The sequence below is a fragment of the Vipera ursinii genome, assembly GCF_947247035.1.
Source record: "Vipera ursinii genome assembly, chromosome: 7".
Taxonomy (NCBI): domain Eukaryota; kingdom Metazoa; phylum Chordata; class Lepidosauria; order Squamata; family Viperidae; genus Vipera; species Vipera ursinii.
In genome coordinates this window covers 71009399-71263493 of record NC_139521.1, presented here as the reverse complement: position 1 = coordinate 71263493, position 254095 = coordinate 71009399, and the positions used below count along the sequence as shown (strand labels likewise).

The following is a 254095-nucleotide window of genomic DNA, read 5'->3' as shown; positions in this document are numbered from 1 at the left end:
AACATCATCAGTGCTAGAAGGGAGTGTGGCAGAAGAGGAGAAGGAGGAGGAGGAGGAGGAGGAGGAGGAGGGGGAGGAGGGGGAGGAGGAGGAGGGGGAGGGGGAGGGGAGGAGGGGGGAGGAGGAGGACTGTGGGGTCCTTGGTGCTCTCTGAGCTTGGTTCTTTTCTTGCAGAGGTTTCATTACCCAACTAGCAACATCATCAGTGCTAGAAGGGAGTGTGGCAGAAGAGGAGAAGGAGGAGGAGGAGGAGGAGGAGGAGGAGGAGGAGGGGGAGGAGGGGGAGGAGGAGGAGGGGGAGGGGGAGGGGAGGAGGGGGGAGGAGGAGGACTGTGGGGTCCTTGGTGCTCTCTGAGCTTGGTTCTTTTCTTGCAGAGGTTTCATTACCCAACTAGCAACATCATCAGTGCTAGAAGGGAGTGTGGCAGAAGAGGAGGAGGAGGAGGAGGAGGAGGGGGAGGGGGAGGAGGGGGAGGAGGAGGAGGGGGAGGGGGAGGGGAGGAGGGGGGAGGAGGAGGACTGTGGGGTCCTTGGTGCTCTCTGAGCTTGGTTCTTTTCTTGCAGACATTTCATTACCCAACTAGCAACATCATCAGTGCTAGAAGTGAGTGTGGAGAAGAGGAGGAGGAGGAGGAGGAGGAGGGGGAGGAGGGGGAGGAGGAGGAGGGGGAGGGGGAGGGGAGGAGGGGGGAGGAGGAGGACTGTGGGGTCCTTGGTGCTCTCTGAGCTTGGTTGTTTTCTTGCAGAGGTTTCATTACCCAACTAGCAACATCATCAGTGCTAGAAGGGAGTGTGGCAGAAGAGGAGGAGGAGGAGGAGGAGGAGGAGGAGGGGGAGGAGGAGGAGGAGGAGGAGGAGGGGAGGAGGAGGAGGACTGCAGGGTCCTTGGTGCTCTCTGAGCTTGGTTGTTTTCTTGCAGATGTTTCATTACCAAACTAGGTAACATCATCAGTGGTAGAAGGGAGTGGGGGTTTGCTCTCTGTTTATATGCAGTGGCTTGCCTTGTGAGTGTTGGTACCAACAGTGTTATATACGTATATATAAACAGAGAATAAACCCCACTCTCTTCTAGCACTGATGATGTTACCTAGCTGGGCAATGAAACGTCTGCAAGAAAACCACTAAGGTCAGAGAGCACCAAGGACCCTGTAGTTCAACCCTGAGCTACAAATATTCTCTTCTATTGAAGAGTTGGCAGTTCTTTTGTAACATCCAGTATTTGACCTGGGGAGTGAGCAACTCTTAATCTGGACCTACATAATTCCATAATCACAATACGGCTCATACTCCACCACTTTTTGGAGACAATTGACCTGGGACTATGGAGAATATCTCCCATCACGCCTGAAAGGAGCTAATTAAACTTTATGGAAAAACCCTGAGTTTCAACTTCTAATATTGCTACCATTTAGGAGAACTTGGTGGAAGTTTCGGGAAAATCCCCATGCTAAATCTTCCTAAAGATTATATCATATTGAAGTTAACGATTAACCGCAAAGGCCACTGTGTTCGTGGTGTAGAGATATTTTGAGAAGGACATGTCTGTGGACCCACAAAATGCTCCCCACATGGCATTTCGTAAGGCTTGCCAAGCGAATGACTCAAAGAGTTCCGCTCAGTTGTATAACTGTTACACAATCTACTTACAAATAAATTAGCATAAGTGTTTTCTCTAAAATAAAGTTGCATTCCTTTACTGGGGATTTGTCCAAAGCAGATGTGGGGGGTTGAAAGCTGGACCAGATGTAGTGTTTGTTTGTTTTTCCCCAAGGGCCAGAAAAAAATGAACTTTAGTCAAAGGAGAAAAATTTCCTTCCGAAGCCATAAATTATTTTGTCCGTATGTGTCCTCTTTTCTCCAGTTAGCAAAACATGATTTGTAAGCAGAGAAACAAGTAAACAACTGGCATTTTTCATAAAAACCATCCGTTCCTACAGTTATTGCCCATTTCTATTCTCCCAGCCAAAAAAATACTTTTTGTTTCATTTCCAGGACCCAAGTCCCATGTTGACTGATTCTCCAAAACTTTCTTTGCAGAATTACCCACATGGGAAAAATCAGAAACAATGTTTTAGATGAGTTCCTTCCTCTTTCAAAATAGCATTGCTAGGATTTGCTCTGCTGGCTTTGAGGGAACACACACACACACAAACACACACAAACACACACAAAAGAGAGAGAGAGAGAGAGAGAGAGAGAGAGAGAGAGAGAGAGAGAGAGAGAGAGAGAGAGAGAGAGAGAGAGAGAGAGAGAGAGAGAGAGAGAGAGAGAAACACACACAAATGCATATTTATTATTTATTTATTTATTAAATTTTTATACCGCCCTTCTCCCGAAGGACTCAGGGCGGTGTACAGGGCAATAAATATCAGAATATAAATACAAAAGTTAAAAATGGTTTTCCACATGCTAAAGATATTTTTGCATTTTGTATTTTTGCAGGGTTTCCACATCCTAACCCTAACCCCTTTTAAACTTTAATTTTAATCATGGTGAGATAGTTAGAGGTGTTGAGGATCCAGAGTCAAGAAAACAAATAGATAAAAAAAAATAGGAAATAAACGAATCATCAAGTTGCTTTTTGTAATGCAAAAATACATTTAAAAAACAGACAATCAAAAAAGACAAACCCAATCTGTTCGTCAATTAACCATCAATTAAAGTTTCTCCTTATGTGCCAGGTGGAACAAGGAGATTTTAACAGTTGTTCCCAAAAGCCAAATGAGATGGGGCTGAATGAGTCTCTGTGGAAGAGGGTCCCAAAATGTGGAGGTTATCTATGAAAAAGCTCCTTCTGAAGCCTATCAGATAGCAGTCCCAAAAGAAACAGAACAGGCAGAGGACTATAGGAACATTTGGTTCTTCAGATAACAAGATTGTCAAGCCTTCTTTAAGAATAACAGAATAACAGAGTGGGAAAGGGACATTGGAGGTCTTCTAGTCCAACCCCCTGCTCAGGCAGGAAACCCTATACCATTTCAGATAAATGGTTGTCCAATCTCTTCTTAAAAGCCTCCAGTGATGGAGCACCCACAACTTCTGGAGGCAAGTCATTCCACTGATGAATTGTTCACACTGTCAGGAAGTTTCTCCTTAGTTCTAGGTGGCTTCTCTCCTTGACTAGTTTCCATCCATTGCTTCTTGTCCCGCCTTCAGGAGCTTTGGAGAATAGGTTGACTCCCTCTTCTTTAGGGCAGCCCCTGAGATGTTGGAACATTTTAGCTCTTCTTTGTTTGAAGGAGTGTTTCTCCTCAACTCCTAGCATAATTTTTGTCATAGGTACTATTTGGGGCTGTTCAGCAAGACCCAGTTTGGTCTTGCAGTTATTTCTAGGCACCGGGGCTAAAAACAGGGAGGCAGGGAGTTCTAGTCTTGCCTTAGATATGGAAGCCAACTGGGCGACTTTGGCCAATCACCAGGAGACTGTGAGTTCTAGTCCTGTCTTAGGCATGAAAGCCAGTCAGGTGAATTTGTCCAGTCACACTCTCCCAGCCGAACTCATTGCATTGGTTGTTGTGGTGGGGAAAATAGGAGAAAGAAAGTGTGTTGGATATGTTCACTGCCTTGAGTTGTTTGTAATTATCATAAAGGTGGGCTACAAATAAGTAAATAAATGTCGTGGATGATGTCATCAGGGCTGAGATTCAGCTGTGCAGGTCATCTGCTTTCCTCAATCTTCAGGATCCTGGATCATGAGTCCAACAGCCTATAGGCATCTGGATATTAGCACAAACATGCAAGCATAATCACAAAAGTCGTGGATCTTGAAGTGAGGCCCAGGGGTTTCACTCTGTACCCTCCAAATATTAAATTGTGACAAATAAGTATATGTAGAGGAGAAAACCAAGATCATGGCATCCGGCCCTCTCAATTCCTGGCAAATAGATGGGGAAGAAATGGAGGTAGTGACAGATTTTATTTTCCTGGGCTCCAAGATCACTGCAGATGGGGACTGTAGCCAAGAAATTAAAAGACGCTTGCTCCTGGGGAGGAAAGCCATGGCAAATCTAGACAGCACACTAAAAAGCAGAGACATCACCCTGTCAACAAAAGTGCGTATAGTCAAGGCTATGGTTTTCCCAGTTGCAATGTATGGCTGTGAAAGTTGGACCATAAGAAAGGCTGAGCACCAAAGAATGGAGGCCTTTGAACTATGGTGCTGCAGAAGACTCCTGTGAGTCCCTTGGACTGCAAGGCGATCAAACCGGTCAGTCCTAGAGGAGATCAATCCCGACTGCTGTTTAGAAGGCCAGATCCTGAAGCTAAAACTCAAATACTTTGGCCACCTAATGAGGAGGAAGGACTCACTGGAGAAGAGCCTAATGCTGGGAAAGGTTGAGGGCAAGAGAAGAAGGGGACGACAGAGAATGAGGTGGCTGGATGGAGTCCCTGAAGCAGGAGGCGTGAGCTTAAAGGGACTCCAGAAGGTGGTAGAGGACAGGAAGGCCTGGAGGAACATTGTCCATGGGGTCACGATGGGTCGGACACGACTTCGCAGCTAACAACAAGAGGAGGAGGAGGAGGAGGAGGAGGAGGAGGAGGAGGAGGAGGAGGAGGAGGAGGACAATGACGACAGGGAGTTACACTTCCTGTGATGTTCTTCATTCTTTTCCTTCCTTCCAAATTTGACAATGACAATTTTGTCATTGTGGGATTTTTGTGTGGGCGCACTTCCCTATGACTGTTGCTTCCCTGTAATTATTTTCGATCAGTTTCTGGTTTGCTATAACATCTGCTTTCGCAATGTCTCAGTCTTGGAGGCCATCCAAGGAAGCAAAGACGACGTCCAACTAATCAGATACTCATCTGTTTGGGAAGCTGTTTTTAAGGAATGTTTCAGATAAGCTGGAAAAGTAGTGGAGAGGATCAAGAGATCAACGAAGAGAGAGTGAAGTAGCTGGTCATGGGTCCCCTTGAAAAGAGAAGGCTTCAGACATTGAGAGTGTCACACAGCAGAAGATCCAGAACTGGTCTATAATGAATCAGAATAGAGCTGGAAGGGACCTTGGAGGTCATCTAGTCCAACCCCCTGCTCAGCCAGGAAACCCCATACCATTTCAGACAAGTGGCTGTCCAGTCTCTTCTTAAAAACCTCCAGGGATGGAGCACCCACAACTTCTGGAGGCAACTTCTGTTCCACTGGCTAATTGTCCTCACTGTTAGGAAGTTTCTCTTTAATTCCAGGTTGCTTCTCTCCTTGATTAGTTTCCATCCATTCTTTCTTTTCCTGCCTTCTGGTGCTTTGGAGAATAAAGTGACCCCCTCGTCCTTGTGGCAGTCTCTCAAATACTGGAATACTGCTATCATGTTTTGGTTTTTAGATTGTGGAAAATATTTTGGACTGTGGAGAATGGAAATAAAGGAGAGGGGAGGCAAGGCACCTATCATGTTGTGAAATTGATTTCTCTCCCAAAGGAGGCAAGTAGAAAGGTGAAAAGGTGAAACTTGGAGGTCTTCTAATGATCCAACCCCCTACTCAAGCAGGAGACCCAATACCAAGGATCTCCAACCTTGACTACTTTAAAACCTGTGGACTTCAATTCCCAGAATTCTTTAGCCAGCGTGGCTTTGCTTCATGGCTGGCGGAGGAATTCTGGGAGTTGAAGTCCACGAGTCTTAATGTAGCCATTTTGGGATATTCCTGGTGTAGGATCTCTTGCTTGAGCAGGAGGCTTGGGTTAGAAGACCTGCAAGGTCCCTTCCAATTCTGTTATCCCGTTATGTAGTCTCTTATCCTTGTAGTATAACTGCATGTGGCTAATGGTTTCGCCTTTTCTCCCTCCCACTTGGGAGAGAAATCAATTTCACGAGAGATTAAAAAAAAATCAAATGACACCTACCCCGCAAAAGTTGATCAAAAGATGTGCGAGGGCAAGTAACAAAAACACATCCAAAGTTCTCAGCAGGCCACAAGGTCCCGATCCACTTTGGATCGGGAGCCGTCAAGTCATCTGGGGCAACAGATTGCTTTCAAGTTGTTTGCTTCCAAAGAGTAAGGAGAAAAGTCAATATTGAACTGAGTCTACACAGAACGCCCGACTTGCACAAATAAATAAGGAACGCTTAAGCCACATACAAAGCAATTAAAACTAAACACAACATCTAACTGGAGCAGTTAAGCACAGAGAGAGAGGCAGAAATACTACGATGCCCAATGCAAAGTCCTCTGCTACAGATAACCCTTGACTTATGACCACAATTGAGCCCAAACTTTCTGTTGCTAAGGAAGACAGTTGTTAAGTGTGTTTTGCCCCATTTTATGACCTTTCTTGACGGAGTTGTTTAAGTGAATCACTGCAGGTGTTAAGTTAGTAACACGGTTGTTAAGTGAATCTGAAGTTCCCATTGACTTTGCTGCTCAGAAGGTCACAAAAGGGGATCACACGACCCCGGGATGCTGCAACCGACATAATCATAATCATAATAGTAAAGTTGGAAGGGACCTTGGAGGTCATCTAGTCCAACCCCCTGCTCAGGCAGAAAACCCTGTACCATTTCAGACAAGTGGCTGGCCAGTCTCTTCTTAAAAACTTCCAGTGTTGGAGCATTCATCACTTCTGGAGGCTGGTGGTTCCACTGGTTAATGGTTCTAACTGTCAGGAAGTTTCTCCTTAGTTCTGGGTTGCTTCTCTCCTTGACTAGTTTCCATCCGTTGCTTCTTGTCCTGCCTTCGGGCACTTTGGAGAACAGCTTGACTCCCTCTTCTTTGGGGCAGCCCCTGAGATATTGGAACACTGCTATCATGTCACCCCTCACTCTTCTCTTCGTTAAACTACACATACCCAATTCCAGCAACCGTTCCTTATATGTTTTAGCCTCCAGCCCCCTAATCATCTTTGTTGCTCTTCTCTGCACTCTTTCCAGAGTCTCAACATCTTTTTTACATCGTGGTGACCAAAACTGGATGCAGTATTCCAAGATGCAGTATTACCAAGGCACTGTAAAGTGGTATTAGTACTTCACGTGGTCTTGATTCTATTCCTCTGTTAATGCAGCCTACCACCGTGTTGGCTATCTATCTTATCAAGGAGTAGTTTGTGATCTACTTTATCAAATGCCTTACTGAAGTCCAAGTAAATTATATCCACAGCATTCCTCTGATCCACTAATTTTGTCACTTGGTCAAAGAATGCAATAAGATCTGTTTTTGACAAACCCATATTGGCTTTTAGTAATGACTTTTTTTGAGTCAGTTGCCGAGTGTCTGAATTTTGATCGCGTGACTATGGGAATGCTGCAACGGTCTGTGTGAAAACGGTCATTTTTTCAGTGCCCTTGTAACTTTGAACGGTCACTAAATGAATTATTGTAAGTCAAGGACTGCCTGTATTTTGTAAGCTGGACACACAGAGACACACCTCAATTTATTGGAAATACCAGCTGTTGGGAAGGTGGAATTTCCACTTATTTTGCCAGTTCAGGCACAAAAAGATCTTGTTCTATTTCCCCCAAAACTGCTTTTTTCTCGCTTTTTTAAAAAGCTTTTTACATTTCTGCCTAGGAAAATCTTCTGACTGTACATGCTATAATGCCCACGCCTGAGACATAAACAGGATTTAAATTGTACCTGGCATTTAGACTGGCAGGGAAGAACAGAATAGCAAAGGTTAGCTGCTTAGTCATAACAGCTTTCCTGGCAAGTGGCCATTTACACTGTTCCCATGAGACAAAAAATAGTCAGTTTATTTTTTCCCCTTCCGTTCTATCATATCTGATTCTTGGAAACTGCCTGGACAGGTTTTCTTGGCATTTCTTTAAAAAGTGGTTGGCCGTTCTCTCCTTCCTAGGGCTGAGAGAAAGTGACTTGCCCAAGGTCACCCTGGCTTAACCAGTACACTATACTGCCTCTCTTATTCCATTTCCGCATGGAGGATATTTCTTCTAATGTAGGGGTCTTCAAACTTGGCCCTTTTATGACTTGTGGACTTCAACTCCCAGAATCCCTCAGCCAGCAAAGCAAAGCTGGCTGAGGAATTCTGGGAGTTGAAGTCCACATGTCATAAAAGGGCCAAGTTTGAAGACCCCTGGTTTAGATAGTTGACTTAACAACTGCCTGATTTGCTTAAACAACTGTGAGGAGGTGGGGTGGGAAAGGTTGTAAAATTGCGACTCACTTTACAACGGCCTGGCTTAACAATACGTAGAAATTCTGGTCCCACTGGTTCCATTATCTGCATTAGAGCCTATAACAAAGCAGTAGGATTCTAATATTTTATTTATTTTAGTTTAAATGTTGTCTACCTCGCAAGCTCCAGCCAACCAAGAAATAGGCAGCATTTCCTGTGGTATCTGTTTCCTGAGTTGGCCAACTACAAAGAGCTGTAACAGGAGCTTTCTCCTTAAAGGGGCAAAAAACAGTCACTTTCCCTAAAGGGATTGGCTTTCACTGTTTCCCTCCAAACTATAAAGTAGTATTGGTAGTCCTTGCCCAGGGGTAGGCAACCTTGGCTCTTTTATGACTCGTCAACTTCAACTCCCAGAATTCCTCAGCCAGCCATGCTGGATCAGGAATTCTGGGAGTTGAAGTCCATGAGTCCTGAAGGGGCCATAGTTCCCTCATGCTGGCTCAAGAATTCTGGGAGTTGAAGTCTGCAAGTTATTGAGGGGCCATCGTTCCCCCATGCTGGCTCAGGAATTCTGGGAGTTGAAGTCCACGAGTCATAAAAGAGCCAAGGTTGCCTACCCCTGTACCTTGTCAATATCTGTGTACTTCTAAAAGGGACTTTCTCATTCAAACTTTCCCTATTTACACAACTGCGTGACTGCACAGCTGCTCCTTGGATTCAGCGATTAGCACCAGATTTAATAAAATCTGCATTTCCTGCCTTCCTTTCTGTTTGTCTACAGCTGGACTGCAGGAATAAATCCAAGGCAGAATATGTCCATTTTCCCCAAACAGGCAGACAAACAGACCAGGAGCCCCAATAAATTCGATTTACTGCAGAACCCTTGCCCGGCAGAATCTGAATTATATTTTCTCAGTCCCACCTGGGTTTTGAATAAAGGATGTAACATCATGCACATCAGTCCCAGATGCCGTGCCCACCCCATTGCCGGCAATGGCCAAACCGTCCCGATACGTTGCGCGACGTCACGTGAGTTTGACATGTCTGTTCTAGAGTTAAAATTGAGTACAGTAGTCCTTGACTTAACAACAGTTTGTTTATTGGACATTTGAAGTTGCAACGGCACTGAAAAAAGTGACTTATGACTGTTTTTCACACTTAGACCCTTGTGTCATCCCCACGGTCATGTCATCAAAATTCAGACGCTGGGCAACTGACTCATATTTATGACGGCTGCAGTGTCCAGGGGCCATGTGATCTGTTCTGCGACCTTCTGAACAGCAAAGTCAATGGGGACGCCAGATTTATTTATTATTTATTTTTATTTATTCAATTTCTATACTGCCCTTCTCCCAAAGGACTCAGGGCGGTGTACAGGGCAATAAAACACAACATACAAAAATTTAAAATAAATTGAATTAATTAGCCCCAACAATACATGGTTAAAAATAAACCCAAACCCTTAGTCCAGGCCGGCCTGTTCAAACAACCAAGTCTTATTTATTTATTTTATTTATTTAATTAAATTTCTATACCGCCCTATTCCCAAAGGACTCAGGCCGGTTTACAGGGCAGCATAAAATACAATATAAAAATAATATAGAATTAAAATACATTAAATTAATTAAGCCCAATTAAAACAACATTTAAAAAGCTAAAACCCCTTCAGTCCAGGCCTGATAGATCGAAAAACCAGGTTTTCAGGTCCCGGCGAAACGGATGCAGATCGGGGGTGGTCCTAAGTTCCACGGGTAAATCATTCCAGAGGGCAGGCGCGCCCACAGAGAACGCTCTTCCCCTAGGAATAGCCCGCCGGCATTCCTTAACCGACAGCACCCTGAGGAGGCCCTCTCTGTGGGAGCGCACAGGACGAAGGGAAGTTGAAGCCGGCAGCAGGTTCTCCCTCAGATATCCCGGACCCAAGCCATTTAGGGCTTTATAGGTCATCACCAGCACCTTGAATCTCACCCAGAGGGCAACTGGAAGCCAATGCAGCTCGCGGAGGAGAGATGTTACATGGGAGTATCGGGAAACCCCCATCACAACTCGCGTGGCTGCATTCTGCACCAGTTGAAGCCTCTGCGTGGTCCTCAAGGGCAGCCCCATGTAGAGAGCATTGCAGTAGTCTATCCGAGAGGTCACGAGCGCATGAGTGACTGTACGCAGGGCATCCCGGTCCAGATAGGGCCGCAACTGGCGCACCAGGCAAACCTGGGCAAAAGGCCCCCTGGCCACAGCCCCTACGTGGTCTTCCAAACTGAGCTCTGAGTTAAGGAGGATACCCAAGTTGCGAGCCCTATCACGTAACAACCGTGTTACTAACTTGACAAGTGCAGCAAGAAAGGTCATCAAATGGGGCAAAGCTCATTTAAGAAATGTCTCCCTTAGCGACAGAACCTTTGGGCTCAGCTGTGGTCGTAAGTCAAGAGCCCTCTATAGAGGTAATTCGGGTTTCTTGCTAAATAAACAAAGGGCAGTCTAATGTGGTATCGGTTTCTGGACTGCTAGAAAAGTAAACATTTCAACATAAGAGAAAGAGACAGAGATTTGGCAAAGGACAAAGGGAAGGTTTTCCCCAAGATTTACACCTAGAGACACACACGGATTTCAAGGTAGTAATTTCATTTACAGGAAGTCTTGTGGATTAAGAACAAGTTCCCATCTCTGCCTATAACTCAAACTTGTATGTAAGTCAGAAGTTGTACTCACAAATGGACTAAAAGGTAAAGGTAAAGGTTCCCCCGCACATGTGTGCTAGTCGTTTCCAACTCTAGGGGCCGGTGCTCATCTCCGTTTCAAAGCCGAAGAGCCAGCGCTTGTCCGAGGACGTCTCCGTGGTCATGTGGCCGGCATGACTAGACACCAAAGGCGCACGGAACGCTATTACCTTCCCACCGTAGTGGTCCCTATTTCTCTACTTGCATTTTTACGTGCTTTCGAACTGCTAGGTTGGCAGAAGCTGGGACGAGTAACAGGCGCTCACTCTGTTACGCGGCACTCGGGATTCAAACTGCCGACCATCTGATCGACAAGCTCAGCATCCTAACCCACTGAGCCACTGCGTCCCTTACAAATGGTCTGCCTATTACTAAAAAAAATTGTAGCCCCACCACCACCTGTACTTCCTCAAGTCGACAAAATGCTGAAGTTGTACAATGCTTCCAGGAAGTGAGGAAGAATGACGGCACACAGGTAGTCCTCAACTTACCACCAGCCCAAAAGTTTTGTTGCAAAGTGAAACATTTGTTAAGTGAGTTTTGTTCCATTTTACGACCTTTCTTGCCACAGTGGTTTAGTGAATTGCGGCAGTTGTTAAATTAGTAACACGGTTGTTAAATGAATCTGGCTTTTCCCCCTTGCCTTTGCTTGTCAGAAGGTCACAAAAGGGGATCACATGACCCCGGGATGCTACAACGGTCAGAAGTGTGAGTCAATTCCCAAGTGTGTGAATTTTGATCATGTGACCACGGGGATGCTGTCGTAAGTGTGGAAAAAGGGTTGTAAGTCACTTTTCTCAGCAACGTGGTAATTTCGAATGGTCACTAAAGACGAGGACTGCCTGTATTAAAAATGTGTGGCTTCAGCGTTTCTTGAAAACATTCTGAGGCTTCCACACTTTGTTGGCGTCAAGGTACACGGACTAGAAATTGAAATCATATAAGTCTATGCTACTTTTATTGTTAGCTTATAGCTAACTTTATAGCTAACTGGCCACTTTAAGACTTGTGGACTTGTGGACTTCAACTCCCAGAATTCCTCAGCCAGCCCTCAGGAATTCTGGGAGTTGAAGTCCACAAGTCATAAAAGGGCCAAGTTTGAAGACCCTTGGCTTATATTAATAGAAATGTTTCCATTTTATATTTTGTTTTCATAAACTCAAGAAATGCTAAAAATCCTATACTTGAGATACTTGAAAGCATTCCATTTCCACACAGTATTTTTTTTTATAAGCTGAAAAATAGTTAAAATGGCTCTCATGCTTGAGGTACTCAAAGGCGCACTGCTTCCATATTTAGAAAATGATTAACTATGGGATCAGTATGCCTTCAAGTATCCCAGGCGCAAGAGGCATTTTAGCTACAGGGAATCCTCGACTTACGACCACAAGCCCAAAATTTCTGTTGCTAAGCGAGAAAGTCGTTATGTGAGTTTTGGTCCCATTTTACAACCTTTCTTGCCACAGTTGTTAAGTGAATCACTGCAGTTGTTAAATTGGTAATATGGTTGTTAAGTGAATCTGGCTGTCCCCGTTGACTTTGCTTATCGGAAGGTTGCGAAAGGGGGATCAAATGACACACACACACACGGGGCACTGCAAACCATCATAAATACGAGTCTGTTGCTAAGCATCTGAATTTTGATCATGTGACTGTGGATGCCACTACAGTCCTGAGTTGAAAAGCAGTCATAAGCCATTTTCTTCAGTGCTGTTGTAACTCTGAACAGTCACCATATGAACAGTTGTAATTTGAGGACTACCTGTATTTTTCAGTTTATGAACACAATACCTAAAATTATAAGAACTATTTTATTTTGTTATTTAACATCAACATTTATTTATTTCATCTTAGCTTGCAGCCTATGAGAGCCACTAGAGCAACTTTGTGGGCTTCACTTGAAAAACAGTGAACTAGGATAAAGAAACGAGAGAAACTAGAGAACTTTTAAAGGTAAATTTAGATATGTCACCGAGGATTGCATTACTGTTACTGGTGGAAAACCAAGATATATACGAAGCAAAAAAGGAATTGATTGTAAATTTGACAAGGGCAGCTAGATTACTGATGGTTAAATATTGAGAATTGGGTTATTCAAAGAAATGAGTGGTATAATGAAATATGGCAATAAATGATAAATTAACAACAGAAATTAAATTTAAAAAAGGGATCATTAAAGTAAATAATTATAACGAAATATGGGATGATTTTATAAAAAAAAGTCTTGGTGGAAGGCAAAGGGAATGAACCTGCTCAAGAATATATGCTGTTTTGGAGGGGATAAGGGCACAATTGAAATATATTGTACATTGTTAGTTGTTTTATGAGAAGAAATATAGGTAATAAAAACGGTCTTCAGGGGTGCGGGTGCACTGGAGTATTTGTATTTTTATATATTGCTTTTATTTAGATTTATATGTGTTACGTTTGTATTATTGTATTTGAATAAAATAAAATAAAAAATAAAATAAAATAAAATAAAATAAAATAAAATAAAATAAAATAAAATAAAATAGAATAGAATAAAGAAACGAATTAAACTGAGCAATGAGTCTTGATTCCTAGTTTGTACCAAACCATGGTTTGTTTAACTACAATGTTTTGAATAAAACATAAAGCACTGGGTTCACACAGTGTACTCCAAGCCACATCCTAGCTTAGAATAGCAAAATTCCAAATATTGGGTCAGCAGCAATTTGAATTCACACGAAAGACGATGGTTCCATCCAAGCCGATTGTGGAGGCATTCCATAGAAAGGCCTGCACAGTTTTGTCGGCAACAAAATCAGGAAATGGAAAAAGGGAAGATGTGGAGGGTCAGCGTAGGATTGAAAGGAAAGCAGCTTGTCTCTTTTTAAAAAAAAGAAGAATTGCAACACAGAGCCCGTGGGTGTGCTTTAGTAGTTACGACCTACATAATTGTTTATTTGCTAAGGTAAATGAGTGGGAAGTGAAAGTGAGTAGGATGGGGATTCCCTGAAGAATAACAGTGGGTGAAGTTTGGCAATAAATTAGCAGTTCACCGAGTCAAGATCAGTTCTTCTCCGTCTGGATCACAAGCAGGAAAGGGACTCAAGCGCAGAGATGCTCAGACAAACTTTCCTCGCCGTCCTTGTTCTTCTGGCTTGTTTTGTGGCTCTCGTGAAAGGTAAGAAAAAAAATGATCTTGTTCTCTTTCGGGTTCTGGAAGGGAGGCATTACCAAGCTCGCCCCCCAGATTTTCCTGTTTCTTCTACTTCTCGCCCCACTGTCCTTGGTGCAAGTTCTTGGTGTCACTGCGTGTACCCTTTCTGTAACCTAGAAATAAGGAGAAATTTCCTGACCGAACAATTAGGAACGGCTTGCCTTCAAAAGCTGTGAGCGCTCCGTCACTGGAGGTTTTTTGAGAAGAGATTGGACAACCGTTCGTCTGGAATGGTGTAAAGGTGTCCTGCCTGAGCAAGGGGTTGGACTAGAAGACCTCCAAGGTCCCTTCCACCTCTGTTGTTTATTATTTGGTCTCGCTTTCTGTATTCCTAGTCCTTTGGGATATCTGTTTCTGGCTTTGAAGGGGGGGGGGAAGAGCTGAAAGGATCTGGCTTAGGAAAATAAGACTTACCTTATGGGAGCAGGGTCATGAGAAGGCAGCCGCTGAGCCCACTAAAGGGATGTATTCATGGGTGAAACCATACATGCAATCCATGCTATTTATTTGTCATCTCTGTTTGAGAGATTCTCAATCCTAAGGTTCCCCCTTCGGGACAGATCAGATAGCACCTCACCTCTTTTGTAGAAGAAGCTGTCCCTTCTCATGAAAATCAGTTGGCTGGGGAAAAACAGCAGGGTGAATTTATTTATTTTTAATTTTTATTTTATTTTAATTCCATTTATATCCCGCCCTTCTCCGAAGACTCAGGGCGGCTTACAAGCTTAGCAGTAGCCTTCATTCTATGTATATGCCTGCTTATTAGGGCTTTCACACACACACACACACCCAAGCGGCATTATTACAAAGTCAGCTTAATTGTCCCCAACAATCTGGGTCCTCATTTAGCCAATAAATTTAGCCAATAAACTAACCGTTAGCCCAGATATTGCATCACCACAAGCAGGAATAAAGATTCAGCACAGAGATAACCATACAAAAGTTTCTTTCCCTTCCTTGTCCTTCTGGCTTGCTTGTCGTAATTCTCATGCAAGGCAAAACTGGTTTTTTTCCTTTTTCCTTCTTTAGTTTTAGCAGCATTTCCAAGCTCACCCCAGATTTTCGATAGCGGGGGGTCCCCCAATAGACCCTTTTCCTGATTCTTCTAGTTTTTGGGTTTTTTTGCTCCTTCCTCCTTTGTGCAAGTTGTTTGTGACCCTTTCTCCAGCCCTGGTCCTGGGGGAAGGTCTGTTTCTGGCTTTGACAATTATCAGTAGAGAAATTATGGATTTCTGGGATTTAGCTGGAATGGGAGAAATATATATTTTTTCCCATGCAGGCTGCTGGTGTAAGTCATAGTATAGTTTGATTTTACTTCACTGTAATGCACAAACACTCTGGAGAGAGAAAGAAAAATTAAAAAGAAGGGGAAATGAGCTATTTCCATGACCTTGTATAAACCATGACACAGTAAGTGATGAAACATTCAGCGCAGAAGCTGGATTTGCAGAGCAATATAGTTTTGAATTCTTTGTAATATGAAGTTTCTGCTCCTCATTGAGATTGGCTGATGCGCGCACACACACACACACACACACACACACACACACACACAAAATTTCTCCTTAGTTCCTGATTGCTTCTCTCCTTAATTAGTTTCCATCCATTGCTTCTTGTCCTGCCTTCAGGTTGATAGAATAGGTTGACACCCCCCCTTTTCTTTGTTGCAGCCGCTTAAATATTGGAAGACTGCTATCATGTCACCCCTAGTCCTTCTTTTCATTAAACTATAAAAGGTAAAGGTAAAGATTCCCCTGCACATGCGTGCTAGTCGTTTCCGACTCTAGGGGCCGGTGCTCATCTCCGTTTCAAAGCCGAAGAGCCAGCGCTTGTCCGAGGACGTCTCCGTGGTCATGTGGCCGGCATGACTAGACGCCAAAGGCGCACGGAACGCTGTGACCTTCCCACCATCGTGGTCCCTATTTTTCTACTTGCATTTTTACGTGCTTTCGAACTGCTAGGTTGGCAGAAGCTGGGACGAGTAACAGGCGCTCACTCTGTTACGCGGCACTTGGGATTCGACCCGTCAAACTGCCGACCTTCTGATCGACAAGCTCAGCGTCTTAACCCACTGAGCAACCGCGTCCCTTCTTCATTAAACTAGACATACCCAATTCATGCAATGGTTCTTTCATATGTTTTAGTTTAATGAAAGCTTAAGGATATAAAACGATGGATATATATAAAAAAGGGAATCCTTCAAAGAAGGAAAGTTGCCTTTAAATCCTAGAGGAAATAACAGCAAAAGTGATAACTTCTATAGGAAAAGAACCCCATTCCTAAAAAAAGGCCTCAAGGGAAGTTTTGAAGACCAAGTTAGTCAGGAATTAACTCAACTATATAGTAACAAGCCACTCATAGTTAAAACTGATTAAATTATCTACTGTGCTGTCCTGCCTTTAGGTGCTTTGGGGAATACGTTGACACCCCCTCTCATAACAACAACAACAACAATAAGTTGAAAGGGACCCTGGAGGTCATCTAGTCCAACCCCCTGCTCAGGCAGGAAACAAATGGGTGTCCAGTCTCTTCTTAAAAACTTCCAGTATTGGAGCATTCACAGCTCTTGGAGGCAGGTTGTTCTACTGGTAACTGTCAGGAAGTTTCTCCTTAGTTCTAGGTTGCTTCTCTCCTTGACTAGTTTCCATCCATTGCTTCTTGTTCTGCCCTCAGGTGCTTTGGAGAATAGCTTGACTTCCTCTTCTTTGAGGCAGCCCCTAAGATATTGGAAGACTGCTATCATGTCCCCCCCCTCATCTTCTCTTCATTAAACTAGACATACCCATTTCCACCAACCGTTCTTTGCATGTTTTAGCCTCCAGTCCCCTAATCATCTTAAAGTTACTGGGTTGACAAACACTGCTTTAGACGATGGTGACTGATGGGTAAAGAATTCACCTTCTCTAAATAAATCTCTTGCAGGACTCCCCACCTCCAGCCGTCAGCGCTGTTTGTGCAGAAGAGCAGGAGCGGTGTCTGTGAACATGGACCGGGTGGCCTCAGTGGAGTACTACCAGCCAAGCAGCAGCTGTGGCCGAGAGGAATTGCTGTAAGTCCTGCTGACTTCTCCTGTTGAAGCTATTGAATTGCTCTATAGCAGGGGTCTTCAAACTTGGCCACTTTAGGACTTGTGGTCACACAGTGAAATGGTAATGTAGCTGAAAACCAAGTAGGAGCAGCGTCTACTTCAAGACCCTAGGTGTGGTTTAAAACAGAAGAAGATAAATTCGTTTATTTTGTTCAGTCCGTAGAAATGCACAGTGCACCTTATGAGCAGACCGTAAAAATAATTGATTCACACAATAAACTGGCACAGACAGAAATAAACCTCAGAAATAAGAAAGTGTTTCTTTCAAACAACCGAATTCCAAAGTTGCTCCCCAGAGGGATATGAAAATCTTGCATATGGTGTCTCCACTTATGCCCGAGGTCTTCTTTGTTTGAGGCCAACTGGTGTGGGTATGTTGAATTTACAGCTGACAGTCTAGAGAGGTAGGAAGGCAGGTGGGTGGCTTCACCACCCTTGCACTGACAGTCAGTTAATGATGAATGTTAATAACATCAAGCAATCCTTTGTCTAATTTGGTCTCTAATTTGCACATATGCAGAGTGATCCTTAAAAACAGACGGAGACGCTGTATGAACCTGAATGAGGAGCAAGGCAGGACAATTAAAGAGGTAAGCACAGATCGTGTGGGTGGAACTTTAGATGTGTGTCTGTTTTTTCTGAGGACCAATAAATCAAAATCTTTTGCCAGCTGTCTATTTACATGCAAATAAGAGAGCCTCAGGCTTGGGAATCAAGCATCCTGAGTAAAAGTTGGCTCAGATATTTATACAAAAAAACGTTCTTTGTTATTTGCCGCATGTCATTCTCTCAAGGTTAGCATTCACACTTGGCTGATCACATTTCTCCTATTTAGTACACAATTACTCATAGCGGCTCCTTTGAAACCTTACGAATTCTATCTCATTGACAGATGTCTATGGAGGTTCTCAATCATGCAGGTCAGAGTTTTCTCAAAGGCGCTTTTTCAAAAGGCAACTGGACGTTGATTTTTCCTTGAGGAAAAAAGACGTTTCGCTTCTCATCCAAGAAGCTCCATCAGATGATGAAGACCAGATGACTGCAAAGAAATATATTCCTTCCATCCCTCCACCAGAATCCTGTCAGAAGCTACCTTTCCATATTCCTACTGTCCAGCCAGAACTGATGAAGCTTTCTGGATGAGAAGCGAAACGTCTTCTTTTTCCTCAAGGAAAAAACAGTCCAGTTGTCTTTTGAGAAAGCATCATTGAGACTCACGGTCAGACATTTTCTGCTTTGTATCTGTATATTCTTACGCTATCAGCATATGAAGAACGGTTGCTGGAATTGGGCATATCTAGTTTAATAGAAATAGAAATAGGGATGCGGTGGCTCAGTGGGTTAGGATGCTGAGCTTGTTGATCAGAAGGTCGGCAGTTTGACGGGTCGACTCCCGAGTGCCGCGTAACAGAGTGAGCGCCTGTTACTCGTCCCAGCTTTTGCCAACCTAGCAGTTCGAAAGCACGTAAAAATGCAAGTAGAAAAGTAGGGACCACTGCGGTGGGAAGGTAACAGCGTTCCGTGCGCCTTTGGCGTCTAGTCATGCTGACCACATGACCACGGAGACGTCCTTGGACAAGTGCTGGCTCTTCAGCTTTGAAACGGAGATGAACACCGGCCCCTAGAATTGGAAATGACTAGCACGCATGTGGGGGGGAACCTCTACCTTTACCTTTACCTAGTTTAATGAAAAGCAGGACGAGGGGTGACATGATAGCAGTCTTCCAATATCTCAGGGGCTGCCCCAAAGTACAGGGAGTCAAGCTCTTCTCCAAAGGGCCCGAAGGCAGGACAAGAAGCAATGGATGGAAAGTAATCAAGGAGAGAACCAACCCTAACACCAAGGAGAAATTTTCTGACACCGAGAACAATTGTGGGTGCTCCAACACTGGAGGTTTTTAAGAAGAGACTGGTCGGCCACTTGTCCAAAATGGTACAGCGTCTCCTGCTTGAGCAAGGGGTTGGACTAGAAGACCTCCAAGGTCCCTTCCAACTCTACTATTCTGTTATTCTGTTAGTTAGAACGTGGAGTGAAAGGATCAGAAGAAGACCATTAACTTTCAAGGAAATCCTTTGAAGACTGGGAAAACTAATCAAGGGTCCCACTTTCTATGCTTTCTTTATAGGCAATTATGAAGAACAGCAATGTCAAATAAGGAAGTTCAAGCTGTTTTAAAGAAGGTGTTTCACAAATGCTTCACTTCCTGCAGACATGTAATCAGCTTCTGAAGGACCCAAGTTGGGAGCCACTGATGCAACAGCCGTATTTTTATCAAGCTGCTGGGGTTTAGAAGTAACCTCAAGAATGTCCTGTAGGAATTTCATTAAAACAAGCACAAGAACCATGTAATGGGGCAAAATGTCTGTGATTTTGTCCTGATTTTGACATATCCTCACCATGGAAGATCTTCATTCTTCCAAATCAAACAAGCCAGGACAATGTGACATTGGCATCCTTTTATTCCTGAATATTTTATGCTCGTTATACCAATACAGATAGTCCATGACTTATAAATATAACAAAATCTTGCCCAATGTTTCCGTTGCAAAGCAAGACGGTTAAAAGTAAATTTTTCTCCATTTTGTGACTTTTCTTGCCGCTGGTCTTAAGTGAATCACTGCAATTGTTTGGTTAGTAACATGGTCATTAAGTGTATCTGGCTTCCCCATTGACTTTTCCTGTCAGAAGGTCACAAGAGGGGATCACATGACCCCGGGACACTGCAACTGTCATAAGTATGAGTCAGTTGCCAAGAGTCCAAGTTTTGATCATGTGACCATGGGGATGGTACAACGGTTCTAAGTGTGAAAAATAATCATGTCACTTTTTTTCCAGTGCCGTTGTAACTTCAAACATTCACCAAATGAATGGTTGTAAGTCAAGGAGTACCTGTGTTTTATTCTTGTTATACCATTACGGGTTTCTATTCCTAATCATGAACTTTGTGTGCTGTAATGTTGCAATCCAAGCTTCATCATTTTTAGTAGCATTGCAATTTTGTGTGCAAGTACATAAATCACAGAATGGAATTTATGACACCATGACACACCATACTGCCCACTGAGTCTTCTGTGGGCACCTATATTTACAATCCACAGTAATTAAACAGAATATTTCTTCAATAAAATTCATTCTCCTATTCTGTCGGACCTTTAATCACGCAGTGTGTCCCCAAAGTACATTTAACTTAATAAACCCAAATCCTGGGTTCCCGCATACTCTAATAATAAGTTCACCAAACAGGCTGACTTACACAACACACACACCTCACGCAAGCAAAGCTTTGCCACTGTAGAAATGTAGCATCCAGATTTGTATCTGGTTTTGTTCAATTTACAACGCTTGTATTTTTTAACCAATATAAAGTCTCATGCTCAAATTTGACATGATTTTAAATGTGGATTTGTAGTTTACTTCCCCTATGTTTTTGTTGTGAAATGATGGCGTTTGACGGCTGAGGCGCCTGCAAGAGGGTTATAAAAAATCAAGATGGCGGCCACGAATTGATCAAAGCTGCCATCTTGACAATTTTGACCTTCGTGCCCTCAGCTAAAGGGGTGATCAAAGACTGGGAAATGGAGCTGCCTGTCTTTCTCTGAAGCCAGACCAGGGGTAGGCAACCTCGGTTCTTTTATGACTCATGGACTTCAACTCCCAGAATTCCTGAGTCAGCTATGCTGTCTCAGGAATTCTGGGAGTTGAAGTCCATGAGTCATAAAAGAGCCGAGGTTGCCTACCCCTAAGCCAGACTGAGAATGTTTCTCTTTTGATGCTGGATTTGGCCCTGAATGGCTTTAAGAATCGCAGGCTAGGAAAAATAAAAAAATATAAATAATAGAAAACACAAATGTAATTTGCACTGAGCCAGAGAATACAAGATAGAGGATTGTTAACATTTTGGCTCATGCTAAAAGAAAACAAAGCTTTTGGGAGCTGCGCATGATTAAATTAGCTCTCAATCTCTGGGGTCCTGTTTTGTATCTTCAATCTGGAACGAATTAAAGAAAAAAATAATAAATATCATTGCAGTGTATGCCTCCCAGCATACACAAAGGACAGCACAGCAGGAGGCTGATGGTGCAGATCAGCAGAGGGGCTGGACAGCTCCGGGCGATAACTGCTCACTCAGGATAAGCCTAATGACTTAAGCTGTTGACAGCCCCAGGCGTGGTCAGCCTGGTGGGAAGCCAGGATCTACACCCATTGTCACCTGCACTGGCAGGAAGCCCAGGTTTGAACTGATTGGATGCCATCCACCTGGGCAGGTACAAATAGACGCCAGGCTTCCCTGTTTCCCCAGTTCGTTCTGTTCAGAATAAAGTCATCTCTACCCCAGCTCTGTGTCCGTCTCTATGTGAAGCACGCGACTTTACAATCATTATGCTCGTTTGTCATCTCTGCCTTCTGAGGAAAGTTTCTCCTCACTGGAAATCCATCGAAACTTTGGGGATTAAAAATTCAGAAATTCCTACCCAGGACAAGAAAAATTCAGTTCTAAATAGGATTACTAGACATCCTCCATCCAGCAGGCATAGCCTTAAAATTAAACATTGTACAGGTAGTCCTCAAGTTACAGTTGAGCCCAAAATTTATGTTGCTAAATAAGACGTTGATAAAGTAAGGGTTGCCCCATTTTATGACATTTCTTGCCACATTTCTTAAACGAACCATTGCAATTGTTTAAGTTAGTAACACAGTTGTTAAGTGGATTTGGCTTCCCCGTTGACTTTGCTTGTTTGAAGGTGATGCTATTACATGCCCCAACTACATGTATGTGTAAAAAAAGCCACAGTTTGCACAGCTGTGCCATGACATGAAAATGGACTTTCCATAGCAAAATTTGAAGACACTTTTGTATCTGAAATAATAATAATAATAATAAAGTTGGAAGGGACCTTGGAGGTCATCTAGTCCAACCAACTGCTCAGGCAGGAAACTCTATACCATTTCACACAAATGACTGTCCAGTCTCTTCTTAAAAACTTCCAGTATTGGAGCATTCACAGCTTCTGGAAGCAGGTTGTTCCACTGGCTAATTGTTCTCACTGTCAGGAAGTTTCTCGTTAGCTCTAGGTTGCTTCTCTCCTTGACTAGTTTCCATCCGTTGCTTCTTGTCCTGCCTTCAGGTGCTTTGGAGAATATCTTGACTCCCTCTTCTTTGGGGCAGCCCCTGAGATATTGGGGCACTGCTATCATGTCCCCCCTCGCCCTTCTCTTCATTTAGCTACACATACCCAATTCCAGCAACCGTTCTTTATATGTTTTAGCCTCCAGACCTCTAATCATCTTTGTTGCTCTTCTTTGTACTTTTTCTAGAATCTCAACATCTTTTTTACATCGTGGTGACCAAAACTGGATGCAGTATTCCAGGTGTGGCCTTACCAAGGCATTGTAAAGTGGTATTAGTACTTCCCGTGATCTTGATTCTATCCCTCTGTTAATGCAGCCTAGCACTGTGTTGGCTCTTTTGGCAGCTGCAGTACACGGCTGGCTCATATCTAAGTGATTGTCCACTAGGACTCTGAGATCCCTCTCACAGTTGCTGCTATTGAGCAAGGAACCACCTATAGTATACTTGTGCATGTGGTTTTTCCTGTCTAAATGTAGAACCTTACTTTTTTTCACCATTGAATTTCATTTTCTTTCACATTTCTTCACAAAGGCAATTTTTGGAATGTAGTATACATAGTCCTTGACTTACAGCCATTTTTTGAGTGACTGCTCTAAATTACAATGGCACTGGAACAAGCTACTTATAGTGGATCCTCACAGTTATGAAAGTCACAGCATCTCCATGATCGCAGGATCAAAACTCAGGTGCCTAGCAACTGGCATGTATTTAGGATGGCTGCAGCGTCCCAGGGTCATGTGATCCCCTTTTGTCACCTTCCCAGCCAGCTTTCAATAAATAAAGTCAATGAGGGAAGCCGGATTCCTTTAACAACCAAATGATTCACTTAACAACCCTAGCAGAAAAGTTTACAAAATGAAATGCAATTCACTTAACCAACACCTTTGCTTAGCAATGGAAATTCTGGTCCTAACTGTGATTATAAGTTGAGGATTAGCTGTAATGGTGGCTTCCCAAACTGATCAAGATTTAGAAACTGTTTATAAACTCCTCTAACTCCTTTGTTATCAATGGAAAAAATTCACAATTCCTGGACATTAAGGAAAGCTGCACCCTAACGTATTCTGAGAAATAATTTTGTGGGTGAAATTCAAATATTATTATTATTATTATTATTATTAATTATTATTATTATTATTATTATTATTATTATTATTATTATTATTATTATTATTATTATTATTATTATTAATAATAATAATAATAATAGAAGGGACCTTGGAGGTCATCTAGTCCAACCCACTGCTCAGGCAGGAAACCCTATACCATTTCAGACAAGTGGCTGTCCAGTCTCTTCTTAAAAACTTCCAGTGTTGGAGCATTCACAACTCCTGGAGGCAGGTTGTTCCACTGGTTAATTGTTCTAACTGTCAGGAAATTTCTCCTTAGTTCTAGGTTGCTTCTCTCTTTGGTTAATTTCCATCTGTTGCTTCTTGTCCTTACCTCAGGTGCTTTGGAGAATAGCTTGACTCCCTCTTCTTTAGGGCAGCCCCTGAGATATTGGATCACTGCTATCATGTCCCCACTCCTCTTTATTAAACTAGACATACCCAATTCCAGCAACCGTTCCTTATATGTTTTAGCCTCCAATTCCCCTAATCATCTTTGTTGCTCTTCTCTGCACTCTTTCCAGAGTCTCAACATCTTTTTTACATTGTGGTGACCAAAACTGGATGCAGTATTCCAAGTGTGGCCTTACCAAGGCATTGTAAAGTGGTATTAACACTTCACATGAACTTGATTCTATTCCTCTGTTAATGCAGCCTAGAACTGTTTTGGCTTTTTTGGAAGCGGCAGCACACATCTGGCTCATATTTAAGTGATTGTCCACTAGGACTAGTCCAGGGGTAGGCAACCTTGGCTCTTTATGACTCATGGACTTCAACTCCCAGAATTCTGGGAGTTGAAGTCCATGAGTCATAAAAGAGCCAAGGTTGCCTACCCCTGGACTAATCCAACCCCCTGCTCAGGCAGGAAACCCTATACCATTTCAGACAAATGGCTGTCCAGCCCTTTCTTAAAAACTTCCAGTGTTGGAGCATTCACCACTTCTGGAGGCAGGTGGTTCCACTGAACTAAGGAAATTTCTCCTTAGTTCTAGGTTGCTTCTCCCCTTGACTACTTTCCATCCATTGCTTGTCGTCCTGCCTTCAGGTGCTTTGGAGAATACAAGCTATTCTCCAAAGCACCTGACTCCCTCTTCTTTGGGGCAACCCTGCTTGATCCTATTGATCCTGCTTGCCTGAATGTTCATTACATGATTCAAGGTTGGAACCAGCAACTTAAAGAAGTAATCCACTCAGTGACCCTGCCAATAGTAAAGATTGATGGAAAAGGAATATATCACGAGAGTCTTACAACAAAGTGCTATACCAGGGGTAGGCAACCTTGGCTCTTTTATGACTCGTGGACTTCAATTCCCAGAATTCCTGAGCCAGCACGGCTCGGCTTGGAAACTCTCCCTTTCCCCTCAGCACAGCTGGCTCAGGAATTCTGGGAATTGAAGTCCACGAGTCATACCCCTTTGCTATACAGAATAGTCCTCAACTTACAACCATAATTGAGCCCAAAATTTCTGTTGCTAAGCGAGACAGTTGTTAAGTGAGTTTTGCCCCATTTTATGAGGGTTTTTTCTGCCACAGTTGTTAACTGAATCACTGCAGTTGTTACTAACAAGGTTGCTAAGTGAATCTGGCTTCCCCATTGACTTTGCTTGTCACAGTAGATGATTACATGACCCCAGGACATTGCAACCGTCATAAATAGGGGCCAGTTTGACCACCTGTGGGAATGCTGCACCGGTCCTAAGTGTGAAACACAGTTGGAAATCACTTTTTTAGTGCCACTGTAACTTCAAACGGTCACTACATGAAGGGTTGAAAGTCAAGGACTTCCTGTAACCCACTACCAAGAAAATTGAATTCCCTTCAAAATATTGCTGGGTTCTTAGAAGAAATAACAACCAGAATTCACCTATTGTCTTTCAGAGAACATCTTGGGCTTCCCCTTGATTTATCTGGCAGGCACATTCCTTCCCTTTCCTTGAAAGCAAGAGATTTCGCCTAAAAACCAGATTTGGATTCAGTTTCAAGATTGTGGTGAGTCATAAGCAAAGAGAGTGGAAAGAAAACGAAGGCTACACTGATTGTCTGATAATTTTTTTTTTAAAAAAACCACCATTTTAGTTAATTAGTTTTTTTCCTAAATGCAGATTAAGGAGGAACTATTAGAACTATTAGATAGAAAAAAGATATTGAGTACAGAGAAGATTATTAAAATGATTGGCGGTTGGAGGCTAAAAGACCGGAATTGGATATGTCTAGTCTGCTCAAGCAGGAGACCCTATGGTTGTCCAATTTCTTCTTAAAAACTTCCAATGTTGGCGCATTCACAACTTCTGGAGGCAGGTTGTTCTACTGATTAGTTGTTCTCACTGTCAGGAAGTTTCTCCTTAGTTCTAGGTTGCTTCTCTCTTTGATTAGTTTCCATCCGTTGCTTCTTCTCCTGCCTTCAGGCTCTTTGGAGACTAGCTTGACTCCCTCTCCTTTGGGGCCGCCCCTCAGATATTGGAACACTGCTATTGTGTCACCCCTCGTCTTTCTCTTCATTAAACTGGACATACCCAATTCCGGCAACCGTTCCTTATATGTTTTAGCCTCCATACCTCTAATCATCTTTGTTGCTCTTCTCTGCACTCTTTCCAGAGTCTCAACATCTCTTTACATCGTGGTGATCAAAACTGGATGCTGTATTCCAAGTGTGGCCTTACCAAGGCATTGTAAAGTGGCACTGACACTTCATGAGATTTTGATACTATCCCTCTGATGGCCTTCTCGGATACTTCCCCGTACACCTTGCCGGATGTCAGATCGGAGGTGGATGAGCCAGTCCCAGGCATGTGGGGCAGAAGGGGGACGGGACAGCACGTCCGGAGGTAGCACCAAGCCAGGACCAAGTGCAGTGGACCAGTTGCAGAGGGAATGACCAGATGAGCAACTTGCTGAACGTGGGACAGTTAAGGCACAGTTGCAAGAGGACACCCCTGAGACTGCGGGTGGAGAGATCCGCAGTTGCTGCCAAGCAGAATGGATGAGGAAGAACTGCTTCTTCCATGCAATCTAAGAGCACGCAGAGCAGAGAAGAGGCAGGAGCAACAGCGGTGAGCCCAGCTACCCGCGAGGCAGAATAAACGAATGCTTGTAAATTGAGGATTACCTGTATTTTTTTAGCTTATGAAAAAATACAGAAAATTATAAAAAACTAATTCTTTTATTTTATGATTTAATATCAGTAATATTTGTATGCTTTATCACAGCATAAAACCAGGACAACATTTGTATGCTTTATCACAGCATAAAACCAGGACAACCATAGCAATATTTTTCAAACTTGGCAACTTAAACTTATATACCTCTTCACAGTGCTACACTGTCCTCTCTAAGTTGTTAACAGAGTCAACATATTGCCCCCAACAATCTGGGTCCTCATTTTACTGACCTCAGAAGGTAGGCTGAGTCAATCTTGAGCTGGTCAGGATCAAACTACTGGCAGTTGGCAGAGTTAGCCTGTAATACTGCATCCTAACCTCTGCGCCACCACGGCTCTACACTCATAAAAAGGTGAATTAAATGGAGCAAGGAGTCTTGAGTCGTACTTTGTGCCAAACCATGGCTTATTTATTTGAATAAAGCACAAAACATTTTTTTTATACATGGCGACAGCAGCAATATAGCTTTATGTACAAAAATGGAAGGATGTAAAAAATATATGAAAGAATTTTTTATAACAAATATGCATAAAGGTACTTCTATTGAAATGGTTTGGGACGCAAGTAAAGCTTATATGAGAGGTATGCTAATATATTTGAATAATAAATATAGACATAAATTGGAATATAAGCGCAAAGAGCTAGAGGAGGAAATAAGGATGAAAGAGAAGGCTTTTATTTTGAACCCATCTAATAAGAGGGTGAAAGAAGCAATTAATCTGTTGAGGGCAGTTTAATATGTTGATGGCAGACCAAGTGGCAACTACAGTAATTTACGGTATGCTAAGCATAATACTTTTTCTAATGCTAATAAGCCAGGTAGGTGGTTAGCTTATCTGTTAAGGAAAAAACAAAAGTTATGTAATATAGATAAGATAGAATATAAGGGTAAAGAGGTATTTCAGCAAAATTTTATTAAAAAGGCTTTTGTTGAATTTTATTCTCAATTATATGCTAGGGATGTAACTCAAGATAGATATTTACAAGGTGTGAATATCCCGGTACTTACACAAGAGCAAAGGGAAGGAATGAATCAATTGATAACTGTTGAAGAAATTACTTTAGCAATTAAACAATTAAAAGTGGGTAAGGCACCTGGAACAGATGGTTTGACAGCCATTTATTATAAAAACTTACAATTAGAAATGGTGGAACCTTTAAAAGAATTATTTAGAACAATTCAGTCTGGAGGAGAAGTTCCTCCTTCGTGGAAAACAGCTTTTATAATGTTAATTCCAAAGGAAGATCAAGATCTTACTCAAACTAAAAATTACAGACCAATATCGCTTTTAAATACTGATTATAAGATATTTGCTAAAATCTTAGCAAATAGATTAATGAAGGTTATGCAGCAAAAGATTCATAGTGATCAAACAGGATTTATAAGTGGTAGACAAATGAAAAATAATGTGAGACATATTGTAAATTTATTAGAATTTTTGGAAAAAAATAATCAAGTCCCCGCAGCGCTGATCTTTTTGGATGCTGAAAAGGCCTTTGATCAATTGAATTGGCAATTTTTATTTAAAGTTTTGGAGAAGATGGAGTTTGGGGATAGGTTTTTACAACCTATTAGGGCAGTATATCAGAAACAAACAGCTCAAATAATAATTAATGGTAGTTTAACAGAGGCCTGTAAAATTGAAAAGGGTACAAGGCAGGGTTGTCCGTTGTCACCTTTGTTGTATGTTTTAACATTGGAAATATTATTGATTAAGATACGTGATTCAAATAAGATAAAGGGAATTAAAATAAAAGATCAAGATTATAGATTAAGGGCATTTGCGGATGACTTGGTTATTACATTAACTCAACTGACTTTCTCGGTTGTAGATTTGATGGAGATAATTTTGCAATATGGAAAAGTTTCTGGATTTAAGATAAATAGTCAAAAAACTAAAATACTGTCTAAAAATATGACCATAGAACAAAAGGAAGTCCTAGGAAAATTAACAGGATTTGAAATTGTTAAAAAGATTAAATATTTAAGGGTATATATTTCAGTTTCAAATGTGAAATTATATAAAAATAATTATGAATTGTTAGGTTGAAAGTACAAAAAGAGTTAGATAGTTGGAGAAAATTACAATTGTCTTAATTGGGAAGAATTGCAGCAGTGAAAATGAATATCTTACCAAAATTTTTATTTTTGTTTCAAATGATACCTATACTTTAAAAAGATTCAAATTTGGAAGAATGGCAGAAAGGTATTAATAAATTTGTTTGGGCAGGGAAAAAGCCACGAGTTAAATTTAAGATAATGCAAGATACGCGTGAAAGAGGTGGTCTTAAAATGCCCAATTTTAAATTATATTATGAGCCTGCGGTTTTATCATCAATTAGTGATTGGTTTAATTTAACACAAGGAAGATTACTGAATATTGAGGGATGTGATTTATTATATGGTTGGCATACATATTTGTTGTATGACAAGAAGGTGGATAATATTTTTAAAACTCATATATTAAGGTATGCCCTGTTGCGAGTTTGGAAAAAATACCGATATAAGCTAAATTATAAGATACCAATTTGGGCAATACCTAAACATGCAATAGAAAATATAAGTGTGGGATTTAAACATGATGTGATTACAAATAAAGAAATTCTTAGAATGGAAAGGAATGTATGGCAATTAAAGTCGTTTAATATTTTAAAAGAAGAAAAAATAGTTCAGACCTGGTTTCAGTATGGGCAGTTACAAGCTAGATGGAAAGAAGACCAGAAAATTGGCATTTCCATAACTGATGAAAATTTGGTAAAACAAATTAGAGATCAAGGTCAAGCGCATATAAGAAGGATATATAATGCATTAATAGAAATAGATTCAGGAACGGAACTTGTTAAAGATTGTATGATAAAATGGGCCCAGAATTTTCAGGAGCCAATAACGATGGATATTTGGGGAAAAATTTGGGTCAGAAATGTAAAATTTACACAGGCACAAAATTTAAGAGAGAATTTTTATAAAATGTTTTATAGATGGCATTTAGATCCGAAAAAATTAGCATGTATGTATCCAAATTATCAGCCTAAATGTTGGAGGTGTGGTTGTGAAGATGCAACATATTATCATATATGGTGGACTTGCAAAAAAGTTAAAGCTTTTTGGATTAAAATTTGGTGGAATATGCAAAAAATATTTAAGAAAAAGATAAGGTTTTCTCCACAGTTATTTCTGTTGGGTATTATTACAGATTGTACTGTTACACAAACCAAATTGATGTTGAATTTAATAACGACAGCAAGACCTTTGGTATCTCAATATTGGAAGAAGGAGGATCTGCCTCCGATAGAAGAGTGGACTTTAAAAGTTTCCAACTTGGCGGAAATGGCAAAAATTTCAGCATATTTGAAAGAACAATCGCAACAGAGATATATTGTGGAATGGAGAAGATGGATCGATTGTATTCAGAATGTATTCAGATTGTATTCAGATTGTATTCATGAAACTAAAAAGTTTCATTTAGCATATGAATAAGTATTATAAGATGTATTATTATTTAGTTATTATTATTATTTAGTTATCTAGTTATGTTTAAGGGGAGTTAAAGTGCGATAGAATTTTAAGTGGTTTTTTTTTTTTTAGTTAGGTAGCTTATTTTAGCTTAAGCTTGTAAAAGTTAATACCCTGTATTCAGCTCTGGGAAGTCGGGGGGTGGGAGGGGGAGGGAGGGAGTTTATGTTTTTAAAATGTATTTTAAAACTTTTCAATAAAAAAAAAATATGGAAGGATGTTTTGATTCCCACCATGGAAGAATGGCTACGAAAGCTGATGGAAATAGCAGATGAGAGCTAAACTGACTTGTTTCGATAAAAGAAGAGAATTCAAGTATTTTTGTTTCTACTTGGAAATCGCTTCTGATAAAGCAAGAAAATACAGGAGTAGGGTTCATATGTTAATAGAGAAAATTCTTCAACTAAATATAGAAAGAAAACCAGAGACTTGGGGTTAATGGATAAAGACCTGGGGGGAAAAATAAGGAACTTTGAGGTCAACATGGGGGGAAAAAATGAAATTTTGATTGTGGACTTTACCAATTAGATAGATTTGATGTTATTGAAATGGCTAGTTTATGTTATTTTGTAAAAGTAAAAAGTTAGGGTTTGAAGTTGATGCACCAAAGGAAGACGGAAGTCAATGCCTTTTTCCCCCCCCCTATTTTTCTCTCTTACCTCACTTCTCTACTCTCTTTTCTCTTCCCCATCTTGTTGTTGTTGTTAGTTGCGAAGTCGTGTCCGACCCATCACGACCCTATGGACAACGTTCCTCCAGGCCTTCCTGTCCTCTACCATCTTCTGGAGTCCATTTAGGCTCACGTCAGCTGCTTCAGTGACTCCATCCAGCCACCTCATTCTCTGTCGTCCCCTTCTTCTCTTGCCCTCAACCTTTCCAAGCATTAGGCTCTTCTCCAGTGAGTCCTTCCTTCTCATTAGGTGGCCAAAGGATTTGAGTTTTAGCTTCAGGATCTGGCCTTCTAAAGAGCAGTCAGGGTTGATCTCCTCTAGGACTGACCGGTTGGATCGCCTTGCAGTCCAAGGGACTCGCAGGAGTCTTCTCCAGCACCAGAGTTCAAAGGCTTCAATTCTTTGGCGCTCGGCCTTTCTTATGGTCCAACTTATGGTCCCCATCTTATCCGCTATTTACTTTGTATTTTGATCGTATCGTATATTATAAACTAATAAAACTTTGAATACAAGGAAACCGCTTCCGGACTTAGTGCTTGAGGTGGAAAAAAAATGATATTATGATTTTGGGTTTTAGTGATTAGATTGATTTGTTGGTATAGAAATGGCTAGTTCATACTACTACAGAAATGTAAAAATTTGTGATTCGATGTTTACTGTAACAGAGGAAGTGGTAAGTCATGCCTTTTCCCCCCCCCTTCCTCTCCACACCTCTCTTTTTCCCCTTCCCCTACCGTTGCTCCTTACTGTTTGCTTTTCTACTTTATATTTGACGTTATAAGTGAATAAAGATTATTTACAAAGGAAGAAATGAAAAGGGGAAAAAAGCACAAACCATTAGATTCAAAAATAGACTAATCCAAACCACATCCCAGCTTGAATGTAAAAATGTACAAATCCCAATCAGCAACTTAAAATCAACATGAAAGTTGATGATCTGTCAAATAATTGCCTGAGGATTCCACAGACATGTCTACACATGTGGAGGGAAAGCACAGAATAAAAATGAAAGAACAAATTTTTGGAAAAAGATAATTGCAGTACGCTACTGGGCAAATGGCAGTACACTACCGGGAAAATTACCGTGGGTGTACTGTAGTTGGGACCTACCATAAGGAATGATTTCTTTCTTTATTTAAATGAATGGGAAGTGAAAGTGAGTAGGATGGGGGATTCCCTCAGGCTTAATACTGGGTGAACCTAGGCAATAAATTAGCTGTTCACCAAGACAAGAACACCTCTGTCTGGATCGCAAGCGGGAAAGGAGACTCAAGCGCAGAGATGCTCAGACTATCTTTCCTCACCGTCCTTGTTCTTCTGGCTTGTTGTGTGGCTCTCATGCAAGGTAAAAAATAATAATGATGATCTGGTTCTTTTGGGGTTCTAGAAGGGAGACATTTCCAAGCTCACCCCCAGATTTTCAAGACCCCTTTCCTGTTTCTTCTACTTCTCGCTCCTTCGTTCTTCATTCAATTTCCTTGTGTAACTTTGTGTAACCTTCTGAAGAAATTTCCTGGCAGGGAGAACAACTAATCAGTGAAGTGGCTTGCCTTCAGAAGCTGAGGGTGCTCTATCACTGGAGATTTTCAAAAAGAGACTTGACAACCATTTGTCCGGAATGGTATAAACGCAGGGGTAGACAACCTTGGCTCTTTTATGACTTGTGGACTTCAATACCCAGAATTGCTGAACCAGCCATGCTGACTCAGGAATTCTGGGAGTTGAAGTCCACGAGTCATCAAAGAGCCAAGGTTGCCTACCCTTGGATAGGGTCTCCTGATTGAGCAGGACATTGGACTAGAAGACCTCCAAGGTCCCTTCCAATTCTGTTGTTCTGTTATTCAGACTCTCCTTCTCTGTTTCTAGTCCTCTAAAACGTATTTTTCTGGCTTTGAAGTGGGGGAAAACAGAGCTGAAAGAGCCTGGATTAGAAAAGTAACATTTGCCTTCTTGGAAGAGGTGAGAGTCAAGGGAAAACGGCTGACAAGTCCATTAGGGAAATGCATTTGTGAGCGAAACCATACATGCAATCTGTGCAATTTGTCAATTGCCTCTATTTTGACAGATCCTTAATCTCAAGGATCCTGGAGTCCTAGTGGACAATCACTTCAATATGAGCCAGCCGTGTGCTGCAGCTGCCAAAAAAGCCAACACAGTGCTAGGCTGCATTAACAGAGGGATAGAATCAAGATCATGTGAAGTGTTAATACCACTTTACAACGCCTTGGTAAGGCCACACTTGGAATGCTGCATCCAGTTTTGGTCACCACAATGTAAAAAAAGGTGTTGAGACTCTAGAAAGAGTACAGAGAAGAGCAACAAAGATGATTGGGGGACTGGAGGCTAAAACATATAGGGAAAGGTTACTGGAATTGGGTATGTGTAGTTTAAGGAAGAGAAGGACGAGGGGGGACATGATAGCAGTGTTCCGATATCTCAGGGGCTGCCCCAAAGAAGAGGGAGTCAAGCTCTTCTCCAAAGCACCTGAAAGCAGGACAAGAAGCAACGGATGGAAACTAGTCAAGGAAAGAAGCAACCTGGAACTAAGGAGAAACTTCCTGACAGTTAGAACAATTAACCAGTGGAACAACCTGCCTCCAGAGGTGGTGAATGCTTTAACATTGGAGGTTTTTAAGAAGAGACAGGACAGCCATTTTTCTGAAATGGTATAGGGTTTCCTGCCTTAGCAGGGGGTTGGACTAGATGACCTCCAAGGTCCCTTCCAACTACTACTAGTAGTAGTAGTAGTTCTTCTTCTTCTTCTTCTTCTTCTTCTTCTTCTTCTTCTTCTTCTTCTTCTTCTTATTATTATTATTATTATTATTATTATTATTATTATTATTATTATTATTATTATTATTATTATTATTATTATGTTCCCCTTTTAGGATAGATTCCTGTGTTTCTTATGTAGCATTTCAGGTATTTTGTAAAAAAAGAAAAGAAAAAAAGGGTCCTGAAAATTAGTTGGTGGGGAAGAATTTAGCCAGTAAAGTAGCCGTTGGCCAAGATATCACAACTAGGAAAAGAGACTCAACACAAAGATGATAAAAGACAGCTTTCTTCCCATCCTTATTCTTCTGGCTTGCTGGGTAACTCTCATGCAAGATTTAATGATTTGATTCCTTTTTTTTTTCTTTTGGTTTTAGAAGAGGCACATTTCCAAGTTCACCCCAGATTTTCAAGAGTGGGTTGTCCCCCAATAGACCCCTTTCCTTTTTTTCTTCTACTCCTTGCTCCTTTGTTCAAACTGCTTGTGTCTCCTCTAGATCCTGTGAAATGTCTGTTTCTGGCTTTGACAATCATCAGTAATCTAAGTATATGATTCTGAGATTTAACTGGGACAGGAAAAAGATTTTTTCTCATGTAGGTTGTTGAATAAGTTATAATATAGCTTGATTTTAATGCACAAACATGGAAGGGAGGGAGGGAGGGAGGGAGGGAGATGCAAATTGGACTTGTTTGATTAGGGAAAAATCAATAATTACATTTTTTAGTGGCTGGAAGCCCTCTATGGGCTTTTTGCTGCAGACTCATGATTTATAGGTTTGATAATTAGAAAGGGTAGACTATGGAAAGAAGGGAGCCACAATATAATCTTAGACAGAGAGGATAAAATATAAATTATAATTATAACTGTAAAGAAGATGAAAAGTCGCTGCTGTCTATCTTTTTCTTCTTTTCTGCCCCTCTTCTTTCTTATTTACTTCATTTTTTCCCCCTTTACATTTGTACTGATTTCATTCTGTATAAAACTTTTCAACTTTTTTAAAATAATAATAATTTTATTTATTTATTTATTTATTTATTTATTTGGATTTATATACCGCCCTTTCCCGAAGGACTCAGGGCAGTTGACAGGGTGTTTAAAAAGAAAAATCAATACAAAAGTTAAAACAATTAAAAAGATTCAATCAGTCCCTGAGAGAAAAATAATAAAAAACCCAATTAAAATTAAAATTCTCAGCCTGGGCCGGAGAGCTCAAAGAGCCAAGTCTTCAGGTCCCGGCGGAATGAACGGAGGTCGGGGACAGTCCTAAGCTCCGCGGGCAGCTGGTTCCAGAGGGCAGGCGCGCCCACTGAGAAGGCCCTCCCCATGGGTGTTACCCGCCAGCAATCTTTAACCGGTGGCACCCTGAGAAGACCCTCCCTGTGGGAGCGCACTGGATGAAGGGAGCTTGATGCTGGCAGCAGGTGTTCCCTCAGATATCCCAGACCCTCGCCATAATAATAATAATAATAATAATAATAATAATAATAATAATAATAATAATAATAATAATAATAAATGGACGGACGGAGAGGCAGGTAGATAGATAATACCAATTACACTATATCATGATGATAAACTGTAATCAGTATGCTGGAAGGCTTGCAAGCGAACTTTCTCATACTTTAGATCAGTGTTTCTCAACCTCAGCAACATTGAGATAAATGGACTTCAACTTCCAGAACTGAACTGAACTCATCTTAAAGTGGCCGGTTCGAGAAACGTAGGTTATTGCAAATGATGGGTGAAGAACTCACCTTCTCTATATGATCTCTTGCAGGAATACCCACCTTCAGCCGGGAGCACTGCCTGTGCAAAGAATTGAAAGAATCTGTGAGGAAGAATCATATGGTTGAAGCTCAGTACCATGCGCCAGAGAGCACCTGTAGTAAAGAGGAACTGATGTAAGTAGTTTTGGCAGCATCCTGATGCCTTCTCCCTTTATTGTTGTTAGCTGCGAAATCATGTCCAACCCATCGCGAGCCCATGGACAACATTCCTCCAGGCCTTCCTGTCCTCTACCATCTTCTGGAGTCCATTTAAGCTCACGCCTCCTCCTTCAGTGACTCCATCCAGCCACCTCATTCTCTGTCGTCCCCTTCTTCTCTTGCCCTCCACCTTTCCCAGCATGAGGCTCTTCTCCAGTGAGTCCTTCCTTCTCATTAGGTGGCCAAAGTATTTTGAGTTTCAACTTCAGGATCTGGCCTTCTAAAGAGCAGCCAGGGTTGATCTCCTCTAGGACTGACCGGTTTGATCACCTGGCAGTCCAACGGACTCGCAGGAGTCTTCTCCAGCACCGTAGTTCAAAGGCCTCGATTCTTTGCCGCTCAGCCTTTCTTATGGTCCAACCTTCACTGCCATACATTGGAACTGGGAAGACCATAGCCTTGACTATACGCACTTTTGTTGACAGGGTGATGTCTCTGCTTTTTAGTGTGCTGTCTAGATTTGCCATTGCTTTCCTCCCTAGGAGCAAGCGTCTTTTAATTTCTTGGCTACAGTCCCTGTCTTCTCCTGTTGGAGCTATTGAATTGCCAAAAAACATTCATTGCTAAGTGAGACAGTTCTTAAGTAAGTTTTGCCCCCCTCTGCAATCTTTCTTGCCAGCGTTGCTAAGTGAACCACTGACCTTGTTCAGTTAGTGACACAGCCATAAAGTGAATGTGGCTTCCCCATTGACTTTGCTTGGCAGAAGGTTGCAAAAGGTGACCACATGACCCTGGGACACGGCAACCGTCATGTATGCATGCCAGTTGCCAAGTCTCTGGATTTTGATCATGTGATCATGGAAAGGCTGCAATGATTTTAAGTGTGAAAAATGGTCCAAAAGTCACTTTTCCCAGTGCCAGTGCAACTTTGGCAACTAAATGAATGGTTGTACATCACTGATTACTTGTAATTGGTCACATGATCTTGTTTCCATTGAATCTTTAGGCTGTCTTCCCACCATCATCGCCACTCTTCATGCATATCCCCCATCTGGTTCATAAAAATGGGGGAAAGTAGGTCTACTAGTAAGCTGGCATGGGGCCTCTTTCCCTTTCTTTTTCCTTTTTCCCTTCCTTATTTGCACTTTTTTCATTTACTTGTTTCTTTTCTTTACTTCCCTTGCTTTAAATTCCACATGTGTGTGGGTGGGTGTCTATGTATCTTGAAAAAGCAGCAAAGCTGTGGGATTTTAACCTAGTCGATTTTCCATATTCAATATGTTAAACCACGTTAAAGCAAAGTTTGATGACATTGTATGTATGTCTGTATAAATGTATATGTTATGTATTGGGCTTGTGGTGTTATACCACGTGCGTTGCTGGAGGAGCTAACGGCTCTCCGGCAACCCAGACAAGCCGTCTCCGGTCCTGCAATTGGTTAACCCCAGGTGGCAAGAGTGGGTTCAAACCTATTGGCTGCCGCCTAGGGGCTAGACTATATATTGTGGCTGGTTGCGGCCCAAGTTCCAGTACAGTTCCAGCAAGACTAAAAGTATGAGTTATCCTGTACTCAGCCTCGTGTCATCATTCCTGCTCCCAAGAGCCCACAATTTAACAGTACATGATTCTATGCCTGTCTGTCTGTGTGTCTTTCTTCCTGACAATCCTCTCCAGGCTGCGGTCATCCCTGCTGCTTGTGCACCTTTTTCTTCCACACTTTTCCCTTCCACATAACTTTCTATTAATGTGCTTTGATACAGCACTTTGGGAACATCCAACTTCTTTTGCAATTACCTTTTGAGGCTTTCCCTCCTTATGGAGGGTGTCGATGATGGTTTTCTGCTCAACTGTCAGGTCAGCAGTCTTCCCCATGATTGTGATTCCTACTGAACCAGACTGAGAGACCATTTAAAGGCTCAGGAACCCTTTGCAGGTGTTTTGGGTTAATTAGCTGATTAGAGTGGGACACTTTGAGCCTAGAATATTGCACCTTTTCACAATATTCTAATTTACTGAGATTGTGGATTTGGGGTTTTCATGAGCTGTAAGCCATAATCATCACAATTATGACAAATCACGGCTTGAACTATCTTGCTTTGCATGTAATGAGTCTATCTCATATATTAGTTTCCCCTTTTAAGTTGCATTACTGAAATAAATGAACTTTTGCACAATATTCTAATTTTTTGAGTTTCACCTGTATTGATAGAGAGGGAGTAAACTCTAAGACAGAGAAAGGTCTGAGTAGACTATAAAATAATTAATTAATTCAACAAAATAAGTAATTAATTCAAACCATACATTCACTGAGCTTGCACAGACAAAAATAAACCTCGGAAATAATAAATAATAATTATTTCAAGCAAGTCAATCATATATCTAATTGCAAATTCATGGTATGAAACAGACATCTCTGTCTTAATTAGAGAAAGTCCTTCTAAGGACTCCAGCTTGGATCTCCAAGAGCAGGGGTCCCCAATCTCTGGGTCCATGGACCGGTACCGGGCCGTGGCATGTCAGCAACCAGTCCGCACAAATGAGCAAAGCCCCATCCGTGAGATGCAGGCAGCACACAAAACCACGCCCCCTCCAGTCCACACAAAAACCTCTCTCCACATAATCAGTCCCTGGTGCCCAAAAGGTTAGGGACCTCTGTCCTAGAGTTTTTCTGATTCTTGCTGAAACCAGAATCAGAATAAGATGATCTTAGTTCATTTACCTGTCCTAGTAGCCAGATATATAGTATGGATTTTTTAAAATCCCAGAGTTTCTCTCCAGAGGGAATATGAAAATCTTGCATATGGTTTGAGGTCTACTGGAGTGGGTATGTTGAGTTTGCAGCTGACAACCTGGAGTGGTGGGTCGGCTTCACCACAGTTGCATTGATAATTAATGAAGAATGTTAATAACATCAGACAATCCTTTGTCTAATTTGGTCTCTAATTTGCATATATGCAGAGTGACCCTCAGAAACAAACAAAAATACTGTCTGAACCTGAACGGGAAGCAAGGCAGGAGAATTAAAGAGGTAAGAAGTGAACATGTTTGGTGGAACTTGAGCTGTGCTTGCGTTTTGTCAAGGACCAATAAATCAAGCTGGACTCTTTATTTCAACTGTCGATTTCTGTGCAAATAGAGAGCCTCAAACATGGGAATCGAGCATCCTGATTAAAAGTTGGCTCAGATATTTATACCAAACTTTGTCATTCTCTCTGTGACTTCTTTCACAAGGTTAGCGTTCACACTTGGCTGAATACATTTCTCATATTTAGTACAAAATTACTCATAGCGGCTCCTCGAAACCCTACCAATTCTATCTCATTGACAGATGTCTGTGGAGGTTCTCAATCATCCAGGTCAGAGTTGTCTCAAAGGTGCTTTTTTCAAAAGGCAACTGGACCTTTTTTTTTCCTTGAGGAAAAAGAAGTTTCGCTTCTCATCCAAGAAGCTCCATCAGATGATGAAGACCAGATGACTGCAAAGAAATATATTCCTTCCACCCCTCCACCATCTTACGGTAGTCAGAACCGATGAAGCTTCTTAGATGAGAAGCAAAATGTCTTCTTCTTCCTCAAGGAAAAAAACAGTCCAGTTGTCTTTTGAAAATGCACCTTTGAAAATCATTGCCAGATGTTTCCTGCTGTGTACCTGTGGCTTGTTTGTCAGTTTTGCAAGGAAGCCAAGCAAGGAGAGGGGAAGTTTAAACAGTCTAGTGTAGGGGTCTTCAAACCTGGCCCTTTTATGACTTGTGGACTTCAACTCCCAGAATTCCCCAGCCAGGCACACTGGCTGAGGAATTCTGGGAGTTGAAGTCCACAAGTCATAAAAATGACCGAGTTTGAAGACCTCTGGTCCAGTGGATAATTTAATCAGTTCTAACTACAGGTGGCTCATTTCTACATAGTTAGGTTAATTCCTGACTGACTTGGTCTTCAAAACATCATTTGAGACCTTCTCTTAGGAATGAGATTCTTTTCCTTTAAAAGCTATCACTTTTGTTGTTGCTTTCTCTAGGTTTTAAAGGGGACTTTCCCTGTTTGAAGGATTCCCTTATTTTATACTCTTCATCATTTTATATTCTTAGGCTATCAATATATGAAGAACCATTACAGGAATTGGGTATGTCTAGTTTAATGAAGAGAAGGACGAGGGGTGACATGATAGCAGTTATTCCAGTATCTCAGGGGCTACCCCCCCCAAAAAAAAAAAAGGGAGTCAAGCTATTCTCCAAAGCATCAGAAGGCAGGACAAGAAGCAACAGATGAAAACTAATAAAAGTTAGAAGCAACCTAGAACTAAGCAACATTTTCCTAACTGTTAGAACAATTAATCAGCAGAACGACTTGCCTCCAGAAGTTGTGAGTGATCCAATATTGGAGGTTATTAAAAAGAGATTGGGGCTATCATTTGTCTAAAATGATATAGGGTTTCCTGTTTGACAGACATTTGGACTAGAACACCTCCAAGACCCCTTTCCAACTCTGTTATTCATTTTGTTGTTGTTGTTGTTGGTTGTGAAGTCGTGTCCGACCCATCGCGACCCTATGGACAACGTTCCTCCAGGCCTTCCTGTCCTCTACCACCTTCTGGAGTCCATTTAGGCTCAAGCCTCCTGCTTCAGTGACTCCATCCAGCCACCTCATTCTCTGTCGTCCCCTTCTTCTATTGCCCTCAATCTTTCCCAGCATTAGGCTCTTCTCCAGTGAGTCCTTCCTTCTCATTAGGTGGCCAAAGGATTTGAGTTTTAGCTTCAGGATCTGGCCTTCTAAAGAGCAGTCGGGGTTGATCTCCTCTAGGACTGACCGGTTTGATTGCCTTGCAGTCCAAGGGACTCGCAGGAGTCTTCTCCAGCACCATAGTTCAAAGGCCTCAATGCTTTGGCGCTCAGCCTTTCTTATGGTCCAACTTTCACTGCCATACATTGCAACTGGGAAGACCATAGCCCTGACTATACGCACTTTTGTTGGCAGGGTGATGTCTCTGCTTTTTAGTGTGCTGTCTAGATTTGCCATGGCTTTCCTCCCCAGGAGCGTCTTTTAATTTCTTGGCTACAGTCCCCATCTGCAGTGATCTTGGAGCCCAGGAAAATAAAATCTGTCACTACCTCCATTTCTTCCCCATCTATTTGCCAGGAATTGAGAGGGCCAGATGCCATGATCTTGGTTTTCTTAATGTTTAGTTTCAACCCAAGTTTTGCACTCTCCTTCTTCACTCGCAACGAGAGGCTCTTTAGTTCCTCTTCATTTTATTATTCATTTTATATTCTTATAAAACGAACCTATCAGTCAGAACATGGAGCAGAAGCATCAGAAGATGTTCAAGGCAACGTTTTGTAGACTGAGCAAACTAATCGCCTGTCTTACTTTCTATGCTTCTTTTACAGGAAATTTTGAAGAACAAGAGTGCCAAATAATGAAGTTCAAGCTGAGTTTTGGAGAAGCTGCTTCACAAATGCTTCTCTTCCTGCAGACATGTAATCAGCTGCAGAAGAGCTCATAATTTAGTTGGCAACCACCGATCCAACAGTATTATTAACTCCAAGTATTACCTATAGGAATTTACTAACACAAGTACAAAAGCCATATGAAGAAGCAAAATGTCTGTGATTTTTCTCTTGATTTTAACGCCTTTGACCATGGAAGAACTTCATTCTTCCACTCAAACAAGCCATGACAATGTAACATTGGCATCCTTCATTCCTGAATATTTTATGCTTGTTATAACATTAGAGATGGTCCTCGGTTTATGATCACAACTGAGCACAAAGTTTCTGTGGCAAAGCAAGACCCTTGGAAGTGAGTTTTTAATCCCATTTTACAACCTCTCTTGCCACAGTTCCTAAGTGAATCACTGCAGCTGTTAAGGTAGTAACATGGTCGTTAAGCGAATCTGGCTTCCCCATTGACTTTGCTTGCCAGAAGGTCACAAAAAGGGATCATATCCCCCTGGGACATATGCAATTGTCATATATGCATGTCAGTTGCCAAGCTGACAAATTTTGATCACATGACCATGGGGATGGTACAACAGTTGTAAGTGTGAAAAGCAGTGATGGGTCACTGGTTGCAGTGCCATTGTAACTTCAAACAGTCACTAAATGAATGGCTGTAAGTCGAGGACTACATGTATTTTATCCTTGTTATATCATTATAAGCTTCCGTTCCCTAAGCATGAATTTGTGTGTTGTAATGTTGCAGTCCAAGCTTCACCATTTTCAGTAACATTGCAATTTTTTGTGCAAGTAGATGGACAATGGACAATGGAGTTCATGACCCCATAACACACCATACTGTCCATTGATTACTCTGTGGCCACCTATGTATATCATCTACTATCATTAAAGAGAATATTGCTTCAATATTTCAATGTCTCATTCAGTTATTTTCTATCCAACGTTTATTCACACAGTATGTCCTCAAAATGCATTTAACCTGATTACTGAATAACCCCAAATCCTGGTTTCCCCATATACCTCAAATCATAAATTAGACAAGTAGGCTGAATTACAAAACACAAACATCCCTCACAAAATAAAGCTTTGCCATTGTGGAAATGTAGCAGCTAGATTTGTAACTGATCTTATTCAATTGATGATGCTTGAGGGTATTTTTTTCAACCAATATAAAGCCTCAGGCTCACATCTGACATGATTTTAAATATGTATTTGTATTTTAGTTGCAGTGTATTTTTGTTGGAATATGACATTATCTGACAGCTGGGGCATCTGGAGGCAGATTTAAAAAACTCAAGATGGCAGCCACAGCTGAGTGATCAAAGCCACCATTTTGATTTTTTTTAACCTTCATACCCTCAGCCAAAGGAGTGATCAAAAATTAGGAAATGGAGCATGGACCTTCTTTTCTTTCTGTGAAGTTAGCTTAAGAATGTTTCTTTTTTTGAAGCTGGATTTGACACAGTGTAGGTTTAACAACTGCAGGCTAGGAAAAATAAAAAAATATAAAAAATAAAGGACAAAATGTAATTTGCACTGAGCCAGAGAATCCAAGATAGAGTGTTGCTAATATTTTTGTTCATGCTAAACAATTTTTTTTTAAAAAAAAGGTTTTGGGAGCTGTGCTTGATTAAATTACTCAGTAGGCCCATTTTGTATCTTCGAAATAAATAAAAAATAAATATTAATTATGCTCATTTGTGATCTCTGCCTTCTGAGGGAAGTTTCTCCTCACTGGATATCCAACAGACTTTAGGGATTAGAAGTTCCCAAATTTCTAGTTAGCACAAGAAAAATTCAGCTCTAGGATTATTAGATCCATTCAGCAGATATAGCCTTAAAATTAAAATAAATTAAAATTAAATATTGTACAGCTTTTTGAGTGTCTTGAGTTTTTAATTCTTTAGTCTGCTTTTACAGAATTACAGGTAGTTCTAGACTTACAACTACAATTGGGGTTCAGAACCGTTGCTAAGCAACTTTTTTTTGCCATGGTTGTTAAGGGAATCACTGCAGTTGTTAAATGAACCATGCGGTTATTGATTGAATGTGGCTTCGCTCATTGGCTTTGTTTATCAGAAACCGGCTAGGAAGTCACAAATAACAATCTTGTGAATCTGGGACATTGGAATCATAAATACATGCCAATTGTCAAGTGTCCAGATTTTGATCATGTGACCAATTGGGGATGCTGCTACAGTCGTAAGAGTGAGGACGGGTCATAAGTCGCTTTTTTCAGTGCTGCTGTCATTACGAATAGTTGCTAAAATGAATGGTTGTAAGTTGAGGACTATATGTAGTCCTTCACATTTCTGTTTATTTCTACCTTGAAAATTATCTGCTTCTTTTGTAACTTGTCTATCAACTAACTCAACAGCTATTTATTTCCTGATTTCAGTCATCACCTTCAGTGCAGCCCCTTCTAGTGTACAGGTGAAACTCGAAAAATTAGAATATCATGCAAAAGTTCATTTATTTCAGTAATGCAACTGGAAATGCTTGTCCAGTCTACTTTTGAAAACCTCCAGTGATGGAGCACCCACAACTCCAGGAGGCCAGCCGTTCACTGTTTAATTGTTCTCACTGTCACAAAATTTCTCCTTATTTCTAGGTTGGATTTCTCTTTAACAAGCTTCCACCCATAACTTCTTGTCCTGCTCTTTGGTGCTTTGGAAAATCAGACGATCCCCTCTTCTCTGTAACAATCCCAGGGGACTGCTATCACGTCCCCCTTATAATAGATTGGATGCTCAGATACAATATTCTAATGTCATTTGCACTTTTATTAAGGCTCAGGAACAATGTCTGTTTAAGATTAGTTGGCTGTTTTACACTTTATTGTTCACGCAACTTGACTCTTCCACCCATTACTTCTTGTCCTGCCCACTCTGGTGCTTTAAATCAACCCCTTATTTTATGTGACAACCCCTCAGATTCCAGAAGACAACTATAGTATTTTTAAGTCAGACATCTAGCTTCCTCAACCGCTCAGAAAACTTAAAAGATGACAGCAAAGAAGGAAGTTCCTTATATGGAATGATGTGAAGAGGGAAATGAGCAACCGGAGAAGGGTTACATACAGGTGAAACTCGAAAAATTAGAATATTGTGCAAAAGTTCATTTATTTCAGTAATGCAACTCAAAAGGGGAAACTAATATATGAGATAGGCTCATTACATGCAAAGCAAGATAGTTCAAGGGGTGATTTGTCATAATTGTGATGATTATGGCGTACAGCTCATGAAAACCCCAAATCCACAATCTCAGAAAATTAGAATATTACATGCAATCAATAAAACAAGGAGTGTACATAGAACAATATCGGACCTCTGGAAAGTATAAGCATGCATATCTACTCAGTACTTGGTTTGGGCCCCTTTTGCAACAATTACTGCCTCAATGCGGCGTGGCATGGAAGCTATCAGCCTTTGGCACTGCTGAGGTGTTATGGAAGACCAGGATGCTTCAATAGCAGCCTTCAGCTCTTCTGCATTGTTTGGTCTCATGTCTCTCATCTTTCTCTTGGCAATTCCCCATAGATGCTCTATCGGGTTCAGGTCAGGTGAGTTTGCTGGCCAATCAAGCACAGTAATCCCATGGTCATTGAACCAGGTTTTGGTGCTTTTGGCAGTGTGGGCAGGTGCCAAGTTTGCTGGAAAATGAAGTCAGCATCCCCATAAAGCTCGTCTGCAGAAGGAAGCATGAAATGCTCCAAAATCTCCTGGTAGACAGCTGCATTGACCCTGGACTTAATGAAGCACAGTGGACCAACACCAGCAGATGACATGGCTCCCCAAATCAACACAGACTGTGGAAACTTCACACTGGACTTCAAGCATCTTGCAGTGTGTGCCTCTCCATTCTTCCTCCAGACTCTGGGTCCTTGGTTTCCAAATGAGATGCAAAAGTTGCTCTCATCAGAAAAGAGGACTTTGGACCACTGAGCAACAGACCAGGTCTGTTTTTCTTTAGCCCAGGTAAGACGCTTCTGACGTTGTTTGTTGTTCAGGAGCGGCTTGACAAGAGGAATACAACATTTGAAGCCCATGTCCAGGATCCGTCTGTGTGTGGTGGCTCTTGATGCACTGACTCCAGCCTCAGTCCACTCCTTGTGAAAGTCCCCGAAACTTTTGAATGGCCTTTTCCTGACAATCCTCTCCAGGCTGCGGTCATCCCTGCTGCTTGTGCACCTTTTTCTTCCACACTTTTCCCTTCCACATAACTTTCTATTAATGTGCTTTGATATAGCAGTTTGGGAATATCCAACTTCTTTTGCAATTACCTTTTGAGGCTTTCCCTCCTTATGGAGGGTGTCAATGATGGTTTTCTGCACAACTGTCAGGTCAGCAGTCTTCCCCATGATTGTAATTCCTACTGAACCAGACTGAGAGACCATTTGAAGGCTCAGGAACCCTTTGCAGGTGTTGTTGCTTAATTAGCTGATTAGAGTGGGACACTTTGAGCCTAGAATATTGCACCTTTTCACAATATTCTAATTTACTGAGTTTGTGGATTTGGGCTTTTCATGAGCTGTAAGCCATAATCATCACAATTATGATAAATCACGGCTTGAACTATCTTGCTTTGCATGTAATGAGTCTACCTCATATATTAGTTTCCCCTTTTAAGTTGCATTACTGAAATAAATGAACTTTTGCACGATATTCTATTTTTTTGACTTTCACCTGTATATGCTCACTATATGCATACAATCTGTTTCTGAAAATAAAGATTTGTTTATTACGATTGAAAACCCTGTATTTTGGATGCTGGAAAAATAAAGTTAAGCAGTTAATATGTCTTTCTCCTTTTTTCATATTGTCCAGGTCCTCCTTTGCCTGTTCAAATAGCTGGTAACCCTAACTCTGGAACACATTTAAATATTTATTTTTTAGATTTTCACCATATCTTTATTACTGAAACTGAAGTCAACAAACATTCAGAACACTCCTTCTTTATCTTTTCCCCCAAAACTACAATGCTGGGAGTTGAGTTGGCCCAAAGTCACCCAGCCCCCTTTCATGCCTACGACAGAACTAGAATTCACAGACTACTAGTGATTGGACCAAAATCACCCAGCCAGCTTTCATGCATAAGGCAGTACTAGAACTCACTGCCTCCTGGTGATTGGACCAAAGTCCAGTCATGCCGAAGTTGGAACTAGAACTCACTATCACCTGGTTTCTATCCTGGTGCCTTAACCACAAGAGCAAACTGGCTAGGATACGATACTGATACGCTCTTCCTTGAAAAAAAACCATGGACAAGATATAAATCTAAATCAGGAAACTCTCTTCTGTTCCAGCTGCAGCTATTTGGGGCTGAATTGTGATCGCAAGGCGAGGACTACCTGTACTCCGTCATACATATGAACCAGTTGCAAAGCATCCAAATTTTAATCACATGACCAAGGGGATGCCGCAATGGTCCTAAGTATGAAAAATAGCAATAGCACTTAGACTTATATAACACTGCATAGTGGCTCTCTCTAAGCAGTTTACAGAGTAGTCGTCTGTCCATTTTTTCAGTGGCCTTGTAACTTTGTCACTAAATGAAGCCTGGTAAGTTGAGGATCACCTGCTGTTTCAATACACAACTGCAAAGGTAAAAATTTCCAGGTTCACTAGCAGTCCTCAACTTAGGACCACAACTGAGATGTTTTTTTGTTGTTGTTGTTAAGCAAGTTGCTTGTTAAGTGGGCCGTGAACAATTCTGCAACCTTTTTTTGCCATACTTGTTAAGCGAATCACTGCAGCTGATAAGCAAATATTTATTTATTTATTTCATTTTAATTCCATTTATATCCCGCCCTTCTCCGAAGACTCAGGGCGGCTTACAAGCTTAGCAGTAGCCTTCATTCTATGTATATGCCTGCTTATTAGGGCTTTCACACACACACCAAGCGGCATTATTACAAAGTCAGCTTAATTGCCCCCAACAATCTGGGTCCTCATTTTACCTCCCTCGGAAGGATGGAAGGCTGAGTCAACCTTGAGCCTGGTGGGACGCGAACCTGCACTAATTGCAGGCAGCTGGTGTTACTTAAGGAGGCATTAGCCCACTGCTCCACCAAGGCTGTTGTTAAATGAATCTGGCTTCACACATTCACTTTGGCAACCTGGAAAGGTCACAAATGGCAACCACATAGCCCCAGGACAGTGCAACTGTCATAAATATATGCTGGTTGCCAAGCACTCAAATTTTGATCACATCGCTGTGGGGATGCTGCAACCGTTGTAAATGTGAGGACTGATCATGTCACTTTTTCCAGTGCCGTTGTAACTTTGAATGCTCACTAAATGAATAGTTTCCAAGTCGAGGATTCTCAGTAACACATGGACTCTCACTTTCCTCTTGGCCTCCAGAATTGACCGCAGATGGTACTCAATTTACAACCGTTCATTTAGTGACAGTTTAAAGTTACAACTGCAATAAAACAGTGACATTTTTCAAACTTATGACCGTTGCAGCATCCCCATGGCCACGTGATAAAAATCTGTAGGCTTGGCAACTGGTTCGTATTTATGACGGTCGCAGCATCTGGGGGGGGTGTCACGTGATCCCCCCCCCTTTTGTGACCTTCTGACAAGCAAAGTCAATGGGGAAGCCAGATTCACTTAACAACCGTGCTCCTAACTTAGCAACTGCAGCGATTCGCTTAACAAATGTGGCAAGAAAAATCATACGATGGGCAAAATTCACTTAACAAATTTCTCACTTAGCAACCTAAATTCTGGGCTCAGTTGTGATTGTAAGTTGAGGAGTACATGCATTGAAGTTGAAGATTTTATCAAAATCTTCAACCAGAAGGCAAAACAAGAAACAATGGGTGGAAACTAATTAAGGAGAGAAGCAACCTGGAATTAAGGAAAAACTTCCCAACAGTGAGAACAATTAGCCAGTGGAACGGCTTGCCTCCAGAAGTTGTGGGTGCTTCATCACTAGACGCTTTTAAGAAGAGACTGGACACTTGTCTGAAATGGTATAGGATCTATGCTTGAGTAGGGGGGTTGGACTAGAAGATCTCCAAAGTCCCTTCTAGCTATATTCTGATTGTTTGGGTCATGTGATCATCTTTTGTGACCTTCCCAGCCAGCTTTCAACAAATAAAGTCAATGGGGGACGGGGAATCCAGATTCCTTTAAGGACCAAATGATTCACTTCACAACTGCAGGGATTTACTTAACAACCGTAGGAAAAAGGTTCATAAAATCAGACACAACTCACTTAAGAACTGCTTTGCTTAGCAACAGAAATTTTGGTCCCAAATGCGGCTGTAAGTCAAAGACTACCTATACTGGCAGGTTCTCAAACGGATCGAGATTTAGAAGATGTGGACACCTCCAACTCCATTGTTATCAATGGGGGGAAAAAATCACAATTCCAGGACATTGAGGAAAGCAGCACCCTAACATATCCCGAGAAATAATTTGGAGGGTGGACTTCACCTGTTGATCCTGCTTGCCTGAATAGTCATCACACGATTTGAGGCTGGAACCAGCAACTCCAACAAGTAATGCACTCAGTGACCCTATCCATGCAAGGACGGATGGAAAAGGAATAGGGGAGAGTCTCATCATCAGAGTCTCACAAGGAAGTGCAATACAGGTAGCAAGCCCAAAATTTCTGTTGCTAAGTGAGACAGGTGCTGTGACTTTTGCCCCATTTTGTTGCAGTTGTATAATAATAATAATAATAATAATAATAATAATAATAAGAAGAAGAAGAAGAAGAAGAAGAAGAAGAAGAAGAAGAAGAAGAAGAAGAAGAAGAAGAAGAAGAAGAAGAAGTAGTAGTAGTTGTTGTTGTTGTTGTTGGAAGGTGTCTTGGAGGTCATCTAGTCCAACCCCGTGCTCAGGCAGGAAACCCTATACCATTTCAGGCAAATAGCTGTCCAGTCTCTTCTTAAAAACTTCCAGTGTTGGAGCATTCACCACTTCTGGAGGCAGGTTGTTCCACTGGTTAATTGTTCTAACTGTCAGGAAGTTTCTCCTTAGTTCCAGGTTGCTTCTCTCCTTGACTAGTTTCCATACGTTGCTTCTTGTCCTGCCTTCAGGTGCTTTGGAGAACAGCTTGACTCCCTCTTCTTTGTGGCAGCCCCTGAGATACTGAAACACTGCTATCATGTCCCCGCTCGTCCTTCTCTTCCTTAAACTAGACATACCCAATTCCAGCAACTGTTCCCTATATGTTTTAGCCTCCAGTCCCAGTGAATCACTGCAGTCAGAAGGGCGGCAGTTTAGCGGGTCGAATCCCGAGTGCCGCATAGCAGAGTGAGCGCCTGTTACTCGTCCCAGATTCTGCCAACCTAGCAGTTCGAAAGCACGTAAAAATGCAAGTAGAAAAATAGGGACCACTGCGGTGGGAAGGTAACAGCGTTCTGTGCGCCTTTGGCGTCTAGTCATGCCGGCCACATGACCACGGAGACGTCCTCGGACAAGCGCTGGCTCTTCGGCTTTGAAACGGAGATGAGCACCGGCCCCTAGAGTTGGAAACGACTAGCACGCATGTGCGGGGGAACCTTTACCTTTACCTTTAAGTGAATCTGACATCCCCATTGACTTAGCTCAGGGGTCTTCAAACTTGGCCCTTTTATGACATGTGGACTTCCACTCCCAGAATTCCTCAGCCAGCGTGCCTGGCTGAGGAATTCTAGGAGTTGAAGTCCACAAGTCATAAAAGGGCCAAGTTTGCAGACCCCTGACTTAGCTGGTCAGAAGACGGCATGACATCGGGATATTGCAACCGTCATAAATATGAACCAGTTGCCGAGCGCCCAAATTTTGCCAATGTGACTATGGGGAAGTTACGATGGTCTTGAGTGGGAAACGTAGTCATAAGTCCCTTTTTTCAGGGCCGTTGTAACTTGGAGCGGTCACTAAATGAATGCTTGAAAGTCAAGGACCTCCTGTAACTCACTACCAAGTAAAATGAATTCCCTTCAAGATATTGCTGGGTTCTTACAAGAAATAACAACCAGAATCCACTGATGGTCTTTCAAGGAATATTTTGGGCTTCCCCTTGATTTATCTGGCAGTCAAATTCCTTCCTTTTCCTTGAAAACAGATGTTTCTCCTAAAAGCCAAATGCACTTTCAGTTTCAAGATCATGGTGAGGCATAAGCAAAGGGGAAAGAAAAAGGAAGGCTACATTGTCTGACTTTTTTAAAAACAAAACCAAATGGCCAGAATTATTTAATTAGACTCCCCCCCCATAAGTGCAAATTGGGGGGGGGACTATTAGAACTATTAGATATAAAAAAGACTCTGGGAAGAGTACAGAGAGGAGCAATTAAGATGATTAGGATGCTGGAGGCTAAAATATATGAAGAACGGTTGCAGGAATTGAGTATATCTAGTCTCATGAAAAGGACGAGGGGTGACATGATAGCAGTCTTCCAATATTTGAGGGGCAGCCCCAAAGAAGAGGGAGTCAAGCTATTCTCCAAAGCACCCAAAGGCAGAACAAGAAGCAACGGGTGGAAATTGAATCAAGGAGAGATTCAGCCTAGAACTAAGGAGAAATCTCCTGTTTGTTAGAACAATTAATCAGTGGAACAACTTGCCTCCAGAAGTTGTGGGTACTTCACAACTTTTAAAAAGAGATTGGACAACCATTTGTCTGAAATAGTATAGGGCTTCCTGTCTGAGCATGGGGTTGGACTAGAAGATCTCCAAGGGCCCTTCCAAGTCTGATGATGATGATGGGCTCATTTAGGTAGTATTGATAGTTCTGATTTTGGCTGGTCTGGACTACCTTCAGAGGCTGACAAGTGCCCCCCCCATAAAAGTTGGATTCAGTAAAGCATTTTTTTTAAATTTAGGTTTCCTTCCCTTTTAAGTGTGATTATGTTTAAGTTATCAACTTGCACAGAGTTTCTATTCGGCACCCTTAGTATTTTGTCTGTCCTTCTTTGTAGTGAGCTGCCCTTAAAACCTTCACTTGGGCCCTTCGCATTCCTTTTCTGGCAAAGTTTAACATGTTTCCCCTCATTCCATTTTTCCCCCAAAACTGTGTTTTCTCTCCTAAATAAATACTTCCCTTGAGAACTTCATCAAGTAAGTATCCAGGACAGGATTTTTCAAACTTGGCAATTTTTTGACGTATGGATTTCAACTTTCAAAATTCCCCAGCCAGCAAGTTGAAGTCCACCCTTCAAAAAGTTGCCAAGTTTGAAAAACATCGATCTAGGACAGGGGTCCTCAAACCTAGCTACTTTAAGACTTGTGGACTTCAATTCCCAGAAATCCCCAGCCAGCCATGCTGGCTGGGGAATTCTGGGAGTTGAAGTCCACAAGTCTTAAAGTGGCCAAGTTTGAGGACCCCAATCTAGTAAATCGTCTGGATGGAGACATGGTCCTAGTGGTTGGAGAAGACAAATGACTCCATTGTGGCAAGCCTGCTGGGAAGGTCACAAATGATGCTCATGTCATGGTTCCGAAAGATGAGACCCCCCCAAAAAAAGAACTCCAAGGCAAAAATAATTTCCTTAAAGAACATTTTGATTTGGCTACATAATAACGGCACATTCAAAAAATGAACCAAAACTGAACCCCCCCCAAAGGTTACAAAATTACAAAGTTCAACTTCCCACCCCAGTAGTGTGTCATAAACCACATTCCCCAATTAACTACTTGTGTGGGCTTTCTAACAGAAACTATAGCCTGCCAAAATGCAGTTAGCAATGACCTTGGTTCCCACAGAACAATTTATTGTTATGTCTAAGATAAAACACTCATCCCCCCTCCCAATTCAGTGGCAACCGAAAAAACGAAGGGAAGATGGCTTCAGCTAGTCTCGTTTTAGAGTTGACAGATCCCAGGGCAGCACAACTGACACGAATGCTGTACATGCCAGTTGCCAACTGTCCAAATTTTGATCATGTGACCCCATTGAGACGTTATGGTGGTCACAAGTCATTTTTTTTTCAGTGCCATTGTAATTTTGAACGGTCATTAAATAAATGGTTGTAAGTCAAGTTTTTAAGAAGAGATTGGACAACCATTAGTCTGAAATGGTATAGGGCAGGGCTTTTCAACCAATAGTACAAGTACCACCTGTGGTACATTGGCACCTGGCAGGTGGTACGCGACCATCCTAGAAAAATGGTAGTGGGGGAGGGGAATGAGCTGAAGCAGTGGCAGCACCGCACAAGCCTGAGCGAGAGACGGCTGGAGCTGCAGGGCTGTCAGGGCTCAGCAGAAGCGCCAGGATCAGCGCCAGGGAGCTCGGCGCTGATCCTGGTGCTTCTGAGCCCAGAAGAAGCGCCAATCAGCTGGAATGTTGCAGTATCTCCAGGGTCTTGTGATTTACATTCAGATGCTTGGCAACTGATTCATATTTATGATGGTCACAGTGTCCCAGGGTCATGTGAAGTGACCAAAACCTGCTGCAACCACCCAGCAAACGGGGGGGGGGAATAAAAACCAAACACCCACCACCACCCCACCACCACTGCCAATCCTCAACAGAAATGCTCACAACAATGAAAACCTCAGACAGGAGAAAGAGCACCGCCGGACAGGCAGGCAGGTGTCTTGCTCGTCTGTGGCTTGGGGGGCACTTTTTTCAGTGCCATTGTAACTTCCAACAGTCACTAAGCGAATTGTTGTAAGTCGAGGACTATCTGTACTTCATCACTTTTTTCCTTTTTTTTTTTGGTCATCAAGTTTTTGACACCTTGCTAGGCGACTGGTGGTACAATGGATATGTTGCCATATCCTAAAAGTGGTACAATGGTTGAAAAGGTTGAAAAGTCCTGGTATAGGGTTTCCTGTCTGAACAGAGGGTTGGACTAGAAGACCTCCAAGGTCCCTTCCAACTCTGTTATTCTATTCTATTCTATTCTATTCTATTCTATTCTATTCTATTCTATTCTATTCTATTCTATTCTATTCTATTCTATTCTATTCTATTCTATTCTATTCTATTCTATTCTATTCTCTACTCTACTCTACTCTACTCTACTCTACTCTACTCTACTCTACTCTACTCTACTCTACTCTGTTCCGTTCCACTACACTACACTACACTACACTACACTACACTACACTCTACATTCTGTTCTGTTCTGTTCTGTCCTAGACTAGACTAGACTATAGACTATAGACTAGACTACCTGTACTGTATAATTAATGAATGTGCTTGTCCAAATTGTTGACCAAGCCAATAATTTCAGCATGTCCCAGTGCTGGTGGTATATCCATGGTTTAGAACAGGGGTGTCAAACTCAATTTCATTGAGGGCCGCATCAGCATTGCGATTGCCCTCAGTGGGGTGGGTGGGTGTGGCCTGGGTGGGCGTGGCCTACTGGGTGGGCGTGGCTAAAGTGTGTATGGCCTACTGGGTGGGTGTGGCCAGCTCTACATCGTTCGCATCAAGGGTGCCTATGGGGGCCTGGGCAGGAATGGGACAGATCTGAGGGTCTCTGGCAGAAGGAGGGTCTCTGGGCCGAGGCAGTGGGGACCGTTCCCTCACTGTTTCCAGGATGGCTTCGTGGGCCGCATGAAACCACTTTGCGGGCCGGATCCGGCCCCCGGGCCTTGTGTTTGACATGTCTGGTTTAGTAAATACACACCATGCCAACAATTGCAAGGTGTCACTGCCCTGAGTTGAGGGATAGCCTACACTTCCCTTAATGGGAACTCTTGGTTGAGCTACTTCCAATGTTATCTTTTGGGGGTCATGCAATGCCAAGACACTGTAACCGTCATAAATACGAATCAGTTGCCAAGTATCCGAATTTTGATCACGTGACCATGGCGATGCTGAAATGGACCTCCGTGTGAAAAACGGTCATAAGTTGCTCTTTTCAGTGCCGCGGTAACTTCGCACGGTCACTAAATGAGCTGTGGTTAAGTCCAGGATTACTTGTACAGGGCAGCAAAGAGGAAGAGAGCGCTTGTGTCAAGATTCCAAACAGAAGTGAAACTGAAATCTTCCCATTTCCTAAAACAGAAACTTTTTCCTGATATTTGCAGTCAAGTGGGACTTTCCCTTAAGCAATCAGAATGACCAATCGGCTTTCAGGAGGGAGAATTGTCTGGCTATAAATCACAGCATTTGCTCAGCCTTAGAGAGAATTACAAATCACAGCATTTGCTTCGCCTCAGAGAGAATTAATACTCAAGGAACCATGAAGAAACTGTGTGTTGGTTCCATTTCTTTGCTCCTCCTGCTTGCAGTGGGACTAGAAGGTAAGGAAGAATTGCAGCATTTGGGGGTGGGGGTGGGGCTGAGTATGTTTATCCTACAATGTGCACTGATTAATTCCTTAATTTCTGGAAATTAATTTCCATCGATTTATATTGCCTATTGCAGTGTGTCTCAACTTTGGTAACTTTAAGATGGGTGGACTTCATTTCCCAGAATTCCCCAGCCAGCAAAGCTGGGGAATTGAACTGTCTATTGAACTGTTTTGTTAAAGCTCAGAGCAAGTCTAAAATTCAAGTTTTCACTGTTAGTCCTGATAAAGTCTAGTGTAGGGGGTAGGTAACCTTGGCTCTTTTATGACTCATGGACTTCAACTCCCAGAATTCCTGAGTCAGCTTGTCAAGTTAAAGATTTGTGGACTTTCAGATTTCTTCAGGCTGCCATGCTGACCGAGGAATTCTGGGAGTTGAAGTCCACAAATTTTAAAGTTGACAAGGTTGAAGACCCCTGTCACATTTAAAAAAATTTTCTTGTAATTTCTTCAGTCATCTCTTTCATTGATAAGAAGAGCTGCTGAACAATTCCTCAAGTTTTAAGACCTTTTATTTCCCTTACTGGCAATATTTATTTTTTTAAAAAATTAAATCCCTCCATTACAATGCAATAATTACAATTGCAACTGTTTTGTGACTAAATAAAGCAGCTTTAAACCATCAGGACGTCTGCCTCAAGTGCTCAGCTGCACAATGAGGCACATACAGGTAGTCCTCGACGTACGACCACAATTAAGCCAAAAATTTCTGTTGCTAAGTGTGAGAAATGAGTTTTTGGTCCATTTTACGACCTTTACTGTCATGGTTCTTAAGTGAATCGCTACAGTTGGTAACGTGGTTAAGCGAATCTGGCTTCCCCATTGACTTTGCTTGTCAGAAGGTCGCAAAAAGTGATCACGTGACCCCCTGGGACACTGCAACCGTCATAAATATGAGGCAGTTGCTAAGCATCTGAATTTTGATCATGTGACCCTGGGGATGCTGCAAGCAGTCATAAATGTGAAAAATGGTCATAAGTCCCTTTTTTTCAATGCTGTTGTAACTTCAAATGAATTACATGAACACTTGTAACCTGAAGGCTATCTGTAGCTTTGTCTAAATGTTCCCTTTTCAGTCACATTTGCAACTCTTGATGCTGAGGCAACCAGCAAGGATGAAGCTGGCTTAAACATATGTAGATAGTTGCATTTCAAAATGTCGCCCTGGATTTGTAATCGCATTCTCGTCTTTTTTTTGCATGGGGTCTAGGAATAGTGACAAGTCCCAGGAATACTTGTAAGTGCAGAATTGTGTCTCCCAGCCGTATACGAATAGAATCCGTGAGCAAGCTTGAAATCTTCCCCATTAGTTCTTCCTGCAACAAAGATGAATATATGTAAGTACTGGATCCTCTCCAGAGCAAATTGGGGAGGGAGGAAAGGAAAAACGACAAATTCTGATTTATGAATATTGCTGCTATAAACTTAAGTTGGAGTCTTGACTGCCTTTCTCCTTAATGTGTGCCTCAAAGAACGCACAACAATCTTTGATTTGGGAGGGGATATACACATAGTCCTCAACTTATCACAACAACAACAACAACAATAATAAAGTTGGAAGGGACCTTGGAGGTCATCTAGCCCACCCCTTGCTCAGGCAGGAAACCTTATACCATTTCAGACAAATGACTGTCCAGTCTCTTCTTCAAAACTTCCAGTGTTGGAGCATTCACAGCTTCTGGAGGCAGGTTGTTCCACTGGGTAATTGTTCTCACTGTCAGGAAGTTTCTCCTTAGTTCCAGGTTGCTTCTCTCCTTGACTAGTTTCCATCCGTTGCTTCTTGTCCTGCCTTTGGGCGCTTTGGAGAATAGCTTGACTCTCTCTTCTTTGGGGCAGCCCCTCTTTGTCATCCCTCTCTGTGGAACATCCCTGCAGAGATAGGATTGGCCCCCACTTTAACACACTTTCGCAAGACACTGAAGACCTGATTCTGCCAGTGGGCTGAATGATATGCAACTCATCAAGTAGTTTGTTTGATTACTGTGGGGTGGGGTTGTTGTTGCTTTTTGTATTCTTGCCGATGTTTCACTAGGCTAGCACTGATGATGTTACCTAGTAGGGTAATGAAATGTCTGCAACAAAACAGCCAAGCTCAGTGAGCATCAAGGACTTCTCGTTTCAAGCCTGAGTTACAAATATTCTCCTTTATTGGCCTTTTGTATTATTTTTGGCCCTGTCATGCGTGCAAAAGAAGGGACGCGGTGGCTCAGTGAGTTAGGACGCTGAGCTTGTCGATCAGAAGGTCGGCAGTTTGGCGGGTCGAATCCCGAGTGCCACGTAACAGAGTGAGCACCTGTTATTCGTCCCAGCTTCTGCCAACCTAGCAGTTCGAAAGCATGTAAAAATGCAAGTAGAAAAATAGGGACCACTACGGTGGGAAGGTAACAGCGTTCTGTGCGCCTTTGGCGTCCAGTCATGCCGGCCACATGACCACGGAGACGTCCTCAGACAAGCGCTGGCTCTTCGGCTTTGAAACGGAGATAAACACCGGCCTCTAGAGTTGGAAACAACTAGCACGCATGTGCGGGGGAACCTTTACCTTTACCGATGCATGCAGATTCATTGGATAAGGCAATGATGCTAGGAATGGTTAGTGGAATAAGAAGAAGGGGCAATAAAAGAACATCAAATCTGATACAAAGATGAGCATCCAGCAACTGAAAGAAGCTGGACTTGACATGGGTAGCATGGAGAGCACTTCCTTATACACTCTCCAAGAGTTGGACACAACTGAATGGTTAAAACAACAAGAAATTGTTTTTGTATGGAGATTTTATCCTTGTAAACTGCCCGGAGTCAGTAAAAGTAAGTTGGGTGGCCATATGAATTTTCTTAAATAGGGAGCAGAATTCCTGTTGCTAAGCAAGTTGATCAGAATTGCACCTGTTTACAATCATTTTTTTGCCACTGCTGCCGCATTGAACAGACAGTTGTTAAGTCAGCCTGGCTGTTCCCATTGATATTGAGGGGAAATCAGCTGGGAAGTTTGCAAATGGCAATGACATGATTGTGCAGTGATGCAGCCATCATGTATAAACACCAAGTGCTCGGATTTTGACCATGCAGTTGTTGGGATGCTGTGATGGACACAAGAGGGAGTCACTTTCTTCAGTGCTGTGGTAACTTTGGCCACTAAATGAATGGTTGTAAGTTGAGAACCACCTGTAAATGTAATAAATAAGGACTTTGTTCATTGTTTCCTTCTTTTAAGAGTGACACGGAAAATCTCAGGACAACGGCAGTGCCTAGACCCAACTTCAGAAGATGTGCAGACAATGTTGAAAAAATGTAAGTTCAATCAATTTTATTTACAGTTGAAAAGACCAAAAGAAAGTTAAAAACTTAAACTTGGCGTGGATGAAACAGTTTAACAAGTAAAAAGATTTAACAAGCAAAAGATTTAATAAATGTAACAAAATAGACTTAAAACTGCAGCTCATGGATTTATTACTAAAAGCTTTAACTTCATAGCCATAGTTAGCAATTGGATTGTTGCCACTGTAATCTTAGGATTTTCATCTGCAGGTAAATTTTATACATATAGTATTTATAAAAAAGTATGCCTTCCTGGTTAGATTTTAAAAACAGCCAGATGATTTCCTCCTGAAGACTCATAAAATTCACAAATGCTTCTTGGTCTTTTGGCTAAGATCAAGTGTAGCAAAATATAAGTTGACCTGAAGGCTAAACACAAATGCTATTTAGGTTTGGCACACTTGAGTGGCATCAAACTAGCTAGGAAGATGCTTCTGCGGCAGCTGTATTTTGGCTGAAATTAACGGTCCTTCCAGGAAAGTTGTTTTCACCTCTTCCATTTTGTTTAAACCAGTAATACATGGGAAGAACCAACCAGGAAGAAGACCACTAAGATCTCAGTAATTTCATCCAGGCAACGGGTGATGGTCTCCATTGGATATCCCACACATGCCTCAGGAACAAAATTGCTTCAGCCAAAGAGGATGCAAGCTGGTGGAAGTCTGCAAGCTTGTTCTGTGTTGTTTCCCGCCCCCCAAAGCCATATGTTTGGTAGATCTTGTACTAATGTACCAGCTAAGGCATCATGCAATTTACTAGACTTCATAGCATGACAACTTAGCTGTTTAAATATAGCCAACTCTGTTGAATGAACCAAATGATGGTTAGACAAGGGTTTAAAGCCAGTCTGGGAGGCTCTTGCACTTAGCTCTTGCACTATCACACCAACTTTGATCTGGGCCAAGTGTGTTTTTTTATTTATCAGATGTATACGTAGCACAATCCCAACCTTTTCTGTGTTGTAAGCCCTCATTCATGATTAGTGAACCCAGCCAATTATGATCCTAACACGTATTATGTATGGTTTCTGGTTCTGTTTGAGAGCTAGCACAATCTAGTAGGACGGCCAGAATGATTGAAATAATTATCCAAAAAAAAAAAAAAAACAAAACCACGCTTTAATCACTATTGATGGGTTCCAAAAAACTATGTGGTTAATTTTAGATAAACAAGGACCTTTGCACCTACACTTAGAAAATAGAGAGTATATATAGCTCAGGATCGCACTGTTAAGCTGCAGAGGTCTTGTGAGTCTGGTTTTCTATGGCAGTTGCAAATGTTCATGGCTGCAAATTAGCAACGAGCAATGTTGTAATGTGTAAACACTCTACCGTTAGAGGTTAGATTGGCTTGGACCTTGCTAGTTCTCTGCAAAGCCCTTAAAACCTGGATGAGCGCCAGAGCATGGGATTTTATAGGTTAAGTGGTTTAAGCATAATTGTTGGCTTGCTGATAATCTTTGTCAACATCCCTTATTGGTTCTTTGTTTCATTGACATTGTTTTATTGTTTTGAATGTGTGATAAGCTGCCCAGAGCCACAGCTGCAGAGTGGACAGCTGCATAAATGAATTTAGTTAACCACAGAAATAACCAAAGATTAAGCTGGAATGAGATCACGGTACCGCTCCTCTTTCTTACCCAACAATTAACCAGATAACAGGCCAGTCTTGCAGTCAACAACTGCATTTAACAGGGCAGCTCACCAATGACATGTAACTGATTGTACAGACATTAATATATTTTACAATGGAAAAATCCCAGCTGGCAGCATTGCAGATCTGATTTGGGAAGTAATGAAATATTTGCAAATGGGAAACTAAGCTTGGAGAATATAGCTTTATTGAATAAAGTTCCTCGGTTTTGTTAAACTGCTTTAAAATATATTCTGTTTTCAACAAACATGTGCAAGGAATTCACTACTATATATTCTTAAGACTTTAGATATGCTTACATAACTAGTTCTTTCAATCTGCTAAAATTAACAATGTAATTTATATTATTCATCCCACCTTGTGTGAGAATTTAAAACTAGTCTCATCACTGCAAGAAATCTGTAGAAAAATTCAGTCTTCCTTTCCATTTTATGTAGCACAGACAAAAGTACTTTCTTATAAGTCGGTTCCAAAGATTTGCTTCTGTTAAATGTATTTTTAAATATATGAAACAGGTACATTTATATCTGAGATGATGTAATGCATATTTGTTCAATTGTTACCGGTATCACTTACAGCTTTAGTTGAAAATGTAATTTGTTACATGTACTCAGGAAAAATAAACTATCAGGATGCCTGTAAATATACGCCTGTTAATGTTTTAAAGAATGTATTTAAATTAAGACATCTAGAGGAAATAACTTTTTACCTAAGAAAATATAAATTATTCAATAAAATTTAACAAAACACAGACTTGTTTTATGGTGTTTTTCAATTATTAAAAGCAATGTTTCAATTCCCCTTTTACATAAGGGCAGCAAAAGATTTTCTTTTCAAAACGCTGGAAGCCAAACTTCCACCTGAAACATTCAAGTGTTGGAATATTTTCTTCCTTACCAAACTCATTTCTGAGCCGATATCCAGAAAACAGGCAGATCCATGGATTAAGTTCTTTATTCTTCACTGAAGAGCAATGACAAAAAGCTGTTACTAGGGGGCTGCAAAGGCCCAATCAGCACAATTTATATACAATCAGTTCCTCCTGTAGAATATGTAACCCTTCTCCGGTTGCTCATTTCCCTCTTCACATCATTCCATATAAGGAACTTCCTTCTTCGCTGTCATCTTTTAAGTTTTCTGAGTGGTTGAGGCAGCTAGATGTCTGACTTAACAACACTATAGTCTTCTGGAATCTGAGGGGTTGTCACATAAAATAAGGGGTTGATTTAAAGCACCAGAGGGGGCAGGACAAGAGGTAATGGGTGGAAGAGTCAAGTTGCGTGAACAATAAAGTGTAAAACAGTCAACTAATCTTAAACAGACATGGTTCCTGAGCCTTAATAAAAGTGCAAATGACATTAGAATATTGTATCTGAGCGTCCAATCTATTATAAGGGGGACATGATAGCAGTCCCTTGTGGGGTTGTTACAGAGAAGAGGGGATCGATTGATTTTCCAAAGCACCAAAGAGCAGGACAAGAAGTTATGGGTGGAAGCTTGTTAAAGAGAAATCCAACCTAGAAATAAGGAGCAATTTTGTGACAGTGAGAACAATTAATCAGTGAACGGCTTGCCTCCTGGAGTTGTGGGTGCTCCATCACTGGAGGTTTTCAAAAGTAGACTGGACAAGCATTTCACTGGGATGGTATAAGATCACCTGCCTTGACCAGGGGGTTGGACTAGAAGACCTCTAGGGTCCCTTCCAGCCCTATGATTCTATATTCTATGAGAATAACTAAGGATAATCCTTGGGAGGATCACCTTATCTCACTTCCCTGGAAAAACTATTTTCAAGTACTGTGAACAGTGAAGGGTAAGACAGCCAACTAACTAATCTTAAAGTCAACAAAGGTAGACACTGTCTCTGAGCCTTAATAATAATGCAAACGCTCAAATACAAGATTCTAATACCATGTCATAAAAAATATTTTAACACACTGATGGGAGATTCTCTACCACCAGCCATCTTGGCACCGTATCCTACACTACGGCTCTGCAAACTTGGCAACTTTTAAGATTTGTGGACTTCAATTCCCAGAATTCCCCAGCCAGTGGATTGTACGAACAATATTGTATGGACAGTCACTTGTCTGAAATGGTATAGGGCAGGGGTAGGCAAACTCGGCTCTTTTATGACTCGTGGACTTCAACTCCCAGAATTCCTGAGTCAGCTATGCTGCCTCAGGAATTCTGGGAGTTGAAGTCCACGAGTCATAAAAGAGCCAAGGTTGCCTTGAGCAGGGGACTGGACTAGAAGACCTCCAAGATCCCTTCCAGCGCTTTTCTGATCCTGATCATAAGGTGAGGGCTAGCGTCCCTTAGTTGCTGAGGTTGAGAAACGCTGCTCCGACTTAAAAGCCAGCTGGAGAAGTTGGAACTCCAACTCCCAGAGTTCAGTGCGCCCGCTGGGCAATTTTGGGAGTCTCAATGCAAGCAGATGATGAGTTGGCAAGATACAGTACCGCGTCTGAGGCGCTTTCGCGTTAGAAGGACGAAGGACCCTACGCGGCTGCCTTACCCACGTGACTTAACATGGCGCCACCCATCGAAAATCCCACGTTGCCGGCCCGGAAGAAGCTGCGCTGTTCGCCGTCATGGCTGCTCGCCATAACAACAAGCTGCCGTTCAACCTGCCGCAGTTGCAGAACTTGATCAAGCGGGACCCGCCGTCTTATATCGAGGAGGTAAGGAATTGGCGGGGGGGGGGAAGGGCTGCCTTCACTGGAGGATAGCCTGAAAAGGGGTCTTGCGTGATGTTTCTGTCCAAGAGGGTTGGACTAGAAGACCTCTGAGGTCCCTTCCAGCTCTTGTCCTTTCTGCGGGGGTGTTAGCGCTTGCCGGTTTTGCAACTGAAATAGCAAGGGCAGGGGTAGGCAACCTCGACTCTTTTATGACTCATGGACTACAACTCCCAGAATTCCTGAGCCAGCTTGGCTGGCTCAGGAATTCTGGGAGTTGAAGTCCATGAGTCATAAAAGAGCCGAGGTTGCCTACCCCTGAGCAAGGGAGAAGGTGCCTCTGAGCATCTACAGCAGGGGTCTTCAGACTTGGCCCTTTTATGACTTGTGGACTTCAACTCCCAGAATTCCTCAGCCAGTGTGCCTGGCTGAGGAATTCTGGGAGTTGAAGTCCACAAGTCAAAGGGCCAAGTTTGAAGACCCCTGATCTACAGAGTGACTTAGGTTGTGCAGAGAGAGCTATGGGAGCTGGATTGAAGATTAGCGCTTGGTGGCCTTGCAGCTGATAGACAGCAACAGAAAGAGAATATGCTTAAAAGACGGCTAACACTAATTTAGATGGCAGAAAAAATGAGGAGATGAGGGAGACCCAGGCGACACAGTATTGCATAACCGGAGGTAGTATAAAAATTTATAGAGGTATATACTGAGAAGGCCAGATTTATAGAAATAGAAAATTAATGTTATCATACCTAATATATTGAAATTCTAAGGAGAGTTGCTGCTCGGACATTACCCCTGAATTGTATCGGAAGAGGAATGGGAGGGAAGAAAGGAGAGGAGAGAGAGAGAGAGAGTAGAGGAGGGGGTAGGAAGTAGGAAGGTTGGAGGGAAAGAGGAGGAGAAGTGGGGAGAAACGGGAGGGTAGTGGTGAGGGAAAGAGGAGAGAAGAGGAAGAAGAGGGAAGTAGGAAAGAAAGGAGAAAGGGAGAAAGAAAGTAGAGAAGAGGAAAGAGAGAAGGAGGGTGGATACAGTGAAAGGGGAAATGGACGAGCAGCACCCAAACTTACGGGTATGTATCTGTGTATTGTGGTATATTTGTTGATTTGTTTGTGGAAGAAATGGAAAAATAAAAATGAATATAAATAGGGGAAAAAAGTTTTACACACAAACAAAAAAGGGTGCCTCTGAGCACATACAAAGTGACTTAGGTTGTGCATCTTGATAGAGATGGGATCAAAGTTGGTCCTAGCCGACTTCGTAAACCTAAGCGAGGGTGATCTGGTGATTTTGGTACCTGGTTAAACCACAACAACAACCCTGTGAAGTGGGTTGGCTGAGAGAGAGAAGGACTAGGCTAGCCCAAAGTAACCCAACTGGCTTTCATGCCCAAAGAAGAACTAGAACTCCCCATTTCTAGCCCAGCACCTTAGGCACTACACCAAACGGGCTCTCCTCATTTAGCAAGGACATCCATTCCCTCTAGAGTAGTCCTTGACTTAACAACCGCTCACTTAGTGACTGTTCAAAGTTACAATAGCAGTGAAAAAAGTGACATGACTTTTTTCACACCGATCTTCGCAGCGTCCCTAAAGTAACATGATCAAAATTGAGACACTTGGCAACCGACTCATATTTATGACTGTTGGCAGTGTCCTGGAGGTGTCATGTGATCCCCTTTTGCAACCATCTGACAAGCTAAATCAATGGGGAAGCCAGATTCACTTAACAACCCTGTTATTAAGAGCTGCAGTGATTCACCGAACAAGCAAGGTCATAAAATGGGGCAAAACTTAATTGTTTTACTTAGCAAAATAAATTTTGGGTTCCATTGTGGTCGTAAGTTAAGGACTATCTGTAATTTGCCATAAAATATTTCATTGGATTTTAAAACCACTCCCAGTAGTTCCTCTAGCTTTTGTAATTTAGTACTGGTGTAATGAAAGGAATTATAGAAGATGTGATCCAGATATGACTGTTTTAATTGGTTGTGTGTTACCTCGTTCCATTGGATAATATAAAATAATGGAAAGTTTTGTTTGCAGGCTTGGAAAATTTGCCATTCCTAATAAATCCTAGAAATCCACTTCTCCTTTTGAATGGAATGTTCTTATTTGTTTTATTGAGCATCCTTCTCAATCCTCACTCCCAGCTGAAGTTTGGGCGTGGATATTTAGCATGGAAGTAATTTTTCTTCTTTGGATTTCTTCTAGTTTCTTCAACAGTATCGCCATTATAAGTCCAATGTGGAAATATTCAAGCTTCAGCCAGCAAAGCCCAGTAAAGAACTGGGTGAATTGGTGATGTTTTTGGCCCAGGTAAAATTCAAGGTGTGGGTGGGGGGGGAGAGAGAGAGAGAGAGAATTTTGCTTGAATTAGTTTAAGCCTCCCTCACCGAAGGAAAAAAAATATCGAAATTATTAAGAAAATAAAAACATTAAGGCTTCAGATGATTCATATAATTCTAATGGAAGGTTCTAAATGTAAGCGAGTGAGAATAATCACTTCTGACAATTCCAGTGTATGGAGCTCAAATTGATTTAGTAGTTTCTTCTGTTTGAATCCCCATTTTGAATGTGGCTTTTAATAATATTTGCAAAGAAAATTCTCACCATTCTTGAGTTGCAAGGATACTGTGGTGGGAAAAACACAGTGTATGGAATAGAAGTTATATAGCGAGGAGTCCAGTGCTTCAGATTCAGTTCCAAAAAGTTGGTTTGGGGTGGTTGGGAGCATAAACATATCACCCACGGTTAACTTTTTAAAGCAGCTGCATCTTTGCCAGATAATGTCACGGAAGATACACTATCCTAGGAAACGACGCGGGTGCTTTGCAGAGTAATCTTCAAAACTAGCATTCTGTCCTCTGAAATAGTTTATTCCAAAGTATTACTAAACCCTGTGATACGTTTTGAAACATGCATTCATGCATATTAAATGGAAATTGCCATGTAGAGAGAAAGTGGTCACTGGTACCCAGTTGATAGCAAGCCTCATTAGGGGAAAATATCCAGTTTAGCAGTGAAACCATGGTGGAACTGACATCCAATAATTTCCAGGGAATGCCAGATTAGGGAAAACTGCATTGTGGATTGAATGTTTATCTGTGGGACGTGGGAATGGGAGAATAAGGTATTAAGAGGCATTTCTCCTTGGGACAGTGATTCGCAGTGTCCTCAGAAACGGGGTTGTCCCAGTTGCTAAGATAGAAACTCATGCAATCCCCAAAACTTCCAAGGTCCCAATGACTTCAAAGCTGAGGTTTCATGTAAGAAACCTCCCTTTCCCCTCAGCATGGCTGGCTCAGGAATACTGGGAGTTGAAGTCCACAAGTCGTCAAAGAGCCAAGGTTGCCTGCCCCTGACCTATTATAATGTGTGGATAGCCTTGGGGGATGAAGGAAAAAGATGTTGCTTAGGGAATTATCAGACAAAAGGCAGGAGTTCTCAGTGGCTTAGCGGTCAGAGGAAGAAACTTAGGTAGGACCTGCCCTAATTGATCAAATAGTGGCAGCAGGAAGCTTGTTGTACCTTCAGACTTGCAAGATGCTGTTAATGTAGCCTTACAGTAAAAATAGATTTAGCTCATCTACCCTGTTTCCCTGGAGGTTTATTTATTTATTTATTTATTTGTTTTTGGGACTTATATGCCGCCCTATCTCCCGAAGGACTCAGGGCGGCTAACAACAATAAAACACAATAATGCAAATGCTAAAAAAGATCAAATAAGACCCAACTGGAAAATAAGCCCTGGCATGATTTTTCAGGATGCTCATAATATTAAGCCCTACCCCCAAAATAAGCCCCAATTAAGATTGTCAGCCAGATGGACGCATTTAGTACTGTATTGCTGGAATTGGGTATGTCTAGTTTAAGGAAGAGAAGGACGAGGGGTGACAATGATAGCAGTGTTCCAGTATCTCAGGGGCTGCCCCAAAGAAGAGGGAGCCAAGCTATTCTCCAAAGCACCTGAAAGCAGGACAAGAAGCAATGGATGGAAACTAGTCAAGGAGAGAAGAAACCTAGAACTAAGGAGAAACTTCCTGTCAGTTAGAACAATTAACCAGTGGAACAACCTGCCTCTAGAAGCGGTGAATGCTCCAACACTGGAAATTTTTAAGAAGAGACTGGACAGCCATTTGCCTGAAATGGTATAGGGCTTCCTGCCTGAGCAGGGGGTTGGACTAGATGACCTCCAAGGTCCCTTCCAATAACAACTACTACTACTCCTTCTTCTTCTCCTTCTCCTTCTCCTCCTTCTCCTTGTAATTCTTATTATTATTGTTATTATTATTTCCCCAAAAATAAGACTTAACTGGAAAATAAGCCGAATGCGTCTTTTGGATTAAAAATAAATATAAGACCTGGTTTTATGTTTGGGAAAATATAGTGGTTTCCTTTCTGATTTACCTGAGAGGGTTGACACCTGTGCTCTGGCAACTAGTGAGACAGATTGTCGTAAAGATTCATTCAGAAATCCATTTCAGCCACCAAACACGCCCCCTTAATGTTATTTGAGTACAACCAAACAAACTTTCTAATTGATGTGGAATTTTTTTTTTAACTCCGATTTCCTTTTCTTTTTGAGACAGGTTGCCCATTGCTACCCTAAATACCTAGAAGACTTTCCGCAACAGCTGAAGGAATTGTTGTCCTATAGTCACACCGTCTTGGATCCAGATCTTCGGATGGTGAGCATCGGCAATCCAGATGTTTTGATTCCTGGAAGGAGAGGAGTCTCTGAGGGGACAATTTTGCTCAACGTTGCTTTAGTTTCTGAGATTGGAGCCAATGGTCTGGAATAGCATAAGACTGTTACCTCATGCTGCCCTGCTGATAATTTATATAATATCTTTTTGTTAAGGGAAGGTGAAAAAGAGCTGTGAAAAACATGGTTTTTCACTGCTTCACGCTTGCTGGAGTTTCTTACCCAGCTTGTAGTACGTCATGATGGCGGTGACTTTGGACAAAATATTCAGAAACTGTTACAAAACTAAAAGGGAGGGAAGCATGCCTTGAGCCCAGGAAAAGGAGAAAATATTAGGAAGAAATTCAGTTTGGGTTCTCCCTGACCTTCTAGGACAGGGGTTGGCAACCTTGGCTCTTTTATGACTCGTGGACTTCAACTCCCAGAATTCCTGAGCCAGCCATGCTGAGGTGAAAGGGAGAGTTTCCAAGCTGAGCCATGCTGACTCAGGAATTCTGGGAGTTGAAGTCCACGAGTCATGAAGGGGCCATAGTTTCCCCATGCTGGCTCAGGAATTCTGGAAGTTGAAGTCCATGAGTCATAAAAGAGCCAAGGTTGCCTACCCCTGGCCTAGGCCTAGGCCCCTTCATGGCTCGTGGACTTCAACTCCCAGAATTCCTGAGCCAGCCATGCTGAGGGGAAAGAGAGAGTTTCCAAGCTGAGCCATGCTGGCTCAGGAATTCTGGAAGTTGAAGTCCATGAGTCATAAAAGAGCCAAGGTTGCCTACCCCTGGCCTAGGCCTAGGCCCCTTCATGGCTCGTGGACTTCAACTCCCAGAATTCCTGAGCCAGCCATGCTGAGGGGAAAGAGAGAGTTTCCAAGCTGAGCCATGCTGGCTCAGGAATTCTGGAAGTTGAAGTCCATGAGTCATAAAAGAGCCAAGGTTGCCTACCCCTGGCCTAGGCCTAGGCCCCTTCATGGCTCGTGGACTTCAACTCCCAGAATTCCTGAGCCAGCCATGCTGAGGGGAAAGAGGTTTCCAAGCTGAGCCATGCTGGCTCAGGAATTCTGGGAGTTGAAGTCCACGAGTCATAAAAGAGCCAAGGTTGCCTAACCCTGCCCTATACCATTTGCCCATGCTTTGAATCTTCTGTCTACCAGCATTAAAGAGCAGTGGTTTTCTGTTCTGTGAGCTGTGGTGGTACATTGGTTAGAATGCGGTATTGCAGGCTGACTCTGCCCACTGCCAGGAGTTCGATCTTGACCGGCTCAAGGTTGACTCCACATTCCATCCTTCCGAAGTTGGTTAAATGAGGACCCAGATTGTTGGGGGCCATAGGCTGACTCTGTAAATCGCTTATGGTTTAAAGCACTATGAAGCGGTATATAATGCTAAGTGCTGTTGCTAAGTGCTGCTTAAAAAAAGAGCAAGCTGGAAAAAAAAATGAGAGGAAGGAATAGGATACGGTGGTTATTTTAGTATTAATGTTGCTGTCTGGCTGATTCACACTTTATTATTGCCATTTGTAGTAATCCCTTCCTCCCTTTTGCAGACGTTTTGCAAAGCGCTGATCTTGCTACGAAACAAGAACCTAATTAATCCCACAAGCTTGTTGGAACTGTTCTTTGAGCTCCTCCGTTGCCATGATAAATTTTTACGGAAAGTGAGTAGCTGAACTGAGTTTAGAATAAAAACCCTTGCCAATTTTACTCTAAAACAAAGGTTAATGAAAAAAGAAAGTACCGTATATACTTGAGTATAAGCCGAATTTTTCAGCCCACTTTTTGGGCTGAAAAATTCCACTTCGGCTTATACTCCAGTCAACAAAAAAAACTTACCGAGGACTTGTGCGCGGCCGAGGCTTTGGTGCTTCCGGGATCGCCCGCACCTCTCCCAAGCCACCGCCGTCCGAGACCTGCCGAAGTTTGGGGAGGTTTGGGGAGGTGCGCGCGCACCTCCCCAAACTCCGCGCCTTGCCTGCCTGCTTCTTTCCGCAGCGGAAAGAAGCAGGCAGGCAGGGCGCGGAGGAACGGAGACTTGCCGACGTTTGGGGAGGTTTGGGCGTCTCCCCAAACCTCGGCAGGTCTCCGTTCCTCCGCGCAGACCTGCCGACGTTTGGGGAGGTTTGGGCGCCTCCCCAAACCTCCCCAAACCTCGGCAGGTCTCCGTTCCTCCTGCCGACCTTTGGGGAGGTTTGGGCGCCTCCCCAAACCTCGGCAGGTCTCCGTTCCTCCTGCCGACCTTTGGGGAGGTTTGGGCGCCTCCCCAAACCTCCCCAAACCTCGGCAGGTCTCCGTTCCTCCTGCCGACCTTTGGGGAGGTTTGGGCGCCTCCCCAAACCTCCCCAAACCTCGGCAGGTCTCCGTTCCTCCTGCCGACCTTTGGGGAGGTTTGGGCGCCTCCCCAAACCTCGGCAGGTCTCCGTTCCTGTTTGGGGAGGTTTGGGCGCCTCCCCAAACCTCCCCAAACCTCGGCAGGTCTCCGTTCCTCCGCGCAGACCTGCCGACGTTTGGGAAGGTTTGGGCGCCTCCCCAAACCTCCCCAGGTCTCCGTTCCTGTTTGGGGAGGTTTGGGCGCCTCCCCAAACCTCCCCAAACCTCGGCAGGTCTCCGTTCCTGTTTGGGGAGGTTTGGGCGCCTCCCCAAACCTCCCCAAACCTCGGCAGGTCTCCGTTCCTCCGCGCAGACCTGCCGACCTTTGGGGAGGTTTGGGCGCCTCCCCAAACGTCCCCAAACCTCGGCAGGTCTCCGTTCCTGTTTGGGGAGGTTTGGGCGCCTCCCCAAACCTCCCCAAACCTCGGCAGGTCTCCGTTCCTCCGTGCAGACCTGCCGACCTTTGGGGAGGTTTGGGCGCCTCCCCAAACGTCCCCAAACCTCGGCAGGTCTCCGTTCCTGTTTGGGGAGGTTTGGGCGCCTCCCCAAACGTCCCCAAACCTCGGCAGGTCTCCGTTCCTCCACGCAGACCTGCCGACCTTTGGGGAGGTTTGGGCGCCTCCCCAAACGTCCCCAAACCTCGGCAGGTCTCCGTTCCTGTTTGGGGAGGTTTGGGCGCCTCCCCAAACGTCCCCAAACCTCGGCAGGTCTCCGTTCCTCCGCGCAGACCTGCTGACCTTTGGGGAGGTTTGGGCGCCTCCCCAAACGTCCCCAAACCTCGGCAGGTCTCCGTTCCTGTTTGGGGAGGTTTGGGCGCCTCCCCAAACGTCCCCAAACCTCGGCAGGTCTCCGTTCCTCCGCGCAGACCTGCCGACCTTTGGGGAGGTTTGGGCGCCTCCCCAAACGTCCCCAAACCTCGGCAGGTCTCCGTTCCTGTTTGGGGAGGTTTGGGCGCCTCCCCAAACGTCCCCAAACCTCGGCAGGTCTCCGTTCCTCCGCGCAGACCTGCCGACCTTTGGGGAGGTTTGGGCGCCTCCCCAAACGTCCCCAAACCTCGGCAGGTCTCCGTTCCTGTTTGGGGAGGTTTGGGCGCCTCCCCAAACCTCCCCAAACCTCGGCAGGTCTCCGTTCCTCCGCGCAGACCTGCCGACCTTTGGGGAGGTTTGGGCGCCTCCCCAAACCTCCCCAAACCTCGGCAGGTCTCCGTTCTTCCTGCCGACCTTTGGGGAGGTTTGGGCGCCTCCCCAAACCTCGGCAGGTCTGCGCGGAGGAACGGAGACCTGCCGAGGTTTGGGGAGGTTTGGGGAGGTTTGGGGAGGCGCCCAAACCTCCCCAAACAGGAACGGAGACCTGCCGAGGTTTGGGGACGTTTGGGGAGGCGCCCAAACCTCCCCAAAGGTCGGCAGGTCTGCGCGGAGGAACGGAGACCTGCCGAGGTTTGGGGACGTTTGGGGAGGCGCCCAAACCTCCCCAAACAGGAACGGAGACCTGCCGAGGTTTGGGGACGTTTGGGGAGGCGCCCAAACCTCCCCAAAGGTCGGCAGGTCTGCGCGGAGGAACGGAGACCTGCCGAGGTTTGGGGACGTTTGGGGAGGCGCCCAAACCTCCCCAAACAGGAACGGAGACCTGCCGAGGTTTGGGGACGTTTGGGGAGGCGCCCAAACCTCCCCAAACAGGAACGGAGACCTGCCGAGGTTTGGGGACGTTTGGGGAGGCGCCCAAACCTCCCCAAAGGTCGGCAGGTCTGCACGGAGGAACGGAGACCTGCCGAGGTTTGGGGAGGTTTGGGGAGGCGCCCAAATCTCCCCAAACAGGAACGGAGACCTGCCGAGGTTTGGGGAGGTTTGGGGAGGCGCCCAAACCTCCCCAAACAGGAACGGAGACCTGCCGAGGTTTGGGGACGTTTGGGGAGGCGCCCAAACCTCCCCAAAGGTCGGCAGGTCTGCGCGGAGGAACGGAGACCTGCCGAGTTTTGGGGACGTTTGGGGAGGCGCCCAAACCTCCCCAAACAGGAACGGAGACCTGCCGAGGTTTGGGGACGTTTGGGGAGGCGCCCAAACCTCCCCAAAGGTCGGCAGGTCTGCGCGGAGGAACGGAGACCTGCCGAGGTTTGGGGACGTTTGGGGAGGCGCCCAAACCTCCCCAAACAGGAACGGAGACCTGCCGAGGTTTGGGGACGTTTGGGGAGGCGCCCAAACCTCCCCAAAGGTCGGCAGGTCTGCGCGGAGGAACGGAGACCTGCCGAGGCTTGGGGAGGTTTGGGGAGGCGCCCAAACCTCCCCAAACAGGAACGGAGACCTGCCGAGGTTTGGGGAGGTTTGGGGAGGCGCCCAAACCTCCCCAAACAGGAACGGAGACCTGCCGAGGTTTGGGGACGTTTGGGGAGGCGCCCAAACCTCCCCAAAGGTCGGCAGGTCTGCGCGGAGGAACGGAGACCTGCCGAGGTTTGGGGACGTTTGGGGAGGCGCCCAAACCTCCCCAAACAGGAACGGAGACCTGCCGAGGTTTGGGGACGTTTGGGGAGGCGCCCAAACCTCCCCAAAGGTCGGCAGGTCTGCGCGGAGGAACGGAGACCTGCCGAGGTTTGGGGACGTTTGGGGAGGCGCCCAAACCTCCCCAAACAGGAACGGAGACCTGCCGAGGTTTGGGGACGTTTGGGGAGGCGCCCAAACCTCCCCAAAGGTCGGCAGGTCTGCGCGGAGGAACGGAGACCTGCCGAGGCTTGGGGAGGTTTGGGGAGGCGCCCAAACCTCCCCAAACAGGAACGGAGACCTGCCGAGGTTTGGGGAGGCGCCCAAACCTCCCCAAACAGGAACGGAGACCTGCCGAGGTTTGGGGACGTTTGGGGAGGCGCCCAAACCTCCCCAAAGGTCGGCAGGTCTGCGCGGAGGAACGGAGACCTGCCGAGGCTTGGGGAGGTTTGGGGAGGCGCCCAAACCTCCCCAAACAGGAACGGAGACCTGCCGAGGTTTGGGGACGTTTGGGGAGGCGCCCAAACCTCCCCAAACAGGAACGGAGACCTGCCGAGGTTTGGGGACGTTTGGGGAGGCGCCCAAACCTCCCCAAAGGTCGGCAGGTCTGCGCGGAGGAACGGAGACCTGCCGAGGTTTGGGGACGTTTGGGGAGGCGCCCAAACCTCCCCAAACAGGAACGGAGACCTGCCGAGGTTTGGGGACGTTTGGGGAGGCGCCCAAACCTCCCCAAAGGTCGGCAGGTCTGCGTGGAGGAACGGAGACCTGCCGAGGCTTGGGGAGGTTTGGGGAGGCGCCCAAACCTCCCCAAACAGGAACGGAGACCTGCCGAGGTTTGGGGACGTTTGGGGAGGCGCCCAAACCTCCCCAAAGGTCGGCAGGTCTGCGCGGAGGAACGGAGACCTGCCGAGGCTTGGGGAGGTTTGGGGAGGCGCCCAAACCTCCCCAAACAGGAACGGAGACCTGCCGAGGTTTGGGGACGTTTGGGGAGGCGCCCAAACCTCCCCAAACAGGAACGGAGACCTGCCGAGGTTTGGGGACGTTTGGGGAGGCGCCCAAACCTCCCCAAAGGTCGGCAGGTCTGCGCGGAGGAACGGAGACCTGCCGAGGTTTGGGGACGTTTGGGGAGGCGCCCAAACCTCCCCAAACAGGAACGGAGACCTGCCGAGGTTTGGGGACGTTTGGGGAGGCGCCCAAACCTCCCCAAACAGGAACGGAGACCTGCCGAGGTTTGGGGACGTTTGGGGAGGCGCCCAAACCTCCCCAAAGGTCGGCAGGTCTGCGCGGAGGAACGGAGACCTGCCGAGGTTTGGGGACGTTTGGGGAGGCGCCCAAACCTCCCCAAACAGGAACGGAGACCTGCCGAGGTTTGGGGACGTTTGGGGAGGCGCCCAAACCTCCCCAAAGGTCGGCAGGTCTGCGCGGAGGAACGGAGACCTGCCGAGGTTTGGGGAGGTTTGGGGAGGCGCCCAAACCTCCCCAAAGGTCGGCAGGAGGAACGGAGACCTGCCGAGGTTTGGGGAGGTTTGGGGAGGCGCCCAAACCTCCCCAAAGGTCGGCAGGAGGAACGGAGACCTGCCGACGAGCCGCGGCTACACAGGGTATTCCTGTGTATTCAGGCTTGCAAAATGGCGGATCGAGCCTCTGCTGGCGGCAGAGGCTTGCAGAACGGCGGATCGGCTTATACTCGAGTCAATAACTTTTTCCAGTTTTTGGGGGTGAAATTGGGGGTCTCGGCTTATACTCGAGTCGGCTTATACTCAAGTATATACGGTAAAAGCCACAACACATTTTGCATTTCCTTTAAAGACTGAGAAAATGATGAACAATCTAATTTCAGTACTATACGTTTTCCGGTAACCTCGTTTGCCTTTTTTGTGTCTGAGCAATGTTGATGGAAATAATCTGTTACATAATCTGTCCCAGAATTCCATTTTTTTAAAAAAAAATGCTTGCATTTGGTCTCTTGATCATAGGCTGCAAAATTCCGGGGTTTTTTCTTTTTTTAAAAAAAAAAAATCCCCCCAAGATAAAACACAAAGCAAAAGTAAAAAACAAAACGAGAACTATAAACAAGAAAGAAGAATGAGAAAAAAACCTGTACATAACAAATACAAAATTAACTGGAAAAACACTACAGCTCCACCCTAGCTGAATAGTGATACCTATATCTCAAACACATCTAGTACGTTCCCCCCTCACTTGCTCTACAGGTATAGAGATAGTTATACATTTTCCATCTATACTTGCTAAATTACTATTTTACATTGCATTCTCTTATGCAAGATTACAGTAGGCTAGATTCTGTAATAGCTTTGTATCGTTTAGGATCAACCTTGTCAGTTTTTTTTGTGCTATATATTCAAAATAGACTGATTTATATACACACACACTATGTGTGTATGTATGGACCCACTTACCTTGCACCCAAGTCTGTCCTTGCCGGCCCACTTCTTCTTCTGAGGCCTCTTCTGCAGCCAGGCCTGCGTGTCTCAGTCACAGGCCTTTCCGGAAGGCCTCTGCAGCCAAGAAGCAAGCTATGGATTCAATCCGTAGCTCGGTTCTGCAAGCCCTCAGCAGCCGAGCACAAAGCTAAGGATTTGATCCATAGCTCTGTACTTGGCTGCTTAGGCCTTCTGGAAAGGCCTGACTGCAAAATGCAGGCCCGAATGCAGCTGCAGAACTTCGACCCTAGAAGAAGTGGACCGGCTGGGTGGGGCTGTTGGTGCCAGAGGTGAAGTAAGGCCTACTCCCAAAATAAGACCTGGTGCCTTTTTTGGAGGCAAAAAATAATAACACCCAGTCTTATTTTCGGGGAAACACGGTATATATACACATACATACAGTATAGGTGTATGGGTGTGATTCTTTCGGATCGGAATTTCATTTTAATCTGTGCCATTGCACACACAGACAAATGATGAAAAACCTTATCTATCTCAGACTGATCCATCATGGAGTGTCTGCTTCTGTACATCTTTTTCTCAAAGAAAGATCGACAGTTATTCCTGCTGAAATTTAGCTTTCTTATTTCGACAGACATTATACACTCACATCGTCACCGACATCAAGAACGTCAATGCCAAACACAAGAACAACAGAATGAACACTGTAAGTTTTCGGCTCCTTCTACCAGCTTTTAAGTGGGATAGCTCCAGGCGACTCTTCCTCAAAAAACAAGTGTCTGCTTTTTATCTTTATTTTATTATTTATTTATTTTTGCAGATCCTTCAGAGTTTCATGTACACAATGCTGCAAGACAGCAACCCAACTGCAGCCAAGATTTCGCTGGATGTGATGGTTGAACTGTACCGAAGGAATATCTGGTAGGTTGCAGGTTAAGAGTCTACAGTGGGCAGGAACAATGGTGAAACCTCAGAGAAAATAAAACATATATTTAATTTCTCATTCTCCGTTGCGTAAACAGTCTTTTTTTTTTAAAACAGGAACGATGCCAGAACTGTGAATGTCATAACGCTGGCTTGTTTTTCCAAAGTCACCAAGGTAAAGTAAACATTTTGGTCCAAGTACAGGTAGTCCTCAATGTACAGTAGTTCATGTTAGGGTTTTAAATGTTTTTTATATTTTGATTGTTTTAATTTGGGCAATAATTTAATCCTTTTTAACTTTTGTACTTCTATTTATATGCCCTGTTCACTGCCCTGAGTCCTTCGGGAGAAGGGCGGTATAGAAATTCAATTAAATAAATAAATAAATAAATAAATAAATAAATAAATTTAGTGACTGTCACTGAAAAAATTAACTTAGGCCTGTTTTCACACTTACGACCATCGCAGCAGCATCCCCCGTGGTCACGTGATCAGAATTTAGGCTGTTGACAATTGGTTCATATTTATAACTGTCCCACAGTCGTGTGATCCCCTTTTGAGACTTTTGACAAGCAAAGTTAACGGGGAAGCCGGATTCACTTAATGACTGTGTTATTAACAATAGTGGCAAGAAAGGTCGTAAAGTGGAACAGAATTCCCTTCACTGTCTTACTTAGCACCAGAAACTTTGGGCTCAATTGTAGTCATAAGTCAAGGACTACTTGTAATTGTGGAACTTCTGGTTTATTCCAGGGGTCTTCAAACTTGGCCACTTTAAGACTTGTGGACTTCAACTCCCAGAATTCCTCAGCCAGCCAAGCTGAGGGGAAAGGGAGAGGTTTCCAAGGTGAGCCATGCTGGCTGAGGAATTCTGGGAGTTGAAGTCCACAAGTCTTAAAGTGGCCAAGTTTGAAGACCCCTGGTTTTTTCAGTACATTTAGTCCTCAACTTGTGACAGTAATTATGTCCTCAATTACATCTTAAGTTATGGCAGTTGTCAATAAGGTCAACCTGACTGCATCCGATTTTACGACCTATTTTGCAGGGCTCCATTAAGCGAACGCCATAATCCCGAAGCGAACACTGTGATTGTTAAGCAAATCCATTGTTCGCTCCATGCACTTTGGGCCAGAAACCAGAAATAAATGCCAATTTCTGACAATAAGTAATTGCGATCACATGACTCCAGTATGCAAAGGGTTACCAGGTGTCTACAATGCGGAGCTGTTATTGGGAATAATAAGTACAGGCAATCTTCAACTCACAACAGTTCATTTAGCGACCGTTCAAAGTTACAACAGCACTGAAAAAAGTGACTTACAAGTGACCCTTTTTCAGACTTACGACGGTTGCAGCATCCCCTTGGTCAAGGGATCAAAATTTGGATGCTATGCCAACTGGTCCCTATTTATGATGGTTGCATCCCCTTTTGCGACCTTCTGACAAGCAAAGTCAAGGGGGAAGTCAAATTCACTTAACAGCCGTCTCACTGCGTTAGCAACCGCAAGGATTCACTTAACAACGGTGGCAAGGAAGCTTATAAAATGTGCACACAACTCACTTAGCAAATGTCTTGCTTAGCGACAGAAAGTTTGCTCCATTGTTGTAAGTCATGGACTGCCTGTACTTTTTTCCTAATTTGAGGCGGGAAGGGATAATATTTCTGATTTTGTTAGTTTAGCGGTGTATGAAACCTGCTTGCTCAAGGAGTTCGGGTTTTTTTTTTTTAAAAAAAATTCCTTTGGCTCTTCCTTGTCACCTCTCCTGGCTCTGTAGATCCAAGTTGCTGGCTTGACATTTTTCCTTGGGAAGGATAAAGATGAAAAGAAAGACAGTGATTCAGAATCGGAGGTCAGTGTTCCTGGAATCTAGAATAATAACTTGGACCTAATTCTCAAAAGATGAGAAGTGTGCCACAGCTTATTTTTTTTAAATTTTAATTCCATTTATATCCCGCCCTTCTCTCCTGACCTTCGCTCCTTCCGTCGCGATCTAAAGACATTCTTATTTGAACAAGCCGGCCTAGCCTGATGGGGGATGGGTGGGGTTTTTTACTGTTATTTTAATATTTGTATTTACTGTTTTTAGTTGGGCATATATTTAATCCTTTTTAACTTTTGTAATTCTGTATTTTTTATGCTTGCCCTGTTCACCGCCCTGAGTCCTTCGGGAGAAGGGCAGTATATAAATAAAATTATTATTATTATTATTATTATTATTATTATTATTATTATTATTATTATTATTATTATTATTATTATTATTATTATTATTATTATTATTCTCCGAAGGCTCAGGGCGGCTTACAAGCTTAGCAGTAGCCTTCATTCTATGTATTATGTGCTTATGTCTTGATTGAATGCCCCACCATGAAAAGCCGAGTAACGTCCACGGACAATGTCACAGTATTTGGTTAAATTAGAAATAGAACAATAAGAGTTGAAAGAGACCTTGGAGGTCTTCTAGTCCAACCCCCTGCTCAGGCAGGGAAACCCTATACCAGGGCTTTTCAACCTTTTCACTCATTGTACCACTTTTAGGATATGGCAACATCCGAGTACCACCAGTCGCCTAGCAAGGTGTCAAAAACTTGAGGACCAAAATGATGAAGTACAGGTAGTCCTCGACTTAACAACAATTCGCTTAGTGACTGTTCGAAGTTACAATGGCACTGGAAAAAAGGGCTCCCCAAGCCACAGACGAGCAAGACACCTGGCGGCGCTCTTCCTCCTGTCCTAGGTTTTCATTGTTGTGAGCATTTCTGTTGAGGATTGGCAGTTCCAGGTTGCTTCTCTCTTTGACGAGTTTCCATCCATTGCTTCTTGTCCTGCCTTCAGGCGCTTTGGAGAATAGCTTGACTCCCTCTTCTTTGGGGCAGCCCCTGAGATATTGGAAGACTGCTATCATGTCACCCCTCGTCCTTCTCTTCATTAAACTAGACATACCCAATTCCAGCAACCGTTCCTTGTATGTTTTAGCCTCCAGTCCTCTAATCATCTTTGTTGCTCATCTCTGCACGCTTTCTAGAGTCTCAACATCTTTTTTACATTGTGGTGACCAAAACTGGATGCAGTATTCCAAGTGTGGCCTTACCAAGGCATTGTAAAGTGGTATTAACACTGATCGTGATCTTGATTCTACCCTTCTGTTAATGCAGCCAAGAGTGTGTTGGCTTTTTTAACAGCTGCACCACATTGCTGGCTCATATTTAAGTGATTGTCCACTAGGACTCCAAAATCCCTCTCACAGTTACTACTGTTGAGCAATGTACCACCTATACTATACCTGTGCATTTGTTTTTGTTTTTCCCTAAATGTAGAACCTTACTTTTTTCGCCATTGAATTGATGCAGAGGATTCTATGGTCCCTTTGTCTCTAAATTTATTTAACTCATTGTTGCCAAAGTGTCATTATTTTCAATTCCATAACCACTTCACTGTGCACTGCCAAGAACATATAGCACAAGATAGAGGAAGGTGTACAAAATTACTACATGTCTGTACACCCAGGGAATAGAGTTTGATGTAGATTGGTAGTTTCATGGTTCCTCATGCAAAGTTTTACTGAATCTTAAATTTCTCTTTCACACACTTATTTATTTTTCAAGGATGACGGTCCCTCAGCAAGAGACTTGATGGTACGGTATGCCACGGGAAAGAAAACGACAAAAAACAAGAAGAAACTCGAAAAAGCTATGAGAGTTTTAAAAGTGAGTAGCCTGGTTCGGCAGTGTTCTGTACCAGCCTGCTACCGGCCCTGCAACAAAAGCAGGGACGACCCCTTTACAAACGGCAAGAGGCTGGAATAACGTCTGCCACATTTATTACTACAAAAACAAACAAGACACGTACCAAGATACAGGAGCTTTGAAACACTATCTGAGCGGTTGCTTTCAGCAAACCAGCCCTCCCCACACATTCCCTTTATAAAGAGTTCAGGGCGTGGCTTCTCTCTCCCTCCTTCCGAGAAGCCCCAATGCCTTCCTCTGTTTACTCCTACTTGACTGCCTCCTGCGTCGGGCGTCCCTGAACAGGGCCAGCTGTGGGTCATCTTCATCCACACTGTCAGGCTCACACAGCTGGGTCTCCATGGTGACCAAGTGGGAGGGGCCTGCCTGAGGGCAATCATCAGCAAGATCTTCAACCCCCTTAGCAAGGAACACCCCCCCCCTCCTCCTCTGAGTCGTCCGACCCAACTGCCGAACCCACAGGCTGACCCTGAATCACAACAGGCAGACCTGCCTGTTCTCTAAGCCTCTCCTAATATAGATAATCCTGGAGTTATGACTGTAGTGGAGCTTGTTCGCGATGGTCATAAAGAAGGTCGGTCACGTAACCAGCCCGATTTTGGTAATTTGTTGATTGCAAGTGGTCATTAAGAGAACCCATGGTTTGCTGTGGGTGTGGTTTTGCCAAAAACCAAAAGTAAATGCCTTCTTTTTTTTCTTTTGTTTTGCAAAACCACAGTAAAAACACGGTTATGTGACTGTGGGACTCAGCAAATAGCCATTAAAATAAAGAAAGAAAGAAGGAAAAAGAAAAGGTGAGGATGGCAGAACACATTATTGGCGGTTCCCTCCCTTCTATCCAGGATGGCACATAAGGGTCTTCAGGATTGTCTAGGACGCTACACAACCTCTTCACAACCTGTTACCTTCTGGGAGGAGGGGGCTCTGTGGCATCCGAAGCAGAACATCCAGATTCAGTCACAGCTTTCTTGCGTAGGGTATTACCGTATTTTTGTATAAGACGCTCTGGCATGTGAGTTCCAAGCTTTCGGCAAACAAAGACACACACACACCCGTTTCTCTGTGCCGATCAGCTGTTCGGCAGAGCCATTTTAATATTTAATATTTCCTTCTCGTGGGGGGGGCTGACTTCCCACACAAGACAGCTTAAATCTGGAACTAGGATACCAGAATAGCTTTACGTATCTCTTGCCTAAAAAAATAAATATATCTGATGTGCAGTGTGGAGATGGGTATAAGATGGACAGAGGTTTTTGGGCTACTTTTATTTTAAGAATTAATCCATATTACATGGATTAACACCCCCCTCTCCTGTAAAGCAAATAAGTGGGGCCCTTTAATTAGAAGAGAGCAAGCTATAATCCATTGAAAGGGCTACAATTACTTACGGTGGATGTGGAATCGCTTGGTCAGCAAGGATGGGGGGGGAAATCTCATCAGAAGCATGAGAAGATGCTGGTTAATATTAATAAGCGCTAAATGTCAAGCCTTTTACATTACTAGGTGCCTAGCACAGGGGTAGGCAGCCTTGGCTCTTTTATGACTTGTGGACTTCAACTCCCAGAATTCCTGAGCCAGCTATGCTGAGGGGAAAGGGAGAGGTTTCCAAGCTGAGCCATGCTGGCTCAGGAATTCTGGGAGTTGAAGTCCACGAGTCATAAAAGAGCCAAGGTTGCCTACCCCTGGCCTAGGCTCCTTCATGACTTGTGGACTTCAACTCCCAGAATTCCTGAGCCAGCCATGCTGAGGGGAAAGGGAGAGGTTTCCAAGCTGAGCCATGTGGACTCAGGAATTCTGGGAGTTGAAGTCCACGAGTCATAAAAGAGCCATGATTGCCTACCCCTGGCCTAGCCTTTAAGCACGTTAATGAATGGAATGCCAAAGAGCTGAGCCGGCAAATCCGGAAGTTCGGCTGGCCAACTATTTTGCCCCCTCCCCACTTCCATTAGTGATATACCTACAGGGGCTTGACACCTGCACCAGGCAACATGGCAGCGGCATGTAAAGAACCCACACAGGCATGCCCTGTGCTGCAGAGGTTACCATTATTTTTTCCGTGTATAAGACGTTGCACTTGTTATAAGATGCACCTGATTTTTGAACAAGGTGTTTGCAGGAAAAAAATAGCGTCTTGTACACGGAAAAATACGGTAACCTTGTGAACTCTCGAGCTTCCTCTTTCCATTATGTATTCAAGATGGTCAGTGATTAATATTTACATGTATTTATATGTAAGGGTGTAGGTATATACATACGTTGTATGTGGCATATTTATATGTGTGTTATGTATGTGTACGCTTTTGAGAGCAGGCAACAGAATTTCATCTTTAATACATGCTTTTAATGTACCATCTTATAAATGCCACCCAGTTGCTGAGCACTCATAATGACCAGGGCCGCTGTGATAGTCGTAATTTCAAATGGGGGTCCTAAATATCCTCCAGGTATTTATGTCTTCAGACAGTCATTGAGCGATCAATCGTAAGTTGGGGACCACTTTATTGATTTCTGTGTATTTCTGGGAGGTCTCTTGTGAAGTGACAGTTAACAATCTGGAAAATGGCCATGATACACAGGATATTCCTATTGGACTTGACGTTCATGGCCCCCAGATAGATTTTAAGCTAAGATGTGGATGTTCAACAGGTCTAGAGCAAGCATTTCCCAGTAGCTAAATGTCTCAGGCTGATTCTCTGCATCCGTATCACCTCTCCCAGGAAGAAATTAATTCAGACAACCGAATGAAACATAATTATAGAACTCAAGTCTTCACTGAACATGTCTGTTTCTTTCTTCTCCAGAAACACAAGAAAAAGAAGAAGCCGGAAGTGTTCAATTTTTCAGCAATTCATTTAATCCATGATCCCCAAGGCAAGTTCGTTTGATCCGAGATAAATCGTTGCAAGGAGAAGCTTCTGACTTACCTCTTTAATTGTCTCTCAGAAGCTGAGCGGGGTCAGTCCTGGTTAGAGTTTGGATGGGAAGACATGGTCCTGAGTTGCAGATTCTGCCTCTACTGTGATACACAAGTATCTCCAGGTCAAACCATGGAAAAGCAGCTTCAGGAATATCCAACAATCTCCCCTTCCATTACTTAACGCCAAGGGTCTTCAAACTTGGCCCTTTTATGACTTGTGGACTTCTACTTCCAGAATTCCTCAGGCAGGCGTGCCTGGCTGAGGAATTCTGGGAGTTGAAGTCCACAAGTCATAAAAGGGCCAGGTTTGAAGACCCCTGCTTAACACTGTCGCCTTTGCGGTATTTTTCTAGGGCAAACACACCTCTACACAGGTGTATTAATCAGGCATGAAACTTCTCAGCATCGGTGGGACACTCAGCCTAGTTTTGCCACACAGAAAAAAAATAAATCTTTAACTTTGAGGCCCTCAGGACAGCCCCGCCCTGGCCCAGGCTTTTCTCTGATGTTCATCGGTTTCCTGCTGATTTCAGACTTTGCTGAGAAACTGTTAAAGCAGCTGGAATCCTCAAAGGAGAGGTTTGAAGTGAAGATGATGCTGATGGATCTCATTTCAAGGCTGGTTGGGATTCACGAGGTACAGTTTGCGTTCTGAGTTATTTTTCTGTCTTTTCCGTTGTCGTTTTGCTTTACTTTTGTGTAAGCTGGGCAGAAAAGCCAACACAGTGCTAGGCTGCATTAACAGAGGGATAGAATCAAGATCACGTGAATATTAATACCACTTTTCAATGCCTTGGTAAGGCCACACTTGGAATACTGCGTCCAGTTTTGGTCACCACGATGTAAAAAAGATGTTGAGACTCTAGAAAGAGTGCAGAGAAAAGCAACACAGATGATCAGGGGACTGGAGGCTAAAACATATAAGGAACAGTTGCTGGAATTGGGTATGTCTAGTTTAATGAGAAGGACGATGGGGGACAGGATAGCAGTGTTCCAATATCTCAGGGGCTGCCCCAAAGAAGAGGGAGTCAAGCTATTCTCCAAAGCACCTGAAAGCAGGACAAGAAGCAATGGATGGAAACCGGTCAAGGAGAGAAGCAACCTAGAACTAAGGAGAAACTTCCTGATAGTTAGAACAATTAACCAGTGGAACAACCTGCCTCCAGAAGCAGTGAATGCTCCAATACTGGAAGTTTTTAAGAAGAGACTGGACAGCCATTTGTCTGAAATGGTATAGGGTTTCCTGCCTGAGCAGGGGGTTGGACTAGATGACCTCCAAGGTCCCTTCCAACATCATCATCTATTATTATTATTATTATTATTATTATTATTATTATTATTATTATTATTATTATTATTATTATTACTACTACTACTATTACTATTATTACTATTAAAAATGCTAGCAAATTTTGTGGCCATTGATCAAGAGCACGCACGGGTATCTTATGACCGCAATTGAGCCCATAATTTCTGTTGCTAAGTGAGACAGCTGTGAAGTGAATTTTGCCAATAATAATAATAATAATAATAATAATAATAATAATAATAATAATAATAATAATAATAATATAGTAGTAGTAGTAGTATGATGATGATGATATTGGAAGGGAACTTGGAGGTCATCTAGTCCAACCCCCTGCTCAGGCAGGAAACCCTATACCATTTCAGACAAATGGCTGTCTGGTCTCTTCTTCAAAACTTCCAGTGTTGGAGCATTCACCACTTCTGGAGGCTGGTGGTTCCACTGGTTAATGGTTCTAACTGTCAGGACGTTTCTCCAGTTGCCTTTTGAAAAAACACCTTTGGGGTCTGTTCCATATGCTTTTCTCTCTGGCTTTGCTGGAAAGTCACTCTGGTGGTGGTTGGGATTATTTAACTCAGTCGTCCATTTCATTCATAGCTGACCTCTTGACAACCCTCTTGTGTTTCCACAGCTTTTCCTCTTCAACTTTTACCCTTTTATACAACGATTTCTGCAGCCCCACCAAAGAGGTAAGTGGCTTCAATACATTCTTTCCAACCTCCTTGTTTCTCTTTGCTTCGAGGCTATACCAGTTGCAAAAAAAGAAGAGAATTTTGTTTACTCTGCTTTGTGTCCCTTTGCTGCTGTCTCATTTTAATTTTAACCCATCTGAACCTTTCTGGCCTTTTGCAGCCATTTCAGGACTCGGAGCAAGAAAACAAATTACTCGGATCCAAAGAAAAGCACAGATTATGGGGATTTTTCTGTGCTTATGAAAATGAATCCTAGGCTAGCAGAAAATACTGCTCGTTTTCATGAGCAGCAGTGAAAAGTTCCTCTCTTTATTTCAGGAGCTTCCTGGAAAAGCAAAAAGCGCGGCTTTTTCTACCTGCTTCTTTGTTTGACCCATTTTATTTTATTTTGGTAACAGCCTTGATTTTGAAAGAAGAAAACGATAAAAGCAGATGCTCCTCTGCCAATAAAAATCTGGGTTGCAAAGTGTTGTGTTGTCGTTCAGTCGCTAAGTTGTGTCTGACTTTGTGGACCACAGCACTCCACATTCCCACAATCCTCCACTGTCTGCCAGTTTGACCAAATTCACATTCATTGCGTCAATGAAATTTATCTAACCATAGCATCCTCTGCCATCCCTTTCTTTTTTCTTTTTTGCCTTCCATCTTTCCCAACATCTGGATGTTCTCCAATGAGTCCTCTTTTCTCCTTTGCCGACCAGAGTATTTGAGCTTCAGCTACAGTGTCTTGTCTTTCCAAAGGACAATCCGGGTCAATTTCCTTTAGGATTGACGGATGGGATCTCCTTGCAGTCCAAGGATCTCTCGAGGGGGCTCTCCATCACCAGTTTAACTTTTTAGGAAGTTGGAAAGTACTGGAAAAATGGCCTCACTCAGTGGCAAATCACTTTTATCAGGCCCAAAGATTCGCTTTATTATTTAATTTATTTATTTAGATGTCAAGCACAGTATTGCCGGTGTGGCAAATATTGCTTCTCAGCTTGCCAACGAACCTGGGGGCGGCGGGGAGGAGAAGTTTGGAATGCAGACTTCAAAGATTAAGAAGCCGGACCTTGAGACCCAAGGACGTTACACCAGGTGTCTGGCCAGACCTAGAGATGCTTTCTCATAACAATATTTTTCTACTTGATTGGGCAACAGTGACCTGACCCAGAGGGAGGAGGCGAGAATTCAATGTTTTTACTATAAGGGTTTGGGAGGGGGGGTCTAGCCAGAGCTGGTTTTGTTTTCATTAGTGCCGAAGTGATATACTCAATAAAGTTTTACATTAAGACAGGGGTCTTCAAGCTTGGCCCTTTTATGCCTTGTGGACTTCCAGAATTCCTCAGCCAGCGTGCCTGGCTGAGGAATTCTGGGAGTTGAAGTCCACAAGTCATAAAAGGGCCAAATTTGAAGACCCCTGCATTAAGAGATTGGAATGTCTCAAAGATGTTTGCTTGGTTGGGTTCGTCATTTGGAACCTTGACATTAGATATATACTTTCTTTTGAGAGCAGGCAAAAACAGAATTTCATTTTTAATATGGGCCAGTGCTCAAAGTAAAATTGACAACAAAGGTTATCTTATTTGTCAAATTTAGATACTGCCCATCTGACTGTCCAAGGGGCTCTGGGTGGTTTACAGAACCTTGAAATCATTTTTTAAGCTTCCACATCTTCACCCTTCAATGAAGATAAGATAACCTTTGTTGTCAATTTTACTGTGAGCATACTAGCCCACATTAAACATGAAAAATGATTAAATGATCAAATATGGAGAACCACTGCCAGTTGTTGCCAACAGCCCTAAACAAGATTCATCAATGATAAACTTAACAGAATTTTTTTTCCTTTCTGTTTGAGGAACTGATGTATCTTTTGGTCCATCATTACAACTGTCTTTTTTTTGTTGCTCTTGTTGCAGAAGTTACCAAGATTCTTCTTTTTGCTGCACAAGCTTCTCACCAACTTGTCCCACCAGAGGTGAGGCCTTTGTTGACCAAGATGACTAGGAAGAAGTAATTGTTTTCTTTCAGACGTCTCGCCCAAAGGATAAAAATGGGATTTCTCCTTTATAGTTAGTTGGTGTGGCTTAATAAAATAAGTCAATGGTAGCAAACTTATGGCATGCGTGCCAGAGGCGGCACTCAGCCCTCTCTGTGGGCACGCGCGCCATTTCCCCAGCCCTGCCTCCCCCTTGGCCCCCTCCTCACCTGCAGCCCCCCTGGAGGAGAGTCACCTCCGAGTGCAGCCTGTGTGGAACAGCATTGCCAACAACATGTCAGCGGGGACAAGACTCCACCCTAATGCCCCATCATGCGCAGTTGATGCTGTGGGGCACGGGCAGAGGGCGTGGCCACTATGGTGCTGCTGGGCTGCCTGGGCGATCTGCAGCATGCCGTGGAGGTGGTGAATGGCCCTATGGGTGGACGGGGTGGGGACGGAGCAGGGACCAGGTGGAGGCAGGGCGGGGTGGATTAGGGGCAGGCTGGGGAGCAGTGGTGGTTTTTGGGCACTCGGTCTCCAAAAGGTTCACCATCACTGAAATAAGTGTTAGCCTGTGCTGATACAGGAATTTCTTGACTTACAATAGTTCATTTAGTGACTGTTCAAAGTTGCAACGGCACTTGAAAGAAGTGACATGACCGCTTTCCACGCAACTATCGCAGCATCCCCATGATCACTATCAGAATTCAGACACTTGACCACGGACTCATATTTATGATAGTTGCAGTGTCCTGGGTTTAGGTCAGGGGTAGGCAACCTTGGCTCTTTTGTGACTCATGGACTTCAACTCCCAGAATTCCTGAGTCAGTTTAGCTGGCTCAAGAATTCTGGGAGTTGAAGTCCATGAGTCAAAGAGCCGAGGTTGCCTACCCTGGTTTAGGTGATCAGGTTTTGTGGCCTTCTGACAAGCAAAGTCAATGGGGAAGCCAGATTCACTTAACAGCTTGTCACTAACTTAGCAACTGCAGCGATTCACTTGCCAACTCTGGCAAGAAAAGTTCAGAAAATGAGGCAAAACTCACTTAACAAATGTCTCACTTAGCTGCAGAAATTTTGGGCTCAATTGTGTTCGTATGTTGTACATATTGATCAAACTGGCTAAACTTTTTGTGTTGTGTTGGATAGGGTGGGAAGGAGAACCCAGGCATATTGGTTCAGCAGTGTAGTTAGAGAGCCAGTTTGGTGTAGTGATTAAGGTGATGGCTTAGAAACCAGGAGACGGTGAGTTCTAGTCCCACCTTAGGCATGAAAGCCGACTGGGTGACTTTGGACCAATCACCACGAGATGGTGAGTTCTAGTCCCGTGTTAGGCATCAAAGTCGGCTGGATGACTTTGGGCCAATCTCTAGGAGACCGTATATTCTAGTCCTGCCTTAGGCATGAATGCCAGCTGGGTGACTTTGGTCCAATCCTTTGCCTAGTTGTTCCTCTTAATTTAAAGCCCCAGACTCAAGAGTTTGCTATGCCAGAACACCTTGATGTAATTAAATTCCATTCTTCATTTACTAAAGAATGAACAATTCTTCAACCTATTTTTTTTCCTTCTTTTCAACAGACTATGCAGCCAGTCCTCATGACAATAGCCAACAACTTTGTCACGGACAAAAACTCTGGGGAAGTCATGACTGTTGGGTAAGCATTTAAGAGCTTGGGAGCAGCATGTAAACTTTGATGCAGCATCAAAGGAGGAGATAATGTGGCTTTGCAAAATTGACTACAGGCTGTCCTCAACTTACCCAATGGAGCTCAGAATTTTGGTCACGCGTTATTGTGGTTGTAAGTTTGAGTCACCATGTGACTGGACTAAATTTTACAACCTTTTTTTATGATAGCTGTTAAGTGAGTCACTGGTCATTAGGCAACTCATTAAGTTGTTAAATGAATCGTGGCCCTAAGCCCAAATCAGCAAAAACTGGACATATTTTTGCTGGAAAGCGGCAAAAACAAATTGCAGATCACAGTCACTAGTGCCTGAAATATGATCACGTCCCCACGTGGGTGATGCTAGTTTTCCAGGGCCATCCTCACTTTGAACTGTCGATAAACAAGGCTGTCATTAACTCAGGACTGTTTGTAAGGCACAAAAAGTAGATTTCCGTATAGCTGAGGCAGAATCCAACTTTTAAGAATTTTATGGCTTTGGCCCTGAATTTAATTTCAGTTGCTGCAGAGTGCCGCATTGTGAATTATTTCAGAGTCGTGCAGTGCCAGTCTCCTCAGGTCCTCTGAAGTGTGTAAAAGAACAAATTTAGCCCTTGTGTGCGACACTTCAAACAATTTCATCTTTTTTAGGAACATGAAGCTGTTACCAAGTCCTGTGTTTGTACTCCTGAACATTTCTCGGATATGTTTTACAATTTTTTAATTTTTTTAAAAAACTTTTACATTTAGATTTTGCCGACAAAGAGTTAAAGGGAGACTAATATAGCTATTTTGAGCTATTGAGCTCTCATCAGCTAACCATACCCTTCTGAGATTTGAACCGCTTGCACGTTAGGCAGCTGTATTAACCTCTAGGCCAGCGATGGCGAACCTTTTAGAAACCAAATGCTCAAAATGCAACCCAAAACATCACTTATGTATCATCGGGTGCCGGGTGGGCATGGCCCATTGGGTGGGCGTGGCCCATTGGGTGTGCGTGGCCGCGGTGGTAACGGCACACTGGGTGGGACTAAAAAGTTCAATCAATTCCAGCTTTGCGAGAACTTTTTTTTTTCTCGCAAGAAGTCGATTGATTGATTGATTTTTTTTTTGCACACGGCGGCAGAGGCCTAAAGTGAAAAGGTTTTATAAAACCCAGCTTGAAGGCCTAGGACTGGGATGACGGCACGCGTGCCCACAGAGAGGGCTCTGTGTGCCACCTGTGGCACCCGTGCCATAGGTTCGCCACCATGGCTCTAGGCCAATCACAGAAAGGTATGGCTAGCTCAGGGGTAGGCAACCTCGGCTCTTTTATGACTCATGGACTTCAACTCCCAGGATTCCTGAGTCAGCTATGAGTTGAAGTCCATGAGTCATAAAAGAGCCGAGGTTGCCTACCCCTGGGCTAGCTGATGAGAGCTAAATAGCTCGAAATAGCTATACTAGTCTCCCTTTAATTCTTTGTCAGCCAAATCTAAATTTGACACAGAAATAGTTTGTCGCAATAGAGTCTGCCTGTAAAGGCTCCTAGATTGGGGTTGAAAGGCGAAAGCAATAGCAGATTGCTCCGTCCTATATTTGGGTAGACCAGTTTCCCTGGAAAACACTTAATATATATATTATTCAAAACTTTCCTCCCCCCTACTTTTTAGGATCAATGCTATTAAAGAGATATCTGCTCGGTGCCCTCTGGCTATGACAGAAGATTTGCTTCAAGACCTGGTTCAATACAAATCTCATAAAAACAAAAGTAAGTCATTTTTGCGTGTGTACAAAATGAATGATCTCTGAGGGACCTTGTTTAGTTGATTTAGAGGCTAGGTAGCTCCGCAGAGCTCCATTGCTATTAATTCCAAGTGAGTGTTTTATTTTAATCAGCTTTTTAAATTTTATTTCCAATACTTCTGAGAGCTTCGCTGTTGCCGTATTATTTGTTTTCCGCTCAGAGTCAGCTTGTGGGGGAGGTGGGAGGCATATTTTTTTTTAAAACAAATTATATATATATATATATTTCTGAACTTAGCTTTGCAAGCCACGCTCAGGGTTATTAATTGTTCTTCACAGACGTAGTGATGTCAGCAAGGACACTCATCCACCTGTTCCAATCACTGAATCCACGGATGTTGCAGAAAAAATTCCGGGTAAATAATTAATTTGTGTCTGGGAAAAAGAATGAACTGCTAACCATTGATGCTTGCCTCCTGAATTTTTTTTTTTTAAAAAGAGGCCAGTAAAATTAAGAGTTGGTATGAAACATCTAGGTCATGGGTCTCAAACTCCCAGTCCGTGGACCAGTGCCGGGCTGTACAAACAAGCAAAGCCCATCCGCAAGATTCAGGCAGCACACAAAACCACAGACCCTCCCTGGTGGCCAAAAGGATGGGGACCACTGGGCTAGGCCAGGGGTAGGCAACCTTGGCTCTTTTATGACTCATGGACTTCAACTCCCAGAATTCCTGAGTCAGCTGACTCAGGAATTCTGGGAGTTGAAGTCCATGAGTCATAAAAGAGCCGAGGTTGCCTACCCCTGGCCTAGGCAAAAGTTTTAATCTCTTGACCTCATGAGTAGGTTGTTTCTTACACGCTGTTTCTTGCTATATCTGCTGCGGATCTTCTGATTTTGATTCTGGATTTGTAACACTTCAGTGTGTTTTTTTTTTTTTTGCCATTTTGGTGGAACTGGTCCACCCTGGCTTGGAACTCTCTTTGCACCTGTCGAGGTTGAAGAAGACAGTTCTGGCTTGTTTGAGCTTTCTGTGATTGCCATCCATCTTCTTTCGGTGTCTTCTAAAACAGGGGACTTCAAACGGGGCAACTTTGTAGACTTGTGGACTTCAACTTCCAGAATGCCTCAGCCGGCTAGGGAATTCTGGGAGTTGAAGTCCACAAGTCTTAAAAGTTGCCCCGTTTGGAGATCTTGAACCCATCCTAGTTGTGTTGAAACATCCTTCCTAGAAATAAGTATCCTGCTGTGTTTTCCCGAAAATAAGGCCAGCACCAACAATAACCCCTAGCTTGATTTTGGGGGGGGTGGGCCTAATATAAGCCCTATCCCAAAAAGCACTAGTTTTGGGGCAAGGCACACACCTAAAAATCAAGCTGGGGGGGTTGCCCCACCCGCCGTGCTCCCACAGGCCTCTCCTTGCTGGCCTACTTCTTATGAGGCCTCTTCTGAAGCCAGGCCTGCTTTTCTCAGTCACAGGGCTTTCCGGAAGGCCTATACACCCAAGAACCAAGCTATGGATTCAATCCGTAGCTCGGTTCTGCAAGACCTCAGCAGCCGAGCACTGAGCTATGGATTGAATCTGTAGCTCGGTTCTTGGGTGAATAGGCCTTCTGGAAAGGCCTGACTGCAAAATGCAGACCCAAATGCAGCCGCAGAACTTTGGCCCCAGAAGAAGTGGACCGGCTGGGTGGGGCTGTCGGTGTCAGAGGTGAGATAAGGCCTACCCCAAAAATAAGACCTGGTGCCTCTTGGAGGGGGAAAAAATAAGACCCGGTCTTATTTTCGGGGAAACTTAGTAGTAGGATGTAGCGTTCATTAAGCACTGATTTGTCTGCAGGGTAAACCAACGGAAGCCACTTCAGAAGCCAAGATCCATGAATATGGGGAATTGGATGTCAAAGATTATATTCCAGGAGCTGAAGTCCTGGAGCTCGAGAAGGAAGAAGAAGAAAACCTTGAAGAAGGAGGTCAGTTTGAGTTTGGCATCAGTACATTTCTGCTCCTCTTGCTTAGAATTCTGGGAGTTGAAGTCTACAGGTGTTAAAGTTGCCAAGGTTGGATACTCCTGATTTAAGGTGTGTAAGGGGGTATCTTATGGCGCTTTAAAGTCTAATCATATTTTTTCTATAAGAGCTCAAAGGATTTTATGGATTAAATTTCATTTCATATTAGAAAGTGTTATCCTAACTGGTACATCTTGGAGCACATCTTTCTCCTTCTGTCCTGGCTACTTTTTACAGAGACACAATTGGGAGCACTTTAACAAACTGCATCAGTGTTTGGTTTGGTTGGTAGCAGAGCCTCAGATAAAAGGTCCATGCAAAGTGGTAAGGACCGCCGAGAAGATTATAGGAAGCCCGCTTTCCATTATTCAGGATATGGCTTACAAGCATTTATATGTGCTTAAAGCTTGGAGCATTGTTAGAGACCCCACACACCCACTTCACGGTCTGTTCCTTTTGCTCCCCTCTGGGAGGAGGTTTCAAAGTATTTATAGCAGAACTGCTAGATTCTGTAACAGTCTTCTTCCTTATGCCATCCGTCTTGTAACTTCGCAGGATTCTTTTTTTCTGCCATGTATATGTATACATTTGAATTAGACATAACATTTTTATTCTATTCCATTTCGTTCCATATTTTCTACCCCTGTTTTGTTCTGTTCTTTCTATTCTGTTCCATTCCATCCCATCCCATCCCATCCTATCCTATTCTGTTCTATTTCATTCCATTTCATTCTATATTCTATTCTATTCTATTCTATTCTATTCTATTCTATTCTATTCTATTCTATTCTATTCTATTCTATTCTATTCTATTCTATTCTATTCCATATCATATTCTATTCCATATTCTATTCCATATCATATTCTGTTCTATTCTATTCTTATTCCACTCCAGTCCATTCCATTCCATATTTTCTGTTCTGTTCTGCTCTGTCTGCGTTGTGTACACAAAGACATACAGAATAACTGGAAAAACTATAATTGGTACGATTACAGGTAGTCCTTGATTTGCAATCAGAGTGTCAACAAATCCGAGAAAGGAGACCTCCGACCTGGATCCAAAGTTTTGAGTGCCCGGGGGTGGGTGGGGGTGGCAGTCATGTGACTGCACTTCGGTCACTCTGCAACATGCTTGCCTTTGCAGAGTTGTGACTGCATTTTACGATGGTTTTGCCAAACACTGGCACTTATTATAGTGCCAGTATAGAAATTCAATTAAATAAATAAATAAATAAATAAATATTTCCGAGTGTTGGCAAAATCACGCCCCTAGCGAACCATCTGTTCACTTCACAGCTGAGGTGTTTGCTTATGGACCCTGGCAAAACCCATTGCTGATGACCGTTACAACTTAATAACCACAACGGGCAGGCCCGTTACAGTCATAAATCAAGGACTATCAGCAGAGGGAAAGCCGAGACAAGATCGGCAGATTAATATTTAGTATTAATATTAGTCATAACGGTGATTCACAAAGTAATTCTGATAGGCAACCTACATACACCTTTTAATGACGGCTGTAGCCTTTAGGCTTAAACCTTAATGAAGGTCTGAAGAAAGCAAAACTCGCTCTTAAAATAATTTCATTTTTCCAACTCTGCTCCACCACTCACCTCTTTTTACCTCTTTACAGACGGTTGGGAGACAGCCAGCTGCAGCGAAGAGGAAGATGATGAAGAGGGAGAGTGGGTGGACGTGTATCACTCCTCGGATGAGGAACAGCAAGCGATAGTAGGGCGTTCTTTTACCCTTATATTTTTGCCAAACATTTTCCTCTGCGATGATAATTATGCTTGGCTAAGTTCCTGGCTAATTTAGCTGCGCCTGAATTTGCAGGGTGAGACAGGCAGGCACATCCTAGAGCAGGGGTAGGCATCCTTGGCTCTTTTATGACTGGTGGACTTCAACTCCCAGAATTCCTGAGCCAGCCATGTTGAGGGAAAAGGGAGAGGTTTCCAAGCTGAGCTATGCTGGCTCAGGAATTCTGGGAGTTGAAGTCCACCAGTCATAAAAGAGCCAAGGTTGCCTACCCCTGGCCTAGGCCTAGGCCACTTTATGACTCGTGGACTTCAACGCCCAGAATTCCTGAGCCATCCATGCTGAGGGGAAAGGGAGAGGTTTCCAAGCTGAGCTGTGCTGGCTGAAGAATTCTGGGAGTTGAAGTCCACGAGTCATAAAAGAGCCAAGGTTCCCTACTCCTGTTCTAGGATGATGGTCATGCTTGCTTGCAAAGAATCCCACATTGTGTGTAAATGTGACTCACTGCTGCAAAACATTCTCAGTGTACAAAGTAGTCCTCAACAATCATTCCTTTAGCGACCACATGGCCCTGAATAAAGCGACTTATGACCGTTTTTCATACTGACAACTGTTGCAGCATCCCCACGGTCACGTGATCAGAATTCAGAAGCCCGGCAACTGACTCACATTCATGACGATTGCAGTGACCGGGGGGGGGGGATCCCCTTTTGCAACCTCCTGACAAGCAAAGTCAATGGGGGAAGCCAGATTCACTTAACAACCGGGTTACTAGCTTAAAACAACTTTTAACAGTGATTCACTTGTAACAAACGTGGCGAGAAAGCTCATAAAATGGGGCCAAACTCACTTAAAACAGCCGTCTCGCTTAGCGGCGTAAACGTTGGGCTCCATTGTGGTCGTAAACCGAGGACTGCCTGTCGTTCTTAGTGAAGAAGTGGGTGGGCTTCATCCGTCCTCCGGGCCTCACCTGTTCTGCCTCTTCCCTTATAAGGCTGAAAAAATCGAAAGCCTGCCTGTGGAAGAACGGAAGGCCAAGGCCACCGCCGTCAGCACTGGCCGCCTTCTCACTCAAGAAGACTTCCAGAAAATCCGGCTGGCTCAGCTGAGCAAAGAACTCAAATCTGCTCCTGGCAAGGCAGCCAAGAGGAAGAACATAGAAATAGACAGTGAAGAAGAATCAAGGTAAAAACAAATTATTGATGCAGGCAAGGGGCCCTGTTGTTGCGGGAGGGAGAGCAGCAAAATCCGACGTGGAATGGCATAGCCAGGTTCTTGAAGGACCTCTAAATGGGTCACCTCTCATTCTTCTTGCTCTAAAACCTTAGGCATGAAAGCCAGCTGGGTGACTTTGGGCCAGTTGCTAGGAGACTGTGAGTTCTAGTCCTACCTTAGGCATGAAAGTCGGCTGGGTGACTTTGGGTCATTCTCTAGGAGACTGAGTTCTAGTCCCATCTTAGGCATGAAAGTTGGCTGGGTGACTTTGGGCCAGTCTCTAGGAGACTGTGAGTTCTAGTCCCACCTTAGGCATGAAAGTTGGCTGGGTGACTTTGGGCCAGTTGCTAGGAGACTGTGAGTTCTAGTCCTACCTTAGGCATGAAAGTCGGCTGGGTGACTTTGGGTCATTCTCTAGGAGACTGTGAGTTCTAGTCCCATCTTAGGCATGAAAGTTGGCTGGGTGACTTTGGGCCAGTCTCTAGGAGACTGAGTTCTAGTCCCACCTTAGGCATGAAAGCTGCCTGGGTGACTTTGGGCCAGTCTAGACTGAGTTCTAATCCCACCTCAGGTATGAAAGTCGGCTGGGTGACTTTGGGCCAATCTCTAGAAGACTGTGAGTTCTAGTCTCACCTCAGCATGAAAGCCGGCTGGGTGACTTTGGGCCAATCTCTAGGAGACTGTGACTTCTAGTCTCACCTCGAGGATGAAAGTCGGCTGGGTGACTTTGGGCCAATCTCTAGGAGACTGTGAGTTCTAGTCCCACCTTAGGCGTCAAAGCCAACTGGGTGATTTTTGGACCAATATATAGAAGACTGTGAGTTCTAGTCTCACTTTAGGCATGAAAGCCAGCTGGGTGACTTTGGGCCAATCCTTTGCCTAGTTGTTTCTGTTAATTTAAGCCCCCGGACTGAAACGTTCCGTGTAACTCAAGAGTTTGTTATGCCAGCACATCTTGATGTAATTAAATTCCATCCCTTGCTTTTTAAAGAAGGGAAAATGTCTCATACCCAGGCTTGGTAAGGGCCGTGGTGGTGCAGTGGTTAGAACGCAGTATTGCAGGCTAATTCTGCCGACTGCCGGCAGTTCCATTCTCACCGGCAATTCCATCCTTCCGAGGTGAGTAAAATGAGGACCCAGATTGCTGGGGGGCTCAAGATGCTGACTCTTTCAACCACTTAGAGACGGGTGTAAAGCACTACAAAGGGGTATATAAGTCTCAGCGCTATTGCTCTTGACCAGCCTCTGCAACTCGGACTATTTAGATCTGGAATTTAAAATGATTGTTAAATTTTTAACTGTAAGCTGGTGGCGATTCTCAGGGTTCTCTGAAATTTTCATATGGCATCGCCAAGAAATGATGGCGCAAGAGTTGACAGTTGCCAACAGTCTTGCAGGGCAAAGAAATATAAACGTTTGGGATCTGAGCTTGGTTGTTTTGTTGCAGACATTTCATTACCGAAGTAGGTAACATCATCAGTCCTGGAAAAAGTGGGATACAGCAATATAAACTGAATTGGCGAGGTAGATAGAAGAAGTTTACTGAGGCAAGGAAGACATTTCTGCCAATATTCTTTTCCATCCAAAGCCTTCCCCTGTTCAAGAAACCAGCACAAAACTGAAGGAACTTTGAACCGCCTTTGTCCATTTGTAAGATTTTATTCCTGCTTTTATACAGGCTGTCCTCAGCTTACGAGCACAATAAGGAACTGGGAAATTCGTTCTTAAGCGGTGCCGTCAAGTGAGGCATCCTATGGCCTCACCAATTTTATGACCTTTTTTTGCCACAGTTGTTACACAAATCACCCGTGGTCATTAAGTGAGACATTCCATGACTGGCATTCTTCCCTGCTGGCTCCACCGATGACTTTGTTTGTCAGAAGCGGGCTGGAAAGGTGCCAGAGGGCTATCGTGTGACTGTAACTGTTATAAATGTGTGACAGTTGCCAAGCGCCCAGATCATGGCCTTCGTGACCAGCGGGATGCCGCAGGGGTCACAAGTGCGAGGACTGATCATAACTCACATTGTCAGCAGCATAACTTCAAACAGCCGTCATAAGTTGAGGGTTACCCGTAATTGGAAACTCATGGTAGTGCATATATACTTAATGTTCCTGCCTCTTTTCTTCCCAACAACACCCCTGTGAGGTAGGTTAGGCTAAGAGAGAGAGAGAGTGTGTGTCATGCAGCCGCTTTCATGCCTAAGGAAGGACTAGAACTCAGGATCTGTTGGGTTCTAGCCTGGTGACCTAACGACAACTTAGACTGGATCTCAAGTTTCTCCTCCTCTTGAAGGAATATTTTTTGTCCTTTCTGGCCTCAGGCTGTTAGTATCTTTGTGATCTTTTACAGGGGGGAGCTGCTGTCGCTTAGAGACATCGAACACCTCCACAAAAAGCCTCGGTCTGATAAAGAGACAAGATTAGCCACCGCAATGGTGAGTTGCGTGTGTGTAGACATGCGAGATTTACATTTGCTTCAGTCATTCAAAAACACTTGAAAAGCTCAGCCAGCGTTTTTGCTGTCTCCATGTTGATGTACCGTCTGGAAGTAGGTATGCCAAAGGAGCTTTTTCTAAAAGGCAGCTGGACTTCCTGGATTGGTTTTTTTCTTTGAAGTCATTTCACTTCTCATCCAAGAAGCTTCTTCAAAAGTTCAGAACTGGTTAGAATGAAAGACACGCCTTGGATGAGGAGCGAAACATTTTCAAAGAAGAAGAAAACCAAGAAAGTTCAGTTGCCTTTTGGGATAGCCAGGATTTGGATGACTTGAGAATCTCCATAGACAAAGAAATGGGGGGGGGGGCAGGAGAAAATGGAATCTGGTTATAGTGACATTTTTGGTACATTTACTATTTATTTACTTATTTATTTATTAAATTTTTATACCACCCTTCTCCCGAATGACTCAGGGCGGTGTACAGGGCAATAAATATCGAAATATAAATACAAAAGTTAAAAAAGATTAAATAATTATGCCCAATATAATACAATAATGATGGCTCTGCTAGTATACTGTCGTTTTTGCTTTCTGTCACTTAAAAATTGCAAAGCAACGCCATTCAGCAGGAACAATTCAGGTGGCACCTCACTCCGTAGTAGTAACTGTGAGAGGGATTTTGAGGTCCTAGTAGACGATCACTTAAATTTGAGCTAGCTGTGTGCTGCAGCTGCCAAAAAAGCCAACACAGTGCTAGTCTGCATTAACAGAGGGACAATCAAGATCATGTGAAGTGTTAATACCACTTTACAATGCCTCGGTAAGGCCACACTTGGAATACAGCATCCAGTTTTGGTCACCACGATGTAAAAAAGATGTTGAGTCTCTAGAAATAATACAGAGAAGAGCAACAAAGATGATCAGGGGACTGGAGGCTAAAACATATAAGGAACGGTTGCTGGAATTGGGTATCTCTAGTTTAATGAAGAGAAGGACGAGGGGGGACATGATAGCAATGTTCCAGTATCTCAGGGGCTGCCCCAAAGAAGAGGGAGTCAAGCTATTCTCCAAAGCACCTGAAGGCAGGACAAGAAGCAACGGATGGAAACTAACAAAGGAGAGAAGCAACCTAGAACTAAGGAGAAATTTCCTGACAGAACAATTAACCAGTGGAACCACCTGCCTCCAGAAGCGGTGAATGCTCCAACACTGGAAGTTTGTAAGAAGAGACAGGACAGCCATTTGTCTGAAATGGTATAGGGTTTCCTGCCTGAGCAGGGGATTGGACTAGATGACCTCCAAGGTCCCTTCCAACTCTCTTAGTCTCTTAACTTGGACAAATCCTATCTCATTTGGGCTGGAGGCTTTTTGTGAAGAAGTGTCAGTGGATCCTCTCTCCACTTACCTTGCTCATCTTCTGGGGGCTGTGCTCTACCACCCACCTACATCAAAATATATAGACCTCAGACAGAGAGTGAGTGAGTATATCCATCTCAGTTGTAAAGTCATCTGAGCTTGTCTCTAGATCCTTGGGACCACCAGGTGTGGTGACACAACCAGGTCTTGAGGGACCTAGAATCATAGGGCTGGAAGGGATCTTGGAGGTCTTCTAGACTAGCCTCTTTCCCAAGCAGGAGTCCTTATACCTTCCTGGACAAGGGGTTTCCCCGTTTTCCCTTGAAAAATCTCCAGCGATAGAACATCCACAATTCTGAGGGGTGAGTTGTTCCATTGCTTAATCGTTTTCACTGTCAAGAAATTGCTCCTTAGTTCCATCTTCCATCCCTTGCTTCTTGTCCTGCCTTCAGGTGCTCTGTGGAAAAGGTTGGCCCCCTTGTTCTGTGGGGCAGCCCCTTAGATGTTGAAAGACTGCTATCATGTCACCCCTAGTCCTTCTTTTCATTAGATTAACCCAGGGGTAGGCAACCTTGGCTCTTTTATGACTCGTGGACTTCAACTCCCAGAATTCCTGAGCCAGCCATGCTGAGGGGAAAGGGAGAGATTTCCAAGCTGAGCCAAGCTGGCTCATGAATTCTGGGAGTTGAAGTCCACGAGTCATAAAGCGGCCTAGGCTCTTTTATGACTCGTGGACTTGAACTCCCAGAATTTCTGAGCCACCCATGCTGAGGGGAAAGGGAGAGATTTCCAAGCTGAGTCATGCTGCCTCAGGATTCTGGAAGTTGAACTCCACCAGTCATAAAAGAGCTGAGGTTGCCTACCACTGACCTAATGCATCACATAGGGCAGTTGTTGTGGGGACAATAGAAGGGAGGTGCCTTGAGTTATTTGCTGAGGGGAAAGAGAGAGTTTCCAAGCTGAGCCATGCTGGCTCAGGAATTCTGGGAGTTGAAGTCCACGAGTCATAAAAGAGCCAAGGTTGCCTACCCCTGGATTAGACAGACCTACTTGAAGAGTCGTAGTGGTGCAGTGGTTAGAATGCAGTATTGCAGCCTGACTCTTGTCTACTGCCAGGAGTTCGATCCTGACTGGCTCAAGGTTGACTCAGCCTTCCATCCTTACGAGGTTGGTAAAATGAGGACCCAGATTGTTGGGGGCAAGAGGCTGACTCTGTAAACCACTTAGAGAGGGCTGTAAAGCACTGTGAAGCGGTATATAAGTCTAAGTGCTATTGCTGCTCCCCTTAGTTGTTCATCCTATAATTTAGCCTGCAGAAAGTTTATCATGTTATACTTCCAGAATATCATGTGCGGAGCTAAGCTAATTTATGAGGGAGGAGGGAGAATACCCCTTAAGGTGGGCACTGCGTCAGAGAAAGCCCACCCCCCAAGACTCAGCAAACATAAGTCTCCGACAGATCATACTCGCAGCACGCCTCCTCTGCTAATAATAGCTGCTTATTATAATGTGGCATTTCTGCAGCGAAGCTGTAATTTAATTGGCGAGCTTCCTAATTTACTTCTGCAAGGCGTGCTGCATATTTTAAAATTAAAACGCATTCGTGCATTTCAAAGCAAAAAGTGAACCGGGACGTATAAGAGCGATGTAGCTAACCTCTCTTTTCCTCCCTGTGGTTTTTAGGCTGGCAAGACCGACCGAAAAGAGTTTGTGAAAAGGAGAACAAAGCTCAACCCTTTTGCCAGCTCCACAAACAAAGAGAAGAAAAAGCAGAAGAATTTCATGATGATGCGATACAGCCAAAACGTCCGGACGAAAAATAAGCGCTCTTTTAGGGAGAAGCAGGCAAGTGACGTTACGTAACAAAAAAGATTCCCAAACACAGGCAGTCCTCGACTTAGGACCACAACTGAGCCCCAAAAATTTCTCTTGCTAAGCGAGACAGTTGCGAAGTGGGTTTTGCCCCAGATTATGACCTTTCGTGCCACAGAGGTTATGTGAATCACTGCCGTTGTTAAGTTAGTAACACAGTTGTTAAGCGAATCTGGCTCCCCCATTGACTTTGCTTGTCAGAAGGTTGCAAAAGGGGATTAATTACATGGCCCCGGGACACGGCAACCATCATAAATAGGAGCCAGTTGCCAAGCATCCAAATTTTGATCGCATGACCAAGGGGAAAACGGTCATAAGTCGCTTTTTTCCACTGCCTCTTGTAACTTTGAACAGTCACTAAGCGAATCGTTGTAAGTCCAGGACTACTTCTACGCTTAAGCAAGACACAGGTTTCTGCATGTTATTAAGGCAGATTATTTTAAGTCCTTAAAAACCAGATCAAGGATTGCTGGAAACGAGTAATGATAATGTTTGCTTACGTCTGCTTGCATCTCGCCTGAAGGAAGACCAAAATGAAAATTACTCCGTTTTTAATTAAACATTAGAGATCATGCAGAGTTGTCAGTTGTTGCGAGCTACACACGTACCTTTTGGATGAATTAAGCATTTTTATTTCTGTGCAGTGAGCAGCTTTCACTTCATTAGCTTAATGCTTTCAGGACCTGTCTTTTCTGCTTCCCACCCCCAGTTTCTATTTTAGAGTAGCTGCAAAATGTATTTATTTTTTTTAGCTGGGCACATGTTTAATTCTTTTTTAACTTTTGTATTTTTGAATTTTTATATATCTTCCCTGTTCACCGCCCTGAGTCCTTCGGGAGAAGGGCGGTATATAAATAAAATTATTATTATTATTATTATTATTATTATTATTATTATTATTATTATTATTATTATTATTATTATTAAACATAGTCGTACAGGTAGTTCTCAACTTATGACCGTAATGGACTCTACTTTACGAGTCATGACACTCGTAAAGCAGGTCACCCACCTGACCTTTTTTTGTGGCTGATGTTATGTGAACACCACATTCGTTGAGCAAACACCGCAGCTGTAAAGTGGAGCCGTTGCTTGTTATTGGCCATTTTTGGTGAAAAACAGAAGTAAACGCCTTTATTTTATTTTATTTTTATTTTTATTTATTTTAATTTGTTTGTTTGTCGTAAAGGGCAGTCATATGACTACAGGACACTGCAAACAGCCATAAATTTTGAGGCAGCTGCCAAGTGTCTAATATTGATCACATGACTAGGGCAGCAACCCTTGGAACTTGGGAATTGGGCCATAAATACCTTTTGAGGGGGTCTGTTGTAACTTTGAATAGTCGCTAGGCAACTAGTCGGGACTCCCTGTATTGGTTAAAACCATGTTTTTCAACCTTGGCCCCTTTAAGACGTGTGGATTTCGATTCCCAGAATTCCCCAGCCAGCCACGCTGGCTGGGGAATTCTGGGAGTCGAAGTCCACACGTCTTAAAGGGGCCGCGTTTGAAGAACACTGGCTTAAGAAACTTGAGTGATGAAACAAAGCACTGAAATTCTAACCTTTCTACTTTACTGATTATTATTTTTGGACATGCATCGGTGAGCATAAGAGGGTTCTTTCATTCATGTGGTGGGGGGAACCATCTAGTTCGTTTAGCATCCTTTTGGTTTAGCATATGCTATGGATTAGAATAGGATGCGAGAACTACCGGTAATTTTGAATAGGGGAACACAGGAGATTTTATAAGGGATATTGTGCAATGTATAAATTCAGATATTTTTTTTAATTATTTTTTTTAAACTGCAGCTGGCTCTACGGGACGCCCTTTTGAGACAGAAAAAAAGACTCATGAAATAACCACCGCATGGCAGAGGATATAAATGTCAGAAATTATAGTTTTGAAAAGCCAAAACTTAGAGGACTGGAGAAAGAGAGCTGAAAATGGTGAACTAAAGCAAGACACCGATTTCATTCACAAGATAATTTGAAGAAGACTTCTATACATAATATGCATAAGAAAAAAAAGTATTAATGACACTCAGTTCTTTCTCTCAGCTCATGATGGAAGAAAAAATTTGTTTTGAACATGAAGGGGGGAAAAAGTACAATGCTAAAAGGCAACGATTTGTGTTCCGGCCTTCATAATCCAATCCAAATCCTATGAATTGCAAAGGGATTGTTTTGCAAGGAAATGGAGCTGCAGAACTGCATCAGCCTTCAAATTTATATATGTGGGGAAAGCTTCTACCTGACAGTGAAACATGGTTTTAAATATATTTTAAAATAAACATATATTTCTGCCTTCTCATTTATTGACTAAACTGTAACATGAGTTGGACTGACTGACCTAACTCATCTTGCTGAAGAACCTTTTCACAGAAACAAGAGTTGGCAGAGATTGTAGAGGTCATCTAGCCTAACCCTCTGGTGTAGGAGCATTTTTTGACAGATGACCCTCCGACCTCTGGCTGAAGACTTATTTTAGGTCCCTATGACAATTGAGTTGCCTATTTCACTGGGTTTGTGTCACCCCACTTTTACCAGAAGTGTAGTAATTACATAATGCATTTTAATGACTTCTGACCTCAGCCTTGGATATTTCTTTCTTTTTTTTATTGAAAAGTTTTTCAATACATTTTATCTTTAACAACCTCTCCCCCCCACCCCCTACCCAACCCTTCCTAGCCCACCCCCCTCCCCTTCCCCCCTCCCCCCCAACTTCCCAGAGCTAAATACAAGGTATAAAAATAAAAACAATCATAAACAACCATATGCTAACAACAATAAACTATTAAGTCTATCGCACTCTAGTTCATATAAAATGACTACAAGCAATACTATTATCACATCAAAACTTATGCAAATGCTAAATGAAACTTTTTGGTCCCATATTTGTTCTGGATGTAATCAATCCACTTTTTCCACTCCATAATATAACGTCGTTGCGAATGATCTTTCAAGTAAGCCGATATCTTTGCCATTTCCGCCAGGTCAGAAACTTTTAAAGTCCATTCTTCTATAGTCGGCAGTTCCTCCTTCTTCCAATATTGACCTACTAAAAGTCTTGCTGCCGTAATTAAATTCAACATCAACTTAGTGTCCACAACAGTAGTATCCGTAATTATGCCCAATAAAAACAATTGCGGACAAAACTTTATCCTTTGCTTAAATATCTTCTGCATATTCCACCAGATTTTAATCCAAAAAGCTTTAACCTTTTTACAGGTCCACCAGATATGGAAATACGTTGCATCTTCGCCACCACATCTCCAACATTTAGGTTGATAATTCGGATACATACTTGCAAGCTTTTTAGGATCTAAATGCCACCTATAAAACATTTTATAAAAGTTCTCTCTTAAATTTTGAGCTTGCGTAAATTTTACGTTCCTCACCCAGATCTTTTCCCAAGTGTCCATTGTAATAACTTCTTGAATATTCTGAGCCCACTTTATCATACAATCTTTAACAAGTTCTGTTTCTGAGTCAATTTCTATCAATGCAAGATATATCCGTTTGATATTTGCTGGACCCTGATTTCTAATTTGCTTCACCAGATTTTCATCAGTCATTGAAAAACCAATTTTCTGATTTTCTTTCCACCTGGCCCGTAATTGCCCATATTGAAACCAGGTTTGAACAATCTTTTCTCGTAGAAGATTATACGGCTTCAAACACCATACGTTCCTCTCCAAACTTAAGATTCCCTTATATGTAGTCACATCATGTTTGAACCCAACATTTATGTTTTCTATTGCGTGTTTCGGTATTGCCCATAAAGGTATCTTGTAATTTAACTTGTGTCTATACTTTTTCCAAACTCGCAACAAAGCATGTCTTAAAATATGCACCTTAAATACATTATCTACCTTCTTATCATACAATAAATATGCATGCCAGCCGAATAACAAGTCATGGCCTTCAAGATTTAATAATCTCCCTTGTGTTAAATTAATCCAATCACAGCCTTGGATATTTCTAAATACAATTTATAAGGCTGTGTGAAAAGTGCCGTTTTAGCATTCCTACGTGAACTTTGCACTACTTTGGTATAAGTTCAATGAACTTTCCTGCATGGTTTAATAAATCAGCTTTATTCACATTACTACAGGAAGATGAAATGCAATATATATATATATGGTTGATTTATTAAATCATGCGTACCTCCCTTCCTGCTCACCTGGTTGCTCAAGACAGTATCTGCCAAGTGTGGGTCAGAGGGGATGATTAATTCATGATTTCTTTTAGTGGAGGTTGTGATTAACAATTCCCCAGGGCTGAATTAACCCATAATATAGTTTTGAGGCTTGAGGGCCTAGGGGAAAGGTGGGCCTAGCTTTGCTGAGTTGCTCGGCAAACCACCTTCCTTGTTGCTCTCTGAGCTTGGTTGCTTTCTTGCAGACGTTTCATGACCCAAACTAGGTAACATCATGAGTGCTAAAAGGGAATGAGGTTTGCAGAGAGGAGGAGGAAGAAGACGACTGTGGGGTCCTTGGTGCTTTTTGAGCTCGACTGTTTTCTTGCAGACGTTTCATGACCCAAACTAGGTTAACAGCATTGGTGCAAGAAGGGAATGGGTTTTTCTCCTTACTATCACTGATGATGTTACCTAGATGGGTCATGAAACGTCTGCAAGAAAACAACCCAAGTTCAGCACCAAGGGCCCCTCATTTCAACTCTTGAGCTACACATCGAAACCGTACTTCAAGCAAACCGTGGCTTGTGATGGGCATCTTGGGCAAGGGAAGCAGACTGGGGGCAAACTCCGCCTGCAAAACGGGAGAAATTCCTCTCCCTTAGCAAACAGCAGGATTTACAATCATTGGCCGGCGATGCAGAGGAATCAAAACACGCATCTCCTTGCTCAACCAGCCTACGGCTTCCCGCTTCCTCCATCTGAACCCCTGGTGGAAAAAGGGGGCAGACGCTGCTTTTAAGCAAGAGGGCTGTGTTCACACAATGCCTTGAGCCCCATCAATGACTTCTTAGTGACTTGGTGGGATGTTGAGCGGGTGGGTTTTGTAAACAGGGGCACAGAATCAAAATCGCGTGAAAGTATGAGTACCACTTTATAAAAACCTTATTAGTAAGGCCGCATCTGGAATACCGCATCCAGTTTTGGTCACACTGCATTACAAAAAAGATGTGGAGACTTTGGAAAACAGGCAGAGAAGAAGAGCAACTTAAGATGATTAAAGGCCCGGAGACTAAAACCTACGAAGAACTTGGCTTTGGCTAGTCTAGAGAAAAGAAGAAATAGGGGCGACATGATAGCAGTGTTCCAGAATTTGAGGGGTTGCCACAAAGAAGAGGCGGTCAACTTATTGTTTTATTGTTTTAGCTGGGCATTGTGTTTAATTCTTGTTAACTTTTGTATCTTTGTATTTTTATATGTTTGCCCTGTTCACCGCCCTGAGTCCTTCGGGAGAAGGGCGGTATATAAATAAAATTATTATTATTATTATTATTATTATTATTATTATTATTATTATTATTATTATTATTATTATTATTATTATTATTATTTTATTATTTTATTATATTATTTTTTATTATTATTATTAATTATTATTATTAATTATTATTATTATTATTATACAAGTATGTTCGAGCAAGCCGGCCTGGCCTGAGGGGGGATTGGTGGGGTTTTTATTGTCATTTTATTGGGGTTTTTTATTATGTATTAATTGTATTTTTAATGGGAATGTATTTAATTACTTTTTAACTTTTGTAATTCTGTGTTTTATTCTTGCCCTGTTCACCGCCCTGAGTCCTTTGGGAGAAGGGCGGTATAGAAATATTAATAAATTAAATTATTATTATTATTATATTATTATTATTATTATTATTATTATTATTATTATTATTATTATTATTACTATTACTATTATTATTATTAAATTATTATTATTATTATTATTATTATTATTATTATTATTATTATTATTATTATTATTCAAGTATGTTTGAGCAAGCCGGCCTGGCCTGAGGGGGGATTGGTGGGGTTTTTATTGTCATTTTATTGGGGTTTTTTATTATGTATTAATTGTATTTTTAATGGGAATGTATTTAATTACTTTTTAACTTTTGTAATTCTGTGTTTTATTCTTGCCCTGTTCACCGCTCTGAGTCCTTTGGGAGAAGGGCGGTATAGAAATATTAATAAATTAAATTATTATTATTATTATTATTATTATTATTATTATTATTATTATTATTATTATTATTAAATTATTATTATTATTATTATTATTATTATTATTATTATTATTATTATTATTATTATTATTATTATTATTATTCAAGTATGTTTGAGCAAGCCGGCCTGGCCTGAGGGGGGATTGGTGGGGTTTTTATTGTCATTTTATTGGGGTTTTTTATTATGTATTAATTGTATTTTTAATGGGAATGTATTTAATTACTTTTTAACTTTTGTAATTCTGTGTTTTATTCTTGCCCTGTTCACCGCCCTGAGTCCTTTGGGAGAAGGGCGGTATAGAAATATTAATAAATTAAATTAAATTATTATTATTATTATTATTATTATTATTATTATTATTATTATTATTATTATTATTATTATTATTATTATTACAATTTATTATTATTATTATTATTATTATTATTATTATTATTATTATTATTATTATTATTATTATTATTATTATTATTATTAATTATTATTATTATTATTTATTATTCTCCAAAGCACCCGAAGGCAAGAAAAGAAACTGGATGGAAACTAATCAAGTAGAGAGCAGCAATGTGGAACTTAAGGAGAAATTTCCTAGCAGCGAGAACAATTAACCGGTGGAACAGCCTGCCTCCAGAAGTTGTGGGTGCCCGGATTTGCGCGCTTCGCCCCGGGGGATCCCCTTTGGCAGCCGCGCCCAGCCGCCAGCGCAGCTCCGGGCGGGAAAGGGCGGCGTGGAGTGGCGGCGGGGCAGCCAATCCAATCGGCAGGGCCGGCCGTGGAAAGCGGAGGCGATCGGCGGGTGGCCGCCGCGTCCTGCAGTTGCGTCCATGGCCGGGCAGAGGCGCGGGGGCTCCGGCTCCTTCCCGGCGCTCCTTCTGGGGCTGCTGGCGCTGGCGCTGGCGCTGGCCCGCGGCGGGCCGGGGGTTTCCCGCTCCCAAGTGGCCCCTTTGCGGTGCAACGTCAGCCTGGACAGCCCACCCGAGCTCCGCTGGGCCGCGGCCGCCCGGCACTTCGAGCCGGTCTTCATGCGCGCCGTGCTCAATCGCATCATCGAGTGAGAGCGCTGGGGGCTCGCGCGGCTGCTCCGCTTCGGCGAGCGGACGCTTCTGCGAGGAGGCGGAAGGGCGGTGGGGAGGCGGGGTGTGTGTGTGTGTGTGTCTGCGGGGGGGGGGGACGAGCGGATCTTAAGCCTCATCCGTAGAAAAAGCCGTAGGGTCTGGTCTTTGAAAGGGAAAGTGGGGGAGGGTCTTTGAAAGGGAAAGCGCCGGAGGGTCTTTGAAAGGGAAATGTGGGGAAGGGTCTTTGAAAGAGAAAGCACCGGAGGGTCTTTGAAAGGGAAAGTGGGGGAGGGTCTTTGAAAGGGAAAGCGCCGGAGAGTCTTTGAAAGGGAAAGTGGGGGAAGGTCCTTGAAAGAGAAAGCACCGAAGGGTCTTTGAAAGGAAAATGTGGGGAAGGGTCTTTGAAAGAGAAAGCACCAAAGGGTCTTTGAAAGGAAAATGTGGGGAAGGGTCTTTAAAAGAGAAAGCACTGAAGGGTCTTTGGAAGGGAAATGTGGGGAAGGGTCTTTGAAAGAGAAAGCACCAAAGGGTCTTTGAAAGGAAAATGTGGGGGAGGGTCTTTAAAAGAGAAAGCACTGAAGGGTCTTTGGAAGGGAAATGTGGGGGAGGGTCTTTAAAAGAGAAAGCACCGAAGGGTCTTTGGAAGGGAAATGTGGGGGAGGGTCTTTGAAAGAGAAAGCACTGAAGGGTCTTTGAAAGGAAAATGTGGGGGAGGGTCTTTGAAAGAGAAAGCACCGAAGGGTCTTTGAAAGGAAAATGTGGGGGAGGGTCTTTGAAAGAGAAAGCACCAAAGGGTCTTTGAAAGGAAAATGTGAGGGAGGGTCTTTGAAAGGGAAAGTGGACCGAGACTATCCCGAATCCTCCAGGACTGTCTCCTGCTTGAGCAAGGGGGCTGCATTAGAAGACTCCCGGTGCTTCCAGCTCTGTTCTGATTCATTCGCCTGTCTTTTCCTTTGCTTCGGGTTGTTTGCGTCCTGGCTTGCTTGCTTGGTTGCTAAAGGGAGGACTCTCTTCTTTGCCTTCAGAAGATGACGGAGAGCAGCAACCTGGCATTAAGGAGAAACTTCCTAACAATCCAGCGGAACTGCTTGCCACCAGAAGTTCTGGGTGCCCCATCACTGGAGGTTTTTAAGAAGAGAGTGGACAGCCATCTGTCTGAAATGGTATAGGGCAGGGGTCGGCAACCTCAGCTCTTTTATGACTCGTGGACTTCAACTCCCAGAATTCCTGAGCCAGCTGTGCTGGCTCAGGAATTCTGGGAGTTGAAGTCCACGAGTCATAAAAGAGCCGAGGTTGCCGACCCCTGGTATAGGGTTTCCTGCTCGAGCAGGAGGTTGGGTCAGATGAACTTCAAAGGTCCCTTCCAGTTCTGTGACTCTACGTTAGATTCTTCCCAGCTGAACAAAAGTGTGAACCAAGTGGAGGAATTATTTCTTTCCTTCCCACCCACCCTGTTTGTTTGTGTTTCAGACTGAATTTCTCAAACTGGAGCCAAGTTCACCTGAGCAGGGACAAAGTACATGTTTCTCTTGGCTGGGTGAACTTGAGAGACCTTCTCTGATGGGGCATTGGAGGAGGAAGAGGTGGAATAGAACAGAACAAAACAGAATAGAATATAGGGATAGAATAGAACAGAACAGAACAGAACATTTCAGACAAATGGCTGTCCAGTCTCTTCTTAAAAACTTCCAATGTTGGAGCATTCACCGCTTCTGGAGACAGGTGGTTCCACTGGTTAATTGTTCTCGCTGTCAGGAAGTTTCTCCTTAGTTCTAGGTTGCTTCTCTCCTTGGTTAGTTTCCATCCGTTGCTTCTTGTCCTGCCTTCGGGCGCTTTGGAGAATAGCTTGACTCCCTCTTCTTTGGGGCAGCCCCTGAGATACTGGAACATTTGCAAGGAGTATAAATCCTTCCATTCCCCACCACCCAGTCAGAGCTGAAGAAGCTTCTTGGATGAGAAGCGAAATGTCTTCAAAGAAAAAATGAGTGTCAGAAAGCACCTTTGGGATAACTATGACCTGGATGGCTGAGATTCTCAATAGAGATCAGAGTTGGGAGGGACCTTGGAGGTCTTCTAGTCCAACCCCCTGCTCAAGCAGGAAGCCCTATACCATTTCAGACAAATGGTTGTCCAATCTTTCTTTAAAAACCTCCACAGCTTCTGGAGGCAAGCCGTTCGACTGAATATAAAAGGAACATAGAGGAAAACGTGTTAGTTGAGCAATGAATGATGCAGAGTCTCCTTTTTCTTCCAGTTCTGTGATCCCCAAATGGGTCCATGCCATTATTCGACCTATGGCAGAAGAAATAGAAAAATTCATCCCCCAGCCTTATTATGGAGAAATTCGGGGACTTTCCAAATACTTCGGGGTAAACGTTGGTGATGGGCTCCTGCTGAATCTGGCTTACGAATTCACCGCGTGAGTGTTGCAATGCATTCTGGGACTCAGGAAGTGGTGGTGGTGGGAATTCATCACGGCAAGGGCCTGTTGCAAAGATCAAGAAAAGGAAGAAGGCTATCTTTTCCTTAGCTTTCCCTAGCAAAATTTTGTAAGGAAAAAGATGGCCAGTGTCAGAATCCATTTATATCATATTCATAAATGTATGTTTAAAACATTATTCCATGGATTCTGCCATCTCCCGAAGAGAAGAGAATGGATGTGTATTGAACCGGTATTAGGCATTTCAAAGGAAAGGAGAAGCCTTTTGAACTGGGGAAACAAAAGGGGGGGCTAGCATCTGGCTTGTGTCAAGGAAGAGAGCAATAAACATGAAGGGTCCTAAGTTCCTTCTTCCCACGAGAGGGATGATACGAGAAAAGGATGGGGGACTGACCAAATGGGGCTAAGGGGGGGTTAAATCGGGAACTCTATATAAGGGGTTAGTTCGTGGAATAATATTAAGTCCTGTCTCGTATTCCTACAACCAAGCATGTCATAGTAAAGATTCTTTTTGGAATAGATTTGACTCCAAGAATTTTGTCTTCCTAAGACGTGGTTTGGGGTGGGTCCTGACAGCCAGGCTAAGCTGCTGGCACAGAGAAAACGATCTCGGGTTGCTGTTGGGTTCTAAATAAGTTTTCTCCTTTCTCTAAACAAAATGTGAGGACATCAAGAATACATCGATGGGACAACGTCATCCGATGAGATCCAGGACTTTCTGCTGTCTGGAAACAGTGAAGATTGAGTCAGCCCTAAAAGTCTTTAAAAACTTGGGTTTTCCCACAAGCCTTTTGGGGCCCAAGCGGGTGGTAACCATCCGCTAAGATTATTAATTAATAATTAAGATTTGGATGTTTTATGTCCTTCTAAATGGGGATCGTTCTTTTTCTTTGTTATATCGTTTTAGCTTGTTTTCTGCCTTGCAGGTTTTCCAGCGTTCTAAATCCAGCAGTGTCCAGCCTGGGCAACTTTTAAGAGTGGTGAACTTCAGCTCCCAGAATTCAGCACAGCTGGCTGAGGAATTCTGGGAGTTGAGGTCTATCAGTCTTAAAAGTTGCCAAGGTTGGTCATCCCTCATCTAATCAGTCCAGGGATGTATTTAAAATTAGCGTAACACAACAAGGTACAGATAGTCCTTGACTTACAACAGTTCATTTAGTGACTGTTGTGAAGTTACGATGGCCCTGAAAAAAGGGACTCGTGACGATTTTTCACACTTATGACCCTTGCAGCATCCCCATAGTCACGTGATCAGAATTGAGGTGCTTGGCAACTGAATCATACTTATGACGGTTGCAGCGTCCTGGGGTCACGTGATTCCCCCTTTTGCAAACTTCTCATAAGCAAAGTCGATGGGGAAGCCAGATTCACTTAATATCTGTGTTATTAACGTGACAACTGCTGTGATTCACTTAACAACTATGACAAGAAAAGTCATAAAATGGGGCAAAATTCACTTAACAAATTTTTCACTTAGCAGCAGAAATATTGGCCTCAATTGTGGCCATAAGTCGAGGACAACCTGTAGCCCAAACTAAAATATCGATGCCATATAAGCTAGGCCACAGGGGTAGGCAATCTTGGCTCTTTAATGACTTGTGGACTTCAACTCCCAGAATTTCTGAGCCAGCCATGCTGAGAGGAAAAGGAGAGTTTCCAAGCTGAGCTGTGCTGGCTCAGGAATTCTGGGAGTTTATTTATTTATTTGTTTATTAAATTTTTATACCGCCCTTCTCCCGAAGGACTCAGGGCAGCTGCCCGTGGAGCTTAGGACTGCCCCCGACCTCCATTCATCCCGCCAGGACCTAAAGACCTGGCTCTTCGAGCTCTCTGGCCCAGGCTGAGAATTTTTTAATTTTTAATTTTAACTGGATTTTTATTTTTTCTCAGGGTTTCATTTAATCTTTTTAAATTTGTTTTTAACTTTTGTATTGATTTTCTTTTAAATATCCTGTAAACCGCCCTGAGTCCTTCGGGAAAGGGCGGTATATAAATCTAAATAAATAAATAAAATAAATACAGGGCAATAAATATCAAAATACAAAATACAAAAGTTAAAAAACATTAAATAATTGTGCCCGATGTAGTACATTGGTTAAAGTTGAAGTCCACGAGTCTTAAAAGAGCCAAGGTTGCCTACCCCTGGCACTAGAGCTACTTTTATTGTAAGAACATATTTATTTATTTGCCACTTATCTCACTGTGAGGCTACTCTAGGATCACATGACCCTGGGGACAATGCAACTGTCATAACTTTGAATGGTCACTAAACAGATCCTAGAGTCTAGGATCTGATGGAAAAATCAGACTGTGCTTATTTTGTTCGCCATTGTAGGTTCAAATCCAGATAATTCTGGACTTTTGACCAGTCACTTAGCTACTATTTGAAGTTATGACAGAACCATCAAAAGCTTCTTATGAGCAGATTTGAAATTATGACATCTGCCCCCATCCCACGGTCACGTGTCCACATTTTGGGCGCTCAACAGTCAGCGCACATGTATGACGATTTGCAGTGCCCTGTGGTCATGTGATCTCAGTTTACATTCCCCCCCCCCCCCCAGAACCTGGTATTTATTCCTGGTTCCTGGGGAAAAAAATGTTCCTTAGCAAATAATGGGTTTGCATAACTACAGTTGTGTTTGCTTAATGACCACCATAAAAAAGGTTGTAAAATTGGATCGGTTCATGCGTTGATAGAATAAAATAAAAATAGAATAACAGAGTTGGGAGGGACCTTGGAGGTCTTCTAGTCCAACCCCGATTAGGCAGAAAACCCTAAATTCCCTAAAGATGGGTTCCAGCACGAGTCCAAAACCTTGAAAGACAAATCTTTGGTCCCAGTAACTGACCCCAATTGGATCCTGCAACATTATCCCAGAACTTCCTTCATTTAAAAAGACACCCTGGGGAAAATGAATTTAGAAATCCAGCCTTTTTCTAACACAGTTGCTATTCTTTTTCTTTCACAGCTTCTGCACCAGTATTGTTGCTCAAGACAAAGAAGGAAATATATACCACGGTCGGAATATGGATTTTGATTTTGGAGAGTATTTACGCAAAATTACAATTGATGTGGATTTTATCGAGAAAGGGCAGGTACAAAAAAAAAGCATAAAAATTATTAGCAAGTAGCGTAGGAAATAGTTCCTGTTGAGATACAGGTAGTCCTTGATTTATGCCCACAATTGGGATGATAATTTCTGTGGCTAAGCAAAGCACCGAATTTTACAACCTTTCTGCCACGTCGTTAAGAGAAACATTGCAGTTGTTAAATGAATGATGTGGTTGTTAAATGAATCCAGCTTACCCCATTGACTTTGCTTGCCGGAAGCTAGCTGGGTAGTTGCAGTTGGAGATCACATGACTTCAGGACAGTGCAACTATTGTAAATACGTGCCAGTTGCCAAGTGCTTGAATTTTGATCACATGACTGTGAGGATGTTGTGATCGTCATAAGTGCGAGAACCAATTGTAAGTCCCTTTCTTTTAGGTCGTAGCTTCAAATGGTTGTTAAACGAATAGTTGTAAGTTGAGGACTGTCTGTACATGCAGTCAGTAGCCAAACCATAGTATGGTCAGTAAATCAATTGTACTGCAAACATTTGTTTTTCAGAATCTTTCTTTCCAACTTTTATAAACGTGACCCTCCATAAAGTTTGGTCATTAAAACTAAATACCCAATTGTTCTAAAAAAACAATTTAATTAATGTGTTTCTTTTAAAAGGAAAGGGAGAGAGGAAAAAATGCATAGAAATTACAAAATTCAGATATTATATGGAAAAGATTGCAGAGTAAGAGAAAATTAGAAGAAAATACCAATTTTCTGCACTGGAACAAATTTATCAACTTTTATATTGATATATCATTTTTATTTTATGTAAGTCATCAAAAATGTTCTTTTTAATTGTGGTTGGACAGAAATACATTAAATAACAAATGCATTACATATTTGACTTTGGATTAGAACAAATACGTACAAAGATTGTTTTGCTAAAGCGTTAAACAATTGTGCAACTCTATTTGCTGTAACCCAAAGCCATTTAACACGATGGCAGTTTCACAATTTTTACATTTAGCTTGCATGGTTAAGAATTGTAACGAGCAGCTACAATCATATGACTTTCTACTCTTATACTACACCACAAAAAAGCTTACCACTTGCATTCGTAATATGAGTAATCTCTGCAGCTGTTGTCTATTGCAGTGAAATTTAAACAAGCTTATTTAACAGAGGGAAAGAATCAAGATCATGTGACATATTAATGCTGCTTCATAAAGCCTTAGCAAGGCCCCACTTAGCATCCAGTTTTAGTCACCATCTTATGAAAAAGATGTAGAGACACTGGAGAGAGTGCAGAAAAGAAGCAACAAAGATGATTAGGCAACTGGAGGCTTAAAACATCTGAAGGAATGTTTGGAGGAATTGGGTATGTCCAGTTTAACGAAAAGAAGGACTAGGGGTGACATGATAGCAGTGTTCCAATATCTCAGGGGCTGCCCCAAAGAAGAGGGAGTCAAGCTATTCTCCAAAGCGCCTGAAGGCAGGACAAGAAGCAACGGATGGAAACTAATCAAGGAGAGAAGCAACCTAGAATTAAGGAGAAACTTCCTGACCATTAGAAAAATTCATTGGTGGAATGGCTTGCCTTCAGAAATTGTGGGTGTTCCATCACTGGTGGGCCATTTGTCTGAAATGGTATAGGGTCTCCTGCTTGAGAGGGGGTTGGACTAGATGACCTCCAAGGTGCCTTCCAACTCTATTATTCTGTTCGTTTCCCTTCTGGGTTTGTGAGGCAAACTTTTTAAATAATACTTCCAGTGAACTTTGTTCCATTTCTGGATAATGTGGCAAGCAATGGAATGTAAAAGAGAGGAGAAAGATCGAGGAATATAAATAATAAAAAGGAGACCAACTTTGCACTGAACTGGTTTGAGGAAGAACGGAGCAGGTGCAGAAATTATGCTTCCTTAAATTTGTTCCTCTTTTTTTTTGCAGTACTAAACAAATTGTAATGAATTATAACCTTTTTCCTACACCCCTAAAGCATTTTAACTCTTATTTTACACTTAAGTAAAGACAGGTTTTCATCAAATTAAATGACTCCCCAATCTCCCTGGCCTGTTTACTATTTTGGAGAGGACTTAATATCGAAAGTAATGAGGAATAATTATAGCTTCTTCTGTCCTTTAATTATTTCCAGGTAAAATTCAGAGGCACTACGTTCTTTGGCTACGTCGGTTTATGGACGGGGCAAAGTCCACACAAGTTTTCCATCAGTGGGAATGAGCGAGGTAAGGCAAATTTTATTTTTACCCAGATAAGCTGATAATTTGCTGACTCAGCTTGCCTGGTTCTGAAGACAAAAGACCAGTGATGAAACATTTGTAAGGAATGTCTGTTAGATCGTTCTTCTAGAGAAGGAAGGTTGACAGTTTTGGGAGAAAATTTAAGAGATGCAGCACTGCTGAAAAATTCCAGAACAGATTAACCGAACAGGATTTGGGAGTAGAGAATAGAATATAGAATAAGAGAGCTGGATGGGACCCTGGAGGTCTTCAGGGGTAGGCAACCTTGGCTCTTTTATGACTTGTGGGTTTCAACTCCCAGAATTCCTGAGCCAGCATGGCTCAGTATGGAAATCTCTCTATTTCCCCTCAGCATGGCTGGCTCAGGAATTCTGGGAGTTGAAGTCCACGAGTCATAAAGTGACCTAGGCCTAGGCCAGGGGTAGGCCACCTTGGCTCTTTTATGACTCGTGGACTTCAACTCCCAGAATTCCTGAGCCAGCATGGCTGAGTTTGGAAACCTCTCTCTTTCCCCTCAGCATGGCTGGCTCAGGAATTCTGGGAGTTGAAGTCCACGAGTCATAAAAGAGCCAAGGTTGCCTACCCTTGTCCTAGCAAGCAAAAGACCCTGTGGTCAAACTGTGGGCCCGCAGGCCGGATGCATCATAGTGAAACCGCACCCACTCCATTGCCGGCAATGGGGAAAAAAGTCACGATACGTCACGACACGTTACGTGACGTTGCGAGTTTGACACCCCTGCCCTATACCACTCTGGAGAAATGGCTGTCCAATCTCTTCTTAAAAACCTCCAATGATGCCTCTAGCTTCTGAAGGCAAGTTGTTCTACTGATTAATTGTCCTCACCGTCTGGAAATTCCTCCTTAGTTCATGTTGCGTTTCTCCGTGATTTGTTCCCATCCGTTGCTTCTTGTCCTGCCTTCAGCTGCTTTGGAGAAGAGGTTGACTCCCTCTTCTTTGTGGTAGCCCCTTAGATATTGGAAGGCTGCCATACATGTGACACAACTCATCCTCTTCACGACCTGTTTTCCTTGTTACCTTCTGGGAGGAGGGGGCTTCTTGGTATCCATAGCAGAACATCCAGATCTAACCATACTTTCATTCCATACAGCATTAACCTTGTGAACTCTAAGGCTTCCTCCTTCCGTTATATATTCAAGATGGACAGTATTTAATATTTTATTGTTATGTATATGTAGGGGTGTGTGGGTCTATACATATGTTGTATGCAGTATGTTTTAGGTGTGCGCCAGGTATGTGTTTCGCTTTGAGAGCGGGCAGCTAAATTTCATTTTTGATGTGTGCCCTTGTGCCCACAGTAAAAAATGACCATAAAGATGATCTTATCTTATTCCTTCTCTTCACTAGACTAGGCATAGGCAATTCCTGCAACCGTATGGTTTAGCCTCCAGTCCCCGAATCATCTTTGTTGCTCTTTTCTGCCCTCTTTCTAGAGTCTCTGCATCTTTTTGCTTCCTAGGTTTTAGCCTCCAGCCCAAATTCTCTCTAGATTCAAGTTCCTCCTTGAAGCTCAGAACACGTGGAGGAATCTCCAGTTGGACTGGAGAGAGGTGTTAAGAGGGGAACCGAACTCAGAGTCCTGGCACCGCAGAAAGTGGCACAGGCCTGACCTTCCCCAGAGTGCTTGAGGCCATATCTGACTCTTCACAAACAAACGCAGTCAGTCTGGTGAGATTCTTGTACTCTAGGTGACCAGCAATAAAGCTTCTGTTTGAGGTAGTCTTCAACTTACAACCATTCGTCTAGTGACCATTCAAAGTTACAGCAGTGCTGAAAAAAGTGACCGATGACTTGTTTTTTTTTACAGTTAGGACCACTGCAGCATCCCCATGGTCACGAGTTCAAAACTCAGACGCTTGGCAACTGACTTATATTTATGACGGTTGCAGTGTCCCGGGGTCATGTAGTCCCCTTTTGGGACCTTCTGACGAGCAAAGTTAGTGGGGAAGCCACATTCGCTTAACTATGGGGTTACTAACTTAACAACCGCAGGGATTCACTTAACAACTATGGCAAGAAAGACATCAAAACAGGGCAGAATTCACTTAAGAACTATTTTGCTTACCCATGGCTGCATGTTGTGGACTACCTGTGTTAACCTGAGCCAGACACTGACTGCATTTCTTTGGGAACGGTTAGGTGAGACAACAAGGATTCTGGGGGAGGCCAAGTCTGTGCTATTTCCTGCACTACAAAACCTCTAAACCCGCCCCCCCTCCAACTCCTTCCTTCTTGGAGATTCCACCACAAAACATAAAAATATGAGCCATGGTGGTGCAGTGGTTAGAATGCAGTATTGCAGGCTGACTCTGCCCACTTGCCAGCAGTTCGATCCTGACCGGCTTGAGGTTGACTCGGCCTTCCATCCTTCCGAGGTCGGTAAAATGAGGACCCAGATTTTTGGGGACAATACTGTACGCTGACTCTGTAAAAAAAAAAAAAAAAACCTAGAGAGGGCTGTAAAAGCACTATGAGGCGGTATATTAACCTTGTATTAACCTTGTGAACTCTAAAGCTTCCTCCTTCCATTAAGTATTTAAGATGGAGAGAGATTAATACTTATATGTTACTTACAGGTAAGGGTGTAGGTCTACACGCATGTTGCATATAGTGTGTTTAAACGGGTGTTACAGTATGTGTTGCATCCACTCTGAGAGCAAGCAACTAAATTTCATTTTCAATGTGTGCCACTGTGCCCGCAGTAAAAAATGACAATAAAGGTTATCTAATCTAATCTGTAAATCTAAGCGCCCTTGCAAGATGAAGAGCGAAAATGGCGACCTTCCTCACTTAAATGACATCAGTCCCGTGGCCGCTGAGAAAGAGGAAATACAGTTTTCAAACCTGAAGAAGTTTGCTTAAACCTAAACTGATCTAAATTGAGGTTTTGCAGGGTTCTGCATATTGTAACTCTACCTGGCAGTCCTCTACTTATGACCCCGGTCTCTTAGCCAATGTTGTGTTTTCTACACCGGGTGTTACAGTATGTGTTGCATCCACTCTGAGAGCAAGCAACTAAATTTCATTTTCAATGTGTGCCACTGTGCCCGCAGTAAAAAATGACAATAAAGGTTATCTAATCTAATCTGTAAATCTAAGCGCCCTTGCAAGATGAAGAGCGAAAATGGCGACCTTCCTCACTTAAATGACATCAGTCCCGTGGCCGCTGAGAAAGAGGAAATACAGTTTTCAAACCTGAAGAAGTTTGCTTAATCCTAAACTGATCTAAATTGAGGTTTTGCAGGGTTCTGCATATTGTAACTCTACCTGGCAGTCCTCTACTTATGACCCCGGTCTCTTAGCCAATGTTGTGTTTTCTATACCGGCTTAACGATTTTATCACTGCCCTTTGTTATTCCACAAACTCTTGCAGCTTCATTATTTACTTATTTGTTTACTATTATTTTCAATGGCCCATTTCACTTCACTGTCCAGCAAAGGTAGTCCTCGACTTACAACCATTTGTTTAGCGATCATTCGGAGATTTGAGAGCCCTGGAAAAAGTGACTTATTACCATTTCACACACTTAGCAATCATCGCAGCCTCCCCAAGGTCATGTGATCAAAATTTGGGTGCTCGGCAAGTGACTTGCATTTATGACACTTGGAGCATCCCAGAGCCGTGAGATCGCCAACTTGGGGCGGTGGAAGCAAGCTGGATTTGCTTAAAAACCACGAAATTCAGCTAGCGACTGTAGTGATTAGTTTAACAACCATGCAAAACAGGTCACAATATTGGGCACGACTCACTCTACAGCCATGTTGTTTAGCAGTGGAAATTCTGGTCACGTGGTTGTAAGGTGTGGATACCTGTAGCTTTGGCTTTAACGTAGTGGATCAAACCTGCATACATACCTTTGATTTTGGGATCGTTTTTATGTGGGAGCTTCATCACTGGAAGCTTTCAAGAAGAGACTGGACAGCCGTCAGTCAGAAATGGTGTAGGGTCTCCTGCTTGGGTGAGGGGTTGGACTACTAGATGACCTACAAGGTCCCTTCCAACTCTGTTATTCTGTTATGTTCTGTTCTATTATATTATGTTCTATTCTATTACCCTACTCTACTCTACTCTACTCTACTCTACTCTACTCTACTCTACTCTACTCTACTCTACTCTACTCTATTCTATTCTATTCTATTCTATTCTATTCTATTCTATTCTATTCTATTCTATTCTATTCTAATTTCCATTCCATATTTTCTATTCTATTCTATTCTATTCTGTTCTGTTCTGTTCTATTCTATTCTATTCTATTCTATTCTATTCTATTCTATTCTATTCTATTCTATTCTATTCTATTCTATTCCCAATAACTCTTTATTCTATTCTATTCTATTCAATTCTATTCTATTCTATTCTATTCTATTCTATTCTATTCTATTCTATTCTATTCTATTCTATTCTATTCTATTCTATTCTATTGTCCTGTCCTATCCTATCCTATCCTATCCTATCCTATCCTATCCTATCCTATCCTATCCTATCCTATCCTATCCTATCCTCTACTCTACTCTACTCTACTCTACTCTACTCTGTTCTGTTCTATTTTTGATAATAACTGGTTTTCCTAAGGCATTTTTCATTTTTATATTCTATTTTACAGATGTTGGCTACTGGTGGGAGAATGCCATAGCAGCCTTTTTGGCTCGATACAGTCCGGCCAGCTGGCTTATCAGAACCGTGAGTAACTTTTTTTTTTAATATTGAGGTAGTCCTTGACATACGACCACAGTTGAGCCCAACATTTCTGTTGCTAAGTGAGACATTTGTTAAGTGAGTTTTGCCCCCTTTTACCACCTTTCTTCTGTTGTTAAGTGAATCACTGCACTTGTTAAATTGGTGAGATGGTCGTTAAGTGAATCTGGCTTCCCTCGTTGACTTTGTTCGTCGGGAGGTCGCAAAAGAGGATCATGCGACCCAAGGACACTGCAATCATCATAAGTATGAATCAATTGACAAACGTCTGGATTTTGATCACATGACTACGAGGAGGCTGCGACCGTTTTAAGTGTGAAAAACGGTCGTAGGTCCCCTTTTTCTGTGCCGTTGGAACATTGAATGGTCACTCAATGAACTGTTGTAAGTTGAGGACTATGTGTAAATTTTACAAACGTTGAAAGGAAACCCTTAAATCCTATCCCAGGGGTAGGCAACCTTGGCTCTTTTTTGACTCGTGGACTTCAACTCCCAGAATTCCTGAGCCAGCCATGCTGAGGGGAAAGGGAGAGGTTTCCAAGCTGGCTCAGGAATTCTGGGAGTTGAAGTCCACGAGTCATGAAAGAGCCAAGGTTGCCTAGCATGTATTTTGTGCTGTTTTCACAATGAAGCTCCGCAGTCAGGCTAACAGAGGTTTATCCAAACTTGGCAATAATTCATGAAAATGTTTTTTTGTAGGTTCTAAATAAAGCAGAAGACTTTGAAACAGCTACTCTGATGCTCTCCAAGACACCCATTATAGCCGATGTTTATTATATCATTGGAGGCATAGCACCCAGACAAGGAATCATAATTACAAGAAAAAGAAAAGGCCCGGTGGATATTTGGCCCCTGGATCCTTTAAATGGGGCGTAAGTTGCATAGGATCTGAGTTTTATAAGGCAAATGGCAAGCAACTGACCAATCTGTTAGGATGATGGGAGCAACAAATTGTTGTTGCAAGCTGCCTGAATAGTCCCATGGCGAGATAGGCAGCAAATAAATTTAACAAATAAGTAAATGCTTTTCTTTGTGTGTGTGTGGGGTGGATGGGTATGGTGGCTCAGTGGCTAAAGACACTGAGCTTCATACCCCTGGTTCAAGCCCCTGCACAGTGGGGTGAGTTCCCGTTCCTTGCTCCTGCCCACCTAGCAATTTGAAACATTCAGATGCGAGTAGATAAATGGGTACCCCTTTGGTGGGAAGGTAACAGCGTTGTGTGTGCCTCTCGTGTATAGCTGTGCTGGCCACATGACCACGGAAGCATCTTCGAACAATGCTGGCTCTCTCAGCTAAGAAACAGATGAGCTCCGTCCCCTAGACTTGGACATGAAACTAAGTTTACCTTTAAATGCTCTTTCAGGGCTTTTAACTGGGATTTGTAGCAAAAGAACATGGACTGGTTTTGTGTGTTGCCTACTAAGCGCAAACCAAATACTGAATAGCTAGAAAGAGGGGGGATGGTGAATTCTAGTCCCTCCTTAGGTGTGAAAGCCGCCTGGTTGACTTTGGGCCAATCAGCAGGAGACGGTGAGTTCTAGTCCTGCCTTAGGCGTGAAGGCCACCTGAGTGACTTTGGACCAATCACCAGGAACCTGAGAGTTCTAGTCCCGCCTCAGGCATAAAAGCCAGCTGGGAGACTTTGGGCCAATCACCAGGAGCCTGTGAGTTCTAGTTCCGCCTTAGGTGTGCAAGTCAACTGGGTGGCTGGAACCAGTGATTCTCTCTCAGCTCAATAACCTCACAGGGTTGTTGTTATGGGAAAATAGCTACAAATATTCTCTCCTATTGGTACGATAGAATTAAAAGATTCCATAAGCAAAAAGTCTGGAAGGAATCTCTGGAGGGTATTACAGCCATTCCTCGGCTTATGACCACCATGGAGCCCAAAATTTCAGATGCTAAACAAGACATTCTAGTTCTAGTCCTGCCTTAGGCGTGAAAGCCACCTGAGTAACTTTGGGCCAATCACCAGGAGATGGTGAGTTCTAATCCCACTTTAGGCATGAAAGCCATGTGGGTGACTTTGGGCCAATCACCAGGAGACTGTGAGATCTAGTCCCATTTTAGGCATGAAACAGCTGTCATTCTCTTTCAGCCTAACCCAGGGGTAGGCAACCTTGGCTCTCTTATGACGTGTGGACTCATGGACTTCAACTCCCAGAATTCCTGAGCCAGCCACGCTGAGGGGAAAGGGAGAGGTTTCCAAGATGAGCCATGCTGGCTCAGGAATTCTGGGAGTTGAAGTCCACAAGTCATAAAAGAGCCAAGGTTGCCTACCCCTGGCCTAGACCTAGGCCGCTTTATGACTCATGAACTTCAGGAATTCTGGGAATTGAAGTCCACGAGTCATAAAAGAGCCAAGGTTGCTTACCCCTGGCCTAACCCATCACATATGGCAGTTGTTGTGGGGACAATAGAAGGGAGGTGTGTTAGATATAAACTCTGCCTTGAGTTATTTGTAAAAATAATAAAGGTGGAATACAAATAAATAAATAAATGTTATAATATGTCTGCTTTTAAGTATATTTTCTGTTTTTTGGAAGGTGGTACCGAGTGGAGACCAATTATGACCACTGGACAAAACCACCGCCTTTTGATGATCGAAGGTAATGTATGTTTTTCTGGAAGGATACCCATATCAAGATATGAGCCAGCTGGGTGCAGCAGCAGCAGCCATGAAAGCTAATACAATCCTGGGTTGTATAAACAGAGGCATAGAATCAAGATCATGCAAAGTATTAGTACCGATTTATAAAACCCTAGTGAAACCACGCCTGGAATACTGCAGCCAATTTTGTGTCGCCATATCACAAAAAAGATGTTGAGAACTTGCAAAAAAATTCAGAGAAGAGCAACTAAGATGATCAAAAGCCCGGAGACTAAAAGGTATGAAGAACAGTTGCAGGACTTGGGTTTCGCTAGTCTAAAAAGAAGAAATAGGGGTGACATGATAGCAGTCAAAACTGACTCAAAGGTAGACACGTACGCACACCTGCAAAAGTATAATGAGCTATAGGACATTTTTTTTTAATTGAAAAGTTTTATCATACATTTTATCTTTAACAATCCCCCCTACCCCTCCCCTATCCCTCCCTCCCTACCCCTACCCCCCTCCCCTCCCCCCCCGACTTCCCAGAGCTAAGTACAAGGTATAAAAAACAAAAAAAAACAATCATAAACATCCATATGCTAACAACCATAAACTCTAAAATCTATCTCTCTCTAGCTCATATAGGATAACTACAAACACTATTAATATAAAATATATAAAAAAAGAAAAAAAGAGAAAAGAAAGGAAGACTTATTCAAATGCTACATGAAACTTTTTAGTCCCATATTTATTCTGGATATACTCGATCCATTTTCTCCACTCCATAATATAACGTTCTTGCGAGTGATCTTTCAAATAAGCCGATATCTTTGCCATCTCTGCCAGGTCAGAAACCTTTAAGGTCCATTCTTCTATAGTCGGCAGTTCCTCCTTCTTCCAATACTGACCTATTAAGAGTCTTGCTGCCGTAATTAAATTCAACATCAACTTAGTGTCCACAACTGTAACATCTGTAATTATTCCCAACAAAAAAAGTTGCGGACAAAACTTTATCCTTTGCTTAAAAATCTTCTGCTATAGGACATTTTAAAACGTACGTCTGACTCTGAAGGTTCACCCATCAGTTTTAATCATGCAGAACACCTACTGTTATATTGAATCAATATAAAGAAATCTTGATATATGGATTTAGCTTTGGCTCTGGGTAAACCATCAAAGCATTCAGTGATTTTTTTCCTCATGAATAATTTTTACAACATGTAATGTCTATTTCCTAGAATGCAAAATACAACCCAAAATATAGTTTCTAATAGAAAAAAAAAGTGGGGGCAGAGGTGTTATGATGCAGGCAGCCGCATAGCAACAGCCACCAGGGGGCGTTGGCCTGGACGGTTTTGGTGGGAAACCTAGTTTCGGCGGGAAACCTAGGGCCAACCCCATTGGCTGGTTGCCTACCTGGCAAGGTATTTAAGGAGGCCAGGTAGCCCTTGTTTTCCAGTACGTTCTCCCCCAATAAAGAGCTGAACACGTACTCCGGCTGGCGTCTCTTCCTTGCGTCGGACCCACTACATTACAGGAATCTTAAAGGGAAAAGCATTTTTGGATGTCCATGTAGGAAACGAAGAATTGTATTTTCTATACCTGGGAAAATGGATTGGGTGCAAAGGAAAATATCTGGACCTCTTCCTGAAATAAGAAATAATCCACTTCTTTAAAATCCAGCAATAGAGGCAACTTTTTAAAATCCAGGTTTATACACTCTTGACTTGTGAAATCAGTTATAATGGTCAACTAACATTTTATTTTTATTCCGCAGAACTCCAGCTATTAAAGCACTAAATAGGACAGGACAGGAACATATCAATCTCAATTCCCTCTTTAAGGCAAGTCTAAATCATGCTCCTTCTGCTGTTGTCCGTGGAGGAAACTGGGGTCGCTTAATGACTATTTGATTCACCTAACAGCTTCAGTGATTTGCGTAATTTCAAAGTATTTCTAGCAGGACTACCAGATTCTGCAACAGCTTTGTTCCCTATGCCATCCGTCTGGTAAACTCACGGAATTTGTTTTTCTGACCACGTACATATAATATATATCCGAACTAGACTGTTGTTTCTTCGGGCCACATACAGTATGTGTGTGTATGTGGGTATATTTTATTTATTTTATTTTATTTTATTGGATTTATATACCGCCCTTTCCCGAAGGACTCAGGGCGGTTTACAGGGTACTTAAAACACTGATACAAAAAATTAAAAACAATTAAAAAGAATTAAATTTAATTCTTAAATTTAATAATAATATAATAATATATTATAATATTATAATATAATAATAATAATATGCATAATTTATTTTATTTATTCATTTTTGTCATGTTTAAGCAATGTACATTGGAGGTGGTTCCCCTTGGAGAGCTGTATGCGACAAAATCTCATTTTAACATATGCTGATTAGTGTACATTTAAAGTGACAATAAAGTTATTCTGTTCTGTTCTGCTCTGCTCTGCTCTGCTCTACTGTACTCTATTGTATTCTTTTTTATTCTTATTCTTATTCTTATTCTTTATTCTATTCTTATTCTTTCCTGTTCTCTATTCTATTCTATTCTTATTCTTTCCTGTATTCTATTCTGTTCTGTTCTGTTCTATTCTATTCCGTGAAAAAAATCAATTTTCTTTTTTCTTTTAGAATTTAACCCCCCCACACACACATTTACATATCAAGCATTCAAATTTATACTTAGAAGACAACATTTTAGGACGAGACAGATTTAAAAAACTTAACTAGAGCTCTTAGTCATGGTGTGCCTTTAATTTACAATTTCATGAAATACCCCTGCAAGGCGTGACAGTATTACTATCCCAATGGACCTTTCCTTGGATCGAAGTTTCACACTTAGCTTAGATATTGTAGTTAACAACGTGTGCGAAACTTTCCTAGCCTTAAAATATCCTGGGAGACCTTGAAGTGGCCGCGTTTGGGGTCAAATCATTTCTGACAGACTTCGATTGGCCTGATATTTTGGACATGAGTACATGTTGTTCCAAGTTTGGAACACTTCAGCAGGAGGCATTTTATGCACCTCTAGGCTCAACCAAGATAATTTCTGGTGGGTGTTCTGTGGATCGTGGCGATCCCAGTGTCATTAGTCCAACTATCCAACCCAACAAAAGGATTCCACAAGGCAATTAAGTCTCAAAAGGCAAAACGAGATACACCATCTTGGAACTGGAGAAAAAAAACCACCTCTGGGTTTCCCGTGCAAAAGCTTGCTTATGTTCTGTTCCAGCCTATGACCAGCCCTGTTTGAATGTCAGGGACAACCCCTTTTTATAGTCAATAGGCTGGAAAAACCCCAACCAAATTTATTTACAAAGAAATCAAAAGTTCAAACAAGAGTTAAACAGGAATAACAGACCAGGACTCTAGCAGAAGATCTTCAAACAGTTGCCTTCAGCAACCAGCACCTTCCACACCTTCCTCTTTTATCAGCAGTCCCAAGGCGTAGCTTCTCATTGCCTTCTTCTCCTCTCACCAAGTTGCCTCATTGCCTTCCTCTGTTCTGCTCTGTTGGATTGCCTCTGGCTCCTAGCGTCCCTGAATAGATCCAGCTGTGAATCATCTACATCCAATCCCTTGTGCTCACACGGCTGAGTCTGAGGAGGAACATGACGGGAGGGGCCAGGCTGAGAGTCCTGCAGTGCATCAGAGCCTCCCTCTGATACCAAAGGCTCTCCAAACCCATCCTGCTCCTCCTCCTCTTCAGAATCATCAGACTCAGCTGCTGGTATCACAGGCTGACGCTGAATCACAGCAGCTTAGTTAAACAATAGATTCCCTTGCCCCACCTACCGGGTGTTCACATTGTCCAATACTAATATTTCTTTTTGCTATGGGAACAGTTCATGTCTCCATCAAGCACCTGCGGTAGTGACCTTGCCATTTTCCAGGCCCTCACAGTCCGTGAATGGCTTCTTGGCATTGCATTTTCTCCCTTCACTGTCGACACTTCCCACCTTTTTCTATGGCAAGTTGACTAGCGATAGAAACTAGCAGGCATCCTAGTGATTCAATCTTGACACCCAGCGTGGGACCTCCTTGATGCAACACATTTGGGGAGCTCCAGTGGGGAGAAAGTTGCCCTAATACGGGCAGTCCTTGACTTATGACCACAACTGATTTCCACAAAATTTCTGTTGCTAAGACAGTTGTTAAGGGAATTTTGCCCCATTTTGTGACCTTTCTTGGTGGAATTGTTAAATTAATCAACTGCAAGTCGTTAAGTTAGGAACACGGTTGTTAAGTGAATTTGGCTTCCCCATTGACTTTGCTTGTCAAAAGGTCGCTGCCTAGGGACCTTGCAACTGTCATAAATATGAATCAATTGCCAAGCATCCAAATATCGATCACATGGCCATGGGGATGCTGCCACAGTCAGAAGCATGAAAAATAGTCATAAGCCACTTTTCATCGGCACTGTTGTACTTTGAACGGTCGGTAAATGAACTCTTGTAAATTGAAGACTACCTGTATGCTGTGCAGCTGCACTTGTGAATCTTTTGCTTAATATGTTTGGACTGGTATTCATTGTCAAAAGTCTAAATGCATGACCATCTTGTGCTTTATTTTTTTTCCAGGTGTTATCAACAGTACCTGTATTAAACCCGTAAGTTTTTTTAAAAAAGTAAAATGCATTCATTTTGGATTTCACACAGCCTTTTTTGGGAAAAGATAATCAACCGGGGGTTATGTGCAAAAGCCTCTCCACACAAACTGTTCTGTGCTTAGTATACCCTGTGTTCCCCCGAAAATAAGACTTGGTCTTATATTTATTTTTGCCTCCAAAAGTGGCACCAGGTCTTATTTTCAGAGGATGTCTTACCCGTTTACCTTAGGACCGCCGCACTTGTTGCATCACTGCCCAATTTCTTCTGTGGCTGCTTGCAGCCGTACAGCACGTGGCTCATCGTGCCAGTGCCACCACTCCATCAGGAGGCCACATGGCTCATCGTGTTGGTGCCACCACTCGCAGCAGGAGGTCACGTGGCGTGTTGTGCTGTGGAGTGGGCATCCGGCAGCACTGGCACGACGAGCCACGTGGCCTCCTGCCACGAGTGGTGGTACCAGCACGATGAGCCACAAGTGGTGGCACTGGTGCAATACGCCATGTGGCATCTGGCCGCGAACAGCAGCAAGAGGACACAGTGAAGTCGGGCAGCGGCACAACAGGTGTTGGGCTGTGGGGGGCCTGGCTGCGGCAGTCCTAAGGTAAGCAGGAGCGGGGCGTGTGGGGCAGCCCCCCTACCCCCGCCCTAGGTTGATTTTTATCCATGTGCCTCGCCCCCACCTCGTACAACCAGATGGTGGGACGGAGTGGGCGGGGTCTTAACGAGGGCTTGTTTTTGGGGTAGAGCTTATATTAGGGGCACATATGCTGCAGTGGTTGTAAGTGTGAAAAACAATCGTGTCACTTTTTTCAGTGCTGTTGTAACTTTGAGCAGTCACTAAGTGAACTGTTGTAAGTCGAGGACTGCCTGTATTCTTTCCACCACCGTATACCTCTAGGGCTCCATATACGCCCCTGCAAATTAACATTTCAGTGAGGACTATGAGCAAATAGCAATAGTAGGAGAGAACGCTTGATGTCATGTCCCTCCGTAGGAATCCCTGAAACATCTGGCTGTTCTTTGCAAAACATGGGATTTGGCTGAGTTCACACATCATGCAAGGGCTGAATTTGGTACTTTTCTAGTTGTAATGTGATTTATGACATCAGAATAACAGAACAGAGTTGGAAGGGACCTTGGAGGTCTTCTAGTCGAACCACCTGTTCAGGCAGAAGACCATATACCATTTCAAATAAATGGTTGTCCAATCTCTTCTTAAAAACTTCCAGTGTTGGAGCATTCACAGCTCCTGGAGGCAGGTGGTTCCACAGATTAATTGTTCTAACAGTCAGGAAATTTCTCCTTAGTTCTCGGTTGCTTCTCTCCTTGGTTAGTTTCCATCAGGTTTATTGTCCAAAGAATTGTCAGGCAAACACAGACACTGTGATGAATCTGATGTTTATTCTCTTCCAATTGGGTTGGACTGAAAATTTGATCTGCTCCTGGACTTCATTATTGGTTTTTGTGTGTTTTCTTTCATCAGGCTCACCGTTTACACCACTTTGATGAGTAATGCAGATCCAGACAAGTATCAGACTTGGATCAGACTTGAGTGAAAATGTGTAAGTCTTGAGCATTGTGATGCCGATGGCCATTTGTGATGCTGATGAGCCTTTGAAGTGTCATTCCAATTCTACTCTTCATGTCTTCTAAAAATATTAAGGCCTTGATCCTCATTTCTTTGTTCTCCTAAAAAAAAACTCCAACAAAGCAGAAGAGACCCATTGACAGACTGTGTAGGTAGGAGAAGCATAAGCAGAACTGGGGGTGGAGTTAAGTGAGTCATCAGCATAGAATTGTTATGTTCCAACGAATGCTCTAAGTCCAGCCTCTCTTGAATTGTGTCAACCTTGTATCGGGTGCCAATTCGTCATTAAACTTTAGTTGACTAGATCCTTGTGCCTAGGTTTGAGCAATAAATCTTTCGAACTGCAACTTAATGTATGGTCCTGATCCTTTGCACTTGACAGACCGCAGTTTTATGTATAACTTTTCTGTGGCTTGAGAAATGGGTGAAGGGTTTAACATCTCAACATGCAAGTCTTGCAGTTCAGTTGGGCGTGAAATGGGAACCCTGCCAAATCAATTGCAGTTCTTGAAAATTCTTGGCATTTAATTTCCCCCAAACTCAGTTCCGGGAGCTGAACATTGATACGACATCTAACCCTGATTCAAATAGAATTTTGCTGCTGGCAATCGGTAGACACCCATTGAACCATCTTGGTTGATAATTTGGGGCATTATAAGTACATACAAATAGTCCTTGACTTATAACCATTTGTTTAGCGACTGTCTGAATTTACAACGGCATTGGGGGCAAAAACTTATTGTCATTTTTCACACTTAGGACTGTGGCAGCATCCCTATGGTCAAAATGATCAAAATACAGGCACTTGGTAACTAGCTTGTATTTATGATGGTTGCCCTGTCTCAGGATCATATTTGTAATCTTCCTAGCTGGCTTCTGAAAAAACAAACTCAATGGGAGAAGCCAGATTTGCTTAACAACTATCTGGTTCGCTTAACAACTAAATAACATGCTTTAATTAAACATTTCCCTGATGTTATATGACTCCCAGATATAATACCTTAAAGCGCTTAGATATCATCCATTCCAGATTCCTTAAAAGCATTTTTCTGAATACTATGCTGTGATCAGGGCAGCCCATCACTGAAATCCAGGATGAAGCCTCTGAACTCCAGGGTTTCCAGATGCTGGTTTTATTTCTTGCTTAAGCACTTAGCGCTAGTGCTTAGACTTATATACCACAGTGCTTTTACAGCCCTCTCTAAGTGGTTTACAGTGTCTTGCCCCCAACAATCTGAGTCATCATTTTATCGACCTCAGAAGGATGGAAGGCTGAGTCAACCTTGAGCCGGTGAGAATCAAACTGCTGGCGGTCAGCAGAGTTAGCCTGCCATACTGCATTCTAACCACTGTGCCGCCATGGATCTATCAATAGCACTTAGAGTTATATACCACTTCACAAGCCCTCTCTAAGTAGTTTACAGAATCAGCATATTGACCCCCAACAATCTGGGACCTCATTTTAGCGACCTCGGAAGGATGGAAGGCTGAGTCAACCTTGAGCCGGTCAGGATCGAACTGCTGGCAGTGGGCAGAGTCAGCCTGCAATACTGCGTTCTAACCACTGCACTACCATGCCTCCATGATTCACTTAACAACTGTAGCAAAAAAAGGTCATAAAATGAGGCGCAACTCACTTAACAACTTTATCTTGCTTACCAATCGAAATTTTGGGCTGGATTGTCGTCATAGGTTGAGGACTATTTGTACACTTTTGGGGGGCTGATTGGGCTACGTTATTCACGCCACCACCTTGACCTCCTTCAACATCAAAAATTATAATTGGAAGACATTGGCATTAGAGCTCTTAGTATCTCGCATACAGCAGCTACTTCCCCAGCAAACCCATCTAATATAATTAGTAATTTGACATTTATTTGTCATCCTGCCTTTATTATTTTTAGAAATAAGTCAAGGTGGTGAGCATGTCTGGAGAATGCTGGGAGTTGAAGTCCACGCATCTTAAATTTGCCAAGATTGCGATACATTGATCTAGAACAGGGGTAGGCAACCTTGCCTCGTTTATGACTCGTGGACTTCAACTCCCAGAATTCCTTAGTCAGCAAGGCTCAGCTTAGAAACTCTCCTTTTCCCCTCAGCACAGCTGGCTCAGGAATTCTGGGAGTTGAAGTCCATGAGTCATAAAGCAGCCTAGGCCTAGGCCAGGGGTAGGCAACCTTGGCTTTTTTATGACTTGTGGACTTCAACTCCCAGAATTCCTTAGCCAGCACGGCTCAGCTTAGAAACTCTCCTTTTCCCCTCAGCACAGCTGGCTCAGGAATTCTGGGAGTTGAAGTCCATGAGTCATAAAGCAGCCTAGGCCAGGGGTAGGCAACCTTGGCTTTTTTATGACTTGTGTACTTCAACTCCCAGAATTCCTTAGCCAGCACGGCTCAGCTTAGAAACTCTCCTTTTCCCCTCAGCACAGCTGGCTCAGGAATTCTGGGAGTTGAAGTCCACGAGTCATAAAGCGGCCTAGGCCTAGGCCAGGGGTAGGTAATCTTGTCTCTTTTATGACTTGTGGACTTCAGCTCCCAGAATTCCTTAGCCAGCATGGCTCAGCTTGGAAACTCTCCTTTTCCCCTCAGCACGGCTGGCTCAGGAATTCTGGGAGTTGAAGTCCACGAGTCATAAAAGAGCCAAGGTTGCCTGCCCCTGATCTAGACCAAGGGTGTCAAACTCACAACGTGACGTGTTGTGACGTATCGCGGCTTTTTCCCCATTGCCGGCAATTGGGCTGGGCTTTTTTAAAAAAACCACACTACTTCTGCAACTGAGAATTGATCACAAATTCTGAGTAAAAAATTCAGGGAGCTTTTTAAGGTGGCAAAGTTTCAGTGGGTGTCAGATTACCCCAATGGGCTTTTCTAGATTTGATGATGATGATGATGATGATGATGATGATAGAAGGCTTTATTTTAATCGACAGAATTAAACTACATTTTGAATTCAAGAAACTTCAATAGACTTTATGTAAGCCAGTCAGAGACCTTTTTTAATTGTGGCTGGATAGCATGACATCAGATAAATGGGTAAAAGTTAGATATAGAAAGAGCATACTGTCAACAGATCACGTGGCTGATGGTTGCAATTCACCTTAAAATGTTTTTAAAATATCCATCTCTTTTTTTCTTTCTTTTCTCTCTCTTGTGAATCAGGAAATGAAGGAATGAAAATCTTTGAAAACGCAAAAGCGGGAGCTACGTTTATTAACTGCATATGCAAAATAACAAACTGATGTATACTATTCTCTTCAGAACTACCATCTTTAAAAGAAGAAAAAAGAACTTAGGGCTTAAGGTCCAGGCAATCGATGTTCAAATAATAGATGAGGGATAAGAGCCAGTTTCCAGTCTTAAGGGATAGTATGTATCTCCATCCCTTCTTTTATTTGATTAAACATCATTGGCCTATTGGCTATTTTAGCCCATTAGTACAAAAATCAGATTTCCCTGCAGCTGTATGACATTGCTATGTCCCGACTAGACACATTTCATTTGATATCCCTGAGTAAATGTATTGAGACCATAAGATATGTGTGGTTTGTATCAGGACTTGGCTGGATTACCTTGGATCTACGTATTTGGCCAACGGCGAGATACACATGTAGATATTTGTGGTGACTCTGTTCTCCTAGCTGTATGGAAAATCCTGAGTTTGGATGAGTTAATTTCCAAGGTGGACGAAGAGCTCTCTGCATACCCAGCTTTTGCAGAATGTATCTTAAAATGGAGGGGTGTGTGTGTCTGTGTTTTCTCTCTGAGCTTGGTTGTTTTCTTGCAAACGTTTCATTATCCAACTAGGTAACATCATCAGTGCTAGAAGAGGTTTTGCTCTCCGTTTATATCCAAGAAAACAATGGAGCTCAGAGAGCAGCAAGGACCCCACAGTTCAATTGCGAACTATAAATATTTTCTTCTGTTGGTATTTTAAAGTATAGCACAGAGTTCTCCAGCCTTTCCGAGCTCGCAGCCTGGAGGGGAGAGCAGCTTCCAAATTACCGCATGCACGCAAACGGGGCCACACCCAGTGCCACAGTACTGGCGGCTGCGTTTGTGCATGAGCTGGAGACATGCGCATGCACAAACAGCCGTGCACCCCCCGTGGCGGCTAGTGCCCATTTGTGCCTGCGTAAATAGGCCTCAGACACACACACACACACGCTAGCGCCCCATTCATGCATGCACAAACTAGGTACGCACCCACCCCCTGTGCTAGTGTTCCCATTCGCAGGGCCGCGGGCGCTAGTGCAAGTGGAGAATGCACGGCCATGAGTGTGCACCCTGGCCAGCCATTTCTGCAGCCCGCTGGCCAAGACCCCACAACCCGGTACCAGGCCGTGGCCCATAGGTTGGGGACCCCTGGTATAGGAGATAGGCAAAGAAAATTCTGGCCTTCTCTTCTAGAAGAATGGAGTCTTGCCGGCCCTTTTTCAAGTGTCAACTATAAATGCACTGCCATTTTCTTGTAAAACTGGGAAATTATTTTTTTTTTAAATAATAATAATTAAAATTTTAAAACCCTTTCCTGCTAGTAGTTTTAGTATCCCCAAAGCATCAGGATTTATACTTTGAAATGTCATTTATCTTTAAATGCAAGCCTCAGGCCGTATTTTAAAAACTGCAACCTTTATTTCTTATTCTTTGGTTGTTAAATCATCACAAATGATTTAACGATAGGGCTGAAAATAAATTGACTTGGAAAAGGGCGGAGTCTTGCCTGTTCTGTTTTTCCTTCTTTCTGGAAAGAAAGCTCTAATGCTGGGGAAGATGGAAGGAATGGGAAGTGGACAATCGGCAACAAGGTGTGGCAATGTGGGGTAGTGGTTAATGTTTTGGGTAAAGCCACTTTCAGACCAACAGCATCCTGTATGAAAAATGGACTATGAATCAAATATATTTCTGACCTGTGGCCGAGAAAATCAACTCATTTTCAAACCCACGCTTACACCAAGGATGCAAGCTCACTAAGGAAATCTTCACCTTTGCCTACTAAAATTGTGTTTCCTAGTTCCTGATCTTGGGGCTATTAAGAAAAACTGGGCATGCTTTTCTGCCTCTTTAAAATCCTTTAGGGAAATATATTCTCCCTTTTAAATATTTCCAAAAACATTTCTTTCTCTGACTTCCCACACTACCTTCAGAAAAACTGAATCATACTGACCTGACCATAAAAATTCATCGAGTATAGTCTAATGCTGGATTAAAAACACGTAATAAAATTAATTATAAACGATTATTAAAAAGATCTAAAATGTTTCGTTGTGTTTCCAGCGAATGCCCAATGCTGCTGCGCAGAATCTAGCCACCTGTGATGTGATCACTGCCTGCTCGTCCTTAAGCAGCCCCTGGAGATAAATCCTTTCGAAACAACCAGGATACCTATCAATTATGGGGCAGATATGGTTTTTCCGAATAGCTCTATAGAAGGAACATTGAAGGAGGCCTCTTAGTCATCTCAAGCCTGTCATTAGTGTGCCGCTAATAGGAGTTTGTACAGACTTTGTGGTTTGAATGCTTAGTAAATATGTTATATCTTCAAAATGATTTCGTTGCTTTAGATCAGAGGGGTCCAATCTTGGCAATTTTTAAGACTTCGACTGGACTTCAACTCAGCATTGATTAGCTGGGGAACATTGGTAGTTGAAGTCACCGGTCTTAAAATTTGTCAAGGTTGGACATCCCTGCTTTAGGTGATCCATCTTCTGTCCACCAGACTTCCTACAGCTTTCCTTAAACCTGCCCAAATTCATTGACCTGTAGGCTCCATGGGGATATCTGATGATTGTTTACTATCTTCCAAAATCATGTTCATCAAGTCTACTGGGAAGCAACTGTAAGGGGTGACATGATAGCAGTGTTCCAATATCTCAGGGGCCGCCACAAAGAAGAGGGAGCCAAGCTATTCTCCAAAGCACCTGAAAGCAGGACAAGAAGCAACGGATGGAAACTAGTCAAGGAGAGAAGCAACCTAGAACTAAGGAGAAACTTCCTGACAGTGAGAACAATTAACCAGTGGAACAACCTGCCTCCAGAAGTGGTGAATGCTCCAACATGGAAGTTTTTAAGAAGAGACTGGACAGCCATTTGTCTGAAATGGTATAGGGTTTCCTGCCTTAGCAAGGGGTTGGACTAGATGACCTCCAAGGTCCCTTCCAACATTATTATTATTATTAGATGATCTACTGTCTTCCTATTCATGTTGAAGAATGCCCCCAAAGCAACTCATTGGTCTATGTGTTACACAGAATGCTAGATTAGCTATATCCTTGGCTTGATCCATCAAGGGACTGGAGAGTAAAACATATGAAGAACAGTTGTAAGAATTGGGTGGCTCAGTGGGTTAGGACGCTGAGCTTGTTGATCAGATGGTCGGCAGTTTGGCGGGTCGAATCCCGAGTGCCGCGTAACAGTGAGCGCCTGTTACTCGTCCCAGCTTCTGCCAACCTAGCAGTTCGAAAGCACGTAAAAATGCAAGTAGAAAACTAGGGACCACTATGGTGGGAAGGTAACAGCGTTCCGTGCGCCTTTGGCGTCCAGTCATGCCGGCCACATGACCACGGAGACGTCCTCGGACAAGCACTGGCTCTTCGGCTTTGAAACGGAGATGAGCACCGGCCCCTAGAGTCGGAAACGACTAGCACGCATGTGCGCGGGAACCTTTACCTTTACCTTTTTAGATTAATGAAAAGACAGATTAGGGGTGACATGAGAGCAGTCTTCCAAAATTTTAGGGGCTGTCACAAAGAAGATGGGGTCAATCTATTCTCCAAAGTACCTGAAGGCAGGACAAGAAGCAACGGATGGAGATTAATCAAGGAGAGAAGCAACCTAGAACTAAGGAGAAATTTCCAGACAGTGAGAACAATTAGTGGAACAGCTTGCCTCTAGAAGTTGTGGATGCTTCAACACTGGAAGTTTTTAAGAAGAGACTGGACAACCATTTGTCTGAAATGGTATAGGGTCTCCTGTTGAGCAAGGGGTTGGACTAGAAGATCTCCAAGGGACCTTCCAACTTTGTTATTCTGTTAAGTTCTCAAGTCAAGCTTTAGAATGGACCTCTTCTCTTATCAAAGATTCCGGCCAATGGAAGCCAAGAATGTTTCCTCCAGTTTTTTCCCATTGGGTGATTTAAGACAATGGGGAAGCGGGCTGCAAATCAGGCGGCTTGGTTTGTTTCAGAATGTCCTTGGGTACCGGTTAAAAAGATGCGGTTATAAAGTATGGAAAAGAAGCAACTGAAGAAGAATGGAGCTTCAGAGAAAACCTCCGGTTCATGCGGAGAAAAAAATAGCCCTGAATTCAGGTCGGTACAGAGGCATGTTGGAACTGCCAAAATGGAGGTCGCGATTCAAATCCACACATTCTGATCTGATTTGTTATCAAGTCATGAATTATGGTCACCACCACCACCACCCCCAAAAAAATCTGACCCGGCTTCCACAAATTATTGATTTGGTGTCTTCATTTATCCTTCCTAGATTTGTTCTCTCTGAACTAAATAGTGAACTTTAAAGCAGTGCTCCTCACCGTTGGCAACTTTAAGATGCGTGGACTTCAACTCCCAGAATTCCCCAGCCAGCTTGCATCTTAAATTTGATGACGGGCCCGAGTTTTGGGTCTCTGAGAGATGGCTGGGCAGGGGCAGGGGCCTTCAATGTAAATCTAGAAAGCCTCTGATTATTTTTTTATCTAAATTTTTTATAGGGCTAGGGAGCGGGGTGGGAGATAGGGGTTGTTTGGCTATGGGGGGTGGCCGATCTACCATGGTTCAGACCAGACTTGGGTCTGATTGCACGGGGGGAGAACGGGGTGGCGTTGTCGCCGGGGCTCATGAACGGGTCGTGGGATTATCAATTCCCACGACGGGGAATGGCAGCAGGCGGATAGACAGGGGGCCGTATCGCTACCGGGAGGGCCGTCCCTGCTACTTGCAAGCGGTGAGGCGCTCCGACCCTCTGCTTCTTCCCCGAGATCCCGGGAGCGAGGATGTGCAGCCTCCTGAGCTCCGGCTGGTGTACCTGAATGCCAGGTCCGTGGTTAACAAAGCTCCCCTCGTTAGGGATTTAGTTGAGGGTGAGCATGCGGACCTGGCTTGCATCACGGAGACTTGGTTGGGCCCAGAGGGTGGGGTCCCTTTGGTTGACCTCTGCCCACCAGGCTTCCGGGTGCTACACCGGCCACGAGCTCATGGTAGAGGTGGGGGAGTGGCGGTTACTATTAGGGAGACCTTATGCCCGCGGGAGACCACCGTTTCTCAGATAGTCGGGTGTGAGTCTCTCTTTGTGAGATTTGGTCCTGGGGCGCAGTTGGGCTTGCTGCTGGTGTACATTTCGCCTAGTCGCACAGCGGCAGCCCTGCCCGAGCTGCTCGATATCCTCTCGGGTTTGGTGGTTGAGTTTCCCAAACTTATAGTTTTGGGAGACTTCAATCTACCATCCCTGGGAGGTTCATCTGAGCTAGCTCGGGAGTTCATGGCTTCCATGACGGCCATGGACCTGACGCAAGTAATTTCAGAACCAACTCATGAGGGAGGCCACACTCTTGACCTGATTTTTTTATCTAGACGGTGGTTGGATGATCTAGGTGGGGGCTCTCCATTTATTATGCCCCTGTCATGGACCGATCATCATCTCCTGCGGCTGGTCTTCCGTTTTGCCATCCCCCGCCATGGGGGCACGGAGCCAATTAGATGGTACCGCCCCAGACGCTTAATGGATCCTGATAGATTCCAAGCGGCGCTGGGGTCCCCACCTGCCTCCACTGCTCACAGCTCGGCGGATGCCTTAGTGGAAGCCTGGGAAAGGGCAGCCACTGAGGCACTTGACCGGGTTGTACCCTTGCGGCCCCTGACCCGGCGCAGACCCCAGCGAGCTCCATGGTTTTCCGCGGAGCTCTGGGAGATGAAGCGTCGGAAACGGGGCCTAGAGAGCCGCTGGAGGTCTAGCCGATCCGAACCCGACCGGTTGCGGTTAAGAACCTATATTAGGTCTTATCTCGCAGCGATGAGGGTGGCGAGGTGTAATTACTTCTCCACCCTCATCGCGTCCGCAGATAATCGCCCGGCCGCCTTGTTTAGGGTGACTCGCTCACTTCTTAATCAGGAGGTGAGGGAGGATCCCTTGCAGGGTCGTGCCGAGGAATTTAGTCAACATCTGTCGGATAAAATCGCTCGGATTCGGACCGGTTTGGACTCCAGCTGGGCAGAGTCAGTCGGTCAGGACACGGGCGGTCTTGTCAACGTTACCTGGGAAGAGTTTGATTCTGTGACCCCTGATGAAGTGGACAGGATTATGGGGAGGCTGAGCTCCTCCACATGTTTGTTGGACCCGTGCCCTTCCTGGCTGGTTTATGCAGCTAGGGAGAGGACACGAGGCTGGCTCCAGGCGGTTATATCTGCTTCTTTGAGTGAGGGTTATTTCCCCACCGTCTTGAAGGAGGCGGTGGTGAGACCTCTCCTCAAGAAGCCTGCCTTGGACCCAGCTGTATTGAACAACTTTCGTCCAGTCTCCAACCTTTGCTTTCTTGCGAAGGTTGTTGAGAGTGTGGTGGCGCATCAGCTCCCTCTGGTCCTGGATGAAGCGGATTATCTGGACCCCTACCAATCGGGTTTCAGGCCCGGGTACAGCACGGAGACGGCATTGGTCGCTCTGGTGAATGATCTCTGGAGGGCTCGGGATAGGGGATATTCCTCTGTCCTAGTCCTATTAGACCTCTCGGCGGCTTTCGATACCATCGACCATGGTATCTTGCTGCGGCGTCTCAGGGGATTGGGAGTGGGAGGCACAGTTCTTCAGTGGTTCTCCTCCTATCTCCTGGGACGCTCGCAGTCGGTGTTGGCAGGGGGGCAGAGATCGGCCCCTAGGTCTCTCGTTTGTGGAGTTCCTCAGGGGTCGGTTCTCTCGCCTCTCCTGTTCAACATCTATATGAAACCGCTGGGTGAGATCATTCGTGGTTTTGGAGTTGGGTATCATCAATATGCCGATGATACCCAACTTTTCTTTTCGACCCCAAACCACCCCAGTGATGCCCTCGCTGTGATGTCCCGTTGCCTGGAGGCGGTTCGGGTCTGGATGGGGAGGAACAGACTTCAACTCAACCCTGACAAGACTGAGTGGCTGTACATTCCGGCATCCCGGGACATTCAAAATGTTCCATCCCTTTCTATGGGGGGTGAGCTCTTACCCCCCGTGGATAGGGCTCACAACTTGGGAGTCCTCCTAGATTCACGGCTTACCCTGGAAGATCATATAGTGGCCGTGACTAGGGGGGCTTTCACCCAGGTTCGCCTGGTGCACCAGTTGCGGCCCTATCTGAACCGGAATGCCCTGTGTACGGTCACTCATGCGCTCGTGACCTCTCGCCTTGACTACTGTAATGCTCTCTACATGGGGCTTCCCTTGAAGACCACTCGGAGGCTCCAACTGGTACAGAATGCGGCCGCGAGAGTTGTCTTGGGAGTTTCCCGGTACTCCCATGTTACACCTTTGCTCCGCGAGCTGCATTGGTTACCAGTTGTCTTCCGGGTGAGGTTCAAGGTTTTGGTTATGATCTTTAAGTCCTTACATGGCATGGGTCCGGGTTACCTCGGGGACCACCTGCTGCCGGCATCAACTCCCCTCCACCCTGTGCGTTCCCACAGAGAGGGCCTCCTCAGGGTGCCGCCAGTCAGGGAATGCCGACTGGTGGCCCCCAGGGGGAGAGCCTTCTCTGTGAGCGCTCCGGCATTATGGAACCAACTGCCGGTGGAGCTCCGGACGGCATCAGACCTCCGAACTTTCCGTCGTGGCCTGAAGACCCACCTATTTGAATTAGCTGGTCTGGCCTGACGGGGGATTATGGGTTTTAAATTGTTGTTTTAGAATTGTATTACTGTTTTTAACTGGGCATTGGTTTAATCTTTTTTAATTTTTGTATCGTTTTTTTATATATGCCCTGTGAACCGCCCTGAGTCCCTACCAAGGAGAAGGGCGGTATACAAATTAAATAAAACTTGAAACTTGAAACTTGAAATTTAAATGTAAATTTAAATAAAAACACATCCTAGAATTGTTAAGGTTAAGAAACGTTGCTAGCTGGCTGGAGAATTCTGGGAGTTGAAGTCCACACATGTTAATATTGATAAGTTTGAAAAACAGTAGAAGTAGTTCTCGACTTACAACCAAAACTGAGCCCAGAATTTATGTTGCTAAGCGAGTGAGTCAAGTGAGTTTTGGCCCATTTTACAATCTTTCTTGCCTCAGTCGTTAAGTGAATCACTGCAGTTGTTAAGCTAGTAATGTGGTTGTGAAGTGAATCTGGCTTCCCCCTTGATTTTGCTTGTCAGAAGGGGGAAGTGATCCCATGACTCCGGGACACTGCAACCGTCATAAATATGAGTCAGTTGCAAAGAGTCTGAATTTTGATCCTGTGACTAGGGCAGGGGTAGGCAACCTTGGCTCTTTTATGACTCATGGACTTCAACTCCCAGAATTCCTGAGCCAGCCATGCTGAGGGGAAAGGGAGAGTTTCCAAGCTGAGCCATGCAGGCTCAGGAATTCTGGGAGTTGAAGTCCACGAGTCATAAAAGGGCCAAGGTGGCCTAGCCCTGGACTAGGGGGATGCTGCGAGGGTCATAAGTGTGAAAAACAGTCATAAGTCGATTTTTTTCAGTGCCTTTGTAACTTCAAGTGGTTCCTAGAGGAGGAGTCCTTTATGGCCAGAATTGTGCCCATTTTTAAAAGCGTTGCCAGAGAAACACCAGAAGGAATTTCGACTGTCTTTTGGAGAGAAGGCTGAGCATATTAGCAATGTTTTCATTATTCATAATGACATACTCAAATAAAAATGTGCCTCTGAAATATGGTGGTTGCTTCAGGATCCTTTTGCTCTCTCTTTTTGTACCTCAGCCCTTAGATCAGCTGTTCTGATCCAACGGTGGTATCGACGCTTTGTAGCCCGGCTCGAAATGCGACGGAGATGCACCTGGCGCATCTTCCAATCCATAGAATATGCGGGAGAACACGATCACATGAAGGTATGGTGGCAACATGTGTGTGGAAGCATCAGCTCCCAGAATAACTTGCGTTGGGAGGGACCTTGGAGGTCTTCTAGTCCAACCCCCCTGCTCAAGCAGGAAACCCTACACCATTCCAAATAAATGGCTGTCTGATTTCTTCTGGTAAACCTCCAATGATGGAGCACCCACAATTTCTGGAGGCAAGTTGTTCCCCTGGTTAATTGTTCTCAAGGTCAGGAAATTTCTCCTTAGTTCCAGGTTGTTTCTCTCCTTGATGAGTTTCCATCCGTTGCTTCTTGTCCTGCCTTCAGGTGCTTTGGAGAACAGATTGTGGCAGCCCCTCAAATACTGGAACACTGCTATCATGTCACCCCTACTCCTTCTCTTCTGAACTTTTAGAGAATACAGAATAACAGAGTTGGAAGGAGCCTTAGAGGTCATCTAGTGCAACACCCTGCTCAGGCAGGAAACCCTATACTATTTCAGACAAATGGTTGTTGTTATGTATATAGTCGGGGTGTGTGTGTGTGTGTGTGTGTGTGTGTGTTCTGTTACAGTGCAGCCACTGATAACACCAGGTGGCGCCTGTAAGTGTCCGGATTGGTTGGCCACTGCAAGGTGGGAAAATCCAACATTCTGAGTGGACCAAGCAGGGTATTTAAAGGACACTGGGATATGTGCATGTGTGTTTTTCTTTGTGTCTTCGTTCTGTACTCAATAAAGGCTGTTACTGTTGAATCTGGTCTGCTGTCTCCACGTGGTCCTGAACCCACTACTTTACAGTTGTCCAATCTCTTTCTAAAAACTTCCAGTGTTGGAGCACCCACAACATCTGGAGGCAGGTTGTTCCACTGGTTAATTGTTCTAACTGTCAGTAAATTTCTCCTTAGTTCCAGGTTGCTTCTCTCCTTGATTTAGTTTACATCCATTGCTTTTTTTTTTCAATAAAATTTTATTCATTTTCTAATTTTTACAAATCATAAATGCTTAATAAGCAGCGTGTTGTCTGGGGTTTTTTTTACTTAACAATACATATTAAAATTATTCTGTATCTTCCTTTTCTTTGTTCTGCAATATCGCTCTTAGTTTCTGCACATTCTGACATTTTTTTTAATCCTCTCTTCTTCAAGTGATGTTTCTTCACGTTTCAAACACTAAAGATACACTTCTTTCTACTATTAATATATATAACATACAGTATTAAATATATGTTTCTTCATCATTGTATGCTGATACAATTGCTTCTAAATTACAACATCTTTTCAATCCAATTTGTCACTCAATTTTATTTGCAATTACAGTCACCTTATTAGGCCAATACTCTTGTTTTCCCAGATCTTGTTTCCATTTTGTTTTCCCCTCAGTGTTCAAAATATCTTTATACATTACGATTAGTCCTTGTTTTCATTAGACAGGGGTAGGCAACCTTGGCTCTTGTATGACTCATGAACTTCAACTCCCAGAATTCCTGAGCCAGCCATGCTGAGGAGAAATGGAGAGGTTTCCAAGCTGAGCCATGCTGGCTCAGGAATTCTGGGAGTTGAAGTCCACGAGTCATAAAAGAGCCAAGGTTGCCTACACCTGGCCTAGGCCTAGGCCGCATTATGACTCGTGGACATCAACTCCCAGAATTCCTGAGCCAGCCATGCTGAGGGGAAAGGGAGAGTTTCCAAGCTGAGCCATGCTGGCTCAGGAATTCTGGGAGTTGAAGTCCACGCGTCACAAAAGAGCCAAGGTTGCCTACCCCTGGACTAGACATAACTAGACATAGTTATGGTGAAGGATGGTAACCCAGGAGGGCAAAAATAAGAAAAGAGAAATGTATGTTTCCTCTAGGTTTTGACTATTATTTCGATCTTTTGCAGCTCAACCGTTTCTTTGACTATCTCATGGAGAACGTCACATCAAAAAGCACGCAAGACAGTAAGTGTATATATTCTATCTATCTATCTATCTATCTATCTATCTATCTATCTATCTATCTATCTATCTATCTCCAGTCCACGATTTATGGCCCCCAGTTGAGCCCCAAATTTCCATTGCTAAGGAATCCAGTTGTTGAGTTTTGCCTCTTTTTATGACCTTCCTGGCCACAGTTGTTAACCACTGGAGTGAACCAGTTAGTAACCAGATTGTTAAGTGTATCTGGATTTCCCATTGACTTTGCTTGTCAGAAGGTCACATGACTAGGGGACATAGCAACGGTCATAAGTATGAGTCAGTTGCCAAGCACCTGAATTTTGAACACATGATCATGGGGATGGTTCAAAGGTCATAAGTGTGGGGGGAAAAACAGTCGCAAGTCACTTTTTTTCAGTGCCATTGTAACCTTGAAGAGTCACTAAATGAATTATTGTCAAGGACTCCCCGTGGGCGCATTTTTAACTTTTCTGATTCCTGAAAGAAAGGACCTTCTGCATAATATCTGAAATATTTTAAAATTTTGCTCTGCTCCTGCCAAGGGGATTTCATTAACCGCATCCTGTCGGAGACGGATAATACGAGACAGATCAAACTGGAAAAAAGAATGGAATCTATGGAGGTACCAGTTAGTTACAAGGGCCCTCGACTCAGTTTCCCCCTGACGCCGGACGATGCGGTAAACGTCCTGGAAGCCTTCAGAAACAATCAAGTAAGTACTTGAAGAACAACTATCTCCATGTTGCTTACGGGAATGGATCAGAGATCCCTAAAACTCTTTCCAGGTAGTCCTCGGCTTACAAGCTTTCATTTAGTGACCATTTGAAGTTGCAATGGCACTAAACATGTGACTTCCCATTGTTCCTCACGGTTACGACCGTCACAGCATCCCCACAACCATGTGATCGGAATTTGGATGCTTGGCGACTTATGACCTTTTTTCACACTTACGACCATTGCAGCATCCCCATGGTCATGTGATCAAAGTTCAGACACTTGGGAACTGACTCACAATTATGATGGCTGCAGTGCCCTGGGATCACAGGATCCCCTTTTGCCACCTTCTGGCAAGCAAAGTCAATGGGGAAGCCTGATTCACTTAAGAAGTGTGGCAAGAAAGGTCATAAAATGGGATAAATCTCACTCAACAAGTGTCTTGCTTAGCAGCAGAAATTTTGGGCTCAATTGGGGTCGTAATTCGAGGACTATCTGAAATTCAGGTCAAGGCTCAACCTCTCTCCTGTTGCCTTTTCTAATGTTTTTTTTTTCTTTATTCCCAGTAGCAGCTTCATCCTTACTATGTTTTAAAACTCTTCCAAGAGGCAGAACAGCATCTCAGCCAGCTGCCAAATATTAACAGAATCTCTACCTGCTACAGCGAGGAAATCACCGTGTGTGGTGAGTCTACCTGTTGTAAATAGGTACAGCCCTCTGGCAAAGTTGCAAGGCAGAGGAGAACAGCACTCCTGAGTCCAGGAAAGGAGACCGGGCTGTGTTCCTCCTGACCGTCTCCAGATACCCAAAGCAGAACTAGATGAAAAATTTTCTCCTCTGTTTCATTCCTGTCTTTTCAACTGTTTCTATATTTATACCTGGGTTTTATGTCCCTATCTTATTGCACTGAGATAGATAGATAGATGATAGATAGATAGATAGATAGATAGATAGATAGATAGATAGATAGATAGATAGATAGATAGATAGATGATAGTTAGCAGATAGATAGATAGATAGATAGATAGATAGATAGATAGATAGATAGATAGATAGATAGATAGATAGAGGTGATGGTGATAGGTGATAGATAGATAGATAGATAGATAGATAGATAGATAGATAGATAGATAAATAGACAGACAGATAGATAGATATACTGTAGATAGATAGTGTCAGAATCCATTTATATCACATTCATAAATGTATGTTTAAATTTTTTTCCCCCATGGATTCTGCCATCTCCCAAGGAAGGAGGAGTGCATGTGGATTCAGCCTGCCTTAGGTTATTTCAAAGACCAAGGGAAACCTTTTGAACTGGGGGAACAAAAGGCAGGGTTAGAGAAGAAGGCATCTGGCCTGTGTCTCCATTTGAATCTGTAGAGGAAGAAGGCAACCATAAAGATTTGAAGTTCCCTTTTTTCACACAAAAGGGATGACACGAAGTAAAATGATGGGGGGCTGACCAAATGGGGTTGAGGGAAGGGGGGTTGAACCGGGAACTCTTTATAAAGTTTCAATTTGTAAAACAATACCAAGTCCTGTCTTGTATTTCCACAACCAAGCATGTCCTAGTAAAAATTCCTTTTGGGCTAGAACTGACTCCAAGAGTTTTTGTTTTCCTAAGATGTGGATTGGGGTGGGTCCTGACAGATAGATAGATCAGACATGTCAAACACAAGGCCCAGGGGCCGGATCCGGCCCGCGAAGTGGTTTCTTTTTTTTATTGAAAAGTTTTAACATACAATTTATCTTTAACAGTCCCCCCTCCCCCTCCCCTCTCCCTCCCTCCCTACCCCTCCCCCCCTCCCCCCCCCGACTTCCCAGAGCTAAATACAAGGTATAGAAAAAAAAACAACAATCATAAACAACCATATACTAACAATCATAAACTCTAAAATCTATCACTCTCTAGCTTATATAGGATAATACAAACCTTAATAATATTAAATATATAGAGAGAGGGGGAAAAAAGGGAAAAAAAGAAAGAAAAAGAGAAGGAAGACTTATTCAAATGCTACATGAAACTTCTTAACCCTATATTTGTTCTGGATATACTCAATCCATTTTCTCCATTCCATAATATAACGTTCTTGCGAGTGATCTTTCAAATAAGCTGAAATCTTTGCCATCTCTGCCAGGTCGGAAACCTTTAAAGTCCATTCTTCTATAGTCGGCAGTTCCTCTTTCTTCCAATACTGACCTATCAAAAGTCTTGCTGCCGTAGTTAAATTCAACATCAACTTAGTGTCCACAACCGTAGCATCTGTGATTATTCCCAACAAGAAAAGTTGCGGACAAAACTTTATCCTTTGCTTGAAAATCTTCTGCATATTCCACCAAATTTTTATCCAGAAGGCCTTAACCTTTTTACAAGTCCACCATACATGAAAATATGTTGCATCTTCATCACCACACCTCCAACATTTTGGTTGATAATTCGGATACATACTTGCAAGCTTTTTAGGATCTAAATGCCATCTATAAAACATTTTATAAAAGTTGTCTCTTAGATTTTGAGCTTGTGTAAATTTTACGTTCCTCACCCATATCTTTTCCCACGTGTCCATTGTAATAACTTCTTGAATATTTTGGGCCCATTTTATCATACAATCCTTAACAAGTTCTGTTTCTGAGTCAATCTCTATCAATGCAAGATATATCCGTTTAATATGTGCTGGTCCCTGATTTCTAATTTGCTTTATCAGATTTTCATCAGTCATTGTAAAACCAATTTTCTGATCTTCTTTCCACCTGGCCCGTAGCTGAATATATTGAAACCAAGTTTGAACAATCTCCTCATCTCGCAAGAAGCTATATGGTTTCAAACTCCAGACGTTTCTTTCCAAGCTTAAAATCTCTTTATACGTAGTCACATCGTGTTTAAAACCCACATTTATATTTTCTATTGCGTGTTTTGGAATTGCCCACAATGGTATCTTACAGTCTAACTTATGTCTGTACTTCTTCCAAACTCTCAGCAATGCCTGTCTTAAAATATGCACTTTAAACACACTATCTACCTTCTTATCATACAACAAATATGCATGCCAGCCAAATAACAAGTCGTGGCCCTCAAGATTTAATAATCTCTCTTGTGTCAAATTAATCCAATCACTTATTCCTGCTAACGCAGCAACTTCATAGTATAATTTAAGATTGGGCATTTTAAGACCACCTCTTTCACGAGTATCCTGCATAATCTTAAGTTTAACTCGTGGCCTTTTCCCTGCCCAAACAAATTTGTTGATACCCCGTTGCCATTCTTCCAAATTAGAATCTTTCTTAAGAACCGGTATCATTTGAAATAAGAATAAAAATTTAGGCAGGATATTCATTTTCACTGCTGCAATTCTTCCCAACAAAGATAATTGCAATTTTTCCCAACTCTCCATTTCTTTTTGGATTTTTCCCCATAGTTTTTCATAATTATTTTTATATAACTTTGTATTAGAGGGTGACAAAAACACCCCCAAATATTTGACCCTTTTAGCAATCTCAAATCCAGTTAATCCTTCTAAAAGGGCCTTTTGCGATACTGTCATATTTTTGGCCAGAATTTTAGTTTTTTGTACATTAACTTTAAATCCAGAAACCCTCCCATATTGCATTATTATCTCCATCAGGTCCACAACAGAATTTTCTGGCTGGGTCACTGTAACAACCAGATCGTCTGCAAACGCCCTCAGTCTATAATCCTGATCTCTGATTTGTATACCCTTAATTCTTTCCGAACTCCGTATTTTTACTAGTAATATCTCCAATGTTAATACAAATAGTAAAGGCGATAACGGACACCCTTGCCTTGTGCCCTTCTCAATATTACATGCTTCAGTCAAACTATTGTTAACTATTATTCGGGCAGTTTGTTTTTGATACAATGCCCTAATTGGTTGCAAAAATTTATCCCCAAAATTCATTTTATCTAAAACTTTCATCAAAAATTGCCAATTCAATTGATCAAAAGCTTTTTCCGCATCTAAAAAAATTAGCGCCGCAGGGATCTGGTTGTTCCTTTCCAAAAACTCTAACACATCAACTATATGCCTCACATTCTTTTTCATTTGCCTACCACTAATAAACCCAGTTTGATCCCCATGAATCACCCGTTGCAGAACCCTCATCAATCTATTAGCCAACACCTTAGCAAATATCTTGTAGTCTGTATTTAATAGTGATATCGGTCTGTAATTTTTTACTTGAGTAGCATCTTGGTCTTCCTTCGGAATCAGAGAAATAAAGGCAGTTCTCCAAGATGGAGGCACCTTTCCCCCTCTCTGGATTGTCTGGAACAATTCCTTTAACGGTTTAACCATCTCTAATTGTAAATTTTTGTAGTAGGCTGCAGTCAGACCATCTGTACCTGGCGCTTTATCAACCTTCAACTCCTTAATTGCTGTAAGTATTTCTTCTTCTGTAATCAATTGATTAATCTCCTCTTTTTGTACTTGCGTAAGAACCGGGATGCTAGCATTCTCCAAATATTCATCAATGTCTTTTTCGTTAATCTTCTCCTTAGCATATAGTTTAGAATAAAAATCCACAAAGGCTTCCTTAATAAAATCCTGTTGAAACACTACCTTCCCCTTATGTTCAATTTTGTCTATGTTAGAAGCCCTCTGCTTTTTCCTTAGTCTATAAGCTAGCCATCTACCTGGCTTATTAGCATTGCAAAAAGTATTATGCCTGGCAAACCTCAAGTTGGTTGCCACTTGATCAGCCATTAATTTATCAAATTGTCCCCTTAATAGCTTGATAGCCTCCTTGGTCTTCACATCCAATGGATTCAAAATCAAAGCATTCTCTTTTTCCTTAATTTCATTCTCCAATTCTTTCCTTCTAACTTCCAAAGTACGTCTATGTTTGTTATTCATATATATCAACACTCCTCTCATATAGGCCTTGCTAGCATCCCAAACCATATCCATAGAAGTATCCTTATTCATATTAATTTCAAAAAAATCCTTCATTCGCTGTTTACACTCTTCCACATTTTTCTGGTTTCTAAACAAGTTCTCATTTACGTGCCACGAGCGCCTATCTCTGTTGTCCTTATTGATCTCTAACCATACTGGGCTATGGTCAGAAATAGCTCTTGCACAAATCTTTACCTTCTTAGTCCTAGAAAAAAAAATCATTAGTCAGCAAAATAAAGTCAATCCTAGAAAAAGATTGATGTCTATCAGAAAAAAAAGTATAATCCTTTTCATGCGGGTGTGTGTCACGCCAAATGTCTCGCAATTCCAAATCATCCTTCATTTCGAAAAAAGACTTAGGCAATCTGGCATGACACGGAACATGCTTAAAAAAACCAGCCTTATCCATCTGTACGTCCAAAACGCCATTCCAATCCCCCATAAAAATAAACGATTTGTAATCCAACTGAGTAAGCTTTGTATGAAGTAAGCTAAAAAAGTCAGCTTGTTGTTGTTGTTGATTAGGAGCATACAGTCCAACTAAAAGCGTTTTTTTGCCTTCTAGCAACAAATCTATCATTACGTATCTTCCATGCTTATCTGCTTCAATTAAGTCCGCTGTTATAGTACTTTTAACATAAACAACCACTCCGTTTTTCTTATTCATTGCAGAGGCAACAAATTGCGTACCCAACCTTGAATTCAGTAGAAACTTTTGATCCATAGCCCTAATATGCGTTTCTTGCAAGCATATAACATCAGTCTTAAATTGTTTTAAATATTGAAAAACTTTCTTTCTCTTCTGAGGCGAATTTAGTCCATTAACATTCCAAGTTAAAAATTTAGCCGCCATACTTGTCGCCCCGAAGCTTTTGGAGCACCTCTTCAATGGCCCCTTTGTCACCTTTGGGCCGCGCTCCTCCCACTGCCTCGCTGTAAGTACGCTTTGAAAGTTCCATAAACTTCTGCTGGTCTTGTTCTTTTATTTGTTTTGCTCTTTTTAAAGCAGCACGCGTCACCCTCAGCTCTCCAACATCAGCCAACAAAGTTGTAGTTTGATCCCCTCCAGCACCATCCTCCTCTGTCTGGCCATCTTCAGCCTCATGAGGTTTTTCTTCACCAAATCCCTTTGCCGCTTCCAGAAGTGATAGTGGGGTTGCTTTTAAAACATTATTGTAGAAATCACGCGCCTGTGCCACAGTAACCAGACGGTATCTTTTACCTTCATGCATCGCCACCAGCCCAACTGGAATCTCCCATCTGAACCTTATATCACGTTGCTTAAGTTCCTGCACAAGAAATGCAAAGTCCTTTCTTCTCCTTAAGATCTTTGGAGGAATTTCCTTTAAAACCAAAACTTCTTGGTCAGCAACCACTACTTTAGTATCATAGGCAGCTTGAATAAATTCATCTCTGATTTCTCTCTTTGCAAAATAAACCACCACATCTCTAGGTAACTTCCTCTGTCTAGCAATCCATGAATGTACACGAAAAACTTTATCCATACATCCCTTTATTTCAAATGCTGGCTGACCCAATACTGCTTCCAGGGCTTCAGAAATCAGCTGCTTTAGGTCTTCTTTAATATTTTCTTTTAAGCCTCTGATTCTAACAGCATACTGCATCTGGTGAAACTGAACAAGACTCAACTCTCTGTCCATTTTGTCTCTTAAATCTTCATTCTCCAATACCTTTACTTCTAGTACAGCATTTTTTTGAGTCAAATCTTCCACTTTTTCTTCCAAACCTTGCACACATTCAGCCACACTTTCCACTGTAGACAAAATGTCTACCCTCATCGCACTAAATTTCTCTTCCATCCTCTCTTCTATTCTCTCCTCCATTTTTTCCAATCTCTCCTCCACCTTTGCCAATTTATCACCCAGTGTTTCCAAAATTACCTGGGCATGCTTTTCAAGAGCATCTTGTAAATCCTTCGATGTCAATGCAGCAGGAGGAAGCAAGGCTTGCAACGATGTCTGTTGCACCGGAGAAGTTCCAGCACTCCGAAGAGTTTTTGAGGGAGGTTTAGCCGCCATCTTTTACTTTCACTTGTGACGCACTTTCACTTTAAGTTTAAAAAGTCCATTAAGCTCGAGAGTAAGAATAAAAATCCTCTTCACCTTTTCCTCTTGTACCGCTCTGCCTGCTCCTTTTATTCCAGAGTCTTTCCTTCTGGCAGGGGTGGTCGCAAACGCCTGGCTCTGCTCCAAGAATTCCGGAGCAGAGACGCTGAACAGCTGGGAGCAACCCAGGCTACGGGGTAGTTCAATCCTTCAGCCGCCCAAGCTTTAAACTCAGGCGGCCCCGGAGAACTCGACCCCTACCTGGGGCCTCTCCCCCTCCTCTTCTCCCGAGGAGGGGGCTTCAAATTCACCCGAACAGCTGATCGGCGCTGTTTCGGGTGAAAACAACACAGCTGAGCCGCGGGCAGCCCGAAAAGGCTGTCTCCTGGCGCCGCGCCGCCACCGGAAGTCCCCCGCGAAGTGGTTTCATGCGGCCCGCGAAGCCATCCTGGAAACAGTGAGGGAACGGCCCCCACTGCCTTGGCCCTGGCCCAGAGACCCTCCTCCTGCCAGAGACCCTCAGATGTGTCCCACTCCTGCCCAGGCCCCCATAGGCACCCTTAATGCAAACGATGTAGAGCTGGCCATGCCCACCCAGTACGCCATACACAGTCTAGCTACGCCCACCCAGTAGGCCACGCCCACCCTGGCCATACCCACCCAGCCCCTTGAGGGCAACTGCAATGCTGATGCGGCCCTCAATGAAATTGAGTTTGACACCCCTCAGATAGATGATAGATGATAGATAGATAAATAGATAGATATAGGTGATAGATAGATAGATGATAGATAGATAGATAGATAGATAGATAGATAGATAGATAGATAGATAGAAGATAAAGAGAGAGAGATTGAGAGATTAGATAAATATTTGCCTAAAGGTCTAAACGAAGGGTCTCCAACCTTGGCAGCTTTAAAACTTGTGAACTTCAACTCCCAGCATTCCCCAGGCAACATTGCTGGCTAAGGAATTCTGGGCGTTGAAGTCCACACGTCTTAAAGTTGCCGAAGTTGGAGACCTGCTCTAAACCATTGCAATATGCAGTGAAGTTTGGGCTCTTAAATGAGGGGTAGGAGACTTCTGTGTGACTGTTGCCCAAACTCCAAAACTAGCAGGCAGAAATTCAATGTCTAGCCAAGGTTGACTATTCTACTGCTACCTGCTACAATAGTAAGCAGCCTTCAAGAGTTAATATCTTCCAGGAGTTTAGTTTAATTCCTGATGGACCTGTCCATGTTATCTTACCAGCAATGAGGAAATATTTTGGAATTTTGATAGCTTAGTCTTCTCTCAAGCTTAGCAATGTCCTGCTTGATATTAAATCGAACTACTGAACTGTGCAAGGAGCTGGATTAAATTGACTTTAAAGATGCTTTCCAAATTATATATTCTAGGATTCTATCAAATTCTTCACCGAGATGACACTTTCTCCTTTTCTTTTATTAGGAGACTTACATGGGCAAATATTTGACTTGTTTCACATATTTTACAAGGTAAGCAGAGCGTGCAGGATGATATGTCAAAAACAATCGAAATGAATCAAAAATACCTTGATTCTAATTTTCTGTGCAAGAAAAGACATGGCAACTCTTCCCTAACCAAGATAAAAGAAATTAACTACACTTTTTGCTGATTGTTAGGCTTGCTATGGTGGAGCAATAAAACGCACAACATTCCACGGCATCAATGAAGAACACTCCCATCAACACTGGCAGGAAAAGCCATTAATACATAAACAGGGAGCAGAGCCCTATCCCTTCTAGAACTGATGATGTTACCTAGTTGGGTCATGAAACGTCTGCACGGAAACAACCAAGCTCAGAGAGCACCAAAGACCTCACAGTTCTCCTCCTCCTCCTCCTCCTCTTCCTCCTCCTCCTCTCCACATATCCCACTCCTTTCCAGCACTGATGATATTACCTAGTTGGGTAATGAAATGTCTGCAAGAAAGCAACCAAGCTCAGAGAACACCAAGGACCTCAGTTCTCCTCCTCCTCCTCCTCCTCCTCCTCCTCTCCACAAATCCTACTCCTTTCCAGCACTGATGTTGTTACCTAGTTGGGTCATGAAACGTCTGCACAAAAACAACCAAGCTCAGAGAACACCAAGGACCTCAAAGTTCTCCTCCTCCTCCTCCACTGCCTCTACTCCACAAATCCCACTCCTTTCCAGCACTGATGATGTTAACTAGTTGGGTCATGAAACGTCTGCAAGAAAACAACCAAGCTCAGAGAGCACCAAGGACCTCACAGATTAAGGCTTACTGGGAGCTTGTCTCCTAATCTTGCCATCCCACTGAAGTTCAATTTTAGGGATTTTATTTTCCTCCTTACAGAATGGACTTCCTTCTCCGCAGAAGTTGTACGTCTTCAATGGTGACTTTGTGGACAGAGGCAAGCATTCCATTGAGATCCTGATCATTCTCTTTGTATTCCTCTTGATTTACCCCAAAGAGGTCCACCTGAACCGAGGCAACCATGAGGATTACATGGTCAATTTCCGGTATGGAATTTAAATCATTTGCAGAAAAGTAGGCTATTTTTACTTTGTTTATTTTTGTAAGCCACCCAGAGGAACTGGGAATGAGTTGGATGGCCATGTGTATTTTTTAAATAAATAAATAAATATTTTCTTCAGTATACGTATTATTATTGGGTAGACAGCATCACCCAACAGATGGATCTGCAATTTACTGACCCACCACATCAAGTGTGTAGTGCTTAATGGAACTACATCTACATGGAGGGAAGCATGCAATGGGGTATCCCAAAGATCTGTCCTAAGCCCAGTACCCTTCAACATTTTCATAAACTTCAATAGTCACTAAACAAAATCTTATAAGTTGAGGACTACCTCTAAAAGGTATAGGGAATAACCTTGATGAATAGGCAAAAGAACGGTTTGCAAGATAAGTGGATCCTGAGCTCTGGCCAAGAAAGTAACCTGAGAAAGCATTGGGATATATGTTAGAATGTATATTGTATTGCAACAGAATTATTCAGCCAGTAGATGACAGTGTTTAGTATGCATCTATGGCTATAATCTATGGTTTCTTTATTTTGTGAGAAGAGCTTCCTGTTTTCTGTTACAGTAATAGAGTTGAGCAGTAAAGCACATGGTGACTGTGCTCTTTGTTTTCTCTATGTGGTCCTTTATATAAAACAGAATTTCTAACAAAAAATATCTCAGACAAGCCCCTCCCTAGTTCATACCAAAATAAAAGGATGGGGGGGGGGTAACCCATTCCAACTGCCAAGACTCTGTTACTGTACCTGCTGCAATAAAACTAGTGCCGTCTTACATGACATTGGTTTCTTGGTCTGATTTATCTCGCAGGGCTGAAAATAAGTCAAAACTACAGGTAGTCCTCCATTTACAATGACAACTGAGCCCAAAATTTCTGTTGTCAAGGGAGACATTTGTTAAGTGAGGTTTGCCCCAGCTTTTCTTGCCACAGTTGTTAAGTGAATCACCACAGTTGATCAGTTAGTAAACCGATTGTTAAGTGAATCTGGCTTTCCCCATTGACTTTGCTTGTCAGAAGGTCTCAAAAGGGGATCACATAACCTTGGGACACCGTAAAGGTCATAAATATGAGTCAAGCGTTGAACGTTTGCCCACGTGATCGTGGGGACGCTGCCACGGTTGTAACGGTCATAAGGCACATTTTTCAGTACTGTGGTACCTTTGAACAGTCACTAAACGAACTGTTGTAAGTTGAAGACTACCTGTAACACTTTTAATATTGTCATTGTTGTTTTGCTCTCCTTCCAAGACATCTATTTAAAACCTTCTCTTCTCTTCTCTTCTGCCTGTAGCTACGGGTTTACCAAGGAAGTCACACGGAAATATAAGGTACTCCGGTTTGCCTACCTATTGCATCTTCTGGGTTGTTGGATACCCTTGAATTGTGCAGCCTACTTTTTGCACTCTGCTCCTCTTCTCTTTAGGATCATGCCAACAGACTCCTGGCGGTGATCAAGAACGTCTTTAGCAGCCTGCCATTGGCAACTGTGATTGACAGAAAAGTCCTGATTGTACATGGAGGCATATCTGATAAGACCGATTTGGAAGAGCTAGCCAAAGTTGAGAGGTGTAAGGTATGGCGTTAGACGAGGACCTGCTTTTATTTGTGGCTGCATCCACGGAACAGAACAGAATAACAGAGTTGGAAGGGATCTTGGAGGTCATCTAGTCCACAAACCCCTGCCCAGGCAAGAAACCCTACACCATTTCAGAAAAGTGGTTGTCCAAACTCTTTTTAAAAACTCCCAGTGTTGGAGCATTGACAGCTTCTGGAGGCAGGTTGTTCCACTGGTTAATTGTTCTAACTGTCAGGAAGTTTCTCCTTAGTTCTAGGTTTGAATTTTGAATTTGAATTTTATTGAATTTATATACCGCCCTTTCCCGTAGGACTCAGGGTGGCTTACAGGGTACTTAAAACAACGATACAAAAATTAAAAACAATTAAAAAAGATTAAATTAAATCCCTGAAGAAATATAAAAACCCCAATTAAAACAGGTTGCTTCTCTGCTTGATGAGTTTCCATCCATTGCTTCTTGTTCTGCCTTCAGGCACTTTGGAGAATAGGTTGACCCCCTCTTCTTTGGGGCAGCCCCTGAGATATTGGAACAATGCTATCATGTCACCCCTAGTCTTTCTTTTCATTAAACAAGACGTACCCAATTCTAGCAACCGTTTTTTATATGTTTTAGCCTCCAGTCCCTTCATCATCTTTGTTGCTCTTCTCTGCACCCTTTCTAGAGTCTCAACATCTTTTTTACATCGTGGTGACCAAAACTGGTTGCAGTATTCTAAGTGTGGTCTTATTAAGGCATTATAAAGCAGTACTAACACTTTGCGTGATCTTGATTCTATCCCTCTGTTAATATAGACTAGGACTGTGTTGGCTTTTTTGAGAGCTGCAGCACACAGTTGGTTCATATTTAAGTGTTTGTCCACTAGGATTCCACCTCTATAGATGACCAGGAAATCCCTTCTTATTTGAACTTTGGACCTCTGTCTTCCTCTTCCTTCTTGTCCCACTTTCAGCAGCTACAAAGAATAAATTTACACTTTCTTCCCTGTGACAGCTTTCAAATATTGGGAGGGTTCTATCGTACCATAGCTTCTTTAGGATAAACATGCCCAGTTCCTTTAATCCAGGGGTTCCCAACGCCCGGTCCACGGATAGTACCAGGCCGCAGCATGCCAGCAACCAGTCTGCACAAACAAGCAAAGCCTCATCCGCGCGATGCAGGCAGCATACAAAACCACGCACCCTCTGGTTTGCGGAAAAACCTTTCTCCACGGAACCATCCTCGCCATCTTCTCTGTAGTCTTTCCAGTTCTTCAGTACAGGAAGTCCTTGTCTTATGACCACGATTGAGCCCCAAATTTCTGTTGCTAAGCGAGACATTGGTTAAGTAGGTCTTGCCCCATTTTACCACCTTTCTTGACACAGTTGTTAAGTGAATCACTGCAGTTCTTAAGTTAGTAACATGGCTGTAAAGTGAGCCTGGTTTACTCATTGACGTTGCTTGACGGAAGGCTGCAAAAGTTGATCACGTGATCCTGGGACATGTGGCAACCATCATAAATATGAATCAGTTGCCAAATGTCTGAATTTTGATCATGGGGATGTTGCAATGCTTGTAAGTGTGAAAAATGATCAAAAATGATTTTTTTTTACTGCTGTTGTAACTTTGAATGGTCACCAAACAAATCACTGTATGCTGAGGACTATCTGGGTCCCTTTTGTATTGTAGCAATCAGAACTGAACACAGGATTCAGGAGAGACAAAATATAGACACTCCAAGATCACTTTGTTTGTTCTTTCCAATTCCATAACTGGATTGAAAATATGTTTCTAAAAAATACCTGATTCTCAGTCACGTATTCAGTCTCTTTCTTAACAGCTCCTCCTTTGGTGTCTCCTTCTCAACTTAGATTCTCTCTGTGTTAACACCAAAGAGAAGAAAATCCTTAGAGTATATCCCATCTAAAGTTGGCAAATTGGCCACAGATAGTTCTGCAATCAAAGTCTGCCAAGGGGGACAACAGGAAGATGCAAAATCCTCCCGCATGTCCCCTGGAGTCCAGAAAATCTTAGCACACAGTTCATCTGTGGAATCAGAGGACTCAAATGATTCCAGATGCTATGAAGATGATGACATTGAACAGGTAAGCACTTGGAGAACTGCCAAAATTCCAGCAAGCAGAAAAGTAGAAATGAATCCAGCTTAAGGTAGCAATACCTGACCAACCTGTAGGAGAAAGAGGGCAGAGCCTGGGGGGTGGAGTCAAGAGAGTCATCAGCCTAGAATCATTACGCTCTCACAAGTCCAACCCTTCTTGAATTCTGTTAATTCTTTTTTTAAAGTTTTATTAATTTTTAAGAATTACAATCTTTGGAGCTTAATAAACAACATGTTGTCTGGGTTCACATATTTAACATCAACTTCTTCAATATAAATCTATTCAGTATTGAACAATTCAGTATATTTTCCCTGATCCTCCTTTCTTCCCCATATTGTTTCCATTTTCTCCTCATTACAGAATTACAATTCTTGGTACTATTGATGCATACAAAGTTAGATATAAACATCTTTGTCATATTTTACTAACATTATACAAATAACAATAATATCAATTCATAGATCAATATCCTGTTTTTCATGCTTTTGTTAAAGTTTGATTATCCATCAATATTTAAAGTATCTCAGTTATGATTTTCTCAATATTAATTACATTTATATAACTAAAATACTTTGGAGTCGTTATCTGGGAACTTTCTAGTTGTAGATTTAATTTGGAGATTTGCTCATTTATATTATCTAAATTATTTTTAGTCTCACTATAGTTTCTTTTTATGTTCTCTTTGTATGCATCAATTGTTTGGTGAATTAATTGTAGTATAGAGTATATTTCCTTCTGAAAGGTGTTTATTTTTTCTTGAGGCATCATTCCTGGAAATCCTCTAATACAGGGCTTTTCAACCTTTTCACCCATTGTACCACTTTAAGGATATGGCAACATCTGAGTACCACCAGTCACCTAGCTAGGTGTCAAAAACGTGATGACCAAAAAAAACAACAACTAAAAAAGTGATGAAGTACAGGTAGCCCTCGACTTACAACAGTTTGCTTAGTGACTGTTTGAAGTTACAATGGTACTGAAAAAGTGCCCCCCAAGCCACAGATGAGCAAGACACCTACCTGCCCACCCAGTGGCGCTCTTCCTCCTGTCCGAGGTTTTCATTGTTGTGAGCATTTCTATTGAGGATTGGCAGCGAGGGTGGTGTGGGTGGTGTTTGGTTTTTATTCCCCCCCCCTCTGCTGGGTGGTTGCAGCAGGTTTTGGTCACTTCACATGACCCTGGGACACTGTGACTGTCATAAATATGAATCAGTTGCCAAGCATCTGAATGTAAATCACAAGACCCTGGAGATGCTGCAACATTCCAGCTGATCGGTGCTTCTTCTGGGCTCAGAAGCGCCAGGATCAGCGCCGAGCTCCAGCTGGAGCCTGATGCTGATCCTGGCACTTCTGCTGAGCCCTGACAGCCCCAAAGAAGCACTGATCCTGGTGCTTCTGCTGAGCCCTGACAGCCCTGCAGCTCCAGCTGTCTCTTGCTCAGGCTTTTGCGGTGCTGCCACCGGTTCAGCTCATTCCCCTCCCCAGCTACCACTTTTCTAGGATGGTCATGTACTACCTGCTAGGTGCCAATGTACCACAGGTAGTACCCATACCACTGGTTGAAAAGCCCTGCTCTAATATCACCAGTCTCAGTAAGAGTAGAACAAAGTTTCCTCTAGCTTTCTGGTCTTTATATATAGCCTTTATAATCCAATAGATTCCAGAATACGGGTTCAGCCCCCAAAGCAATATTTTATAGTGATCCTTTGTCTCAGGCATCCAAAAATGTCAGTCAAGCAAGGTTACAATCCACAATGTTCAAAGTGTCCAACCTCCCTGAAAACAGCTCAAAGGTCTCTCCTAGCCAGACATAATCAAACATCAAAATTTTCTTTCTCTCCCAATAGCTCTTGAGATTAAAAGTCCAAGCTCAGTAAGTGTGATAAGTATGCCAAAATATTTCCTTTATTGCCAGCTGTTCTCCCTTAAACTAGGAGTTGCCAAGCAGCCAGGAAGCTAGTTATAGGGCTGTACTCAAATCCACCACTAGATATCATTCAAAATCCATTTTCCACTTAAGACAAAGGATCGATTTCTTATATTTCACCTCAATGTTTTTTTCCAAAGAGAAAATCTTAACAATTATCTCAGTTCTCAAATTTCAAAACTGTACCTTTATGTTACTTCCACTTCAATATTATGTATTTCTGTCCCTCATAGAAATTGAAATGCCGCTTTCATTCACATTCAGAGGTTTTTAGGAGCCTTTTCTTGGGAGCCTTTCCCAGGAAATTCAGTTGTAAAATAGTAAAGAAAGGATCAATATTCACACCCAGTTCCAAACATGCTGTTTATAATGTGTTAATTGTTGCTCTTCTTCGGTTGTCAGCAGCTAATGGCTGGCTATAGGAATGTAGCCAGTCTTTCCCCTGCCAGTTTGGAGGGCTTTTCTCAGATCGAATGGAAAAACCGCCCTCTCTCTGTAATCGATGAGACACCCCTCCTTAATTGCCTCTTTGGGGTGACTTTAGGCCCTTTTTAGGGCCCCAGCAGGGCAAAATTGGGTGCGGAGGGCAGAGCCCTGCCTTCCTGCATCTGTTTCGCTGTGACGCAAACCCGAAAGTCTGAATTCTGTTGATTCTTATCTGCCCCTAATTTAGTGCTGACAGTTAGTTGACCAGATTCTTGTGTAGAGGCAGGAGCAATAAGTCATCTTAGCAAGTGGTCCTGATTCTTCATACCCAATACAACAATTAAGGGAGTTAAAGAGTAGATAATAGGAAAGCTCTCTTTCTAAGAAGTTAGAACAATCTCTTTACAATGGAGGAAACCATGCTGACAGGGGTGGATCAAAATCTCAGGGCAATGACAACCCCCCACCAATCTTGAGGTGGAAAAAATTGAAACTTTGATTTTGGGTTTCGCTGATTAGATAGGTTTGTTGTTAGTATATATTATATGAAAATAAAAAAGGTGACATATGTTATTACTGCACCAAAACGAGTCAGAAACCAATATTTTTTTTCCTTTCTTTCCCCCCTTTATCCTACATTTTTCCTCTTTCCCCTTCCCTTATTTTTCCCTTATTTTCATTTTTTTTTCTTTGCATTTTTGTGTTTTATGTTTTGATGAACTAATACAAATTCGAAACTCTCAGAACTTCAAATGTTGATGCTATTCCTTACTGACTTTTCTTTTGAATGTGGACTCACATACCTAACGCATGAATGAAATTAAAATAAAGCAACATGTCTGTGATTTTGCTTGTAGGTTGTGGATATTCTATGGAGTGACCCTGATCCTAGACCTGGATGCACATTGAATGCAGAAAGAGGTGGAGGCTGTTACTTTGGACCTGATGTGACGGATATGTTTCTGCAGAAACACCGCCTGCAATTCATCATCCGTTCTCACGAATGCAAGCCAGAAGGTTATGAATTCAACCACAATCGGAAGGTAGTTTTTAGGATATTACTGGAGAGGTACAGCAAAAGCTTCTGGATTGCAAAAGTGCATAGGGAATAGAATCGTAGAATCATGGAATCACAGAAACATAGAAACAGTGAATCACAAAGTCACAGAATCACAGAATCACAGAATCAATGAATCACAGAATCATAGAATCACCAGTCACAGAATCACAGTATCATAGAATCACAAAGTCACAGAATCACAGTATCATAGAATCACAGAATCACAAAGTCACAGAATCACAGAATCAGAGAATCACAGTATCATAGAATCATTGTATCATAGACTCATAGAATCATAGTATCATAAAATCACAGGATCACAAAATCACACAGTCATCATAGAATCATCATAGAATCATCACAGAATCATAGACTCATAGAATCAATCATAAAATCATAGAGCTGAAAGGGACTTTGAAGGTCTTTTAGACCAGCCCCCTGGCTAAGGCAGGACTCCTTTTACCATCCTGGACAAATGGTTGTCTAATCTTTTTTTGAAAACCTCCAGCGATGGAGCACCGACAACTCCAGGAGGCAAGCTGTTGCATTGATTAATTCTTACATTCAGGAAATTCTTCCTTATTTCTAGGTTGGTTCTCCTTCTGACAAGCTTCCCCCATGGCGTCTCGTCCTGCCCTCAGGTGCTCTCGAGAATAAATTGAAGCTTTCTTCCCTTTAAGCAGTGGCGTAGCGTGGGTTGTCACCACCCGGGGCAAGGCAACCAGAAGCGGAAATAGAGGGGCGGGCGGGCGGTGACGTCACGGCACTGCTGAAAAGACGCGCCCCGCAGCGGCGTAGACTTTCCAAGAAGAGTCGCGCGCATGCGGGATGCTTCCGGGTCCCTCTCAAGGGCGGCTGGGCGGGGCTCCGACCTGCAAGAGCCGCTGCATTCAAGCTCGCACGTGAGCCCCGCTAAATAAAGCCACGCATGCGCACGAAGCTAGGCCGGCCGGCCAGCGGGTCCGTCTTCGCTCGGCCAAACCTGCCAGGGCGCCTGCGGGGCGCTTGCGGTTGGCCTGAGCCTGGGCGGAGAGTTGGCCGCTTCTATTTATTTTATTCAGTTTATGTGGCCGCCCATCTCACCTGCCGGACTCATTTCGCTTTGCAAGAAAGAGCAGCTCGAGAGCGGAGCCAAGCCAACTCTGTGCAGCCCTTGGGGCTCCCTGAGCAGCTCAGTGCGAGCGCCCCCCCCCCAAATGTTGCGCCCGGTGCGGCCGGCCCCCCCTGCACCCCCCACGCTACGCCACTGCCTTTAAGTATTGGAAGACAGTTATCATGTCTCTCCTAAACCTTACTTCGGTTAGGCTAAACCTAATTAGATCCCTTAGCTGTTCATCTTATGACTTTATTTCCAGACCCATTGTCATCTTTGATGCTCTTCTCTGCCTTTTTTCTGGGAACTTGGCATCTGTTGTGTATATATCAACTCGCTAAGCAACCCAGTTTTAAGTTAATGAGCACCTACAGAAATAAAAGCATGGGTTGTATCATCAATATGAAGCTCAACCCAGTGGCAACTCCACAAGCTAACCCATTTCTTCGGGTAGTAACTTACCAGCAGACTTAGACAACATGGGATACAACCATTTTAGTCAATGGACGGGTGGTGTTTTTTTTTTTTTGCCAGAATATGGAAGCAAAAGCTACAGGTCATAAATTGCAGGACACTGTGACTACGCTTTCTTTTTGTGCTGCTTACGTTTTTATTTGGGAGATTTGTGACAATCATTTTGTGAATGATATTAATGACAGGTTTGCTGTGCAAATAATGCACAAATGTGGATTAAGGGAAAAGGAAAGTTTTCCCCAGCCAGTCGTGTCCAACTTTAAGGCACGGTGCTTATCTGGGACCTTGGTGGAGCAGTGGGCTAATGCCTCCTTAAGTAACACCAGCTGCCTGCAATTAGTGCAGGTTCACATCCCACCAGGCTCAAGGTTGACTCAGCCTTCCATCCTTCCCAGGTAGGTAAAATGAGGACCCAGATTGTTGGGGGCAAATAAGCTGACTTTGTAATAATGCCGCTTGGGGTGTGTGTGAAAGCCCTAATAAGCAGGCATATACATAGAATGAAGGCTACTGCTAAGCTTGTAAGCCGCCCTGAGTCTTCGGAGAAGGGCGGGATATAAATGGAATTAAAATTAAAAATTAAAAATTTAAAAATTAAAAAAATCTCCGTTTCTTGGATGAGAGAGCCAGCCTTGTCCGAAGATGCTTCCGTGGTCACGTGGCCAGCACGGCTATACACCGAGGCACACAGAGCGCTGTTATCTTCCCACCAAAGTGGGTACCCGTTTATCTACTTGCATCTGCGTGCTTTCAAACTGCTAGGTGGACAGGACCTGGAGCAAGGAACGGGAGCTTACCCCGTTGTGCGGCGTTCAGGTCTCGAACGTAGGCTGTCAGCTTTCCAGCTGACAAGCTCGGCATCTTTAACCAGTGAGCATCGTGCCCCTAGAAACCTGGATTAAAGCAAAGCAAAGATGAACGCGTAGGTTTTAACATGGGAACTCCTGTAAATCTGTTGTCCTCTGTTTTGTCTTGACTAGGTTATCACCATATTTTCAGCTTCCAACTATTACGCAGTGGGCAGTAACCGGGGTGCTTACATCAAACTGGGACCTGACCTCATACCTCACTTGGTGCAGTTTCAAGCCACCAAAGGAGTATCCCGTCAACTGAACATAACTCAACGGTCAGCCAGCATTGCGTGGACAGTTGTACCCCAACTAGAGATGGGAAGGCCTGGGGGGGAAAAACCAGAAAAAAATGGGGGAAAAAACCCAGGGTTTTTTCCGTTTTGTTTTTTTCAAAACTTTTTTTTTCTGGAAAAATTGAAAAAAACCAAACAAAACTGGAGTGTGGAATATGTTCTTTTCCAGTAACAAATAATATGACGTGGTATTCAAACTGTATAACACGAAGGCCTTAATGAAGGATTTCTGAGACTTTTTGTATAGTCTTAAAATTACTGCAAGTTCTCCCTAGCTGAAGACAAGCAAATCCTGGATTACAATTACAATTCAAGTAACCATGTAGTTCTCAGTGCAGTTCTCAAACAAGAGAAATATTCATTTGTGCCATAGTTTACAGTAGTTTGCATGTTGATGATTTCTTTGTTGCTTTTGAGGGAAAGGGCGGGGGGGTTACCTGTTTTATTGCAAGCATAATACTTTTATACACACTGCATTTCATTGTGAGACACAATGGCAATAAAGATTTCTATTCTATTCCATTCCATTCAATTCAATTATTCTACTCTACTCTACTCTACTCTACTCTACTCTACTCTACTCTACTCTACTCTACTCTACTCTACTCTACTCTCCTCTCCTCTCCTATCCTATCCTATCCTATCCTATCCTATCCTATCCTATCCTATCCTATCCTATCCTATCCCATTTCAAGTCTATTCTATTCTATTCTATTCTATTCTATTCTATTCTACTCTACTCTACTCTACTCTACTCTACTCTACTCTACTCTACTCTCCTATCCTATCCTATCCTATCCTATCCTATCCTATCCTATCCTATCCTATCCTATCCTATCCTATCCTATCCTATCCTATCCTATCCTATCCTATCCTATTCCATTTCTATTCTATTCTATTCTATTCTATTCTATTCTATTCTATTCTATTCTATTCTATTCTATTCTATTCTATTCTATTCTATTCTATTCTATTCTATTCTATTCTATTCTATTCTATTCTACTCTACTCTACTCTACTCTACTCTACTCTACTCATTTCACGCAATTTGTAAAACTACAAAAAAGTGAACTTTTCTTTTTCATTTTTTTCCAAAATTTCTATTTTTTTCTGGAAAAAAACGTTTTTTTCCCTCTTGCCTTCAAAATTTCTGGAAATTTTACATCTCTAACCCCAACCACTCCTGAAAGGACTTTGGGGAGAGTTCCAAACCAGCAACCCCTAAGTTGACCTTGAACTGTAGTACAGATAGTCCTCAACTTACAACAGGGTCTATAAGAGTGAAAAAATGGTCATCAGTCACTTTTTCCAGTGCCATTATAATGTTGATCACTAAACGAACTGTTGTAAGTTAAGGACTATCTGTACTATGACCAACTGGCTCATATTTATGACAGCTGCAGTGTCCCGGGGGGGGGGGGGTGTCACGTGATCCCCTTTTGCAACATTCTGACAAGCTAAGTCAATGGGGAAGCCAGAGTCACTTTACATCCTTGTTACGGACCTAACAACTGCAGCGATTCATTTAACAACGGTGGTGAGAAAGGTTGTAAAATGGGGCAAAACCAGTGGTGGGATTCAGCCGGTTCGCACCACTTTGGCAGAACCAGTAACTAATTTTTTGTGGCCCAGGCCCAGAACGGACTTCCAGAAGCGGCATCTACCCAGAGAACTGGTTGTTCCCATATTTGAATCCCACCACTGGGCAAAACTGTCTCACTTAACAACCGAAACTTTGACTTCAATTGTGGTCACATGTCAAGGACTCCTTATATTAATCATATTAGTGAAGTAGTTGTAATAGTATAAATAAATCATTCTTTAGGAGATAATGTTTCAAGTAGAGGTATAAAAGGGAAAGTATTTAATCCCTTCGCTGTGGTGGCACAGTGGTTAGAATGCAGTATTGTAGGCTAATTCTGCCCACTGCAAGCAGTTCGATCCTGATCAGCTTAAGGTTGACTCAGCCTTCCATCCTTCCGAGGTGAGTAAAATGAGGACCCAGATAGTTGGGGGCAAAATGCTGACTCTGTAAACCGCTTAGAGAGGGCTGTAAAGCACTGTGAAGCGGTATATAAGTCTAAGTAATATTGCTATTGCTACCTAATCTGCGGCAGCTCAGTGGTTAGGATGCAGTATTGCCAATTAATTCTGCCCACTGCCAGGAGTTTGATCCCGACCGGCTCAAAGTTGACTCAGCCTTCCATCCTTCCAAGGTTGGTGAAACATGGACCCAGATTGTTAGGAGCAAGAGACTCTATAAACCACTTAGAGTGGGGTGTAAATCACTATGGAGCAGTTTATAAGTCTAAGTGCTATTGCTATTGCACCGTAATGCCAGACAAAAAAATCACATTTGCGGTTTACTATGAGTAGGATATATGGCTAGGCATGTCCAAATGAATCAAGCTAGATATTTAGCCCATACGTATTAACTTTCTCTTATTTTTCATAATAGTAAAGTTGGAAGGGATCTTGGAGGTCATCTAGTCCAACCCCCTGCTCAGGCAGGAAACCCTATACCAGGGGTCGGCAACCTAAAAAAGAAAAAGAGCCACTGGGAACCGGTTCCATCACAAATTAAAAAAAGAGGGAGCCGCATGCGTGTCCATGCACGCGCATGCGCAAAAAGGTTTTTTGCGCATGCGCGGACGCACGCGGCTGCCATTTTTTAAAAAAATGAGATGGAACCGGTTCCCGGTTGCCCGACGGCGACGGCCCGTCTGCAAAGCTGCCGCTTTCGGCAGCTTTGCAGATGGGCCGTGGCAGCTTCCTCAAAGAGCGGTGCCCCTGCCCATTCCGAGAGGTGCGCGCGCACCTCTCCGAACGACCGGAGGTGCGCGCGTACCTCCGCGCAAATGGGCAGCGGTGCAGCTCTTTCAGGAAGCTGCCGCGGCCCGTCTGTGAAGCTGCCGCTTTCGGCAGCTTCGCACACGGGCCGTGGCAGCTTCCTCAAAAAGAGAGGCGCCCCTGCCCATTCCGAGAGGTGCGCGCGCACCTCTCCGAACGACCGGAGGTGCGCGCGTACCTCCGTGCGAAGGGGCAGCGGCGCCGCTCTTTGAGGAAGCTGCCGCGGCCCGTCTGCTAAGCTGCCGCTTTCGGCAGCTTCACAGACGGGCCGCGGCAGCTTCCTGAAAGAGCGGCACCGCTGCCCATTCGCGCGGAGGTACGCACGCACCTCCGGTTGTTCGGAGAGGTGCGCGTGCACCTCTCGGAATGGGCAGGGGCGCCGCTCTTTGAGGAAGCTGCCGCGGCCCGTCTGCGAAGCTGCCGAAAGCGGCAGCTTCGCAGACGGGCCGCAGCAGCTTCCTCAAAGAGCGGCACCGCTGCCCGTTCGCGCGGAGGTACGCGCGCACCTCCCCAAAGGTTTGGGGAGGTGCGCGCGCAACTCCGGTCATTCGGAGAGGTGCGCGCGCACCTCTCGGAATGGGCAGGGGCGCCGCTCTTTGAGGAAGCTGCCACGGCCCGTCTGCTAAGCTGCCGCTTTCGGCAGCTTCACAGACGGGCCGCGGCAGCTTCCTGAAAGAGCGGCACCGCTGCCCATTCGCGCGGAGGTACGCGCGCACCTCTCCAAAGGTTTGGGGAGGTGCGCGCGCACCTCCGCCCATTCGGGGAGGTGCGCGTGCACCTCTCCAAACGGGCGGTGCCACTCTCCATTTGGAGAGGTGCGCGCGCACCACTGCCCGTTGGAAGAGGTGCGCGCGCACCGGGCGGCTGGGAGCCGACCTGTGCAATATACCATTTCAGACAAATGGCTGTCCAGTCTCTTCTTAAAAACTTCTAGTGTTGGAGCATTCACAGCTTCTGGAGGCAGGTTGTTCCACTGGTTAATTGTTCTAACTGTCAGGAAGTTGCCCAATGTTCTTCCAATGCATTATATTGGCTGAGGATCATGTGTTAGGAAGCTCAACCCAGGAAGGCTGGAATATAGGTTGTTCTCAACATATGACCATAATTGTGGCTAGAATTATAGTCACGCTGGATGTTAAGCAGGTCATCGTTGGTCGTGCCTGATTTTTACCACCATTTCTTGCGGCAGTTGCTAAGCGAACATGATGGTAAGGAAGTGGACACTGCGGTCATTAAGTAAACCTATCAGTGCTAGTAGGGAGAGCCAGTCCATTCCCTACTAGCACTGATGATGTTACCTAGTGTTGAGTAATGAAATATCTGCAAGAAAACAACCAAGGTCAGAGAGCACCAAGGACCCCTTTTGACGGTTGGTCAGAACTTAGAATGATAGCTAGATGACCCGTTGTAAGTTGAGGACTACTTGTAGGGAAAAATAAATGGTGATTCACGCAAAGTTTCCCCCCCCCCCACACACACACCCTTAATTCCATCTGATTTATTCCAGGGAAAATAGACGATTCTGTTCTGTGATCAGTCTCTCAAAGCCAGTCATCCCGAAAGGGCAAAGACTGAATGTTTTTGTGCAATTTTACATGGCAGAAATGTCTTTTTTTTTCTCCCAGGATCAGCCGAGTGGAGGAGTCAGCATACCAAATTTTAAAGGAGCAGCTGTTTGCTCACAGGTCAGAACTCACCGTCGCATTCAAGGCTTACGATCGGAAGAACACAGGTAAGGCTAACAAAGAGACACTTTTTTTTTGACAGGGAGTGAACATGGTCAGAAAATCAAGATGGGGGTCTCTGCCCATAAAAACTTGGCAGTGTTGATGGCACCATGATAATGAGCCTTGGTGGAGCAGTGGGCTAATGCCTCCTTAAGTAACACCAGCTGCCTGCAATTAGTGCAGGTTCGAGTCCCACCAGGCTCAAGGTTGACTCAGCCTTCCATCCTTCCGAGGTAGGTAAAATGAGGACCCAGATTGTTGGGGGCAATTAAGCTGACTTTGTAATAATGCCGCTTGGGGTGTGTGTGAAAGCCCTAATAAGCAGGCATATACATAGAATGAAGGCTACTGCTAAGCTTGTAAGCTGCCCTGAGTCTTCGGAGAATGACAGGATATAAATGGAATTAAAATAAATATAAATAAATAAATAAATACCAAGGAAGGAGAACGTTTGTAGCTCAGGGTTGAAGTGAGGGATCCTTGGTGAACCCTGTGTTGGTTGTTTTCTTGCAGACGTCTCATTACCCTAACTAGGTAACATCATCAGTGCTAAAAGGGAATGGGGTTTATGGAGAGGAGGAGTAGTAGTAAGAGGAGGAGGAGGAGGAGGAGGAGGAGGAGGAGGACTGTGGGGTCCTTGGTGCTCTCTGAGCTTGGTTGTTTTCTTGCAGACGTTTCATTACCCTAACTAGGTAACATCATCAATGCTAGTCAGACTAACACTGATAACGTTGCTTAGTTAGGGTAATGAAATGTCTGCAAGAAAACAACCAAGCTCAGAGAGCACCATGATAGCAATAGCACTTAGACTTATATATCGCTTCATAGAGCACTAAGTGGTTTACAGTAGTGGCCCCTAACCTTTTGAGCACCAGGGGCCGTGTTCCATGCAGAGATATTTTTCTGTCGGCCTGAGGGGTTGTGGTTTCATGGAGGGGGGGCTTCACTTGTTTGTGTGTTCCAGTTTCTGGCATGCTGTACCCCAGTGCCAGTTCATGGACTGGGAGTTGGGGACCTCTGGTTTACAGAGTCAGCATATTGCCCCCAACAATTTGGGTCGTCATTTTTACCAACCTCAGAAGGATGGAAGGCTGAGTCAACCTTGAGCCGGTCAGGATCGAACTGCTGGCAGTGGGCAGAGTCAGCCTGCAATACCGCACTCTAACCAGTGCGCCAGCACGGCTCATTTGATGCCACCACCTTGATTTTGTTGACCACACCTTGGAGACCTCTTTTAGTGCAGCCCATCAAGAAGGGCGAGGCTGCCTCCTCGCAAGTAATCTGGCTGACCTTCTCTGCTCCTGCCTTTTCTCTGCCCTACGTGTTCTCGGATCAGGGGCAAGAAGGCAGTGCCTCTTCCTCATCGCTTTCCCCACCTGAAGCCTCAGGGCTGTCCTGCTGCAGTTGTGCTTCAGTCAAATCCTTCTCACCTGGCTGCTGGGATCCATTGACCAACTCCCCTCCTGAGGCGCCTGGGACAGGTTCATCCTCCTCCAGACTGACATCTGGAGAGGCCTTTGGGAAAGTGTCCAGGGCGAGTCCTCCCATCACATGGTCAAAATCCAGACGCTTGTCTACTGCCACGCATTTATGACCGTTGCAGTGTCCCAGGTCATGTGATCCCCGTTTGCTAAGCAACGGTTGTTCGATGGAGTTGTGCCCTATTTTACAATCGTTCTTGCCACAGTTGTTAAGTGAACCACTGCAATCGTTAAGTGAATCCTTCGGACATGAAGTGAGTCTGGCTTCCCCCGCTGACGTTGCTTGTCAGAAGCCAGTTCGAAACGTTACAAAAGATGGTCGCGTGATCCCCCCCCCTCCCAGGACAGAGCAACCGTCATGAATACAGGTCAGTTGCCAAGCGCCTGAATTTTGATCACGTGACCATGGGGATGCCGCAACACTTGCGTGAAAACCGGCCATCGGTCCCTTTTTTTCAGTGCCGTTGCAACTTCGGTCACTCAGTGAATGCTTGTAAGTTGAGGGCTACTTGTATCGTCTATTAAATATGAATGTGAATGTGAAATTTGAGCGGGCCACGAACAAGGAGTATATATTGGAGGTGGTGACCCTTTGAGCGCTGTATGCAACGAAATTTCATGTTGATGTATGCCGATTGGTGTACATTCAAAGTGACAATAAAGTTATCATCATCAATAACAATAACAATAACAAAAACAAGCACAGCAGCTTGTTTTCTTTGAAAGATACAGGTAATCCTCGATTTATGACCGGTTGTTTAGTGATGGTTCAAAATTCCAACAGTCTAACCTTGGGGGTACTTACGACCCAGAGTCAAAGCTCTGATGGGCGGTGCTCCTTATGGTCATGTGATCGCACTTTGGGTGTTGTTTAACCAGGCACACTTATGACCGTTTGAAGGATCCTGCAAATATATTAGAATAGAATAGAGCTGGAAGGGACCTTGGAGGTCTTCTAGTCCAGCCCCCTGCTCAAGCAGGAGAACCTATACCATCTCAGATTGTCTAGCCTCTTCTTAAAAATCTTCATTGATGGGGCGCCCACGATTTCTGGTGGCAAGCTGTTCCACCGGTTGATTGTCCTCACTGTTAGGAAGTTTCTCCTTAATTCCAGGTTGCTTCTCTCTTTGGTCAGTTTCCAACCATTGTTTCTCGTCCTGCCCTCTGGTGCTTTGGACTGGAGAATAATTTGAGCCCTCTTCCTTGTGGCAGCCCCTCAGACACTGGAACACTGCTGTCATGTTGCCCCTATTTCTTCTTTAGACTAGCCAAACCCAAGTCCTGCAGCCATTCTTCATATGTTTTAGTCTCCAGGCCTTTGATCATCTTAGTTGCTCTTCTTTTTTCCAAACTCTCAACATCTTTTTTGTGATATGATATGACTGCATTTTACAATCATTTTGCCAAAAACTTGCAGTTACTTCTGGTTTTTGGCAAAACGGTGCCCATAGTGAACCATTGATTCAGTTTACGCCTACCGCACTCGCTTAAGAACCATGCTACTTATAAACCACATTCACTTAACGACCACCAAACCCAGGATCCACTATGGTCATAACTCAAGGACTACCTGCAATGTTGGTCCTTCACCAACTCATTCCGAGTCACCCTATTTTTGTGTTCTCATAGGCCTCATCACCGTAAACGAGTGGGCAAAAGCCATAGAGTCGGTCCTCCAGCTGGGACTGCCATGGCGGATGCTGAGACCACATCTGATATTGCAGCTGACCAATGGAAAAGTGGACTACAGGACGTGGCTTAAAGACATTGTGACGGAAGAGAAATCTTCAATCCACGAGGTATTGCAGCAGAGCAGGGGTGTCAAACTCGCAACATCATGTGACGTGTCACGACGTATCGCAACTTTTTTTGCCATTGCCGGCAATGGGGTGGGTGCGGTTTTGCTATGATGTATCCGGCCCACGGGCCGGCAGTTTGACACCCCTGCAGTAGAGGGTCTGTGGGAATGAAGTAAACCAGCATCATGTCAATAGTCCTGTTCTCCTTCTACACTTAGGTGACAAAAAACAAACGTACAGGTACAGATTAGATGAAATTTAACTCAACAGCAGTAACTGTAAGAGCAGGGGTGTCAAACTGAATTTCATTGAGGGCTGCATCAGCATTGTGGTTGCCCTCAGGGGGCCGGGTGGGTATGGCCAGGGTGTGTGTGGCCTACTGGGTGGGCGTGGCTAGAGTGCGCATGGCCTACTGAGTGGGCATGGCCAGCTCTACATCGTTCGCATCAAGGGTGCCTATGGGGGCCTGGGCGAGAGTGGGACAGATCTGAGGGTCTCTGGCAGGAGGAGGGTCTCTGGGCCAGGGCCAAGGCAGTGGGGGCCGTTCCCTCACTGTTTCCAGGATGGCTTCGCGGGCCGCATGAAACCACTTTGCGGGCCGGATCTGGCCCCCGGGCCTTGTGTTTGACATGTCTGTGTAAGAGGAATCTTGGTGTCCTAGTGGACAGTCACTTAAATATGAGCCAGCAGTGTGCAGCAGCAGCCAAAAAAGCCAATACAATCCCTGACTGCATTGACAGAGGGATAGAATCAAGATCACATGAAATATGAGTGCTGCTTTATAAAGTCTTAATAAGGCCAAACTTGGAGAACTGCATCCAGTTTTGGTCACAATATAAAAAGATGTTGAGACTCTAGAAAGATACAGAGAAGAGCAACCAAGATGATCAGGGGCTGGAGGATAAAACGTGAAGAACAGTTGCCAGAACTGGGTTTAATGAAGAGAAGGACGAGGGGGGACATGATAGCCGTGTTCCAATATTTGAGGGGCTGCCACAATGAAGAGGGAGGTCAACCTATTTCCAAAGCACCAGAAGGCAAGATGAGAAACAATGGATGGAAACAAAAAAGGAGAGATCCTATCCAGAACTAAGGAGAAATTTCCGGACCGGGAGAACAATTAATCAGTGGAACATCTTGTTTTCAGAAGCTGTGAATGCTCCATCACTGGAGGCTTTTAAGAAGAGACTGGACAGCCATTTGTCTGAAATGGCATAGGGCCTCCTGCTTGAGCAGAGGATTGGACGAGATGACCTCCAAGGTCCTATTCTATTCTATTCTATTCTATTCTATTCTATTCTATTCTATTCTATTCTATTCTATTCTATTCTATTCTATTCTATTCTATTCTATTCTATTCTATTCTATTCTTATTCCATTCCATTCCATAACTTCTATTCTGTTCTATTCTAATTCTATTCTGTTATTCTGTTATTCCTTCTTTTTCTCCTTCTTTTCCTCTTCCTGAAATGTCTGGCCAATTATGGATTTTGTTGACAATATGAAAACCAGTGAGGCTGAAGAAAGAACCATCATTCCATAGATGTACACAAGACACAAATACGTTTTCAATATCCTATTTTCACCCTACGCTAAGCATATCTGACTAATTCTACCCATATTTCCAAAACCAATTAAGGGATTTTTGCGTGAACGGCGGTCTTGTTTCTTTCAGCGCCTTCAGTCGAGTTTGCTGGAAAACATTTACCGAAACCTTTCCAATCTGGAGACTATCTTCAGCCTCATTGACACCGATTGTTCAGGTAAAACGCCTTTTATTATCTGCCGATTTCCTTTTTTAAATAGCCAAAGCAATCTTATATCCATGTGGAAGGTACTTTAGTATTAAGGTCTATTGCAGCATTTTATAATAAACCAGCAGAGGCAAGAACAATACTGTTGCTGGTTTCATAAAGAACTGAATAACCACGTGGTTCCTTAGGTCACTGTTTCAGAGAATATTTCTTTACCTAAAGCAGGGGTCTTCAAACTTGGCCCTTTTATGACTTGTGGACTTCAACTCCCAGAATTCCTCAGCCAGCATGCCCGGCTGAGGAATTCTGGGAGTTGAAGTCCACAAGTCATAAAAGGGCCAAGCTTGAAGACCCCTGATCTAAACAGAGAAACAAGATGACGTCAGGTGCCAAGTCAAAATGGCAGCTGCCATCTCAGAACAACAACAACAATCTCAGAATCAAGTGCATTTAAAAAGTGGCAGAACTTTTAAAGTGTAATTATTGTACAGCATGAAAGCGGTACATAAGTCTAAGTGCTATTGTATTACTCCCGACCTCCCTATCCTAAAAAGATTCTTTCTATCTTCTCATCCTGCAGGATTTATTTTAAAGTGTATTTATTTTACAGCACGAAGCGGTATATAAGTCTAAGTTCTATTGTATTGTTCCCGTCCTCCTCATCCCAAGAAAGATTATTTTCTTTCTTCTCCTCCCGCAGGATTTATTTTAAAGTGTACTTATTTTACAGCATGAAGCGGTATATAAGTCTAAGTTGTTAGTTGCGAAGTCATGTCTGACCCATTGCGACCCTATGGACAACGTTCCTCCAGGCCTTCCTGTCCTCTACCATCTTCTGGAGTTCATTTAAGCTCACGCCTACTGCTGCAGTGACTGCATCCAGCCACCTCATTCTCTGTCGTCCCCTTCTTCTCTTGCCCTCAATCTCTTGCTCTTCTCCAGCGAGTCCTTCCTTCTCATTAGGTGGCCAGTGTTTGAGTTTCAACTTCAGGATCTGGCCTTCTAAAGAGCAGTCAGGGTGGATCTCCTCTAGGACTGACCGGTTTGATCGCCTTGCAGTCCAAGGGACTCGCAGGAGTCTTCTCCAGCACCATAGTTCAAAGGCCTCAATTCTTTGGTGCTCAGCCTTTCTTATGGTCCAGCTTTCACTGCCATACATTGCAACTGGGAAGACCACAGCCTTGACTATACGCACTTTTGTTGGCAGGGTGATGTCTCTGCTTTTTAGTGTGCTGTCTAGATTTGCCATGGCTTTCCTCCCCAGGAGCAAGCGTCTTTTAATTCCTTTGCTGCAGTCCCCATCTGCGGTGATCTTGGAGCCCAGGAAAATAAAATCTGTCACTACCTCCATTTCTTCCCCATTTATTTGCCAGGACCTGAGAGGGCAGGATGCCATGATCTTGGTTTTCTTAATGTATTATTCCTGACCTCCCCATCTCAAGAAACATGTGTGCTCTTTCTTCTCACCCTGCAGGATGTATTTCTCTCGAAGAGTTTGAACAAACGTGGAAGCTGTTCAGTTCCCATATGAATATTAACATCTCAGATGAAAATATTCGCAATTTGGCCCGGAGCATTGATTTCAACAAGGACGGGAAGATCGACTTCAACGAATTCCTTGAGGCCTTTCGCCTTGTCAGACAGCCAGCTTCCTGATGAAAAGACAAAGCCGCCGTGAGCTGGACGGGTGGGTAGAACCCTCTTCCGTGCTTCTGTATTCAACTTTTAACTCCAAAATGTGCCTCTGAACCAACTCCAAAGGGTGAACTATTTACTGCTACAGATGGAGCCATTTTCACTTTACTTGAAGTCCGAAAATCTTCCCTCTCAGTAACTTTCAAGCATTGAAACTTTTTTTTTAGTTCTTGAAAAAATGCACACACTTCTGATAAAAACTGCATTGCTTTTAATATCTCACTCCATTTTAAAGCATAATACAAATAAAGTTTTACCGGCTGTATCCAATGACTTGAACGTGGGTCTAATACAAAAAAAAATGTTTATGATATCGTTGCCAGGTTTGGCTGATTAATACATTAGCAAAAGAAGGTTCAAAATTAACTCTTATACAATTCATTATCTAATCCGAAATTAAAAAGTATCTTTGTTTCAAGACTATTACATTTACATGTTGATTTGTCAGAGTTACATATTTTTTCAAAACCGCTGTATTTAATTTTTCAAGAGACATTAACATAGAAGAATAGTTGAAACTGAGTTCTAACCAGAATTGCTAATCTAAATTTAAAAAATAGTTTTTTATTCCAGTCTTAAGCATAGGTTCCATTCTTCAGTATTAACTTAAGTCTTTTTTTCTCTTTAGTCTCCTTTTGGATCTTACATTTTTAAAAAGGTTATTAAATTAAAGGAGGAGACCAATTAACCTCTCATTGCCCATCCATAGTCTTCCAGTAGGCAAAAATACTGTCTACTGCTGTTGACCAAAATCCTCTTGGCAAATTGGGAACAATCAGGAAATTTTCTACAAATGTGCCGACAATGATACTGGGTTGATTTTGCTCTAAGTATTTGCAAGAATGAACACGGGGGAAAAAAAATAGCATGGGAATTCGTTTGCCTGTCGCTGTACAAGTACAGGGCTCTTGTTAACTGCCTTAAAACTGCATTTCCTGATCAATCTTCACATTCTTAGCAACTGCAACTGCAAAACCTGACAGCAGCTACCACCCACATCAGAGGTCTTCAGAGTTGGCCCTTTGATGACTTGTGGACTTCAACTCCCATAATTCCTCAGCCAAGCACGCCATGCTGGCTGAGGAATTCTGGGAATTGAAGTCCACAAGTCTTAAAGTTGCTAAGTTTGGAGACCCCTGTGTTTAAGCCACAGGCAGGGCTTCAAATGCAGGCTTCCTGTGTTGTTGTATTACTTGGGAACAGGACGTGGTGGATAGGGATCCTCGGAATCTCAAAGAGGATATTTAGGCCAACAGATTAATTAGTGATTAGGCAAGATTAAAACTCCTAGACCCAGTTTCCATCTGTCATTATCTTGAAAACAAGCGACCCGCTACAGAGAGCACATGGCCGAATAACAGAAAGCAGATTTTATTACCTTTCAGTAATACTGTAAATCCTGATGAATTGATATAAAATTATAGCTTTCTTTGTGATTGTGAAGCACAAGAGGGGAAAAAAACACTTTTGACCTGTGCATTTCTTTCCCAAACACTGCAGGTGTGTTCCACCTTTAAACCAGTTGCTTTGTGCTGTTTCTCATATAGAGTTGTTTTCCCCACTGGAAGTGTTGGTTCGGAAAATCAAAAAACAAAATGAGACACAGTTGATAAAATAGAAATGCAGGCTTAGATCACGGAGCAATATGCAAAGTATCTTTCCATCTTAAAAATCTTTTAATATTTACCCTCTGACCTCCATGGTTGAATGCCAAGCGCCTGGCCCTCTCTCAGAATCTTCACTAAGATTTAAGGTCCAAAAAAAAACCAACCAGTGAATTTCAGTCAAGGCAAACAACGTGTTTTCTATGCCCATACAGTCAATGGAAAGGATCAACTGAAGACGCCCCCTCTAACCGGAATGGTCTCGTTTAAGCCATGTTCTATCAGCTTTATGTCTTCCAGGTCATCTTTTATAATACTGATCAGGTGACTTAGTCCTTCTTGCTGCTGCTTCAAATGCTAAGAAAAAAGAAAAAAATTGCATGAGATTCGTTCCTTGGAGCATTTACGTATGTTATTTTGATCTTGCCTTTATTATTTTTAGAAATAGCTCAGTATTTACAGAAAGTTTCAGCTCAGTATTTTTTTTTAAAACAATGATAATCTAGACCAGGGCTCTTCAAACGTGGCCCTTTGATGACTTGTGGACTTCAACTCCCAGAATTCCTCAGCCAGCGTGCACGCTGGCTGAGGAATTCTGGGAGTTGAAGTCCACCAGCCGTCAAAGGGCCAGGTTTGAAGAGCCCTGGTCTAGATAAATTCTCTGAAGACCGTAAATTCTCTGAAGACTCAAGCAGAGATTTCAGCCCCGTGTTTATCAATTTAGTTCGCGATAAATCCCAATCCCTGCACACCTGTTTGATTTCCCGCAAGAGATCTGCATCGATATAGTATCTCTCCTCGGATCTGACAGCTCCGAAGTGATTCTGCATTCTGATCTGGGACATCAGCTCGTTCAACCGGCCCTGCAAGAGATAAGTTACAAAATGCAAATCTAGTTAAGGCATTCGTTACATGAGATGGGAGAGCGAGCCGTGTTATTTCTGTTGCATTTTCCTATCTACCAAAACAACAACAACAACACCTTTTCTATGTATAAAATTAGTGCCTTGGATGGAAGGGATCTTCATGGCTGTTGTTCTGCACAGTCAAATATTCAAAAGTGTGATTTCGTTGCTGGCAACTTAAAAGACGAAAGATTACCTAACTCATTAAGGCCTTTAAAGCTGTAGCCTGAAACAAATCCATATGTCAACGCTGCTAACATCGGATGTTTTTACATTGACAATGAGAGTCCAGCTAGACATAACAACACTAAACTTAGCGTGAGAATCAAGGTTACTGAGCCCAGAGCTGATAAAAGAACTGGCGGGTGGAGAGGAAGCCTGCTCTTCAAGCTAATTGGGGAATGTGATTTATGACTGTTAATTGGCGGGGGGGGGGGGGAATTGTGCTTTGATACTATTTATTTATTTATTTATTTATTTAATTAAATTTCTATACCGCCCTATTCCCGAAGGACTCAGGGCGGTTTACAGGGCAGCATAAAATACAATAAAAAAGATAATATAAATTAAAATAAATTAAATTAATTAAGCCCAACAATTAAAACAATGTTTAAAAAGCTAAAACCCCTTCAGTCCAGGCCTGATAGATCGAAAAGCCAGGTTTTCAGGTCCTGGCGAAATGAACGCAGATCGGGGGTGGTCCGGAGTTCCACAGGTAAATCATCCCAAAGGGCAGGCGCGCCCACAGAGAATACTCTTCCCCTGGGAATAACCCACCAGGGGAGGGGAATTCAGTTTTTGGCTTCGATTATGTAAGTGCCAATATTATGCTACTCGAATAAAAAATCCTTTAAGGTAAACAACGCCTCAAAGTTCTTTTGAAGAGTTTCATCTGTCGGAACCGTGACACCATAGCTGTTCAAGGACCCCATGGCTTAATCTGCCACTCAAGATTTTCAAACAAGAATACTGCTATTAAAACTGCATGGGCCTATCTGGAAACCCTCAAAGGAGCTTTCCGAAATGCAATTTAAGTCTTAACATTTAAGTCTGTACAAATTTTGACTTTCAAGGCTTATACAGCCTTAGTCCTCGACTTACAACCATTTAATGACCGTTCGGAATTACAATGGGAAGAAGTGACTTAGGACTAGTTTTTCACTCTTTTGACCACTCCAGCATCCCCGGAGTCACGTGATCAAATTCCAGGCACTTGGCAACTGGCAGGAATTTATGACAGTTGCACTGTCCCGGCGTCATGCGATCACCCTTTGGTGAACATTCCAAGCTGGCTTCTGACAGGCCAAGTCAATGGGGGAAGCCAGATTCACATAACCACTGCACGAGACACTTAACTACGGAGATCTGGCTTAATAACGGTGGCAGAAAAAGAACGTCAAATGGGGCGCAATTCATTTAACAACCGCCTGGCTTAGCAATGGAAAAATCGGGCTCACTTGCGCTTCTCATTCCAGAACTAGATTCAATTAGATAACCTTTATTGTCATTTTTTTTCTCCTGTGGGCACAAGGGCACACATGAAAAATGGGATTTTGTTGCTTGTTCTCCAAAGCGTGCACATTCGTAACACACATTTAAACATGCTATATACAACATATCTGTAGACCTACACCCTTTGCGTATAACATATAAATATTAATCACTACCTGGAAAGCACTGGAACCACAGCTGAAAGAGAGGTGGTCCCAATTGGGCAGCTTAAGAGTCCATTCAGGGGAGGAAACGTGACAGGAGAAACCCTTTAGGTCTACTATCTGCTGTTTCCCGAGGGGAGGCAAACATGTCTGGCAAAATTCTTGTAATGTAGGTCAGGGCTTTCCAAACTCGGCAATTTTAAGACTTGTGGACTTCAACTCCCAGAATTCCTCAGCTCAGCCAGGCTTGGAGACCCCTGCAAGGCACAGTGGAGGAATTGTGCCCTGTATGTTGTAGGAGGTCGTTCTCTCATTCCTCGTGTCTGGATCGCAGGAGTCTTCAAACTATGACTTGTGGACGGGAGTTGAAGTCCACAGGCCTTAAAGCTGTCGAGTCTCGAGGCACCCAATACGTGTGACCAATAGTAAACAAACCTATTTGACCTATTGTTAAAGAGTTGTTCTGGCTGCTTAGAGTCTGACGTTCGGAGTTTCGTCGTAGGCTTCTGAGCGGCTCACCTTGAACTGGGTAGGGGCGTTGAGTTCGCACTGAATCGTATCCAGCTGCACCCGGAGTTGCTCTTCATCTGCCTGGATGGCGTAGCCGCTTTTCCTCTGGATCTCCTGCTTGATTAGCACCTGCCACAAAGATTAAAAAACAACAACAATAAACAAATTATTACAGGTCTCCAAAGCTGTATTCTGTAAAGTTAACCCTTTGGGAGCAGGGAGAACCTGGGCCGTGCTTATTCTAATGGAGCGCCATCCCACCGCATGCCATGAATGTTGTGGTGGGATCTCCAGCTAGACCGGGGGGGGGGGGGGAGAGACACACAGACACACACACACAGAGACACAAACCACCCAGTATAGGATTCCTGAAACCTTTATCTGGCAGTTCCCAAGAGAATGCAGTATATAGAATGAGAGAAAACCCCACTCCCTACTAGCACTGATGAAGTTAGCTAGTTGGATAATGAAACGTCTGCAAGAAAACAAGCAAGCTCAGAGAGCATCAAGGACCCCATAGTCCTCCTCCTCCCCCATTCCCTTTTAGCACTGATGATGTTACCTAGTTAGGGTAATGAAATGTCTGCAAGAAAACAAGCAAGCTCGGAGAGCACCAAAGACCTCCCCCCCAGTTCAACCCCAGTTCAAACTATAAGTACTCTCTTCTACCAGTAGAATGTAGTCGGAGATTCCTGTAAATAGGCAAGCAACAATAAAGAAGCAACTCTGGTCAGTTCAGAGTGTCGTTCTGGTTCTTTTTGACTGACTGCTTACTACCTACTTTAAGCCACGAGGGCAATGTGGAGGTTTCACAGTGAGATTTGAAAACTGTAACATATACTAAGAGAGAAAGGGCACGGAGCATCTGGCTAGCGATATTAAGATGGCAGAACCCAGTACCGTTTCCCCTTATATCTAAAACAGATGGGAAGAGGGAGAAAAAACAGATTTGTAGCAGACCTTAGCAATTCAGCCTCTATTTAGCTCTTTATTTTCCCATCCCTACATCGACTGCAAAATCTCGCCAAAATCTGGAGGTATTTCTATGCATATTTCTCTTAATATAAGCGTTTTCCTCTAGAAAAGCCCTGTTCATTTCTCTCTTCGGCAAGTAAGGTTCTACCATATATTATATGTCATATTTTTTAAATACATACATTAACTTTATATTTATGAATATTCCAGTCCCCGATGCATGTATTTTTGTAGGCTATCAGATGGACTAAGAATAATTTCAATACGTGGATAAAACAGCACGGCAACATTTGGAAAGTGTAACTCTCTTCAGAATACAACTGTATTTCTATACATTTACAAGTCTCGGAGGTGCCTTTTTTCTCTAGCCCGAATCTAATGCCATCTCATTGGGTGGACTTCCTGACTGAATTAAAGATTTCTGTACCTTTTACATTTTTAAACCAAAATAATGCGAACCTGCTCAGTCCTCTTTTAGTGAAGGGCTTAAAAAAAAAGTATGTGCCAGCACAGGCCTACCTGCAAAGTTCGATGGGAAAGATCCATTAGCTTTCTTTTGTACTGAGCAATTTTGGCCATCGTTGTAGTCTGATTTTTTTGAAGCTCGCTTATATCTTCTGATATTATCTGCAGATCAAAAGAGAGACTGGCTCAGAGGGAACCGGCAAAGAAACCCACTTTGAATAATCCATTGTTCTTCCATCCCTAGAATCTTTTCACCTTTTCCACTTCTCTTGGGTACCTATGGAACTCCATTCAGAGTCCCTCTCAGTATAGAAATTAATGTATAAGCAAGCAAATAAATAACATTTTTTGCCTGAACTAGACTAAAGCATGGAAGAGCCTTGGTGGAGCAGTGGGCTAATGCCTCCTTAAGTAACACCAGCTGCCTGCAATTAGTGCAGGTTCGCATCCCACCAGGCTCAAGGTTGACTCAGTCTTCCATCCTTCCGAGGTAGGTAAAATGAGGAACCAGATTGTTGGGGGCAATTAAGCTGACTTTGTAATAATGCCACTTGGGGGTGTGTGAAAGCCCTAATAAGCAGGCATATACCTAGAATGAAGGCTATTGCTAAGCACATTTGATTTGTGCTTTAAATTGTAAGCCGCCCTGAGTCTTCGGAGAAGGGCGGGATATAAATGGGATAAAAAAAAAAAGACAAACGGCTTTTTTTTTAATGGTTGGGCAAAAAGGCTGACTTTTAGACATCCTTCCTGAGTTTAGTGCTGTGGAGAACAAAAAGGAGAGAAAGAGGAACGAGGAAGGCTGCTTATCAACATCTACGCAGATATCAGGGCGATTCCTCTCCAAATAAGCATGTACTAAAACAGTCTAAAATTCCAAGCCTTCTTTCTTTTGAGTAAGTCCACATTTTCCTCCCAGAAACAAATTAGGAGTTTTCTAACATACTCCCTTCCTTAACCGAGTCACTGATGGTGGGCTAACATGGTTTCTGTACCTGCACCACAGATTTCATGGCTGTGGGACTCTGGAGTTGTACATTAGCTCTCAAACAATCTTTAAAAACCACCAGCGTTAAAAGAGATTTAATGGTCGGACAAGAGAACAGCAACGGGAAAAATCTCCAATTCCAAAAATGTGATTCTTCCCACGTTCAAGACAGTAAAAATATTAGCTTGTACAAGGCAATCCTTGTACGGCCAGCAAATATCAAAACTAGACATTCCTGAGCGCCAAATATTTGCGATATTGTTTTGGGAATTTATTCTGTCCACAGATGATGAACAGTTTTTTAGCTGGACCATTATTATTATTATTAAATTTATTTGCTGCCCATCTCACCAACGGGCTAAATAAAAGAAGAAGAACTAAAAAGGGAGTGGAGAATAAAATAACAGAATAATAAAATAATGGAATTAAATCAAGAAAGAAAAAGAAAAGAAAGAAAATACATCAATATCGCTAGTAAAAACGATGGACAAGTGGGGAGCAGAGAGCGAGGGGGGTGGTGGGGAGGTGGAGTCTGCTGTCAATCTAGCAGCCACCCCCAGAGCTCCATCATCTCCACCAACCCTGGTGAAGCTTTTAAGTATTTCAGAAGAGAGGGGCGGGGTCAAAAAGGGGATACTTACGTCCAATCGGCTTTGATGTTGCTTTGTCATTTGGTCTTGAACTTTCAATCTCCGTAAGAGTTCCTTGAAGCCAACCATCGGGACCGGAATCAGCCTGCAGAGGTTAAGAGCGTGGATTCAGCGAAAATTACCGTTGCCATCATCAAATTTTATCCCTTCTTCTTAAAGGAGCCCAGTGTAATGTACAGAGAGCAGTTAAAAATTAAGGAGATTATTCTCCTTAAAGGATACGGTGTGGGAAAGTTTCAAGATGTTGCAGATAGACAGACAGAGGACAATGGTGTTGGAGGGGATCAAGCCACAGTCTCATCGGTTGCTGCAGGAGGCCAGAAGATGACGCGTGCCGCCCTAAGAAGAGCGAGACGAGAGCAAGAGCAAGACCAGCAGAAAGTTATGGAATCTTCAAAGTGTGCTTACAGTGAAGATGTAGGAGGAGAGCGGTCTAAAGAAGTTTTGGGGGTCATGACAGAGGTGCTCCAAAAGTTTTGGGGCGTTAAGATTGCTGATTAAATTTTTAGATTAGAATGTCAATGGAGTAAAATTATTATAGAGGAGAAAGAAAGTTGTTTTTTTCTTTTTTTTAATATTTTACACAATTTAAGATTGATGTTATTTGCTTGCTAGAAAAGTATATTAGGGTTATGGACTTAAAGTATGTGTTGAACTAAGAGTGGGTATATAAGCTCCTAATTAACAACAAGTTGTCTTAGAGATTGCCTAAATTTTTTTTTATATATACTCTTTTTATTTGAACTTTTATTTGAACTTAAGGATGATTTGGAACTGTGAGACATTTGGCGTGATACATGCAAGAACTATTTTTGATTATAGTTTAGTTTGGTTGGAGATTATTAAGATTAACAGAGATAAGCGCTTTTGGTGCGTAACTGAGAATTTGTTTGGAAATTAGAGAAAGGTGGGAGAATGCAAATAGCAGGTGAAAGTTTTTTTTTCTTTTCCTTTTTTCCCCCTGAAATTAACATGAATAAGGACTGGGATTAAGAAAATTTATTTTGAGTAAAGATCGTTTTCTGTTTTCCTCTTTTTCTTTTCTACTTTATTTGTAATATTAATATTGTTTGTACTCATTTTATATGAGCTAGAGAGAGATAGAATTTATAGTTTATTGTTGATAACATAGGGGTGTTTATGTTTGTTTTTTGATTTTATGCCCTGTATTTAGCTCTGGGAAGTCGGGGGGGGGGGGAGGAGGGAGTGGGGGAGAGGGATAGGGGTGGGGGAGGGGGGGATTAAAGTCAAAATGTATTGTAAAACTTTTTAAATAAAAAAAAAATTAAGATTATTATATGCAGCTATTTACCCTAAAACAAGATAATACAAATGCAAAAAAATAAAAACACAATTTAAAAGGCGGTCCGGTCCTGGAGCAATTATTACCTTGCGGATAGTAGATTGAACAATAATTTAAGCCAGTTATTTCTCAACCTCAGCGAGTTTTGAGACATGTATTCTCCGATTCCCAGAATTCCTCAGTCAGTCATACTGGCTGGGGAATTCTGGGAGTTGGACTCCACACATCTTAAATGCTGTTGAGGTTAAGAAACATGGATTTAGATGAAATGCTGTTGGTGCCACGGGGGAAAACAGAACGAGTGCTGTAAATCTGCAGGGTAAAGGAATAACTCTTTTATACATCATAAAGGGGGAAAAAACCCCAAGATCTCCTATGGAGATAACCAGGAGCCTTTGTTGTTGTCACTTTACAAAAAATTGCTATTTCTTGTTAACAAAAAGAAGACAAACGGGGAGTGACTAAGAAGGCCTAGCTGCGCTTAGGAAGAGAAGGAAAAAGAAATGGAGAACAAAACTGCGTCGATGAGAAGAAAACGAATTGAATATAAAAGGTAAAGGTTCCCCCGCACATGTGCTAGTCATTTCCGACTCTAGGGGCCGGTGCGCATCTCCGTTTCAAAGCCGAAGAGCCAGCGCTTGTCCGAGGACGTCTCCGTGGTCATGTGGCCGGCATGACTAGACGCCAAAGGCGCACGGAACGCTGTTACCTTCCCACCGTAGTGGTCCCTATTTTTCTACTGGCATTTTTACGTGCTTTCGAACTGCTAGGTTGGCAGGAGCTGGGACGAGTAACAGGCGCTCACTCTGCTACGCGGCGCTCGGGATTCGACCCGCCAAACTGCCGACCTTCTGATCGACAAGCTCAGCGTCCTAACCCACTGAGCCACCGCGTCCCTGCATTGAATATAGGAGAGAAAAAAGCCTCTCTCAAACAACAACTAATATTCAAAGCAGCCACTTTGCAGCAAGAATCTTTTTTTTTGTCTTCTGAACCAACTGCAGGTCGTCCTCGACTTACAACAGTTCAATTAGTGACCATTCAAAGTCACAACAGCACTAAAAAAAAAGTGACTCCTGAGCATTTTCTCCATCTACAACCATTGCAGCATCCCCGTGGTTACATGGGTCAAAATCCGGACGCTTGGCAACTGGCTTATACTTACGACGGCTGCAGTGTCCCGGGATCTTGTGATCCCCTTTTGCGTCTTTCCGACAGGCAAGGTCCACGGGGAAGCCAGATTCACTAAACAGCTGGGTTACCCACTTACCAACAGCAGTGATTTACTTGAGCCTTGGTGGAGCAGTGGGCTAATGCCTCCTTAAGTAACACCAGCTGCCTGCAATTAGTGCAGGTTCGCATCCCACCAGGCTCAAGGTTGACTCAGCCTTCCATCCTTCCGAGGTAGGTAAAATGAGGACCCAGTTTGTTGGGGGCAATTAAGCTGACTTTGTAATAATGCCGCTTGGGGTGTGTGTGAAAGCCCTGATAAGCAGGCACATACATAGAATGAAGGCTACTGCTAAGCTTGTAAGTCGCCCTGAGTCTTCGGAGAAGGGCGGGATATAAATGGAATTAAAATTAAAAAAATAAAATAAAAATAAAACTTAACAACTGCAGCAAGAAAGGTCATAAAATGGGGCTAAATTTACTTGACAACTGTCTCGCTTAGCAACAGAAATTTTGGGCTCAATCGTGGCCGTAAGTCGAGGACTACCTGTGCTTCAATTTCCCCGTCCCTCCTCTGGAAAACACTGTTATTCTCTTTGCAAAGGTGCACTTTTTGTGTGTCATCCTGCAGACCCCACTTACTTTTCAGGATCCGGATTATCCACTTTGGCCTGTTCCCAAATGATCGGATCGACACCTGCAAAGGGAGAAGAACAGAACCGGCTTCTGTTCCATCTTTATTACTACCACAGAAGATCAGAAAAAAAGATTCCACAAAGCGATCCCTTTCTTTATAAAAAAAGAACTATCCATTATGTTTTAATCCTTTAGGCCTCTAAAGTTCAGGGGAAATGCTTGAAATTCTAGCCGAAATAATAAAACAGGCCGTGCCAATTAGAGCTTTGCCTTTTAGGTTCACAAGTAAAACTGATTTCCAGAATTAAATCAGACCCTCAGATCTAGGTACAGTGCAGAGAAATGATGAGTGTATAAGCAAATTTATATATTTGCCTCAGGTGAGATGGGTGGCTACAAATATTTGATTAGTAAGTAAATAAAATAACATAAATCTCATTTCTGGAACTCATTCATGTAAGAAACCCCAAATCCTTGAATACCCAGAGATTATATGTTATGAGGGTGTTTGTGTGGTTTTAGTCTTTGTATGCTGCCTAGATCAGGGCTTTTCAACCTTTTCACCCATTGAACCACTTTTAGGATATGGCAACATCTGAGTACCACCAGTCGCCTAGCAAGGTGTCAAAAACTTGATGACCCCCCCCAAAAAAGGAAAAAAGTGATGAAGTACAGGTAGTCCTCGACTTACAACAGTTCACTTAGTGACTGTTCGAAGTTACCATGGCATTGAAAAAAGTGCCCCTCAAGCCACAGCCAAGCAAGACACCTGCCTGCCCTGCCCGGCGCCGCTCTTCCTCCTCTCCAAGGTTTTCATTGTTGTGAGCATTTCTGTTGAGTATTGGCAGTGGGGGTGGGGGGGTGTTTGGTTTTTATTCCCCCCCCCACATCTGCTGGGGGGTCGCAGCAGGTTTGGGTCACTTCACATGACCCTGGGACATTGTGAGACCGTCATAAATATGAATCAGTTGCCAAGCATCTGAATGTAAATCACAAGACCCTGGAGATGCTGCAACATTCCAGCTGATCGGTGCTTCTTCTGGGCTCAGCAGAAGTCCCAGGATCAGCGCTGAGCTCCAGCTGGAGCCTGGCGCTGATCCTGGTGCTTCCGCCAACCCGACAGCCCTGAAGAAGCGCTGATCCTGGCGCTTCCGCTGAGCCCTGAAAGCCCTGCAGCTCCAGCCGTCTCTCGCTCAAGCTGGTGCGGTGCTGCTACCGGTTCAGCTCATTCCCCTCCCCCGCTACTTTTTTAGGATGGCCACGTACCACCTGCCAGGTGCCAATGTACCACAGGTGGTACCCGTACCACCGGTTGAAAAGCCATGGCCTAGAGTCGCTTGGGAAGCCAATCATGGAAGGATAGATGGATGGATTGGATGGAAGTTCTCTTTAATGAGTCAAAGACAGCTGAATGATAGAATTTCTCTTGCTTAAAGGTAATGCAAACACAGGGATTTTTTTTCTTCTTCAGCAGAAGCATCTGAGAGGTTTCGTGCTGAGTGCTGACCTTCCTGTCCTAAGGTGGTCTCTTTTGAAACTGTAAAATGCCGTCCAAATTACCTCACGGAGACTCAGTGAGGAAAACCTTTTGGCAGTCTTTCCAAATTGCAGGTAAAATCAGAATCAAAAGGTACCGAGTTCCTCAACCCTGTGCACGAAGCTCTCTCTCTCTCTCTCTCTTCCTTTATAAGGCATTCGCTCCAAGAATCGCTCCAACGTTCACTCCTTAAAAAATACCCACTCATCCACTCGCTCGCACGACAGGAAGGCTTGATCATCATCCATCCCAAGCCTGGCTTACCTGCAGGCGGATGCTGCAGCAGCTGCTTCACCTGTGCTGGAGGCAGCTCCATCCTGGCCATGGCGAGGGTCACGCCAAGCTGCTGCAACTGGCTTTTGACGTTGACTTGTTCAAAGTGCGCATAGAGGGTGGTGGCTGGAACTCGCCTGGAGGTCCCATTGGGCGACCGCTCGACCACGTAGATCACGATTTCTGTTCTAAAAGAGAAGGGAAGGATTTGGATTTGACGTACGGGCAGGCAGCCCTCCGCTTACGACCCCCGGAGAGGCAGTCCTTAGCAACTGTTCCCAGTTAGGATGGACCCCCGAAAAAGGGTCAGACGACCCAGATTTGACATCCTGAGGACTGCCTCTCCGGGGGTCACGTGACGGCATTGTGGGTGCTTGGCAACTGGCCCGCATTGGCAGCCATTTGCAGCGACCCACAATCACGTGACCCCAATTTATGCCCGGTTTGGGACAAAAAAAAAAAACCATCCCACAGAGAACAATGGGTTTGCTTAAGGATCTCCACATTTGCTTCAAGACTGCACACACACAAAAAAGGTTGTAAAATCTAACGTGGTCACATGGCAACCTGCTTAATGGCTATGACTTACAACAAAAAATTACAAGCTCAAAATTATGATTGTAAGTCGAGGATTAACCTATTGAAGATTTTTGAATTGTGTAGCTATTTGGCGTTCAGTGGCATGCTGCAAAGTCCAACCGACTGAATGTTTAAGGAAGTAAAATGTCTCCCTGCTCGGTTCCCATTGTTTTCAGAGGCTAATCTCACATAGAACCCTATGCGAGGAAAATAAGAATCTAGGAAAAAGAATTCATTTTCTCTTAGGTCTTATTGAATTGTTGTGAGAAGGCAAAGGGTATGGCTGAATTTCCCCAGGATGAAAAAAAATATCTCTGGATGAATTCCAAAGATGCTTTTTCACGAGGCAACTGGACGTCCTTGTTTGTTTGTTTTTTTTTGAAGACGTTTCGCTTCTCATCCAAGAAGCTTCTTCGGCTCTGACTGGATGGTGGGGAATGGGAATCCAGAGCCGAAGAAGCTTCTTGGGTGAGAAGCGAAACGTCTTCAAAGAAAAACAAAGGAAGTCCAGTTGCCTCTTGAAAAAGCACATTTGGGACAACCATGACCTGGATGACTGAGAATCTCCACAGACACGCTGGATGAATTTCACTTTTTGCTACCAGGGACACCGATAGGTCAGAAGTAGCCCTTCCCACATCTGCAGCTACGTTAGAATTTAACCAGTATTTACTGAATAAACAACTGACTCTCTTTATAAAGGCAAAAAGGTAAAGGTTCCCCCGCACATGTGTGCTAGTCGTTTCTGACTCTAGGGGCCGGTGCTCATCTCCGTTTCAAAGCCGAAGAGCCAGCGCTTGTCCGAGGACGTCTCCGTGGTCATGTGGCCGGCATGACTAGATGCCAAAGGCTCATGGAACGCTGTTACCTTCCCACCGGAGTGGTCCCTATTTTTCTACTTGCATTTTTACGTGCTTTTGAACTGCTAGGTTGGCAGAAGCTGGGACGAGTAACAGGCGCTCACTCTGCTACGTGGCACACTAAACTAAGCTGTTGTTTAAAAATAATGGCAATGGAGTTCACTTTATGAACATTCAATATAAATATAAATATAAATATAAAGTTCATATATATATATATATATATATATAGATAGATAGATAGATAGATAGATAGATAGATAGAGAGAGAGAGAGAGAGAGAGAGATGTTTCTATATCCGAACTAGGTAACATCTGCAAGAAAACAAGCCAACTCAGCACCAGGGATCCCTCCTATTCCGTCCCAGCCTACGTACGCACTTGTTACTTCACAAGGCAACCCCTCTTTTAACAGTAGACTGGAAAAATAAACCCATTTTTATTTGAGTTACAGACCTTGTCCAGAAACAAAACAGAGCATGAGCCAAAACAGGAAATAACTCACTGGTAAAATAAACAGACCATCATCTCTTGACACAGAGGTCTTTAGCAAATGGTTGCCTCTAGCAACCAGCCCTGCCCACACGTTCCCTTTTTATTACGCAGCCCCCAAGGTGTGGCTTCTCACTGCTTTCTCCTTCTCCCCTGGAGTCGCCCCGTTGCCTCCCTCTGATTTACTTGTGTGACCTGTCCACATTTACGTGCCTCTCTGAGGTCTTCCAGCTGTGCTTCCTGAGTCTGGCTCAGCCTCCCAGCACAGCTGGCTTTCAGCTTGATCACGAGTGTTGGGGCCAGGTTCTTCCTCACTTTGTAACTCATCAGAGCCTTCCTCCAACTCTGATGGCTGCCCAAGCCGCCCCTCCTCCTCCTCCTCCTCTTCCTCCTCCTCCTATTCCCTGGACTCAGCTGCCAGGATCACAGGCTGGCATGGAATCACAACACCTCCTCTTCCAGCCCTGAGCTACAAACATTCTCCTTTATTGTTAGCCTGAAGCACTGCATTCTAACCACTGCGCCACCACAGCTCTTTTTTGGTTTTAAACAGACTATCCAATCTTACTGTTCATCGGGCATCGTCTTTACTCCTTCTACGTTGACCATAAGCGTCTGATTCGAACCCAAGATTTTGTGCAACGATTCCACAAGTTGCTGCTGCTGACCACGGATCTCCGTTTCTTTTTTATTGAAGACTAGTGTCACCAAGCCATCTTCGTCCTTCTGGTTGGACATGCAGCTGTAGCCCACAGCCTGCGAAGAGACAACTGTCTTTTCAGCTGCAGATGCTCGTTCTTCTTCTGTGTCAAGCACGGCACTCAGGAAACATTCGAATTTAGCACTGGGCCTGACCCAGAGAAGATCAGAGATAATTCCCAGCAGAGGGAACAGTTCACCCGCAGCCCACCAACTGAACGTTTCAATACAGCAGAGGTCTTCAAACTTGGCCCTTTTATGACTTGTGGACGTCAACTCCCAGAATTCCTCAGCCAACTGTGCTGGCTGAGGAATTCTGGGAGTTGAAGTCCACAAGTCATAAAAGGGCCAGGTTTGAAGACTCCTGCAATCCAGACACAAAGATGAGAGAACAACCTCTTACCTTAAATCTGCAGAATGGATTCTCCTGGGTAAATTCCACTGGGGCAATGTTGTTGTTGAAGTACCCTTTGCCTGTGCCCCAAAATGCCTGCAGCTGGTTCCACTTGGCCAAAATGGCATCTCGCTCATCTCCCAAGAGACTGGGGGCGGAGAGCGCGCTTGCTGTGTTGATCAGGTGATTGGACTGTGCAGGGGCTTGAGCAGGCTGGCTGAAGAGACCTCCGAGTGCTACGTTTGGATGAGAAGAGCCCCGATTAAGAGGCAGTTCAAATCTACCAATGGAATATCCTCCGAGGTTCACCCCCAATGCTTCTTCTTTTTTTACTTTCTTTCTCAAAAGTATTTAATAATCTACAGCGCTGCTTCTCAACCCCGGGAACTTGAAAGTCAGGTGGACTTCAACTCCCAGAATTCCCGTGGCTGGGAATTCCACATGCCTTAAAGCAGGGGTCTCCAAACGTGGCCCTTTGATGACTTGTGGACTTCAACTCCCAGAATTCCCGTGGCTGGGAATTCCACATGCCTTAAAGCAGGGGTCTCCAAACGTGGCCCTTTGATGACTTGTGGACTTTAACTCCCAGAATTCCTCCGCCAACTTTGGCCACCTTTTAATAAGCAAAGTCAGTGGGGGAAGCCAGCTTCGCTTCACAACCGTGTCACTAGCTGAACTGCAGTGATTCACTTAACAACAACTGTGGCAAGAAAGCTCACCAAAATGGGGCAAAATTCACTGAACAATCATCTTGCTCAGCAACAGAAACGTGGGGCTCCGCTGTGGTCGTAAGTCAAGGAGTACCTGTACTTACTTGGTTGCTGCTGCTGAGGGTTGAAACCACCAAATCCCAAACTGGTGCCCAAGCCGGCGCCGAGCCCAGTTCCTGTACTTGGCGCTGTTCCAAAGCTGGTACCAAAACCAAAACCTTTGTTCTGGGTACCTCCAAACAACCCTGGAGGAAAGAGAAAGAATATCAGCTAAGATGGCGACTCGCAAACGGCCAATCAGAAAGTCACCTCTGCATCGGACATTTTCCGGCACTTACCTGTGTTGACAGGAGCTGAAAAACTAAATGTAGCCCCCGGTGCGCTGGTGGTGGTGGTCCCAAAGCCCCCAAAGGCTCCTGGGAAACCAAATAGCAAAGTTAAAAGGAGGATCACTTCTTGCAAGGCAATTAATTGTTCAATGACGGCATGCTGGTTGGTACTCGAGAGAGACGGTGACAAATGAATGTGGCTGAGGTGACCTGATACTCACGCAAGATCCAGTGACAGCAGAAAATAGCCAGTATTAGTTTATTGTTGGAGAAAATATACATACACCCCTTTTTTAAAAAAAAATCTAGTCTTTGCTCATAACTCAAATAAGGAGGCGAGACATTTACTTTAGGCCAGTGTTTCTCAACTGGGACCGCTTGAAGATGTGTGGACTTTAATCAGCCAGCCATGCAGTTAAAACAATTATTTTTTAATCATTTAATTATAATTATTTGAAGGGCGGTCTTTTCCGGGTCATATATACCTGACCCACTAGAGCAGAGACGCATGAAATGTTGTGGGTCCCCTCTTCTGAGGAGGTACAGCCTAGCGAGACCCACCATGGCAATTCCCTCCCTTTGGCGCATAATCTCTGTGGAGATTAGATTGCCCCCCCCCCCACTTTGACACTCTTTCTCAAGCCCCTGGTGTTGCCAATGGGCCCAGGCAGCCCAGAGCAGGTTATCAAGCAGATTATCTCTTGCTGACAGGGGTGTGGGATGGTATTGTTTTTAATGTTTGTAAGTTATATATTGGCTTTTTGTAAGGTGCCCAGAGTCAGGGAATGAGAAGAAAAAGAAAGAAAGAAAGAAAGAAAGAAAGAAAGAAAGAAAGAAAGAAAGAAAGAAAGAGGAAGGATGGAAGGAAGGAAGGAAAAGAAAGAAAGAAAGAAAGAAAGAAAGAAAGAAAGAAAGAAAGAAAGAAAGAAAGAAAGAAAGAAGAGAAAGAAAGAGAGAGAGGGAGGGAGGGAGGGAAGGTAGGTCAATTCCTAGAAACTTTATGAACATGTTCATGTATCATCTTGACAAGAACGCCAGAGGGATTAATTATAGCTCTCTTGCAGGACATCCACCCCCCAACCTCTCAAACTAGCCTACAGTTTTCCAGGCTATCCTTCATCTAAATACTAACTAAATCCTGATAAGCTTCTTTACCAGATCAGCCACACTTGGCTAGGACAGAGAACATGTTAATGAAGCCGCACAATATATAAGAAAGTGCGGTGGATGATTAATTCTGGAACTAAGCACAGGGACAACAGAATTTATTAAATGACTTCTCCAACTGTGGGAAGAATCAGAAGCGGTTTGTTATTGCTCCTTGGATAGCAACAACTGTTGGGCCATCTTTACAAGTTCTGTGAGCCTGTGTGAACAAGCAGCACAGTTTCTATATGAGTTGCAGTGATCTAATCGTAGTTCTGTACCCCTTCTGCATTTTTTCCTTGCAAGCCAGCTCCACAGGAAATGCATACTGAGGAAACAACTCCAATGAATCATAAAACAGTGTTATGAGGATTATTACTTAAGGTGGTGATTACAGTGAATATGAATCTATAATACACTAAAATGTTGAAATGCCTGCATACATAGTACAGAAATGATGGGAACCATGGAATGAATATATCATATACGAGCAGCTAGAACATTTACTACAAAAGAAATATACAAAAGAATAGAGGTAAGTACAGAAATAATTGCTACTAAAGTCAGCAAAAATAGATTTTTTAAAAAACAAAATGTCTTTATTATTGAATGTTTTTAATCAAAGCCAGCAGGGGATTTTTTGTTGCTTTTGGTGCTGATCGTATATAATTTTGTTTTTTCCACAGAACCTTGAGAAACGGATGGTAGATTCATGATAATTGAAATCCAATGAAGAGCCGTAAGAAATGGAAAATATATATAAATGCAGTAGAGTCCAAGAATTCAAACAAACAAACAGAAAAGGGATACCTTTAAATTTTGAAATTATTTAGCCCTTATGCCATGGAATTACAGTTGTGTATACCTATTGTATTAAAAGTAATTGGGCTAATTTCATATTGGGGGGGGGAAATGTGTCTCAATCTTGAGCCACATGGATTCAAAACAATTAGCATGTTTGTATAGACAGACTCAAAAACATACATTATGAAGTATAACTGATAATACATTTGCCAGAACACTATATATCTTATATGTACATGCACACATTTGCACATGTGTTTATGTATGTATGTGTGTCCCTCTCTCTTTCATTGGCAAGATTTGTGTGCTTTTTTGCTATGCTTTTTTGCTATACCTGAATGGAAATACATTAAAAAAATCAACTTAAAGCTGTGTGCAAATTTTACATTAGCTCTCAGTTCATCATTCTTAATTTCTTGGCTGCAGATGTAACTTGATATCTGCTTTCTTTTATGCAGCTACTGTTAGAAATGAGAACATATATTCATTATAATTCCTGTATCTCTAAGCACTGCTGAATCTTGTAGTTATTATCACTGATAAAACAATGAAGAAATCAGGCAAATTTCTGGAACTATTTAATGGATCTGCTTGTAATGTCAGGCTTGTGCTAAGGTGGATGAGGGAGCCCTGAACAATGTTCTGCTTTTGACTGTTATTATGCTGGTCTTTGGATAAATGTGTTTAATTATGATTTTTACTTGTTATGTATTAAGCTTGCTGCTCATCTTGCGAAGCAGACTATTTTTCCCAATATGTTTTGTAAGCCACCCAGAGTCATAATAGATTAGTGTAGTCTATACAATTTATTTATTAAATTTATATGCTGCCTTGCCTCACCAATAAAGGCAACTCGGAGTTTTATTTTACAAAGAAAGCATTTCAGGTAGAAATCACACGTTAAATTATTTTTAAAATGAATAATAAAAGCAGAGAAATATTTTGTCAAATTTTGGCTTGAAGGACTTCTTACGGATTTTAATGCGACTTGGTTCATGAACTTTAAAAAAACTGGGGAAGTGTAAAGTGAATTCTTGGATCCCTTCAAAAACCAAATAATTACGAGCATAACATGAATATTCTCTACCTGCGCTGGCCAGACTGTTACCAAAATTAAACGGTGGCGCCGAAGTAGAAGAGACACCAAAATTCCCAATATTAAAATTCGCCGCAGGATTAGCAGTTAAGCCAAAACCCCCAAAATTAAACCCAGTGGCAGCGGAATTTGCTGCTTCAAGCCCACCAAATCCTGATGAGTGGGAAGCATAAAGAAAGCAAGACAGAGTCAGTGAGAAATCAGACATCTTCTTGAAGCAAAAAAACAGTTTCTTAACGACCAAAATACAAGAAAACCAATAGCAGGGATGTAGGAAAAACGGATTCCCATCAGCCCACCCCCCCCATCAACAGGACCATGGAAAGTCACCGTAAGGGTCCCCAAAGCTTGGAGGACCACAGATCGCCAAGGTTAGATGTGGAACTTTCTTATAATTTTAGTTTAGTTTAGTTTATTAGACTTATATACCGCCCTTCTCCCGTAGGACTCAGGGCGGTTCACAAGGTTTTTTTTAAAAGAAACAATACCACAATTACAAAAATTTAAAACAATTAAAATGATTATATTAAACCTTGAATATAAACCTAATTTAACATTGTAACTTTCCGAATTCTCATATATTGTCATTTTATACCTTGACACTGTCCTGGACAACCGCCTAGTCTCCCTCTCTGAGGGAGATGGGCGGTCCAGAAATGCCAAATATAAATTTATTTATTTATTTATTTATTTATTATGGGACTTATATGCCGCCCTATCTCCCAGAGGACTCAGGGCGGCTAACAACAATAAAAAACCAGCAGTACAAAAGTTAAGAAAAAATTAAATAACAGCCCCAAATATTAATTACAGAGTTAAAATTAAATAAATAAATAAATAACTTTTTTTTTTTTTACACAAGTTTTCGTCAGCTGGTGTTTCGGCAAGGGACCCCGACCAGCTGCCTACGAGCCCGAGCTGACGAAAACTTGCAAAAACGTCCTTTATTTATTTATTTATATTTGGCATTTCTGGAAGCCGCCTCAAAACAACGGGCCCCTGACCCACCCACCCACCCAACCTCCATTTCCCTTTGGGCGAGAGGTAAAATTTTATTTTCCTCGCTCGTTTTCTCTCTCTTTTTTTTTTTTTTTTGTGAGGGAGCCCAGAGTCCTTCAGGCCGTCGGCGGGTTTCACGAACGTACAATATCACCTCAGGGAAGAGACGCCGGCGGCTTCCCTGCCTCCTTCCTCCGTTCCCCGCAACGGTTTCAAGAGCCAGGCAGGCAGGCAGGCAGGCATTCAACGGGTGCAGCTCTCCCTCCCCCCCCGGCCCGAAGGCCTTCTGGCGGCCCTGCCCGCCTCCGCACTCACCCGCGGGGTTTGGGGCGGCCGCGGCGCCAGCAGCCGCCCCGAAGTTGAAAGCCATGAGGCAACGCCGAGAGAGAGAGAGACGAGCAATCGCGAGTCCCAAAAGGTCCGGTCGCCTCTTCCGTCCGGGCGGAAACCGTGACCCCGGAGAGAAGGGCCGAGGACGGACTATAGATCTACGAAAGATGTAGAGTAGAGCTCGGATTCCAACTCCCGGTTCTAAATCCGTTGGCGCGTCACGGCGTCGTTGGAGGATGAACAGCTCGATTCGCGGCCATTTGACTTTCGGAAGAGGTAGGAATCTATATACGGAGAAAATCATTTACATCAGGGGTCTTCAAACTCGGCCCTTTTATGACTCATGGACTTCAACTCCCAGGATTCCTCAGCCAGGCATGCTGGCTGAAGAATTCTGAGAGTTGAAGTCCATGAGTCATAAAAGGGCCGTTTGAAGACCCCTGATTTACATCATTGCAGAGGTGCGACTCTTCTATTTCTAGCTCTGCGAAGGAGGGCCGACGATCACTCGGGCATGAGAACGGGCTGCAGGGAGCTTGATGGTTGCTCCGGCAACTGGGCGGAGCGGCTGACGTCACCCGCGCGGCGTGCGTGAGTGACGTCATGAGGCAGCCGTTATCCAGAGTTCCAAAATGACAGAGCGACTCATAAAGCCCCGGGTTGAATCAACATCACCGTTGTTAAGTGAATCACTAGGGTTATTTATTTATTATTGGGACTTATATGCCGCCCTATCTCCCGAAGGACTCAGGGCGGCTAACAACAATAACATACAATAAATACTGAAGTTAAGATAAAATTAAAATTAAAGGCCCCTGTACAATAAATTAAAATTAAAATAAATTAAAAATTAGAGTTAAAAATTAAAAACATAATTAAAATCCCTGTCAGTCCAGGTCAGCCTGGTGGAAAAGGAGTGTTTTGAGGCCGCGGCGAAAGGACTGGAGATCCGGGGCCATCCGAAGCTCAGGGGGGAGTTGGTTCCATAGGGCTGGCGCTCCCACAGAGAAGGCCCTCCCCCTGGGGGTCGCCAGCCGACATTGTCTAGCTGACGGTATCCTGAGGAGGCCTTCTCTGTGTGAGCGTACTGGGCGATAGGAATTCGTTCCCAGCAGCAGATGGTCCTGCACGTATCCCGGGCCTAAGCCATGTAGGGCTTTAAAGGTAAGTACCAGCACCTTAAATCTCACCCGGAGGGCAACCGGTAACCAATGCAGCTCACGCAGGAGGGGTGTAATATGGGAGTATCGGGGTGCTCCCATCACTACCCGTGCAGCCGCACTCTGTACCAGCTGAAGCCTCCGGGTGGTCTTCAAGGGCAGCCCCATGTAGAGAGCATTGCAGTAATCTATACGGGAGGTAACGAGTGCGTGGGTGACCGTACGTAGGGCATCTCGGTCCAGAAAGGACCGAGAGTTGTTATGTTAGTTAACACGGTTAAGCGAGCCTGCCTTTCCCATTGACTTTGCTTGTTGCAAAAGGCGATTTACATGACCTCTGGATACTGCAACCGTCATAAATAGAAGTCAGTTGCCAAGAGTCTGAATTTTGATCATGGGACCGTGGGGATGCTGCAACCGTCGTGTGAAAAATGGTCCCGAGATACTTTTTTCAGCGACGTTGCAACTTTGAACGGTCACTAAACCACTGTTAAGTCGAGAACTACCTGTACTTCTGTTTGTATGCATGCTCGTTTATTTTTGAGCTCGATGCTGGCTTCCAAGGGATTTTAAGAATATTGTAACTTATCAATAACGTCCTTTTGTTTAAATCCCAGTTTACCGAGATCTGCTTGGCACACAAGCCGGATAGAATCTTCTAACAAGCAGTTGTAGAAAACTTTGCATCAAGCACCATTCGGTGCCAGTTCCTAAATCACACTGGTTAATTTAGCTTCCCAAACTAAACGTGAAGTGCAGAAGTCAAATTAAATTTTATTTTTTTTAATGGGTATGAAATAATACTGGCGATGAGCATCATGCTTTTAGAAGCATGCCTAATCAAACATTTGGGCTAGTTATGTATTTGGTATCATTTCATTTCATTTATTATATTTGTATACCGCCCTTCTCCCGAAGGACTCAGGGTGGTGAACAGGGCACATAAAAAATACAGAATACAAAAATTAAAAAAGGAATTAAATAAGAGCCCAAGCTAAAAACAGTAGAATAATATAAAAATCCCCAATAAAAACCCCAGCACATCCCCCATCAGGCCAGGCCGGCTTGCTCAAATAGGTAGGTCTTCAGACCGCGTCGGAAGGAGCGAAGGTCAGGTGCCATCTGGAGCTCAACCGGCAGCTGATTCCATAAATCCGGGGCGCCTCCCCCTGGGGGCCACCAGCCGACATTCCCTGACTGGTGGCACCCTGAGGAGGCCCTCTCTGTGGGAACGCACAGGGTGGAGGGAAGTTGACGCCGGCAGCAGGTGATCCCCGAGGTACTCTGGACCCATGCCATGTAGGGCCTTAAAAACCATTACCAAAACCTTGAACCTCACCCGGAAGACAACTGGTAGCCAATGCAGCTTGCGGAGCAAAGGTGTAACATGGGAGTACCGGGAAACTCCCAAGACAACTCTCGCGGCTGCATTCTGTACCAGCTGGAGCCTCTGAGTGGTCTTCAAGGGAAGCCCCATGTACAGAGCGTTGCAGTAGTCCAGACGAGAGGTAACGAGCGCATGAGTGACCGTACACAGGGCATCCCGGTCTAGATAGGGCCGCAACTGACGCACCAGGCGAACCTGGGCGAAAGCCCCCCTAGTCACAGCCACTATATGATCTTCCAGAGTAAGCCGCGAATCATACAAGTCTCCCTTCTTTTCCTCCCTCTCTCATTTCCTTCCTTTCTCCCTCCTTCCATTAGTTCTTTCTTCCCTTCTTCCTTGGGTTATTTCCTCCCTCCCTCCCTCCTGTTTCTTTCCTCTTTTTTTTTCCTTCTTTCCCCCTCCCTCCCTTCCACCCAGCCCACCTGAGCATGAAATGCATTTTCTTGCTTGTTGCCGTCTTTCCCTTTTAAGACGTAAGAAAACGAAATGAAACAACCAAAACATCTTTTACTGCTTGTATTGTTCCAACATGCCATAAAAGTGTGTTAGTCTTCAGGGAGACACAAGACTGTTTTTAAGGCCAGCGCTTGTCATTAACTCAGTAACACAACCTTGGAAAAGCAGCTATGGCACAATCTTAGCTTCCCATCTTCTAAAGGAGTTAGTATTAGTGTATCTTGTGCAACTCGTAGGATACAGAGACATCAGAAGCTCTTTGTGAGTTAAGAGAAGCATTAGATAAATGTGATTCAGATGGATCTTGGCTTGTATAGTTGAAGAGGAGTTGAGTCAGTCTAAAGAGAGCAGTTTTAATGGCTTCAGCCCAAGATAGTATGTTGGTCAATGCACACATCCACACTCGTGCAACTGCAGGACTCATATTGGTAGCGATGTCCAGTCGGGTTACAAGGAACCTGCAAATTCTTGGGAACTTGGTGTGAGCCTCAACATCAGGAGCAGAAATTATGGCAAGCAACTTGCAAAGTGTGCCCATCATCTCTAAATTTGTACAAGAGACGCAGCTAGGCCTTAAGTACCAGCAGCAATTGCCTTGACCATCAAAAATAGGAACATCTGTTTGGGACTAGATCCTAAAGTCTGGCTTTTAAATATATCCATCAGCAGCAGCACACACATTTGCCAGTTATATCGGTTTCAAGACTAGGGAGACTTTAGCCTTGTGGGTTTTTTCCCCCCTTAACAAGAAACCCCAAATCATCCATCAAATATAGCCAGCTATAAAAGATGTTTAAAATTAAATAAGCAACATTCCAAGCACATTTAGGGCCTTGAGATTTGATTTCAGTTCTGACTTCACAAGCAGCGCATAGTCCTGTGCCAAAATCCAGTTGTGGTTCTCCCCTCCACACTGTCTTAAACTGACTAATCTTTTTGAAAAGAGGAGAAACCAACCCTTTGATTTATTAACAGCTATTACAAAACTTTGCGTATTTAAAGCTGCTACCCAGAGTGTCAATTACTAATCCCATATATGATTACATCTAGTTTTTACCAGATCAAGCAAGAGACTTAACAACAGAAGAGAATATTTGAAGCTCAGGGTCTTTGATGCTCTCCGAGCTTGGTGGTTTTCTTGCAGACATTTCACTATCCAACTCTATATAAACAGTGAACAAACCCCACTCCCTTCTAGCACTGACGAAGTTACCTAGTTGGGCAATAAAACGTCTACAAGAAAACAACCCAGCTCAGGGTGCACCAAGGACCTCAAAGAGACTAAACAGGCCAACTTTTCAGGCCTTTTTTTTTTTTTGCAATTGTGACAGAGGACTCTCCTTTGAAAGCAAGAGTAATTTCACTGTGCCTATAATCTGCCGGTTATATCACTCCTAGGCTAAAAGCTATCCGTGCAGCATAGACCAGAAGTCCACAATCTTGGATCTACGGCATTATGTAGTAAAATTACCGGGCTCCTAAGACTGCAATATATTATTCTTTTTTTTCCTCGTCTCTGCAAATATTCAAAACTGTCTCCCCGTAATAGGACATTTTCGTTTCTGAGCTGAAAAAAAAGTTGATATTCAGATTTTAATTTCTCACGACATAGCTTGCATAATTTGCCCGACCTTGGAGGAAACCACTAGCTTTGGAAAACATGTGCCTCTAATCTCTTAGATTAATTCTACCGCCGACGTCACCTTCAAGCTTGGTTAACTTCCCAGGACTCTGCCTGGCACAATTGGTAATGAAATGCCCAAGCTAAGGGACACTTGGTAAGATCCAGGAAAAACCATTCTTTTTAAAGATTTAAGTTAAAGAATACAACGGACACAGCAAAAGCCACGGGAATTTATCCTAATCCAACGGGAAAATTGAAGATTGCAAACTCAAGGAATCACTTCCTTTCCTAACAGTTGAATTCCAACAACTGGACATTTGGGAACTATGAGTATCGTAGTGAGACTTCAGGTAATAACTCAAGTGATAGGTAAACACTACAGAAATGAAGGATGGCGAAGTATCAGGGACACAGCATCTATTTTCACTGCTTACTTAATAGGAAAAAAAACTGGTGTTCAAGCCGAGTTTGACTCCTGGTGTTTTCATGGACATCCATGTCGTTTTCCTGGCAAAAAGTATAGTTTGCCCTCGCTTTCTTCCAGAATTTTTTTCCCCCCAACTTCCACGATATGAGATGTCTTGGTTTTTTTCCTTGTCATCTCCTATCCGAACTATCAAGCACAACTTGTGCTCCCAAGCAGGGCTAGCCAGATGCTACCACCAAAATTACTGGCTACTACTTTTTACTTTCAGGACCATCTCAAAAAAAAAAAAAAGGATTCCAGCTTCCCTTCAGCAAATCAGTGCAGTTCACAACGAAGATGTGGCCCCCCTTCTCATTCCTCCAGTGCAAATGAATGATCAAATAAACGATCACTTTTTTCCCTCAAAATGAGCATGTTAATCTTGACAATTGTAGGCTTCGACCAGCAGGGTTTAAATTCCGTTTTGACTATAATGGTGGAGACTCTTATCTTTTTTTTTTCTCTCTCTCTCCTAGGTTGAAGGGGGAAATCACTGCACATTTGGATGCCTCTGAGGGAAAGGCCTTTAGATCTTGGAAAGCCACGTGTCGGATTCAGAAAATAAATCTGTTATTCCCAAATCACTTTTAAAGGAGACACGAGAGAGGGAGAGGGGGGGGAGGGGGCAGGGAAAACAACCTTCACAAATGGGAGTTTTGTATTCTTGGAAAATATGTCCAGTTTGCAGAGATGGCTCCTTCAAACATACTTTGTGTGTGCACTTTTTTTAAAAAATATATAATAATAATAAAGCAATTAGAATCCCAGTGAATCTTTTGGCCTAGACTAGAGGCTGGATCTTTTAAACTCTATTTCCGTAGATACAGAAACAGGAGAGAATTCGCTATTGAATACCTGTGCCAGCCTTCTTCAATCTGGTGTTCTCTAAAAAAAAAGGGTACCAGGTTGGTAAAAGCCTTTCTAAGCTTTTACCTCAAAAGGACATTTTAAAAAACAAACACTGAATGGGACATCTGATGGCTTGAACAAAAATGGAAAATTGTAGAAAAATTGTATATAGAATTATTCCTCTTTTTTTTGCCCTTTTCCAGTGCAAAGATTTACACTAGGGGAAAAGTGAAACTCCCAAGTAGATCTGGCCCATAAGATTCACCAAGAAATCAAATTATGGCAGGAGAAGGCTGTGCTAGCAAAACCTCCTAAATTAACAAGGATGTCACCAAGGTTGACGTCACCTTTCATGGCACCTCCTATAAGCCAGCAGGGAGGCAGGCGCAGGCGCAATTCCACAAGTCCAAGAAAAAACGCAAGTGTAGTGAAATACTGCTAGTTTCACACTCCGGGAAGACAGCGGCAAATAGGGGTCCAACTAACCCCTTATTAAGCCTGCCAGTCTGCCCTCAGTTTGGCTTTGACTTACAAATGCCCTCCTTCCTCAGAAGCAGATGGTTACTAAATGCTAAAGAGACGACTACTTCAAGGGAGCCGTTGAAGTGGTAGGTTGTGCAGGCAGTTAAAAACGTTTGCCCCTGTTCAGTCATCATCGTGAAGCTCTTTTTTTGTAGATGTGTGTGGTTAGGGAAATCGGGCTAAGTCCGGATAAGTGGAGCTCTTTCGTCGACGGTACCCTGTTGTTAGGGGGAGGCAAAAAAAAAAAAAAGAAGAGTTAATTTAGAGATTGTGTTTACACAACCCATTGCATCTATCGGCTCCTGCAACTTTGCTAGAGATGGCGAATCCAAGCAGACTTTTCTCAAGTCCTGTTCACAGATAAATTGTTGATAAGGTAAAGGTAAAGGTTCCCCCGCACATGCGTGCTAGTCGTTTCCAACTCTAGGGGCCGGTGCTCATCTCTGTTTCAAAGCTGAAGAGCCAGCGCTTGTCCGAGGACGTCTCCATGGTCATGTGGCCGGCATGACTAGACGCCAAAGGCGCACGGAATGCTGTTACCTTCCCACCGTAGTGGTCCCTATTTTTCTACTTGCATTTTTACGTGCTTTCGAACTGCTAGGTTGGCAGAAGCTGGGATGAGTAACAGGTGCTCACTCTGTTATGCGGCACTCGGGATTCGACCCGCCAAACTGCCGACCTGATCGACAGGCTCAGCGTCCTAACCCACTGAGCCACCGCGTCCCTACAATTGTTGATAAGTGGTCTCTAACTGAGCTGATCTGACAGAAGGGAATATCTGCAGCTCAGGGTTGGGAGGTTGGGTCCTTGATGCTCTCTGATCTTGGTTGTTTTCTTGCAGATGCTTCATTTCCTGAGTGCCAAAAGGGAGTGTCCCAGCAACACTGACAGGGCAAGCCACGAATATATAAAAACACAGACCGACTTTACTATAATTTCAATGGGGAAACAGTGAGCATCCTAGGCCAAGCTAGAGAATTCCTGGAAGCCTGGCACTCAAAAGACAAATCTGCCCTCAACGGTCACCTGGAGGTAAACAACATCTACAGGCCATTCAAAAAGCGACAATCGAAAAGCTACCCAGCAATCAACACCCAGATAATCAGAGATTAATGCCAAGATTAATTCTAATCTAGACCATCAAGCGAGAAACAATTTCCCAATCAACTCTTGACAAACAATCAAACCAGGGGTCTCCCAACCTTGGCAACCAGGCTCAAGGTTGACTCAGCCTTCCATCCTTCCGAGGTAGGTAAAATGAGGACCCAGATTGTTGGGGGCAATAAGCTGACTTTGTAATAATGCCGCTTGGGGTGTGTGTGTATGAAAGCCCTAATAAGCAGGCATATACATACAATGAAGGCTACTGCTAAGCTTGTAAGCCGCCCTGAGTCTTCGGAGAAGGGCGGGATATAAATGGAATTAAAATAAAAAATAATATAAAAAATAAAACTTTTAAGACTTGTGGACTTCAACGGCCAGAATTCCTCAGCCAGCTTGGCTGGCTGAGGAATTCTGGGAGTTGAAGTCCACAAGTCTTAAAAGTTGGCAAGGTGGGGGACCTCTGAATCAAACAATAATCAAGGGACCATCCAGAACATTCCCATCAATATTGACAGGGGAAGCCATTTGTATATTCCACTCCTTTCTAGCACTGATGATGTTACCAAGTTGGGCAATAAAACATCTGCAAGAAAGCAACTGAGCTCAGAGAGCACCAAAGACCCCACGCACAATCTGAACTATCTGAGCAGATCTATCTAGTGGCGTTGTGTTCCAAAGACAGCCCTATCCTAGACTTACAGGGAAAGGGTCACATGTACACAATGGCCTTTTACTGTAAATCCATTTCTGGTGAGAAATGGGCCTAGTAGGGAGACGTTTTTAGCCAAAACTGTATTTCCCTGAGCTGTTGTATTCCTACAGCAGAGAAAAGTGTTGGTCTGTTTCCCCCCCCCCCCCCATGTTTACTACTCCAGCAAGGAAATAGGAGAAGACCACATTGGCAAGAGGTAACAATATTGGACTGTTGAATTCAGTTGCAATTCAGCTGCCAATTTTGGGGCGAATCGGTGGATCTTTCGATCTGGGCTCTAAAAACATTACAAGGGGAACGAGCACCACATACCTTTGGGTCCCCACGCTGAGGAGAACATCTTTCTGAACCTACCTTGTTTCTTTCCCCAAGGATACGGAAAAAACAACCAGCTGCTTTTAAAAGAAACGTAAATCCCGCTAGGAAAGTACCTTCACCAGGGCCACTAGACCAGGCCGAACCAAATCTATACAATCCCCGAAGAGCAATATTTATAAATCCCTTTAAGATCGGAAAAGTGAGCTGAGCGATTACAGGAACCCCCTTCTAGCTTTTCTCCACTCTTCAGACCAATTAAAGCCCTACAGACCCATAGACAAAGCCCAAGAGATACCCCAGCACAGAATATGTGTGTGTGTGTGTGTGTGTGTGTGTGTGTGTGTGTGTGAGAGGGGTCCTCTCACAGTTTGGGACCCCTGTTTAGAATATGCAGCACCCAGAAGTCAAAGCAGGAAATCCTTTTCTCAGAGGCTGCTCCTCGCCCGTCCCGTACAAATAGGCAGACCTTCGAATTAGGACCACGACGGAGCCCCAAATTTTTGAGAAAGTTGTTAAAAGTGAATTTTGACCCTGCCTTAGGACCGTTTCTTCCCAACCGCTGTTAAGCGAATCCCTGCAGTCGTTACATCAGTTAATGGCGAAATCAGGTTTGCCCGTTGACTTGGCTTGCCAGAAGGTCGCAAAAAGGGGATCACGTGATCCTGGGACCCCGTGACTGTCATAAATAGGAGTCTGTTGCCAAGCGCCTGAATTTTGATCACGGGACCCCCCCGAGGAAAGCCGCAACGGGCGTTAAGTGTGAAAAACGGTCGTACGTCACTTTTTTTCAGTGCCGTCGTAACTTCGGACGGTCACTAAACAAGCTGTTGTAAATCGAGGATTACTTGTCCTGTGGGTGCTCGACTTAAAAGACTGGGGGATCTAGCTTCTCCCCAGTCTGTGCAAGGGCCCACATAATAGTTATGTAGGGAAAAAAAGAGGGGGGTATTTCCTAGAAATATGCTAGCTTTTCAGGGTAGACCTGAGTAGGAAGCCAGAGTTATGAATGCTAACATAATAGAACTTTGCAAAATGGAAGATTCTTCCTCCATCCTTCCCTTCATCTTTGCGAGAACCATAGAGAGGATCTTGCTTGAGACGCTTTCTCAAATTACTCTTCTAAGCCCAGACTCAAGTTTCTTTTCTCTGGCCACCATTTTGGTAACAGCTCTTTCTTCAGTTCCTCAAAATTGCTCCTACTCTCCAATTACAGGCAGTCCTCGAGTTACGACCATTGGTTCAGCAGCCACTTGAAATTACAAAGGTTTCCTGGTGTTTGGCCCCTGGGGCGGGTGGCTGCCCTATGCCCCACTGTGGAAGCTTGCTGGCTGGGGAATTCTGGGAGCTGAAGTCCACACATCTTCAAACTGGCCAAGGTTGGGGAAAACTGATCTAGTCGGTCTTACACATAGAAGAGAATGGCTTTCGTGACAAACCACGCATGAACTGCAATTTTTATGCAAGCACCAGTGTTAAAAAGTAATAAATGGCCTGATTAATCTAGGATATCACCTTAGTGTCTTTTGTTTCGTTTTGAAATGGCTCCAGCTAAGCCATCCCAAGGCTGTTGCAATCTACAGAGAGTTGAGAGTGGCCTAGGTCAGGGGTAGGCAACCTCGGCTCTTTTATGACTCGTGGACTTCAACTCCCAGAATTCCTGAGCCAGCACTGGCTCTGGAATTCTGGGAGTTGCAAGTCCACGAGTCATAAAAGAGCCGAGGTTGCCTACCCCTGGCCTAGGTTATTAAAGCAGAATAATTTAATCTCAAAACTGGTTCACACATGTATATTTTATACTTTGTGATGCTCAAAGTTCCAAACAGTCCTACCTGAGCTCAAAGTAAGGGATAATCATCATTTAGGAGATACAATTTTAAATAACCAATAGGAATTTCTGCGCCCATAGAAGTCAGAATGCCGCTAAGTGGCTGGTACATGTGCAAAACCAAGCTTTAAGATTTCAGAATTCCCTATTCCAGCTCCTCGTTGGCGCTTAGTTTGGAGACCCCAGGAAGAGACAAAGTTTGCTTGTCTTACCATGAGATATAAGTTACGAGCAGAATGTTGCTGAGACGCATTTACTGTGGGTCTATTAAACCTCTTCCCTAGAATGAACAAGCAGGTAGGTGAGGAAGGAAGGAAGGAAGGAAGGAAGGAAGGAAGGAAGGAAGGAAGGAAGGAAGGAAGGAAGGAAGGAAGGAAAAGATAGCAAGGAAGGAAGGAAGGAAGGAAGGAAGGAAGGAAGGAAGGAAGGAAGGAAGGAAGGAAGGAAGGAAGGAAGGAAAAGATAGCAAGGAAGGAAGGAAGGAAGGAAGGAAGGAAGGAGGGAAGGAAGGAAGGAAGGAAGGAAGGAAGGAAGGAAGGAAGTTGCTTTTAAAATAAAGTAACAGGGAAATGAGAAGACCCACCAACAACCTTACCTCCTCTTTTTTCCCTCTGGGCCAATAGGTGACTGTCAGAAACACCGCTCCACAAATAATTCCTAGTGCCAACATGATGAACGGGACAGCTTGGATCAGATTGGATTGAAGCAAACCAGCCCTGAGTTTTCCTGCATTTACATCATCCAGCGCATAACTCTGAGAAGGGAAAGAACAAACAAGGAGATGGAGGAGGAGAAACATCGTGGCTTTATCTGCCCATACCCCTGTGGTCAAGTATGGCTTTGGAAGGAGAAGCCCCCAAATTTAAGGCCAGGAGGAGGCGGCTTGGGGCAAACCAGGTAAGCATACTCCAACCTTTATTTATGACTGAGTATATTAAGGGATTGGATTATATTATATTATATTATATTATATTATATTATTATATTATATTATATTATATTATATTATATTATGATATATTATATTATGATATATATGATATATGATATATGATATGATATATGATATAATATAATATAATATAATATTAATATAATATATTAATATAATAATGTAATATAATATAATATAATATAATATAATATAATATAATATAATATAATATAATATAATATAACATAACATAACATAATATAGTAATGTAATGTAATGTAATATAATATAATATTCTATTCTATTCTATTCTATTCTATTCTATTCTATTCTATTATTATATTACGGCCCTATCTAGACCGGGAGGCCTTGCGCACGGTCACTCATGCGCTCGTGACCTCTCGTTTGGACTACTACAACGCTCTCTACATGGGGCTGCCCTTGAGGACCACTCGGAGGCTCCAACTGGTACAGAATGCAGCCGCAAGAGTTGTGTTGGGAGTTTCCCGATACTCCCATGTTACACCCTTGCTCCGCGAGCTGCATTGGCTCCCAGTTGTCTTCCGTGTGAGATTCAAGGTGCTGGTAATGACCTATAAAGCCCTTCATGGCATGGGTCCGGAATACCTCAGGGAGCACCTGCGGCCGGCATCAACTTCCCTCCGCCCAGTGCGCTCCCACAGAGGCCTCCTCAGGGTGCCACCGGTCAAAGAATGTCGACTGGTGGCCCCCAAGGGGAGGGCGTTCTCTGTGGGTGCGCCGGATTTATGGAACCATCTTCCGGTTGAGCTCCGGATGGCACCCGACCTTCGTTCCTTCCGGCGCGATCTAAAGACCTACCTGTTTGAACAAGCCGGCCTGGCCTGATGGGTTTGGGTTTTATTGCTTTTTATGTATTTTAACTTATTGTTATAGTTTTTGGGCATCTTGTTTAATCTCTTTTAATTTTTGTATTCTTGTCTTTTAACATGTATTGCCCTGTTCACCGCCCTGAGTCCTTCGGGAGAAGGGCGGTATACAAATAAAATTATTATTATTATTATTATTATTATTAGGGACGCGGTGGCTCAGTGAGCGCCTTTTACTCGTCCCCGCTTCTGCCAACCTAGCAGTTCGAAAGAACGTAAAAATGCAAGTAGAAAAATAGGGACCACTCCGGTGGGAAGGTAACAGCGTTCCGTGCGCCTTTCGCGTCTAGTCATGCTGGCCACATGACCACGGAGACGTCCTCGGACAATCGCTGGCTCTTCGGCTTTGAAACAGAGATGAGCACCGGCCCCTAGAGTCGGAAACGACTAGCACGCATGTGCGGGGGAACCTTTACTTTTTATATTAAGGGGAGGGGGCAACTCTGTGAGATGCCGTTTCTTCCTTCTCATGGACTTCCTGATCAATAGATCAATCCTAAGAATTAAGGCTGAAATCTTCAACTGGTCCTTGTCTGCCATGCATGAAAAGTCAGAATTGGAAGGGACCTTGGAGGTCTTCTAGTCGAATCCCCTGCTCAGGCAGGAGACCCCATACTATTCAGGACAAATGGTTGTCCAATCTTTTCTTGAAAGCCTCCAGTGATGGAGCACCCACAACTTCTGGAGGCAGGTTGTTCCACTGGTTAGTTGTTCTCACTATTAGGAAGTTTCTCCTTAGTTCCAGGTTGCTTCTCTCCTTGACTAGTTTCCATCCGTTGCTTCTTGTCCTGCCTTCGGGTGCTTTGGAGAATAGCTTGACTCCCTCTTCTTTGGGGGCAGCCCCTGAGATACTGGAAGACTGCTATCATGTCACCCCTTGTCCTTCTCTTCGTTAAACTAGACATACCCAGTTCCTGCAACCGTTCTCCAGTTCCCTTCCCAGGTTCAGAGAACATCCTTACAAATTGCAGGGGTGAAGTTGGGGAGGTTTGATCAGTGCCTACCTCATTAAGATACATCACTGGATAGAGCATTCTTCTGATATTCCCCGTTTGACTGAAATAAGACAAAAACGTAGATTAAAGCAGACGGTTTTCCAGTGATTCTCAAGAGAATTATCCTGCTTCGAGGATACATGATGGGAAAGCACCTCAGTAGCCTTCAGAGCTCAGGAAAATGGAATATAGGTTGTCCTCGTGGAGCAAGCACAATTGAGACAGACAACCCAGCTGTTATGCGAAGCCATTGATAAGGCCAAGTGCAATTGTGCTGATCAATGTATTTCAGCTTTCCTTTGCGTTATAACAGAATAATAACAGAATAACAGAGCTGGAACATATCTTAGAGGTCTTCTAGTCCAACCCCCTGCAGAAGCAGGAGATCCTATACCAGGGGTCTTCAAACTTGGCCCTTTTATGACTTGTGGACTTCAACTCCCAGAATTCCTCAGCCAGCGTGCCCGGCTGAGGAATTCTGAGAGTTGAAGTCCACAAGTTATAAAAGGGCCAAGTTTGAAGACCCCCGATATAGACTTTAAGAGGAGTGGGCTTCAACTCCCAGAATTCCTCAGCCAGGCACGCTGGCTGAGGAATTCTGGGAGCTGAAGTCCACAAGTCATAAAAGGGCCAAGTGTGAAGATCCCTGATATAGATCTTAAAAGGAGTGGATTTCAACTCCCAGAATTCCTCAGCCAGGCACGCTGGCTGAGGAATTCTGAGAGTTGAAGTCCACAAGTCATAAAATGGCCAGGTTTGAAGACCCCTGTCCTATACTATTCTGGACAAATGGCTGTCCAATCTCTTCTTAGAAACCTCCAGTGACAGAGCACCCACTTCTCAAGGCAAGCCCTTCCACTGATTTAATTGTTCTCAATATCAGGGAATTTCTCCTTGATTCTAGGCTGGATCTCTCTTTGTTAAGATTCCATCTGTTACTTCTTCAGCTCTGGAGAATAGCTTGACCCCCTCTTCTCTGTGGCACCCCCTCAGATATTGGAACACTGCTATCATGTCACCCCCTAGTCCAGGGGTAGGCAACCTTGGCTCTTTTATGACTCGTGGACTTCAACTCCCAGAATTCCTGAGCCAGCATGGCTCAGCTTGGAAACTCTCCCTTTCCCCTCAGTGTGGCTAGCTCAGGAATTCTGGGAGTTGAAGTCCACGAGTCATAAAAGAGCCTAGGCCGCTTTATGACTCGTGGACTTCAACTCCCAGAATTCCTGAGCCAGTACGGCTCAGCTTGGAAACTCTCCCTTTCCCCTCAGCATGGCTAGCTCTGGAATTCTGGAAGTTGAAGTCCACGAGTCATGAAGGGGTCATAGTTCCCCCACGCTGGCTCAGGAATTCTGTGAGTTGAAGTCCATGAGTCATAAAAGAGCCGAGGTTGCCTACCCCTGGACTAGACATACCTTGTTCCTACAACCCTTCCTCGTATGTTTTAGCCTCCAGACCCCAAGCAAAGGTGCCAATGCGAGGACTGGGGGCAAAGTTCTTCTTCCATCACTGTCATGCAGTTGCTAAACAAGACAGTCATTAAACGAGGACTATGCAAGTAAGAACCTGTTTGGAATGCAGCCCAAAGGGAAATCTCTTTACAGTGAGGCCCCATCCCACTCCATTCCCCAAAAGATGCCCCATCCCAGGCAGGGCTTTGGGGAGCCCCTTAGCGCCCCCCCCCTGAAATGGGACACAATGCTATAATATTTCCAGAGAGAGTAAGGTTGAGCTCTACAGCCCCATTTTAAATGTATTTTTCCTTGGGAGATTAATTTAGTGAACCACCTTAACTTTGCTGAGGCTGAGAAACCCAGACCTGGTGAATAAATATCTGGTGAATAAAGTCACCGCGGCAGCAGCATCAAACACAATTTGACCATCTTATTTATTTACTGAAATGATTTTCCCATGCTAACTGATTTGATTTGGCTGCCCATTTTGCTGAGCTTAGACCGTAATGAGAGACGCTGAAATTAAACCACAGCCTATTTCATAAACTGGTTTTTTTCTGCTGAGTATCTTTCTCGCTGCTTAAATACACCGATGCATTAAAAATTCTCAGGGACGACTCACACCCTGGCCGGTACCTCTTTACTCTCCTACCATCGGGTAGGAGATACAGGAGTATAGCCAGCCGTACCAACAGGCTGAAGAACAGCTTCTTTTTTTTTATTGAAAAGTTTTAACATACAATTTTTCTTTAAAAACCACCCCTCCCCCTCCCTCCTCCCTCCCCCCTACCCCCTCCCTCCTCCCTCCCCCCCCACCCTCCCCCCCGACTTCCCAGAGCTGAGTACAAGGTATATATAAAAAAAAGGAAAAACAATCATAAACAACCATATATTAACAACCTTAAACTCTAAAATCCATCACTCTCTAGCTTATATAGGATAAGACAAACCTTAATAATATTAAATATATATAAAAAAAACTAAAAGAAAAAAAGAAAAAAGGAAAGAAGACTCATTCAAATGCTACATGAAACTTCTTAACCCTATACTTATCCTGGATAAACTCAATCCATTTTCCCCATTCCATAATATAACGTTCTTGCGAGAGATCTTAGGCCGAAATCTTCGCCATCTCTGCCAGGTCGGAAATCTTTAAAGTCACTCTCCTATAGTCGGCAGTTCCTCTTTCTTCCATTACTGACCTATCAAAAGTCTTGCTGCCGTAATTAAATTTAACATCAACTTAGTGTCCACAACCGTAACATCCGTAATTATCCCCCCCCCAAAAAAAAAAAAAATTGTGGATAAAACTTTATCCTTTGCTTAAAAATCTTCTACATATGAAGATGTTATATATTTTCATGTATGGTGGACTTGTAAAAAGATCAAGGTTTTTTGGATAAAAATTTGGTGGAATATGCTGAAGAACAGCTTCTATCCATGGGCTGTCAGGCTCCTGAACGGGAAATACCGTATTTTTCGGACCATAAGACGCACTTTTTTCCCCCAAAGGTGGGGGGGGAAGAGGGTGCAAGGGTCTTATGGTCCAAGGTGATCCGTATGGCCAGCCCCAACCTCCACAAGTGGAAAGCAAGGGAGATTGCCAGGAGCACGAATCGGCACGTGCTGAGAAACGCCGATCTCACACTCCTGCACTCTCCCTCGCTCGGTTTCAGCTTCCCTTGCTACAAAAGAAAGCAGGCTGAAACGGAGTGAGGGAGATTGCCAGGAATGCGAATCGGCTGATCTCGCGCTGCTGCAATCTGCCTCGTTTCAGCCTGCTTTCTCTTGTAGCAAGGGAAGCTGAAACTGAGCGAGGGAGTTTGCAGGAGCGCGAGATCGGCCGATTCGCATTTCTGGCAATCTCCCTCACTCCGTTTCAGCTTGCTTTCTGCAAGAGAAAGCCGGGCTGCAGGGCCGCCTCCGCGGGTACTGCTCTAATGCAGAGAGGGAAGGACAAAGAGAGAGGGAGGGAGGGAGGGAAGGAAGGAAGGAAGGAAGGAAGGAAGGAAGGAAGGAAGGAAGGAAGGAAGGAAGGAAGGAAGGAAGGAAGGAAGGGACAATGGGAGAGAAAGAGAGAGAGAAAGAGAGGGAGAGAGAGAGAGAAGGAGAAAGAATTTTTTTTCTTGTTTTCCTGCTCTAAAAACTGGGTGCGTCTTATGTTCTGGTGCGTCTTATGGTCCGAAAAATACGGTAACTTTATGTATGATTGAGTTGCCAGGCCGGCGTGTTGTGCAATTAGCTCACATGGCGTAACAAGACGGTGGGTTTGTTGTCACTGTGAGTTGTGGTGGGGGCACGAAGGGAGGCTCAGCCAATCTCACCGTACACACGTTGTACTTTGACAATAAAGGTTCATTCATTCATACACATATATTTTCCTACTGTTTGTAGAGGCGTGATTATTCTGTTTCACGGAATGAATGAATATATATTAAAACACAGCCGGGTTCCCTGTACAATACTTACATAAATTCAGGCAGCGTCTCAACGTAAACGTTGATCTGCATCCTTTTGTTCGCCCGCACCAAAACTCCCGTCAGCTGAAAGGGGAAAAGGAAATGTGCTTTCGCTTAAATTGTTTCAAAGCCAGGGTCACTTTACCAATCCAGGGCAAAATTTAGTACAGGGAGTCCTTGACTTACAACTGCTTGTTTAAGTGACGGTTCGAAGTTACAACAACACTGGAAAATCTTAGGATTGTTTTTCAAAGTTACAACGGTTGCAGCATCCCCAGGGTCGCGTGATCAAAATTCAGGTGCTTGGCAACTGGCTCGTACTTATGACTGTTGCTGTGTCCCAAGGTCATGTGATCACCCTTTCACCAGCAAAGTCAACGGGGAAGCCAGGTTCACTTTACAAGCAGATTACTACTAACTTATCAACTGCAGTGATTCCCTTAACAACTACGGCAAGGAAGGTCATAAAATGAGTCGAAGTTCACTTAAGCGTCTCGCTTAGCAAACAGAAATCTGGGGGTCAAGCGTGGTCGTACGTTGAGGACTGTCTGTATTCCTACCTTGGTTACAAGCAGCTACATCCACCATATCCTTGGTGGAAGGCAACCACAACTGGTGGCTCAGTCCCAGATATGACAATCTGGAGGTAAGCGACAGCCCAGCGAGGTAGACCAGGCTAAGAAACCAATCCCATGACAATATAATAATGAGCTGTGTGAATAACCTAGAGATGCGTTTCTTAACTTGGGGCAATTTAAGATCTGTGGACTTCAACTCCCAGAATTCCCCAGCCAGTCTGCTGGCTGCAAAAAAAAAAAAGACAAATGTAATTTCAGAAGCATAATTTCCAAATCACAGGAAACATTTTGTTACTCTGAGCTTGGTTGTTTTCTTGCAGACATTTCATCACCTAACTAGGTAACATTATCAGTGCTAGAAGGGAGTGGGGTTTGATCTGTGTATACTAGTAAACTTGTCCCGTGACCGTTAGTCTTTGGTGATTCCTGGATTTGGCTGTTGTTTACTGCCTGATTGTTGGTCTGGGTTGGTAGTTTCTTGATTGGGATATTCTTTACAAACGGGCTGTTGGTCTAGTGTTAACCTGTGTGTTAATCTCTGCTTATCTGGGCGTTTATTGCTCGTGAGGAGGTGTTTTGTTGTTGTTTTTTTGTTTCCTTTTTAGCTTTTTGATGGTCTCTTTGGAATGATGTGCAGTCATTGTTTATCTCCCAGTGCCCGTTGATGGCTGGCTTGGCTTCCAGGGTTTTGTAATTGTACAGGTCCCACCTTCAAATTTTACCTACCTACGAGCACCGCCCTTTAAGAGGGGCTCAGAAAAATAGAAACTAGCTAACGCTATGTGAAAAGTGACATAAGGTGAGACGGGTTTAGCGGTGGGAAAAAAAGACAGCTGAGAAGGAATGACGGCATTCTTTAAATACCTAAAAAGGTATCACAGAGCAGCCAGCCAGGATGTGTACTTTTCTCGTTCCACAGTACAAGACACAGAGTTATGGATTTAAGTTACAAGGCAGGCAAATTCCGGCTGAGGTTTGGAACAACGTCCTAGCAGTAAATGCACTTTAAGAGTGGAGCCAATGACTCAGCACAGATGACGGATTCTCCTTCATTTGATTTAGTCACGTGCCTGGGAGATTTTTAATTTGAATTCCTGCATTAATCCGGAGGCTGGCCTGACTTTCCAGCCTCGTTAGTCCTTTCCAAATTTTGAGTTCCATCAACAGTCATCACTTTTCAGATGAGTCAGACCTGTGCAAAGCCAATGTGACCGAATGCAGGGGAGAGAATTAACAGGCCACCCAAGCCACAAAAACTCACAAAAGCACCGTCCAAATAAAACTCTTGAAACGGGATTCTATGACCCACTAAGCTTCCAACTGCATTTTAAATTGCTTTTATCAAATTTTAATAATATTCTGTTTCGGGAACTTTGCACTTTGCTATGGCCCAAGGGCTAATCAATCAATAAACAAGACCCACTAAGCATTTTCCATTACACACAAATCAGGATGCTCTATTTGCTGACGCTTTAAAAAAAAAAAAGCTTGACTTTGTACTCTATGAGCATGCAGCCAATGAAATACAGGTGGTCCTCGACTTACAACAGTCTGTTTAGTGACTGTTCAAAATTACAACGGCACTGAAAAAAAAGTGACTTTTGACCATTTTTCACACCGTTACAGTGCCCCCATGGTCACGTGATTTATATTCAGACGCATGACCACTGACTCACATTTATGACGGTTGCAGTGTCCCGTGTGTGTGTGTGTGTGTGTGTGTGTGTGTGACATGATCCCCTTTTGCGACCTCCTGACAAGCCAAGTCAATGGGGAAGCCAGATTCACTCAACAAATGTGTTACTGCAATGATTCAGTTAACAAATGTCACAAGAAAGGTCGTAAAATGGGGAAAATCTCATTCAACAAATGTCTCGCTTAGCAACGTAGGTTTTTGGCTCAATTGTGGTCGTACGTCGAGGACTACCTGTACTCTATGAGGATGCAGCCAATGAAATACAAGTAGTCCTTGACTTACAACAACAACAACAATAATAATAATGGCTTACTGACTACTGGAGAGACCAAACTGGCCTACAAGAAAGACCAAATGAAGAACAGAATAGAGGCATGGCAAGACAAAGCACTACATGGCCAGTAGATGAAAAAATAGCTGGGAAAGGAGATAATAACAAGACCTGGCAATGGCTAAGAGCAGGAAAGTTGAAGAAAGAGACCAAGGGACTAATTGTGGCTGCACAAGACCAAGCCTTAAGAACAAATGGATACAAAGTCAAAATTGAGAAGACAGCAACAGACAGTAAGTGCCTCCTATGCAAAGAAGCTGAAGAAACAGTGGACCACCTGGTAAGCTGCTGCAAGAAGACCGCACAGACAAGCAGCGGCATGACAAAGTAGCAACAATGGTGCACTGGAAGATCTGCAAGAAATATCATTTGCCTGTAAGCAAGAACTGGTGGGATCATAAAATAGAGAAAGTTATAGAAAATGATAAATTTAAACTGCTCTGGGACTTCAGAATTCAAACAGACAAGCACCTGCCACATAGCACCCCGGACTTAACAATTGTCGATAAGAAAGACAAAAAAAGTCTGGATAGTGGACGTGGCAGTGCCTGGAGAGAGCAGAATAGACGAGAAAGAACTGGAGAAGATAACAAAATATAAACACCTACAAATAGAAATAGAAAGACACTGGCAAAGGCAAGCAAGGGTAATAGGCGCCTTGGGTGCAATCCCAAAACTGGAGCACCACTTGAACACCATCGGCATTGACAAATTCGCCATTAGTCAATTGCAAAAGGCAGCCTTACTAGGAACTGCTTCCATCCTGCCACGATATCTGTAATACCATCAAACATCCACATCTGCCTATCCCAGGTCCTTGGTAAGGACTCGATAGGTAGACAAAAATGCCAAATCCAGTCTGAACACCTGGCTGACTGCAATGTTCATTAATAACAATAAGTTGGAAGGTACCTTGGAGGTCATCTAGTCCAACCCCCTGCTCAGGCAGGAAACCCTATACCATTTCAGACAAATGGCTGCCCAGTCTCTTCTTAAAAACTTCCAGTGTTGGTGCATTCACCACTTCTGGAGGCAGGTTGTTCCACTGGTTAGTTGTTCTAACTGTCAGGAAGTTTCTCCTTAGTTCTAGGTTGCTTCTCTCCTTGACTAGTTTCCATCCGTTGCTTCTTGTCCTGCCTTTGGGCGCTTTAGAGAATAGGTTGACCCCCCCTCTTCTTTGGGGCAGCCCCTGAGATATTCAAACACTATTATCATGTCCCCCATTGTCCTTCTCTTCATTAAACTAGACATACCCAATTCCAGCAACCGTTCCTTATGTGTTTTAGCCTCCATCTCCCTGATCATCTTTGTTGCTCTTCTCTGCACTCTTTCTAGAGTCTCAACATCTTTTTTACATCGTGCTGACCAAATCTGGATGCAGTAATGACCGTCCAAAGTTACAACGGCACTGGAAAAAGTGACTGATGACCAATTTCCACACTTACTACCGTTCCAGCATCCCCGCGGTCACGTGATCAAAATTCAGACACTTGGCAACTGGCTCATATTTATGACGGTTGCCGTGTCCCGGGGTTACGTGTTCCCCTTTTGTGACCTCCTGAGAAGCAAAGTCAACGGGGAAGCCGGATTCCCTGAAAGAACCATGTTACCTAACAACTGCAGTGATTCACTTAACAGCCGTGGCCAGAAAGGTCACAAAACAGGGCAAAGCTCATTTAACGACTGTCTTCCTTTAGCAACAGAAATTTTGTGGCTCAATGGCGGTCATACGTACAAGGACTACCTGTAAATGATTCTGAGGTCCACAGAAATAAGAGGGGGGACATGATAGCAGTGTTCCAATATCTCAGGGGCTGCCCCAAAGAAGAGGGAGTCAAGCTATTCTCCAAAGCACCTGAAAGCAGGACAAGAAGCAACGGATGGAAACTAGTCAAGGAGAGAAGCAACCTGGAACTAAGGAGAAACTTCCTGACAGTGAGAACAATTAACCAGTGGAACAACCTGCCTCCAGAAGTGGTGAATGCTCCAACACTGGAAGTTTTTAAGAAGAAACTGGCCAGCCATTTGTCTGAAATGGTATAGGGTTTCCTGCCTTAGCAGGGGGTTGGACTAGATGACCTCCAAGGTCCCTTCCAACTTCTTCTTCTTCTTCTTCTTCTTCTTCTTCTTCTTCTTCTTCTTCTTCTTCTTCTTCTTCTTCTTCTTCTTCTTCTTCTTCTTCTTCTTCTTCTTCTTATTATTATTATTATTATTATTATTATTATTATTATTATTATTATTATTATTATTAATTACTTACTGGGTTAATATCCAGAAACGTGCCATGATTCTCTTTATTTGGATGCATGCCGTCTACCAACTTGATGTACGTCTCCTCAGCATAGAGGAAATGTGGGAGCGATAAGAATATTGGTGCCCCTGTAACAACAACAACAACGACAAAAAGGGTTAAAAATGAACAAATAAGGAAGGATCAGGCAGCCACGCCTTTCAAAATGCCTCCCGTACACCTGATCGGATTCCGTAATCACTTCTCAAATGCAGCAGGCTGTATTCCAGGCTATCATGCTCATTCCTCGATCCGTTAAAAATCAGATGACCACTGCTATCAAAAAATCGGTAATGCTCTCTGGCAATTATGGAGAGCACTGTGCTGCCCCACTATACACACGCATGCACACACACACACACACACACACACACACACACACCCCTGCATGTACAGCAAGAGTCTACATTCGAAGCCCCCCAAACAGGACCTTGTTGCGCAAATCCGGATTCCAAGCTCAGCACGGCAAGTCACTGGGTAACCAAATCCAACGGGCACACACAAAGTCCAGGAAAGCAGACCACGAGTCGAACGGGTCAGGATACACAGCACGAGCACACAAGACGCGGGGATGGCCGCATTGCTCCAGCAACGCTGAAGTTAAGTAGGCAATGCCGGTACAGCCTGTCATGAGAGGCAAGGTTGCCTCCTTGCAAATAGCCTAGCTGACCAGCATTGTGCCTGTCTCCTCTCTGCCGTACATGTCCTTGTGTTGGGAGGAGGTGTGGACTCCACCTCCTGCTCATTACTAACAGGCGGCAGCTGCGCCTGGTTCTTGCCTGGAGTCTCGTGGTGAACTTGCTGCAGCTGCGACTCGCCGCCCTCAGTCTCAGCCTGTCACTTATCTGATCGACCCAGCTGAGGCTGCTCCATCAGGCTAGCACTTTCCTGACCAGCACTCAGCTCTGGGCTTTCCTTTGGAGACTCAAACTCAACCTAACCCTGGCGACGGGCCCAGGTGGTTAAATCCATGACAAGCACCTATTTTCAGCCATCCTGGCCAGAACTACAGGTAGTCCTTGACTGACGATTGAGTTACTTAGGAACTGCTTGAATTACAACAGATCCCCCGAAAGGTATTTATGACCTGGATTCAAAATTCTGATGGTCCCACCTCCCTGTGGTCACAAGATCCCATTCTGGGTGCTCAGCAACCAGTCGGCATTTACGGCCACTTGCAGCATCCCGCAGTCATGTGACTCTCTTTTCTGTCAGAAACCAGCATTTACTTCTGGTTTCCAGCAAAAAAAAAAAGTCCACGGCAGATAATGTGTTTGCTTAATGACTGTGTGTCCACTTCATGGCCATGGCGTTCACTTAAGGAACGCTGCAAAAATTGTCCCAAAATTGCGTCAGTCATGGGGGTGCCTTGACCTGCGACCCTCATAACATACGATGGAAATTCTGGGATCCATTTAACAAGTCAAGAACTACCTGTTAAAAGAACTTATAAAGACTGGTACTTGACTCCCTCTGGTTTGTGACTTCACTAACCTTGTTTGCAAACTGTGACATTCAGGACTCCAGACCCCATACAGTGCCCAGCAGGGACACAAAACCCAGCGTTGTCTGGATTAACCGAGGCATTGGCAAACATTTTCAAGGGGACTGTAAACCGATAAGTTGGAATTCCCAAAACGGTTAACTCTTTCTCAAAGTTTAGATATACAGATCTGGAAAAGAACATAAAATAGCATAAAAAGTCTGCTTTGGTTAAGGCATGTAAATTTGCAGAGAAAAGCCAGGTTGACACATCGTACGAAGTTTTCGCCCTAAGCTTTAAATCATGTTTTACAAAGCACAAAGGCCGAAGAGTCCTTGGTGCTTTCCGAGCTTGGTGGTTTTCTTGTAGACGTTGCATTACCAAACTAGGTAATATCATCAATGCTAAAAGAGAGTGGACTCTGCTCTCATTTTTATATACTAGTGGCTTGCCCTATCAGTGTTGGTGAGAATGTTCTTGATATTACAGTAGCTTGTTTATCTGCATTGGTGGTTCCTTCACTGGGGTGTTATTTGATTGTTGGTCTAGTGTTAATCTTGGTGTTAATCTCCCTAATGTTAATTTTGGTGTTAAATCTCTGCTCATATGGTTGTTGATTGCTGGTGAGGAGGGGCGTTGGTCTGTTTCCTTTTGGGCTGTCTTTTTTGAGTGGTATGTAGATGTTGTTTATCAGTGTGTGCCTGCTGATGGCCGATTTGTCTGAATGCCAGGCTTCTAGGAATTCTCTCACGCTTTTGGACTTGGCTTGGTCTAGGACAGGGGTAGGCAACCTTGGCTCTTTTATGACTCGTGGACTTCAACTCCCAGGATTCCTGAGCCAGCCATGTTGAAGTCCACGAGTCAAAAAAGAGCCAAGGTTGCCTATCCCTGGTCTAGGATGCCCACAATTTCCCAGCTGAAGCTATGGTTAAGTCTATCCAAGTGTTGTCAAACTGAGTTTTCATCGTGTCTTCCGATTGCTAGTCGGTGTTCATGGATGCGCACGGCTAGTCTTCTGCCTGTTTGTAATGAAACGTCAACCAGAAAACCACCAAGCTGAGATAGCGTCAAGGACATCACAATTAAACCCCGAGCAGCAAATATTCTCTTCTATTGGTGCCACAACGGCTGTGTTCACCGGAGACAATAGACTGAGTGAGAAAAATCTTTTACTCTACTAGGAAACATGACACTAGGAATTCAAGCAAGATCCAGGATGAGTCAGTATGGTGAAGCTTTGATTCAACATTGAATTCCAGGCAGCGCTTCCCACTGTTCTTACCTACAGAAATCTGTAGCAAAGACATAGATTGTGTCATCTTTGCTGATCAGTGGGTGGAATGTCCCTCCATCTGTTCCATTGATCATATTACAGCTGGGTGTTGTCCACCAGTCTAGCTTGCTATCACGAGAACAGATCAGAAGGAATCAAGGATTAATTTCAAAACATAAAGATAAATCGTGCTGGGTCAAAAGATCAAAGGTCTCTTTCATCCAGGATCTCTGATCCTCTTTCAAAACAAGCCCAGACACCATCTTGTGAAGGCAAAGTCTGTGATCTAATTACGGGCTTGAGTTTTTCAAGACAGGGAAAATAAACATTGTCAATCCCTAATACAAACCCACTCAGAATAAATCCTTTCCCAAACCACCTTCTTTCCTAATCGTGATTGCGGGTTTTCCTGAAACCCAACTTGCCAAAAAAATAGAGGCGATGTGCCTGGAAGCATTCTCCTTTTTTAATGTACTTACTCGGAGGCACTGAGGAAGAAGTTGTTTATCTCCACCCCGAGCCAACCCAGCGATGCCCTTGACGTGATGTCCCAGTGCCTGGAGGCGGTGCGGGTGGGAAGGAACAGGCTCAGGCTGAACCCCTCCAAGACTGAGTGGCTGTGGATATCGGCATCTAGTACTGTCCAACAGGTTCCAAATCTTCTGATGGGGGGGAGCTATTGCCCCCCTCAGAAAGGGCCCGCAACTTGGGTGTCCTCCTGGATTCACAGCTTAATTTGGAAGATCATCTAACTGCCGTGACCAGGGGGGCTTTTGCACAGGTTCACCTGGTATGCCAATTGCGCCCCTTTTTGGACCGAGATGCCCTATGCACGGTCACCCATGCCCTTGTCACCTCTTGCCTGGATTAGTGCAATGCTCTCTACATGGGGCTGCCCTTGAAGTGCGCCCGGAGGCTTCAACTGGTGCAAAATGCGGCCGCGCGGGTGTTACACCACTCCTGCGCAAGCTGCATTGGCTTCTGGTTGCCCTCCGGGTGCGATTCAAGGTGCTGATAATCACTTTTAAAGCCCTACATGGCTTAGGCCCGGGGTACTTGCGAGACCACCTGCTGCCAATGTCAACCTCCCATCGCCCGGTTCACTCCCACAGAGTCAGCCTCCTCAGGGTGCCGTCGGCCAGGCAATATGCCGGCCGGCGACCCCCAGGGGGAGAGCCTTCTCTGTGGGCGCACCAACCCTCTGGAACGAACTGCCCCCAGAGCTGCGGATGGCCCCTGACTTTCGGTCCTTCCGCTGTGACCTAAAGACCTGGTTATTCCAACAAGCGGGCCTGGACTGATCATAGTTTTTAAATTTGGTTTTTTATTGGTTTAAATTGTTCTTATTTCTTATATTGTTTAATCCTCTTTTAATTTTTGTATTTATATCTTTTAACTTTTTATTGTTGTGAGCCGCCCTGAGTCCTCAGAGAGAAGGGCGGCATATAAATTTAATAAACCTAAACCAAAAAATAATTCTTATCTTATTGAGTCTGAAGCAGGGAGGTTTAGCTCATGGATCCTGAACAGCAGTGTCTGAAACTTTTTTTATCCAAGCTATTAAGAATCTTTGGGAAGGAGAGGGAAAAACCACTAGATCTAATGGAGCATTTTGGGATAGGAGGTTTGGTTTAGGGTTTAAGGGACTGACCTAGAAACCAGGAGACTGTGAGTTCTAGTCCCACCTCAGGCACAAAAGCCAACTGGGTGACTTTGGGCCAGTCCCCAGGAAACGGCAAGTTCTAGTCCCTCTTTAGGCATGAAAATCAACTGGGTGACTTTGGGCCAGTCACCAGGAGACGGTGAGTTCTAGTTCTTCCTTAGGCATGAAAGCCAGCTGGGTGACTTTGGGCTGATCATCAGGAGACTGTGAGTTCCACTTTAGGCGTGAAAGTTGGCTGGATGACTTGGACCGATCACTAGGAGATGGTGAGTTCTAGTTTTGCCTCAGGCATGAAAGCCAGCTGGGTGACTTTGGGCTGATCATCAGGAGACTGTGAGTTCCACTTTAGGCATGAAAGTTGGCTGGATGACTTGGACCGATCACTAGGAGATGGTGAGTTCTAGTTTTGCCTCAGGCATGAAAGCCAGCTGGGTGACTTTGGGCTGATCATCAGGAGACTGTGAGTTCCACTTTAGGCATGAAAGCTGGCTGGATGACTTTGGGCCAATCACCAGGAGATGGTGAGTTCTAGTTTTGCCTCAGGCAAGAAAGTTGGCTGAGTGCTTTGGGCCAATCACTAGGAGATGGTGAGTTCTAGTCCTGCCTTAGGCATGAAAAATGGCTAGATAACTTCGGGCCAGTCACTCTCCTCAGCCCAACCTACCTCACAGGATTGTTGTTGTGGGGAAAATAGGAGGAGGAAGGAGCATTAGGGAAGTTTTCCACCTTGAATTATTTAGACACAATAATGAAGGCAGGATTAAAAAAAAACACCAAATGAATGAATTAAAATAAATTAAAATATAAGGCAAGAATTACAATGTGCACCGCAAGAGAGATATAAGGACACCAGTGAAGGAAAAAGAAGAAGCAGCAAACATTACTCTTTGCCATTCCATTCAATTACTCTTGTGAAGTCCAGGTAGCTATTTTCTCCAGATAACATGACATATTCACCATCATCGGTCCCGTTCATCTATACAGAAAAACAAAAGAAAACGATGCAAAAGAAAAGATTTTTACTTTCAGGCAGCTTTTCCAAACGGTTCCAAATGGGAATAAAGTGTACACGTATTAGATGCAAAGAATCAGGACCATTCATGTAGGTTGCAACATTAACGATTTATTGAAACCTATGTGCAGAAATCTGGTCAACTAAATGGCCAGTGCTGAATTAGCCCAGGAGAAGGGTCAATGGAATTCAAGGGAGGGGCTGGTCTTGGGGTGGTCTTGTGGTAACACAAGGACTCTAAAGTGATGGCACATTTTGCTCCGCCCTCTAGCTCTGCCTGCTCTTCTTCTACATCCTAAGTCAAGGGTCCCCAACCTTGGCAACTTTTAAGACCTGTGGACTTCAACTCCCAGAATTCCACAACCAGCCATGCTCCGCCCTCTAGCTCTGCCTGCTCTTCTTCTACATCCTAAGTCAAGGGTCCCCAACCTTGGCAACTTTTAAGACCTGTGGACTTCAACTCCCAGAATTCCACAACCAGCCATGCTCCGCCCTCTAGCTCTGCCTGCTCTTCTTCTACATCCTAAGTCAAGGGTCCCCAACCTTGGCAACTTTAAGACCTGTGGACTTCAACTCCCAGAATCCCACATCCAGCCATGCTGGCTGTGGAATTCTGGGAGTTGAAGTCCACAGGTCCTAAAGTTGCCATGGTTTGGGGACCCGTGTCCGAAGTCTTTATTTGATGCCTCATCCTATTCCAAGGAGCAGGAAATATTAACATTTGGAGTCCTCCACAGATGGGCGCCATTGCAGAACCGTTCTTTTTGCACTGTTTTTTTAAAAAAATTAATTTTGCTTCAAAAAGGGGAAATTTACAGGTTGTCCAATAAACGATCAACCTGAAGCACAATCTGGATTCTCACAGTGGTTCCAGACGATTCTAGCGCATCTAAAAGTGGGGAAGTCCAAGCACATGGTTTATCGGTAAGCATTCTTGTGAGGCTGGAGGGGGTGGCAGGGACCCCCCCTCCCCCCATATATTTTGCTTCCGGGTCCGATTCAAGGTTGGCTGGCTGTCACCTTCAACGCTCTACGTCAGGGGTCTTCAAACTTGGCAACTTTAAGACTTGTGGACTTCAATTCCCAGAATTCCTCAGCCAGCTTCTGGGCCTTCTCGGTGGGGGCTCCCTCCCTCCTTGTGAAATATCCCTCTAGGACAGGGGTAGGCAACCTGGGCTCTTTTATGACTCATGGACTTCAACTCCCAGAATTCCTGAGTCAGCATACCTGACTCAGGAATTCTGGGAGTTGAAGTCCATGAGTCATAAAAGAGCCGAGTCTAAGAGATAACATTGGTCCCCATGTTGACGCTTTTTCACAAGAGCCTGAGGACATGGTTCTGCCAGTGAGCTGGACTGTTTTTCTCACCTTCTTAAAATTGTCATAAACTTCCTGGAAGTCTAATGCATCTACTTTATTTTGCCTCACGACAATATATCCTGTGACGAGAGGAGACTGGCAAACTGTCCATGGCCTTTTTTTCTGCCCTCTAAATGCCCCCCCCCCAAAAAAACCCCACCTGTTCAGGAAAAAAAAGACAGCCTAAATTGTTTAATCATTTTTAATTTTTGTATCTTGTTTTTTAATATGTATTGCCCTGTTCACCCTGAGTCCTTTTTTAATATGTATTGCCCTGTTCACCCTGAGTCCTTCGGGAGAAGGGCGGTATACAAATTAAATAAATAAATAAATAAATAAATAAATAAATAAATAAGCAAGCTCTCTGAAAGGGCTGCTGTTGATTATTCTCATTTTAAAAAGACAGGGAGCAATAATAATGAGATGCTAATCAGCCGAATATCTAGGAGACATTGGAGTCACAGGATATTGGGCCAGCAAAGCACGTTTTAATTGCCGCCCTGTTTTAAAAAAAAGCAGGGGTGACAATCTTCAAGCAATATTCACCTCTCACGACTGCTTAGATAAGCATTTCCATACTGGCAGGGTAGGCTATTTCTGCTGACTGCCGGCAGCCAGCAGTTCGATTCTCACCGGCTCAAGGTTGATTCAGCCTTTTATCCTTCTGAGGTCAGTAAAATGAGGACCCAGATTTATTTTGGAGGGAGGGGAGCAATATGCTGACTCTGTAAACCGCTTAGAGAGGGCTGTAAAGCACTGTGAAGCGGTATATGAGTCTAAGTAATATTGCTAGTGCTATGTAACTAATTAAACAACTGCAGCGATTCACTTAACAACTGTGGCAAGGAAGGTTGTAAAATGGGGCAAGCTCAGTTGACAAATGCCTCACTTAGCAACAGAAATTTTGGGCTCAATTGTGGTCGTAAGTCAGGGACTACCAATTGTGGTCATGTCAGGGACCCAGAAGGCAGGAGAGGTGAGGGGAATGGAGGAGTTGAGTTCCACAGGGCCACACTTTTTCTTGGCTTAAATTCCCTTATTTTATCTTTTTTTTTTTTGAAAAGGAACATCTAAGACTAGATTAGGGGTAGGCAATCTTGGCCCTTTTATGACTTGTGGACTTCAACTCCCAGAATTCCTGAGCCAGCATAGCTCAGCTTGGAAACCTCTCCCTTTCCCCTCAGCATGGCTGGCTCAGGAATTCTGGGAGTTGAAGTCCACGAGTCATAAAAGAGCCAAGGTTGCTTACCCCTGGATTAGACGTAGGAAAGGGTATACTGGGAACGTGACTATGATCCTTGGTGCAAATCAACATTTTTCAGCCTTGTTTTTTTGGGGGGAGTAGGCGGTGAAGGAAAAGGTGCACAAACTAAAAGCAAAGATCATGAGAAGGAGCCGATCTATCCTTGACGACAACCATAGATAAGATAATCTTTATTGCCATTTTTTTTTACTGCGGGCACAACGGCACACATCAAAAATGAAATTTAGTTGCCCGCTCTCAAAGTGAAACGCATAAATGACACACCCCTAAAACATACTGTGAACAACATATGTATAGACCCACACCCCTGCATATATATAAAAAGGTAAAGGTTCCCCCGCACATGCGTGCTAGTCGTTTCTGACTCTAGGGGCCGGTGCTCATCTCCATTTCAAAGCCGAAGAGCCAGCGCTTGTTCAAAGACATCTCCGTGGTCATGTGGCCGGCATGACTGGACGCCAAAGACGCACGGAACGCTGTTACCTTCCCACCGTAGTGGTCCCTATTTTTCTACTTGCATTTTTACGTGCTTTCAAACTGCTAGGTTGGCAGAAGCTGGGACGAGTAACAGGCGCTCACTCTGTTACGCGGCACTCGGGATTCGACCCGCCAAACTGCCGACCTTCTGATCGACAAGCTCAGTGTCCTAACCCACTGAGCCATATAACTATAAAATATTAAATACTGTCCATCCTGAATATATAAGGGAAGGAGAAAGCCCGAGAGTTCACAAGGTTAATATTGTTTGGAATGAAACCATGTTTACCTGATTAAAGTAGCCGAAAACCGGATCGACGTCAGGGAAAAACTTATGTACCGCCTTGAGGAACTTATCTGTGTATCCCCATATAATCTCATCAACTGTATGGATGGTGAACATGTTTTCCTGGTAAGCCAGCAGCAGCAGCTCTGCAGGAAAAGTGAAAGGCGTCCTACGAGCCATATTCATGGCCATCTTTCATGAAGGAAAAAAAAAAGATGTTATGACTTTTATGATTATGTTATTGTTATCTATAACAGTAGGCATGTATTGGTTGTAGGCAGTCCTTGACTTACAACAGTTCATCTAGTGACTACTCAAAGTTACGACAGCACTGGAAAAAAAGTGATTTATGACTGTTTTTCCACACTTAACGACCACTGTGGTATCTTCATGCTCAAAATTCAGGTGCTCGTATTTATGACGGTTGTGGTGTCCCAGGGTCATGTGATCCCCTTTTGCGCACCGTCTGCTGAGCAAAGTCAGTGGGGAAACCAGATTCACTTAACAACTCTGTGACTTGACTTATCAATTGCAGAGATTCACTTAACGACGGTAGCAAAAATAAGGTTGTAACATGGGGCAAAACCCACTAGACAACTGTCTCAGTTAGCAATGGAAATTTTGGGCTCAATTGTGGACATAAGTTGAGACCCACCTGTATTTTTCTCCCCCTTAGTGTTATTCCTGAGGAAAAAGAAGCTAACGCTTTAACAACCGTGTTACTAACTTAACAGCTGCAGTGATTCGCTTAACAACTTGGGCTAGAAAGGTCGTAAAATGGGGCAGAACTCAAACTTAACAACTGTCTTGCTTCACAACAGAAAAGCTGGGCTCAATAAGTTGAAGAGTACCTGCATTTATCAGGTATTCAATAAAAACGCAAAAAATATAATTGATGGGCAGAACTAAAGTTACAAGGGTTGAAAAGGACATTGTTGTTGTTAGCTGCAAAGCCGTGTCCGACCCATCGCGACCCCATGGACAACGTTCCTCCAGACCTTCCTGTCCTCTACCATCTTCTGGAGTCCATTTAAGCTCACGCCTCCTGCTTCAGTGACTCCATCCAGCCACCTCATTCTCCGTCATCCCCTTCTTCTCTTGCCCTCAATCTTTCCCAGCATTAGGCTCTTCTCCAGTGAGTCCTTCCTTCTCATTAGGTGAAAAGGACATTAGCCACAGCTTTAAAAGTTGCAGTTCACATTCAGTGGAGCTGGCTGTAGAATTGGAGCGAAGGGTCTTCACATCACTGAGTGGATTTGTTTTGAAAGGATGCCCATTACAGAACTGAGGTTATAAGAACTCTCGCTACTTAGAATAACAGAGTTAGAAGGGACCTTGGAGGTCTTCTAGTCCAACCCTGGACTCAAAGCAGGAGACCTTATACCATTTCAGATAAATGGCTATCCAATCTCTTCTGAAAAACTTCCAGTGCTGGAGCACCCAGAACTTCAGAAGGCAAATTGTTCCATTGATTAACTGTTCTCATTGTTAGGAAATTTCTCCTTAGCTCCAGGTGTAGGCTCTCTCTTTCATGAGCTTACTTCTTTGTCCTTCCCTCCTGCTTTGAAGATTAAGTCCACCCTTTTCCTCTTTTTTCTACCTACCGTATTTTCTGGTGTATAAGACGACTTTTTAACCCATGAAAATCTTCTCAAAAGTCAGGGGTCATCTTATACGCCGGGTGCTGAAACTTTAGGGACAGGGCTGGCTGGAAAACCTGGAGCAGATCTCCCATTTGGTCTGTGCAGGGAAAGCGGGACCAATTGGAGAAGAAGCTGCAGTCTGTGATTTTTTACAGGCTGGGGTCTGGGCGTCTTTCCTTCTAAAGTTGAAGAGCAGCTGCAGTCTATCCCAACTTGAAAGGCAGGTGGGGATTGCAGCAGCCAGAGCATCTGCTTAGCTCTAAGGACACATTTGACTCAGGAACTGGGCGAGCTGGCTGGAAAACCTGGAGCAGATCTCCCATTTGGGAAAGCTTTAGAGTGAATTAGGAAAAGTTTAATCCACTTGCACTGTTTTATGTTTACATGTTTGATGACAAACAGCCTTATAAGTGACAGTTTTCCTACTAAGTACCTGCATGTCATAAGCATTTGAATTAAAATTACCATATTAAAATCAAATCTGATGTTTTTTAATTTTTAATTGGTGTGCGTTGGAAGAGGGGTAGTCTTATACGGCGAGTATAGCCCAAACCCTATAATTTAACAGGAAATGTAGGGGGTTGTCTTATACGCCCAGTCGTCTTATACGCCGGAAAATACGGTAGAAAAAAAAGCCCCTGTCTACAGCTTTGCAGAACACAAATTACAAACCAGTTTTATTCCAATTTCAAATACACCAGAGCAGAGCTTAGAATCAGCAAGCAAAATGCTCCAAAACAAGGATTTCATTTAGCCCAGAATCAAAGTCAACTCAATAGATCGCATGAAGTCTTTTTATTTTATTTTATTTTTTGCCTCATTTTGCCACCCAGTCGCAAATCTCAAGACTTACCACTGCGGGCAAGTTCACTGTCCGGATCCGATCCACTTCCGGGTCACCCACAGACAGCTCTCGCTCAAAGTAGTAAGTGGTTGGCTGAAAAGAGGACACTTTTGAGCCGTTCTCCAGAATGTGCACGTCCCGTCGCCATTTCCACTCCCTGACAAAAAGAGCAAGAGGTAAAATGCAGTTTTCTGCCGCAAACCGAAGTCATATAAAATTCAACTCTTAAGGAAAGTGAAGGTTAAGGTCTTTTCTGCGAATTCTATCTCTATGCTCGCTTTAAATCGGTGTGTCTCAAACTTGGCCACTTGGAAGATGGGTGGACTTCAACTCCCAGAATTCCACAGCCAGCCTGGCTAATCACAAGGTAGTGGTGAGTTTTAGTCCAGCCTTAGGCATGAAAGGAAGATGTGACTTTGGGCCAATCAGCAGGAGACTGTGAGTTCTAGTCCCGCCTTCGGCATGAAACTGGATGGGTGACTTTGGGCCATTCCCTCTCTCTCGGCCCAACCTACCTCACAGGGTTGTTGCTGTGGGGAAAATAGGAGGAAAGAGTTTTATCTATGACTGCTGCCCTAAGTTACTTGTAAAAGTAATAAAGGCAGGATAAAAATCTAATAAATCCACTAAATAAAAGGGGAGTCTTGAAGTTGCTGTTTTTCAACAGAGGATACCTGCTTTTAAAAAAATCTCTGCTCAACTTTGCCGATAAAAATACGCAGGGCTTTTTTTGTCACAGAACGGAGTTCCGGCACCTTTTTTGGATGGAACCTTGTAGAGTAGGCAAGGCGGGTTGTATGACATGTGTGAGTTCCGGCACCTTTTTCTTTTACAAAAAAAAAAAACACTGAAAATACGATAGCAAAACATGAAATTATTGAGGCCTGGTATTCCAGCAAAGGAGCAATTAGCAAGCATACTGATCTAGATCCAGCATATGAATATGTTAGAAACCAGACCATTCGAAGTGTCAATCAACAAGAGAACCAATCAGCTGCTCTGAATTCAAATATAGCTCCAAAGGAACAACCAGCCGCAGGGCCAGCTGACCCCACTGGCACGCAGCAGGACATTTATAAGCTAAGGAGAATAGGATAAGAAAATCCTACTGATGATGCTACTTTAATTAATTAGATAACCTTTATTGTCATGTTTTCCTGCGGGAACAATGGCACACATTAAAAATGAAAGTGAGTTGCTTTCTCTCAAAGTGTACATATACATAACACACATTTAAAACATACTATATACAACATATGTATAGACCAGGGCAGGGGTAGGCAACCTCGGCTCTTTTAGGACTCGTGGACTTCAACTCCCAGAATTCCTGAGTCAGCATAGCTGACTCAGGAATTCTGGGAGTTGAAGTCCACGAGTCCTAAAAGAGCCGAGGTTGCCTACCCCTGGCATAGACCTACACCCTTACATATAAGTCACATATAAATATTATTCACTGTCCATCTTGAATACATAACGGAAGGAGGAAGCTTTCGAGTTTGGCAACGAAACGTTCAGAAATTACACGGAAACAAGCTTGGAGAACAAACCACAGCCAAAATCGAAAAGCCAGAGCTAGAAGTATTTTCTATCGTGTCAAGGACAGTAACAAGCTCAGGCTCTTCCTCTGAAGACAACATTCATTTTAAAAGAATATAGCTCCTTAGCCCCAAGGTTTTCCAAAAGCAGGCACGGCAAGGGCTGGGTTAAAATTTGGAAATATGTGGACGAAATTAACACAGTTAAGTGAGATTTCGGATAAGTTTATTCTCCCCATCCGTAACTTTTGCTAGAGGACAAAGAATCTCCCAGAAGCACGAAGCTGAAGCCACCAGCCTGAGGATGACGGATGAGATTTCGTTGAAACGTTGCTCTTACACCTTCAATTCTACGTGGGGAAAAACCCGAATGACATATATATATTAAAAAAACAGACTCAAGCAAATACAACAAAGTGTTCCTTCTTATTTATTCCGCATAGCTAAGGCAGGGAAGGTTACTTGACAAAGAATGCAGTCATCTCAGCTCACTGCCAAGGCAAAGCAGCCCAAGCAAATAAAGCTACATAAAGAGCTATTTAAGCTTGCAAATACAAAGGGAAGTTCAGTTCCCTGCATTGCCTATTGAAATTCAGGCTCGGTCTGTCTTGGCAAGCTGCAGCAAACCAAGATAACCGAACAAAGTAGGGAAAGACTACAAAAGGAAGACTTTGCCGCTGCTTAAAAAGCTTTTCTAATTGCAACAGGTCATCTGTCCTTTTAACTGGCATGGCTGCCTTCGTGTCCTCTACCTGAAGAAAATTTGTTCAAGTTGTTGGAGGTGTGGTAGTTTAGAAGCTACCTATTTTCAAATGTGGTGGACTTGTAGAAATATAAAAGCTTTTTGGATTAAAATTTGGTGGAACATTCAAAAGATTTTTAAGAGAAAGATAAAGTTTTCCCCGCAATTGTTTTTATTGGGCATTGTTGTAGATTGTGATGTTAAAGAAACTAACTTGATGTTGAACATGATAACGGCAGCACGGTTACTGGTGGGACAATATTGGAAGAAGGATAGTTTGTCCACTGTAGAAGAATGGGTGTTTAAAGTTTCGAATCTTGCAGAAATGTCTTAAGATTTCTGCTTATCTGAAGGATCATTCACAGGAAAGATATATTTCAGTTTGGAGGAGATGGATAAATTATATTCAAAACAAATATGGGACTAAAAAGTACCATTTAGCTTATGAGTAGATTTTAGTGGGATATTGTTATTGGTACGTTGTTGGTAGTTATGTTAAAAGAGAGTTAAAGCGCATTATGAATTTGGTTAATTGTATATTATGCATAAGGGACGCGGTGGCTCAGTGGGTTAGGACGCTGAGCTTGTCGATCAGAAGGTCGGCAGTTTGGCGGGTCAAATCCCGAGTGCCGCGTAGCAGAGTGAGCGCCTGTTACTCGTCCCAGCTTCTGCCAACCTAGCAGTTCGAAAGCACATAAAAAGGCAAGTAGAAAAATAGGGACCACTACGGTGGGAAGGTAACAGCGTTCCGTGCGCCTTTGGCGTCTAGTCATGCCGGCCACATGACCACAGAGACGTCCTCGGACAAGCGCTGGCTCTTCGGCTTTGAAACGGAGATGAGCACCGGCCCCTAGAGTCGGAAACGACTAGCATGCATGTGCGGGGGAACCTTTACCTTTATATTATGCATAATTTTTATTTAGAATATGATTATTGTAACTATAATCCTGTATTTAGCTCTGGGAAGTGGGGGGGGAAGTGGGTGGGTTTGGGGTGGGAGGGATTTGGGGATATATTGTAAAATTTTGTTTTTGTAAAACTCTTTAATAAAAAAAAAAGAAAGAAAATTTGTTCAAGTTATCCATCCAGCAGACAAAGCTGCCTTAAATTAGACCACTGATCCGAAGGAGGAGGAACACTTAGGGATTTAGTAAAGTCTTTAATAGAATTATTTGCTTTTTCCCTCCAGGAGGTACCAGAGATGAACAGGAGCTGAAGCAACACTAAAGCTATGCCCTACTATGAGCAAAAGCATTCTACGGGTAGTCCTCGACTCACAACAGTTTGTTTAGTGACCGTTCAAAGTTACAACGGCACTGGCCATTTTCCACACTTTCAATCCTTGCAGCATCCTCGTGGACACATGATCAAATTTCAAATGTTTGGCAACTGACTCATATTTATGACGGGGTCATGTGATCACCTTCTGCAACCTTCTGACAAGCCGAGTCAATGGAGAAGCCAGACTCACTTAACAACTGAGTTACTAACTTAACAGCTGCCATGATTTAACCACTGTGGCAAGAGAGGTCGCAAAATGGTGTAAAACTCACTTAACACAGGTCTCGCTTAGCCACAGAAACATTGGGCTCAATTCTGGTGGTTAGTTGAGGACTATTTCCATCTGTCTACCAGTCAACGTACAAAATTGCACAAAACCTTACACTTTCTTCACCATGATTGGGTAAACAGGCCACAATTGGTTGGGATAGGCAAAACCTAAGGCAGGGGTATCTAACCTTGGCCACTTTAAGACTTCAACTCCCAGAATTCCACAGCCAGCCAGAACTTCCACAGCTCTGGCTTGCTGAAGAATTCTGGGAGTTGAAGTTCACAAGCCTTAAAGTGGCCAAGGTTGGACATATCTGGTCTAAGGCAAGGCTTTTCAACCAGTGGTACATTGGCACCTGGCAGGTGGTACATGACCATCCTAGAAAAGAGGTAGCGGGAGAAGGGAATGAGCTGAACCGGTGGCAGCACCACACAGGCCTGGGCAAGAGATGGCTGTCAGGGCTCAGGGGAAGCGCCAGGATCAGCACTTCTTCAGGGCAGTCAGGGCTCAGGGGAAGCGCCAGGATCAGCGCCAGGCTCCAGCTGGAGCTCGGTGACGCTTCTGAGCCCAGAAAAAGTGCTGATCAGCTGGAATGTTGCAGCATCTCCAGGGTCTTGTGATTTACATTCAGATGCTTGGCAACTGATTCGTATTTATGACGGTCACAGTGTCCCAGGGTCATGTGAAGTGACCAAAACCTGCTGCAACCACCCAGCAGGGGGGGGGAATAAAAACCAAACACCCCCCCCCCACTGCCAATCCTCAACAGAAATGCTCACAACAATGAAAACCTCGGACAGGAGGAAGAGCGGCGCCGGGCGGGCAGGCAGGTGTCTTGCTCGGCTGTGGCTTGGGGGGCACTTTTTCCAGTGCCATTGTAAATTCGAATTCACTAAGTGAACTGTTGTTAAGTCGAGGACTACCTGTACTTCATCACTTTTTTCCTTTTTTTTTTTTTGGATCATCACGTTTTCGACACCTTGCTAAGTGACTGGTGGTACTCGGATGTTGCCATATCCTAAAAGTGGTACAATGGGTGAAAAGGTTGAAAAGCCCTGGCCTAAGGGACCAGCATCTGCAATTCCATTTTTTTTAAAAATGATGCTTGATGCACTTTGTGACTTTTTGAAAGGCCCTGAAGATGTGTTTTGCTAACAGGCCTGGGGGCCCCCAGAATGATAAGCAGTTAATCAAGTGGTTTGTTTGATTGTTGTCGGTAGGGTAGTAGGGAGTTTATTGAGTTTTGTATTGGGGGGTTTATTCCTCTAAGCCAGAGGCCCCCAACCTTTTGGGCACCGGGAACTGGTTCCATGGAGAAAGGTTTTTCCACGGACCGGAGGGGGCGTGGTTTCATGTGCTGCCTGCATCCGGTGGGTGGGGCTTTGCTTGTTTGCGCAGCCCGGTTTCTGGCATTCCACGGCCCAGTACTGGTCCACGGACCGGAGGTTGGGGACCTCAGTTCTAAGCCACCCGGAGTCACCATGTGTTAGTTGGGCAGCCATATGAAGTTTAATTTTAATACAGATAGTCCTCAACGTACAACAGTTCATTTAGTTCAAAGTTACAACAGCCCTGAAAAACGGGACTTATAATCGTTTTCACACTTATGACCGTTGCAGCATTCCCCAGCGTCACATGATCAAAATTCAGAGGCTTGGCAAACTGACTCGTACTTATATTTTATATATTTATATTTATTAAACTTATATACCGCCCTTCTCCCGTAGGACCCAGGGCGGTTCACAAGGCAATTAAAACAACATTACAATACAAAAATGAATAGCAATTAAAATAGATTAAATTTTCCTTAATTAAAATCTAAAACCCCTATAACTCTGATTAAAAACCCAATTACAATAAGTTAAAAAATTAAAAAATCCTCAGTCCTGGCCGGAAAGCTCAAAGAGCCAGGTCTTCAGGTCCTGGCGGAACGAACGAAAATCAGGGGCGGTTGCAGTGACGGTTGCAGTGTCCCCGGGGTCATGTGATCACCTTTTACCACCTTCTGACCCAGGAAAACCAAAGGCAGAACTAGGTTCACTTCACAACCGTGCTACTATCTTAACAACTGCAGTGAGTCACGTAACAACGGTGGCAAGCAAGGTCGTCAAAATGGGGCAAAATTCAGTGAAGAAATGTCTCGCTTAGCAACAGAAATTCTGGGCTCAATTGTGGCCGTAAGTCGAGGACTCTCTCTATCTCATCATGTGGCAGCTCAATTTCAGAAGCCTGATCTCAAGAAGCTTGGTCTGTGTGTATGAGGGTGGGGGGAGAAGACTGCTGACAGCACATCTAGGTTTGTAAACCATGGTTTACAGCTTAGCAAAGGAGTGCTAAGCTATGAACCATGGTTCACAAACCTAGATCCATCAGCTTTGCGAAGCAAATTAAGCCACAAACAAACCTGCCACACAATCAATGGACTCAGCTTGAGCACAACCAACATGTACACCCATATACACACCCTTGATTTGGATCTGGAAGTTACGACTGTTATTCATTAAGGAACCACCACATTAATTCACCTAGCGTATATTGCGACAGGCAACGCATAAAAGGCTGAAGCCAATGAGGCAATTATCCCAGGCCTGAGGAAACTGCTATATAACCAAGGGAGAGATTGCACAAATATTCATGGTGGGAATATTCCAAGCAGTCAGGCTTGGGAATGTCTACTTGGTAATGCAGAACAGGAAGAGGGTCGAAATCAGTATGCGGGCATGGAGCTTCAACGTAAGACGCTCTCCTGGATTTCAGACAGGAGACTTGAAGAGGTACCAAGGGCTGAAGATGGGGCATTGTGCAGGCTTTGTTTACTACTGAGTACCTTCATTCGTTCCTAAAGATATCTAGCTCCATCAACCATTCATGACACAGTTTAGCCTCCAGACCCTTGAACATCTTTGTTCTTCTTCTCTGCACACTTTCTAGGGTCTTGTGGTGACCAGAACTGGATACAGGATTTTAAGTGTGACTTCACTAGTGTGGTATAAAGTGGTACTATCACTTCTCATGATCTTGATGCTATCCCTCAGTCGAGGGATATTCCCAACTATCTATTCTCTGCAACTTCACCACCTACATTCATGAGGGCTAGAAGCATGCTTTTTACAAATCCCATCTCTACAGTTTCCTGCAAATTGCAAGCTCTTTTCTTTGGGAAAGAGAAAGTCACAACTGCCTCCATATTTTCCCTCCCTTCCTAGGAATTTTCCTTTGGAAAAGGAAACTAAATCTCCCCCCCCCCCCTTATAAGGTTGAAAATGAAGGATATCACATTACCTGTAGCTGTAGGGGCCAATTTCCTTGACAATAGGTTTTTCCCCTTGAAGCACTTCTAAAGGATTAGTCAAGTTAAAAAAATAGAACTGCAGGAGAAGGGGTATTGCAGGATTCTCCCAGAACTCAAAAGTTTCCGAATTATTTCTTAAGATTGTTCCCTAAAGAAGAAAAGTCAAAAAGAAAAAAACAACAACAATGAAATTCTAGCAAAAGCAGAAAATACAATTGTGCCTGAAGGCAGAATAACAAGAGTTGGAAGGGAACTTGGTCTTCTAGTCTACACACACCCCACTTGCTCAAACAGGAGACTCTACCATTCCAGATAAATGGTTGTCTGATCTCCTCTTCAAAACCTCCAAAGACGGGGCACCCACAACTTCTGGAGGCAAGTTGTTCCACTGATTTAAATTGTTCTCACCGTCAGGAAATTCCTCCTTAATTCCAGGTCGCTTCTCTCCTTGAGAAGTTTCCCTCCGTTCCTTCTTGTCCTGCCTTCTGGTGCTTTGGAGAATAGGTTGAACCCCTGTTCTATGTGGTAGCCCCTCAAATATTGGAACATTTTGATAATATCCGTATTTCTAAGACTACAATGCAGCAGTGAGAAGAGAGATCTATGAAAACTACACAACCTCGCTAGGGAATAAGCTTTTGTGAGACCCTTGGTGCTCTCTGAGCTTGGTTGGTTGTTTTGCAGACGTTTCATTACCAAAGTAGACAACATCATCAGTGCTAGTAAGGGAGTAGAGTTTGGCCATTTGATCATTTTATATACTAATGGTTTCCCCTGCCAGTATTGGAAGGAGTGGATTTGGTGATTCCTTGACTGGGCTGTTGCTTATACCGTTAGCTTACTTGTCTGAAAGCTGTAACAGCCCAATCAAGGAACTATCAAATTAACTCCCACCAACACTAATAGGCCAAGCCACTAGACAGGGGTAGGCAACCTTGGCTTTTATGACTGTGGACTTCAACTCCCAGAATTCCTGAGCCAACAGGGCTCAGCATGGAAACCTCTCTCTTTCCCCTCAGCATGGCTGGCTCAGGAATTCTGGGAATTGAAGTCCACGAGTCATAAAAGAGCCAAGGTTGCCTACCCCAGCACTAGTATATAACATGAGAGAAAACCCCACTCCCTATTAGCACTGATGATGATGTAGTTGAGTCATGAAACATCTCCAGGAAAACAGCCAAGCTCAGAGAGCACCAAGGCCCCCCCACAGTTCAACCCTGAGTTACAAATATTCTCTTCCATCGGAAAGAAGTTTTCCTTTTTCTTCTAGATACTTTAAATTTTCTGCATGTGACAGTCCCACTGCTCTCCGCACAACGGAGGGCTCAGAAACTAAATTATGACATCTGATTGGAATCGTGAAAGCCAAACCACCATTGGTGGCTTCACTGTAGGCTAAGATATCAACAAAAACAGACATTGGGGGGTGGGGGGGAAGAGGAACATACACAGAACTTCCCAATCTTGTGTCCGATCAGCTACAGCAATGCAAGCAAGGGTGTAATTTACAATCTCTGGGGAAAATCACGTTTCAGGTTTTGCAAACTATTTTGTACAATTACAACTCTGGAAAGCTCTCTGCCGCTCTTTGCTTAAACAAAAAAATAATTATGACCTGATGGAATAAATGAAGTAATATCATGGATGAGGCAGACAATTAACTCCGGAACTGCAACTTTTTTTTAAAAAAATAATAATAATAATCTCATCACAAATTTGCTAAGGTCTGTATGGGTAAGTCAGGCGTGTTTGCGCCTGAAACTACAAATTCTAGACTGGTTTGTGCAATGCCTACCGGATTTTCCATATCTTTAAGTTAAACCATTAGATCTTTATGGCAACTGCTAATTAAATGGCACTTCGTTGGGCCAGTGCCAACCCTAGCTCTTTCCCACTCTTGCCCTAAAAAGCAAGGGTCAGATGCATTTGCTTCCCTCACAAAGAAGCTGCCGAGACCCTTCTCTTCCCCGTGAAAACGTCCCATTGCTTCTCGCGTGGGCTTTCTCGCTTCTGGAGAGGCGCATCAATTTTATTATTATTATTATTATTTATTTATTATTTTTTTAAAAAGAGAAAAACCTGCATTCACAAGTTCGGTTTTGCAAGGTGCCACCAGCCTGAAGGGTGACCGAGAAAAAGCAGGGTGCAAAGAGCAACCAGGGAGGAGGGCCCTGCAAAGGAGCGGCTGCAACCAGGGGGCTGGACACGCATTTGCAGGGATCGTGGGGAGCAGCAGGGCGCATCAGGTGCGCCCCAGCCCCGAGGTTTCCCACGTGCGGGCACAGGATGCGTGTCCAGGCCGGGGGGTGGGTGGGTGGGTGGAGAAGTGGGGCCCTCTGGAAGAGAGAAGTCTCCAGTCCCCAAAAGGAGACGCGGCCACCGTTCCTTAAAGCGTCCCCGGCCGGAGGATCGCAGCCCGGAAGATGCGCGTCCCCCGTTTCCTCACCTGCTTGATCTGGCCGTCCACCAGATTCTCCATGACGTGGGCCGCCAGGAGGGCGATGCCGGCGATCAGGAAGGCCGGCGCCAGCATGCCCAGCGTGACAAGGCAGAGCCGCTTCATCGTGAGCCGGGAAAGAAGCTCGCCGGAGCCCGGGGACTTTGCAGTTAAGCCAGGAGAGAAGGGAGCGAAAGCACGGCCGCGTAAAGATGCCCAAGCCCGGGAAGAGAGCGCCGGGGGTGGTGGTGGTGACGGAGCCGCCTCCTCCTCCTCCTCCTCCTCCTCCTCCTAAGGGGAACCTCCCGGCTCCGAGAGGCGGAGGCAAGCCGGGAAACGCAGCTCCGCTTTGCCCGATCGCTTACTTTCGCTTTCCAAAGCAACCGCGCGGCTCGGGAGGAGATCAGGATGGCGGCGCCTGGAATGGCCGCGGCTGCGTTGCCTCTGGAAGGCGAATAGTTTTGGGAGGGATAGTAAGGGCTATAAGGCCACATGATCAGGAAGATTTTAAGGTGTTTGAGCAACACGGTGGAACTAAGGTAACACACACACGACCTACGACCGACAATCCTTGCTGGCCTGGCGAGTTTCTAGTTCAGGGGGGGTCTTCAAACTGGGCCCTTTTGTGACTTGTGGACTTCAATTCCCAGAATTCCTCAGCCAGCCATGCTGGCTGAGGAATTCTGGGAGTTGAAGTCCCCAAGTCACAAAAGGGCCCAGTTTGAAGACCCTCTGTATCTAGTTGTTTTGGAACTGTTGGTGAAAAAGCCTCTTTGGGACAACCATGACCTGGATGAGTGAGAATCTCCATAATCTCACAATTGAGCCCAATATAACATTTGTTAAGTGAATTTTGCCCCATTTTACAACCTTTCTTGACACAGTTATTAAGTGAATCACCTCAGTTCTTAAGTTAGTTACACGGTTGTTAAGTGAATCTGGCTTCCCCATTGACTTTGCTCAGGGGTCTCCAAACATGGCTCTTTTATGACTTGTGGACTTCAACTCCCAGAATTCCTCAGCCAGCCATGCTGGCTGAGGAATTCTGGGAGTTGAAGTCCACAAGTCACAAAAGGGCCCAGTTTGAAGACCCCCTGTATCTAGTTGTTTTGGAACTGTTGGTGAGACCGTTAAAAGTCGTTGGCGCTGTTTGAATTTGTTCTACCAGCAGCAAGATCTGACTTGACTGCTGGCCCAGTGATGGATTCTACCGCAAATCAGGGCTCTTTCCAGAGGAGGCAGAGGAGGACTTGGAGCTTATGGAGCGAAGGAACTGGATGAGGCTGTCGGCAGGCCCAGAGGAAGGGAGTTGGGGCTTTTGGAGGAGTCGGTGGCGGCGGCAGCAGCGTGCTCCAGGGGCGAAAAGAAGCAAGGCCCCTATAAGGAAAAGGTGGAAGAGTCAGGATCAGAAAAAGGAAAGAAGGCGAGGTTGTCAGAACACAAGCGAATTTGAGGGCTAATCCACAGGGAGCCCCATTTCCATCTGTCCTGTTTGCCATCGTTCACTCCCTAGAGCACAGGTCTGCAACCTGCGGCTCTGGAGCCGCATGCGGTTCTTTCAGCCGTCTCCTGCGGCTCCCGGTCCTCTGCCATGTGCAGTTCCCCCCCCCAAAAAAAAAGTGGGACTAAAAAAGTTCAACCAATCAATCCAAATATGCAGGGTAGGTGTATAGCTCGCCTTGGCTCCATTCTTCAGTCAAATCCTGTTCTGCGCGTGCACGCATGTACGCCCATGCGCACACATTTTTTGCGGCTCCCAGTTTTTCCTTTTGTGAGGGAACCGGTTCCGAGTGGCTCTTTCACTGTTTCAGGTTCCTGACCCCCTGCCCTAGAGACTAAAATGGACGATGTGAAATTTGAGCGCCCCTCCTCCGAACAAGGAGCGTATATGGGAGGTGGTGACCCTTTGAGAGCTGTACGCAACGAAATTTCATTTTGATGTATGCCGATTGGTGTACATTCAAAGTGACAATAAAGTTATCATTATCATAAAGTTATCATTATCAAAGCAAGCTCGGCGTCACCTGGGCGGCGCGCCCTGGCTCGGGAGGAGATCACCTTGGTGGGCAGGTCGCGTGTGCGCCCTCCTGGCCTGCCCCCCCCCCCCCCGCTCTCTCCTCCGGCCCGACCGGTTGCTTCCAGCTGGCGTGCTTGCAGATTTCCCCTCCCCCTCCCGCCCCCTAAATAAATAAATAGAAAAGGCCGATTTGAAAGGTAGTCTGGCTTAAAAGGGAGGAAGGGAAGGAAGCTGGGCTGGAGCGGCCTGGAGCGGCGAGCAGGCAGCGCTTCTTGCACGGGCCGGCTGGGGCTTTCGGCAGGTTTCGCCTGCAATTAAGGCAGGGTGAGGTTTTGGGTTTAAGAGGAGAGGGAGGTGCACGGGGGAATAAAAACCAAACACACCCCCACCCCACCCCACCCCTGCTGCCAATTCTCAACAGAAATGTTCACAACAATGAAAACCTTGGACAGGACGAAGAGTGCTGCTGGGCAGGGCGGGCAGGTGTCTTGGTCGGCTGTGGCTCGGGGGGGCAGTTTTTTCAGTGCCATTGTAACTTCGAACAGTCACTAAGTGAATTGTTGTAAGTCGAGGACTACCTGTACTTCATCGGGTTTTTTTCCTTTTTTTTGTTTGGTCATCAAGTTTTCAACACCTTGCTAGGCGACTGGTGGTACTCGGATGTTGCCATATCCTAAAAGTGGTACAATGGGTGAAAAGGTTGAAAAGCACTGAAGTAAGGGATTTCTAACACCGCTGACATTTTGACTTTTTTTGACCTAACTCCACAGACGCTTCCATCGATAAAACTAATATTACACACGACTGGATGCACATGCACATCTGCAACCAAATCCCCTTTAAGTATTTTAAACAGGAAAAGAGAATAACAGAATTTAGAATTAAACATTTCCATTGCCTGATAATCTATGACTCTTGCATAGAATATTCACTAAAAAAAGTCACAAATAATTTTTTATTGAAATTCTCTTGTTTCTTTAAAGTAAACAGAACAAATCCAGAGATGGCATGGCTTTTGAACATGGGCAGGGTGTGGGAACTGCCTACAGAATCATTGTGAGAAATTGGAAATATAATATTACACCAGATATTAAGGACAGGATCCAAGAAATGAGTAAATTGCATATTTCTGACAAGTCCATATACTAATCAAAAAATGATGCAATATGTTTTCCTTTGGCACAGATTTCATGATTCTTTACAACAGAGTTTTCAAACTTGACAACTTTAAGATGGACAGACTTCAGCTTTAAGATGGATGGACTTCAACTCCCAGAATTCTCCAGCCCGAAGGCTGATGGGGGAATTCTGGGAGTTGAAATCTGCCCATCTTAAAATTGACTTTGAAAAATCACTGCTTTACAACAACAGAAACTTTTTTAAAAAAAACCTGAAATATTTATATATTATTAAGCATTTGATATTTGTGATATACTTAAAATGTTTATACTTTTATTTTTATTTATTTAATTTACATAGCTGCTCACTCACAAATCGCAACTGGATGGCATGTAGCAATCAAATAATAACCTTTTCCGTTTTGTTTGTTACTTTATTAGATTTTTTTAAAAAATAAAACATTGTTTAAAGTTGTATTTTTTTATTCGTTGGTGAGTTTTTGCATTCTTCTGGTGTTTAATCAAAATTTAAGCTAACTTTTAAAAAACATTTTAATGTTCTAATTTTAAAATATTTAAGAAGGAATGAGATTGCTTTAGAATTTAGTGTACAAGAAGGTTGGGGTAATGCTGAGCACAATTTTTTACTCCTTGCTGCAGGATTGCTAGAGCAGCTGAACGAAAGTAATTTATCTGAAATACATTAAGGGCCTTATTGTAATTCACTGTCATCTTGCATATTTGTCTTGATTGTGTCTTCATTTAAAATACATGATGCCTCTCATGTATTGTAAATTTATTTATTTCCATTGGAATGGATCCAGACTTGGAGAACGCAGATCAGAAACCAGCAAAGTAAGTGAATTGTTGGTGCTAATGAGAATTGCATTAATGTTCATCCTCTCCATAGCTATGTTGGCAATACAGGTAATCCGCAATTTATGGCCAAAATTGAGCCCAAAATTTCTTCTTAGATGAGAAGAAAAACATCTTCAAGGAAAAACAAAGTCCAGTTGCCTTTTGAAAAAGCCTCTTTGGGACCTGGATGAGTGAGAATCTCCATAATCTCACAATTGAGCCCAAAATGACATTTGTTAAGTGAATTTTGCCCCATTTTACAACCTTTCTTGACAGTTATTAAGTGAATCACCTCAGTTCTTAAGTTAGTTACACGGTTGTTAAGTGAATCTGGCTTCCCCATTGACTTTGCTCAGGGGTCTTCAAACATGGCTCTTTTATGACTTGTGGACTTCAACTCCAAGAATTCCTCAGCCAGGCACGCTGGCTGAGGAATTCTGGGAGTTGAAGTCCATAAGTCATGAAAGGGCCAGGTTTGAAGACCCCTGACTTTTATTTATTTTATTTTATTTTAATTCCATTTATATCCCGCCCTTCTCCAAAGACTCAGGGCGGCTTACAAGCTTAGCAGTAGCCTTCATTCTATGTATATGCCTGCTTGTTAGGCCTTCTGACTTTGCTGGTCAGAAGGTTGTAAAAGGGGATCACGTGACCCCAGGACACGGCAACCGTCATACATAGGAATCGGTTGCCAAGCATGTGAATTTTGATCAAATGACCATGGGGATGCTGCAACGGTCCTAAGTGTGAAAAGCACTCAAAAATCACTTTTTCCAGTGCCGTTATAACTTTCACTAAATGAAGAATTGTAAATCGAGGACTATCTGTATACTGTAAATCAAGGACTACTAATGCCTATTTTTAGCACCTCACTCTCCTTGCTCATTGTTGCAAATCAGGTTCTGTCCATAATCCTCACAAAAGGTTTTACTAAGTTTAATGAAGCCACAATGTCTTTGCTTTACTCTGCAAGACTAACACTAACCAGTGTCTTTGCTTTACTCTGCAAACCGGTAACATGCTGGAACCACAGAGAATCATGTTAATATCTGCAAGCATCCTTGGTAACCACAGGGACCCCTCTGGCAATGTAGAGCAAAGATTTCATGCACAGCAGAGATTCTCTCGGGCCACATCCCTGCAGAAAGAGATGTGCAGAAATGGATTCCCTTGTCCAAGACTAGAAATAGATTTTTCTGGGCACCAGGGAAAAAGGTAGGGGAACGTTGTCATGAGGTTTCAAGAAGGTTGTGAGCAGATACCTAATTCTTTCTCAAAGCCCTACCTTATCAGAGGAGTCATTTCCATTCACAAGTTAAAAAAAAGGTAAAGGTTTCCATGTCCAATCAAAGCAGCAGAAGGCCAGAGAAGAAGCAATGGATGGAAACTCATCAAGGAGACAAGCAACCTAGAACTAAGGAGAAATTTCCTGACAGTGAGAACAATTCATCAGTGCAACAGCTTGCCTCCAGAAGTTGGGAATGTTCCAAAACTGCTGGGAGATTGGACCACCATTTGTCTGAAATGGTATAGGGTTTCCTGCCTGAGCAGGGGGTTGGACTAGAAGATCTCCAAGGTCCCTTCCAATTCTGTTATTCCGTTGCCCTCCGGGTGAGATTCAAGGTGCTGGTAATGACCTATAAAGCCCTAAATGGCTTGGGTCCGGAATATCTAAGGGAACACCTGCTGCCGGCATCATCTTCCCATCGTCCTGTGCGCCCCCACAGGGAGGGCCTTCTCAGGGTACCGCCGGTTAATGAATGCCGGCGGGTTATTCCCAGGGGAAGGGCGTTCTCTGCGGGTGCGCCAGCCCTATGGAACCAACTCCCCATGGAACTTAGGACTGCCCCCGACCTTCGCTCATTTCGCCGGGACCTGAAAACTTGGCTCTTCGATCTATTTGGTCCAGACTGTGGGGTTGTTAATTTAACTGGGTTTTAGATTTACTCTTGGGGCTTGAATTTAATTTGTTTTAATTGTTTTTATTTATTTTTTTTGTATTCATGGTTTTAACTGCCCTGTAAACTGCCCTGAGTCCTATGGGAATAGGGCGATATACAAATCCAATAAAATAAATAAATAAAATAAATTTAGTCTGTTATTTTATGCTAGGGCTAAGTGCTCCTCTCCGTTTCTTGGCTGAGTATTGTCCGAAGATGCTTCCATGGTCATGTGGCCAATGTGTCTATACACCAAGGCGCATTAAACGCTATTATCTGTTTGATACCTATTTATCTACTTGCGTTCGCATGCTTTCAAATTGCTAGGTGGGTGGGAGCTGAGGCAAGGAACAGCTGCTCACTCCATTGCTTAGAGCTGAAGAAGCTTCTGGGTAGGAGAAGCAAAACGTATTCAGAGAAAAGCAAGAAAGTCCAGTTGCCTCTTGAAAAAGCACTTTTGGGACAACCGTGACCTTGATGACTGAGAATCTCCATAGACATTAAGCTGTAATATGGTGTTTTATTTTGACTGTTAGTTCTAAACCTCCAATTCAGTGGTGGGATTCAGCCAAAGTTTGCACCAGTTCGGCAGAACCGGTAGCTCATTTTTTTGTTGCCCAGGCCCGGAACGGACGTCTGGAAGCGGCATCCACACAGAGAACTGGTTGTTTCCATATTTGAATCCCACCACTGCTCCAATTACTGAGTTTTAAATCTTAATCTAAGGGTTAGATTAGCATGGCTGGCTGGGGAATTCTGGGCGTTGAGGTCCGCAAATCTTAAAAGTTGCCAAGGCTGGACACCTCTGATCTAAGCCAGGAAGTCATTTAGGAAGCTTTGGACAAACTTGCAATATTTTAAGATTATTTTCTGCCACTGGGGATTAATAATACCAACCTTTTCCAGATTATTTTGCTTTTGCTAGTGATCCCTAGCATGGTGAACCCATGAGTCAAAGGTGACACGCCATGAGATTTGGGTAACATGCTGGCGTTTACCAACACCCGACAAAATCTATTCCCAAAAGCATGCCCTGTTGTGAAATTTTTGGTGGTTGCAGAGGCTGTGTGAGAACGGGGTGTGCTTTCACATAGCCTCCAGATCCTGCAAAAAAAAAAGAGGGGGGGCACGTTCTCATGTGGTTCCTGAGCCTCTGAAAATTTGTTTACTTATTAGACTTTTATTCCATTATTTTTATTACTTTGTATAACAACAACGTTGGAAGGGACCTTGGAGGTCATCTAGTCTAACCCCCTGCTCAGGCAAGAAACCCTATACCATTTCAGACAAATGGCTATCCAGTCTCTTCTTAAAAACTTCCAGTGTTGGAGCATTCACCACTTCTGGAGGCAGGTAGTTCCACTGGTTAATTGTTCTAACTGTCAGGAAGTTTCTCCTTAGTTCTAGGTTGCTTCTCTCCTTGATTAGTTTCCATCCATTGTTTCTTGTCCTGCTTTCAGGCGCTTTGGAGAATAGCTTGACTCCCTCTTCTTTGGGGCAGCCCCTGGGATATTGGAAGACTGCTGTCATGTCACCCCTAGTCCTTCTCTTCATTAAACTAGACATACCCCATTCCAGCAGCCATTCCCTATATGTTTTAGCCTTTGTTGCTCTTCTCTGTACTCTTTCTAGAGTCTCAACATCTTTTTTCCATCGTGGTGACCAAAACTGGATGCTGTATTCCAAGTGTGTAGCTCAAGGTGACAAACATAACTGACGCTCCTTCCTCCTCCTATCTTCCTCACAACAACAACCCTGTGAGGTACTTTGGGCTGAAAAAGGGGGATTGGCCAGTGAGTCTGTTTTACTAACATTGCATTTCTAAAATGCTTTGACCTTACTTCATGTAATAAAGATAGTCCTCGACTTAACAAGCATTCATTTAGTGACTGTTCTAAGTTACAACAGTGTTGAAAAAGTGGCTTATAACCCTTTGTGACACTTATGACCATTGTTGCATCCCCATGGTCACATGATCAAAATTCAGCCACTTGGCAACTGACTCATATTTACAACAGTTGCAGTGTCTGACCAGCAAAGTCAATGGGGAAGCCAGATTCACGCAACAACCATGTTTCTAACTTAACAACTGCAGTGGTTCACCAACTGCAAAAAAGGGGGTTAAATGAGGCAAAACTCACTGAACAAATGTCTTCCTTAGCAATGGAAATTTTTGAGCTCAATTGTGGCCATACGTTGAGGACTATTGCTAGTCCACTATTGCTAGTGGACTGTATTTTTTTTTTCCAAATAAGTCAATGTGTAAAAAAAATGTTTCTCTTTTCTTTGGGGATGGAGAGCATGGGTGACCCACCAACAAAGTCGAGTTACCCACTTTCCTGATTTTTAGCACCCTAAGCCTCAAATCAGATGGTCGGCAGTTTGGCGGGTCGAATCCCGAGTGCCGTGTAACAGAGTGAGCACCTGTTACTCGTCCCAGCTTCTGCCAACCTAGCAGTTTGAAAGCACGTAAAAATGCAAGTAGAAAAATAGGGACCACTACGGTGGGAAGGTAACGGCGTTCCATGCGCCTCTGGCGTCTAGTCATACCGGCCACGTGACCACGGAGATGTCCTCGGACAAGTGCTGGCTCTTTGGCTTTGAAATGGAGATGAGCACCGGCCCCTAGAGTCGGAAACAACTAGCACGCCTGTGCGGGGGAACCATTACCTTTACCTTAAGCCTCAAAGGTTGGCCATAGTGGCTTTTCTGCTGATGGTACAAATGGTACAAAGTCACAACCTCTTAAAATAGGTCCTATTTTCATTTTCATCAGGTCGACTTCCCTCTTGAACCCACAGCCTCAATTTTATTCACAATCTATGAAGGAAACAGTCTCAAGTCACCTCTGGATGTACCTGATTAAAAACAGCACGTTCCGTTTTAAGTCAATGTGCTAAGGAATGTAAGATCTGTAACTCTCTGTCAACTTTAATATTGGAAACCAAGCCAAGGGGGGGGGGGGGAGAGAGAGAGAGAGCGAGAGAGAGAGCGCAGAGTTGTTTTTAGGCGTGTTGAAAATACAAGTATGTTCCCTCCCTTTTAGCCACTAACCAGTCTCTGCTGCAATCATTTTTCTCCAATGCTGGCCCTCTCCATTAACATTGGCTGCCTGAGTTTCTTTGTCAGTGTCCCCATCTCCCTAACCTGCTTTTGAAACCTACTTCTCTGAAGGCTTCCAACAAGGGAGAGGATGGATGGGAATGAAGATGGGGCTTACCTGCACCATTGTACTGAAATGGGGATTTTGGCCTTTTGATGCAGCTAGCCCTAAATAACAGAATAACACAGTTGGAAAGGGACCGCATATCCTATTAAAAACCTTTAATCACAAAAGAAAAATATATATAAATAAAGAAAGCTAATCGACTACATCCTCTCTCATCAGACAGTAATATATTTGATCCTGTGACCATGGGGCTCCTGCCACAGTCATAAGTGTGAAAAACGGTCGTGAGTCAGTTTTCTCAGTGTCGTCGTAACTTTGAATGGTCACTACACAAAAGGCTGCAACTAGCTAATTACTACCTAGGACAGGGGTAGGTAACCTTGGCACTTTTAAGACTCGTGGACTTCAACTCCCAGAACTCCTGAGCCAGCCACGTTGAGGGGAAAGGGAGAGAGGTTTCCAAGCTGAGCCAGGCTGGCTCAGGAATTCTGGGAGTTGAAGTCCACGAGTCATAAAAAGGGCCCAGGTTGCCTACCCATGATCTAGTAGTACCTAGCTAGCTGTATAAGTATGTCAGCCCTTCAAGGTAGGCCAAACCAGGCCACTGACTCCAGCAGTTTCAGTGTAACTATGTTTTATTGATATATAGGCTAAAATAACAGACTCTTGAAAGCCTAATTGGTCCTCCCCTCCCTCCCACTTATAATTCAGAAAATAAGGGCAGGGCTGGTCTTGAGTTTCTTCCTAATGCTTTCTTGGTTTCCTGGGCTTCGAGCACATTTTTGTACATGTCCTTCTGTAAACACCTCCGCATAGTTTCTCCACAGCCTCCCTTTTGTGGGTCTCTGCCACCTCCCTTTTCTCTGGGGCTCTTTGTGTTGTGATTCAGGGTCAGCCTGTGGGTTCGGCAGTTGGGTCAGACGACTCAGAGGAGGAGGAGGGGGGTGTTGAAGAGCTTGCTGATGATGGCCTTGAGGCTCCGCAGAGCCCTCAGCCAGGCCCCTCCCACCTGGTCACGACGGAGACCCAGCTGTGTGAGCCTGACAGCGTGGATGAAGATGACCCACAGCTGGCCCTGTTCAAGGACGCCCGACGCAGGAGGCAGTCAATCAGGAGTAAACAGAGGAAGGCAATGGGGCACCTTGGAAGGAGGCAGAGAGAAGCCATGCCCTGAACTGTATAAAAGGGGAATGTGTGTGAGGGCTGGTTTGCTGAAGGCAACCGCTTGATTAGTTCCTGTTTCATAGCTTCTGTTTCATGGTTGGTGTCTTGTTTTGCTGTTTTATGTTAATAAATTTGGCAGGCTTAGTTCCAGCCTCTTGCCGTTTGTAAAGGGGTTGTCCCTGCCTTTTCTGCAGGGCCGGTAGCAGGCTGGTACAGAACACTTTGTGCCCTGGTGTCTTGGGAGAGACATACCTGTGGGGTGGAAGGAAGAGCAGACAAACTAACCTTAAAGATCACTAGGCAGAGTCCAAAGGCTTAGCAACCAATCAGCTTGCCTCCAATGAACAGCATGCTAAAGAAAAGAGAAAAATAGGGCAATGTCTTGTGATATAACAGAAGTAAGAAAAGGAGAGCAATACAGGTGGTCCTTACAATCCCTTGTTTCGTGACCGTTCGAAGTTGCGACTGACTGAGGACCGGTTCTCACATTTAAGACCGCTGCAGCATTCCCCACGGTTACGTGGTCAAAATCCAGGAACTTGGCCTGCCGTTATGAGGGTTGCACTATCCATGTGCAGCCTCCTCAGTCACCTTCCAACAAGCGGAGTCAGTGGTGGGAGCCAGATTCGTTTTAACGACCGCCTGATTGACTCAACAACTGCAGTGATTTGTTAACAACTGTGGGAAAAGAGGTCATAAATTGGGGCGCTTAACAGCTGCCTTGCTTACCCAGCAGAAATTTTGGGGCCGTTGTAGTTGTCACCAGTGGTGGGATTCAAATATGAGAACAACCGGCTCTCTGTGTGGATTCCACTTCCGGAAGTCCATTCTGGGCCTGGGCAACAGGTCCCCTGCATCTTTATTTGGCCCAAGCAGAATACAGGTACTCCTCAACTTATGACGACTGAGCCCAACATTTCTGTTGCCAAGGGAGACATTTGTTAGCACTTTCCTCAGTCTTGTCTTCCAGTGTATCTCCTAGTCTTTGAGTTGGCAGAACTTTGAGCCAGCGTGAGATCCACTTTCGCCATGGCTGATCCCTGCCCTGCTTTTACTGTATGTTTTCTGAGTGACTGCCAAATTGTGCTGATCTGATTAAGCATGTGATAAGCCTGTGACAAACTTAGCAGTAGGTTGTCCTCTTCGCTAACGGGGGTGAGAACATCCATTAGTCATCTCATTACAGCATGGAGGAATACAGAGATAGCCTTGAAGAAGATATGGAGAAAGGTGTTATTAAAGTACCAGCCCAGAAAGACAGGAAAGGGTTAGGAAGAAACTCAAGATTGGTCCATCTCGATTCCCTTGGAGATAAGTGGGAAGGAAAACCGCAACTCCCACCAAACTTTTAAAATTTTGTTAATAGAGCTTAAATCAATACAGGCTGGATCATGGAGAAAGCTAGGGAGTTCCAGAAAAACATCTACTTCTGCTTCATTGACTATGCTAAAGCCTTTGATTGTGTGGATCATAACAAACTGTGGCAAGTTCTTAAAGAGATGGGAGTACCAGACCATCTTATTGGGCTCTTGAGAAACCTATATGCGGGTCAAGAAGCAACAGTGAGAACTGGACACGGAACCACTGATTGGTTCAAAATTGGGAAAGGAGTCCGGCAAGGCTGTATACTGTCGCCCTGCCTATTTAACTTATATGCAGAGCACATCATGAGAAAGGCAGGGCTAGATGAATCAAAAGTTGGAATTAAGATTGCCGGAAGAAATATCAACAACCTAAGATACGCAGATGATACCACTCTAATGGCAGAAAGTGAAGAAGAACTAAAGAGCCTCTTGTTGCAGGTGAAGAAGGAGAGTGCAAAACTTGGGTTGAAACTTAACATTAAGAAAACCAAGATCATGGCATCCGGCCCTCTCAATTCTTGGCAAATAGATGGGGAAGAAATGGAGGTAGTGACAGATTTTATTTTCCTGGGCTCCAAGATCACTGCAGATGGGGACTGTAGCCAAGAAATTAAAAGACGCTTGCTCCTGGGGAGGAAAGCCATGGCAAATCTAGACAGCACACTAAAAAGCAGAGACATCACCCTGTCAACAAAAGTACGTATAGTCAAGGCTATGGTCTTCCCAGTTGCAATGTATGGCAGTGAAAGTTGGACCATAAGAAAGGCTGAGCGCCAAAGAATTGAGGCCTTTGAACTGTGGTGCTGGAGAAGACTCCTGCGAGTCCCTTGGACTGCAAGGCGATCAAACCGGTCAGTCCTAGAGGAGATCAATCCTGACTGCTCTTTAGAAGGCCAGATCCTGAAGCTAAAACTCAAGTACTTTGGCCACCTAATGAGAAGGAAGGACTCCCTGGAGAAGAGCCTAATGCTGGGAAAGGTTGAGGGCAAGAGAAGAAGGGGACGACAGAGAATGAGGTGGCTGGATGGAGTCACTGAAGCAGTAGGCGTGAGCTTAAATGGACTCCAGAAGATGGTAGAGGACAGGAAGGCCTGGAGGAATGTTGTCCATAGGGTCGCGATGGGTCGGACACGACTTCGCAGCTAACAACAACAGTCCTCAAGGTACAACCGTTGATTTAATGATGGTTCGAAGTTACAACGGCACTGGAAAAAGTGGTTTATGGACATTTTTCACACTTGCGGCCATTGCAACATCCCCATGGCCACATGATCAAATTTTGGTTGCTTGGCAACGGGCAGGTATTTATGATGGTTGTAATGTCCCAGGGTCATGTGATCATCTTTTGTGACTTTCTGGCAAGCAAAGTCAACGGGGGGGGGGGGGAGGAACCAAATTCACCTAACAAGCATGTCACTAACTCAACAACTGCAGCAAATCACTTAACAGCCGTGGGAAGAAAGGTCATAAAGCAGGGCAAAGTTCGCTTAACCAATGTCTCACTTAGTAACAGAAATTTTGGGCTCAGTCGTGATTGTAAGTCGAGGACTACCTGTATTCTGTTTGGGCCAAGTCAGAAGTTTTCAGCCATTTTTTTTTTTAAAAAAAAGGATTTTAAAATATATTCATTTTAAATAAATTGTGGAGGTCAGGGGCAAAAGTCGAGTTGTGCAAGAGATTCCCTGACCTTTGGATCATCACCCTTCCCCCCCCCCAAAAAAAAAATAAAGCTTCTGTTCTTTCATTTCCAGGTTTCTTCATTTCATTGTGGAGATTGTCTGCCAAACTGGCTACTCCAGTCTGCCCAACCAAGCAGGATAAAAATATAGACAGCAAGAAAAACCTGATAATAGATAAAAAAAATCATCTCACTATGGATATAAAATAAGAACGCTCCAACTTCTGCTGTAATTCCGCAGAAAGGATACTGTGGTTTTTATGCATCTCTGCCCTCATTTTAAAACATGTTGCAAATTTATGTAAGGGAATGTGTGGGTGACGCTGCTAATATCTCAGAAACCTGTGGTTGAATAGAGTTTCCAGTTCCTCAGCATTTTGTGTAGCTCTTTGTCCCTCCTAATGATTGAAAAAGAATAAATTACACAAGAAGGTTATAATGCAATGTGTAATGAGCTCCCTTTCGGCACGTGCATTTGTTATAAGGAAGCAGACTGGTAGATTCCGATTCTTAACAGATCAGGAAACATATTTGCCCCACAATAAGAGCCTTGGTGGAGCAGTGGGCTAATGCCTCCTTAAGTAACACCAGCTGCCTGCAATTAGTGCAGGTTCGAGTCCCACCAGGCTCAAGGTTGACTCAGCCTTCCATCCTTCCGAGGCAGGTAAAATGAGGACCCAGATTGTTGGGGGCAATTAAGCTGACTTTGTAATAATGCCGCTTGGGGTGTGTGTGAAAGCCCTAACAAGCAGGCATATACATAGAATGAAGGCTATTGCTAAGCACATTGATTTGTGCTTAGATTGTAAGCCGCCCTGAGTCTTCAGAGAAGGGCGGGATATAAATGGGATTAAAATATATATATATATAATCAGCTAATGGAAGATTTGAAAATTTATTGTGATCTGAATTGAATAGAATTGAATAACAGAGTTGGAAGGGACCTCATAGGTCATCTAGTCCAACCCCCTGCCCAAGCAGATGGCAGTCCAGTCTGTTCTTGAAAGCTTCCAGTGATGAAGCTCCCACAACTTCTGAAGGCAACTTCTGTTCCATTGGTTGATTGTTCTCACTGTCAGGAAATTTCTCCTCATTTCCAGTTTGAATCTCTCCTTGATCCGTTTCCATCCATTATTCCTTGTCTGGCCTTCAGGGGCTTTGGAAAATAGGCTGACCGCCTCCTCTCTGTGACACCCCCTCAAATATTGGAACACCGCTCTCACGTCTCCCCTGATCCTTCTCTTCACTAGACTAGCCATGCCCAGTTCCTGTAACCATTCTTCATGTGTTTTAGCCTCCAGTTCCCTAACCATCTTTGCTGTTCTTTTTCTAGAGACTCAACATCTTTTTTATAGTGTGGTGACCAAAACTGAATTGGGGTGTTCTGTTAAAAACAGAATGTTCTGGGATTTATAATATCAGCAGCATAGCTGTATTTTTGAACCACACCAGTTTAGTCTTGCAAAAGGTTGTTTTTTTTAATTCTTTCTCTTGACAGCAATGTTAACATTATCTCTCCAAATGTCCATTTTCTTCTCTCTATATGTGTGTATTAGTATTTGTGTATATGTGTTTGTAAGTACAGGTAAGCCTCGACTTGAGTTTTGCCCCTTTTTTCTTGATACAGTTGTTAAGTGAATCACTGCAGTTGTTAAGGAAGTAACACAGTTGTTAAGTAACTCTGGCTTCCACATTGACTTTGCTTGTCAGAAGGCCGTAAAAGTTGATCGCATGACTTTGGGACACTGCAACCGTCATAAATACATACCAGTGGCCAAGTGTCCAAATTCTGATCATGTGCCCATGAGGATGCTGCAATGGTCATAAGTGTGAAAAATACTCAAAGGTCACATTTTTCAGTACTTTGAATGGTGTTGTAACTTTGAAGGTGACTAAACAAATGGTTGTAAATCAAGGACTACCTGTATATGTGTAAATGTGCTTGAATAATTTACACTTCCTCAAATGTGCTTAGGATGGATAAGTTATAATTTCACGAGTAATTTAATTTTATGAAATTTAATTTCCTAATTACATTTCCAAAATAAAACCATCTTGCTGGAGTACAAATATCTCACCTTACTTTGAAGGATCAGTTGTTACAATTCTAACATTAGCCTGTTTATATAGGAAAAGATTTTTTTTAATCCCCCCAAAGTACCAGTGTTTTTATTTCAATTTATTTTTATATATAATTTTAATTTTTACTAAGTAAAAGTAACAGGAAAAGGAAAAGGAAAAGAAAGTAATAGAATACATGCATGTAATTATATATATAAATATATATAGCAGTATAATCTGCAACTCATCTGTGTAGAATTATATGTCTTTATTATTACTATTTATTACCTATTTGCTTATTATTCACTATTCTGTTATATATTCAAGATGGACAGTGTTTAATATTTATTTGTTATGTATATGTAGGGGTGTGGGTCTATACATATGTTGCATACAGTATGTTTAGCTGTGTGTCATGTATGTGTTTCACTTTGAGAGCGGGCAACTAAATTTCATTTTTGATGTGTGCCGTTGTGCCCGCGGTAAAAAAAATGACAATAAAGGTTATCTTATCTACTATTCTGGTTGCGTAAGCTTTATGCTAAAATGAGGAATGATATGAAAATTCAAAAACGTGATTTCATCCAGTCCAGTAATTTAATTGTATTTTTGAAGAAAAGAACTAATATTTCAATAAGTAAAAACATTCCAGCAGGTCCTCCCTTTTTTCTTATTCCAGACATGGGAGTTGAAAGATTGCTTTTAAAAATTCATTTGTACACATAGCATAGGGAGAGTTTATCAATATATTACAAAGCATTTTTCAGAGAGGGAGGGTGGGGGGGGGGGAAGGGGGAAGTTTGGTCTAAAAGTTAAGACACCAGGCTAAAAACCAGGAGACGGTGAGTTCTAATCTCGCCTTAGGCATAAAAGGCAGCTGGGTGACTTTCTTCCAGCCTGGAAAAATAGGAGGAAGATGTAGTATTACGTATGTTTTCTGCCTTCGGTTATTTATAATAATAATAATAATAATAATAATAATAATAATAATAATAATAATAATAATAATAATAATAATAATAATAATAATAATAATGCAGGGATATAAACAAACAAATAAAGAGATAGGCAGGCAAAGAAGCTACTGTCACTTTTTTAAAAAAAAATATTTCCGAACAAAATTGGCTTCTCTCTATAAGGTTAGCAAATTCTTCCCCAGTGTAAAGAATATGCTAACCTCTTGAAACTCATACAGTGTTTTAGTCCAACACCATGTTGGTGCACAAATTACCCACCACTGTATATCCTAATTCCCTTAACTCTTGTTTTCTGAGGGTGTGGGGACACTAACAGAGTTTGCACTTGCCTTTAATATTTGCTTTTCTTTCCCACGACAAACTACCAAAGTACATAGAATTCAAGCTGGGACTCCGATTCCCAGGGACTAGGGGCATAAGCAACACTAGATGCAAGAACGAAAGATGGAAGAAGCGGCAGCTTTCTAATATTGAGAGAAGTCTCTGGAAATTTTTCACTGAATGCTGGTGGGAAATGCCATTAGTTGCAACAGAGAAAGGGAGAATAAATTGCCTCTGCGTAGGAAGACTGAGACGTAGGGTGGGGTTTCCCTGCTGTACTTCATAAAAGTGCTCATAAACATTCCATTTTCAGTTGATTGCATTAAAACAATGTCTCGACAAAGCTAAAAAGCCCATGTATTGTTTTGGATATTTTCTTTCTTTCTTTCAGGAAAACAAAACACGTTAGCTCCAATTAA

The 254095-nt window shown here is 43.6% G+C and overlaps 6 protein-coding genes and 1 long non-coding RNA gene across 8 annotated transcripts; 5 read left to right on the top strand and 2 right to left on the bottom strand.

Annotated features, from left to right (window-relative positions):
* The first annotated feature begins 13824 nt into the window (after positions 1-13824).
* On the top strand, positions 13825-20310 carry CXCL9 (C-X-C motif chemokine ligand 9). Its single transcript, XM_083367216.1, has 4 exons — positions 13825-13931; positions 16890-17016; positions 17576-17645; positions 19182-20310. The coding sequence occupies exons 1-4, from the start codon at positions 13868-13870 to the stop codon at positions 19209-19211; spliced, it is 291 nt and encodes a 96-aa protein (XP_083223342.1). The 5' UTR covers positions 13825-13867; the 3' UTR covers positions 19212-20310.
* A 33576-nt stretch (positions 20311-53886) lies between these two features.
* Positions 53887-59742, top strand: LOC310643139. The gene is made up of 4 exons (XR_014493018.1): positions 53887-53985; positions 55243-55369; positions 57244-57320; positions 57862-59742. It is a non-coding gene; the product is annotated as an uncharacterized lncRNA (long non-coding RNA).
* Positions 59743-61453: 1711 nt separating this feature from the next.
* Positions 61454-101508, top strand: SDAD1 (SDA1 domain containing 1). The gene is made up of 22 exons (XM_083367145.1): positions 61454-61684; positions 63892-63996; positions 66270-66368; positions 67919-68029; positions 74249-74320; positions 74435-74535; positions 74656-74713; positions 76315-76389; positions 78146-78247; positions 81088-81157; positions 81737-81840; positions 83141-83198; positions 85103-85161; positions 86741-86817; positions 88479-88576; positions 88891-88967; positions 90390-90519; positions 92189-92286; positions 93308-93498; positions 95881-95965; positions 99007-99168; positions 101007-101508. Exons 1-22 carry the CDS (start codon positions 61595-61597, stop codon positions 101055-101057), a joined length of 2073 nt encoding a protein of 690 aa, XP_083223271.1. The 5' UTR covers positions 61454-61594; the 3' UTR covers positions 101058-101508.
* A 4669-nt stretch (positions 101509-106177) lies between these two features.
* On the top strand, positions 106178-132430 carry NAAA (N-acylethanolamine acid amidase). The gene is made up of 11 exons (XM_083367887.1): positions 106178-106450; positions 108709-108873; positions 111867-111993; positions 114099-114189; positions 118828-118904; positions 119619-119791; positions 121466-121528; positions 123290-123356; positions 126114-126142; positions 127627-127705; positions 130890-132430. Exons 1-10 carry the CDS (start codon positions 106224-106226, stop codon positions 127697-127699), a joined length of 1092 nt encoding a protein of 363 aa, XP_083224013.1. The 5' UTR covers positions 106178-106223; the 3' UTR covers positions 127700-127705; positions 130890-132430.
* A 3970-nt stretch (positions 132431-136400) lies between these two features.
* On the top strand, positions 136401-173055 carry PPEF2 (protein phosphatase with EF-hand domain 2; the record flags this gene model as incomplete). The annotated part of the gene is made up of 16 exons (XM_083368040.1): positions 136401-136425; positions 139619-139746; positions 141594-141651; positions 142191-142360; positions 142932-143046; positions 150792-150838; positions 151681-151847; positions 153164-153200; positions 153296-153445; positions 155297-155530; positions 158755-158940; positions 161505-161650; positions 166144-166250; positions 169356-169525; positions 171201-171288; positions 172754-173055. 16 exons carry the CDS (start codon positions 136401-136403, stop codon positions 172933-172935), a joined length of 2010 nt encoding a protein of 669 aa, XP_083224166.1. The 3' UTR covers positions 172936-173055.
* Positions 173056-173170: 115 nt separating this feature from the next.
* NUP54 (nucleoporin 54) lies at positions 173171-194339 on the bottom strand. 2 transcript variants are annotated; one of them, XM_083367168.1, is made up of 13 exons: positions 194068-194137; positions 192745-192906; positions 189717-189794; positions 189483-189623; positions 188678-188904; positions 188144-188331; positions 185637-185833; positions 183842-183896; positions 180718-180811; positions 179143-179250; positions 177658-177777; positions 175331-175441; positions 173171-174935 (listed from the first exon to the last, which is right to left on the bottom strand). In XM_083367168.1, exons 1-13 carry the CDS (start codon positions 194120-194122, stop codon positions 174807-174809), a joined length of 1665 nt encoding a protein of 554 aa, XP_083223294.1. In that variant the 5' UTR covers positions 194123-194137; the 3' UTR covers positions 173171-174806. The 2 variants fall into 2 exon arrangements, with proteins under 2 accessions (XP_083223294.1, XP_083223293.1); XM_083367167.1 differs by lacking the exon at positions 192745-192906 and having other exon boundaries at positions 194068-194339.
* Positions 194340-197130: 2791 nt separating this feature from the next.
* SCARB2 (scavenger receptor class B member 2) lies at positions 197131-237399 on the bottom strand. Its single transcript, XM_083367170.1, has 12 exons — positions 237019-237399; positions 234563-234720; positions 227461-227608; positions 224968-225156; positions 221451-221542; positions 218913-219032; positions 217642-217820; positions 216118-216236; positions 211263-211336; positions 207352-207403; positions 205101-205259; positions 197131-200764 (listed from the first exon to the last, which is right to left on the bottom strand). Exons 1-12 carry the CDS (start codon positions 237133-237135, stop codon positions 200726-200728), a joined length of 1446 nt encoding a protein of 481 aa, XP_083223296.1. The 5' UTR covers positions 237136-237399; the 3' UTR covers positions 197131-200725.
* Between the last annotated feature and the right edge of the window lie 16696 nt (positions 237400-254095).

Excerpts from the sequence above, each read along its gene's own strand:
- CXCL9 (XM_083367216.1), top strand. The coding sequence starts at position 13,868 with ATGCTCAGACAAACTTTCCTCGCCGTCCTTGTTCTTCTGGCTTGTTTT. Across the intron at positions 13,932-16,889 it reads TTTTGTGGCTCTCGTGAAAG|GACTCCCCACCTCCAGCCGT; the intron begins GTAAGAAAAAAA and ends AATCTCTTGCAG. Across the intron at positions 17,646-19,181 it reads AAGGCAGGACAATTAAAGAG|GCAATTATGAAGAACAGCAA; the intron begins GTAAGCACAGAT and ends CTTTCTTTATAG.
- SDAD1 (XM_083367145.1), top strand. The coding sequence starts at position 61,595 with ATGGCTGCTCGCCATAACAACAAGCTGCCGTTCAACCTGCCGCAGTTG. Across the intron at positions 68,030-74,248 it reads ATGATAAATTTTTACGGAAA|ACATTATACACTCACATCGT; the intron begins GTGAGTAGCTGA and ends TTATTTCGACAG. Across the intron at positions 95,966-99,006 it reads CAAGATTAGCCACCGCAATG|GCTGGCAAGACCGACCGAAA; the intron begins GTGAGTTGCGTG and ends TGTGGTTTTTAG.
- NAAA (XM_083367887.1), top strand. The coding sequence starts at position 106,224 with ATGGCCGGGCAGAGGCGCGGGGGCTCCGGCTCCTTCCCGGCGCTCCTT. Across the intron at positions 108,874-111,866 it reads CTGGCTTACGAATTCACCGC|CTTCTGCACCAGTATTGTTG; the intron begins GTGAGTGTTGCA and ends TTTCTTTCACAG. Across the intron at positions 114,190-118,827 it reads CATCAGTGGGAATGAGCGAG|ATGTTGGCTACTGGTGGGAG; the intron begins GTAAGGCAAATT and ends TCTATTTTACAG.
- NUP54 (XM_083367168.1), bottom strand. The coding sequence starts at position 194,122 with ATGGCTTTCAACTTCGGGGCGGCTGCTGGCGCCGCGGCCGCCCCAAAC. Across the intron at positions 185,834-188,143 it reads AAGACGATGCCCGATGAACA|AACAGAAATCGTGATCTACG; the intron begins GTAAGATTGGAT and ends CTTCTCTTTTAG. Across the intron at positions 179,251-180,717 it reads AACATCAAAGCCGATTGGAC|ATAATATCAGAAGATATAAG; the intron begins GTAAGTATCCCC and ends TTTGATCTGCAG.
- SCARB2 (XM_083367170.1), bottom strand. The coding sequence starts at position 237,135 with ATGAAGCGGCTCTGCCTTGTCACGCTGGGCATGCTGGCGCCGGCCTTC. Across the intron at positions 219,033-221,450 it reads ATTGAATGGAATGGCAAAGA|CAAGCTAGACTGGTGGACAA; the intron begins GTAATGTTTGCT and ends TTCTCGTGATAG. Across the intron at positions 211,337-216,117 it reads CGTTTCTGGATATTAACCCA|CTGACGGGAGTTTTGGTGCG; the intron begins GTAAGTAATTAA and ends TTCCCCTTTCAG.